At 41.7% G+C, this 288,358-nt stretch overlaps 2 protein-coding genes across 2 annotated transcripts; both read left to right on the forward strand.

Annotated features, from left to right (window-relative positions):
- The first annotated feature begins 50,669 nt into the window (after positions 1–50,669).
- Positions 50,670–60,110, forward strand: LOC126484734 (xyloside xylosyltransferase 1). Its single transcript, XM_050108332.1, has 4 exons — positions 50,670–51,159; positions 51,236–51,459; positions 51,623–51,869; positions 58,859–60,110. Exons 1-4 carry the CDS (start codon positions 50,737–50,739, stop codon positions 59,060–59,062), a joined length of 1,098 nt encoding a protein of 365 aa, XP_049964289.1. The 5' UTR covers positions 50,670–50,736; the 3' UTR covers positions 59,063–60,110.
- Positions 60,111–103,088: 42,978 nt separating this feature from the next.
- Positions 103,089–234,511, forward strand: LOC126484745 (uncharacterized). The gene is made up of 8 exons (XM_050108343.1): positions 103,089–103,157; positions 143,530–143,614; positions 162,418–163,123; positions 180,212–180,331; positions 199,633–199,751; positions 200,360–200,479; positions 228,982–229,085; positions 234,177–234,511. Exons 2-8 carry the CDS (start codon positions 143,536–143,538, stop codon positions 234,300–234,302), a joined length of 1,374 nt encoding a protein of 457 aa, XP_049964300.1. The 5' UTR covers positions 103,089–103,157; positions 143,530–143,535; the 3' UTR covers positions 234,303–234,511.
- The last annotated feature ends 53,847 nt before the right edge of the window (positions 234,512–288,358 follow it).

Consider the following 288,358-nt stretch of genomic DNA (forward strand, 5'->3'; position numbering starts at 1 on the left):
AGAATTGCAATGCCATCGGCAAACCACCTAGCGAGATGGCGCAGTGGTTAGAACAGTAGATTCGCATTCGGGAGGACTCGCGTTCGGCCATCCTGATTTAGGTTTTCCGTGATTTACCTACATCGCAAATGTACAAAATGGCTAAGCAGGGATGGCTAGAGGACAAATGTAAGGATGTAGAGGCTTGTCTCTCTAGGGGTAAGATAGATACTGCCTACAGGAAAATTAAAGAGACCTTTGGAGAGAAGAGAACCACTTGTATGAATATCAAGAGTTCAAATGGCAACCCAGTTCTAAGCAAAGAAGGGAAGGCAGAAAGGTGGAAGGAGTATATAGAAGGTTTATACAAGGGCGATGTACTTGAGGACAATATTATGGAAATGGAAGAGGATGTAGATGAGGACGAAATGGGAGATAAGATACTGCGTGAAGAGTTTGACAGAGCACTGAAAGACCTGAGTCGAAACAAGGCCCCGAGAGTAGACAACATTCCATTAGAACTACTGACGGCCTTGGGAGAGCCAGTCATGACAAAACTCTACCATCTGGTGAGCAAGATGTATGAGACAGGCGAAATACCCTCAGACTTAAAGAAGAATATAATAATTCCAATCCCAAAGAAAGCAGGTGTTGACAGATGTGAAAATTACCGAACTATCAGTTTAATGAGTCACAGCTGCAAAATACTAAGGCGAATTCTTTACAGACGAATGGAAAAACTGGTAGAAGCGGACCTCGGGGAAGATCAGTTTGGATTCCGTAGGAATGTTGGAACACGTGAGGCAATACTAACCTTACGACTTACCTTAGAAGAAAGATTAAGAAAAGGCAAACCTACGTTTCTAGAATTTGTAGACTTAGAGAAAGCTTTTGACAATGTTAACTGGAATACTCTCTTTCAAATTCTGAAGGTGGCAAGGGTAAAATACAGGAGCGAAAGGCTATTTACAATTTGTACAGAAACCAGATGGCAGTTATAAGAGTCGAGGGGCATGAAAGAGAAGCAGTGGTTGGGAAAGGAGTGAGATAGGGTTGTAGCCTCTCCCCAATGTTATTCAATCTATATATTGAGCAAGCAGTAAAGGAAACAAAAGAAAAATTCGGAGTAGGTATTAAAATTCATGGAGAAGAAATAAAAACTTTGAGGTTCGCCGATGACATTGTAATTCTGTCAGAGACAGCAAAGGACTTGGAAGAGCAGTTGAACGGAATGGACAGTGTCTTGAAAGGAGGATATAAGATGAACATCAACAAAAGCAAAACGAGGATAATGGAATGTAGTCAAATTAAATCGGGTGATTCTGAGGTAATTAAATTAGGAAATGAGACACTTAAAGTAGTAAAGGAGTTTTGTTATTTAGGGAGTAAAATAACTGATGATGATCGAAGTAGAGAGGATATAAAATGTAGACTGGCAATGGCAAGAAATCGTTTCTGAAGAAGAGAAATTTGTTAACATCGACTATAGATTTAAGTGTCAGGAAGTCGTTTCTGAAAGTATTTGTATGGAGTGTAGCCATGTATGGAAGTGAAACATGGACGATAACTAGTTTGGACAAGAAGAGAATAGAAGCTTTCGAAATAAGGTGCTACAGAAGAATGCTGAAGATAAGGTGGGTAGATCAAGTAACTAATGAGGAGGTATTGAATAGGATTGGGGAGAAGAGAAGTTTGTGGCACAACTTGACTAGAAGAAGGGATCGGTTGGTAGGACACGTTTTGAAGCATCAAGGGATCACAAATTCAGCATTGGAGGGCAGCGTGGAGGGTAAAAATCGTAGAGGGAGACCAAGAGATGAATACACTAAGCAGATTCAGAAGGATGTAGGTTGCAGTAGGTACTGGGAGATGAAGAAGCTTGCACAGGATAGAGTAGCATGGAGAGCTGCATCAAACCAGTCTCAGGACTGAAGACGACGACAACGACCTACATCGCTTCAGGCAGATGCCGCGATGGTTCCTCTGAAAGGGCACAGCCGTTTTCCTTCCCTGATCCGAGCTGTGCTCCGTCTCTAATGACCTCGTTGTCGAAGGAATGTTGAACACTAATCTCCTCCTCCTCATCAGCAAACCTGAAAGTTTTTATTTCTTCTCCCTACCGCTTCGTTTCCTTTACCGCTTGCTCAGGAGCAACATCGGGGCTAAGCTACAACCCTGTATCACTCGTTTCTCAACCACTGCTCCCATTCGAGCCCCTTGACTGTTACAACGATCGTTTGGTTTCTGCGCAAGTTTTAAGTAGCCTTTCGCTCCCTATATTTTACCCCTACTACCTTCAGAATTTCAACGAGAGTATTCCATTCAACATTGTCAAAAGCTTTCTCTATAAATGTAGGCTTGCTTTTTCTTAACCTATCCGCTAAGAGAAGTCGTAGGGATCCTACAGTCTTGCGTGTTCTTACATTTCTGCGGAATCAAAGCTGATTTTCCCCGAGATCGACTTCTGCCAGCTCTTCCATTCTTCTGTAAAGAATTCGTGTTAGTATTTTGCAACCATGACTTATTAAACTGATAGTTCGGTAGTATTCATACCTGTCAGTAAATTCTTTCTTTGTAACTGAAATTATTATATTCCTCTTGAATCTGAGAGTATTTCACCTGTCTCACACATCTTACGCAGCAGATGGAAGAGTTTTGTTATGGCTGGTCTTCTACTCCGGGGGACTCATATCTTTTAGTGCTCTATCAAATTCTTCTCGCATTATCATGTCTCCCAGCTCATTGCTTCTATGCCATCTTCTGTTTCTATAACCCTGCCTGCAAGTTCGTCTCCTTTGTAGAGATCCTTTCACTTTTCAGCTTTCCCTTTTTTGCGCAGGACTGGTTTTTCATCTGAGCTCTTAATATTCATACAGCTGCTTCTCTTTCCTCCAAAGGCCTTTTTAATTTTCCTGTAGTCGGTATCAATCTTTCCCCCAATGATATATGCTTCTAAATCCTTGCATTAGAGCTTTAACCATTTCTGCTTAGCCATTTTGCACTTCCTGCCTATCTCATTTATAGGACATCTATATTCCTTTTTATATATTCTCCTTTCGGCAATTAAATTCGATATCTTTTGTGTTATCAACGAATTCTACTTGTCTTTTCACTTATTCGACCGTCTGCTGCCTTCAATATTTCCTCTCTCAAAGCTACTCAATCGTATTCCTTTCCCTTGTTCTTGTCAGTCGTCACCTAGTGCTCCCTCTGAAGCTCGCAACAACCTCTATTTCTTTTGACTTATCCAGGTCCCAACTCTTTAGTTTCCATCTTTGCATTTTCTTCAGTTTTAATCTACAATTCATAACCTATAAATTGTGCTCAGAGTCCACATCTGCCCTCTGGAAATTTCTTACAATTTAAAATTTGGATCCTAAATCTCTGTGTCACCATTATATAATCACTCTGAACTTGCCGGTGTCTCCAGGTCTCTTCCAGTGTACAACGTGGTTTCATGCTCTGTGCAGAATTCTACCAGGCGCCTTCATTTTTCATTCCTTTCCCCCAGTCTGTACTCACACACTATTTTTCCTTCTCTTCCGTTACCTTCTATCGAATTCCAGTCACTCACGGTTATAATTTTCGTCTCCCTTAACTATCTGAATAATTTTTTTTTTTATCTCGTCATACATTTCTTCAATCTCTTCATCGGTTACGTAACTAACTGGCATATAACCTTCAACTACTGTGGTGGTAGCGGGCTTCGTGTCTATCTTGGCTATCATAATACGTTCACTATGCTGTTCATAGTAGCTTATCCGCATTCCTATTTTCTTATTCATTATCAATCTACTCCTGCATTACCCCTACTTGATTTTGTATTTGTAACCCTGTATTCACCTGACAAGAAGTCCATTCCCACGTGCCACCGAACCTCACTAATTCCCACAATATCTAACTGTATCCATTTCTCTTTTTAAATTTTCTAACCTACCTTCCCCATTAAGGGATCTAACATTCCACTCTCCGATCCGTAGAACGTCATTTTTCTTTCTGCTGATGACGACGTCCTCCTCAGTAGTCCCAGTCCGAAGATCCAAATGGGGGACTATTTTACTTCCGGAATATCTTACCAAAGAGGATACCATCATTTAACTACACAGTAGCGCTGCGTGCCATAGGGAAAAATTACGGCTGCAATTTCCCTCTTGCCGGCCGAAGTGGCCGTGCGGTTAAAGGCGCTGCAGTCTGGAACCGCAAGACCGCTACGGTCGCAGGTTCGAATCCTGCCTCGGGTATGGATGTTTGTGATGTCCTTAGGTTAGTTAGGTTTAACTAGTTCTAAGTTCTAGGGGACTAATGACCTCAGCAGTTGAGTCCCATAGTGCTCAGAGCCATTTGAACCATTTTTGAATTTCCCCTTGCTTGCAGCCGTTCTCAGTATCAGCGCAGCAAGACCGTTTTGGTTATGTTGCAAGGCCAGAGCAGTCCATCATCCACACTGTTACCCCTGCGACTTCTGAAAAGGCTGCTGTCCCTCTTAAGGAACCATATGTTTGTCTAGCCTCGCACCTGATATTCCTCCGTTGTGGTTTCACCTACGGTACGGCTATCCGTATCAATGAGGCACTTAAGCCTCCCCACCAGCGGCAAGGTCCATGGTTCTTGGGGTTATACGTCTCTCAATAGTCGTCGATACTATTTTTTTTTAATTTAAGCCGCATCTGGGCTACACTTACAAATTCATATTGGAAGGGGTGAAGACTGTCTCTTAGGTAGACCTCAAGCGAATTTTTATCTTATTTTTGAAATAGATGAATTTTGCTTTTAATTTTGGTGAGTTTGAATGTTATGGTACTCAATCTCGTTATAACCATTTGGTGATTAATCCCTGTATCCATCATGATACTCCCTATTTCCTCTGACTCCTTAGTCCAGCAGTCCAAAATCAGTAATTTTTACATGTCGTGAAATCTGTAGCTGCATATTTATCTGCACTGAGAACTTAGTGTCAGTGTATGCACCACGTTGAGATTTTGTGCAAATCAGAATGTTGCTTAATTTCTTACTGGAAATGACTTCCAGACAGATAAATAATCACCTGTGAGAAGTCTGAGATTGCAAGTAATATTATCCATCCAGCGGTCCTACTGTACGTACGGCGTACATGCAATATTTATTACTAGTAATGCTAGACGGATGTAATAAAGATGTTTGTCGAGTGGTCGAATAACTGTTTTATTAATTGTTTTGGAAATTTGTTTCATGTTGAGTAACGAGCCGCCACGTACTTCAACCGGCAGGGGGTTGAATACCCGGATGGAGGAGATCTGAGGGGAGACGGCAACACACCAGTAGCCCGGACATGAAAGAATATACGGAAGTTGTCGCCGAACGAAAGTAAGATTCTGTAATAATACATTATCGCCGGTGTTAGCACTGCATCCGCTCTTGACTGACGTAATGCTTTTAGTTACGCCAGGTCAGAATTAAGGATGGTTGCAAGGTTGACCGATTCTCTTAAAGCTAATTATTCACATTTTAGTGGCGCAGTGATTGTAATCGGGGTTACAGAATATTTGTTTGTTCAGCAGTTCACTGTTTTTGTTTTCGTAATGAGAGTATTCTAGTGACTGTGGGCGGACTTAAATTTTCCAATATTACAATGCAGTAGAATTTACTGTTCATGTAAAGCTTGATTTGTTTACCAGGGAGCACTGTTCATTGCCTCGAACTGTTATTCGCTCGAAGCAGCGGAACTTCCGTTACTTGAGGACCTACTCCAGAATAAGTAGATAGAAGCAAATTTAGGACCCTTGTAAGATTTGACATGCTGGATTCTCTGTCATACACGGGGATTTTTGTGATAAACTCCTTTTTATGGACAGTTCACCCGAGCCAATTTAGCAGCAGTGATACTGTATTTAGCTGATAGTGAGCGGTCCAAAACTGGAGGTTGGACTTCAGTAAGTTAAACGCATTAACTTAGGCAGTTGGCTCATAAACAACAGAAGAACCGCCCCATTCACTAAGTCACAAATATAGGGTGGTTCGAAAGAGACAGAAAAGCTTGTAAGTGTGTTGCAGGACAGGCTGCGTTGAGAAATGATTGTTAAGTAGAAACTCGATACACTACGCGATCAAAAGTATCCGGACACCTGGCTGAAAATGACTTACAAGTTTGAAGCAACCTCCATTGGTACTGCTGGAATTCAATACGGTGTTGGCCCACCCTTAGCCCTGATGACAACTTCCACTCTCGCAGGCATGCGTTCAATCAGGTGCTGCAAGGTTTCTTGGAGAATGGCAACCCATTCTTCACGGAGTACTGCACTGAGAAGAGGCATCGACGTCGGTCGGTGAGACCTCGCAAAAAGTAGGCGTTCCCGAACATCCCATATCTGTTCTATAGGACTCTGTGCAGGCCAGTCCATTACAGGGATGTTATTGTCGTGTAACCACTCCACTCCCCCGCAGGCCGTGCATTATGAACATGTGCTCAACCGTGTTGAAAGATGCCATATCCGAATTGTTCTTCAACAGTGAGAAGCAAGAAGGTGCTTGAAACATCAATGTAGTAGGCCTGTGCTGTGATAGTCCACGCAAAACAACAAGGCGTGCAAGCCCCCTGCATGAAAAACACCACCACACCATGACACCACCGCCTCCGAATTTTACTGTTGGCACTACACACGCTGGCAGATGACGTTCACTGGGCATTCGCCATACACACTGTTCAATCGTCCAATGTTTACGCTCCTTACACTAAGCGAAACGTCGTTTGACATTTACCGGCGTGATGTGTGGCTTATCAGAAGCCACTTGACCATGAAATCTAAGTTTTCTCACCTCTCGCCTAACTGTCATAGTACTTACAGTGGATCCTGATGCAGTTTGGAATTCCTGTGTGATGGTCTGAATATATGTCTGCCTGTTTCACATTACGACCCTCTTCAACTGTCGGCAGTCTCTGTCAATCGACAGACGAGGTCGGCCTGTACGCTTTTGTGCTGTACGTGTCCCTTCACGTTTCCACTTCACTATCACATCGTAAACAGTGGACCTAGGGATGTTTAGGAATGTGGAAATCTCGCGTACAGACTATGACAAAGGTGACACCCAATCACCTGGCCACATTCGAGGTCCGTGAGTTCCGCGAAGCGCCCCATTCTGCTCTCTCGTGATGTCTAATGACTACTGAGGCCGCTGATATGGAGTACCTAACAGTAGGTGAGAGCACAATGCACCTAATGTGAAAAACGTATTTTTGGGGGTGTCCGGATACTTTTGATCACATAGTGTACGTAACCCCGCTTCGGATTTAACTGGTGTTGAAGTTAACCAATCAGGGCGGTGCGTGTGCAAGTCCAAGCGGCATGCCACACAATTACTCGTAGTTCAGTTTTTCTCAGGCCGGCTGGAGTGGCCGAGCGGTTCTAGGCGCTACAGTCTGGAGCTGCGCGACAGCTACGGTCGCAGGTTCGAATCCTGCCTCGGGCATGGATGTGCGTGATGTCCTTATGTAAGTTAGGTTTAAGTAGTTCTAAGTTCTAGGGGACTGATGACCTCAGAAGTTAAGCCCCATGGTGCTCAGAGCCAGCCAGAGCCAGTTTTTCTCACAGCGTAGACGTCAGCGCAAGAGACTGCTCAGCTCGAGTTCAGTTCTTACTACTGCCCCATTTCCAATTTTTGTATCGACCTATTTTTAGATTTTAGGAAACCAAACAAACAACACGTTTGGCAGCACCGTCTCTGGCAGGCCGTATGAACCTGCGTATGCAACGGCTTCACTGATTAACTTCAGTGCTAATTAAATTGGAAACGGAGCAACGTATTCTTAACAATTATTTCTCAGCACACCATTCCCTGAGACACCCTTACAAGCATTTCAGGCTGTTTCTGAGCACCTTGTATATAACACGAACAGTTACTTCCAGTCACTCTTCCTTGGATCACGCCTGAGATTACTTGTTGATCTGTTGAAGACTCCTCACGAAAGATAACGTTTTGCCTATCAAGAATTTTCAGTACAGTCGTAAACTTGGGAAGGAATCTCGTACGAATGTGATGTCTTGAACAGCCACTGGTACAGTAATTACGAAGTTTGTTCCGCTTGAACCAGGCACCTAGGCATATTTATAACTATAGACGATAGTTACGATTTCGAGAGACGGAAGTGATTCCTGAAGGGTCAGTCAACGACCCGGTGCTCTCGAGAGGCGCAATTCCCACGCACTCCTCGGCAGAGGCAGCCTGTTGGAATAACACTCGGCGCGCAGTTAGGTGGCCGGCAGTGTGAGGAGCTGCGGGCGAGATAAGGTCTGCCCCGGCGGGCTAATCCCGCACCCCCGAGGGCGCCGGGACAGCCGGCGGGACAAAACTGTTGTCGGCCACTGCTCTTGTCGCAGCCGTCACTACTGCGTGTCCGCCTGTGTCTGTGTGCGTGTGCTGGGGTGCGGCGTTATTACGCGCTCAACAAACCCCGGGCCCCGGGGGCGCGGATTATTGTGTAATCCGGCCTTTGTGCGCGCTCACAAAGCGGCCAAATGCGCAATGTCGCCCCGCGCCGCGCCGCCAGCTCGCCCCCGTCCCTCCAGACATCACCAGTCCTCCCCTCCCGGTGAGGTCCTCTCCGGCAGGGGCGGCACGGGGTGGCCGGCCAGTAACCTGTGGCCATTGCGGAGGATCCGTAAATGCCCAACCATCCTAACTCGTAGTGACCTTCGGACTTTTAAAATTTAGAAACAACAGCGACGTTTCAGCTAATCTGTCCATGTTTCACCAGAATGGTGGAGCCAACGAGACGAGCATCGCAACGGAAATATCGCCATTGGACAAATGGAACAACTGGTAGAAGCCGACCTCGGGGAAGATCAGTTTGGATTCCGTAGAAATATCGGAACACGTGAGGCAATACTGACCCTACGGCTCATCTTAGCAGCTAGATTAAGAAAAGGCAAACCTACGTTTCTAGCATTTGTAGACTTAGAGAAAGCTTTTGACAATGTTGACTGCAATACTCTCTTTCAGATTCTGAAGGCGGCAGGGGTAAAATACAAGAAGCGAAAGGCTATTTGCAATTTGTACAGAAACCAGATGGCAGTTATAAGAGTCGAGGGACATGAAAAGGAAGCAGTGGTTGGGAAGGGAGTGAGACAGGGTTGTAGCCTCTCCCCGATGTTATTCAATATGTATCTTCAGCAATCAGTTAAGTAAACAAAAGAGAAATTCGGAGTAGGTATTAAAATCCATGGAGAAGAAATAAAAACTTTGAGGTTCGCCGATGACATTGTAATTCTGTCAGAGACAGCAAAGGACTTGGAAGAGCAGTTGACGGAATGGTTAGTGTCTTGAAAGGAGGATATAAGATGAACATCAACGCCGGCCGAAGTGGCCGAGCGGTTCTAGGCGCTACAGTCTGGAACCGCGCGACCGCTCCGGTTGCAGGTTCGAATCCTGCCTCGGGCATGGATGTGTGTGATGTCCTTAGGTTAGTTAGGTTTAAGTAGTTCTAAGTTCTAGGGGACTGACGACCTCAGAAGTTAAGTCCCGCAGTGCTCAGAGCCATTTGAACCATTTTTTTTAACATCAACAAAAGCAAAACGAGAATAATGGAATGTAGTAGAGTTAACTCGGGTGATGCTGAGGGAATTAGATTAGGAAATGAGACACTTAAAGTAGTAAAGCAGTTTTGCTATTTGAGGAGCAAAATAACTGATGATGGTCGAAGTAGAGAGGATATAAAATGTAGACTGGCAATGGCAAGGAAAGCGTTTCCGAAGGACATGTTGGTAGGACATGTTCTGAGGCATCTAGGAACCACCAATTTAGTATTGGAGGGCAGCGTGGACGGTAAATATCGTAGAGGGAGACCAAGAGATGAATACACTAAGCAGATTCAGAAGGATGTAGGCTGCAGTACGTACTGGGAGATGAAGCAGCTTGCACAGGATAGAGTAGCATGGAGAGCTGCATCAAACCAGTCTCAGGTCTGAAGACCACAACAACAACAAAGGAACTGTAGAGCGACTCTTGGAAAAATATGCTTTATCATGTAGATAAGGAAAAATTTCACCTTTTGCAGCTGAATGTTTCATCTGTGCACCAGACACGTTTCACCTATTCATGCTAGGCATCTTAAGTGGTGTATGATATACAAGAAAATTATTTAATTATATTTTGGTAAGAGACATGTAGTGAATCATGTTAGCTAAGTTAAATTAGCAAACTGTTTACAACTATATGGTTATGCTTTTTACACTTAGATCCATTTTTATGTCCTTTTAACGTATGCATATGTTCGTCTGTGCGTGCTAGGTGCATACAGTACAGTCGGAAGAAACCTGTAATACATGGATGTGGTACCAACAGACGTGAAAACGACATAAAAATAGATCCAAGTGTAAAAAGCAGCCGGCCGCGGTGGTCGTGCGGTTCTAGGCGCTCCAGTCCGGAGCCGCGCTGCTGCTACGGTCGCAGGTTCGAATCCTGCCTCGGTCATGGATGTATGTGATGTCCTTAGGTTAGTTAGGTTTAATTAGTTCTAAGTTCTAGGAGACTGGTGACCACAGCAGTTGAATCCCATAGTGCTCAGAGCCATTTGAACCATTTTGAATTTTTGTAAAAAGCATATAGTTGTAAACAGTTAGCTAACTTTAATTAGCTATCCAGAGTTACTTCATGTCTCTTAGCAAAATATGTATAGGCCTAATTAAATAATTTTATTGTGTATCAAGATGAACTTTGTTATTTGGGCAGCAAAATAACTGATGACGGACGAAGTAGAGAGGATATACAATGCAGACTAACAGTGGCAACGAAAGGGTTTCTGAAGAAGAGAAATTTCTTAACATCGAATACAGACTTAACGTGTTAGAAAGTCTTTTCCGAAGGTACTTGTCTGGCGTGCAGCCATGTATGGAAGTGAAACAAGGAGGATGATCAGTTTAGATAAGAAAGGAATAGAAGCTTTTGAACTGAGGTACTGGACAGAATTGGACAGAAAAGCAATCTGTGGCACAATTTGACCAGAAGAAGGAATGGTTGATAGGAGACATTCTGAGACATCATGGGATCACCAGTTTAATGCTGAAGGAAAGTGGGGGGTTGAAATCGGTAGAAGGAGACCAAGAGATGAATACAGTAAGCAGATTCAGAAGGATGTGGGATGCAGTAGTTATTCGGAGATGAAAAGGCTTCCACAGCATAGACTAGTATTTAAAAGAGTCTTTGGAATGGATACTACAACATCAAGATAGTACAGCCCTGAAGATTCGTAAAACTAATGGGCGAAATATGTTTGGTACAAGCAAATAGAACATTCAGTTTGCAAAAGACGGATTATTTTTCACAACTGTGTGATAATGCATAACTGAAGCTACAACTGAGGAAAAGTGGCTGCGAATATTAACAACAGTAGGACAAAATTTCCTCTTGGTGGAATGAACTGCAGCTCTCTTTAAATGTGGATAAGGGTAAAATACGCCTGTAAGAAAGGGAAACTACTCGGCACTACTAGATAACAAGATCACTGGTGAAATCTTGAGCAAGCGACAGCGCTTAGGGATAATCATAAAAAACGACATGAAATGGGCCGATCTCGTAAAATCAATACTGCGGAAGGCAGATGGAACTTTTAGCTCTACTGGAGCGGTTCTCAGTAATACACATCGAACGAAATAAGGAACGTTCTCTGCTAGGATCGTACCAGATGGCTATAGCCCATACGAAAGTGCAACAGAAATACTCGGGGAACTGCAGTGCGTATTCTTGGAAAAAAGACTACGTAGTTCTCAATATAACGTAGTTGCGTAAATTTAGAGAACCTGCATTCGAAAACAACTGACTATTTACCTACAACCATCGTATCTTTCGACTGGGATCAAGAGAACAAGATAACACAAATTAGGGCATGTTCAGAGGCATAAGGAGGGTCAATTTTTTCGCTTGCTAAATACGCGAATAGAGTAGGACAGAAAATCGACAATATTGCTACGAAGTACCCTCCGTCACGCAATTTCCCGGAAAGAGGTAGCCGCAACGAAAACGTCTGTGTTTTAATGACTGCCAACCCAAATCGTGTATCATATCCGTGACATTCTCCTCCCTCTTTCGCGGTAATACAGCACGAGCTGCCCTTCTTTTAACTTTTTCGATGTCCTCAGTCAACCATAGCTGGTAAGGATGTCGTACTACACAGCAATATTCTAGCAGACGACGGGAATGTAAGCAGTCCCTTTAGTAAACCTCTTGATCTAAGTTTTCTAGCAATAAAAGACAGTCTTTGGCTTGCCTTCCCCACAGCATTTGCTGTGTAATCGTTCCAATTGAAGTTGTTCGTAATTGTAATCCCTAGGTATTTAGTTGAATTGACAGTGTTTCCATTTGTGTGATTTATCGTGTATCCGAAATTTAACGGGTTCCTTTAAGCACTCATGTGGAAGGCCACACGCTTTTCGTAATTTAAGGGCAGTTGTCAGTTTTCGCACCATACAGATATCCTGTCTAAATCATTTTGCAATTCGATTTGGTGTTTTCATGACTTTACTGGACCGTAAATGACAGTATTATCTGCAAACAATTGGGATGGCTGCTCAGATTGTCTCCTAAATCATTTGTATAGATTAGAAACAGCAGAGGACCTAGAACACTTCCTTGTAAACGCCAGATATCATTTTTGTTTTACTCGACGACTTTCCATCAGTTACTTCTGACCTTTTGACATGAAATCACGAATACAGTCCCACAACTGCGACGATACTCCGTAGATACCCTATTTGATTAGAAGCCACTTGTGAGGATTGGTTCAAAAGCCTTTTGGAAATCTAGAAATATGGAATTAATTTGAGATCCCCTGTCGATAGCACTAATTATTTCGTAAGAATAAATAGTTGTGATTGGCAAGGATATTTTCTGAATCCATGTTGTGTGCCGACTGATCGTTTCTCTCGAGGTAATTTATCATGTTCGAAAACAGTATATTTTACAAAGTCCTATTGCAATTCAGTGACAGTGATATGGGTCTGTAATTCATCGGATTACTCCTACTTCCTTTCTTGAGTATTCGAGTGACCTGTGCTACTTTCCAGTATTTAGATACGGATCTTTCATCAAAAATGGTTCAAATGGCTCTAAGCACTATGGGACGTAACATCTGAGGTCATCAGTCCCCTCGACTTACAACTATTTAAACCTAACTAACCTAAGGACATCACAAATATCCATGCCCGAGGCAGGATTCGAACCTGCGACCGTAGCAGCAGTGCGGTTCAGGACTGAAGCGGCTAGAACCGCTCGGCCACAACGGCCGGCGATCTTTCATCGAGTGAGCGTTTGTATATGGTTGCTAAGCATAGAGCTATTATATCAGCATACCCTGAAAGGAATGTAATTGGTATACGATCTGGACCGGTGAACTTGTCTTTATTAAGTGGTTTATGATGATGATGATGATGTTGGGGTTGTGGGGCGCTCAACGGCGTGGTTATCAGCGCCCGTACAATTATCCAATCTTTGCTCAGTCCAATTTCGCCACTTTCCTGGATGATGATGAAATGATGAGGACAACACAAACACCCAGTCATCTCGAGGCAGGCGAAAATCCCTGACCCCGCCGGGAATCGAACCCGGGACCCCGCGCTCGGGAAGCGAGATAAGTGGTTTAAGTTACTTTCCTATGCTGATGTCTCCTACTTACTCATGTCGGCGCCAGTTCCTAATTCGAATTCCGGAGTATTTACTTCATCTTCTTTCGCGAAGGACTTTTGAAGGAGTTTTGCAACACCGCTTTAGTGTGACTGTCATGACTAACATTACCACCGATATCGAGCAGTGAAGGTCTTGTTCTGTCTTGCCGCTGGTACGGTTCGCACGCGACCAGAATCTCTTTGGACTTCCTGTCAGATTTCGAGAGAGAGCTTCGTTGTGGTAGGTATTACAAGCATGTCGCATTGAAGTTCATACTAAATTGGGAACTTCTGCAAAACTTCGCCAATCCAGGTAATTTTGCATTCTTTTAAATTTGGCATACTTTTAGGATTCCGTGCTTTAAAATGTAAAACCGGGACTCATAGGCTCGCTTTGCTGTCCGTCAGTTTGTCCGATTGTTGAAAACCTTTTTCTCAGGAATGGGGTGACGTACACTACTGGCCATTAAAACTGCTACACCAAGAAGAAATGCAGATGATAAACGGATATTCATTGGACAAATATATTATACTAGAACTGACATGTGATTACATTTTCACGGAATTTGGGTGGATAGATCCGGAGAAATCAGTACCCAGAACAACCATCGCTGGCCGTAATAACGACCTTGATACGCCTGGGCATTGAGTCAAACAGAGCTTGGATGGCGTATACAGGTACAGCTGCCCATGCAGCTTCAACACGATACCACAGTTCATCAAGAGTAGTGACTGGCGTATTGTGACGAGCCAGTTGCTCGGCCACCATTGACCAGACCCTTTTCAATTGGTGAGAGATCTGGATATTGTGCTGGCCACGGTAGCAGTCGAACATTTTCTGAATCCAGAAAGACCCGTACATGACCTACAACATGCGGTCGTGCATTATCCTGCTCAAATGTAGGGTTTCGTAGGGATCGAATGAAGGGTAGAGCCACGGGTCGTAACACATCTGAAATGTAACGTCCACTGTTCAAAGTGCCGTCAATGCGAACAAGAGGTGACCGAGACGTGTAACCAATGGCACCCCATACCATCACGCCGGATGATACGCCAGTATGGCGATGACGAATACACGCTTCCAATGTGCGTTCACCGCGATATCGCCAAACATGGATGCGACCATTATGATGCTGTAAACAGAACCTGTATTAATCCGAAAAAATGACGTTTGCCATTCGTGCACCCAGGTTCGTCGTTGAGTACACCATCGCAGGCGCTCCTGTCTGTCAAAGGTAACCGCAGCCATGGTCTCCGAGCTGATAGTCCATGCTGCTGCAAACGTCGTCGAACTGTTCGTGCAGATGGTTTTTGTCTTGCAAACGTCCCCATCTGTTTACTCAGGGATCGAGACGTGGCTGCACCATCCATTACAGCCATGCGAAGGAGATGCCTATCATCTCCACTGCTAGTGATACGAGGCCGTTGGGATCCAGCACGGCGTTCCGTATTACCCTCCTGAACCCACCGATTCCATATTCTGCTAACAGTCATTGGATCTCGACCAACGCGAGCAGTAATGTCGCGATACGATAAACCGCAATCGAGATAGACTACAACCCGATCTTTATCATAGACGGAAACGTGATGATACGCATTTCTCCTCCTTACACGAGGCATCACAACAACGTTTCACCGGGCAACGCCGGTCAACTGCTGTTTGTGTATGAGAAATCGGTTGGAAACTTTCCTCATGTCCGCACGTTTTAGGTGTCGCCACCGGCGCCAACCTTGTGTGAATGCTCTGAAAAGCTAATCATTTGCATATCACAGCGTCTTCTTCCTATCGGTTAAATTTCGCGTCTGTAGCACGTCATCTTCGTGGTGTAGCAATTTTAATGGCGAGTATTGTATCAAGATGAAATTTACGTAACATACTGAGGTCTTTGGCGCCTTGTCCGTGTAATAAATTTAAGCTTCTAAGTCAATGCAATCAAAATATACATACCTTAATACTCGCAAATTGACTCATCAAAACCTGTAGATACTTCCTGTTGCCCTAGAATCATGAAGTTTGGTTAAAAAAAGGTTTCAATGTACAACCAAAGGAAAAAATCCAAAAACTGTAGGTTTGTAATCCTATCACACTAAAAAAATTTTCTGATTTGTTATTGGATTGCCTGTTTGTTCTCCTTATTCTCAGAAACGCGTAGACGCATCAGGTTGAAACTGATGTCAAACACTAACGACTACGGCGGTATAATAAACCTTAACTTCTAAGTCCATATAACCAAGAGGTTCGGCCATTTAGGTCACATATTTTGACAGTCGCAAACTGACTCTCCAAAACCTATACGGTAGTTCCCCTTGTCCTACAATCATGCAGTTTGGCAAGAAGCAAGGTTTTGCGGCACAAGTAAAGGAAACAATTCGAAAACTGTAAATCTGTAACTATATTACACCAAAAAGTTTTCATTTGCTATCCGACGTCAGACTTGAAATTAAAACAAGCAGTAGTTCTGCATTTAGACTGACTGGATCGCAATGATAAAAGTCATACATCAGTCAAGGAATGAGTTTATTGCTCATACGACGCATTTCGAAATTTATCCATCGTCAGATATCCAGGAGCGATCGTTCGCGAATGTTTGTTTCACATACAACTTGAAATGCCACATCTGTGGGCAGTAACAGCTCGTAGATATCTGACGATGAATTAATTCCGAAACACGCCATGTGAATAATAAATTCATTCCATTCGTGATGTTTGAGTTTCATCATTTCGACCCACTCAGCCTGAATGCAGAACTGCTGATCGTTATATTAACGGTTGCCTACCTCCTGCATAATCTTAAGTCACATATGTTACTGAAATTAAAACATTCTCGAAAATCTTGGATCCCTGCGACCGATATCTAACCAGTATCAGTGTCGATAACAGGCAAAAATGGCCAAGATTCTCGATTCTCAGTATGGATGAACTGTCTATATACGTAATTAACCTTGTACGGAACTCTCAGTTCGCAAGCCCTGCTCACACCTGACTAATTTTCTTCCGTTGCCTCTGTAACAATGTTCTGACCTACTTTGTGTACCATGAAGAGTCAGCTCTATCTCTTATCAACGTATTTGTTACAATTCTCTTCATTTCTGTCGATAATATTTCTTTGATTTTAAGCCACATCTGTTCTATGCTTACATCGGAAGGAATGGAGGCGGTCTATTAGGAAGGCTCCAAGCGAATTTTAAAAATAGATTTTAAACAGATAAATTTTATTAGGTAAGGACGGGAAAGGACACTGGCCGTGCCCTTTCAAAGGAACCATCCCGGCATTTGCCTGGAACGATTTAGGGAAATCACAGAAAACCTAAATCAGGATGGCCGGACGCGGGATTGAACCGTCGTCCTCCCGAATGTGAGTCCAGTGTGCTAACCACTGTCCTCATCGCTGAGTCGATGGGTTTGGATGTTACGATATTCAGTCTCGCTACAACGACCTTGTGGTCACTAATCCCTGTGTCCATCATAATGGCCCCTATTTTCTCGGGGTTATTAGTTGCTATCAGGCGTATTATTTTTTCGCGACCATTTACAATTCCTGAACTAATGGTTCAAAATAAGTTTCTAGAACGCATTCAGAACGACTCCGGTTATTGTTTTATGTCTACCACAGAATTTAAACATGAAATTTCTCCAACACACCAAGGATAGATAGAAGTCACCACCAAGTATAACTGCATGAGTGGGGTACCTATTTGAAATGAGACTTGAAGTCTTCTTTAAAATGTTCAGCAAATGTATCTCCTGAGTCGGGAATCCGATAAAGGCAACCAGTTATTATGCAAATGTAACCATCAGACAACTCTCCACATTTGATGATCTCATTATCTTCGCGTCGCTGAATCCTCCCCTTCCTCAAGTAAGAGAAGAAACATTCGAGCCCGAGCCGCGGTCGACCGATACCCGTGTTGACAGCACGCGAACAGAAAGGTGTGAAATCGGAACAGGAGGCGGTTCGGGGCAGCGGCCAGCGCCTGGGTCGTCGCCCCCCGCCCTTTGTGCGGCTGTCCATAACGCGCATTATGTCCTGTTTACACCTCATCGCTCCCACACACCTGCGACAGCTGGGGCACTCGACTCTGGATCATCCGATTGGGGACGCCCCTCCAGAAAACGTCTGTACCTCACACTACTTTACCTGCAGTTACTTTGGCCACAACGTCTAACTTCATTTTTTACAGTACGTTACAACACTGACGCTAGATCGATGGTCGACCTTGCCACACAGAAGCAAATCCAAAAATTCAAAAAGGGTGACCTTGAGCCCACATCTTGCCCTTCCCTGCCACCCCGGCCCCTCCCCCCACCCCCCTCCCCCGCCAAAAAATTACTAGAAGTATTTATATTTCATCATGTAAGAGTCCGCCCCCGGTAGCTGAGTGGTCAGCGCGACAGAATGTCAATCCTAAGGGCCAAGGTTCGATTCCCTGCTGGGTCGGAGATTTTCTCCGCTCAGGGACTGGGTGTTGTGTTGTCCTAATCGTCATCATTTCATCCCCATCGACGCGCAAGTCGCCGACGCGATGTCAAGTCGAAAGACTTGCATCCGGCGAACGGCCTACCCGACGGGAGGCCCAAGTTACACGACATTAGTTCATGTAAGAATTTCCAACTTTCTCGGCTTACTTTCGGAGACTGAAGTAAAGTGAAAACTAAAAGATAAAGTAAAATGTGTGCCGCTCAACCCGTGAAAGGACTTCTGGCCTGACTACAGGTAGAGGCAACCTTCGTCTGTCGCGGCATTAAAAATAGAGATAGCTTGTAATACAATAGTTTAAAGTATTGCATAATCATAGTAACTTAATCGCTTGTAGTTATATATAACTACCGTAGTTTGTCGCAGGTAATACAGTGTAATATAATCGCGCTTAATTTTAGTGTTTATTTATTTATTTATTTACTCGTCTAGTTCCGTAGGACCAAATTGAGGAGCAAAACTCCAAGGTCATGGAACGTGTCAGTACATAAAATTACAACATAAAATGTAACAACAGGTAAAAATAAATGTTCATGAACCTTAAAAAAGTCAGTCCATAAGCTTAAGTAGACGCTATCAGCACTACAATAAAATCAGCTTAATTTTTCAAGGAACTCCTCGACAGAATAGAAGGAATGACTCATGAGAAAACTCTTCAGTTTCGATTTGAAAGCGCGTCGATTACTGCTAAGATTTTTGAATTCGAGTGGCAGCTTATTCAAAATGGATGCAGCAGTATACTGCACACCTTTTTGCACAAGAGTTAAGGAAATCCGATTCAAATGCAGGTTTGATTTCTGCCTAGTATTAACCGAGTGAAAGCTGCTTATTCTTGGGAATAAACTAATATTGGTAGCAAGAAAAGACAATAAGGAATATACGTATTGAGAGGTCAATGTTAGAATACCCAGACTCGTGAACAGAGGTCGACAAGAGGTTCGTGAACTAACACCACTTATTGCCCGAACCGCCCGTTTCTGAGCCAAAAATATCCTTTTAGAATGGGAAGAGTTACCCCAAAATATAATACCATACGACAAAAGTGAATGAAAATGAGCAAACTACACTAATTTTCGTGTCGAACGATGACTCACTTCTGATACTGTTCGAATAGTAAAAATGGCAGTATGAAGTCTTTGAACAAGATCCTGAACGTGGGCTTTCCACGACAGCTTACTATCTATCTGAACACCTAGAAATTTGAACTGTACAGTTTCACTGATCATATGCTCATTCTGTGAAATTAAAACGTCAGGATTTGTTGAATTGTGTGTTAGAAACTGTAAAAACTGAGTCTTACTGCGATTTAGCGTTAGTTTATTTTCTTCAAGCCATGAAAAAAATGGTTCAAATGGCTCTGAGCACTATGGGACTTAACATCTGAGGTCATGAGTCCCCTAGAACTTAGAACTACTTAAACCTAACTAACCTAAGGACATCACACACATCCATGCCCGAGGCAGGATTCGAACCTGCAACCGTAGCGGTCACGCGGTTCCAGACTGAAGTGCCTAGAACCGCACGGCCACACCGACCGGCTTCAAGCCATGAACTGATGTCTTGTACTGCACTATTTGAAACTGAGCCAATGTTGCTAATGTGTCGTTATGAAATTCATTAGCTGGTTCCTCTTCGTAGCCTACTCGTTAACATTTGTTTTATTCATTACTTTAGTGTAATCGTAACCATTCTGTAAACAGTTCCTTCCTCGCACGTGGCCGTAGTTGGGTGCAGCACGCATGCGCGAATACGGCCACTGCAGACTATGTCAAAAGTAGGAGGAGGGGAGGAGGAAAAATATTTACCATTCATATCTCAGCTAACTCCTCCCCTTGTGCTGTGCTAAGTGCAGGCTGCTAGACAGTATTGTTGTCATTCATATTCGCTATCTGCAAAAATGTGTTTAATGTACAGATTGTATATTGTCATTTTGCTCTGAATAGAATTACAAAATTTTCATAATAGATTTCAAAGAATATTCTTACATACTTTGGATTATGCGTAGTCTAACATTCATTATGAGATTCTCCAGTTTGTGTCAAAAGTAATATGGAATTTTGTGTGTATTTAAGCGAAAATGTATATTGTGTCACATCCTAGAAGTGTTTTCGTTTTTTATTATCAGATAGACTCTTCAAAATTCTATAAGGATTATAGATTGTTGTATTTTCAGTAAGGGTTGTAGGCGCTGAAGTGGTTGAGGTGCTCTGACCTCTTATGTTTAGCGAATAAGTTCTTTGATGTCTTTATACGGGTATAATCCGCGTATTTTTCTTGTTTTTTGGTTGGTCAGAAAAGAGCACTCTGGGTGTGGTATTCTGTGTGTAATGTATGTTCCTACATACAACAACTGCTATTTTATGTTAAGCTTTCTGTGCTTGGTAGATTTAGGATGTGCGTACAATAGCACCTCCTGCCCAATATGAAAAGTAGTTTTATGAACTATTATTTTATCATACTGTTTTTTCCTAGCTTGTCCCTTTGCTTCCAATGTTGTTAAGGTTTGTCTATCCTTTTCTTCTAACGGCATATGTTTCTCGGAAAATGTAAGTAAGGATTTAACACAGCTGTCTATTTCATACTTCTCGTACATTGATTCGATTGGCGTAGAACCTGATGATGAATGTGGCAAATTATTTACTATTTGCTCAAAAGACGTCATACATTCAGTCCACTTAGTTTGTCTGTGTGGTGTATACATGCTATTTGGCTGGCCTCGAGATCAAATTTGAATACGAAAACATTTTTTATGTTATGTGACTTGACAAATTCTTCCCAATTCCCACTTGTAAAGTTACTTGCATTAAGAGTCAGAATAGCTTTTCGTTTACCCACTCTCATGAAACATTCTCTCACGATTTGCCGTTAGAGTTTTAGTCGCATACATATTCAGAAAACACATCATACTAGGCTATCACATATATCACTCCTCCTTTTGTCGTCGTAAAAGGACCTGCGGTATTGATTGACATGAAGGCAAGGGATTTAATTGTTATAATAGGATGTAATTAATTGAATCATGATCAGTTTAAGTGTTTGGTCTTTTGGCAGTTTACACATTTCTTGATGACCTGTTGTGCTCTACATCTAATGTTAGGGAAATAGCAGTATGACATAATTTTCTGAGCACACTTGGCTACATCAGAATGACCCCAGGAGTTATGAGTATACTTGATAAAATTATGTACAGCGTGGACAAGACGAGCGAGACCCCTCGCCTTTTCGTTATGCTGACCCGCACGGCTTTAAAGTCTGCTACACAGCATAACAGGCAAGGCGACGAAGTGCTACCAACATACTACGCACAGGCGTGAAATAGACAAACTATCTGAACTTTTTTAGACTGTTTTCAATAATTTTTAAGACTATATTAATGCTGATTAGTGTGTTAAATACAACACGTAAATATAAGACAGAACTGAAAGAAGAAACGCTAATTGGTATGAACTGTATCAATAAAAATGAATTTCAACTTATCGACATAACATAACCGTTTTAGTAAGACAAAGAACCCCAGATTGTTGCGAATTAGCAAAATATTATCCGCATTCGGCCGCGAAACGGTCTGTGTCAACGTTCAGACCAGTCATACTGGATTACCGTTGCTGACCTACCATGAAAGTGTACAAATTTAGCAATGCGTGAAGATTCATAACGAAATTCAGTTAAAAATCATTCAGTGCCACACTTAAGTCAATTCCATTATTGACAGAAGCGGAAAAAGTAGGGTGTAGCATGTATGAAATTCTACAAGAGTGTCATATTGACATCCACAGGGCTCCAGTACAGAATAAAGGTAGCGATAAAACGTATTGGGGGCGCGAGAATTTCTTAAAATTGCTTTACTGATATTCTACCTGCCTCCATCGAGATTAGAACCGAAAAAAAACCAGACCTTCCTTTCACTACGCTAGCAGACAACCCAGGCAAACAGCCCTCTATTATTATCCCAGACATGAATAAGCCGGCAATTTCGCAATGAAAATGGCAAAATGACCTGCAGTTTCTGTTGCATAGAGCTTTCTGGACTCAAAAACATGAATTTTCTTCCTTTATGTCACCGCTTATGTGACAATCATTCGGGATGTTTATCGAAATAACAAAATACTGTTATTAGAGAGTAAATTTAATAGGATAATTCTGCACCACCCCGGGAAATAAACGGCTACATAGCTGCCAAACGTATTCTACACTGTTTCGAATTCTCCACTAGACTCGCCACAGCCAGAAAACGTTCATTAGCCGAAGCGTTTCTTAAGCTAGCTAGCAATGGGAATGTTCGCACTTCTAAAACGCGGTGGCATTAATACTAGGATGTGAATTACCACGTGTATAGGCAAATGGATTCTATTTGCATTCCTGTAAACGTGATTTAGATCGAAAGCGTAGCTACGATTAATATGGTGATGTATCGACTGCAACTAGAACATTTCGAGTATTTATTTATGCGGCCCTCATCTTCAGTAGCTGTCGTAGCTGTTTTCGTTGTTAGGATTTCGTCACCTAAACCGGTAAAAACGGAACCCTACTAGTCTCACTTTCTTGACCGCCTATCGGTCTACCCAACACTTAAAACCCGTTTACCTCCAGAACGGGTGGACATAATAAGCGGAAATGTTTCGCACTTCTTGCGGTAACCGGTTCCTTGGTGGTGTAAAAAGTGAGTTTCTATGCCAACGCAATCTATAGATACGGCCGTTTATGTAAAGGAAATTTACGCGAAAGGTCAAAAAATGGGTTCAAGAACTATGCGACCAAACTGCTTATGTCATCAGCCCCTAGAACTAGAACTACTTAAACCAACCTAACCTAACACACATCGATGCCCGGGGAAGGATTCGAACGGACGGCGCAAGCAGCCGTGCGATCCGCGGTATGACGCCGTTGAAAGCACGGCTAACCCGCGCCGGCAAGCTGTTAATATCATCTGATGTTGCTAACAAGTTATTTACTTCTGGTGAATGATTTTCTGCGCAGTTCATTTAAGATAGAATAACTAAAATATATAAGATGTTATGGAAGACGAAGGACGCCTAATTCATTTCCTTCTCTTTATTTATGATGTTACATTCGCAATCTGAGCATACCTGTTATCCATAACCACACTTTAGCGCCACACAGATATGTGAATGAAACACATTGGCGTACAGATTTAGACATAAAAACTGACCGCCGGCCGGCCGCCACAGAGACTAAGTCCGAGTCGTTCACTTAACGTGGCCAATAAAACACAATCTGGCAACACTGTTAGATGCGGAAGTGTTAGGAGGAAGTGTTGTCTACTTCCGAGATGTTCTCGGATTGTGTGAGCCCGTGGTCCAGTGGTGCCGGGACGGTAGCTCAGTGTGTTCGGTCAGAGGGCTAGCTGCCCTCTGTGATTAAAAAAAAAGAAAAGACTGATGACATAATGATAATAATAATAATAACAATAATAATAATCGCGTGTGGCGGATAAGTGAAACCCTCCCCCATATGGGTGGTACTGAGGAAATCAAATACTAGGGGTTAACCAAATACTAACACAATCCTGAACGGCTACTCAATCCGTTGAACCCAAAATCCAGACATGTCTGAGTGAAAATCACCGCTACTCTGGTCACCGCCTGTTAGCTCAATGAGCTTGGCTGAAAATATTTGCTTTCAAAGGCTTCAACGCCTTCTGGTCCTGTCCGGTCCTGTAATCACCCAAGCCAAACCAATGAAACACAAGCAAACATGACCTATGCAAGCAAAGTCAACTTTACCCCAGGCGGCAGTTGGATTTTCGGATTCTGGGGAATCCAGGTTAGCACGGCAGAGAATATTAAAGAACTCTGGTAAATTTCCCTACAAGCAAAAAACATGCATTTAAAAGTAAACATCGATACATTGATCCAAACACGAAAACTAAATAATCTCACAAAAGAAATCGACCGACAAAAAATTCTCATCCTTGCTCTTCAACAACCACGACTAACTGACAACGAAACCTTGCATTAGGGAAACCATTGCATCTTCAACAGCAAAACACAACAAAAGGTAGCGAAAGGCGTACCAATCTTCGGCATTGCATTTCTCGAACACAGATCTATCATCAACTCTGTCAAAGAAATCACACCTATCAACAATCAAAAGGTTCAAATGGCTCTGAGCACTATGGGACTTAACAGCGGAGGTCATCAGTCCCCTAGAATTTAGAACTACTTAAACCTAACTAACCTAAGGACATCACACACATCCATGCCCGAGGCTGGATTCGGACCTGCGACCGTAGCAGTCGCACGGTTCCGGACTGAAGCGCCTAGAACCGCTCGGCCACAGCGGCCGGCCCATCAACAAGCGACTTATGACTATGCTCATTCAGAGCCCCAGTAAAAAAATATACACTCATCAATGCACGTGTCCCCACCAACATCGAAAATAAGAAAAACACCGAAAATGTCGAAAAATTCCGGAACACACTCGAAAATACTATGAGCAAAATTCACCAAGATGACGTGAAAATACTAATGGGAGACTTCAACTCTCTATTTGGGACAGAAAAAACCTGTAGAAAAATCATTGGTACAAATTCAACACACCGAAACGCTTCGACCAACGGCACACGTCTGACTGACAATTTGCCAACAATTCAACCACAAAAGGATGTCTTCCCACTTTAGGAAAAAACCAGTTCCCAGGTAACATGCTTAGCTACCAGGTGCACGCTGCTTTCGTTCGCCTTTCGAGACTCGCTGGAAGCCAGATTTTTAATTCTTTTGTTGCACAGCTACAAGCAGGCGAATAAAAACTCAATAAGGGAATCGTAAGACAACGCTCGAGCAAAATTCGTCTTGCTACTTTCAGTAACCCTTAGTGTCAGAGCGAAACCTTTACGGTACTGCCAAATCCATAATGCCACTTTTGTTTTCTGCCGACATATTTTTTGTTGTTGCGAATACATAATTTTATCTATGAAATGTCACATTTTCATAATACTTACGAATGGTACAGGAAATGAAATAAATACAGATCTTTTAGAAGTCAAAAGTCGGTAATATCCTACTAATTCGCGCTAAAATAAGCTCAATCGTCTCACAGACACTTAATGCTTTATTAAGATAGACTGCCATCGTGATGTTTCTGTAGTAAGCTGAATTTAATTTGTATTAGTACAGTGAATATTTTAATTGCATTTTCCATTAGTTTACTAAACGCAACAGTAATTATCAAAGAGAAATTAATCAGCAGCAGAATTTTCTTTCACGATGTCTAAAACGATTTGACAATGCTAAAGTTGTTTACAAATTCTACGCCTGTAGAAACCTACTGGTCCTAACGATTTCATTAAACCAGAGTAGTTTTAAGAGTATTTTCGTCTAGAAATGAATTGCCTTGACGGTTGATCGATCAAGAGCGGGAAAGGTAAAATTTTACAAATATATGACGAGAGGGACAAGTGCTTGAGAGAGGACTTCCCTATCAATACAAGTGCCTGAGAGACGACTTTCCTATCAATCTCCTGGATAGTTTTGTTTCTCAAATCAACATAGTGCGTTATCATGCATGACATATGACAGACATATCCTTTAATTACTCCTGGTTTCTTTTCAAAAACATGCAAAGATTGCGACAACACCGTATCCAGTTCTTATTTGTGTGTGGCTGATAAACTACCCAGTTCTTCTACCTTACTCTGAATAATGTGTAAAAAAGTCGTTTCCTCTATGATCTGTTCATTACATTACTCATTCGTTTAAAAGACTTCTGGATACATTAGATGGATACTCACTTTATCTGCTAACTGGTTATTCACACAAAACTTTGTTTTCATTAAATCAATTGAAATTACATTACCACCTGAGTGAAGATAACATTTTCCATTACATAGGTCAATTTTCACTTGATATCGTCTGAAAAAGTCCATTCCTAGGAGAAAGTTAACTATTAGATTTTCTGCCTCTAGGAATGTAGAAGTAATTACGGTTCCAGCGAAACTTATTGAAATATAGGTTTGTAACTTGATTCCTTTCGACTTACTACCTATAGTTGCTAAAATATGGCAATTCTGTACAGGTAAAGTAGGTAGGTTTAGTTTCCTTTTTATTTCAATGAAAAAGCTGTATTAAAACAAGTTTACTAGTAACTCCTGTGTCTAGTATCACATGCACTTCTGTTATCCCTATTCTGGTATTAACCATCGTCTGTACTTCTTTGTTTATTACTTTTATATCATTTTTCTTGTCTGTATATGGCGTGTTTCCATAAGAGCGTGCAAAAATGTAACAGGACATAGAGAATGCTCCAGTGAACAATTTGAGGTAGAAAACCTGGGCTCAGGGAAGCCAGCTTAAGGAGATATGGAAGTAAACTTGTCTACCGCTTTATCTAGCATTACTGTTTTCCAGCTTATCATAACTAACATGCGTACAAGTTTACACGTACTGTGCTGTTTATTTACATGCACATTCTTTATTATCTGCAATGAAATGAGGAGGACGAGCCTGCTTATTAAGAAGTACAACTATTTCCTGGTCGCTGGATTGGAATGGGAGGTCCTATTCTAAGGTGCGCGAGGTCACCTCACCTGAATCCGCTTGATTATTTCTTTTGGGGATATTTAAAGTCACTTGTGCATGAGACCCTAGTGGATACGCTGATGGAATTAGTTCCCAGAGTCGTAGCTGCCTGTGATGTGATTCGAAATTCACCAGGGACATTTGTCAGTGTTTGTCAGAATCTTGTTCGACGATGTCATGCTTGCATTGAGGTTGATGGCTGCCAGTTTCAGCACATTTTGCAAGACACTGTAAAAAATGGTACATTCATTGTGTCAATAATTGTATTTGCAGTTAACTGTAACGAACGTAAGTAAAAAAGTAACAGTACTGTGATTTTATTCCTATTATCTCCTTAAGGATAAGGGTACTTTCCCGGCTCAATATTATGTACAAATCAACACTATTTCTTTCAGGCACTGTTTATAATGTATATGTTTTACAGTTTTTTGCTGATATCAGGTAATGCAGCACACTTTCTAAACAAATTGGAAGTATTTTGAATGTTTTTGAACCTCCTTAGGATTATTAAAGAAATTACAAAGAAATTGATGCCTTTTTTTCCAAGGTGCTTCCTCAAATTGAGGTACCATTTACTCCAATGTTATACATTAGAAGGAGACCAAATTCATACCAGATACGCATGACATGATTGCTGAGGTACTAGATCTATTTAATTCCACCTATTATGTATATTACAAGGATAAAAAATTTCAAATCTTACATTTTAATTTTTATAATTTCTTTCCTAATTAAAATGTTACTTTTTTCTATAATTTAGTGGATTCTGCAATCAAGCTTAGGTCTTCTACGTCAGTATGGACTATTACTAGTTACATAAAAAAATTAGAGCAATGCTTTATAAGCTTTAGAAAATATTTGTACCTGAATTCTGAAAAATACAATTTGCGGGAAATTGCGAATGAAGACACGAGTCCAGTTAAACTGTGCCTCAGAACATTCCTGAAGCATAGTCTTCATCCTGCAGCATTTATGCATCTTCAAGCTTCCTTCTGGAATTCCTTTTAGCATTGCTGACTCCTTTGGTAGCTTGAAGAGCGAATCTTTCAGCTTCATGCACACATTGTCTGTCACACGCAAGCAATTGATCTTCATATTAGAGCCACATTCTTGCCTAAATTTCTCAGGACTTCCAACTTTCCTATCACTCCATCGCTGAAACATATCCCTGCATCTAGTGCACCAACTTTTAATGTAATTAGTCCTACAAAAACATTCTTGGGAAATCGTTCCCATATGCAATGGCTGAAACTTTCCCTTGTATTCTGAAGACATTTACTAAGCAAAACAGGGCCACTCAGGTCTCTAAAAATTGGCTTTATTTCATTCATAACAGACTCAGGAAGCGAATGCTTATGACGATAGATTTGACCACTTTCTTTTATTTTTGGTAACCACACCAAGAATCTGCTGCTTTAGGGCAAAGTCCGTGAACAGGATGGTCATCTGTGGACAACTTATAAAAGCAGGTGGCCCATGCAGCTTTTCCCATTGCTGTAACATCACTCAGAGGTGCAGTTCGTCTAATGGTCAGTCCATAATACCTCTGAGGAAGGTCTATTTCAGTTTCCGTCAATCTGCCTCAGCCAGACAGAGATTTTCCATCAGAAAGCAACTTTACTTTCATTCTCTTCGTAGCTTCCTCAACCTAGCACCCGTCCTCTTTTGCACATGTCCACAACACTCCAGTTCTGTTACCAAGGTATCACCATAAACATTGCCTCACTAATTTTATTGAAAGCTTCAGAGCCCCATCGCCTAGGTACTTCGTATATCTAACGTTATAAATGGGCACCGACCTCTGAAATATTTGTAGAGCTCCATCGGGCTCCATACCTCTACTGTAACCATCATAGTTCTTATAACACTGATGTTCAATATGTCTTCCAGTGTTACCATGGCAGGCTTGGCAGTAGTTCGCTAAGAACTCAACATCAACAACTTTTCCATTCTCCAGAGAAGTAGCATTTACAACACCATTCAAGGAATGATGTCCTCGACGTTGCCATGTCCCATCAAGGGCAACAGCAATGTCCCAGGTTCCACTAATATTTATAGTTTCTTCTAAGGCATGTTTCATAGATGCCTTAAACACAACCGTCAATGCACCTATAAGTATTTTTATCTACTTACTGAACATACTGGGAGGAGCTGGAAGGTCCATCAAACCACAAAATGTTTGAGCAGCATTTTTTCCTTTTCCTGTTGCACAAACTAACTTTAAATTCACATCATAGAAATTATGCACGAAGTTCTACGTCATTTTCGAGGCAGATTCACTGCAGAATCTACACAGTACAACAAATTTTGACGCTAAACCCTTACTGCTACTTTGTTGTTCAGTTATTTACACACAGCCTACACCATCACATTGTTTAAATTTCACCACTTTCTTTATCAAAGAAGATAACATGCCCATATCAACAACAACAAATCCACAGGGACATTAAGACAAAAATTTGAATCACTAGAAGTCGTTGCGTGTGGGAGTTCCTTACCTGAAGAACTGATACATAGGTTGCTTTCAACAGTGTGGCTTGATTTGTTTGTGAATTGGTTACCACGGAATTTCTTTTTATTGAATTTCTTGATGCGTGGCATAGTTCCTATTTATTGCACACTAAAGGATATGTACTTCCACAGATATACACTACTGGCCATTAAAATTGCTACACTAAGAAGAAATGCAGATGATAAACAGGTATTCATTGGACAAATATATTAAACTAGAACTGACATGTGATTACATTTTGACGCAATTTCCTGAGAAATCAGTACCCAGACCAACCACCTCTGGCCGTAATAACGGCCTTGATACGCCTGGGCATTGAGTCAAACAGAGCTTGGATGGCGTGTACAGGTGCAGCTGCCCATGCAACTTCAACACGATACCACAGTTTATCAAGAGTAGTGACTGGCGTATTGTGACGAGCCAGTTGCTCGGCCACCATTGACCAGACGTTTTCAATTGGTGAGAGATCTGGAGAATGTGCTGGCCAGGGTAGCAGTCGAACATTTTCTGTATCCAGAAAGTTATGTACAGGACCTGCAACATGCGGTCGTGCATTATCCTGCTGAAATGTAGGGTTTCTCAGGAATCGAATGAAGGGTAGAGCCACGGGTCGTAACACATCTGAAATGTAACGTCCACTATTCAAACTGCCGTCAATGCGAAGAAGAGGTGACCGAGACGAGTAACCAATGGCACCCCATACCATCACGCCGGGTGATACGCCAGTATGGCGCTGACGAATATAAGCTTACAATGTGCGTTCACCGCGATGTCGCCAAACACGGATGCGACCATCATGATCCTGTAAACAGAACCTGAATTCATCCAAAAAAATGACGTTTTGCCATTCGTGCACCCAGGTTCGTCGTTGAGTACACCATCACAGGTGCTCCTGTCTGTGATGCAGCGTCAAGGGTAACCGCAGCCATGGTCTCCGAGCTGATAGTCCATGCTGTTGCAAACGTCGTCAAACTGTTCGTGCAGGTGGTTGTTGTTTTGCAAACGACCCTATCTGTTGACTCAGTGATCGAGACGTGGCTGCACGATCCGTTACAGCCATGCGGATAAGATGCCTATCATCTCTACTGCCAGTGATGCGAGGCGGTTGGGATCCAGCACGGCGTTCCGTATTACCCTCCTGAACCCACCGATTCCATATTCTGCTAACAGTCATTGGATCTCGACCAACGCGAGCAGCAATGTCGCGATACGATAAATCCGACCTTTATCAAAGTCGGAAACGTGATGAACGCATTTCTCCTCCTTACACGAGGCATCACAACAACGTTCCACCAGGCAACGCCGGTCAACTGCTGTTTAGGTATGAGAAATCGGTTGGAAACTTTCCTCATGTCAACATGGTGTAGGTGTCGCCACCGGCGCCAACCTTGTGGGAATGCTCTGAAAAGCTAATCATTTGTATATCACAGCATCTTTTTCCTGTCGGTTGAATTTCGCGTCTGCAGCACGTCATCTTCGTGGTGTAACAATTTTAATGGCCAGTAGTGTATGTAGCACTTGGGCAACAAACATTCAGTAACACGTGAAACTGCTTCAGCGAAACAAAAGTAAATACTAGGAAAGATAATCATTTACAGATACTAGAAAGCTTCACTGTTACCAACATATACATGTATCATACGTATAATCACTGGAAACAGAAAGTTCACAGTTCTTTTCGAAATGATACTCGTTTCTTTAACAGAAATAAAGGGGGCGTAGTGGCATACATGACCTCCTTATCTTTAAATTTGATATATATAGGTCATCTGTCATTTAGAACCCTGTAATGTATAAATCAATGTAATTGGAAAGGCTATAGAATTTAATAAAGTCATAAAAAATTTTTGATTTTTCCACCATTTATAAGTACCCTGTATTCTTAAGCTGGCTTCTCTGAACCCAGGTATCCTGCCTCAAATTGTTTAGTGAAACATCTTGTATGTCCCGTTCAATTTTTGCACGCTCTTACGGAAACGCCCTCTATAGGTCACCTCGCATATCTATTTCTTTGTCATACCTTAAGAAATAATTATTAATTAGCGTCATGTCCCCACTACCGTTTTCGGTCGGCCTCAGGGACTCTAGGCCGACCGATCGCCGTTTACCGTCTGCTGCTCCCATCAGTCACTTTTACAAAGTTTACAGATCGAACGAGGTGGCGCAGTGGGTAGCACATTGGGCTCGCATTCGGTAGGAGGACGTCTCGAACCGCGTCCGGTCATCCTGAATCAGGTTTTCCGTGATTTCCCTAAATCGCTTCAGGCAAATGCCAGGATAGTTCCTTTGAAACGGCACGGTCGACGTGCTTCTCCATCCTTCTCTAATCCGATGGGACCGATGACATCGCTGTTTGGTCCCCTCCACCAAATCAACCAACCAACGAACCAACAAAGTTTACAACGTGACCTGTATTTTGCCATGTTATATTCTACGTATATTTGGAGGCGGCTTTTCGCTGATTTTCGTTTATGTCGCTCCCATATCATAACTGATATATATGCCTGTTTTGGTTTATGCCGTTCCCATATCATAGCTGATATTTATGCGTGGCTGTTCATTCCCGTTCCTGGACGCTTGTTGTCTATCATCACCGGAACCACGCCAGTTATTCCAACCATTACGGTTATTTCTTGTTAGTGAGCACAATATCCTGAGTGGTAATTTCTGTTATTTCTCGCCTGGAAACCGTTACTTTGACGACTTCCGAGTCTTCCATTATCGGTATATCCCTGCAGCAGCGCGTATGAATGTCAACCGCACTGTGCGTTGCCATACTGATTTCTTCTATTACTGCCCTTGTTGTTATTATTACCGTTACCAGGATTGTTAAGTGCTTCATTTTTCGGTAGAAACGAATGGTTTCTGTTACACTCATTTGAGTTCTGACTACCCTCGTAAATGAGGTCAATCGAATCCATGACCGTGAGAAAGTATTACAGGTCATAAGTTGGCCCAGTTTCCAGTTCTGACGACGTTTAATCGGCAAACAACTCTTTAATATGCGCAAAACACCAGTATGTGATTTCGGATTGCTCCAGTATCTCGACTTGTTCAAGTATTTTTCCGGATGGGGCCTCCCGGCCAACAATGCCGGGAGGCCTGTTCAAATTCATCATACGTTCGACAACGATCTGCCTCTTCGGCTGCCCACAACCGCCCAAAACCAACAACGAACTAAATCTTTTGTATTTCGGATCAGTGCGGAGGTAAAACATTTCTAAAAGCTCTCATAAAGACAAAGGGATGTGCTTTCTTCAATTCTTGTGAGAAGACTGGGAATTGCCTATGTTTTATCGGACCCTCGGTGATTATTGTTGACGATAGGCCAGGCATGACATCATCCAGATTGCAATGCCGGCATGCTGCGTATAGTTAGGTTAGGTTAGTTTTGTTTTAACGTCCCGTCGACAACGAGGTCATTAGAGACGGAGCGCAAGCTCGGGTTAGTGAAGGATGGGGAAGGAAATCGGCCGTGCCCTTTCAAAGGAACCATCCCGGCATTTGCCTGAAACGATTTAGGGAAATCACGGAAAACCTAAATCAGGATGGCTGGAGACGGGATTGAACCGTCATCCTCCCGAATGCGAGTCCAGTGTGCTGCGTATAGTACATGCATTTGATGGTCTGCAAATTGTTCTCTTTAGCTTTTGTCATAATCTTCATATTAAGAGGTTGTAATAAGTGTAATAATTGTTAATTTAAATTATTAATTTATCTAAATTATTTATTTATCTAAATCGTTTTCAGAATACAAAATGTCATTTGTTAGTACTGAAACCCTTAAAGCCACGGTTCCTACACCCTCTTTTGTTTATAGAAGAATTGTGTCGTTTCCTGAAGTTATTAAAAGTTTTATATGTTACGATCTTATCCTATTGTTGTCCACCATCTCGGTCGCTACAGGTATTTCTGGTAATTACGGCTCTTCTGGACCAAATATTATTGAGAATTCTTATTTATTTAATGCATTTATGAAAGTAGTAAAGCTTCTCCGTCATTATTTTCATTTACTTGCACAAATTTTGCCGTACTGTGCCACTAATGTCGTGTTCGTTATTTTTCACGTACGCGCCATTACAGAGAAAGCTACAACTAAATATGCCTCATGCAATTAAAATTAACAAACCAGTGTGTTACTAATAAATATTCATACATGAGAACCCTAAAGTTTCAACCTCTGAGACCAAAAGAGATCATGTTCGTATGTTGTTTTTGCTTTGGTGCGTAATAATGCCTCTGCTCGATAACGTAATTCAACAAAAGGAAATAATTACAATCAGTTATTTAGCAAACCTAAGAGCTGGGTGGAATAAATATGTGTTAACTTTTTTACAGTTTAAAAGAGCTTCATCTGTGATAAAAATAATTAACCATTAACTATTTAAAAGACAGTTTCATAAAAAACGTTACAATTACACTGCACTCAGATCATTCATTCACATTATACACACGCACGCGCGTGCACACTTAGATAGATAGTGATGTATTCAAGTAACCCCTATCCCTGCAATTCACTGTCCAAACGGCATATTTGTATCTATTACGGTTGAAGAGATCAAGGGGTGTTATGACTTAGCTGACTCCACTGGCACTCTATAACGTGAGGGCAAAATAAACAAATTTATGTATTTTCTTTTCATACACTTTGACATTTAAATGATTTGAGAGGAAGAAAAGTGAAGGAAACAAAATTAAACTATGTAATAAACTGGAGTTGGTGACTTGTACCAAACTGTATCACTGTATTATTCAGAGAAGCTGTCACAGGTAAGGACACATTTGCATGTGTTCACTTTTTGGCTGTTTACCCGTAAGGTTACGCTGCATGCCCACAGCATATTTTTTGTACTGGCTATAGATAAACTCAGCAAGAATTACATGCGAAGTATTAACTGTCAGACAGTCTTCAACTGTTGCAGCGACTGTAAGAGCTGCCGATAAACAATTTTGTGCAAATATTTGCGTGTTTAGTTATAAGCTTTTTACGTTTGTGTATTTTATGTACATTGCGTGTGAAGTTTAATTTCTTAGCTTAATGATCAGGCCAAAGCGAGAGGAAATCCCTGGAAAGTCTGCGGAAGCTTGCATACAGCCCAGAATTATACTTCCCAAAGTGGGAAATCTCAGAAAATGCTTCTCGAAATATATTAACATGACCAGATACTGGGATGAACTCATGTCTCATACAGAGATGGTAAAGGCTCGTCTTCCCATAAATATATGAGAGAAATCAGTAAATGTTCCCGATACTGACCTGGAGAATTTCCTGTCAGTAGTCGATTCCTTAGCCCTCATACAGGAGGATGCCACAGTTTGCCAAGAAATTGAGCGACAAGAACTGGAACTATCACCGTCACCGTAATCATGATGACCGCAGAAACGGCGGTTTCAGACAAGATAACACCGGGAAATTGTCAGAACAATAACGGTAGGCCAAAATCTAGTGGCAATGGTAATAACTACCAAGCTAATCATAACATGTAAGCGTTCACGGCCGGCGCCTTCATTCATTAAAACTTCCTGGCTGAATTGCCGTGGTCCATATATAAAACTGCTTCTCCTTCCTGACGTTTCATTGCCTACTGCGGGCAACATCTTCTGAGGTGCGTCCGCGACTGGCTTCTAGGCGCTGGAGGTTCCGCTTATATAGAGCGCTAGGATGGCGACACCACTCATCACGTGATGAGTGGTGTCGCCATCCTAGCGCTCTATATAAGCGGAACCTCCAGCGCCTAGAAGCCAGTCGCGGACGCACCTCAGAAGATGTTGCCCGCAGTAGGCAACGAAACGTCAGGGAGGAGAATCAGTTTTATATATGGACCACGGCAATTCAGCCCGGAAGTTTTAATTAATGAACTACCAAGCTCCCAATAACAAGAACGGAAACTACCAGAACGGTAGCAACAACGACTACAATAGAAAAAGAAGAAATAATAACGGTTTTCATAACAAAAACCGTAATAAAAACATGAGGACTGCAAATGGGTCGTGGCAGAATCCAGGAACCAGCGCTTGGATGCAAAGTACAGCGCCAGCACCACAGCAGCCACAAAACATGCACATTAATCAGAGGTCGGCGTTACCGATGCCAAGACTGCAGTCAACAGCAACACAGTCAGTCGCCGCAAACATGTGCATCACCGAATCAGATGCAGTCACACAGTGTACGCGGTGTGGATGTGACGGAAGCTGAGCAAAGTTCACAATCGCAGGCGTCAAAATGTGGGCGACCGCTTTCGTCAGCCGGTCGCGGCACAGAGTGAAGGCACAACACAACGACATTAGCCTTGTTGCGATACAATGACGGGAATGTTCTGATGCAGGCGTTGTCTCAGGAAACCCATAATTGTACGAAAACCAATGGCACAAGTCTCTGTTAACGGTTCCATCAACGGTGTTGGTGTGCAATTGTAGACACAGTAGTGTCTATTTCAGTTATGGATTACAGCTTCTTCAGAAAATCAATCAGATCAAACGTTTGTCTCTATTTGCCGTACAAAATTCTAAGGTTGTGGGAGCTATTAGTGCTTAAAGTCAAGTGTTTAAACACCAGGTCTAGGCTGGCGTCGTTGTTGGAAAAGGAACCATTTGTTGCGCTTTTCTATTAGTAAATAATTTGTCAGTTCCTGTGATCCTGGGATGGAGACTTAATGCGCGAGAGGGACGCACAGATCGGCCTCTCACGCGTGCTTATTTCCATAATAGCCCCATACTATGACCATGAATATGTGTACCACGTAGGCTAGACGCATGTGCCCTAGACTTGAGGCTACCGATCGATGTTTACCGCTTTGTGGACACATTTCGTTCGGGACGATCTTTGTCCGCTTTTGCTTTGAGTCGTGTTTTGACTTTTTTGATCGCGATTTTTATTTTTTTCCCTCGTGTGTGCTTCGTGTTAGGAAACGAACAGTCGGCCGGTATGGCCGAGCGGTTCTAGGCGCTTCAGTCTGGAACCGCGCGACCGCTATGGTCGCAGGTTCGAATCCTGCCTCGGGCATGGATGTGTGTGATGTCCTTAGGTTAGTTAGGTTTAAGTAGTTCTAAGTTCTAGGGGACTGATGACCTCAGATGTTAAGTCCCATAGTTCTCAGAGCCATTTGAACCATTTTTGAAACGAACACATGCATATGGGTCCTCTTTCTAGCATGTCAAAGGCAGAGGCCGAAGGTATGAGTCTGTATGTAAGAAAACAACATTGTACAATATACTCGACACTTGTAGTCCAGTGCTGTCAAGTTGTCTTACTTTCTGCAGAGGACACTTTTCCTTGATGCAAATTAGAATTGTAACTGACAGTAATGTAAGAATGCTTCAACTGTAAATTTTTGGGAAAGTGTATTCTGATAGCAAACTAAATGTGGCTAATGAAATTAGACAAAGACTGTACGAACTGTACCATGTCAAAGTATGTAGAAAAGTAGAGTGCTTACTTGATTTATCCTAAACATGAGCGATGTCTACAGCGCAAATCTGTAAGCGGACTGATAAAGGATTTCTTACGAATGTGATTAGTGATGAAAAGATACGTTCTCTGACTACCTTTCAAACTCTTTATGTGAATGGAAAGACATTGAATTATTTAATAACTTTAGAACTAAGTAGAATAACAACCAAAGCTGATGTAGGGATGACGTTGCTTAGGAACGCGTCTGCAGTGTCAAACCTTATGGCGCTCATTGTGTCAGTACAGCGGCCAACACTTCAGTTCTAGTAAAAATGGTGTCGGGACAACAAAGTGTTTTGTGTTCTACATTTTGCATAGTGCGGGTCATTAATGACTGCTCAGTGTGACTTTCGTACTAGGTATGGTGTGGATCCTCCTATAACACAGAAGATTTGACGGTGGGGTGAACAACTCCGAGAAACAGATTGTGTGTGTAAAGGTAAAAAAAGAAAAAAAAGTCCCCGAGTGTCTGACACAAACGTCGATCGCATACGCCGTAGTTTCACAAGGATTCCGCAGAAATCCGTTCGCCGTGCAGCTAGACGGCTCAACATGCCCCCGAATCCGTCTGGTGTGTGTTGCGTCGGCATTTACACATGAAACCATACACCTGGAAGTGCGGGAATTTTTAAATCAAAAGATTACTGAACGATGAATCGGTCGCACTGGACAAATGATCCAGCCTTACATTACTGGCCTACAAGGTCACCGGACCTGACTGCATGTGATTATTTCTTGTGGAGTTTTATAAAAGTCTCTGTTTATGTGCCTCCGTTCCCGACGACAATGAATGAAGTGAGACATCGCATAACAGCAGCTGTGGAAGCTGTAACACAAGACATGCTCGCTGCTGTGTGGGAACAATTTGTATGCCGCGTTCATATACGCTGTGCATTTCCAGGGGGCCATATTGAAAACCTTTGAAAAGCTATGAAAAAACGTTTTGAGTTTGCCGTACATCAAATCAAAATTCATTGTATATGTTTACTAGTTTCAGAAATATAGACGTGTCACGTCGGATGATTCTTCTTGTTACACCCTCGTAATGAAATGTAGGCACGTGCGTCGTTTATAGACACGATAAACAGTTAACTGCGGTGCAATGTGCGTATTCAATTACAGTACTTCTGCCGGAGTTAAGATGCACTACGTAGCGATAAAACAGACACACAAAAATTTAAAATACTAATGACCACGAGTGAGTGAAGTGTAAATCGGAACAAACACTAATTCCCTTCCTTGCAGGCTACAAAAGTATTAGTTGTGTGAACTGATTAAGCTTGTTCGTTTTTTCATGTAGTTTGATGGTACGAGGAGCTCCATAGAAAACTGCAGCTGTTCCTGCCTTCCTTTCTCGCAGCCGCATCACACCTGCAACAGCGGATGGCGCGTTCCGGGTCGGCATAAGCGTGAGCTGTCGACCATCGACCGCCACATAGCAATATAAAACAAGAATGAAGACTGTAAATCTGCCGAAAGCATTACAAATTTGCTATACAAACTTTTCAATCAGACTTCCGAGTTTATCCAGATACATTATAAACCAACTAATCTTTCAAATATATGACAACTTCTATTCAAAGTACTGGACTCAATTGATGATCTTCAGTGAATTTTGTAAATTTCGTTAAAGTTACGGTATATTGATAATTTTTACTTATGGACCGTCTGACAGCAACTGAATAAAACACAATTTTAGTGCCATACGCGTTTCGCCTTTATTTTCTGCAAGGCATCATCAGTGGCAGGTTGCGTGGACAATTTCTTACATATTACGCTCCTGTTGCATTTTTGGTGGTGTTCTTTTTATGAACGCCAATTTGCGGTTTTTTCCGCATTCCACAGCACTATGCACCGAACGCTTGTTTTAATGCAATGTTTTGGCTTCTGTTGCCGACTGTCAAAATAGTTAAAGTTTTTTTGTAAAGTTTTTCAATTAATTTTCATAAGTCTTAGAAACGGAAATTCCCGTTACAGCCGGCCGGAGTGGCCGTGCGGTTCTAGGCGCTACAGTCTGGAGCCGAGCGACCGCTACGGTCGTAGGTTCGAATTCTGCCTAGGGCATGGATGTGTGTGATGTCCTTAGGTTAGTTAGGTTTAATTAGTTCTAAGTTCTAGGCGACTGATGACCTCAGAAGTTAAGTCGTATAGTGCTCAGAGCCATTTGAACCATTTTCCCGTTACAGACTTCTAGGACCTGTAGAGGGGAGTGAGTACATCGTATTTTGAGTAGGAACCCATGTCCGGAAAAGTCATCCAACGAGACTACAGAGCGTCAAAGTTATAGGCGCGGGCGTCTATAAATGTACGTATACACGGGGTTGAGGCGTAGCGCCGTATACCGATCCTGCCTTAGAGGCGGTTAAGTGGGAGATGTGTCTCAAAGATGGATAGTGACAGATGGTGACACGAGACTGGACGCGCACGTGGTTTATGTATCAGCCAATAGAGGACAACATTGGATAGGGGGACTGTGATTTTAGTTTCGATTGTGCCCACTAGAGTGCACTAGAGTAATAGAATGTTTTTTATAAACTGTTCTAGTATTTTCATAAAGTGTTATTATGTCTTTTTGTGTATGTAAAACGTTATAAATGTGTTTTAGCAGTATGAATGATGCATGAGTGCGGTTTAAGGTTAATATGAAGATGATTGTTTAACGAGTTATGTAGTAGGATTTAGTGTGGGAACATTTCGAAGAAGTATGGATGTGGACAAAGGGGATTTTTGTAGAATAGATTTGTAATGTAAGTTTATGGTAAAGGGAATGTTAATTCAGGTATAAATAACAATAGTAAATAACTTTATGTATAAACAAAAATTCAGCATATTAGATAATAACGTCGGTAAAAAGTGCAGTCGTTAGGTTTACTATTTTGCGATTGGTTGTTGATGAAAAGCGCGGACTGACGCGGGAGAATGTTGTTTTGCTATTGGCTGTTGAGTAAACTGGCCAAGGGTACAGCAATATTCTTCGCGCGCCTTTCTCTGCTGGTAGAGAATACTTAGAGTATTCTAGAGAAGAGTCGAAGCCTAGCCATGAAACAGTTCGGACGTGTGTAGTAGTAGTCGCGATGGAAATGATAAGTTGCCGGATCTAGCAGTGTTTCATACATCAAAAGTGTGGTAAAGTGACGGCATAATTATTCCGGTGGGCGTGTAGAAATTTCGGAATTTTTAAGTGAATTTTGTGACGAGAAAAGACATATATTCCGCGTGGCGTATTGAGCACGTCGGTGGCTAAAGATTGTGACTGCTTTTGGCACCGACAGACTTAATATTTGGCGAGCATTCCCGATCAAAAACAATCAGTATTTTTGTAGCTATTACGTTTTCGGGAAATGCAACACCATAAACTTGCTAACGTGAGTGAAAGCGATTGTGAGTGACTGTGTTAAGACTAGCACGGGCTTGGCAGTGATACTTGTTCACCTAAGTTTCAGAATATATTAACTGAGGACAAAATTTCCAACCTTTCATTTCGTGTGAAAAATTTCTCCCGAAACGTAGATTAGTGACTTTAATTGCAGCCTGGTTCACGTCAAAGTACAGTAGGTTTCACTCGGCTTCACTACTGATGATATGCTCAATGTTCACAGGGGTAGGTGCAGGTTCGTCGTAATGGCACGGAAAGAACCGCGCCGCCGCAGGGTGATTCCGTGATGATGTTACAGACTTTCTAGGATGATGGAGAACGATAAATTTATTAATTTGAAGTATGCATCTCTGTACCGGAAACGAACGAGTCGAAAGCTATAAACGAAAACGGTTCTAATACCTCTGACTGTTGAGTACATGTACAGATCCGAAGGGAGACCTGCAGGATCATCGACAAGTCACGACTCCCTAAAGCTAACATTACTGCGCAGGAGCGAGAGGCTATCCGCGCACTGAGGGATGATGCTGACATCATGGTCCTCCCAGCAGACAAGGGAAATGCGACGGTGCTGATTCGCACAGTCGACTACCAACAGAAAATCTGCTCTCTGCTGCAAGACCCAGCCTACAGGAAGCTCAACAAGGACCCTACATCGACGATGACCAGGAAAACCGTGGCGCTACTGAAGGACTCAGATCTACCAGAGGCAGTGCAGAAACGGCTGTATCCCAGAGCGCCAACGACACCGCGCCTGTATGGGTTGCCCAAGATTCACAAAGGTGGGGTGCCTCTACGGCCGATTCTGGACACTATCAACTCGCACAGTTATGGACTGGCCAAATACCTGGCGACTCTATTGAAACCACTGGTGGGACACTGCAGTCATCACGTGAAAAACTCCGCAGATTTCGTTAGAATACTGAAGGACATCCGAATACAGAGAGATGACCTACTCGTGAGCTTCGACGTCACCTCCTTGTTCACGAAAGTACCGCTACAAGACGCCTTGGCGCTCCTTAATCAGCACTTCGAGCCTGAAACAGTGAAGCTCTTTGAATATGCACTTACGACCACCTACTTCAAGTGCAACGGAGAGCATTATGAACAAGTGGATGGAGTGGCCATGGGATCTCCCCTTGCTCCAGGGATCGCGAATCTTTATATGGAACACTTTGAGGAGGTGGCACTACAAACTGCTCACCGTAAACCCAGGCACTTCTTCCGCTATGTGGACGACACTTTCGTGATTTGGCAGCATGGCAGGCAGGCACTGGAGGAGTTTATGGACCACCTAAACGGCATACATAAGAATATCACCTTCACGATGGAAGTAGAAGAGAATGGCTGTATTCCATTCCTGGACATACTGATCAGGAAGAAAGCGGATGGCACGCTGGGCCATTCAGTATATACAAAAAAGACGCACACAGAGCTGTACCTCCATGCAACCAGCTGCCACCATCCGGCGCAATGCCAGTCAATACTGACCACCTTGGTACATAGGGCGCACGCCATTTGTGACAAAGAAAGCCTCTCAGACGAATTACACCACCTAAGAGAGGTATTTCGGAAAAACGGGTACAGTGAAACACAGATTGGCAGGGCTTTCAAGAGGAGACGGGCTGACAAATTTCAGGAAGAGGAAGAGGAAGTTAACAAGAGACTCGCCTTTCTTCCATATTTGGGGCCCACATCAGCCAAAATCGGGAGGCTATTAAGAAAAGCAAGCATAAATACCGTCTTCCGACCACCGCCGAAGACGAAAGAGCTGCTGGGCTCAGCTAAAGACCCACTCAAACTAAACACACCTGGTATATACAACATTGCCTGCGAATGTGGTGTGCAGTACATCGGTCAAACGCAGCGCTGCATCTCTAAAAGGTGCGAGGAACACATCAGGCTGTAGCTGAACATAGCATCAAAGAAAACCACACCTTTGATTTCGAAAACACCAGGGTGCTGTGCCGAGCCGGGAGCTATTGGGATAGCGTCATTAAAGAATCAATAGAAATACGGGTCCACGAGAATCTTGTGAACAGGGACGAAGGCTATCAACTGAGCGCGGCCTGGAATCCAGCATTAGCCGCAATACGCCAGGAACGCAACAAGAACCGTCCAGCTCACGAGACGCGATCAGAATGCTCTGACGGAGACACGAACGGCGCACCCGCTTCCCCCTCCACCCCGCCCGCCGGCTCCGCTGGACCCAGCCTCCCGCGGCCAGGTGGTGGGGGGCACACCGCAGGTATAAAGGGACCGGCATCCGCAAAGTCTCGGCACTCGCTGAGTGGCAGTCAAGGGTTGAACTTGCTCCTCTGACTCGCGCACTGTCAGTCATAGGCCCCCGCTTGTACGGGTGACACACCAGGGGAATCCACGGCTTTGCTTTTATTAAAGCATCGGCGGCACCCAGTAAAGGTCTGCAGTAAGGACTTACGGCGGGCAGGATATTTTTTGGCGACGCCCGACAGTAGAATTGTCGTGTTTCCTCTTCCAACTGCGGGATGTCGAGCTCCAGTGGTGCTTTGGGGTCGAAGCGGTCAACCGCTGTCGACAAAAAGCGCGTCTTGTTGTTGCCGCGGGCCGCGTCGTCGGCCGTCTCGAGCACCCCGGCTGCCGCAGAGCCAGGCTCTGCCCCCCCCCCCCCCCCCCCCCCAAGGTTAGGGAAAATGTGGGCCAGGACCTGGGAGCCGGCTGCGGAACCGCAGAGGTGGTTTCCGCCGCCGCCGATCAGACCTCCGCGTCCACAAATGCAGTAGGGCCAGCAATGCAGCCGGGATACCTAACGGTGCCAACGAAGGCTGTAACTGGCACCCCCCTGGCAGCAGCCCCACTTTCCGCCCCGGACATGGCAAGAAACACACCAAAAAACGCAGTCATACACAGTACGCCGACAACAAAATACATTGTCAGTACTTGCAATCCTGCCCCTCCTAACCTCGTCCTATCTCCGCTCCTGCTTGCCCACGCCACCGGCACACTTCCCGAATATCTCACGTCCATGAAGAATGGCAAGCAGATGCCCCGTCTGCCGACAAAAATCCTCCCCAAACCCACCCCCTCGTCTCAGTCTTCCACCCGCTCCAAATACCTTAAATCCCCCCCACTCAAGTCCACCTCATTCTACCAGCGGCGCGTAAGGAAGGACAAGAAGGAGAAGCACTCCAAGGGGAAGAAGAAATCCACCACCTCCACCCCAACCGCTTCCACACCCTCTGAGGAGCCAGCGCCCCCGACAGCACCTGTCGTCGCACTGGGAGGGGACCAGGAAACACCGGTACTGGAAGGGAACCGCGTAACCGGGCAGGATGCGGATGGTTTCGTGCTGGCGAAGAAAACGTTTCGCCAGCCGAAGCTTCCGCCGGCCCGGGGAGTAGAACCCACCCCAAACAGATTTCAGGCGGTTGCTGATGAGCCTGAGACAACAGAAACCACCACAACGCAAACACAGAACCAAGTCGCCCACCACCTCCCCCCGATTGTTGCTGAGTTTGCCCACAGCTATGAAGAGCTCTTCGAGCTGTTGAAGGCAGAAATCGGGGGAGGCAGTTTCCAGGCAAAACCTGCTGGTGGAGACAAGATCAAAATCACACTGCACACACTCGAAAACTACACAACAGTCAAAACACTTTTCACAAATAAAACATACCACACTACACGTTCCCCACAACAAAAACAAGGAACAGAAACATTGTGATACGAGACCTCCCAAGACTAGTGTCCCCCCAGGCAATCAAAACAGATTTGACTGCCCAGGGGTACGTCGTCAACAGATGGGCAACATAAACAGTAAGTGGCCACTATACCAGGCCACACTCCCGGACATCCCCCAGAACAAAAGGGAGATAAAGATGGTTCTGGCAGTGCCTGTCACCACCGAACCGCTGCGCCGTAAGAACAAGACGGTGCAGTGCTTCAGGTGTCAGGGCCTAAACCACATCGCCGCCTACTGCACCATGCCAGTAAGGTGCAGGAAATGCGCCGAGGCCCACGACACAAGAACATGCACACTTCACCACACGGACCCACAAATAAGGTGCGCGCTGTGTGGCAAAAACCACACGGCGGGTTACCAAGGTTGTGAGGTCCACAAACGACACACACAACAGGCAAAGGGCGCAAAGGCCGCCCCCCACACACACAAACAAAACACCATAAACCCACCAAGACACACAAGAAAACAAACCATGGCAACACACACGGACAAGGCCTGGGTAAAACCAAGGCCGGACACACCGAGGGCGACTTATGCGGAAGTGGTTTCTCCACCAAGGAACCATGAAAGCGTAGCCCAACCATCACAACACCAGACACTATCACGAGAACAACACCGGGAAACACACAGCAACAACGACCAGGTCCACCATGACGGAGGAAGGCCCAGGGAACCCCACACACACTCTCCCCCCATGGATCAGTTGTTAGGCGTAATGGTGCAGACCATGAACCTCGTCATGGAAATGATGAAGGAATTCAGGGAAGCCCAGAAGCAGAACACACAGATCCTCGTCGCCCTTCAGGCAACAGTCCAGCAGTCGCTCCCCTCTGCGACTTCCTCAGTAGTATCAACACCCCATCATGAATAGACGACCAAATATTCAAGGCCTGACAATGTGCGTCTTTAACGCAGACGGCATTGTTAATCAAGAGGTCGAGTTCCGAGAACTCATGAAGGAGTTCTCCATCGACATATGCATGATGGGGGAAACCCACCTAAAACCGGGAGTAAAAGCGACAGTTCCCAACTACGTTAGCTACCGTAAAGACAGGCCAACCCAAGGCGGAGGAGTGGCCATATATGTAAAAAGAGGGATCCCCCACCACTAGGTATTCTTACCAGCTACCAACAAAATCGAAGCAGTGGCGGTGGAAGTAACCACTGCCACTGGACCCCTAACAATTGTTGCAGTCTACCGACCCCCACATGACCAGATAGATGAGGGAGACATAGCTGCTCTAGGGCAAATTGAAGGCAAACTCATAATAGGGGGAGACTTCAATGCCAAACATCCTGATTGGAATTCTAGAGTAACCTCCAGAGCAGGCGCCAAACTGCAACAACTAGCGCGCGCCCACCACTTCGAAACATGGGGTCCAGTCGAGCCCACACATTTTCCGAAAAACGGAAGCAGGCCCGATGTGTTAGACATAGCTTTCACCAGGAGGATCGCAGGGTTCGTGGCCGCAAGGACAATCAACAGAATGTCCTCCGACCACAACCCAGTGATTCTGGAGGTCGATGTGGGAGAATGGGTAGTACTCCCACGGTACCAGACGTCGTACAAACGAACAGACTGGGAGCGATACCAAGAAACTGTCGCCTCTGATATCGCTCGCGCTCCGCCACCCACTGCTGAAACAGTAGAACAAGCGCTACAAGACCTAACAGGCACCATCTTGCAGGCAGCGGAAGAAGCCACCCCTCCAGAAAGGGATGGCCCACCGCCGCAAATACAGCTCCCGGAACACTTGCTAGCTCAAATTCGACACAAGAACAGAGTGGCAAAAGAGTGGAAGATCACCAGAAATCAGGCCACCAGGAGGCTGCTCAATCGTCTACAGAGAGAGCTGAAGGTAGCGCTCAATGAGCACAGAAACCAGCAATGGCAAAACCGCCTCACATCTCTCAAAGTAGACGATCACACACTATGGCAAGCGACCAAACAGTTTACAAAACGACGCGCTAGGATGCCGCCACTGCATGGCGAGCGGGGACTGGTCTACAGCCATGCTGGAAAGGCCAACGCCCTCGCCGACTCCTTTGAGAAGCAGTTCCAAGCGGCAGAACCCCAGGATGAAGAGCATGAAGAGGTAGTCAGTCGTCAACTGGTCGTCTTCCTCAATGCCGAGGAGGACCCAGAGGACGAACCCATACTTTTTGCCCCCAAGGACGTGGCAAGAGTAATCAGGTCCCTCCCTACAAAAAAGGCGCCCGGGCACGACAGTGTCACAAACCAGTTAGTCAAAAAACTCCCACCCACAGCGATCACACACCTCGCGAACGTCCTCAACGAGATTACTCGTTCCCGTGTTTTCCCAGCCTGCTGGAAACATGCGGAAGTGGTCGCGATACACAAACCAGGGAAAGACCCTCTATTCCCGCAGCACTACAGGCCGATTAGCCTCTTACCAACACTCAGCAAGATCTATGAGCGCCTCCTGCTAAGACCCATACAAGAACATATTACCAGAGAGCAAATTCTGCCGGATTTCCAATTTGGGTTCCGGCAGAACCACTCTGCCCCACAACAGGTCATGAGAATGGTTGAAGCAGCCACAGAGGGCTTCAACCACAGAGGCTACTGCGGGATAGTGCTACTAGACGTAGCCAAAGCCTTTGATTCAGTATGGCATAGAGGGCTACTCTACAAGTTGTACACACAAGGGTTTCCCGGCAGCATAGTTCAGCTCATTAAGAGCTATCTCACAAATAGGACTTTCTCCGTCAAAGTAGAAACTGCCACCTCCACCAGAAGGCGTATTCGTGCCGGGGTGCCACAGGGATCGGTCCTGGGGCCCGTATTGTACAGTTTGTACACTGCGGATACTCCAACGGCCCCCCTGGTGCACACTGCACAATACGCTGACGATACAGCCTTCTACACGAGAAATGCGAACAAGGATCTGGTCATCCGTAGGCTACAAAAGGTTTTAGATGACACGGAAACTTGGGCCCGTCGCTGGCGCATCACGATCAACTCCGAGAAGACGCAGGCAATGCTGATTACCCGCAGGCTCGGAAGGCGCGAACCTCCTCAACGTCCCCCCCTCCACCTTCACCTAAATGGAATCCAACTCCCCTGGCGCAGAACCGCCAAGTACCTTGGCGTAACCTTGGACTCTCGTCTTACGTGGAAACCCCACATAGACGAGGTCCACAGGAAGGTCTGCGCCAGAATGTCCATTCTATACCCTATCCTGAACACAAACAGCTCCCTTCCCTGCCCAGTAGCAGTAAATGTTTACCAGGCCCTGATCCGGCCAGTAATGGAGTATGCGTGCCCTGTCTGGGGATACGCGGCAAAGCAGCACCTGGACAAACTCCAGAGGCTGCAGAACCGCGCCCTCAGAAGGGCACTGCACCTACCTCTTGGATTCCCCACAGACGACTTGCACGCCGCAGCCGAAATCCCACTCCTGAGAGAGCGTTTCCAGGATCTGGCAAGGGCCTTCTATGAGGGTTCTTCCAGATCCGAAAACGCGCTCATCCACTCCCTAGGTCGGTATGACATGTCCCGCGATAAGCATAAGCGCCCTATGACGATCTTAGACGATTAAGTCGAAGAAAAAATCCCAAAACCCAATCCCTAATCCAGTTCCTTCCCATATAACACCAATCTTTTCGCCTACCTCAGGCAAATACTAGACTCACTCACAACAAACATCACAAGTCACAGACACCAAAAAACTATAGAAAAATCACACACACACGTTCACAGGGGAGTAAAAGCCGAAAGGCTACAAACTCCCCCACACACACTTCCCCAAAGAGGGGAAAGTAAAAGATGTGAGCAGCAAAGTCTCGGCACTTCGCCAGAAGATGATGAGTATGTCACTCGTCGAAACGTCGCAGTTTGAAGACACTGCCACCCGGCTGGAAGCCCGAGAACTCTTCGCCAGCTGTATACGCCGGGAAGGCATACATTCACACCACACAACGTTTTTCCACTGTTCAGTCGTTCAATGTTTACGCTCCTTACATCAAGCGAGGCGTCGTTTGGCATTTACTGGCGTGATGTGTGGCTTATGAGCAGCCGCTCGACCATGAAATCCAATTTTTCTCACCTTTTGCCTAACTGCCATAGTACTTGCAGTGGATCCTGATGCAGTTTGGAATTCCTGTGTAATGGTCTGGATAGATTACAACCCTCTTCAACTGTCGGCAGTCTCTGTCAGTCAATAGACGAGGTCAGCCTGTATGCTTTTGTGCTGTACGTGTCCCTTCACGTTTCCACTTCACTATCACATCGGAAACAGTAGGCCTAGGGATGTTTAGGAGTGTGGAAATCTCGCGTACAGACGTATAACACAAATGACTCCCAATCATCTGACCACGTTCGAGGTCCGTGAGTTTTGCGGAGCGCCCCATTCTGCTCTGTCACGATGTCTAATGACTTGCGAGGTCGCTGATGTGAAATACATGGCAGTAGGTGGCACCACAATGCACCTAATACGAAAAATGCATGTTTTTGATGTCTCCAGATATTATTGATCACATAATGTACGTCAGTTAACCGTTAATGATTGTCACTCAGCATACGAGTGGAAGACAATCACGGAGTCTAGAATAAGATACTCTGAACATATACAGCACTATAAAATGGAAAAACGTACGTGCACCACATTTGCAAACCACTTCATGGAACAGAATAACCAGCCACTGATATAAAAACGCCAGTAAGCAGTAACAATAATTTGTAGACAGCCTATGTCCATCTACTACAACCCAAGAAAATCCACTACAGCAACGTTAACATAAGATACACAATCCCTGTCACTTGAATAAATTATTTTTCGTGGTTATAATCTACACCTGAAAAATCCTACTTGTGGTTTCCAATAAAACTGCGATTTCAGTCCATACATTCCGAGCTATATTGCTATTATGATATTTTTCATCCTCAGGATGCCACAAACTACTCCTCTGGCTAGAATTATCTGTTTCCACAGGGCGTGTTTCGTGTCGTGTCGGCCATTATCACTATAAAAAACAAACGGATTTGAACTTCACAGATTGTCATCGGAAATATGTACGTTCTGGCTATGAAATCGGCTGAATTGTGACTGCGCACGCGTTTGCGTATGGATTTGGGAAGATCGGCCGTCATCGGACGATGTCGGTCGTCGGTGGAATCCACCGATATCGGTGCCATTGTGACCGCAGCCTAGTGAAAAGAACGCATGTATCTACGTATGGGCGTTCTCTTACCCACACGTTGCTTCATTGCGCAAGCAGTCTGCTATGGTCATTCTATGCTTCAGAGTTTGTGCTCCATTTATTGTGATGCTGAAAAAATTAAATAGAAAAAGACAAAGGCCACTTTGGGTAAAAAGTTATCTCGATAATAGAGTTAAGAGAAATAGGAAGTGACGAAACGTTTTGTTTCTAAATTTTAGGAGGAGGTCACAGTGAGGTTTTAGATTTTCTGCTTGGTGAACTGCAGACTACAGTGATAATACTGTACATAACATTTCGTTACCTGATAACCAGAGACTTATACCCCAGTTTGAACTATGTATTTCATATTTAAAGACAAAGCATTTCAGCGATTATACTTGGAACTGAGAAATACGTAAGGGAGTTTCCTAGTCGGTATGTGAAAGTTAATCAATTTTCAGTGAGTCAGTTGCATTTTATTTTATAAAATAGTTATTTAAACTTTAACCACGAAAGATTATGTGTAGATTAAATTCCTCGGACTCCACAAATTCGTGAACGTTATAGACGCCAGAACCCACTAGAAGTTGTGTTTTACAATTTTGTGTATTTTGAATCACCAGAGTCCTTCGTATCATTGTCTAATAGTTTGTTAAGAAGCTACACAAACTCTACAATTGTTTTGTTCAGATGTCAGGCTTCTCTGTTGTGCTACTAAGTCGCAGAAGCACGAATATTCGTCAATAGTTTTCATATACATTTATCATGTATTTGTAGGCTTCTTCTTCTTCTCTGTTTTCCTGCTTCTAGATGCGGTGTCCTATTCTTTATGGTTTATGATACGATGTATATTATCGGAGACTTTTTTTATCTAATAACAGACTAGACAGTCAGGACGTCAAACTCCAAATTTTTATGCAAGTAATCTTTTGAAGCGGCATTCCATATCCTATGACTTCTCTTAGTAATCATGTACAAATTTCAGCTTGCTTTTTATGAGTCAGCAGACTTTATTGCACATAAATCGCCTTATAGTACAACCACAACTCACGACATAACAAAACACACATCGCCAAAGCTGCCTGTCGGGTGCTAAACAGTGCGCGAGATTCCCACCGAACTCGGGAAGCATCGCGTCTTTACGCACCGCCTCCGTTTCATTTCAAAGAACTAACGCATACACAAATGAGCGTGCCCAGTTTGCTCTGTTAGAAATTTAAACGCATGCGCAAAGTTGAACGGAAAAAAGCCATCGTGCGGACGCACTTTACAGTTTTTAGAATAGTATACATCAGTCTTCATTAACGTTTATTGTCGTCGACAGCATATGTCACTTAACTCACTACAGAAAACCATAGTTAAATATATGACGTATTACATGAAAACAGGATACACAGTGTCAAATTCAGGGAAAATTAAATAGAGATAATTAGATATTTCCTTATTTTGGCTTGGATGCTTCCGGCGAGGCTTAAAGGTCGCGGCACTTAACAACTTGTTGCTGTAAAAATCGATATGAAGCTATCGATCATTCGCTCATAAACAACTTTCATTACAAATAAGGAAGAGAGTATTACAGAGTATTTGAATTAACGAGGGTTAATTGCGACTAGTTAATATAAGACGCATAAATGAGTTCCCATAATAAGTAATTATTATATCTGAGATTATGTTTTCTATAATGTTACGCTAATCCAAATAATTTAGTCTCAAAAAATATTTCTTCAATACAATTGCCACAAATTTATGATGTTTATGTATACGTTTTCCGATCGAGCAATCGATCTTCAGTGTGTCGAGATATTGTATTCGATTGTATCGAAAGGTGGCCTGACTGCTGTGGTATTTGGAAGCGTTTGTGTGTTTGACCTGCTGATCATGAAAGTGGAGTCTTCATGCGTATGTTGTATAAGGTTCTAATAAATTTAATAGCCGTAGCCACGTTGCTTATTCTGTTGTATGGATTAATAACATCGGAACTACAAGTTAACAGAAAAACAGTGTCTCGCGAAAACAGGACGCTGTCACTCGTCGGACTTAACAAGAAACATGAAACAAAGGCGCGAATTTCTAATGTCACTTCAGCGACAAGAGCGGACAAACGGACTAGTGAAGCAGAACCTATCAATGTATGGTGCACATTTACCAAAGTTCAAAGTAATTATCAGATGAAAATGAAATTCAAAACGTTTCTGCTCTCAATGTTGGAGCACTCTTCTGTCAGAATTAATCTGCACGTAATAACTGACAGTTCCAGTAGGAGTAGTGGAGAGGATGTGATACATAGTGTTCAGAACACGAATAAGAAATATTTTACGGTAATTTTTCACTTCATGTTAAATATGTTCTTTATAATAGTGTAATAACGACTGCTGACAAAACATTTCGTTTCAGGTGTCATATTATGATATAGATGAAGCTACAGATCGTGTGTCTGACATTGTTGCTGCTATGCAGCCACATTTCAGCTCACAGCCGGGATCTTACTATAGCGATGCATTATTCTTTTTGTCACTTGGTTTGCACAGAATAGCTGAACAACAAGAGCGTGCTATTATGTTTGATATTGATACCAAATTTCTAGCTGATGTAGCAGACTTATTCAGGGAATTTGACAGGTGAGACCCTAAAATGTCGTTTTGAAATAATGTCAGGAACCTTCCTATTGAGCTGAAGGAAGTAATGTTTCAGTTTGGCATATTGCTACTTGTTAGTGCTTAGCTTTATCAGAACAATTTGTCTTGAAAGGAAAGTTCTGTGCAATGGAATGTGAATTCACAGTTTTGGCAGAAAAACTGTATTGGGGATGGCACCAGAATTGACACCAGTTTATCATCATGTGCTGCACTCATACAGACGAAAGCATAAAGGAACGTTATTTGGTGATCCTCCTTCCCGGGGCGGATTTCCTGGTGTGAACAGTGGTGTAGTACTTCTCCATCTGAAACAAATGCGTAAATCGGAGGAGTACCATAGGCTACTCCAGTCACAGTCTGTCACACAGCTTGCTTCAAAATACAATTTCAAGGTAAGCTGTCCAACATCATGAGGAGTAGGAGGTGGACAATTTGATAAGGACCTGCTATTAACAAAAACTGAAGGCCAGTCTCTTGTATCAATAATCTCCCAACCACATTTGGAATTACTCCTTTTACGTGTTCAATATAGCATTGAAAGATGTGTTTTCATGAACAAAAGGGATGTGCTGATAATAAATCTTCCAACAGTGTACCGATGTTCAATGCTTGCTGTAATTTTGTGTAAGATATGGTGATAATGCAGATATCAACAACTAGTTTTAAATGAAAGTATTGGAGTAACAGTTTGTGGGAATTTAATATAAAATGTTATACAAATTTTTTTCATAACCAGGGCTTTTTTCACTTAAAAATCAATGTGTTTTTTTTATTAATTTTCTACCTTAATCTTGTGTTATGAAGTGCTTTCTTATGTAATAATCAGTCTCATTGGCATTTTCGTTGGCATTCTGTCAATTATTTGTGGAGGGGCAAATCAGGTCACCATACAATAATGAGCAGTGCAATCTTCAGCCTTAAATTCAGAACCTGTGACAAGTTACTCACTGATCTGAAACATGAAATTGTAAAGAAGGTGAAGAGCTCATCAAAGTGGAGAATATTTTTCAAATGTAGGGTGGGGAGTAGTATATTTGAAAGAAACAACCCACTACTGACCTGTAGGTCAATATCTCCTTGCTATATTCCCTATTTCCACAGGCATACCATTTGAAACAAATTGTCTTCATATAACTTTGTCATTGGCTAATCTGAGTTTTTGTACCTGCCTCAAGAACATGCTTAAAGTTCCAAGACTAAATACTATATGTAACTACTGTTCATCAACTGCTGTAAGAAGCTAACAGTGTCATAAAAAAAATTGATTTGTTCCAGGAACAGCAGCAGTCAGTCCTCTTCAGATTACTCCATATCTTCTTGAAATGATGTTTGCTGACTGGAGAAAATCCAATTTATCATATCAACTGAGTGTCACTGAAAACTACTAATATAAATAAGCATGCGTACATCTTTGCTGATGACATGTTTTATGTGACACTACTCAGAACGCATTGTTCTCTGTGCAAAGGGCACAGATAGGCCAGTGGTGCAGAGGAGACACTGATTCATGTTTTTATTTTGTTTTTGGTGGTACTTGGGTGCAGTAGGTTTGTTTCGGGTCAACCCAAGTTTGCGATGCTACCTGTCTGCTTTGATCTGTGACATAACTGTGTGGTTGACATGGTAGTCGAGGAGTTTATTTGAAATGGAGGGTGTGTTGGGAGTATGTGGTCGTGTTCCCTAGGGTGGGATGTTTGTTTCAAAATTGTGTGTAACTGATGTTATTCTTTGGATTGTGTGGATAGTGTTTGAGAGGATAATATTGGAAGAACAAATTATTGAGGCCTTCTTAGCCACTTGTTGAGAAACAATCTGTTGGCTTCTGTCTTGGGTCATTTGACCATCTTTGTTTGATGATTTTTCTGTCCATTGTTTGGTGTCTTCTCAAATGTTTTGCCACCACACATCTGTCAAGCCAGTGCCTAAGGGCCTTTGCCTGGTCATTACTGCTGTAGTTCTCCTCTTGCTACCTGCAGTGGTCATTTACTGCAGCACGGGAATCCCAACGTCCATTTGACTTCAGGCTTTCCTCTTTCTTGTTGAAGTTGTTGTCAGGTGTTGCATCTGAGATCAGAGGTGATGCAGCTGACATATTCATTCATAATCCCTCATTTTAGACTTGGTTGGGGATATGACTGTTTGTACAGGAAACAATTTATTTGTGTAAGTTTTTGATACATGCTGTGTCCCAGGTTCTCACCACCCCTTGTAACCAGTACAGCTAGAAAGGGCAACTGTTGGTTCTTTCCTGCCTCCGTGGTAAATTTTATATTGGTATGGAGACTGACGGGAAAATCGGAGGAAGTCACTGAGTAGTTCCTCAATGTGGCTCCACACAACTAAGGTGTTAGCAATGTACCTGTACCACACCTTAGGTTTATAAGGTACTAAGTCCAGCACGTTTGTTTCGAAATGTCCAATGAAGAAATTAGATACCACTGGATTGTGTGAACTATTCGTGATAACACTTACCATTTGTTCATAGAAATTGTCATTTCACATGAAGTACCTCACAGTAAGACACAGAGAAAGAGCTTGGTGATGTCATGTGGGGAAAATGGAACAGATATGCTCCAGAGAACCATTGGGTTGCACTTTGGTAAAATAACACCCTGAAGCATAGTGATCCAAGCGTTTTTGCAGTTCATACGTCAGTGAGCCATGGGTGCTCCCCTAAGACGGATCATGAGACACTTCATGTACTTTTTTCTTATTTAGAGTATTGATTTTGTGATTTTAGTGTTTGATTTGAAAGAGACGAATTATTAAAAGACTAAGGTACAAATACTAAGAAGCAGTAGTTAATATGCCAAGTACTCTTCAAGATTTTCTTGGTTCATTCCACAAATATTTCTAGTGCATAGTTTTGGACTTGATGACTGAAGCATGTCGGGTGAGATGCTTCAGAATATTAGTATGATACTGCAAATGCAATGGAATTAAATTACACTAGTTTTATTCTTGCATTACCTAAGTGCAACAACATTTGCATCACAAAGATTTGTTTAGTAACAATATAATGAAAAGGATAGTTACTACTCACGGTATAATGTTGATGCTGAGTCACAGAAAGGAACAACAAAAGACTGTCAGAAAGTCAGCTTTTGGCCAACAAGGCCTGTTTCTGGCAGCTGGAGCCAGACTGCGAGCAGCAGTGCATTATGGGAGAGCCAACCAGTTTGGGGTAAGGAGGAGGCTGGGGCGGGAAGGCGGAGAAATAGCAGGGTGGGGATGGGGGATGTTAAAGTGCTGCTGGGAGTGTAGAGGGTAAGGCAGCTAGATGCATTATGGAGGTTAGACAGGTGGATGATGGGGGGGGGGGGGGGTAGCGGAAAAGAAGAGAAAAAAGACTGGATGTGTTGATGGAACAGAGAGGGATGTATAGTGCTAGAATGGGAACAGGGAAGGGGCTAGATGGGCAAGGACAGTGTCTAACGAAGGTTGAGATGAGGAGGTTGTGGGAATGTAGGCAATATTGCAGGGAGATTTCCAACCTGAACAATTCAGAAAAGCTGGTGTTCGTGGGAAGAATCCAGATGGCACAGGCTTTGAAGCAGTCATTGAAATGAAGGACATTGTTTTGAGCCAGGGTGCACTGCAAGAGGGTGGTCCAATTGTTTCTTGGCCACAGTTTGCCAGTGGCCATTCATGCAGACAGACAGCTTGTTGCTGTTGATGTAGAATGCAGCCCAGCGGTTGCAGCTTAGCCTGTAGATCACATGACTGGTTTCACAGGTAGCCCTGCCTTTGATGGGTTAAGTGGTGATTGTGACCGGACTGGAATAGGTAGTGGTGGGAGGATGTACAGGACAGGTCTTGCATCTAGGTCTGTTACAGGGATATGAGCCATGAGGCAAGTGGTTGGGAGCAGGGGTTGTGTGAGGATGGATGAGGATAATATGTAGTTTCGGTGGGCAGCAGAATACCCTTGTGGGAGGGTTGGGAAGGATAGTGGGTAGGACATCTCATTTCAGGGCATGACGGGAGGCTGTTGAAACCCTTGCGGAAAATGTAATTCAGTTGCTCCAGTCCTAGGTGGTTCTGAGTCAAGAGAGGAATGCTCCTCTGTGGCCAAACGGTGGGATTCTGGGAGGTGTTGGTTGACAAGAAAGTTAAGGCACAGGAGATCTGTTTCTGTGCAAGGTTGGGAGTTTAATTACGATCTGTATGGGCCTCAATGAGAGCATTGGTATATTTCAAGTGGAACAGCTTATCACTAAAGATCTGATGGCCATGTTTAGGCATTTCAGGAGTTCGGCTTTTACCGGTAACGTAAGAAACATGGGACAAATAGCATAAAGAACATGGTGATTATAACATGTCATTGTTTTTTGTCCACCTGCTGAAATAAAGCAGTGCTCTGAAAGCTAGCAGGTTTTCTTACTGTCTGTCGATGACTCATACAGCCTCAAAAGAAATTCTAGTGGAGCAACACATGAAATTGGTTCCCAACTGAATGAACACCTGTTGAATATCAGAATCTTCCCTGTTGACATTTTTCTCAGTTAGAGATTATTATCGACCAGTTCACAGAATTTGCTGGAACACAATAATATAATGTAATTAAATGGATGTTGCAATGAAGTTTATACATGTTTGAAAGATCACAGAAAATCTAGTTATCTATATTATCTAAAGAATTAAGTGCATACTCAATATTTGTGTAAATAGCCATTTCAATACCAAACCACTTTCAAATCCAAACTATGACTTTGATAATTCTATTGGTAGTCAGATGCCTAAGAAGCCTCTTATGTATTAGGTTTTCTAAAGTTTGGAGTATGTAGACAAGTGACTCACTGGAAGTTTGTTGATTATTTCTTTAGCCTCTTTCTTATACAGTGGCTTAACATAAGCATATTTCAACATCTCAGGAAAGGTACGACTACTATTCAGAATGACTCTTATATTCTGTGGATATTTTATCATGATCACTAGATGTTTTTAACAGTTTTATGATAGAGAAATTACTTCTAGTCATATTTGTGCTACTAAAGATGTTTGTGAATGCACAGCAGAATTTACACAACTTGACGACCCTGCCTTATCAGTAACATAAAGTTGTCTTCATTGTTTTAAATATGTTACCAATGTACCGTTTACTCTTAAAACTATCTCTCTCTCTCTCTCTTTCAAAGCATTAATCCCGACGTGCGGTGTCTGCTGTTATGGTCAACTGAATGTGGTGTGTGTTTTAAGGGCTGGCCGGATGCCCTTCCTGTCGCCACTACTCTTAAAGCTGTCTGCTATTCTGTATTCTCTTTTTTAATAAAATCTGTATAGAAATCACTACCATCCACTATTTCTCTGTTTAGCGTTAATAGGTCAACAGGGCTTTAAAGTAGTTTTAACCTGTTCATACATTTCTTGCTTATGTTCAGTATATAGATGCTGTTATAAAAACTTTGGGAAGAAGTTCAACATCTGTCACATGTGCTTCCAAATGCTACTCTAACAAAATTTATTAATATCAACTTTATTAAATGTGTTCAGAATTACAGACAAAATATGGCTAATCATTACTCACCTTCAGGAGGTGACATTATAAATAGGCCCTACTGTCAATAGACACACAAAAGTAGAAAAACCTGTCCTGTCTTCTGGAATGGTTAGTGGTTGAGGAAGGTTGGAAAGGAGGAGCATATAGGAGAAAAAGGAGAATTTCTCTTTCTCTGCCTATTCTTTGCAGATGGGTGTATCACTGCTGAAAAACATCTTTAAGGTGTTGCAACCTGTTTTTCTGTATACTTCTTTGACTGGATCTTGGTTCATCCTGCAATAATTGGCCAACAGTGATAGTACATCTAACATTTCTAGCAACATCTGTGTTTTTATTGACTTTCCTAGCACAAATAGAACAAACTTTGGTTTCAAAGGTAACTGTAAACTTCAACATCAGCTAACAATTTGTAGTTACATAATGTAAGAACATTGCATGAAAGTCCTCAGTCACACATGGGAGTGGCACTAAATGAAGGATAACATGGTACAATACTAGAGAAGGGAAGTTGCTACTCACCATATAGCAGAGATGCTGAGTCGCGATTCGCACAAGAAAAAGATTCACACAATTATAGCTTTCGGCCATTAAGGCCTTTGTCGGCAGTAGACACACATACGCGCGCGCACACACACACACACACACACACACACACACACACACACACACACACACAAATGCAACATGCACACACATCTGCAGTCTCAGAGAGCTGAAACCACACTGCCACTGGTACATAGTTTTACACACTTTTCAGGAGCATCAGTCTGCCCTTTGCCCTGCCCACTGGATTGTTTTAAACAGTTGTATTAAAGCAACAGAGTTGTTATCCATAGCAGTGGGTAAAATTAAGTATATGGAATAAAACATTCTTTATTAACAAGTATTTCAAACAAAATGAAATTCATTTGAAGTTGGTAAGAGTGCGCAGGGTCTCAGTCATTGTAAGATGTGCATCATATGGTACAGGAGGAATCAAAGATCAAGAAATAGCTGAGAATAAACATTTTAAAAGAACAAGCAAAACGTTTTTAGGGAGGACATTATAAAAAAATATTTGGAAATTATGGCTCCCTTGTTTGCACAAGCAGTAATCTAAAATGCATGTAGTTGAAAACTACTGAATTTTTCTCCTCCATCATAATACTAATTTGTTGTTGCGTATAACACAGATTCATCAGTACACGCCAGTAACCAACGCGCAGTTGAAACAGTGGACATAATCTGGTTAGTCAGCAATAAAAGTGGTTAAATCAGTTTCATTAGAAAGAAAGATTTAATCTCTCAAGTTTTCAACACACTGTAGGTGTTTCCTTAAAGACCAACCTGAAGGGATATACAGCAAAACAAGAGAATATTATTCTAATCAATTTATCACACTGGATGCCAAAATTCATGTGAATATATCTGGTGTGTTGGAGCAAGAGGTATTTTTTATTATTATTTTTTGTTAAGCCACTGTACCTGCCAATAAGTGTTTCAGTTAGTGGGAAAAATTGGAAGATGCATTAATAACAGCATTTTTGTTTACATGAGAATGCCAATGATCTCACACACATTTCACGCACCTATGAAGAATCACTTTAGGGCTCGTACAAAGGCATTGGAGATACTGAGATAAATTATTAGCCTTTGACAAAATTATAATGACAAACCAAAGTATTTTTTGAAATTTTTTGTTGTTAGAGGCATAACTTTTCAAGACAATACATATATAAAACCTATAATGGTATCACATTCACAAGAGCAGATTTTTTATTCATTTCAAAATTTAGAAACTGAAATGTGTAAAGTGTTAAACATTAGCTATTTATTTTGTATGTACATTACTTCACACAGTTTCAAGTAATTGTTGATTTTGCAGTGTGTTTCACTTTCCAGGGACACTTGGGAGACCAGGACTTCGTTACTCTCCTTGCCTGGGAAAGACCGGAGTTCGTGAAAATATTACCTTGCAACTGGAACAGGCAGCTGTGCACCTGGTGGAGAGATCATGGATATCGTGATGTCTTTGACCAGTTTTTTGAGTGTTCAGGTCCCATATACCTCTACCATGGAAACTGCAACACACCAATCCCTGCCTAGTCAGATGATTCAAATGATGATTTCATGAGTTACCTCGAATATTATTATCATTGACCTAGTCTTATTATTTGTAGATATTAGTTTTGTCTGAACACATCACTATCATGTAACTATGATACCAGGATTTTTCACGACAAATCAAAGTAGATCATGCTTTAACAGCATTTGTGAAAGAAAGCAAGTCAGTCTCTCTCTCTCTCTCTCTCTCTCTCTCTCTCTCTCTCTCTCTCTCTCTCTCTCTCTCTCTCTCTGATAATCTCCTCCTGATGGCGTATTTTCAGATGGAAAGGGGGGGGGGGGGTGCTCTCCTAGCATCAACAGTAGATAATAGGACTTAGTTTGAGAGTAATAAGGAAAGCCATTTTGTCTATGATGCTTGAAGTTCATCAGTTCATATCTGGTTAATTTAAATGAAGTAGTGTTTTCTGAAGTTACTGCTGTACTGCTTGAATGCAAGCTGATTGACCAACTGATCATCAGAATTAAGTTTGTAAGTTTATGGGCCTGTTGTAGTACCAAGTCAGCTGTGCATCAGGCACTCAAATATGTCAAAATATGTGATATTAGAAATTAAAAAGCATACCTCAGTCATGTAAATACTTAATTTTATAAGATGTACTTCATTAAATAGTGTTGATTCAGTAATAAAACATATTAACAGGAGTAAGATTCTCATTTTTGTTCACTCCTGTGATACATAAAGTATCGTTTCATATGGACTTCAAAATTTTTTTTATTTAAAAAAACTGAAAGTAGTCATAATGTGTAAGTTCACTATGTGAACAGAATCTCTTGAAAGTAGTTAATTATGTTTGTAGTTTTCATCATTTATACCTCAGACGCTAGTCTCGTAAGTTTCAAAATAAAGTCTTCCAGTGTACTGTACATGCTGTGCAAACACTTGAAATAACATTTTTCTGGTTTACATTGTAAGAAAACAGTGAATTTTTATGTAATAGTATTTGACCATACATAATACAAATTTGATATCAACTGGTGTAACATTGCTGCAAAACTTTGAGGCTATTATGTACCTGCTGTGATTCAAATAAACTTGCATATACATTCAAATAAGCTTACTTACGAGAAAGCGATGAAGGCTGCCTTACTACTTTGATTTTGTCCTTTCTGGCCAGTACCTTCTCACTGTACTGCAGAGCTTTTGCATTATAGACCTATTCAATTCCCATGTGCAGCACAGGAAGTACAATCATTTGATACCTTTGTATAAGGAGGCTTAAGGCCAAATATACCTAATTCTATCTACATCTTTAGCTGTATGTCCACAAGCCACTGTATAGAGCATGGCGGAGGATACATTGCACGAGTATTATCAGTTTTCTGTCATATTCCATTCGCATACTGAGCAAGGGGAAACATTGTTTGTGTGTGTCTATAAATGCCCTAATCTCTCTTATTTTATTCTCGTGGCCCCTAAGAGATATATATAATGGTCACATTGTGTTGTCAGACAGTCTTCTCCAAATACAGATAATGCAAATATAATCAACAGTATTTCGTGAGAACTACATTGTCCTTCTTCTAAGGATTCCCATTTAATTTAATCATAGTTCCACATCTCTGTATTGACTTCATGCCTATTTTCTTGCCTATTTGACAAGGACTTCAAATGTTAGAACAGTACTCTAAAATTTGTTGCATTGGTGTCTTGTATGTGATTTCTTGACAGGTGCGCTGCATTTTCAAAGAACCCTTCCAACAAATATGTTTTCAATTCACCCTTTCTAATACTGATTTCACATTATTGGCCCATTTCATATCACTGCTTTGTACCACCACCTCATTTCTATGATGTTGCATGACCAAGATGTTCGCCTCAGTCTTGTAATGTGCTACGATCAGATTATTTCCCTTTGTTATAAGCAGCATCTTACATTTAACTACATTCAGATAGAGTAGCCATTCATTACACGAAAATGGAAATTTTGGCTGAGTCTTCCTTCATTTTCTTATGATCATTCCGTACACCATAGCTTTGTCAGCAAACGATCTGATAGTGCTGCTGACTTTCCTGATAAATCACTTGTGTATACTAAAAGCAGTGTAGTGTAACATCACTTTGGTAAAGTGATAATACCCATTGTTTACCTAACTGACTAATGATGATCATGACAGTTGACCGTAATTTTATTAGTTAAATAATTTAGGTTCTCAAACTTTTTAGAACTTACTGTTTGTGCATGTAAACTCGTACAGATGAGTGCAGCGCATCTGCAGGGTTGGAGAGTGGTTGCAGTTTTACCAAGATCTGGGTTACTTGTTGGACATTCAGTTATTCCATGCTACAGCATCCTAGCTTGAAGGAGCGTAGCGAGTAAGGAGCCCCGGGGCAATGAGGATTCTCATTGTCTGCAACATACGAGATGTTAGCATTCCTTTATACCTCAAGCTGTCGGTTTGAAATTTACATGGAGTTTGAGAGATTATTGTAGTGTTCCTTATAGTCATTCTCTTCAGGAGTACGATAATGTCATGTTACTCTGAGATGTGGTTTTATTTGTTTTTGAAATTGGGCATGTTGCTGTATTATTGACTTCCCGCAACTACTGTAGGCTTAGGAAAACAAATTCTGAACTTTTCAAGCTTTTTTCAACAGTCATAAAGTAGTGACATGGTATGAAGTAATATCCTGAGATTACAGCTCACGAACAAATAGGAAGGTACAACCACGGGGAGCACCACATTCCGGCACTCTTGTGAGTAGGCCTCAGAACAAATATTACTGTAATTCATTGAACTTGGTGAGTGATTAATAATAATAATAATAATAATAATAATAATAATAATAATAATAATAATCGGAAAATCAAATTAATAAAGATTTGTGATTTTTAATTGGAGATTTACTGTGAATTCAGAGCTTTTTGTCATTGTCAATGGAATCTGCAGCAAAATATTATGACTTAAATAAGATTAAGCTAGAGGTGCATTTGGATTACCAGCCCTCTTTGTGGCCTAGTCTACATTTGTTGTTTGATGTTGTTTTCAGTCCTGAGACTGGTAGGATGCAGCTCTCCATGCTACTCTATCCTGCACAAGCTTCTTCATCTCCCAGTGCCTACTGCAGCCTACATCCTTCTGAATCTGCTTAGTGTATTCATCTCTTGGTCTCCCTGTACGATTTTTACCCTCCACGCTGCCCTCCAGTACCAAATTGGTGATCCCTTGATGCCTCAGAACATGGCCTACCAACCGATCCCTTCTTCTAGTCAAGTTGTGCCACAAACTCCTCTTCTCCCCAATTCTATTCAATACCCCCTCATTAGTTATGTGATCTACCCATCTAATCTTCAGCATTCTTCTGTAGCACCACATTTCAAAAGCTTCTATTCTCTTCTTGTCCAAACGATTTATCGTCCATGTTTCACTTCCATACATGGCTACACTCCATACAAATACTATCAGAAACGACTTCCTGGCCCTTAAATCAATACTCAGTGTTGACAAATTTCTGTTCTTCAGAAACGCTTTCCTTGCCATTGCCAGTCTACATTTTGTATCCTCTCTACTTCGACCATCGTCAGTTATTTTGCTCCCCAAATAGCAAAACTCCTTTACTACTTTAAGTGTCTCATTTCTCAATCTAATTCCCTCAGCATCACCCGAGTTAACTCGACTACATTCCATTATCCTTGTTTTGCTTTTGTTGATTTCATCTTATACCCTCCTTTCAAGACACTATCCATTCCATTCAACTGCTCTTCCAAGTCCTTTGCTGTCTCTGACAGAATTACAATGTCATCAGGGAACCTCAAAGTTTTTATTTCTTCTCCATGGATTTTAATACCTACTCTGAACTTTTCTTTTGTTTCCTTTACTGCTTGCTCAATATACAGATTGAATATCATCGGGGAGAGGCTACAACCCTGTCTCATTCCCTTCCCAACCACTGCTTCCCTTTCATGTCCCTCGACTCTCTATAACTGCCATCTGGTTTCTGTACAAATGGCAAATAGCCTTTCGCTCCCTGTATTTTACCCCTGCCACCTTCAGAATTTGAAAAAGAGTATTCCACTCAACATTGTCAAAAGCTTTCTCTAAGTCTACAAATGCTAGAAACATAGGTTTGCCTTTCCTTAATCTTGCTTCTAAGATAAGTCGTAGGATCAGTATTGCTTCACATGTTCCAACAATTCTACGGAATCCAAACTGATCTTCCCTGAGGTCAGCTTCTACCAGTCTTTCCATTTGTCTGTAAAGAATTCACGTTAGTATTTTGCAGCTGTGACTTATTCAACTGATAGTTCGGTAATTTTCACATCTGTCAACACCTGCTTTCTTTGGGATTGGAATTATTATATTCTTCTTTAAGTCTGAGGGAATTTCGCCTGTCTCATATATCTCACTCACTAGATAGTAGAGCTTTGTTAGGCCTGGCTCTCCCAAGGCTGTCAGTAGTTCTAATGGAATGTTGTCTACTCCCGGGACCTTGTTTCGACTTACGTTTTTCAGTGCTCTATCAAACTCTTCACGCAGTATCACATCTCTCATTTCATCTTCATCTACCTCCTCTTCCATTTCTATAATATTGTCCTCAAGAACGTCGCCCCTGTGTAGACCCTCTATATACTCCTTCCACCTTTCTGCTTTCCCTTCTTTACTTAGAATTGGGTTTCCATCTGAGCTCTTGATATTCATGCTAGTGGTTCTCTTTTCTCCAAAGGTCTGTTTAATTTTCCTGTAGGCAGTATCTATCTTACCCCTCGTGAGATAAGCCTCTACATCCTTACATTTGTCCTCTAGCCAACCCTGCTGAGCCATTTTGCACTTCCTGTCGATCTCATTTTTGAGACGTTTGTATTCCTTTTTGCCTGCTTCATTTACTGCATTTTCGTATTTTCTCCTTTCATCAATTAAATTCAATATTTCTTCTGTTACCCAAGGATTTCTACTAGCCCTCGTCTTTTTACCTACTTGTTCCTCTGCTGCCTTCACTACTTCATTCCTCAAAGCTAATCATTCTTCATCTACTGTATTTGTTTCCCCCATTCCTGTCAATTGTTCCCTTATGCTCTCCCTCAAACTCTGTACAACCTCTGGTTTAGTCAGCTTATCCAAGTCCCATCTTCTTAAACTCCCACCTTTTTGCAGTTTCTTCAGTTTTAATCTACATTTCATAACCAATAGATTGTGGTCAGAGTCCACATCTACCCCTGGAAATGTCTTACAATTTAAAATCTGGTTCCTAAATCTCTGTCTTACCATTATATAATCTATCTGAAACCTTTTAGTATCTCCAGGGTTCTTCTATGCATACAACCTTCTTTCATGATTCTTGAACCAAGTGTTAGCTATGATTAAGTTATGCTCTGTGCAAAATTCTACCAGGTGGCTTCCTCTTTCATTTCTTACCCCCAATCCATATTCACATACTATGTTTCCTTCTCTCCCTTTTCCTACTCTCAAATTCCAGTCACTCATGACTATTAAATTTTCGTCTCCCTTCACTGCCTGAATAATTTCTTTTGTCTCGTCATACATTTCATCAATTTCTTCATCATCTGCAGAGCTAGTTGGCATATAAACTTGTACTATTGTAGTAGGCATGGGCTTTGTGTCTATCTTGGCCACAATAATGCGTTCACTATGCTGTTTGTAGTAGCTCACCCGCACTCCTATTTTTTTTATTCATTATTAAACCTACTCCTGCGTTACCCTATTTGATTTTGTATTTATAACCCTGTATTCACCTGACCAAAAGTCTTGTTCCTCCTGCCACCGAACTTCACTAATTCCCACTATATCTAACTTTAACCTTTCCATTTCCCTTTTTAAATTTTCTAACCTACCTGCCCGATTAAGGGATCTGACATTCCACACTCTGATCCGTAGAATGCCAATTTTTTTTCTCTTGATAACGACGTCCTCTTGAGTAATTCCTGCCCAGAGATCCAAATGGGGGACTATTTTACCTCCGGAATATTTTACCCAAGAGGATGCCATCTTCATTTAATCATACAGTAAAGCTGCATGCCCTCGGGAAAAATTACGGCTGTAGTTTCCCCTTGCTTTCAGCCGTTCGCAGTACCACAACAGCAAGGCCGTTTTGGTTAGTGTTACAGGGCCAGATCAGTCAATCATCCAGACTGTTGCCCCTGCAACTACTGAAAAGGCTGCTGCCCCTCTTCAGGAACCACACATTTGTCTGGCCTCTCAACAGATACCACTCCGTTGTGGTTGCACCTACGGTATGGCTATCTGTATCGTTGAGGCACGCAAGCCTCCCCACGAATGGCAAGGTCCATGGATCATGGGGGGAGTCTACATTTATAGATCAATTAAAGCTTTTTGCCTGTAGATAATGGACAAAATATTTAAGGATGGTTTATACATAGAGAATTTAAATTGGTATTACACTGAAATGCCCCAGTGTAGAATGGCCAAGTCAGTGTAACTAAAGGAACACAATCAATAGGGAATTACTATGTTCATTTTTAATTTTATAATGATAAACTTAATTATATTTGTTACGTTTTTATATTCTGTGGTTGTGGCAACATCGTTCGTTAAGACTAGAGATATGTGGTGTTGCACATGTTTGGTAACCTATGAATTGTATTCACAGTTGCGAATATGGACAACCATCAACTGTATAATGGAATGACTTCAATGAAAATTTGCGCTGGACTGGGACTTGAACCCAGATTTCCCACTATCGCAAGTGGTTGCCTTACCATTAGGCTATCCGTGTACGCTTCATGGCCAGTCCCAAACTTCCATCCGTCATCAAACATGTAAACAGTACTTCAGTTCACACATGCTGAACAACCTGACTGACCATTTTCTGTGCCTGTTAAGACCTTAGCTCACAGAACTGATAAAGCATTTTATTTAGACCCTCCGCTAAGTGCAAGACGAGGGCACTGATCAGTGCTTAGTACCCTCATAGTCATTCAGTGTGTGTGGTGGATGTGGCATGAAGTAAACTGTTTCTTGACCCACCTTTGAAGTCTCTTCCTCCTGGTACACATGTTGGCACAGATTGGCAGACACTGTGAATCAGGTGCTGCCAGTGAAATATTGTTGGTAATGTCAGCTGCTGTCCTGCGTAGAACAGAATACCATCTGGTATTCCCGTATTGTCCTTCAGATGCCACAGAATAATGAGGGATATGTGAAAATTTCTCAGCATGCCATTTGACATTTTTCTTAAGTAAAAACTCACTTTATTGAGCCGTGTTGTAGGTCAGTATACTTTTTCCAGCTTTTTTTCCAATGTTTGAACGTTAGGTGTTTCCAAATCACTGAGTGCCAGATCCATGCATATTTGCTGCAGTCCACTTGTCCCTATAAGAGACATGTTCACTTGAGTTACATTTTCCACAGGCATGTTCTTGTAATGGCACATGTGCATTTAAGGCCTACTTTGAAACCCAGTGTATTCATTTTGCGCTAAGAGTGTGGAGGCATGACAGACATGGTTGTCAACACAGTGCTTGAAGAGGAGGCATAAGCATGGCCGGAAAGTCTACTGTCAACAAACTTACGGCATACTGTAAGGGATATGGGTGTAAGCCATTCCCACAATTTTGGCATGTGTGGCATAAAGGTGATCACCTTCAAAAGGTTTCCACCCTTAACTCTGATAATTTCCCATGTCAAACTGAATTCTGCCACTGCTTTTTGCAAAAGTGTGCCATTCAATTGGACTTTCCGAACCGTGTACTTTCTCCAGATGTGGCATCCTTTATACGAGAGGGTATGTTGAACAGCCAATATCAACAATTGCAAGTACAAGAGACTCTGCTCACAACCTTTTGTGTGTGGTCAGCAAGATCAGTTCACAGTCAACATTTGGGTCGGTTTGGTAGGTGATAATCTTGTTGCTCCATGCATGTTCCCCCATCAGCTGAACACAGACAGATACTTAATCTTTTTATGACAAACTCTGCCAGAGTTGTTGGAATGTGTTCAACTCAACATGCGACAGCAAATGTGGTACCAACACAGTGGTGCACCAGAGCACTTTGCACTTTGCCTTACCTTACTGTGTGATTATGAGCAAATGCATTTGGATAAAACCTTTGGTGAGAACTGGATAGAGCATGGTGGGTTGCTGGAACGGCCTGTACATTCCCCCAACTTGAAGCCCATTAGTTTTTTCTTGTTTGCCCACCTCAAATCTGTTGTCTATGAAAAACCCACTGAGACTGATGAAGAGCTCATAGTGTGCATTATGACAGCCTCTAATGCAATTTACACTTTGCCTCAAGCGTTAGAAAGTGTGTGATAGTCACTCCGTCGTTCCATGGCATGCGTTCAAGGAGGGCATAATTATGAGCACTTCATGTAACTGTTTCCAAATAGAGATTACAAAACTTCTCATGTACCTTGATGACAAAAATACATTGAAAACATTGCCCTGCAGACCTGCTACCATGATGGCTCAGATGGTATGTTGTGTACCTACCCTCTTGGCACTGCACAACACTAAACAGTGCCTGGCGCCTTACACTGAGGAATGCAGGCATGGGTTGCTATGTGAAATATGCTTGGTGCGAGCTACTGTACCAGCCCTTTCATTTTATACATTAATTTTAGATACACGCTGTCTAAAGGGCAATGTCCTGACTGACTGACTCACTCACTCACTCACTCACTCACTCACTCACTCAGCATCGCCTAACTCAAACCACAACGAAAGAAACTTGAAATTTGCAGAGATGTTGATCTTATACTATAGCAATGTTTATGAAGGAATTTTTCGAAATTCCACCCCTAAGAGGGTGAAATAGGGGATGAAACGTTTTTTGAACAATGTCACTATTAAGGTAATCTTGTAGCTAGTGTTTCTGGATTTTTGAAAATGTAACAATAATGGGTATGAAATAAAGGGTGAAAGTTTTTTTTTAATTAAATGTTTATTAAAGAACTACTAAAGCATTTTTAAAACTACATGTAGGAAAAGTGGTATTTTACTTCTCGGTTGGAAGTTTAACTGTAAGGGAGTGAAGTTGAACTGTGTTTCTGCTCAAGTTACGTGCTAGAGAAACCAAAGTTGCAATTTAACCACAGCTACTCAAAGGAGATAGGAAGTTAGGGATCTTTGCTAATGGACAAACTTGTGCTTGGTACATAATTTTAATTTCAACTAAAGAACAAATTTCATTATTACAGAATCAGAGTAACAATATAAAAATTTAATTCAGACCTTTGCCCTCTTAAGAAAATATGCAACTGACTTTAACTGTCTGCCCACCCCCTCCTTAAAAAGATACAAATGGAATTACCAAAGATCAAGTCTTTAAATTTGGGACGCTTGTCCTTCACCAAACTTAGAAAAACTGTGTGATTAGATCATGAATTAATACAATGAACAGTGTTTTAAAGATAATAATTAGATCTGATTGCAAAAGGATCAAAGTCAGTCACCACCATAAGCACACTATCAAGTTCATTGCTTACATAACCAAAATTTACACAATACTAATGATTCACCTTGAGTTGCTTATGAAAAGATGTCCATCCTGGGGGACAGGCCGGATATTTAACTGAAGGACGGAAGTGCGTCTTACGCACAGTGGTACTTGGAACAAATGAGTAGAAAGCAACCACCAAGCTATTTCGAAGATGATCAGGCGGCAAGCCAGGACAGAAAACAAGCCAAACACACACGATCTCAGCCTGCCCACCAAGGCGACAAACACCATCTGTCCCACATACCAGACCATTTCTGCAACAGCAAATAATCCACTTGGCGGACAAATTCAGCTTGTGATTAACCTTTTTCAAGACCATGCAAGTCTTACTAACTACGTGACTATCTGTAACATAACTGAAAACCAAACTGGGACATTTACCGAATAAAAGAACAATTAAAATTACACTGACTTAACAAAAGCTCTGCCCTTCATATTAAAAGAAAGTCTAAAACCAAAACTGGGCGAAGAGTACAATAGTTAACATACCACATCAAATTAACAATGCAAGGAACCTTTAAAACAAGCAGTAAAACTCTGTTCCCTTTTGTATTTGCTGAAATTATTAGATTCCGCTCCGCGGAAACAACACTTCGAAGCCTTAGACTTAGTAAGTTTCGTATAACACTCTCTTATTCAAAACCATCCGTAACTGATCTCTGGTAGATACAACATGCCATGATAACTTTCACAAGTTAACAGCAGAATATGAATCATACATAACTTTATGCTTCCAGTTACGCGATGAGATGATGTCCAGCATGAGGTGACGTACTCGCCACCATTTTGCATGCAAACGTTTCAACTAATCAGCACCGTGTGCGCGACAAGGTCGGTGAGGCCCAGGCACAGCGGATCGAGACAAGGGTCTGCCTTCAAAACATGTTGGCTCATTGAACGCCGACCGCAGAGAGAGAGACCCGGCCACATGGCAACCTGGAAAACCAAAGGTGGAACAGTTAGAGATAAAAGACCAGACGAGTGTCGATATCAGTGTTGCATGTGGAGCGTAACTAGCACCAGTCGCCATGGCTGAGAAGTAGTTGATGAATATTTTTAAGAAAATATTTCATTGCATTAAATTTTTAAAGCTATGAAATTTGATATTTCACTTCTCGGTTAGACGGAAAGAAATGTGTGTTGAAGGATGAAAGTTTGTATGGAAGTAAAATCACAAAAATGCAAAGGCAAGATTAACAAAAACCATGGACTCAGGCCACCAGACTTGTTTTTTGGTCAGAAATACACTCTGAAAAGATGATGCTTTTGTGGCCTTAATTAGCAAAAGTTTAGAAGGTGTTGCAGTTTATGAACAAAATAAAAATTTAATTTAAAAAAAGCAAAAAAAAAAAAAAAATATATATATATATATCTTTGCAGACTATACTGTCTGTGCAAGTGAAACAGTATTTAATACTTTGTAAACAGAACTTGAAATTGAAAAAAAATTGAGAAAAAAGTCAAATAGATTGTGAAATGATTTTCCAGAAGCAAGAAATAAAATATGTTTTAGAAACATTTGATGTGCCTTTGAATGATACTTGAAATTGTGTACAGCAAATATCATGTGTATATGTGATTGAACTTGACATTATCAGTTGGCACCTCATTTTCTGTAACTGATTTTGAGCATCATTCAATGGTTCTTCAATTTTTCTATTTTATTTCCTACTTTCAGACACATCATTTCACCAAACAGCTGACTGACTGACTCTCCCTCCCTTCCTCCCACCCTCCCCCCTGTCCCCCCTTCCCTCTCACCCGCCCTCACCCTCCTGTCCCCCCCTCACCCTCCTGTCCCCCCCCTCACCCCTCCCCCCACTCACCCTCCTGTCCCCCCCCAATCCCCCCCCCAAGTGTCTTTCCACCAACCTTTTCAACAATTTAGTGTAGGAAACATGGCAATATTTGCAATACGCTGTTTTATTCTTTTCAAGAAAACTCCATTCTTATAGCCCTGTAAAATTTGGACATTGCTGTTTTGGCAGCTGAAACCCACTTTGTCTATTTGTTGCAAGGCCAGCAACCTATACAAACTTCTTCCAATGCAGTTTCATTTAGACCATGAAATGGTTGGTGCACATCTTATTTACAATAAAAAATCAGCAGTATTTTATTTGAAACAGCTCAGAAATTCATTTTCACCATTGCTTTTCATTATAATTCAGCAAATGGGGCATCCATATGGCTGTTTTTTCATGTTTAATCCTCCAACATCATATTGTGCACTTTCACAATGTTATACGATGTCCTTAACCTGAATGATTTTCTAGAAAATTTTTGTCATAGTTTGCTGAGGGTACATGAACACTAATGTACCAGGTGTCACAATAAATTTCAAATACAAAGAAATCAGTTTGACTAGAACAAATACTTTCGTGTATTATTTTATCTACCAAGTTTAGAACTGTAAAGTCCTCTCTCATACTCTCTATGCATGGGTTTGCCAGTTTTTCTGTACAAGTATCATAATAGTTATATTGCTTTAAAAATATTGTTTCAGTAATGACATTATCAAATATGAAACAGTAATTATTATTATTATTTCCTTCCTTTCTCAGACGTTACGTCTGGTTAAAAATGGAAAGTGACGTGGACCTTGATCAAGCGAGACTTCCTTTTAACTGTACGGTATATGTTACATTGCATTTAGGAACTTTCGGGTAATTGAACATGTATCAATAATTACAGATTTCTGTAGTTGTATATGTACGTTTGGATGTAGCTGTATTGCCTTGATGTGCTGGTGGATATTGTGTGGTATGACTCCTGTAGTTGATAGTATAATTGGTATAATGTCAACTTTATCCTGATGCCACATTTCCTTGAATTCCTCAGCCAGTTGGATGTGTTTTTCAATTTTCCTCCTGTTTTCTTCTGTATATTTGTTGTATTGGGTATGGATATTTCGATTAGTTGTGTTAATTTCTTCTTTTTATTGGCAAGTATGATGTCAGGTTTGTTATGTGGTGTTGTTTTATCTGTTATAAAGGTTCTGTTCCAGTGTAATTTGTATTCATCATTCTCCAGAACATTTTGTGGTGCATACTTGATGTAGGAACGTGTTGTTTTATTAGTTTATGTTGTATGGCAAGTTGCTGATGTATTATTTTTGCTACATTGTCATGTCTTCTGGTGTATTCTGTATTTGCTAGTATTGTACATCCGCTTATGATGTGATCTACTGTTTCTATTTGTTGTTTGCAAAGTCTGCATTTATCTGTTGTGGTATTGGGATCTTTAATAATATGTTTGCTGTAATATCTGGTGTTTATTGTTTGATCCTGTATTGCAATCTTGAATCCTTCCATCTCACTGTATATATTGCCTTTTCTTAGCCATGTGTTGGATGCGTCCTGATCGATGTGTGGCTGTGTTAGATGATACAGGTGCTTGCCATGTAGTGTTTTCTTTTTCCAATTTACTTTCTTCATATCTGTTGATGTTATGTGATCTAAAGGGTTGTAGAAGTGGTTATGAAATTGCAGTGGTGTAGCTGATGTATTTATATGAGTGATTGCTTTGTGTATTTTGCTAGTTTCTGCTCGTTCTATAAAGAATTTTCTTAAATTGTCTACCTGTCCATAATTAGGTTTTCTTATGTCGATAAATCCCCTTTCTGCTTAATGTGAATCTTTCTGTTGCGGAATGTATGTGATGTATTCTATATTTGTGGCATTGTGATCGTGTAAGTGTATTGAGTGCTTATAGGTCTGTGTTACTCCATTTCACTACTCCAAATGAGTAGGTCAATATTGGTATAGCGTAAGTATTTATAGCTTTTGTCTTGTTTCTTGCTGTCAATTCTGTTTTCAGTATTTTTGTTAGTCTTTGTCTATATTTTTCTTTTAGTTCTTCTTTAGTATTTGTATTATCTATTCCTATTTTTTTGTGTATCCTAGACATTTATAGGCATCTGTTTTTTCCATTGCTTCTGTGCAGTCACTGTGGTTATCCAATATGTAATCTTCTTGTTTAGTGTGTTTTCCCTTGACTATGCTATTTTTCTGACATTTGTCTGTTCCAAAAGCCATATTTATATCATTGCTGAATACTTCTGTTATCTTTTAGTAATTGGTTGAGTTGTTGATTTGTTGGTGCCACTATTTTTAGATCATCCATGTATAGCAAATGTGTGATTTTGTGTTGGTATGTTCCAGTAATATTATATCCATAATTTGTATTATTTAGCATGTTGGATAGTGGGTTCAGAGCAAGGCAGAACCAGAAAGGACTTAATGAGTCTCCTTGGTATATTCCACACTTAATCTGTATTTGCTGTGATGTGATATTATTTGAATTTGTTTGGATATTAAGTGCGGTTTTCCTATTTTTCATTACTATGTTTAGGAACTGTATCAATTTAAGATCTACTTTGTATATTTCCAATATTTGTAGTAACCATGAGTGGGGTACACTATCAAAAGCTTTTTGGTAATCAATGTATGCATAGTGTAACGACCTTTGTTTAGTTTTAGCTTGATATGTCACCTCTGCATCTATTATCAGTTGCTCTTTATATCCTCGTGCTCCTTTGCAGCAGCCTTTTTGTTCTTCATTTATAATTTTGTTCTGTGTCGTATGTGCCATTAATTTCTGTGTAATGACTGAAGGTAATATTTTGTATTTTGTTGGTAGGCATGTTACGGGCGATATTTTGCTGGGTTTGCTGTGTCTGCTTGATCTTTAGGTTTCAGATAAGTTATTCCTTGTGTAAGTGTATCAGGGACTGTGTATGGGTGTGCAATGTAACTGTTAAATAATTTAGTCATATGTGAATGTGTTGAGGTGAACTTCTGTAGCCAGAAATTTGCTATTTTACCTTTTCCAGGGGCTTTCCAACTGTGCGTAGCATTAATTGCTCGGGTGGCTTCATGTTGCAAAATTATCACTTCTGGCATTTGTGGTATCATCTTGTATGTGTCTGTTTCTGCTTGTATCCACCATGCATGTCTGTTATGTTGTACCAGGTTTGACCATATGTTGCTCCAGAAGTGGTCCATGTCTGTTATGTTTGGTGGATTGTCTATTTTAATGTGTGTGTTATCTATTGTCTGGTAAAATTTCTTTTGGTTTGTGTTGAATGTTTGGTTTTGTTTCCTTCTATTTTCACTTTTGTTGTATCTTCTAAGTCATTTGGCCAATGGTTGTAATTTCTGCTTCTTTTCATATAATTGCTCTATCGCTTCTTGTTGTGAGATTTTTACCTAACCTTTTTCATTTTTTGTTTGATATTTCATTTCTTATAGTGTTAGCTGTCCGATGTCTTTTCTCAGTTTTTCTATTCTGATCTGTAGCCTGTGTTGCCATACTGGTTTTGTGGGTTTCTTCTGTGTGTTGGTTGGTTCTGATCTCTGCCTAGTGTGTATATTTAGTGTAGTGAGTGCTCCTATATAAATCAGTAGTTGTAACTCTTCCATAGTTGTATTTTCATTTATTTTGTTGTGTATGATTGTGTTGATAGTTGTTGTTGTTGTTGTTTCGACTTGTGGGTTACTTGGTGCTCTATGCAAGAATGGTCTAATGTCTGTATTTGTGTTTTTGTATTCTACATATGTCAGCTGAAATTTTTCTTCTATATCTACACTCCTGGAAATTGAAATAAGAACACCGTGAATTCATTGTCCCAGGAAGGGGAAACTTTATTGACACATTCCTGGGGTCAGATACATCACATGATCACACTGACAGAACCACAGGCACATAGACATGGGCAACAGAGCATGCACAATGTCGGCACTAGTACAGTGTATATCCACCTTTCGCAGCAATGCAGGCTGCTATTCTCCCATGGAGACGATCGTAGAGATGCTGGATGTAGTCCTGTGGAACGGCTTGCCATGCCATTTCCACCTGGCGCCTCAGTTGGACCAGCGTTCGTGCTGGACGTGCAGACCGCGTGAGACGACGCTTCATCCAGTCCCAAACATGCTCAATGGGGGACAGATCCGGAGATCTTGCTGGCCAGGGTAGTTGACTTACACCTTCTAGAGCACGTTGGGTGGCACGAGATACATGCGGACGTGCATTGTCCTGTTGGAACAGCAAGTTCCCTTGCCGGTCTAGGAATGGTAGAACAATGGGTTCGATGACGGTTTGGATGTACCGTGCACTATTCAGTGTCCCCTCAACGATCACCAGTGGTGTACGGCCAGTGTAGGAGATCGCTCCCCACACCATGATGCCGGGTGTTGGCCCTGTGTGCCTCGGTCGTATGCAGTCCTGATTGTGGCGCTCACCTGCACGGCGCCAAACACGCATACGACCATCATTGGCACCAAGGCAGAAGCGACTGTCATCGCTGAAGACGACACGTCTCCATTCGTCCCTCCATTCACGCCTGTCGCGACACCACTGGAGGCGGGCTGCACGATGTTGGGGCGTGAGCGGAAGATGGCCTAACGGTGTGCGGGACCGTAGCCCAGCTTCATGGAGACGGTTGCGAATGGTCCTCGCCGATACCCCAGGAGCAACAGTGTCCCTAATTTGCTGGGAAGTGGCGGTGCGGTCCCCTACGGCACTGCGTAGGATCCTACGGTCTTGGCGTGCATCCGTGTGTCGCTGCAGTCCGGTCCCAGGTCGACGGGCACGTGCACCTTCCGCCGACCACTGGCGACAACATCGATGTACTGTGGAGACCTCACGCCCCACGTGTTGAGCAATTCGGCGGTACGTCCACCCGGCCTCCCGCATGCCCACTATACGCCCTCGCTCAAAGCCCGTCAACTGCACATACGGTTCACGTCCACGCTGTCGCGGCATGCTACCAGTGTTAAAGACTGCGATGGAGCTCCGTATGCCACGGCAAACTGGCTGACACTGACAGCGGCGGTGCACAAATGCTGCGCAGCTACCGCCATTCGACGGCCAACACCGCGGTTCCTGGTGTGTCCGCTGTTCCGTGCGTGTGATCATTGCTTGTACAGCCCTCTCGCAGTGTCCGGAGCAAGTATGGTGGGTCTGACACACCGGTGTCAATGTGTTCTTTTTTCCATTTCCAGGAGTGTAACATGTGTGTCACTTCGTGTTCTATTTGTGCTTGTTCTGGTTGCTGTCTTAAGATTTTGTTTTCCTATGATTGTTTAATTGATGTGTGTTGTTCTTTGTTTGTTTGCTCTGGGATGTTTGAGTCCATTGCTGTATTTTCTTCCTCTTCAGATTGCGCATTATTTTGTTCCAGTATTTGTTGTACTCGTTGTTTGATGTTTTCTAATTCTGACTGGGGTATCCTGTTATTTTTGTTTATTACACGGATCTGATCAGCTAGTCATTGTTCTGTTATAAATTTTAATTCTGGGTATCTGGTAATAAATGTTGTGTATGCTTGAGATATGTATCCAGTGGTGTTGGTTCCTAAGTATATGACCATCTCATCCTCTGTCTCTGTTTTCCTTCTAGAGTGGTTGCAGGAAGCATATCCTGCAAAACACTTCTATTTGGATTTAAATCATTTTCCGTGTGGCTAGCAGTGTCGTTACCATTGTGGACGGGCATAGGGTTCAAGCGTCGTCTCCGACCATGACAGTGCTTGTCCGAGACTTCATTAGTTCTGTCCTGAACCAACTAATCACACTAAAAGGCAGGTTAGCCCTATTAGTGGTTTGTTCTTTTTGTCGTAAATAGTAGTAAATACTGGCAGAACATACCGGAGGCCTATTTTTTTCCCAGGCCTCCACGGGGATTATTATTATTGTTGTTGTTGTGGTCTTCAGTCCTGAGACTTGTTTGATGCAGCTTTCCATGCTACTCTATCCTGTGCGAGCTTCATCATCTCCCAGTACCTACTGCAACCTACATCCTTCTGAATCTGCTTAGTGTATTCATCTCTTGGTCTCCCTCTAAGTTTTTTACCCTCCACGCTGCCCTCCAGTACTAAATGGGTGATCCCTTGATGCCTCAGAACATGTCCTACCAACCGATCCCTTCTTCTAGTCAAGTTGTGCCACAAACTTCTCTTCTCCCCAATCCTATTCAGTACCTCCTCATTAGTTATGCGATCTGCCCATCTAACCATCAGCATTATTCTGTAGCACCACATTTCAAAAGCTTCTATTCTCTTCTCATCCAAACTATTTATCGTCCATGTTTCACATCCATACATGGCTACACTCCATACAAATACTATCAGAAACGACTTCCCGACACTTAAATCAATATTTGATGTCAACAAACTTCTCTTGTTCAGAAACGCCTTCCTTGCCATTGCCAGTCTACATTTTATGTCCTCTCTACTTCGACCATCATCACTTATTTTGCTCCCCAAATAGAAAAATTCCTTTACTACTTTAAGTGTTTCATTTCCTAATCTAATTCCCTCAGCATCACCTGACTTAATTCGACTACATTCCATTATCCTCGTTTTGCTTTTGTTGATGTTCATCTTATATCCTCCCTTCAAGACACTATCCATTCCGTTCAACTGCTCTTCCAAGTCCTTTGATGTATCTGGCAGAATTACAATGTCATCGGCAAACCTCAAAGTTTTTATTTCTTCTCCATGGATTTTAATACCTACTCCGAATTTTTCTTTTGTTTCCTTCACTGCTTGCTCAATATACAGATTGAATAACATCAGGGAAAGGCTACAACCCTATCTCACTCCCTTCCCAACCACTGCTTCCTTTTCATGTCCCTCAACTCTTATAACTGCCATCTGGTTTCTGTACAAATTGTAAATAGCCTTTCGCTCCCTGTACTTTACCCCTGCCACCTTCAGAATTTGAAAGAGAGTATTCCAGTCAACATTGTCAAAAGCTTTCTCTAAGTCTACAAATGCTGGAAATGTAGGTTTGCCTTTCCTTAATCTTGCTTCTAAGATAAGTCATAGGGTCAGTATTGTCTATCGTGTTCCAATATTTCTACGGAATCCAAACTGATCTTTGCTGAGGTCGGCTTCTACTAGTTTTTCCATTCGTCTGTAAAGAATTCGCGTTAGAATTTTGCAGCTGTGGCTTATTAAACTGATAGTTCGGTAATTTTCACATCTGTCAACACCTGCTTTCTTTGGGATTGGAATTATTATATTCTTCTTGAAGTCTGAGGGTATTTCACCTGTCTCATACATCTTCCTCACCAGATGGTATAGCTTTTTCAGGACTGGCTCTCCCAGGGCTGTCAGTAGTTGTAATGGAATGTTGTCTACTCCCGGGGCCTTGTTTCGACTCAGGTCTTTCAGTGCTCTGTCAAACTCTTCAAGCAGTATCATATCTCCCATTTCATCTTCATCTACATCCTCTCCTATTTCCGTGATATTGTCCTCAAGTACATCGCCCGTGTATAGACCTTCTATATACTCCTTCCACCTTACTGCTTTCCCTTCTTTGCTTAGAACCGGGTTTCCATCTGAGCTCTTGATATTCATACAAGTGGTTCTCTTTTCTCCAAAGGTCTCTTTAATTTTCCTGAAAGCTGTATCTATCTTACCCCTCGTGAGATAAGCCTCTACATCCTTACATTTGTCCTCTAGCCATCCCTGCTTAGCCATTTTGCACTTCCTGTCGATCTCATTTTTGAGACGTTTGTATTCCTTTTTGCCTGCTTCATTTACTGCGTTTTTATATTTTCTTCTTTCATCAATTAAATTCAATATTTTTTCTGTTACCCAAGGATTTCTACTAGCCCTCGTCTTTTTACCTACTTGATCCTCTGCTGCCTTCACTACTTCATCCCTCCAAGCTACCCATTCTTCTTCTACTGTATTTCTTTAACCCATTCCTGTCAATTGTTCCCTTATGCTCTCCCTGAAACTCTGTACAACCTCTGGTTCATCCAGGTCCCATCTCCTTAAATTCCTACCTTTTTGCAGTTTCTTTAGTTTTAGTCTACAGTTCATAAGCAATAGATTGTGATCAGAGTCCACATCTGCCCCTGGAAATGTCCTACAATTTAAAGCCTGGTTCCTAAATCTCTGTCTTAAACTATCTGAAACCTGTCAGTATCTCCAGGCTTCTTCCATCTATACAGCCTTCTTTTATGATTCTTGAACCGAGTGTTAGCTATGATCAAGTTGTGCTCTGTGCAAAATTCTACCAGGCGGCTTCCTCTTTCATTTCTTAGCTCCAGTCCATATTCACCTACTATGTTTCCTTCTCTCCCTTTTCCTACTACCGAATTCCAGTCACCCATGACTACTAACCCCCCATGAACCATGGACCTTGCCGTTGGTGGGGAGGCTTGCGTGCCTCAGCGATACAGATGGCCGTACCATAGGTGCAACCACAACGGAGGGGTATCTATTGAGAGGCCAGACAAACCTGTGGTTCCTGAAGGGGGGCAACAGTCTGGATGATTGACTGATCTGGCCTTGTAACATTAACCAAAACGGCCTTGCTGTTGTGGTACTGCGAACGGCTGAAAGCAAGGGGAAACTACAGCCGTAATTTTTCCCGAGGACATGCAGCTTTACTGTATGATTAAATGATGATGGCGTCCTCTTGGGTAAAATATTCCGGAGGTAAAATAGTCCCCCATTCGGATCTCCGTGCGGGGACTACTCAAGAGGATGTCGTTATCAGGAGAAAGAAAACTGGCATTCTACGGATCGGAGTGTGGAATGTCAGATCCCTTAATCGGTCAGGTAGGTTAGAAAATTTAAAAAGGGAAATGGATAGGTTAAAGTTAGATATAGTGGGAATTAGTGAAGTTTGGTGGCAGGAGGAACAAGACTTTTGGTCAGGTGATTACAGGGTTATAAATACAAAATCAAATAGGGGTAATGCAGGAGTAGGTTTAATAATGAATAAAAAAAATAGGAGTGCGGGTAAGCTACTACAAACAGCATAGTGAACGCATTATTGTAGCCAAGATAGACTCAAAGCCCATGCGTACTACAGTAGTACAAGTTTATATGCCAACTAGCTCTGCAGATGATGAAGAAATAGATGAAATGTATGACGAGATAAAAGAAATTATTCAGGTAGTGAAGGGAGATGAAAATTTAATAGTCATGGGTGACTGGAATTCATCAGTAGGAAAAGGGAGAGAAGGAAACATAGTAGGTGAATATGGATTGGGGGGAAGAAATGAAAGAGGAAGCCGCTTTGTAGAATTTTGCACAGAGCATAACTTAATCATAGCTAACACTTGGTTCAAGAATCATAAAAGAAGGTTGTATACCTGGAAGAATCCTGGAGATACTAAAAGGTATCAGATAGATTATATAATGGTAAGACAGAGATTTAGGAACCAGGTTTTAAATTGTAAGACATTTCCAGGGGCAGATGTGGATTCTGACCATAATCTATTGGTTATGAACTGCAGATTGAAACTGAAGAAACTGCAAAAAGGTGGGAATTTAAGGAGATGGGACCTGGATAAACTGAAAGAACCACAGGTTGTAGAGAATTTGAGGGAGAGCATAAGGGAACAATTGACAGGAATGGGAGAAAGAAATACAGTAGAAGAAGAATGGGTAGCTCTGAGGGATGAAGTACTGAAGGCAGCAGACGATCAAGTAGGTAAAAAGACGAGGGCTAATAGAAATCCTTTGGTAACAGAAGAAATATTGAATTTAATTGATGAAAGGAGAAAATACGAAAATGCAGTAAATGAAGCAGGCAAAAAGGAATACAAACGTCTCAAAAATGAGATCGACAGGAAGTGCAAAATGGCTAAGCAGGGATGGCTAGAGGACAAATGTAAGGATGTAGAGGCTTGTCTCACTAGGGGTAAGATAGATACTGCCTACAGGAAAATTAAAGAGACCTTTGGAGAGAAGAGAACCACTTGTATGAATATCAAGAGCTCAGATGGCAACGCAGTTCTAAGCAAAGAAGGGAAGGCAGAAAGGTGGAAGGAGTATATAGAGGGTTTATACAAGGGCGATGTACTTGAGGACAATATTATGGAAATGGAAGAGGATGTAGATGAAGACGAAATGGGAGATAAGATACTGCGTGAAGAGTTTGACAGAGCACTGAAAGACCTGAGTCGAAACAAGGCCCCGGGAATAGACAACATTCCATTAAAACTACTGATGGCCTTGGGAGAGCCAGTCATGACAAAACTCTACCATCTGATGAGCAAGATGCATGAGACAGGCGAAATACCCTCAGACTTCAAGAAGAATATAATAATTCCAATCCCAAAGAAAGCAGGTGTTGACAGATGTGAAAATTACCGAACTATCAGTTTAATAAGTCACAGCTGCAAAATACTAACACGAATTCTTTACAGACGAATGGAAAAACTGGTAGAAGCGGACCTCGGGGAAGATCAGTTTGGATTCCGTAGAAATGTTGGAACACGTGAGGCAATACTAACCTTACGACTTATCTTAGAAGAAAGATTAAGAAAAGGCAAACATACATTTCTAGCATTTGTAGACTTAGAGAAAGCTTTTGACAATGTTGAGTGGAATACTCTTTTTCAAATTTTGAAGGTGGCAGGGGTAAAATACAGGGAGCGAAAGGCTATTTACAATTTGTACGGAAACCAGATGGCAGTTATAAGAGTCGAGGGGTATGAAAGGGAAGCAGTGGTTGGGAAAGGAGTGAGACAGGGTTGTAGCCTGTCCCCGATGTTATTCAGTCTGTATATTGAGCAAGCAGTAAAGGAAACAAAAGAAAAATTCGGAGTAGGTATTAAAATCCATGGAGAAGAAATAAAAACTTTGAGGTTTGCCGATGACATTGTAATTCTGCCAGATACATCAAAGGACTTGGAAGAGCAGTTGAACGGAATGGATAGTGTCTTGAAGGGAGGATATAAGATGAACATCAACAAAAGCAAAACAAGGATAATGGAATGTAGTCAAATTAAATCGGGTGATGCTGAGGGAATTAGATTAGGAAATGAGACACTTAAAGTAGTAAAGGAGTTTTGCTATTTAGGGAGTAAAATAACGGATGATGGTTGAAGTAGAGAGGATATAAAATGTAGACTGGCAATGGCAAGGAAATGGTTTCTGAAGAAGAGAAATTTCTTAACATCGAGTATAGATTTAAGGGTCAGGAAGTCGTTTCTGAAAGTATTTGTATGGAGTGTAGCCATGTATGGAAGTGAAACATGGACGATAACTAGTTTGGACAAGAAGAGAATAGAAGCTTTCGAAATGTGGTGCTACAGAAGAATGCTGAAGATAAGGTGGGTAGATCACGTAACTAATGAGGAGGTATTGAATAGGATTGGGGAGAAGAGAAGTTTGTGGCACAACTTGACTAGAAGAAGGGATCGGTTGGTAGGACATGTTTAGAGGCATCAAGGGATCACAAATTTAGCAGTGGAGGGCAGCGTGGAGGGTAAAAATCGTAGAGGGAGACCAAGAGATGAATACACTAAGCAGATTCAGAAGGATGTAGGTTGCAGTAGGTACTGTGAGATGAAGAGGCTTGCACAGGATAGAGTAGCATGGAGAGCTGCATCAAACCACTCTCAGGACTGAAGACCACAACAACAACAACATGACTATTAAATTTTCGTCTCCCTCCACTATCGGAATAATTTCTTTGATTTCATCATGCATTTCTTCAATTTTTTCGTCATCTGCAGAGCTAGTTGGCATATAAACTTGTACTACTGTAGTAGGCATGGGCTTCGTGTCTATCTTGGCCACAATAATGCATTCACTATGCTGTTCGTAGTAGCTTACTCGCACTCCTATTTTTTTGTTCATTATTAAACCTACTCCTGCATTACCCCTATTTGATTTTGTATTTATAATCCCGTATTCGCCTGACCAAAAGTCTTGTTCCTCCTGCCACCGAACTTCACTAATTCCCACTATATCTAATTTAACCTTTCCATTTCCCTTTTTAAATTTTCTAACCTACCTGCCCGATTAAGGGATCTGACATTCCACGCTCTGATCCGTAGAATGCCAGTTTTCTTTCTCCTGATGACGATGTCCTCTTGAGTAGTCCGCACCCGGAAATCCAAATGGGGGACTATTTTACCTCCGGAATATTTTACCCAAGAGGACGCCATCATCATTTAACCATACAGTAAAGCTGCATGCGCTTAGGAAAAATTACGGCTGTAGTTTCCCCTTGCTTTCAGCCGTTCGCAGTACCAGCACAGCAAGGCCGTTTTGGTTAGTGTTACAAGGCCAGATCAGTCAATCATCCAGTCTGTTGCCCCTGCAACTACTGAAAAGGCTGCTGCCCCTCTTCAGGAACCACGCGTTTGTCTGGCCTCTCAACAGATACCCCTCTGTTGTGGTTGCACCTACGGTACAGCTATCTGTATCGCTGAGGCGCGCAGACCTCCCCACAAACGGCAAGGTCCATGGAATAATTGTATTTATAGTTACTACAATAATGTCCATCCAATTAATGCTTTGTCATGTCCCATAAGACAATAATGAAACACTCTAAGGAAGTAGTAGTAGTGGAGAACTCGGATCGATAGCCTGAATTTATTGGTATGGAAGGAATAAGATTAACTCAGCTGGAGATACACTAAAAACAAAAAAGCAACTGTGACTACAGAAAAATGGAGAACATTGACAGAGCTATTGTCAGGTCGATAGTTGTGCTGTTATAGGACAGGAAGTAGACATCTGGGATACATTGAGATTGAAACTACACTTATAATTATGGGGAAAGCTTTATTCTTCTTTTGAAGGCATTTTGAATTAAATTCACACACAAGTTTATGAATAACTTCTTCCACAGGTGTACGGTTGGAAAAGCTTTGGAGAAAGATGTAAACGTACGAGGTGCAGCTAACGCATTGTAGACATCAGGCTTTTTATTACAGTTATGAATTGATAATTATTTGAGGTATGAGAAGTGCAGTGGCTAAGAAACAGCTGGAGGAGAAAGACATGTAAAAGTTGTATTGCTTATCACATTGAACCCAGCCATATTGGGCATGATGACTAAAGTGATCAAACAAATGAATGTGAACTGTCTTACACATTAAACTTGCACAGACGTGCCTGCCAGTACTTCCCATTGAGAGGTGCAACTCCCAAAATAATACACACTAATTAATAATAAAAATAATAATAGCAGCTTTTGACTTTCTGTGGTTTGGTTAACACCCAGTTTTTGTGCCAATCTTGCTACTGAACAAACATCATTTTCCTTGTCTGAGATGGCAAAAATGTTGTACCATTAGGTCTGGCTCATAGATACAGCTGATGTTACAAGAATGTAAATAATAGTTACTAGAAGGTAATTGATACATAAAGAGAGTAGCAGTGGAGAAAGGTCTGAACTTAGAGAGATACACAGTATTATATTTTTCCATGCATATTTCTCAATTCCATAGACAATGCACTGATATGTGAAAGTCGTCATATCACATCAGCACACTGTTTCTCGAGTGTATTCTGAGATAATTGCATTGTCTTTGTCCATGGCTTATGATAGGTCTTCTGCAACCTTGTTTAATGCATTAGTCATAATGTTTTCAAACACTGGTTAAGTTTTACAATAGTCTATTGGCTTTTTGGGGGCAGTGTAGCTCAAAGTTTGTAGTTTTGCAGTTTACGCTGATTAACCCACATACACATGACACTTTGTGTCATAATTCTTGAGTGAGGTAAAATTATACTGTGTTCCATTCGGGAGGTAAAATTATACTGTAATCCATTCACAAGGATACACTGAGGTGAGTCATGGGATAGTGATAGGTGGTGGTGGTACCACATACACAATGTATAAAAGGGCATCTCATTGGTGGGGCTGTCATTTGTACTCAAGTGATTCATGTGAAAAGTTTTCTGACGTGATTATTGCCACACAACGGGAATTAACATACTTTGAACATATAATTGTAGTTTGAGCTAGATGTGTGGGACATTCGACTTTGGAAATTGTTAGGAAGTTCAATATTTCGAGATCCACTGTCTCAAGAGTGTGACGAGTGTAGCAAATTTATTATGTCTCACCATGGACAATGCAGTTGCTGAAGGCCTTCACTTAAAGAGTGAGAGCAGTGGCATTTGTGTAGAGTTGTTAGTGGTAACAGACAAGCAGTTAACAACAAAAATCACTGTGGGAAGTACAAAAAATATATTCATTAGGATAGTGTGACAAAATCTGGTGTTAATGGATTATGGCAGCAGATGTCTGCCACAAGTGCCATTGCTAACAGCACATCACCTGCAGTGCCTCTCATGGCCTTGTGACCATATCAGTTGGACCCTAGGCACTAGTTGTGATACACTAGCTCTTTATTCACATGAAATGCTGAGTGCTATTGACAAGGGATTTCAGATTGATCCCGTATTTCTGGATTTCCGGAAGGCTTTTGACGCTGTACCACACAAGTGGCTCATAGTGAAATTGCATGCTTATGGAATATCGTCTCAGTTATGTGACTGGATTTGTGACTTCCTGTCAGAGGGGTCACAGTTCACAGTAATTGAAGGAAAGTCATCGAGTAAAACAGAAGTGATTTCTGGTGTTCCCCAAGGTAGTGTTACAGTCCCTATGCTGTTCCTTGTCTATATAAAGAATTTGAGAGACAATCTGAGCGGCCGTCTTGGGTTGTTTGTAGGTGATGCTGTCGTTTATCAACTAATAAAGTCATCAGAAGATCAAAACAAACTGCGAAACGATTTAGAAGAAATATTGACCTTAAATAACGAAAAGTGCGAGGTCATCCACATGAGTGCTAAAAGGAACTCATTAAACTTCGGTTAAACGATAAATCCGTTTAATCTAAAAGCCGTAAATTCAACTAAGTACCTAGGTATTACAATTACGAACAACTTAAATTGGAAGTAACACACAGAAAATGTTGTGGGGAAGGATAATCAAAGACTGCTTTTTATTGGCAGGACACTTAGAGAATGTAACAGACATACTAAGGAGACTGCTTACACTATGCTTGTCTGTCCTCTTTTAGAATACTGCTGCACAGTGTGGGATCCTTATGAGATAGGACTGACGGAGTACACTGAAAAAGTTCAAAGAAAGGCAGCAAGTTTTGTTTTATCGCGAAATATGGGCGAGATTGTCACAGAAATGATACAGGATTTGGGCTGGAAATCATTAAGAGAAAGGCGTTTTTCATCGCAACAGAATCTTCTCAAGAAATTCCAATCACCAACTTTCAACTCCAAATGCAAAAATATTTTGTTGACACCAACTAACATAGGGAGGAACGATCACCAAGATAAAAGAAGGGAAATCGGAGCTTGTACAGAAAGATACAGGTGTTCATTCTCCCCACAAGCTATACGAGGTTGGAATAATAGAGAATTGTGAAGGTGGTTCGATGAACCCTCTACCAGGCACTTAAATGTGATTTGCAGAGTATCCATGTACATGTAGAACTGAATAACTCTGCCCTCACGAGATGAGTCCCAATTTCAGTTGACAAGAACTAATGGTAGAGTCTGAGTATGATGTAGACCCCACAAAAATGATAGGTCCAGGTTGTCAACAAGGCACTGTGCAAGCTGGTGGTGACCATAATGATGTGGACTATGTTTATGTGGAATGGACCGAGTCCTGATGTCCAACTGAACCAATCATTGACTGGAAATGGTTATGTTTGGCTACTTGGAGACACTTTGCAGCCATTCAATGATGTAATTTTTTTGGATGACAATGCACCTGCCACTGAGCCACAATTGGAGAACATTCTGGATAGTTTGAGCAAATGATTTGGCCACCCAAGTTGCCCAACATGAATCCCACTGAACATTTATGGGACATAATCGAGATGTCAGTTCGGCACAAAATCTGCACCAGCAGTCATGGATGGCTGTAGAGGCAGCATGGCTCTGGAAAATTCTGGAAAGAATGAGGCAGTACCAAAACACAAAACTTTTAAGTGGATCGACAATGGCTATGGAAGGTTATGTTGTTATTTCTAATCATGCTTCTGTTCACTCCATTGTTACCTCTGAAATGTTTCTGCTAACATATACGATGTATTGTAAGTGACGGTTTCTTGTAAATGATGAAAATAGTTTTTGAGCAGGATACAATTTGTTGATGTACTAACACTTAATTTGATGAATTGAAGATGCCTTGATTGTTAATCTGACTAGTAATCCTTCTTGTTTGTTGCAGACATCCTGAGATGAGCTGCTGCTGTTAAATATTATTATTATTACTATTCTGTATATATACCAAGTAGTACAGCATTTTACTTTTAAATAATCTTCTCACAATCTAATTTCAAAACATTCTTCATTTATTTATAGATTTTCCACTTTCATGTTTTCATTTCATGATTTTTAAAAATCACTGCACCACAACTCTACTGGTGTATGGTACTGCAACTGCATTTTAACAGCTCTTACTACTACTGAACTGCTTTAGGCTAACATCAGCCTTTATAACACAGAATCTCGACAATGCTTTTTATTTTCAATATTACTTTAAATAGTAATATTCAATTTAATTTAGAATGGAGAAAAACTTCTAAAAAGTTATTTATATATGTTAATTTGGCCAGAGGAAAACAAAAATATTTTCAATCAACAATTTACAAAACTGCAAACTTGTTTATGCTAAATTTTGTAAACTAAATTACTTTTTTTTGAGTCATCAGTCGTCTGACTGGTTTGATGTGGCCTGCCATGAGTTCCTCTCCTGTGCCAACCTTTACATCTCAAAGTAGTGCTGTCAACCGAAATCCTCAATTGTTTGCTTGATGTATTCCAGTCTCTGTCTTACTTTACTTCTTTTACCCTCTACAGCGTCCTCTAATACCATACGAGTTATTTCATGATGTCTTAATAGATGTCCTACCAGCCCGACCCTTCTTCTTGTCAGTGTTTTTCATATATTCCTTTCCTTGCCAATTCTATGGAGAACACTGTCATTCTTTACCTTACCAGCCCACCTAATCTTCAACATTCTTCTGTAGCATCACAGCTCAGGTGCTTCAATTCTCTTCTGTTCCGGTTTCCTCACAGTCCTTATTTCACTGCCATTAAATACGTTGCTGCAAATGTACATTCTCAGACATTTCTTCCTCAAATTAAGAGCTATGCTTGATACTAGTAGACTTCTCTAGGTGAGGGATTTCTTTTTGCCAATGATAATCAGCTTTTTATTTCCCCCATGCTCTGCCCGTCATGGGTTATTTTGCTGCCGAGGTAGCAGAATAGCTTAACTTCATCTACTTTGTGATCACCAAATCTGATGTTAAGTTTATTGCTGTTCTCATTTCTGCTACTTCTCATTACTTTCATCTTTCTTCAGTTTACTTTCAACCCATATTCTCTACTTGTTAGGCTTTTCATTCCATTCAACAGATTCCGTAATTCTTCTTCACTTTCACTGAGGATATCAATGTCGTTAGTGAATCTTAACATTCATATACTTTCATCTTGAATTTTAATCCCACTCTTGAACCTTTCTTTTATTTCTGTCATTGCTTCTTTGACTTATTGATTGAACAGCAGGAACAAAAGATTACATTCTTGTCTCACACCCTTTTTAATCTGTGCACTTCCTTCTTGTTCTTCCACTCTTATTGTTCCCTCATGGTTCATATACATATTGTATATTACCATGTAGGCATTCACTAAAACTAAATTAGCATTTCAGCTCTCAATAGTAACAGTAACTTCAGCACTATAGTGTCATCATTTTATACAAAACAGTATTCCAAGTCATACTGAAGACTAGTAAGGTGGAAACTGTTTAAATTTTGAACAGTCAATTGTAATTTTATAAGGTTGGAACAATATTACATTAAAGTATTTCCTAATAAAAATTTTATTAAAGAGTAGTGGTTGTAAATTGAAAATTAAGACATAGCCATCAGTATATAACCATGTAATAAAATTACAGCAGATCAGGATGTTTAGCAATTAGATGTGTTGTGCATCACCGTATGTGAGTTTAGGTCTGTTACATTACGTTTATTGCCTGAGAGGAAATCCTGATGGTTACTTTCAATATTTTGCTAATTGCAACAGGTTTTAAGAAACAAATTTAAGGACTATGGGTCTGTCACAGGAATGTTGGCTTGTGGTTATGATTATTGACAATTTATCACATTTACGTTTTTAATGCCGTGGTTTCATATTTTTCGCACTAGGCTGTGAGAGTGGACTCTCCAAACATAAAAGAACAACCATGACTGATTATCTTCAAACATTACCATCTAATGTTGGTTTATTGCTTGTTTCTTGTCATTGGCTATTGGACAGTAACTATTTTTAGATATGAATTTCCTGAGGTGGTCTGCATGGAATACCTTATGAATATCATCTCAAGGACAGAAAGGTAAAGACTGGAAATCTACTTGCATCACTTTAGTCATATTTGTTGCTAATATATCAGTGACATTGTCACTATGTACTGTGTGATGTATTAAATGTATAATGCTCATAATGTTAGACTAAGCAACCTCTTGAATTTCTGCACAGACTTAGAATTTAGTTGCATGTCTATTATCATATGAGCCATAACAACTCATTCTTGCACTGTGATAAGATAAAGGTAGTTGGATAGATGAAACATAGATGAATTTAGATCCTTCAGTCAATCAGTGAAGCTGCCTCATTTGTTTCTAACTACATGAACTCTGATTGTCCTTCATTATCAGCAAAAAATGGTTTTAAATCAAAGATAACAAATGTCCTCTCTACGGTTACACAACTGGCCGTAAAAAGACGTGTGACCTGGGAGATGAACAATGTCCAAGGAATTACTTGGTTATAGCCACATATCAGACAGCAGCTCTCAATGAAAATTCAGATGGTAGAATAGAAAATGAAACTCGATAAAACATTCAAGTAATGACTGCACATTGGTGAGTGTGGGAAGTATCTCTGTTATGTTCCAGCTTGGCTGCCCATAGGCTTACCTGCACATCTGCTACTGTGGAATGGGATGTCACTGATCAGTTTCGAAATTCAAAAGGCCATATTTTCTAAGATACAAATGTACCGAAAATAATAATATTGATTTTGAATATGCAATCAATACAATGAATCTGAGTTCTTTCAAATGAATAATATGTCAAAGAAAACATAAACCTAACAATGTGGCACTTTAGGAAAGATTCAGTGCCTTTTCCTGGTATTTAACACATCTATGATACACTCCTGGAAATTGAAATAAGAACACCGTGAATTCATTGTCCCAGGAAGGGGAAACTTTATTAACACATTCCTGGGGTCAGATACATCACATGATCACACTGACAGAACCACAGGCACATAGACACAGGCAACAGAGCATGCACAATGTCGGCACTAGTACAGTGTATATCCACCTTTCGCAGCAATGCAGGCTGCTATTCTCCCATGGAGACGATCGTAGAGATGCTGGATGTAGTCCTGTGGAACGGCTTGCCATGCCATTTCCACCTGGTGCCTCAGTTGGACCAGCGTTCGTGCTGGACGTGCAGACTGCGTGAGGCGATGCTTCATCCAGTCCCAAACATGCTCAATGGGGGACAGATCCGGAGATCTTGCTGGCCAGGGTAGTTGACTTACACCTTCTAGAGCACGTTGGGTGGCACAGGATACATGCGGACGTGCATTGTCCTGTTGGAACAGCAAGTTCCCTTGCCTGTCTAGGAATGGTAGAACAATGGGTTCGATGACGGTTTGGATGTACCGTGCACTATTCAGTGTCCCCTCGACGATCACCAGTGGTGTACGGCCAGTGTAGGAGATCGCTCCCCACACCATGATGCCGGGTGTTGGCCCTGTGTGCCTCGGTCGTATGCAGTCCTGATTGTGGCGCTCACCTGCACGGCGCCAAACACGCATACGACCATCATTGGCACCAAGGCAGAAGCGACTCTCATCGCTGAAGACGACACGTCTCCATTCGTCCCTCCATTCACACCTGTCGCGACAGCACTGGAGGCGGGCTGCATGATGTTGGGGTGTGAGCGGAAGACGGCCTAACGGTGTGCGGGACCGTAGCCCAGCTTCATGGAGACGGTTGCGAATGGTCCTCGCCGATACCCTAGGAGCAACAGTGTCCCTAATTTGCTGGGAAGTGGCGGTGCGGTCCCCTACGGCACTGCGTAGGATCCTACGCTCTTGGCGTGCATCCGTGCGTTGCTGCGGTCCGGTCCCAGGTCGACGGGCACGTGCACCTTCCGCCGACCACTGGCGACAACATCGACGTACTGTGGAGACCTCACGCCCCACGTGTTGAGCAATTCGGCGGTACGTCCACCCGGCCTCCCGCATGCCCACTATATGCCCTCGCTCAAAGTCCGTCAACTGCACATACGGTTCACGTCCACGCTGTCGCGGCATGCTACCAGTGTTAAAGACTGCGATGGAGCTCCGTATGCCACGGCAAACTGGCTGACACTGACGGCGGCGGTGCACAAATGCTGCGCAGCTAGCGCCATTCGACGGCCAACACCGCGGTTCCTGGTGTGTCCGCTGTGCCGTGCGTGTGATCATTGCTTGTACAGCCCTCTCGCAGTGTCCGGAGCAAGTATGGTGGGTCTGACACACCGGTGTCAATGTGTTCTTTTTTCCATTTCCAGGAGTGTATATCGCTATTGTCTTCCCTGGATCATCACTCAAGTTCGACTCCTCATCAGGCACGTCTTCTATAGTTTTTTCAAGGTTGATTTGATAGTCTGGCATAATTCATTGTGGTATCTACATTCATGGCACTCCCATTCTACTATGTGTGCAGCTCTCCTATGTATGCTTTGCCATGCGGGCAAGGGATTTGGTAGACTCCTGGTTTGTGAAGGCCTAAATCATCCATCACTAAGTCTGATAGTGGCCAGATTTTAGGAGCTGAACAAAATACATGTGTAAGATTGTGGTACTCCAATTTTTCTGAAACTAATGTGAACAAACAGGATGCGTGCTAGTGATTTGTGCTCTTGTTTTTCTTCCTGCTGTTGTCTAGTTACAGCTTGTCCAAATACATGCCTTACCTCTTTGTTGCTGTACCCATTTCTTCATAATGTCATCTCAAGGTGCTTCAGCTCGGTTGGAAGGCTTTCCTGGTTGCAGCTGGATCATGCCCTGTGAACAAATGTGCATAAGACACCTTCATGTTGGGAGTACTTGTGACAACTAGAGGGATGCACATACAGATCAGTGCATGTAGGTTTTCTGTATACACTGTGCCCCAGTTTGCCATGTGCTTTCCATTCCACAGTGCCCCAAAGGTAACAATATAGGAGTAGCAACATACAGCTTGACCAAACACCTGAGTCAATCTGTGGGGGAATACCATCATCACATCTGCAATTCCATTCATTTTGTATGACGTGTATAAGAACTTCACCTCAGTGATAGTGACCTGTTGCCGGTTTTTGATGTAATGTCCCTCTTCATCGGGGTACCACTGAATGACTCCATTGAACTGATAAATGAGAAATTTGACATCACTCTGACAAGACTCTTTGAGGTTTGTGCTCACTTCAATGTACTTCCCATTTAATGGAACTTATTATGAGCAGGCAGATGGTGACACCATGGGATGTCCCCTGTCGCCGGCTGTGGTGAATTTGTTCATGAAGGATTCAAGGAGAACGACTTGGAACAAGCCCATCCAAAACCCACTTGTTTCTAGGGTTTCGTGGATGATATGTTTGTCATTTGGTCACAGGGATGGGACAGCTTAAGTGAATTTCTACATCGCCCCAACTCACTGCACCCCAACATACAGTTTACCATGGAGCAGAACAGGGTTGCACCTTTCCATTTCCAGTGTGTATAAAAAACCTACACGTGCTGATATGTATATGCATACCTCCAATAGTCACAATTCCCAGCTTGAAATCATTGCACTCACTCATTCTCAGGTTGCAATCCTTCTGTGGCCAAGTCAATCTTTCAGTTGAACTGAAGCTCCTCGAGATGACATTCCAAAGAAACGGGTGCAACAGCAAGCAGGTAAGCCATGCATTTATACAGGCTGTACCCAGACAACAGTAGAAAAAGTTTTCGGCAATACCTCCTGAAAAATAGGCAGGTTTTAGGAACGAAATGATGTTAAATTTGTATTTCGCCCACCTGCCAAAACCTTGACACTACTAGGTGCAGTGAAGGATGATCTAAGCCTTGCAAACCAGGGGTCCACCAAACCCCTACCACTGCAGCAAAACATACATTGGGGAAGCTGAATGCATGGTAGAAGAGAGGTCCCGTGAATGTAGACACCTCACTGAACTACGCAAGATCACCAAATCAGCCATGGCATAGTATAAGAAGTGGTCATACAATGGATTACAACAACACTAAAATATTTAGAAAATCTTTCTCATTCTGGGATTGCGTGTTTAAAAGGGGCGACTGAACTTGGGGACCTACGTGGTCTAATAAGGATAGCGACATAGAGCTGAGTCAGGTTTGGAACCTTGCACTCAGCCTAAAAAAAAAGAAAATCGTTCCCTTACAGTGAGGTCCTCTCCTAACAGCGATAGAGCGAACACTGGAAACCGGAGTTTGTAGATGGGTGCTGCTACCTCAACCGTCGCCACTGTCCACCACAGCAAATAGCGATAGGAGTGGAGCGATGGAGGGGGTATTATACAGGGTGAAGAAAAAATTCGCACTTAGCAGTTAGACTGCAGTGCCTCATATCAATTCAAGACAAATGTGAATATAGCAAAACCTAGTACCGCAAATAGGTTTAACAGAAATGTGATTTAAAACCGAGGCCCTGGAAATGCTGAAACTGCATGCAGCGTGCCCAAGAACAGGTATCCCATTAGCTCAGTGAGACGAGGCAATGTCGTGGGGAATTGATCTATAGACTCGCCGACGTTCGAGTCGCGTTCTCGTCATCCCCCCGCCCTTTCAATTAAAGCATCGAACTGTATCCAGTTTACACCTCCACAATGCGGCATCTTGTATATTTGTTACTGTTACCTTTATTTAAACATTAAGACACGACATGAACTTCTTACGCATGTAAACGACCTCTTTGTTTTGTTCATGACACAAATAAAGCCCATAGAAGATAACAGTGGATACAGTAACATCATCTGTAACCAGTGAGGTATAAAAAACACGATAGGTAGGCTACACTAGATTGCACGTTATGCTACACACAGTAACTCCAGTCTGTACGCCTGATGTCCAGGCTTATCTTCACAGAGCCAGTACGTACACATATGAGCAATGTTCACTTTAGAGATGATGTTCCAAACGAGCACCTTGCATTTGCAAACACTTGACCTACACAATGCACCTGCATCCACCATTGCATTAGAGCTAATAGTTTGTGTACATCTGTGGGTGGAGTACTATACACTTGTTTCTTTAAGTGTCTCCATAAATAAAAAATCTAGTGGATTGAGGTCCAGGAAATGTGGAGGCGAGAACATTAGACCTCCATGACCAATCCATTGCCCTGGAAAAGCTTCATTTAATTACACAAATTGATTCCAACATGTGGCGATGCGCCACCACGCTGGAACAATAGCTATTGCTGAATTCCAAGTGAAACATTTTCTAATACGTCAGGCAAAATATTGCAAAGAAACGTACAATACGGGGCGCATTCAACTTCTACGCAATAGTTAAGGGCCCAAAAACACTCCTCCCACGACTGCACGGGTTTATGCCAAAACGTGCTATAAAAGCCACATTCACAGATGACGTGTGGGTTGTGTTCTGACCAATAAAGGCTATTGTGGAGATTGAAAATACTTTCACGAGTGAAGCTAGATTCGTCAGTCCATATCACGTTATTTATAAAATGTTCATTATCTTCCACTTGGAGCAAAAGCCATGCACAAAACAATACTCGTCGAATTCTGTCTTCTGGCCACTGCTGTTGAGTTTATGTATAATTATGTGGATGCAGTTCTTCTTCATCGTACAACACTTCGACAGCCAGTCTTTGAGATATATGGAACTGCCTTACAATATTACAGGTACTTCACCGAGGAGATTGGCGAATGATTTCAAGAATAGCATCCTCTCTTTGCGGAGTACATCAAGTCCTTGCACGATCTCTGTCAAGTATTTGTGGAGAAAGATTACCACTTTCTCGAAGGTGTTGCTCCAAGTGACAGAAACCTTTCTTATTGAGATGGCGCCTTTGAGGGTACCGTGTTCTCCAGAAGCAGCTTATTTATCGGATGCACGTAGCACAAAAAGCATATCGATGTATTCATCGTCTGTGAGCTCCATCGGGAAGGGGCCCTATACAAACTTGACAGGACCATCTATGATTCTTCACTGCGCGGTTAGCAGACAGATGTATGCAATTTAATGGAGACCCCTGTCATGTGATAGGCTATTGTAATGTAAAAAATGATGTCCTACTTATAAACGACGAGGACTAGGGAACGGACGTCTAAAAGATAAAAATTTAACCTGACGAGGATTCGAGCCTTAGCTGCATGGTGGATGTGGTTCAGAGAGTTGCTAACCCTCTGACCGAACACGCTGAGCAACCCTGGCGGCAACCTCAATTACAGCTGACCAACCTGCCGCCCTGGAGTGCGTGCTGGGAGCCCGCGCTGAAAATTTCATCCATCACCAGCATGCCAGCCGATTGTCGATGAGCTACCTCGGCTGGTGTATCAACGCGGCGTGATACACGTTTCTCTATACATTCCAATTCGCTGCACGGTATGCCAGTTTTGCCGTCTCCTCATTTTCATACATATGTTTTCAAAATGCAACCGATCTCATTCTGTTAGATCAGCTTTTGTATGAAATCTGGATGAGAAATCGCTTGCAGACCTCCACCCTGTATAGGACACCGACAGAAGCGGAGCAGCGGTCATCAGGGATCACCTGAAGATGGCAACCAGTCTGTCTGCCGAAATATCATGGCGTAATTACGACGAGACCCGGCCCAACAACGACTGATTGGAAAACATCAGATTGCATACAAGTTGAAGTTGGTCAAAAATAATAGATACAGTATCATCCTGAGCGATTCTATCTGTGACAAACAATGATTGTCAAAAAACAGGCAATGACTTATTAAGGTGTTTTTGAAGACTGTATCACTTAAATACAGAGACTTTTGGTGATTAAGTAAGAATAAACTTTAAATGGATTTACTTATTTAGATTTAAACAGTAATAAAATATGATTAAGGAAACAGAAGAAATCACACAGAGAAAGGGAAGTAATGCAGATACATGGGTTAGTTAATGACAAAATTACAATAACGAGCCAGAACTAGCTAAGACAACATACGATCATACACAAGTCTGATACAAAACAAACAATACTGATGCATTGCGAAGGGACAGTTTCTCATGGCACATTAGTGCACAGCTGTATTTAGACTTGCTCAGTCAATTCGTTCGCAATGGTTAAACAGCTAACTACAAACTTCTGTGAAGTTTGGAAGGTAGGAGACGACGTACTGGCGGAATTGAAGCTGTGAGGACAGGTCGCGAGTCGTGCTTGGATAGCTCAGGTGAAATGCCGGCACGGTACCTCAAAGTGTTCGGTCAGACGGCTAGCTGCCCTCTGTAATAAAAAAACTGAGTTAATCGATCACCAACGAACTTAAACGGATGTCTTACGACGTCCGCCCCGAACAGAATCAACGAACAAAAGCGAACAAAATGAGATTTAAAAAAAAAAAAAAAAAAAAAAAAAGGTGGCAGAGCACTTGGTCGCGGAAGGCAGCGGTCCCGAGTTCGAGTCTCGGTCCGGCCCACAGTTTTAATCTAACAGGAAGTTTCGCCTACAAACGAGTTCCTGCACTCAGCTTCGAAATGACGTGTACTGGAAGTGAACAGCTAGTAAACATCGCATTTTTGTGAAACAGTTTGTCAGCAGTAAACGTTTCAGATGTCTTTGCATTTTCACTCTATGGAGTGTGATTACGAGGTCCCACTTCAGCAAACGAAAATTTAGGCTAGGCGCAAGTTTATCACTAGAGCTCCAGCGTACGAATGGAGTTGAAATGGTTTACGGTACTTTAATGTCCAAAGATGCGATAAAAGACTTTTGGATGTGGTGCAAAACTGGGTTGTGTTTTTCTTCCACGCTCTTATATACGTATATACAAACTTTCCAGGATCTGTTGGTAGCAAAAATCTAAATATTTTTTCTTAAAGTCGATTCCTCAGGAAACTGTTGTGCACAGTACTTTTGTACAAACGCTTGATATTTAGGCACTTGAAGATTGTACCATGGAGATTCGGGGGACGGGACCAAATAGCGAGGTCATGAGTACCATCGGATTAGGGTAGGACGGGGGAGGAATTAGGCCGTGCCCTTTCAAAAGAACCAGCCCGTCATTTGCCTGAAGCGATTTATGGAAATCACGGAAAACCTATAGCAGGACGGCCGGACGCGGGTTTGAACCGTCGTCCTCCCGAATGTGCGTGTGCTAACTACTGCGCCACCTCGCTCGGTCACCATGGAATGTTCGAAGTATCTGTTGCAGTGTATTTATCGTGGAAAAATTCATTTGGAGAATTTAGAGTATTTTGCATTAGCTTGTTAGACGATTACACGGCTTTGGTCCTTGTGGGCGCATCACTACATCGGCATCTATACTCTACGAACCACTGTGAAGTGTATTGCAGCATTGAAAGCTGGTCCTTGAAACTTTGATAGTAGACTTTCTCGGGATAGTTTCCCCTCTATCTTGAAGAGTCTGCCAGTTCAGTTCTTTCAAATCAGCAGTGACACTCTCCCCCGGGTCACATATCATAGTGACCATTTGTGCTGCCCTTCTCTGTATTACGTTCAATATTTCCTGCCAGTCCTATTTGGTATGAGTCTCACACACTTGAGTGATATTCTAGGGTGGGTCGCACGAGTGACAGGTAAATAATGTGTTTTACAGACCGAATGCATTTCCGTAGTATTCCACCAATAAACCAAGGCCTGCTACCTGCTTCAGTCACTACTGAGCGTATGTGATCGTTTCACGTCATGTCTCTAGTAAGTGTGCATCCAAGTATTTGTATGATTTTACAGATTCCAACTATGACTCAGTAATATCTTCATAAAACGCTGTTCTTGGTTTTGTGAAGTACATTATTTTATACTTTTGAGCATTCAAAGAAGCTGCCAATCATTGCATCTTATCAAGGTCTGACTGAATATTTATACAGCTTCGTTCAGACTGTATTTCATTGTAGAGAACTGCATCATCAGCAAAAAGTCTGAGGTTATTATTAATATTGTCCGTAAGACCGTTAATATACAACATGAACAGCAAGGGACCCAGCACGCTTCCCTGGGATACACCGGAAGTTACTTCTACATCTGTCGATGACTCTCCATTCAAGATAAGATGCTGCATCTGCCCTACCAATAAATCCTCAATCTGTTCACATATTTCGACTGACATTCCAAATGATCGTACTTTTAATAAGCATAGGTGTGTTAATGAGTCAAATACTTTTTGGAAATCGAGAAATACTGCATCTACCTAACTGCCTTGATCCATAGCTTTCAGGATGTCACGTGACAATAGTGCGAGTTGGGTTTCACATGATCTATGTTTTCGAGATCCGTGCTGGTTGGTGTGGAGGAAATCGTTCTGTTCGAGGTCCTCATTATTTTTGAGCTCAGAATATGTTATACAACAAATGAATGTCAAATATATTGGACAGTAGCGTATATGTTACTGAAGTTGTGACTTTAAAGAGCACCCGATCTGCTTATTGCACGATGTACGTAGAGGAATCTCTCCATGAGGTGGGTTGCAGAGTATAGTTGCAGATGTACTATACTTCACGGACTAATCAGTTAGTGACGAAGAACCTCGTGTTTTTCCGTTCGACGGAAATATCTGCACGATATTATTCATTTCATACTGCAGATTAACCCTTTATTTGGTGAATCCTGAATTCTTGATGAATAAATGAGGTACTAATTTTTACACCTACGTAGGTGCATAAATGTAAAATATAACTATTTTCATATGTTTCATTCAAAAACTTTTGAATTTCTTTTGAACAACTGTCGTTCTCACAGATAATAACACCATGGAAACAAAATTTACCTAACACCAGCTTACTTAAGCAAAATATTGGTTTTACGTCACATTTTAGAGCTCACAAGTCTATGTACAGCATTTTTATTGGCAATTTGGACTAATTTTCCTTTATTTACTTAACAAATACAGCTTCATGTATTGTTAAAAATTGGAAGTTTTCCTGTTGACGCAGTTCAGCTTTACTTTCATAAGGTCCGGCAGAAAAACCTCCCCTTTAAGGAAAGCTAATAAAAACAAAAACAAATAAGGTAGAACAATTTTATTTATACTAAATAAAAGTACATATTATGCCATTTTAGAAAATACTCTTATGGTCTTACTTTTTAAATAAAACATCCCTTAAATGGTTTCCTGCACTGTCGACACACTGTTTGAGTCTTTCCCTGAAGTTATTCATTACTCTTTGAGTCATTTCAGGTGGAATAGCTTCAACCTCTTGTGTAATTGCTTCTTTCAGGGCTCGTAAAGATTGTGGACGTTGTTCATAAACTTTTGCTTTTAAATAGCCCCAAAGAAAGAAATCACAGGGCGTTAAGTCCGGCGATCGTGGGGGCCAGCCAATGTCTCCACGCAACGAGATCACATGTCCAGGAAACATTTCCTTCACCAATGCCAGTGACTGCCGTGCTGTGTGGGCAGTAGCACCATCTTGCTGGAACCACACGTTCTCTATTTCACCAAAAAGCTCCCTTAGTTGCGGTTGGAGAAAGTCGCGGAGCATGGCACAATAGCGTTCACTGTTGACGGTTAAATTCCTGTCATTTTCTTCGAAGAAGTAAGGACCGATCACTCCGGAATTGTAAACAGCACATCATACTGTTACTTTAGGGCTATGAAGTGGTCGTTGATGAAGTTCTTGGGGATTGTGTTCACACCAGTACCTGCAATTTTGGCTGTTCACTGTTCCGGCAAGGTGAAAGTGTGCTTCATCAGAAAAAATCACAATATCGTTGGGACGAATGTTCCGAAGAAGGTCTTGGCACAAACTTACACGGACACCACAGTCTCGTTCACTCAGTTCCTGCGTAGTTACAATTTTGTAAGGATGCATTTTAAGATCTCGATGCAAGATTCTTCTCACACTTCGATCAGATATCCGTAATGCTTCCGCATGCTTTTTAGCGGATCGTCGAGGAGATTGTTGAACTGAAGCTCTAACTGCATCAACATTTCCGGGGCCTGTTGCAGTCCGTGGTCATCCAGGTGGTTTCCTTTTTAATGCGGAACCTGTCTCACGAAAGTTAGCAACCCAAGAATAAATTGTTTTCTTATCGGGAACAGGGTCCCGTCGTCCGAGCGCAAAGCGAACGCGAAAAGCACGTTGAGTATTAATAGGCGATTCGCCATTTTGAATAAAATCTTCCACTACGAAGGCACGATGTTCACCAGACCACGCCATGGCGTACACTGAAAACGGCACGTAGGCAGCTACTTAACGACGCGCCCCCCACCACTCTGCTCCTTCTACTGTCCGCTGCACGTTACTTTGTAATCGGGGAGTTTTTTATGCCGGACCCTGTATCTTGTCACATGTCAGTGTGTATTAAATTTTCTCCTTATGAAACTTTGTGAAGTATTATTCTTTTCCATGAAAGATTTGGAAGCACTTTTTAATCCACAGAAAGACATCGATGCACTTAACACATGATGTAAACAATTGTTTTGGTGGACTTGATGCACGCTTTGCATCGACCTTCCTTCTCCACCATGTCATCAAAGTGTTCAGAACCATCAAAACACACATCCGTAACTGGAGCTCCACATACACTCCGACCTTTTACTGAAGAAAGCCTTGTTAACATTGCAAAACTTGGTCTTACTCTCTTTTTTTGTGAAATTGAGTTCTCTGCAAGCAGCAGACTGGCAGCAATAATAGCTTGATACTGCAGGAGTGTTAGCTTTGTAATTTTCCCACGTTGAACCATATGGCGTAGGTGGAGTAGCAGCCCACTGACAATGGCTACATACAAACAACCAGTGGACAACATGCATGTAACATATGTGACCTCAAGTTGATCCAGTAGAGTTCTGTTAGCATGACAACAAGATCCACGTGTGTCCCCCACGTCCCCGCTACATGTTGTACCTTTCCACATTATAAGGTCTTGGTTGGTAAGTGAATGAGTTTCTTCTCAGAGGCAGAAGGGCGTCTGCTTGTTGTCATTGACTCAATATATGCATATGCTGACACGAAATCTGTACATTTCCTGTCGACCCTCGTACCAAAGCTGCATTCTTCGTTATCTCTTTCCCCAGTCAGAAGAGCCACGTCCAGTTTTCTTGAGCGCGACTTGTGTTTTCAAAGGTCGTTTTCCCATCATGTCTGTCCTGATTATGCCGCAGAATTTAATGTCCTTATCTTTGAGGGCAGCTGCTAATGCTGGAGATGAAAACCAATTATCTACAATCGCTCTGAAATGCTGTTTCTCTGGCAATGTTTCCGTCGATGCCAAAACAATATCCACAGACAAACCCAACCGTCTGTCGCTGTAGGTATATTTGCCAACATTAATTTCAAAATCATTCATAATGCCTGAAGCATCAGCCCTCGCAAAGAATATGTAGCTTCTTTTGTGAGGCTTATTTCTTACGTACTGAGCCTCTTCCTTTGAAAGGATTATCTGGTGCTCAACAGCGTGGTATTCTTCTGTGGGGACTGGCTGCAATGCAAACAAAAGCGGCCGAATCTTGAGTAGCTTGTCTGGATTACTAGTAGCTTCAGGCAATTTTTGATTATTGACTACGTGAAAATACCGAAGTAGCTGGGCGTACCGACTTCTGCTCATCACAACAGCAGTTGGTGGATATCTACTCATCCGACCATTATAACTGAATGGAAGGCATTCTAATTATACCCATACGCACTAAAAATCACAAAACTGTTGAAATTCATTTTCACTTGTCTGTAATGGAACTGAAACTTTCTGCGAAGCATAGATGTTGGACAGCTTAGCGAAGAGTTTAAATAGATTATCATTTCGAAATGCTTTACAATGCTACAGAGGTTTCATTTCTTCTACTGGTGGGGGTGAAAGTGATCTTTTCAATTCTGTGTCTTGGGTCACAAGATCAGTCTTTCTCAATTTATAGTTAATACACCCTCATTTATGCCTTATTGTCTCTGCTGCTGCTGTTTCTTCATTTGTGTTATGGTTGCTTACCTCGGCTTCTACAGATATTCTTTAACTTTTTCCCTTGTGAATAAATCAACCTGAAATTTAAATGACTTGTATGTTATGCAACTACACATGTACGTATGTACTTTCTTAATATTATTCCTTCTGTTAGTGATAATATATGTACCTTTGGGAATTATATTCTCGCTCTTGCTCCCCCTAAATTGTTAAAATTTTAGCCCGTTGAGAATTTTCGCTTATTTCAACAGTTTCATCTCCATATTCGTCTGAAATATCTGATTTCTCTCCATCAGGGACATCAATGTGTGTAATGAATTAATTATCAGGTAAATTCATCACAAATTCTAGGTCAGTGATAATCAAACAGCCAGAAATAATGAAATTTTGTTTAAAATTATGTTTCTCATGATTTTACACCTGAAAAACAAAATTTCAAGCACCCACATCAATAGATTTGTAAAGCGAGGTAGTAAATTATGGAATTTCCACTCAAATCTGCTGTTGCTTTGAAGCAACACAAAATTTTTAGCACTTACCTGGAAATTACTATGCAAGAAAAGTTTACGTTATACTTGATCAGGAAGGATTGTCACAAAAGTCTAAATTATTTCACTGTAAACGGAAGTGTAAAACTCGCATATTTTAGGCTGTATTTATCGTCGTTTCTCATCGCAAATACGATCGCAGCAAATCGTCAATCGGAACAATTGTTTCCCGCATTCTGCTAGTGAGTTTCCGCTACCTGTTGTGAAGACTACTGGCATGAGGCTCAAAGCGAACGGCAATAGAGTAGTTAAAATCGATCTGATGCGGAAATATACCTGCGGAATAAAGGATGTTTCCTGTAAGCACTGATAAAGAAAGGGTTCAAAATGACTAGGCGTGGGCAGGTTAAAGGACGTCATTATCCTTCAGATTGAGGTAAAAAAGATGAGGAAAAGGAAAACAGTTGAAAAACACTATGCGAAAGCGCCTGTTCAGCTTTCGCAGAAGCTCAAAATACGGTTGTAGGACAGCAGCCCTGCAACATGGAGGCGAGGCTTGTTTCCCTGCACCGCACTTCTCGCTACAGGCGGTCGTAGTTGTTTGTTTACGCTCGTGGCCGGGTGTCACATTGTAGTGTCCGAAGTGTGCTAGGACTGCAATCATGTACTTGCGAACAAATGAAATTAACTATATAACTGAATTTTTTCGAGGTGATAAATTTTGTTAGTATTTCTCTCACGATGTAGAGATTCGCCAACTTTTTTCCTCGTCCAGGTTGAAATGGCTCTGAGCACTATGGGACTTTAACATCTGAGGTCATCAGTCCCCTAGAACTCAGAACTACTTAAACCTAACTAACCTAAGGACATCACACACATCAATGCCCGAAGCAGGATTCGAACCTGCGACCGTAGTAGCCGCGCGGTTCCAGACTGAAGCACCTAGAACCACTCGGCCACACTGGCCGGCCCTCGTCCAGGCGTTGACAAATATGCTCTCTGCAAAGGCACGCTTCTGCTTGCTTTTCGCGCTCGTTTCTAGTCGGAGCTTCGGACGAAGAGGAGCACCACGACTGGAGGAGGCAGGTGGCTGGAGGGGGGGGGGGGGGGGGGGACTGTTGGGCAGCCAGCCAGACGCCGCTGCCGGTCGGTTCAGTGAACCGGCGGACGGCCACGGGCCGACACCACAGGAGAGCACAGCACAGCACGACACGAGAGAAGCGACGGACGCCGCGCAGGTAGGTCGCCAGACCGCCGAATACACGCGGCTCTGTCCAGAGCTGTGGCCCGGTAACGGTGCCGCAGTCAACTTCCCAGCTTTCTCTGTTTGTACTGTAGCACGTCTGATTGAGCCACATTACTACTGTAGGAGAAGTACTTCTCGTCTACACCACTGCAAGCCATCTTACATTACGTGGTGGAGGGTATTTTGAGAATCACCATCACATCTCTTCTCTCTGTTTCATTCTCCAATGTAGCGCGGGAAGCCTCCGTAGGAGGACGAATTTCTTTGCTTTTACCTTCGTGATAATTTCGCGAGATACGTAAAGGGTGTAGTAACACAGTATGTATCGTGATTAATACCAAAAACTGGTAAGGGTGAAAGCCAAATCGTTCTAGCAAACTTACGTCTACTAATGAGGCGTTTTGGAGATAAATGGGAATGTGTAGTTACTAGCCCCCACTTATTTCAGTACGAAGTATTGTTCTAGTTAGTACAAATATATTTGAAATGTAAATTTTCCCAACTATCTCCCATATAATTGCGCTAAAAATTCATCCACGTGTCTTTCACAGCATTGAAGAGCGTGATACATGCATGATAGAGCAGGGGTACATTTTGCTCCTGATGTAAGACGAAGCTCCAATATGTCCAGGATGACCCGAGAGATCACCTGACCATAGTCCTCTGGATGTCTCTCTCTGATTCATCCCAGGATTGAAGTTTATAGCACTCTCGTTGGTAAGAGACCGAAGAACTGGATCAGCGAAATGTATACTCTTGTCTGGTTTTACAAGATGATCTAAGGGTGTTTGTAACGATTCATATTTCGCTCCAGAGATGAGCGCAGTAGTGTACGGAAATTTGAAGACGATACATGGAACACCTCCTTTAATGGATAGAAATATGCGGCACATTGTTAACATGTGAGACGCTGTATTTCTTGTTAAGGCAGGCTACAGGTGACCTTTGAGTCTAAGTGTAAGGGGATGTAGTCAGGAAGTATACATTTAGAATATGTTTACAGTAACTGCTAGGCCTTTCCCTGCAGCTCCTCCCACTATGCATTCGATACATATATTGAACACACCTTCTCCTCTACCACTCTGATTCCCTCTCATCCTCCATCTGTCCACTTCCTCCCACCTCCATGTGTCTGTCCCCTTCTCCCCACTCTCTCTGTCTCTTCATCTCCACCTCTCCCACTCTCTGTCCAATTCCTCCACACTCTTTGTCTGACTATATCTTCCTCTCTCCTCCCTCTGACCATATTGTCCCCGCCCCCCTCTCTTTCCATCTCCATCTCCCCCCCCTTTCCTTTTCCACCTGGCCAGCACCCTTCTGCACCTGCCACTGTTCTCATGCATCTCCACCTCCTCTCTCTCTCTCTCTCTCTCTCTCTCCATTTCCTCCTCAATCTATCCATCCCCTCCTCTGTCAGTTTCAACCTGTCCCCAGCCATGCTCATCGGCATGTGTAGCACCTGCAATACAGTTCAATAAAGCAGGGTGGTACCACTCCGACAATACGCCTGTTCTGCAGGATAAGTTACACATCACGGACTTTAAAATCATTTATTTGTTCCTGACATACAGGCCGCCATGCAAAGCAACCCGATATCACTCCAACACAACACGCCTGTCTCGCAAGATGGCCTACATGATAGGGCCTGGGAAACCGTTTCTTGTCCCTGACTTGTAGGCTGCCTATTGGAGCTAGGAGCTCATAAACTCCACAATACTGTTTTTTTTCCCTTTATTGAGTTTCAATTCCCCCCGAAGGGATAATGTGTATGGGGGCAGCATGACTGTCGAAACGACCACAATACTGATACTCACGAGGCCTGCTGTTTTTGTGCCAAATTCGACTGAAATCGAAGCAGAAGTTGGGGAGGAGATCCATTTCATAATGAAATTAGTGACGGCTAATAGTCACACATTGGCAATTATCTCACGAAGGTCTCGTTATCGGATTCATGTTTCGATTGAAGCGACAAGTTTACTGTTTACTGGGAAGGTTTTACTTCTGTTGTATTTGCAGCCTTATTAGTTTCCGCTATTAATGATATTACACACTATGTACACTGTTTGACTCTTCTTGGAATATGCGATTTTTGGAATTTGAAAATAAAACCTCTGCGTAGTGCACAACATCTTTGCTGTAGCATGAGCTGCTGGAGTTGGCTGTACTACCTCAGTGACACTCTCACAGTTACTAAGTCAACTCGTGACAAAACGTCTCGCTGTTCTTCGGACCTTTTCTTTCTCATACGTCATAATCATTCGCGATGAAGTCATAATTGTATTTGGCCGAAATGACTTGTAAGATCCAAGCAAAGCGTAAAAAGAAGCTACAGGAATGTTCGTTCGGGTACTTTGAAGGAAGAAAATAGCCATAATTTTGAGGCATGATGAAATTATTCTACCTCCGCAATGTCTCTATAACTTTAATAGGGGTTGCATCAGAGAATGAGCCACATTCGCTTTAAATAACGTTTCTACCAATGCTCTGTTACGGTTGCACTGATGTGAGCACAAAAGATACTTTGTCTCTAAATTCCGTATTATAGACTAGCGTAGAGGGAGCCTGATAGATACTGGTCTGAAGGGGAACTCTTGTACGGAAACGAATGGAATGGTTCCGATGCCGAGAGAAAGCATGTAAGCCAACGCATTGTCCTCTCCCGCGTCTGCTCCATGAAAGACCGATAGCAGTTTACCGTGGCTCTGGCAATATTACATTTGCAACCAAATTGTGTTGTAACCCTTCCCTGTGAGAACCATGGTTGCAGTACGCCGACTGTCACTGGAAGAAGATACATCAGTATTCTTACTACAGTACTTTGCTTTTTACAAATGTAATAAGTACGAAAATTAAGATAAAGTAAAAATATCGTCGGTTCACTGAACAGACGCAGTATACTGAGACACGTGCGCGGTCCTACAGCCTGGAAACTGTTACGTACGCGTCTGGCCATGGGTTCGTTTTCAGATCCCTATATGTCAAGCGCGCTCTATACATTCTAAAGTCCGCAAAGGGAATTTAGAAACACTCGACAGTTCCGCTTCAGAAACGGTGTCCTGTCCACAAGGGTGCTTCACAATACCAACTTCTTGCAGTTTAGACTGTGAAGCGCTATTTTTCAGCTGAAATGAGACTACGACGTCCAGCTATGCGGCCTGGTTTAGCAACCACAGTACCTCAGATTGCCCTGAAGGAGGACGTATTCCGGTTTGCACCAGCGGGATGCGCTCTTTGCCGCGCCCATGGGCGTCCGTAGATCTCTTTCCAAGAGGGAGCAAGATGCAAGACGTGCCAGTTTGGAGCCTAATTTGGTGTGTTTCAAAACGAGTCGTGCCCCAAGAACTAAATCTGACAAGAAGCGCATGAAACTTGCTAAGTCTCAAAAGACCTACTTAGTATTTTAAAGATGTACTACCTTCGTAGTAAACAGTAAACATATTTCAGTAGTACATGGAAAGTACGTGTTTTTATCGTATTAATATGAATATGGAAGTCACATTTTTACTAAGCGATCTGATATTATATCTTTATATAATTAAATCCAATGTATGAACGTGGTTATGAAATAAAGCTAGAAAATATTCACAAAAATAATTTATTGATGCTCCCATAATATTAGCTTGAAACTGAAAATTAAAAATATGAAATAGGAAAAAAGCTCTTACTGACTGAGAAAACCTTGCTGGATATCATCAAAATGACCCATTAATACCAGTTGAAGTGGAAACACGACATAAACTTAAAAAAAAAAAGCGTATTCAGCTTCGATGCCATCTAGAATATTTTGTTTGCTTATAAAACTTCACATTTTTCACATTAGTGAATTTACTATATTAGTTTCATGATTTCTATTTCTTTAATGCCGACTGGCACAACTGAAGTCGAAGAAAATGTGTTTTTAGAGTTACATTTTTTGGGTTTGTTTGGTGAAGTTTAACGCAGGGCCAATATACGAATAGATGAACGTGAGAAAGCGTAAGACACCACCCTCAAACTGGCCCGTAGCACCAACTTTTAGCAGCCTAGGACTGCATTTGTCACACTGTTGCGCAGCATGCATGGAATGCTGCATTCGTAGCTCTGTGAGAGCATGTGGTGCTGTGTTCCACCCATAGACTTTCAGACGATCTCAGTCCTGTAGAGCATATTTCTTCGACCTTGAAACTTCAACATTTTTCCCTTTCTCCTATTGCAGGAAACGGTGTGTTCTTTTTTAGAGTGGTGTGTTTTGGGTTAAGTATAGCTACAATATAGCACGACTGTTGTTTCGAGTGGACTACAATAGCTATGTCTTCTAAAACTGAATGCAGAATCAGCAAGCCATCTTTTTCCAGAGACAAACGGTAACCTACTGTTATGATTTCGTTGTTCATTAATGAGAGATGGCGTCCTTAACGAGAATTGGAATCAGGTGACTGGTACTGTTCTGCTACCGTGTTTACGTGTTTGGAATCAGTGATGGAATCCGTACGTCATGGTGGCAGACAGGTTCCTTTCTCCGGCTCAGTAAGTGCTGAAAGAGGGGACTACAGAAAGAGGCTGAAGACATTATTTCGGCACGGTTCTGTAAAGGTCCGCATCCATTTGGACTACGGATCAGCACCGAAACCGCATCCACACCATAGAATCAATATAATTTTCCATGAACAGAGCAAAAACCAAGAAAGTCCAAGATACAGTGACTGCTAAGGCCGCAGTATTTTTCATTGCGGTCGGCAATGTTAAACCTGCAATTTAGTGGAGCTACAGACAACGATTGCTAGAAATTCGACGTAATTCTGTAACGAATAAAGAGCGTGTATCCAGATTCCAGGGAGGCCACATGTCGCATCTGCCCCCACCCGCCCCCTATGCGGTCGCCTATGGCTGCGCCCTCAACCAAATACTGACAAACACTGCCCCGTGCACAGATGCTGTTCTTTTATTACTGTCACCGTCCTACATGCAAGTGTTGTACCCGTAAATTCTCTCTTCATATGGCAAATGTTCCACAGAAACTTGTGGTAAGTTATTAAGAAATTACGGTTTAATAAGTTAATCTTGCAAATTCTAGACGTTGCAAATACTGCAAGCATAACACAAATACAGGATAACTATTGTAGGAACGCCAAGCAGTCGCGATTTACTCCATTATTTTTTTATTCTCCGATGAGTTTGCTATTGAGCTACTGTTGCTTTTTCTCAGACGGTGACGTTCATTGAAATATGATTTTGTGAATCATTTGTAGATCGCCAAAGCCAGAATATTTTATCTCCTTTCTGACATTAAAAGACTGACCCATCCACAGGAATGCAGTAAGAGATAAAAAGTACCCGGACACTTATTACTGGACGTTAATGTGGGATGTGTCGACGCTTCACCTTTATGACGGCTTCAGCTCTGCTGGAGACACTTTCAGTCAGGTGTCTGGCTGTTTGTGGAGCAGTGGCAGAACATTCTTACTCAAAAACCGAAACCAGAGAAGGTAGTGATGATGGGCGCTGGGGCCTGGAGTGAAGTCGTCGTTCTAACTCATCTCAGAGGTTCAGATCGGCACTGTCGGCAAGCCAGTCCATTTCAGGAATATTATTGTCCATAAACCATTGCCTCATAGATGCTGCTTTATAACAGACTACGCTGTCATGCTGATACAAACAGTTATAAAAAAATGGTTCAAATGGCTCTGAGCACTATGGGACTCAACATCTATGGTCATCTGTCCCCTAGAACTTAGAACTACTTAAACCTAACTAACCTAAGGACATCACACACATCCACGCCCGAGGCATGATCCGAACCTGCGACCGTAGCAGTCGCGCGGCTCAAACAGTTATAGTCTCCTAACTGTTCTTCTACTGTATACAGTACACAAGTGTGTTCAAATCCTTCCACATGAAACGTTTCCTTCAGCACAATAAGAGGACCACACCCTCACCACGAAGAACACCCTCAAACCGCAACACCACTTACTCCGTACCTTGAAATTTGTACTACACATCACGGCAGATACGTTCTACAGGCATTCGCCAAATCCAAACCCTTCCATTGGGCTGTCACAGGGTACAGCGTGATTTATCATTCAAAATCCCTCGTTTCTAGTCATACACCACCCAGTGGCGTCGCTCTATACACTATCTCAGACTTCGCTTAGCACTGACTGTAGAAACGTGTGACTTATGAGGAATTGTTCGACCAATGAGCCCCATTCTTTTTAATGCGTGCGCACAGCATATCTGCTGGTAGTGCTTTGGAAATCATGAGTGATTCCTTCCGCTGGCTTGACGTGATTTTTTTATAACCATCCGCCGCAGTGCTCGACAGTCCCTGCCCGTCAGTCCAGGAGGCCTGTTTGGTCTTGGTTTAGCATTTCCACATCACAGTCACATCGCCAACAGTCAGCTTAGGCAGATTTAGAATGGTTGAAATGTTCCTGATGGATTGGTGACATCCAGTCACTAGATCACATTCGAAGTCACTGAGTTCACGCGACCGACCCATTCTGCTGATACTACATCTCTACTGCCAACACAAAACTTCCCGCCTCCTTGTATACTGGCGGGTCCGCCTTTTGTGTCATGTAGTGGTAAATTTGTGGTAAGATCTTATGGGACGAAACAGCTTAGGTTATAGGTCCCTAAGCTTACACACTACTTAATCTAACTTAAACTAACTTACGCTATGGACAACACACACATCCATGCCCGAGGGAGGACTCAAACCTCCGACGGGGGTAGCCGCGCGGACCCTGACGAGACGCCCTAGACCGCGCGGCCGTATAGTGATCACTTCCGCATTACGTAGGAGTTTCCCGATGCCTGCGATCAGATAGCGTACGTAGACGCACAAATTCAGCTGGATTCTATTTAAAACGAAGAAAATACTGCTGAGAAATTTATTTTAGCCTTTGCTTTTGGGCAGTATTCAACCAATGCGGAAATGGTCAGGAAAATACAGTCTCGAAGTCGATTCATCGCAAATAATGTGGCGTAAAATACAGAGACGTCCAGAAAAATTTAGACACTCTGCTTCTGTTGATGAACTTCATTTTTCAAGGTCCCCCATAAACAGAAGTCAAGAGGTGTAAGGTTTGGAGACCCTGGTGGGTAGTCAACAGCTCCTCTCCGACCTATCCATCGTCCAGGTAGATTTTCATCCAAATAGGCTCTGAAATCTCTCGTTGTAGGCAAAAATTTTCAGTTTCAAACACCTCTCGGGTAAAATCGAATTTTGCAGCATAAGGAGATACACATCACCAGTTAAAGTACCTACGAAGAAGAATGGGCCAATCAAACCACCCGATGACAGATTACACCACACATTAACACCTACTAGATTAACATGTTTGTCCACGTGAAACTGAGGATTTTCAGGAGCCCAGTGCACACATTTGTGGCGGTTTACAACACCGCTCAGTTTGAACTGCGCCTTGTCAGACCAGATAACAAACCCTGCAAACCGTTCATTCCCGCGAAGTATGCCTTCAATCCACTCGAGTACTCCATCCTTCGTTCCGGGTCGTCCTCGTTCATAGCGTGCAGCGGTCTTGGACTGTACACTTCCCACTTTGCAGCCTTCAGAATTTGTTGTACGCTTGATCGGCTTACGCCGCTTTTACGTTCACCCTACTTCACAGATTTTTGAAATGACGTAGTAAAATGTTGCAACACAGCGGCACTGAAAGCTGGATTTGTTGATGTTTTTGGTCGGGCATACCTTCTCTTATGCACATCCTTAACAGTACAGTCGGCTTCAAATTTATTCCGAAGACGATAAAGTGTCGTTCGTGTTAGTGGCGATTTCCGTACACATTACGCCATTGCCGTTGTATCTCCATCATGTTTTCGTACTTCCAACATCACTTCAATGCTGCCTTGCCTTGCTCAAACGACAATCTTACTTGATTCAATGTTGCACTGTCATCTGTTGGAAAACGCGCATTAAGATCTGTTGAGAAAACAGTGGACTACGCTACCGCGTAATGTTGCAACGATACGTCATTTTGTTCCAAAGATATTACCTATCAAAGTGTGTCTACATTTTTCTGGACTCATCTGTATGTCATAGACTTTCAATTGCATGTCGTCCAACACATGCGCACTTTTCCGTTACCACATATCTGCCGTTTCAGGACGTCCTTCACGTGTACTATCTTCAGTATAAGTATTGCCGCGTTTGAATTTAACCGCTCAGTCTTATGACACCAAAAAAAATACCTTTACTCCGAAATAGAAACGAAACAGTAACCAAAATAAAGGCACTGTGTACGAATGTGCGCATCTTTGAATTCAAAATTGGTGTTGGGTAACGGGCACGACGTCCACAAGGTGGTCGAGGTGTTGCTGCACAAGACCGTCCCACCCTCCTGAGGTCAATCAGTGGCTGAAGATGGTTCCCGCAACGGCGCACTGCGAGTTTCAACTGGTAACAAGCATGCTTAGTTGCATTCGTTTCAGCACATACCACAGGCCATTCCACGCGATTCATTTCTGTCTTCTGGAGTAAAGTAGGCTTAAGAGGTGAGTCCGGTGTGGTAATCGAAAATGAAAGTTGGCGATAACCAGTCAAAACCTTTTTGACTGTATGGTATTCCGGATTATCGACTTTAATGCAGCACATATATCATGGCGACATTAAAAAGCCGTATGAGCAAAACTCTTACCGTAGTGTAACACATATGCTCCTGCTGTTCATTTTTGTTATAAACTACTACGACAACAGGGCGACAAGCGAGCAGTAAGCTTCACCGTCGAATATGATATCCGTTTTAGTGGTTTCTAACATGATTTGTACGAAAGGGAGCGTAGGCAGAGCAAACAATTGTGGCAATAACGAAAGAAAAACACAAATATTGACTTTCTATAGGCTTTCGAAAGACCATGGGATGTATGAAACAACACATCACGGGACTGTTCAGTTACAGTTTTCTTGTAGCCTACAAAAATTTACTGAAGGATAATTGGCACACGATAGCAACTTTCACGGCAGTGAGCGTCAGGAACAATAAATAGACGAGTTGTAGAAATACGTCATACTTATATACGCAATAACGTGATGTTTTGTTAACTACATTTCGAAAGAAGCCAGTTCACGAATGAGTAAAATAGGAAACTGGCATCGAATTATTTACATTATTTAACGTACCACATAAGCCTCCACAATTGAAGCTGAAGACAAAACTACAACACAAGCGTGATTAGTTGATTTTAAAACGACACGAACAATAAAAGTGTTTCTCGAATCAAAAGAAACCAATTTCGCAATTTTTGTTACATCAAAACCACGGAAGTGACAATTTTTTAACACAGTTGTTTTTTCAAGAAGAGGTAATTACGATATCTGGCAGAACATCTGACACCTTAAGATGTCAACAGATCGCCGGAGAAACCCGAAGAATCACAAAAAGTAACTATATTAAGCAAATATTCGTGAACTGCAAAGTCGATTAAACTGCAGAGCAAATCTTCATAATTTGTGCAAAACTGTTGTGTGAAGGAAAGTGCCAGTCATAAGAACAGTCCGCAATACAAATACGTACTTCTTATGTATGAAATACGGTGTTTATACCTTCTTGCTTTCTATTTTCTTTTCTTTCTTTATTGTCATTTCATTCCCCTCGGCTGACGTATTTGGCATCTTGCTTCCACTGAGATAAGCTACCATTATATGGAATTTTGCGCCGTTTCTTGACGTAGATATTGTAACATACGTCATTTCACTTATGAATTTTGACTCCGTTTGTATTTCTTTTGAGATTATCCAAGTCTCTTGTTATTTTACTAACGTTTGAAATGCAAAAACAGAACTGTGCTATTACGCAGACCGAGTTGACGCCTGCCACAATGTAGTTTATAGTAACGCCGTATCTGTGCTAGGCCAGGCGATTGCGCATAGAACGAGGCGCACAAGGAAGCGGCGCGGTCAAAACCCGGTGACCGACCGGAGCCAGGGTGGAAGCGAGCGCCAGCCATTTCCGCCGGAGAGACTCTGCCGTGCTGAATGCACAACGCGACGAGACGCCGCACGTTTCCTTAGAGGGCAGCTGGAAGCGACGCCCTGACAGTCGCTGACCCCACCGGCTTGCTCGCATCCTGAACAGTTTCCAAGACGGCGTCGGAATGTCGAACCAGCCCAGCCGCTGTATCCAGACCTGCAGAACACACTGCTTCACGATAGGGCTCAGGGTCTATTCTGTGTTTCCTGCTTCCCTAAAAGCTGTCGCTGTAGTGCAGTATGGACTTACACAAAGGAAAATAGCCAAGTTTTCGACTGGACTGGCAATTTCTTGTGATGAATACTGAATAACTTTCCCCAACAAGAGAGTTGTTCACGCATACAGAAGAAATTTGGGTGAGGTGTTCATTAAAGGAAGTGGTATATTTCAGAAACTGCTGTCCTATAAACATTTTATTAATATACATTTGTAACAAAACAATCCTAACTCTCTTACATTTTATTAAATTTAGTTACATTTCATGGAAATTACCATCTGTTATGAATTAACGGCTAAGTGCTTTTCTGACTACGAATTCAAAAGTCCATTGTTCACTCTACAATCAGCCGGCCGGTGTGGCCGAGCGGTTCTAGGTGCTTCAGTCTGGAACCGTGCGACCGCTACGGTCGCAGGTTCGAATCCTGCCTCGCGCATGGATGTGTGTCATGTCCTTACGTTAGTTCGGTTTAAGTAGTTCTAAGTTCTAGCGGACTGATGACCTCAGATGTTAAGTCCCATAGTGCTCAGAGCCATTTGAACGATTTTTTCAGTCCACAGTCGAAGCACGGAAACTTTTTTCACCGCTGGAAATGATCTCTTAATGTAAAATAAAATAAATAGATTGCTATTGTTTGGAGTATGCTTTACTCTGTAGATCCCCTTATAACTGAATGGACAAAAAGGTAAACCTTTCTCAACCCAGAGGTTGCTTTGAGCAGCAGAGTGCCATAGTGGGTTTAGTACTATGTTCTTGCTTTCCCCCGACCTTTGACCTGACTGATATGGCCAGTTGTAGGGGTACCCCAGTTATAAGTACACTCCTAACCACGGTCCAACTCGGCATTATTCATGTTAACAAACACTGCGACAGGTGAAAGAGGTGACCAATGGGGCAAACAAAATCCCTAGGTTTGACCCTTTGACTCTGTAATCTGACGCCGAGCCACTGAGACAGTAAGTAAGATCAGAAGGGGTGAGGGGAGGGGGGAAGTCCCATACCACCGCCAATAGGACCATGCACCGTAAAGCAATAGTGTTCCAACCGACCTTCGGATTAATGGTGTATTTGCCTCATGAAAAAAATAATTTCAAAATGTTTAATTATAGCCGGCCGTTGTGGCCGAGCGGTTCAAATGGCTCTGAGCACTATGGGACTCAACTGCTGAGGTCATTAGTCCCCTAGAACTTAGAACTAGTTAAACCTAACTAACCTAAGGACATCACAAACATCCATGCCCGAGGCAGGATTCGAACCTGCGACCGTAGCGGTCTTGCGGTTCCAGACTGCAGCGCTTTTAACCGCACGGCCACTTCGGCCGGCCCGAGCGGTTCTAGGCGCTTCAGTTTGGAACCGCGTGACCGCTACGGTCGCACTCTCGAATCCTGCCTCGGGCATGGATGTGTGTGGTGTCCTTATGTTAGTTAGGTTTAAGTAGTTCTAAGTTCTAGGGGACTGATGACCTCAGGTGTTAAGTCCCATAGTGCTCAGAGCCATTTGAACCATTTGTTTAATTATACAAGATATCGGGCTTTAAGATTTTCTAGCATTTATTACATTCAGCTTACAATTACCAATAAAACTTCAAATGAAAGAGCAGCTCTAAGAGCTTTGTTTGTATACCTGTGCGCAAAAGGAAGAGTAAGGAACGAACAACCGACTGAAGAACGAGTTGAAGGAGTGAGAGTCTTTCACGCGTAGCGCTAAGAAATCTGTTCGGAACGCTAGTCCTGAATTTGCAATTCCAGAGATAACTGTGTGGAGACTTTTAGTGAGACGCTTACAACAGCGTCCTTATCGTTTGCAGTTGTTGCAAGCTCTAAAGCCTACAGATTACGGTTTATGTGCCAACTTTACAAACGAAATGTTGCTGCAAGACGATAAAGATTTTCTGGATCGAGTCGGTTTCAGTGACGAATCGATATTTCACCTAAGTAGAAATGTGAACATACATAATATGCGCATCTAGGGGTCAGAAAATCACCTTGAGATGGCACAGTTGCAATGGGACTCCCTTAAATTGGATGTTTTTTGTCCCCAGGTGGAACGTTTATGGGCCTGTTATCGGTGAAGCAACTGTAACTGGTATTTCTTATCTTGGTGCGCTAGAATTATGGCTCTTTCCTCAATTGGAAGACGCTGAACCACAGAATTTTATTTGGCAGCAAGAAGGTGCGCCGCCTCACCGGCACAACTCAGTTCGCGATTGGTTAAACGACGTTGTACCCGAACGCTCGATTGGCCGCAACGGGCCAGATGGCAGAGCCTGTTTTGTTTACCTCCACGTTCACACATGATATGACGCCATGCGATCGATTTTTACCTTTGAGGGTTCATACCCGACTTCAGATACAGCATTATTGCAACAATACTCCAGACACACTGTTCATGGTTTGGGAAGAAATAGCCCACAGACGTGTTGTGTCACATATGGTGCCCACATTGAACACATGTAAGAAAACTATTTGAGTAGCTCTTTCATTTCATATATTATTTATAATTTTAAGTTGAACGCAATAAATGATACAAATCCTTAAAAACTGTATGTTCGCCCGCATCTCGTGGTCGTGCGGTAGCGTTCTCGCTTCCCACGCCCGGGTTTCCGGGTTCGATTCCCGGCGGGGTCAGGGATTTTCTCTGCCTCGTGAGGGCTGGGTGTTGTGTGCTGTCCTCAGGTTAGTTAGGTTTAATTAGTTCTAAGTTCTAGGGGACTGATGACCATAGATGTTAAGTCCCATAGTGCTCAGAGCCATTTTTTGAACTGTATGTTCGTTTAGAACACCCTGTATACTAATACATTTATTTTTCTTGTTGTATGTTTGGCATCAATATATCAAATAAAAACAAGTATTTCCTTACAGGAAAAAACATTGCTCATTAGATTAAAATCCTCAGGACCATTACCGGACAGGGATTTCTTGAAACCGCCGTTCAGAAGGCTAATTCAGTTTGTGGCACACGTGCGCACGAACTTCTTTTCACTGTGAAATGCGTGTTACATTTGTTGCAGCTCCTCGTCGGACATAATCGTTGACAGATTACACCGGCACACAGAAACGGTGGCACTCAGGGTCAACGGTGGTGGCAGAGGGTACTGCGACACGCCTCCTGTAGTTGCTGACCCTCTTCTTCTTCTTCTTCTTCTCCTCCTCCTCCTCCTCCTCCGCTTCCACCTCCTTATTTTTATTATTTTTCTGGCCACCACCTTGAGTGGGCTACTTAAACATACAGAACTTACTTTTCTTACTTACTCTCTAATATCTGGAAGATAGCCTCCGCTAAGGTGCTTTGTGTCTGATGAGCTAATGGTAACGGTCCTAGGTCTTCATTGAGAGCGCGAGTAATTCCCATCTGCAAATATAGCATACATAGCACAGCAAAAGAAACGAAACTCAGTTCACGCAAAGAACGCCGTTTCTGTACAGATGACTATCGTCGTTTGCTGTGTCTTAAAAATGTTTTCGACGTTTTCAGGTGATCTGTTTCACATTCACAGTTTTTCCAAATGTCAGTCGAGCACAAATATTTGAAAGTAACTTTTTTTCTTTTAATGCCCCCCCCCCCCGCCCGGGTACGGTAACTGAGTGGTCAGCGCGACAGAATGTCAATCTTAAGGGCCCGGGTTCGATTCCCGGCTGGGTCGGAGATTTTCTCCACTCAGGGACTGGGTGTTGTGTTGTCCTAATCCTCTTCATTTCATCCCCGTCGACGCGCAAGTCGCCGAGGTGGCATCAAATCGAAAGACTTGAACCCGGCGAACGGTCTACCAGATGGGAGGCCCTAGTCACACATTTACATTTTACATTTTTAATACCCAGAAATATAAGACTGTGCACGGAACGAAATTTAAAAATAATTTGAGTAGTATGATAATGAGTCTTTTCTGGAACCGGTCATGCCATAGAAAATGAGGAAATAAATTACGACCACTGTCCACTGCGAAATTTGACGTCATTTGGTGGCGTTGCGTGATCGTGACGCGGTGAAGAAAGTATAAAGGCGGATCAGAGACGAACAGGCCACAAAATCCACTGACATAAGCGACTTTGACACAAGGTACATTGTTATGGTCAGAACAAGCATTTCGGAACCGACGAAGCTGTACGGCTGTTCGCGTGAGCATCTCTGGAAAGTGGTTGAAGGACGGGGAAATCACGAGAAGACGACGAGATATTGGACGTCCACGTCTCATCGCAGAACGTCAGAATCGGATGCTTGGCATCTATGTAAAGTAGGGTAGGCAGCGACCGGTGGCAAATCTGACGACGAGTGCAATGCTGATGGGGGCAAGGGGTTTTCGGAGCACGCAGTTGAGGGAATAAAGTTCAACATATGGATTCGGAACAGACGACCCCTGCGTGTTCCCCGGAAACGTCATCCAGGCGAACGTCTGCTAGAAATATGCACCGTGCCACAGACGCAGGTCGGTGGAAGTAGTATTATCGTGTGGGGGTAATTCACGCGAGCTTCCATGGAGCTTATACTAGTAGAAGGCACCATGGCCGATGTGGACTAAGTGAACGTCTTTGCGCGCTACCTGCATCCCTTCACGCTTGATGTCTTCCACGATGGTCACGTCATCTTCCAGCAGCATAACTGCTGGTGTCCCCAGGCCAGAATCGCGCTATAGTAGTTAGATTTGCATGTTAGTGTACTCGCGTTGTCTTGACCATCAAATTCGCCTGATCTGAACCCGATGGAACCCACGTGGGGAGCTATCGGACACCAGCTCCGTGCCTACAAATCCTCGCCCCTTAACTCATGGGACTTTGCTCACCTACTCGTAGACATTTGGTGTCACATACCTCCAGAAAACTATCAAGACCTTGTCAAAAGCGTGTCAAACACAATCTCTACTATACTACGCTCCAAAGGTGGACCACCACACTAATAAGATGGTCATAATGGTTAGGCCCAATAGCGCATAAGTACGAAAGCAAGGCGATACTACGCTGAATTGTAGGTGATGCAAATAGTAGAATTCGACCAAGGCTGCTGTTTCTGTGGCACTGACGACTGTCGCCGGAGATCACCCAGTAACATCGATAGACTGCTTGGTCACAATACATCCTGTCTCCTCCGTCAGATTTTGGCGGAATCGATGTCACGACACTGCTTAGATACGAGTCCTGCATTGCATCGTTTGCTATTAAAATGGCGGCGAACGCATGTGAAGGAACCATGGTTCAAATGGCTCTGAGCACTATGGGACTTAACTTCTGAGGTCATCAGTCCCCTAGAATTTAGAACTACTTAAACCTAACTAACCTAAGTACATCACACACACCCATGCCCGAGGCAGGATTCGAACCTGCGACCGTAGCGGGCGAGCGGTTCCAGATTGTAGCGCCTAGAACCGCTCGGCCATCCCGGCCGACGAAGGAGCTATATCTGTCTCGAGAAGAACGTGGCTAATACCATACGCCCTTTCTTCAACTATTGGAACAAGCAGACAGATTTCACGAATATGCGACAATGTAGAGAGAAACGTTCTGTCACACACGAGATGATACATGGTAACAGTGATAAGCAGTCCAACTTCAGAAAATGCATTTCAGCAGAAGAACGGTTATTCGTAACTAAAAAATACTTTTTCATTCATTCTGTCTAACAGCTCGTTCAAAAAATTAAGTTGCTGTGTATCTCTTATTTTGCTAGTCATCGGTGCTCTGATCGAGCGGGACTCATCACTGAAGAGAATATTTTACTTCAGTCCAGGCCTAAGACGTTTCTGGAGACGCCCCGGACAGTGTTGGGATACCAACCTGGCTGTCACCCGACATATCGCCCGACAACAAAAGCGATGGTCTGGAGTGCATGAAATGATACAAAGCCAGATGAGAAACTGCTATGTAAATAAGTGGCGCTTTGTTTAAGAAGATAGAGCTTGCTCAGGAGGACTGGGATTCAAATCGGTATTCGGCCAACATGGCTCTGCATCCGCAATCTGCTTACTGTGTGTGTTGGAGCGTACTTTGTGTGCGACTTTCCTGAATGTCAGTAAACCTCCATCTGAGGTCCAGTATCTCTAATTTTTCTGTCATTATAATTTCACAAGCTATATGTGCAAAGAAGTACTGTGTTATTTGACTCTTCTTGGAATTTTGACAAGAATCCAATTTATGATGCACAACACCTTCCTCGCAGCGTCTACCACTTAAGTTGAATGAAATTCTGTTTCACGCTTCTCATCTTACTAAACGAACCTCTCAAGAAAAGCTTTCCTGAAGTTTACTTAGTAATTTCAAGACAAATGCGGAAATAATTCCCTACACAAAACCATCGCGAGCCGACCGGGGTGGCCGAGCGGTTCTAGGTGCTTCAGTCAGGAACCGCGCGACCGCTACGATCGCAGGTTCGAATCCTGCTTCGGCATGGATGTGTGTGATGTCCTTAGGTTAGTTAGGTTTAAGTAGTTCTACGTTCTAGGGGACTGATGACCTCAGATGTTAAGTCCCATAGTGCTCAGAGTCATTTGAACCATTTTTGAAAACCATCGCCGATTTCCTTCCTCCCCATTGAGCAGTTCGAGTTAGTTTTTACTTCAATTGATTTAACGTCGATAGTTCTCTAAATTTTATTTATACGGAACTGTGGTTGTTGAGATGCAGTATATCAATTTTTATTGAAGCTCTGCGCTGTTTACACCTCAAGTTTGTAATATACTTCCATCCATTGATTCCGTCACCAGCCCTTGTCGTATATGAGGATATGTAGCGCATCTGCGGACTTTGTTTCCCAGAGCGGTACCGAAACATAAACATAAAAAGATACGGGCGAAACATGAGAGGAGAAAAACACTTTTGAGTGCAGTTTAGGGTACATGGTAGCGTTCACAACGATTCCCGTCTCTCGACAGAGAAGTAAAGTTGCAACTTAATGTCACTTCGCTATCTAGATTACTAGAGAGGAGCGTTGGCTTAGATTGACAAGGATGTGGAAACAAATCGGGTGTACCCTGTTTATTGAATAATACAGTCACCTGGTTGTAGTCATATAGTTATATAACACAAAATCTAAAGCGGTTAGCTAGTCGTAGCAGTGAACCCCGTTCGTCCTGACAAGGAGCAGGGGATTGTTTGAGCGTCCTAACTGACAAAACACTGTTCAGCCCAGAACATAAAATGGTTCAAATGGCTCTGAGCACTATGGGACTCAACTGCTGTGGTCATAAGTCCCCTAGAACTTAGAACTACTTAAACCTAACTAACCTAAGGACAGCACACAACACCCAGCCATCACGAGGCAGAGAAAATCCCTGACCCCGCCGGGAATCGAACCCGGGAACCCGGGCGTGGGAAGCGAGAACGCTACCGCACGACCACGAGATGCGGGCCCCAGAACATATGTTAATCCATTGATTGTAGGCTTCTCCACACATAGCAAGATTCTAGAGACAGAGATGCGACGACTATTCATCAAACAGGTGAATGTTTCTGTACTTAAGCATCAAGTTAAAAAAATTGGTTCCTTCATGAAATACAAGCCTTGACAAGCGTTAGACGACTTATCAATTTTATACCACCGCCGCACGCTGAGAGACGTCGAAAGCAGAGGATTTCACTAAGTAGCACCTTACGAAACTGGACTTTTTCCATGTGATGACTCATTAAAATCAATACCAAAGACGCCTGCTAGACTATGTCGAGGATAATACACACATCAAAAGAAGTTTTGCATCACCCCAGTTCCCAGAACTCCTGAAGATAGACGTTGACTGTGGATATTGTATCACAGACACAGTCCCTTTGACTGTTCAGAGATGTCACTAAAGCCGCCCAAAGATGTATACAACCATGGAAGAGCAGCACGTATTAGACGGAGGGGGTCAGACAGCCGATCAGCTCCAGTCATTCCACCAGGAAGGAGGTACACGGCTCGTGTTGTCTGTAGTTTAACCATACTTAGACGGTCAATACCGCGTTTGTTATTTTTGCCAGGAAGGGCTCTCAACAAGTCAAGTGTCCAGGCGTCTCGGAGTGAACCAAAGCGATATTGTTCGGACATGAAGAAGATATAGAGAGACACGAACTGTCGATGACATGCCTCGCTCAGGCCGCCCAATGGCTACTACTGCATTGGATGACCACTACCTACGGATTACGGCTCGGAGGAACCCTGACAGCAACGCCAACATGTTGAATAATGCTTTCCGTGCAGCCACAGGACGTCGTCGTATTACGATTCGCGCAGTAGGCTGCATGATGCGCAACTTCTCTCTGGCGTCCGTGGCGAGGTCCATATTTGCAACCAAGACAACATGCAGCGCAGTACAGATGGCCCTAACAACATGCCGAATGGACCGCTCAGGATTGGCATCATGTTCTCTTCACCGATGAGTGTCGCATACGCCTTCAACCAGATAATCGCCGGAGACGTGCCTGGAGGCAACCCGGTCAGGCTGCACTCCTTAGACACACTGTCCAGCGAGTGCACCAAGGTGGAGGTTTCCTGCTGTTTTGGGGTGGCAGTATGTGGGACCGATACACCCCTATGGTGGTCAAGGAAGGCGCCATAACGGCTGTACGATGCGTGAATGCCATCCTCCGACCGATAGTGCAACCATATCGGCAGCATATTGGCGAGGCAGTCTTCATGGACGATAATTCGCGCCCTATCGTGCACATCTTGTGAATGACTTCCTTCAGGATAACAACATCGCTCGACTAGAGTGGCCAGTATGTTCTCCAGACATGAACCTGAAACACCCCCGTTTTAAATTCCTTTATTGGGTTTCGTGTAATTTACCGAAACCGCCAAACAGTTAATTGTTATGATTATATGACCGTGTGCTTAATGGATGAAAGGCTATCGGTTTTTCTACTGTGGCTTCGGGAGTATTTCAACCGAATGCGGCTGTTCTGAGACGGAATAGTTAATGATTGAAAGTTTGTCTATCATTAAGGACCACCGAGGTTGCGATGTACAAACTGTATTGTATTTTCTACGAAAACACAAATTCTGACGCAGTTGCTACCTTCGCCTTACACGTCTAATTACAGTTATATCATTTATTGATTGTGGGTTTTAAGTACTTCGTCACACACAATGATGATGGTTATCATTCACAACAATCCTCACTGCAATCCATGGTTGTTGCTGGCCGACGCGGTTGGTGCGAAACACGTAATTCGGCACTTGTCACTTTTGGTTTCATATCACTCGCGAATCGGTATCGATGAGGGTCCACCCCACGACGATCAGGGGGACGCGCTCATTTGTCATACTCTGGTGAATTTTACCGTTTACAACTCACTCGACCACCATTCTTGCCCGTCTCTCCAGTACTACTTCTCACTCAACACACTCTCCAGTACTACTGTTCACTCGACACTCGTCTCACTGCCTCCTGCAGCGCTCGACAATCGACTCCTGTCTGCAGTCGACCTGGGTGTCGGATACTAATATCTATGCTTGTGGGAACACGGATCCCTTACAAACCCTAAAGCTGATAAGATTAAAAACAAAAAAGCAAACATCAACAAAGGTTTTACACAGACAAAAATATTTACAATGATGTAGATAATAGATAACACGTTACAAAGCAAGGCTTTAAAGTACTTCGAAGAACTCTTGTACAGAACAAAAGGAACGTGCTACAGGGAAACCTTCCAATTCAAATATGAACACCTGGCGTTTATCACTCATTGTAAACGAAACTGTTGACTAGAGCACGCTTTCCTATTCAATAGTTACAGAAATGCTTTCCAAAGACAAGTCGTTTTCCTTCTACAATTCACTGAGTAAATGTTGCATTTGGTTAGACTGAAGCCATGTTAATTTCCACAATTGCTACGAGGGACAGTATGTACCGAAATGGTAGAGTTAGAATTGAGGGGTTTGCTGCAGAAATGGTGCAACCCACAAGTTTCCTGTTTTTAGAAAAAAGGAGTGAAAGTTAATGAAACCGTATAAATTAACTATTACTAGTAATAAATTATTCTTTGTACTTGGAGTGATATTATTAACTATAAATATTTGCTCTCTACATGAACTTAAAAACTGCATTTTCAGTGCCATAGCCGGCCGCTGTGACCGAGCGGTTCTTGGCGCTTCAGTCCGGAACTGAGCTGCTGCTACGGTAGCAGGTTCGAATCCTGCCTCGGGCATGGATGTGTGTGATGTCCATAAGCAAATTAGGTTTAAGCAGTTGTAAGTCTAGGAGGCTGATGACCTCAGATGTTAAGTTGGTTGGGGTTGTTTGAGGAAGGAGACCAGACAGCGAGGTCATCGGTCTCATCGGATTAGGGAAGGACGGGGAAGGAAGGCGGCCGTGCCCTTTCAAAGGAACCATCCCGGCATTTGCCTGGAGCGATTTAGGGAAATCACGGAAAACCTAAATCAGGATGGCCGGAGGCGGGATTGAACCGTCGTCCTCCCGAATGCGAGTCCAGTGTCTAACCACTGCGCCACCTCGCTCGGTAGATGTTAAGTCCCATAGTGCTTAGAGCCATTTGAACCATCCAGTGCCATAATTGTGGGCTATACTATTTTACGTCCAAGAAAAATTTGAAACTTTATTGGTGTATTCCACATTTTTCTACTTTTATACTTCATTGTTGCTCTCTACGAACAAAATATGTATTTACTGCCAGAATGAAGTAACCTAAATTATCATAGTTTTAAGAAAAGTGATGGAAATAAACAGTACGTATTAAAGAAAATAAACATCGTTTATTTCACATCTTGCTACAGACATGGGATGCAAAGTACAACTTCTTTCTTTACTGGCATTAGTAAAGAAAATCATGTAACTTTTTAAGGTAATGTTAAAAAAAGTCTAGACATTTCTCCCAATAAACAAGCAATCACTCATTTTCGCCTTCTTCACTCAAAAGATATGTCTGGAAGTGTAACCTGTGAATTAATAGTTCTTCATAAAAGCTGTGATGAATAGGAGGAACATATTTTATCAGCTTCCTTAAATATTTAGCTTTACGATGCGTTGTTGTAGGTTTTTTTTACCTCAGATAACTTCAAAAGCGTGTCACAACCTGGTTGATGTATTCGACGTCCTTTTCTGGTTTTGTTGCAATTCATGGACCTTTATGGCATATCTCGATTTACTGTTTCAGAGAAATCTATTTCAAATGGTTTTTCCTTGTGAAATTTCAGCCGTTGTATCCTCAGCCAGTTGATTTTGTCACTGTCTATACATATTTTCCTCTTAATAGTTATATCTTTCAAAGGTTTGATGCTTTGAAAATCATCTCCCTGTAGATAAGTGACGAAATTTGTTTCCTTTCTTCTTTGCCGCCCCAATAATTCTAATAACACTGTCAGCATAAAAAATACGAGTATATTGTTCTTTCTTCACCCCATTATCTCTACATAAGAAGTCCTGGTCACAGCCATGAAAGAGTGTCCTGGTACAAAAAATTTTAGCTATGTTGTCTCAGCACTAATCTCTGGATTCGTGACAATGTACAGAACATAAGAGACGGATTAAAATTTCAATTTTGCCCCCCCCCCCCCCCCCCCGCCCCACAGGTATCACTATAGCAGACCGATTTCTTTACATGCAAAGGAAGATTTTTCACATAATTCAAAATACATGAAGCAACTTCCTGCGATCCTCTAGCTGCTTGTGCCTCTGTCAAGAAATACAAGGAAGCTTTGTCTTCTACTAGATTGTGGATATAGGAATTGAAGCAGCTTAACTGCCGTAGATAGTATATCTCAGAAACTGGGAGTTTAGACAATGAAAGAACACTCTGCAAATCAAATGCTATAACACACATCTCAGGATCAGATATGGCCAGTTCAAATGGCGTTGAGCACTATGAAACTTAACATCTGTGGTCATCAGTCCCCTAGAACTTAGAACTACTTAAACCTAACTAACCTAAGGACATCACACACATCCATGCCCGAGGCAGGATTCGAACCTGCGACCGTAGCGGTCACGCCGTTCCGGACTGAGCGCCTAGAACCGCTAGACCACCGCGGCCGGAGATATGGCCAGTTCTACATCTTCCTTCATTTAGGACCCCGCCAGCTCAGCTCTTCGAAGGTGTAGTTGATGTGACAGTTCCAGCATTTTCTTTTCATTTTTATCAGTTGAAGTTGCCATTTCTGTTTTTTTTTTTTTAATTTCACAGCTTTTACACGTATCAGAATGTGGTGGATGGATTGAAAAATTGAAATCTGAGGTAAATACCTGACGGTAAAGAGATTCCCCTCGTTCTTTACACCAATCCAAATACAACAAACTATGCATTTTAGCAATTTTCAGGTCGGGATTAAGGTTTCTGAATTTGGACTGTCCTTTCTGGGGTAGTGTGAGTGGTACCTTGGGAATGATTCTATGTGTTCTTCAACTTGACACTTGACTTTTTTTTTAAGGTTTACATTTACCACAATTATCTGAAGCGACTTCTCCTTTTTGTTTGTAAGAAGTAACAGCACGGTCTAGCCAACCAGACGAAATTTGAAAGGTGTTTCGGAAAGCAAGTCTGCACACATTAACATTAGTACCACCCTGTTTCTGTAAGGTGAATGTACGAGTGAATGAACGACGTGATTCTATTGTACTATGTAGTATATGACCGCTTTTTCATTGTTTGTTACACCAACCCACAGATAAAACTTTTTTGAGCTAATTAACCTTCTTTGCCAAGTTAGTGGAACCTTTCAAAACTGCACTGCCTGCCTTCTTCAGGAATATTAACCTCAAAGTTTTTAGGACAATTACAATGATAGAAACTAAACGTCTTGTACCTGCAAGTAACACATTCCATCTTCTTTGTATTTCGTTTCCACAAATCATGGCTCCTTGTTCTCTTTCTACCCTTTTTTTGAATGGCAGGAGGGTCATCTTCAACATAAATGAAGTTTCCACTCGCATCTAGATTAGGAATTCCATCTCCTTCAAAGACAGTAACTATTGTTTTAGTTGACGAACTTGTCATTTGTCCATCATTCCCAGGACCTGTGAGAGTAGGGTCACCTCTTTTAATTTGTGGATCATTTATAGGTGCTGACACAGCAAATGCTTGTAGTCTTTTCACATTTCTCTTTTTAAGCTTCCTTGTGAAGGTTTCATAATCAGAGTCATCTTTGTATGAAGAAGCGTGTGGAACATATTCTTGATTAGACTACAGCAGAGCGAAAAAATGCAAAGTAAACAATCTTTCGTGTTTCAATGGCAGAGAGACAGGGTGCTTGTTGTAATGACTGCAGCATTAATTTTCTTCACAAGATCGTGAATGTGACACTTCCAAGAGAGCTTTTTATCACACCTGCTGTGTTACAACACATTCTTTGCTACACAGAAAATACGGATGCACTGTAATCACTTGATAGTTCACAATTCAGGTTTGTGCCGGGTCGTCGTAAACCGTAGAACACACAAGCAGAATAACACAGACAGTCCGGTATCAAGCAAATGTGCCAATAATCCGTGAAACAGCAAACCAAAACGTAGTCCTCTAAACACCAAGGACACGAAAATATGGTGTAAGCGAGGCAGAGGCTACAGCGCAGCAATGTCTTGCAGCCTGCCAGCAGCTAGGTTTTACTCCCAGCTTGACGTCAGTAGCCAGGGCCATTTGATGGTCCACTGGCACCTCTCCCAGCCGCCCGAGGAGTCGTTGACAGTGGACATGACGGGATATCGTCCTCGCTATCGGATTACATATACCAGTTATCCTAATTCTAAGTATTTGGAACGCTCGACTTCATTGAAAATTTGGTCCTCTTGGGATAGCAAAATTTGGCTTCTACTACAAGAGTTCAGTTTCACTAACTGTATGCCGTTCTAGCAGCTAAACATGTCTGTTTTAACTAGTCTGCGAACTAATGTCCTCTACCCCATTTGGTATTTCTTACAGAACCATACCCGTCCTAAGCAAATTGCGGAAAAACTGGATCATCCGCCAGACAGACAAGACGTTGATATGACTTTGTGCCACTACTTTAAAGCACCCCAGTCAGATTCAAACCAGTTCTTCGTTTGTTGACCCTGTAAGAAAACACACAGTTTCCTATTTCCCAGATGTAAATGAATCACTGAGTAGTTTTTTCTCTAGTTCCATATGTTACATCTTAGACAAAAATATAGTATAGTCCACAGAGTCACATGTTTAGTTAAATCGAAGAAGATATCTTCAGTCGTCAGGTTATCATTTAGCCCCGCAAGTCTCTCACACGCAAAATATAAAACTGCATTTTTTCTCACAGCTCCTCTCCTGCAGCCAAAGGGCAAGCCTGATAAATTCTACGTGCCAAGTTATGTTACTGCTCTCTTAAACATTGAGTCCTCAAAATTTTCGAAAACACTAATAGAAATGATATTGGCCTACATTAATCTACAACATTTGTATTTTTCCATAAAGTGGGTTTTCTAAGGAGTGTTCTTACCGTTCTGGGAACTGACGGCTACTGAATGACACCTTGTATCGGTGACGGAGTACAAAAATAATGAGGGATATACTGATCTTTATAAGTCCTCATGGCATTTCATTCCACAATGTGAGTCTTTATTGACAAATGATTTAATAATAGATTCAGTATACTCCTTGCTTGTTTCTTGTAGCTGCACGTTATTAACTTAATTTTCTTGGGACACCAGACTTTAAGAATTAATGTCATAACTTTGAACTAGAAATTACAGTTGGCATAAAATGACACTTCTCCCATTTACAAAAAATCAACGGTTAGTAATCAGGCACGATAATTTTTTCCGAAGAAAACCTTAGTACCGGGTGGTTATACCAAAACTCAGTGTTCCGAGTGCTACAATGACGACTGTATACATTGGAGGGCGCTGAATCATCGTAGGTATGTTCGTTAATCGGTGTGACCCCGGTGTATGCTGAAAAAAGTAAAAGTTCCAATTCCTAACACTAGGCGAAAGTATGGCGCTCTAAGCAGTCCCAATGTGAAATGTTTCCTATTTGACGTCTGTATGCTGTTTGTTGCTTGGCGGCGCGTGTTGATTTCTTTTGTGAAGTGATGGTGTAAAGGTTTATGAAGGTTTAAAGGTTTATGAAGGTTGCAGTTTCCCGTACGAAACGCGATGGCTGTTTGAGATGAAACGCCGTGCACTGCTGGAAAAGTTGTTTTATCAGAACGCAGCAACAGCAGTGCTGCACTGCGGGAATATCGCCAACAGAAACAGCCGCGAAGAGATCCCATCTCAAGAAATGTTCAAATGTGTGTGAATTCCTAAGGGACCAAACTACTGAGGTCATGGGTCCCAAGACTTACACACTACTTAAACTAACTTATGCTAACAACAACACTCACACATCCATGCCCGAGGGAGGAATCGAACCTCCTGCGGGAGGGGCCGTACAATCAGTGACATGGCGCCTCTAACCGCGAGTCTGTCAAGAAATGGGTTAAACAACATGAACAAGAAATTTTTAAGAAACAGGTGAATCAGGTGGTGCACCAGGGAGAGAAAGGCGGCCCAATCCCATGGCAGTCATTGATGAAGTTGCTGCAGCCATAGCCGACCGTGCAACACATACCTCAATTTCTGCAGCCGGTGCTCGAGCTGTGATCAAAAGATTTGCGGCGCATTTGACAGTGGTGTCCCTACTAGTTTCAGAACGTGCTCCAAATGAAGCTCCAAGATAGACATGTGGCTGGTAAATATTCTTCGGCGGACGAGACAGATTTTACTCTGCACGGTGCCGTCAATGCACAAAACTGTCGCACATGCGGTCCTACTCCGCCACACGTTGTGCAGGAATATCCACTGCCATCAGTTTATGTGGCTGTGTGGCGTGGTTTCAAAAGTTCATTTAACCTTGGTCCGTTTTTCTTTGAGGAGATACACTCTCGCGAGTCTGTTAGGTGTATCGTGACATATGTACGTTATAAGGACCTCCTTGTGTAACGCGTTATTCCAGCTTTGCGCGAACGCAAATGTGTCCCCACCACTATTTTCGTGCAAGATTGGGCAACACTACACGCCGCTTGTCAGGTGAAAGATTTGCTTCGAGAAACGTTCGGTAACGACCGCATCATTTCTAGACAATTTCACGATGTTTGGTCTTCCGGATCCCCCGATCTAAATCAGTGTGACTTCTAGTTGTGTGGGTGTCTGAAAGATCGTGTCTATCAGGGATGTTACGGGACTCTACCTGATTTGAAGGATAGCATATGACGACATATCGCTCTGATTACATCGGAGATGTTGCGAGCAACTGTCGATTATGCCTTGTCATGGATGCATTTTACTGAGTCGGAAAAGACTGAATACATATTGTAACTTGCGACCATATTCTAATAAACGTGCCAGAACCAGCGTAATGATGTGTTTGATCGTTCCACCGCTTTTCCTGCACCCAGACTATATTCTGTACATTCTGACTGCTACCAACGCCATATTTTCAACTGGTGATGAGCACGCCGATTAACAGAATACCGACGATGTTTCAGCGTCCTGCGATGTATACAGTCCGCACTGCAACACTCGGGACACATTCAGTTTAATTATAACCATCCGGTATTTATTCTGTGCGGAAGCGGCGCTTCTCTTAAACGCAAATAATGTTAAATTCATTGTCTATTAGTAGCTGTTGAAACGAATTCACTGAGTATTCTGGTCTGCTTTCCCCATTTAGTTAATGAACTAATTCCCGCTATTAAACGAAGGTTTGTGAAGAAGGGATTCATCTTAACTAAAGTAATCCTAAAAAGTCTAGCCTTTCTGCATGCAAGTACAGGAATCTACCAGTGAATCAACACAGATCCACACACATTACTGTCATTTATAATAACGATTCACCTTGTTCTAGACTTATTCAGGTGTACGCCGCGTTTAGCGCTTCCTGACCTACGGATAATCTCAACCCGCATCATCGAGATATGTGTATTGTTTGTAGCCATCAGCATCCTCTAAAATCTGATGTTAACTCACCTTACAGCTTTGTCAAGATGGGGTTGATTATGACGTCTGAATAGCTGGTCAAAGTCGACATTGGCGGTGTGAATCCGCATGACATTCCTGTTTATGTCATAGCCTTAACATAAGCGCAGTCCTTACTAACAAGGGAACCTCCCCATCGCACCCCCCTCAGATTTAGTTATAAGTTGGCACAGTGGATAGGCCTTGAAAAACTGAACACAGATAAATTGAGAAAACAGGAAGAAGTTGTGTGGAACTGTGAAAAAATAAGCAAAATATACAAAATGAGTAGTTCGTGGCAAGATAGGCAACATCATGGACAGCAGGACCGCAGGAGCTGCGGAACGAAAGGTTCTTGGTTCAAATCTTCCATCGAGTGAAAACTTTAATTTTTTATTTTCAGTTTATGTGACAAAACTCTTATGTTTTCATCATTTTTTTGGGAGTGATTATCACATCCGCAAGAAAACCTAAATCGGGCAAGGTAGAAGAATCCTTTTACCCATTCGCCAAGTGCACAAGTTAGGTGGGTCGACAACATATTCCTGTCATGTGACGCACATGCCGTCACCAGTGTCGCATAGAATATATCAGATGTGTTTTCCTGTGGAGGAATCGGTTGACCTATGACCTTGCGATCAAATGTTTTCGGTTCCGATTGGAGAGGCACGTCCTTTCGCCTACTAATCGCACGGTTTTGCAATGCGGTCGCAAAACACAGACACTAAACTTATTACAGTGAACAGAGACGTCAATGAACGAACGGACAGATAATAACTATGCAAAAATAAAGAAAGTAAAATTTTCACTCGTGGGAAGACTTGAACCAAGGACCTCTCCTCCTGCAGCTGCTCACGCTACCACGGGACCACGGCCCTACTGAGCTCACGTTTTCCTTGATGTTGCCTAAGTGGCCCATCGACTACTCAGTTTGTATATTTTGCTTATTTTTTCACGGTTCCACTCAACTTCTTCCTGTTTTCTCAATTGATCTATGTTCAGTTTATCAAGGCCTATCCACTGTGCCAAGTTATAACTAAATCTGAGGGGGGTGCGATGGGGAGGTTCCCTTGTGACATTTTTCTCAACCTTCCCCACTATAACTTCCTGATTCTCCTAAGTAGAGTCCTTACCTCTGAATATCCTGTCACCTTCCTAAGCTTTGGACTTAGCTTAAAAATGCTGGTACCAAGGTATTCCCTACCTAATGCTTCGTGCAAATGCACACTGTGTCACTGGCTGCCAAATAGCAGCATAACCATCCTGTTCTTAGCGTTTCTATCTAACTTAGTATTTTTAACAACGTTAGCAATCTGCTCGATCAGAGTCTAATGTCTTAACTTTTTCTTTGTCAATTCCGATCTGCGGCTCATGTCCAATGGCGACATGTTGCATGTAAGATGAGGGTCAACTGCAAGTGACACCTTCGGATTCCTATTCACAGCGGTGAAAAATGTGATATATGAGATTCTGAAAGCAAGCTTTAATGATTATTTCTTCGTTTTTGACTGTGATCCAAATACACACTTACTGTGCAAAAACTTTATTAATATGACATGAAAGTGGCATAAAGGTAAGAAGATGAATGTTAGTCATTTTCTGTTTCCATTAGTATTATAACTGCTGAAAATGATGAGTACCGTCTTTCAGACGCATCTGACTTTCGTGTTCTATTGTCTTAGTAATATTTATCACAGCTTCGACTAAGATTGCTCCGAAACCTGTCTCAGTTTCATACCAATGCACTGATTGCACCCAAGCTGGTTTCCTACAGTAAACAGGGGCGGTCCTATCGCTTGGACAACCTAAATAGTAACCCCAGTGTTCGGAAATTTTTTTCTCATTCGTGTTTATCTTAATTCGTGTCTCAAGATGTGTTCAGTTCCTCCAGTCATGTTAACCTGTAAGGTCATTTAGTAGTTACATTGTTACCGTTATTGTTATTATTATTACTGAGGATACAGCTTACAATTTTTTTTATGTAGCCATACTCCCTGGATAATTTAAACCTAAGATATTGTACCCTAATTATCGCTAGTGGCTATAATTATTTCTAGGCTTCCTGTAATTATAGCTCCTTTTTGGTTTGCTATTTTTAGGTTCTTTAGTAATTAACAGAGAATTGTTACTACGCCAACTTTTGAGGAATTGTAGTCTTAAATATCAATAAAAACAGTCTCTATCGCGTTTGCAGACTTTTTATTTGTTGACAACCGATTTCGACCCTTTCCTCACACCATCTTCAGGATTACACTGCTGTAATACAGTAATTACACGCATTCATACTGAATGTGTATTATTACTGTATTACATCGGTGTATACTGAATGCGTATTATTACTGTATTACTGTATACTTAATGCATGTTATTACTGTGTTACAGCGGTGTAAGCCTAAACATGGTCTAAGGAAAGGGCCAGAACCGGTTGCCAACAATTAAATAATCTGAAAACGCAATCAAGACTGTTTTTATTGATATTTTAACATTTTATAGCAATCGCTGTCCTCCAGTCACGGATGCTTTCTAAAACTTTAAATTATAATTTTATTACTTCATCTATTTGAACAATGTACAGTAAGTTAGAGTTGCTTTTAGGAGATGGGACATTACAGTAAGCGACAGGGAAGGAGAGGGGTGAGGGCTTGCTGAAAAGTAATGCCTCCGAATTTGTTATATAAAAACTCTTAAAGCTCTTTAAATAAATTTTCGAGACTAAATGACGTTTCCTTGACGTAATTATAAGCATCTATTTTTATGTGGCCATTCCAACTGATGTCTTCCCAGACGGTTATTTCTAAGCATCTTACGGTTGTGATTTTTCGCAAATCACGCTATCGAACGGTAATGGATCTCTTCCTTTATGGTGTAATGTAAACAGTAACGGCGCTGTAACGTTTCCTTGAGCTACTCCCGTAATTAGTACATTGCCTGACAAAAAATGGGAAGTCCCCAGAAGACGTCATCGGATGTCAGTATAGCTTTTACACTCTATCGGCAGATATGTAGTGTTAGTTGCAGTTCTCTGTGACAGGTAGAGTATATTGGTGTTGTTCGTCTTTGGCGTTGTTACCAGGCCTAGTAGGGTATATAAGTGGCCTGAAAAGACGTTGAGTGATCACCAGAGTTGCCGTATATACACGTGATTCCGCGCTATAAACATGACAGAATTTAAAGGGCTCCCCATTTGTCTCCATTTGGTTGGCTGTTAGAATCACGCAATATCCACACTTCTGGGTTATTCGTATGTGACAGTGATTCGATGTTGGACTACATGGGAACTCGAGGGCAGGCACACTCCTTATCAGGGTTCCGCTCGACCACCACAAGAGAGGAACATCGTATTGTGCACCAAGCACATCGTTACCGCTTTGCATCTGCTCCTGACATCAGAGGACAAGTAATGGACTCCCTGAAAGATTCTGTGTCATACTGCGCCGTTGGTCGGAGACTAGCAGCAGCCGGACTAGAGAACTGACCGACCCATGCGAAGGGCGACGTTAACACCTCAACACTCATGCACTCTATATTTGAAATGTTGCCGAGGATGGGAAGCTGACGAATGGCGTCGCACTGTATTCAACAACGAATCACGGTTCTGCACTACTACGGATAACTATTGTCGGCGGGTATGTGCTCGACATAGCGAGAGGTGTTTTGACACAACGATATTAATCGTGACGTCATGATGTGGAGAGCTATCGGGTATGACTTCAGGTCACGGCTGGTACTGTTTGAAGAGAAATGTGATGGCACAACAGTACGTCACTGACGTCCTGCGACCTCACGTATTCTCTCTCATCAACACTATCGTGCCGCCATTTTTTCAAGAGCGCAGTTCTCATCCTCACACAGGACGTATCTCTATGACCTGTGTGTGTGATGTTGTGGTACTCCCGTGACCAGCAACAACTCCAGATCAGTCCCCGATAAACCATGCATGGGACCAGCTTGAGCGTCATCTCCGTCCCAGTGCCAGTATATAGGATATCAAGGGCCACTTATAAAAGCTGTGTACCAACTTGCCATAGGAGAGGATAAAATAGCGTTATGACACCCTTCCCAAACGAATCAGTGTATGCATTCAGGCCAGAGAGCATGTAACATTATACTGATGAGTGGGCTTGGCGTACAATTTTGCATTCAGGGTGCGTGGAAAATGTTAGTACGTTAATAACCGGTGTAACCACCAGAACGTTGAATGCAAGCATGAAAACGTGCATAAATTGTGTTGTACAGGTGCCGGATGTCCGTTTGTGGGATGGACTTCCATTCCTGTTGCACTTTGTCGCTCAATACGTGGACAGCTAGTGCTGTTTGTGGGTGACAGTGGAGTTGTCGTCCGATGATTTTCCATATGTGCTCGATTAGAGCCAGATCTGGCGATAGGGTAGACCAAAGCAACATGTCGGTCCTCTGTAGGGCATGTTGTGTTACAACAGCGGTATGTGGACGAGCGTTATCCTGTTGGGAAACAGCCTCTGCAATGCTGTTAATGAATGGCAGCACAACAGGTCGAATAACCACACTAATGTACAAAATTTTCAGTCAGGGTGCGTGGGATAACCACTAGAGTGCTCATGCTGTCATACGAAATCGCACTCCAGACCATACCTCCAGGTGTATGTCCAGTGCACCTGGCACGCAGACAGTTTGGTTGCAGGCCCTCAACTGGCCTCCTTCTAACCAGAACACGGCCATCACAGATACCGAGGCAGAACCAGCTTTTATCAGAAAATACCACGGACCTCCAGTCTGACCACTAGTGAGCTCTCGGTTGACACCACTGAAGTCGAAAATGGCGGTGGATTGAGGTCAGTGGAACGCACGCTTCAGGTCGTCTAGCTCGGAGCTGTGCTTGAACTAATTGACTTCTAACAGTTCGTTGTGTCACTGTGGCACCAACTGCTGCAGCAGATGCAGTACGATACGCCAGAGCCATACGCCGAACACGATGGTCTTCCATGTCGGTAGTGTCATGTGGTCGTCCGGAGGCCAGTCTGACCACTGCAGCCAGCAATTATGTCCAGTCTTTGCAGTCTTTCTGCAGTATCGCAAAGGAACATCCAGCTCATCGTAGCCATATTACACGACCTTGTTCAAGCTCAGTGAGTGTCTTAATAATAGCGTCTTTGTAGCCTTAAAGGCATTCTTGATTAAAATCAACTCAACGCGTCCAGTCTCAACGGTAACTAATGCTCGCGACCGTTGAAGCGTTTATTTAAAGCAAACCAGAGTTTCCTCCTCATAGCCCCACTCTTATCCGACTGGCGCGTAGTTGGAATAGAAATCGTCTTTCAGATGTAGAAGCATGCCTACCAACTTTCGTTTACGTCGCACAACTCCTTCTCGGTGCTGACTTTTTTTCCGTCCGTTCATTTATGTGCAATACGATACCCTTTCTTTTATTTTGAGAGTCAGTTGCAAACCTCTACTCCAAATCTCCTACTTCTCTGTCTGTGTTTCTCTACAATTTTCTAGCGTTGTCATTTATCTCTCTGCATACAACAACATCAACCGCAAATATCTTCAAGATTAGGTAATATACGCAGCGGCGCTACAGTAGAGATACGGCAGTCGATTGAGGCAAGGAAGCTACTTGTGTGAAAGCGGCTTCATTGTAGAGCAGATTGATGTGGGCGACACAGGCAGCTGGGGAGGCGACTGGATGGCACAGCGGATGACCCGCAGCCGGCCGGGTAACGGGACACGACCTGCAAGTGGGCGCCTCGGAGCGCCGTGTCGGCCTGCCCGCCGCCTCCGCCCGGTCGCCATGTGCTCTGCCCTACTGACGGCCCTGCGGATACCAAAGACGCGTGCAGTTTACGACGCCTCACTGTTCTATTGGTGCTTGTTTACTGTGCCCCTACAAACTTACTTTTCAGGACGTGGAAAACAATAAAGTAAAGTTTGTCATCTTGTGATTAAAGTTTACTTGTTCGTGTTTGCTTTCATATATACGAGGGGGAATCCAACAAAATCCTGACGTGCACCGCCTGCTGCACCTCTTCATCGAAACGAAATTTCTTTCCTCCCATTGCCTCTTTGAGTGGTCCACACATGCGGTAATCACTCGGTGCGAGGCCTAGTGAGTATGGCGGATGTGGCGAAGATTCAAAGTGCGGGTCATCAAAAGCTGCAAGTGATGCCCAGGCAGTAAGAAGCCGAGAATTTTCATTTGGCAAAATGACACCTTTAGTCAGAAGTCCACGTCAAGTCTACATCTCCTTGAAGCTGATTTTTTAACATATTGGAATATGACGTACTGGTGATGGTGTTTCTCCTAGACTTTTTTTAAGGATTTTAATATGGCTGTCAATCAACGACTGTTGTATAATACAAAATTTTGAAAAACACAGCTCTCAGTCGCGAACACAAATTAATTTGTCACCTAGGTCTCGGTGTCACAAGGGACACCTTCTTCGGACAAAATTAAAACTAAAAGTTACAGCATAACGAACCAAAAATATGAAAGCTGCGGTCATACCTGACAGCGTCAGATAGCATTAAAATAAAATGCAACAGAGGTGCAAGCCAATAGGGGCTGCCATGTGTCCTCTGCTACAGTCAACACAAAACTGTAGCAGAGGACACATGGCAGCCCCTAGTGGCTTGCACCAGTGTTGCATTTTATTTTGATGCTGACTATCGGACGCTGTCAGGTATGACCGCAGCTTTCGTATTTTTGGTACGTTATGCTGTAACTTTTAGTTTTAATTTTGTCCGAAGAAGGTGTCCCTTGTGACACCGAAACCTAGGTCACAAATTAATTGGTTCAAATGGCTCTGAGCACTAAGGGACTTAACATCTAAGATCATCAGTCCCCTAGAACTTAGAACTACTTAAACCTAACTAACCTAAGGACATCACACAACACCCAGTCATCACGAGGCAGAGAAAATCCCTGACCCCGCCGGTAATCGAACCCGGGAACCTGGGCGTGGGAAGCGAGAACGCTACCGCACGACCACGAGCTGCGGACCAAATTAATTGTGTTCGCGACTGAGGGCTGTGTTTTTCAAGATTTTGTTTTTCCTAGACGTTTAGCGTTCCAAGACAACGTCGCGTCCATGCCAAATGAGAGTCAACAAAGCTTCCCTGCAGATGGCTGCGTCCGGAACATTTTAGGTTTCGTTTGGGGTTGGGGTTGGTGGTAGTACACCCAGGCTTCGTCTCCTGTAACGATTTCCGCGCGCAAGGAAACCATTACCTTCCGCTTCAAAGTGCCGTAAAAGTTCTTCACAGATGTCAACACATTGCTCTTTCGGTTCTTGAGTGAGCAGGTGTGGCACCCATCTTGCAGACACTTTGCGAAACTTCAGCACTTCATAAATGATGTGATGTGCTGAGCCTTGGTAATGTTCAGATCTGCGGCTATTTAATCCACCTTCACACGATGATTTTCCATCACAATGGCATAAACCGCTGCAGTAGATTCAGCTGTAACAATGCGGTATGACTGAACCGGTCGCTGAGCGTTTGTCACAGAAGTAACGCCATTTCCGAACTTTCTACTCCACTCATGCAGTCGCTGCAATAATAGACTTGCACCACCATACTGGGACTTCCTTCTTCAACGGACTTCAATTGGTTTCGTACCTTTACCGCTCAGAAAATGTCTGACAGAGCGCTGTTCTTACTTGGTGCATGTCGCAAGCAGTTCTAGCAATTTGAATTGCTAACAGTACTGCCAAATTACAGATGCTTGTGGCGAAATGTCTATTTTAATTTCACTCTTAACGTTGTCATTTGACTTCCCCTTGTACAATTGTGAAAATGTAGTTCTGTCTTGAGTGAACACTAATTATTCTTATTTAACACTGAAACAAGTTACGCAGGTTGTGCTCAAAATGACCACTGGCAGCGACAATACACGCCTCCAGTCTGTTTTGGAGCGACTGCTGCACACGTGCTAGTATTTCAGCGGAGATGTCCGCGCAAGCTGCAGTAATAGCTCGTTGCGTATCATCGGTTGTATTTGGTACGTCCTTCTAGACAGCTTGTTTCAACTTTCCACACAGAAAAAAGCCTACAGGCGACAAATCCGGTGAAAGGGTCGGGCAGGGTACAAGCTCTCTGTGTCCAGTCAAACGATTTGGAAACAATTCGTGAAGACATGTTGTAGTGCTTCGTGCAGTGTGGGCTGGAAAGCGATATGTTATTACTACGGGTTCCTCCTAGTCTGCATAGGAACGTCTCCTAGCATCTGTGGAAAACGGTCTGTTAGGAGGAAGCGATACTTATGAGCGTTCAGTGTTCCGTCTACGGAGAACGCGCCTATGAGCTAGTAGTTGACACTACATGTTTACACTCCATGGACGCTGACGTTCCACCTGACGCAGTCAACGGGGTTTCTTGTCTTATTGCCCATGTACAAAAGTTAAAACGGTTCTCATAACCGTTTCCATGCAGCTCTTGATGGTGAGAGATGCCATAGGGATGGAACGTATGTCAATGGGGAAGGCGTAGGACACTTGTCTCACTCGTAGCTGCGAGGTCTTGGGTGCCTTGCCACGGTTCGCGCGGCTCCCGCCGTGGGAGGTTCGAGTCCTCCCTCGGGCATGCGTGTGTGTGTTATCCTTAGCGTAAGTTGGTTTAAGTTGGATTAAGTAGTGTGTAAGCCTAGGGGAACGATTATCTTAGCAGTTTGATCCCATAGGACTTACCACAAATTTCCAAATCTTTTTCCTCGTGCGATTGCGCGGCAGCTAGTATGCGGATCAACTGCAGCAGCAGCATCAACATTAATTTCCCCCTCTTCTGTTGTCACTTACTTCCTTCTGTTATCTTGGCCATGCGCTACACTACCACTTTCAAGTAACTGGTTGAAGAGGCTGATAGATAACTGCCGAGATAGTCGATGTATCTTGCCGCATATGCCGTATAAGAACGAACTGCATTATTCCTCCACTCTCCATACACCATGAGCATGTCGGCTTTTTCTGCATTAGTAAATTCCATCGTTCACTTGCGACCTACTGTCACGCACTAACCGGTTAGCAAGTCGCAATGCACTCAAGGAACACGAGCACACCTTAAGAAAAAAGAACAACATCGTACCTGGCAATTACGCAGGCTGAACCGCGAGACAAGTGTCGGCGTGGAAACTTGTCAAAATACGATCTCTCGTAAACGACTCGTTCTAGAATCCTGTAGCAAACACCACTGACATTCTAATTTACCCTACTTTTACACTGTTAGTTTCAACAGACACTGCTCCATTTAAAAAAGTGTATGTTTGCACAAAAAATACACGTTCTGAGTATTATTACAGTTTTTTGTCTAACAATACCGAACCACAGACTACCAATACATTTCGTAAAAACCGCACGTAAATAGCACTTTCCATTTCCACAATATCTGCGGTGCAAGTTTTAGGAGATTCGCCCTGTATAGCTAGCTACTGCAGTGAACTCTTATAATGTACATTTGTAATATATAAAAGGGAAACGTTACAAAAATTCTCGAAACATTCTTGAGCGAGAGACATCGAATTTTACACGTTATTGCAATAAACGTTCGGATGGACATGAAACTTTGTTATCAAAATTCTCGAAAAGTGCTTGACAAATTTACTACAAATTTTATAGGGCATTCTAATAAACATTCATATGAACATAAGCTGTATATTTTTTACACAACAATGTAAAATTTGTCTGTAAAAAACGATTGCGGGAAATAAAATGCTGTGCATTGCTCTGATGTGATATGTCGGTTTTGTTTTCTTTCCCCGTAGTCTGTTTTAACTACCGCAGTAGGACATTTAAAATCACAGGAAAAATTGTTTGTCCTATATGTATTCTTTCACACACACGGCGGTCTGAAAAGCTTGTAAGGGTGTTGCAGGGTAGATAGTGCTGAGAAATAATTGTAAGGAAAAAAGTAGATACGTTCCGCCGTTTACGAGTTAATTAGCATTGAAGTTTTTCAATCAGGCCGTTGCGGGCGCTAATTCAAGCGGCCCGCCAGATACAGTTAGTGTCGGCTGTTCTCAAAGCGTAGATGAGAGCGCACGAGACTGGTCAGCCTTTGGCTAGGATTCGATCCTTACTACAGTCCCATGTCCAGTTTTTGTATTGCTCACTTATTTGGTTTCAGGAAGTCGAGCGAAATACATGTTTGACTACACTGCCTCTGGCGGGTCGCTTGAATTTGCGCGCGCATCGGCCTGATTGAAAAACTTTGATGATAATTAAGTTGGAAATGGCGGAACATATTCAGCACATCCTACCCTGTAATTCCCTTACAAGCTTTTTGCACTGTTTCTGTCCACCTTGTAGATATTTTTAAACAGAAATTGTATTCGTGATATTGCACTGTTTTGTTTACTTCCTCGCAGTCAGTTTTCACGGAAAACAGAAGAGTTGTATTTATAGCTTATCAAAAAAAATGGCTCTGAGCACTATGGGACTCAACTGCTGAGGTCATTAGTCCCCTAGAACTTAGAACTAGTTAAACCTAACTAACCTAAGGACATCACAAACATCCATGCCCGAGGCAGGATTCGAACCTGCGACCGTAGCGGTCTTGCGGTTCCAGACTGCAGCGCCTTTAACCGCACGGCCACTTCGGCCGGCTATAGCTTATCAGCTTATGTTTAGGATACTATAACGGAACGTAAATTTGCAATAACAATAAACTAGGTTCAGGCTTAGTGAGAGAATGGGGGGAGGAGGAGATAGAGAGGGAGGAGATGGAGATGGACAGAGAGAGGGGAGCGGAGGTGATGGATAAAGAGAGTGGGAGGATGAGGAGATGAACAAGGAGGAGGAGGAGATGGACAGAGAGGGTGAGGAAGAGATTAGGACATGTATCCAATTCCCATACTTCTTTAGTAATTGCGAAACGTTGCCGGATTTGTTAGTAAGTAAGTAAACAAATAAAACTACGACGTTAGCCGTGAGGCGCACGCGATACAGCCGACCAGCCATTTGTGTGATTTACTCAGACCAGGCTTGGGCCCAGTACGAAAGTCCATCATTCCGTGTAGCTTACGGACTCTGAAGTTCGTAGATGGCGTCGTCTTCCGTTTTAATGGCGGTGTGTCAACGGAACAGTTTCTAAGGCACCCGAGAATATCGAAACTAAACATAGTCATTTTTTGCGACGGATACAATTTTCTGATTATTCTCGCTTTCACTTCATACTACAACGGATGTCGCCGTGGCCATCAAAAAGCGCTGAATATTCACTGTGTAACCATTGCTCGAAAAACACTAGGAAATTTAAATGTTTTAAAGCAGTCTTAGGAGCCACTGTTCTACGCGACAGACGCTCGTGGTACAGATGGTTACAAACCCATTCCGACTGCTCACGTGCGCCAAAATCTGAATTCTGCTTTCGTCGTCATAGACATGTGAATTCCCCACCACTCAATAGCTGTAAGAATCGCAGCAAACAGGATGACTTCAGAAACGCGCAATCATGTCTTAGCACTTGACTGAGTCAATTCCAATTATGTTTCTTGTTGTGGGTGCTGAAAACGACTGTTTGTTGGGTACTGTTTGGTGGATGGTAATAACGTGACTCAACAGTGTATGACCGACGTTATTTTGCTGACAAATGTGCAGTTCAAGTAAGAAACGTTTACCGTTGCAATGTGAAAAAGGATATATATTCCGCGTGTCGAATGTTTTGAAGTTGTCGTAATGAAAGTTATGATCCGTAGTGTTTATGGAGGGCTTATACCACTTTGGCATCTACAGACTCTCTAAGGCAGTGGTTTATATTTAGCTGATCTGCAATTCGTAACCATTGGATCACGGATAATAACTCACACCGCTGACAGCTCAGTCGACAGTCAACTCGTGAAGATAGCCAATGGCGAGCGGAGCACTGACAGGTTACGTTTCGAGATTGTTTTACATTGTTGTGTTGAAATAACATAGCTAGTTTTTGGTTTGTATTACTCTATACAAATTTTGGGACGTCATCTTTGACAAATGACGAGTTCAAAATGCGTGTAATATCTTCGCCGATATTAAGTTATACAGGTTTTTATATATGCATAAATATTATAACTGTAGGATTTTACAGTAGCAGCTGAGTCGTAGGCTTCTTTAACGTCATCCCTGAACGGACTCTTAGTCGTAATTTGTCATTTAAATTTTTAATTGGTATTTTATGGAGGTTGCCGACACCATTTGAAGGGCAATTCATTGAAGCTTTGGAGAATATTACGGGACTGGGGCTATTGCTGATAATTGGTTTTCACCTTATCTAACAAAAAGAATGCAGTGTGTTACAGCAAATGTACTGTGCTTTAGTCGAAACCTGCTGATGTCATTGCAGCAACCTGTGTGTGATATTATTAAGTTAACGACTTTGAAAGATTATTTGTGACCATTTTTGGAGAATATATACTTTAAGGATTTTTGTTTCATTACGCCAGAACATGTTGCTGTTACTAACAAGTAAACGAAGTATTCAAAACACAGAAGCATTTTTGCCTCCAGTTCAGTGCAGTAGTAGACGCGCGTAAGTTCAAAGTAATCCTGTAATCATTAGTGCAGAATTGTAAATCAGACTGGTCAGCTCCGTTATGAGTCTGCTCCACTGTTGAAGAAATAAAAAAAATATTACTAAAAATAGCAAATAATAACAATAATAATAATGAGAAAACAGATGGAAGATTTAATACTTACATTCGAATGAAACAGTTTTCTTCTTTTTATTCTCCTCGGTGGTGGCGGATGATTTCTGATGCTTTATGGTAGGGGCAGTGTTGCTGGAACGAAATTCACGTTAAGAATTCCAATCGTGAGGATGCTAAGGAGCACTGCAGCCGCTGGTGGTGGTGGGTAAATGACCAATAGCAGCACAGTGGGGGCGTTATTCTTTTGGGTCATAAATTACCATAATTAAAAATGACAGTTATCACTTTAAGCTAAAAGCATTAGACACCTGAGTAAACATGAACCAAAGCAGCCATAGTGCTCATTAATTACGGTAATTATCATGCTAGTAATTATCCATTAATTATGGCCTAAGTAAACAAAACATGCATCCAAGTGATGTTTGTTTAATAATGATAATTAAATTAGGCTAGTGGCTTTACTTAAGGAGAAGACTGCTCTCATTGTGCCAGAACTCTCGTACGCTCACTACTAATAGACTGTACTCCAGTTGAATTTAATGTACTGTGGTGGCCTCAACTGATTTCAGGAAATGCACAAAGATTTAAATTTCACTTCTCGACTTTTATTCCATCTACTGTAGGCCGGCACTGGCGCTGAGAATACTGCATCGCCTTCCATTTCTATTTTTGCTCCTGTGTGTGTCAGTGTCAGCCTCTGAGTTTTGCTGCTGTGTTTTGCAGGCCGCCATGTCCGCCCGGAGCACGCTGGTGGCGACCCTGCCGCTGCTGGTGCTGGCGGCCCATTCTCTGCCCATAGTGGACCCAGGTGAGACTCTCGGCCGTCGTACCACACTCTGATAAATCATGATCAACTTACGAGGTGGTGTCCAAAACAAACCAAACTGATTTGGCGAGAGGAGCTTTTGTAATACTGTACTCAGCCACTAGGAGCGTCAGGAAGCCGAAGAAGTCGTCGCTAAAGAAAAGCTGCGGTGCTTACGGAATACTGCAAAGCCAAAGAATTTCGCGACACAGTGATCCACTTACTGTCCCGATGGCACGCAACTGGCGATACAGTCGACCTGCAAACTATCCCACACATCATATCAACGTATGGCAAGATTCCAGTAACGACGCGTCGACGAAGCATTGCATCAATCGCCTGTGCATGCCAGCACTAGAGATCAGACATGAGCTCAGTGTACTCGCTTTAAACTCGGCAGCGGGTCCTGTGACGTTAAGTCCGAACTCGGCGTCTCCGTGTGCACGGAGACTCGACGAGCGAGTCACTGGCGCTGCCCACTCGTCACCTGAGTCTGTTGTCGGGTACAGGTCGACTCGACTCGCTCAGAAAAAGAGAGCGAGTACTCGAGTCCGAAAATACAGCCTCGGATTCGCGTCTCCGTGTGCACGGAGACTCGACGAGCGAGTCACTGGCGCTGCCCACTCGTCACCTGAGTCTGTTGTCGGGTACAAGTCGACTCGACTCGCTCAGAAAAAGAGAGCGAGTACTCGAGTCCGAAAGTACAGCCTCGGATTCGCGACATTCTCGCTGTACACGCAACAGTTTTGAAAGAAATTTCCGACATTAAACCGTAAATTACTATTCATTTATTTCACACAATCAGGATTCTCAAGTGCAAGTTGCAATCTCACAAAATGTTTGACCTGCCCACATGACAGAATCAAGCTATATACCAATATAACAAGTGATCGATTAGCAGTGAATAGTGTTCTGTTTACGCATACATTTATGCAGATACAACGTTTTCGAAAATTGCCGTAAATTTAATTTAATGTTTAATATCTATTCAGAAGATGTCTAACAACTACGTTGACGTATACACACTTTCGAGGCGTCTTTTTTGATTTTCGGTAATTTAATTGATTTATTCTAGCTAAAGTATTATTTTTGCCATGAGTGAGAAGTGCCTGACTTGCCGTAGAATTGTTAGTTCCGGTGTTTGGTGTGATGGATGCAGTAGTTTTTTTCACTGGGGGGACTGCAGTGGCGTGGGTGTTGGGAAAGTGGATCAGGCTCATCAGTGGTTATGTAGGATTTGCAGCAGAGATAGGAAGATAGTGGAACAGAAGGGGAAAATTGCTGTCCTTCAGGCTGAGCTAGATCAGGCTAGGGAAGATCTGGACAGGTTAAGGAGGGAGAAGGGCAAAGAGAGGTGGGAAGCGGCAACAGCTAACAGAAGGAACAGGCCTAGAACTAAGTCTGACAGTTTTGTGGTGAATGTCAAAAATAAGTTTGACCTGTTGCTTCAGCTAGAAACTGATGAGCCTCAAGCAGAGGTAGGTGTAGACAGGACACAACAAACTTTCAATAGGAAATTGAAAAAGAATGTAGGAAAGTCATCGAAAAGGAAGAAAGTTTTGTTGTTAGGCAGTTCTCATGCCAGAGGTGTAGGCCAACTTCTGCAGGAGGAATTAGGACCAGAATACCAGGTCACAAATTTTTTCAAACCAAGTGCTAGGCTGGATCAGGTGACAGAGGATTTAGGTTCACTCTGTAAAGGATTTACCAGGGAAGACACCGTGGTTATTGTGGGAGGGCCAGGGAACAGTATCGACAGAGATCCTGGGTGTAGTACAGAGTGCGACTTGGTAAAGATTGCGTCGGCATCGAGACACACCAATGTTGAATTTGTATCTGTCCTGAGACGCCATGACCGGCCTCATTTGAACTCTTCTGTTGGGAGAGTTAATTTGGAGTTGGAACGGCTGCTTGGGTCGGGTGCGGGGGCTCATATTGGTGTGGTTCCTGTTGATTCTCTCAGTAGGTGGGACTATACCTGGCACGGCCTACATCTCAACAGGAAAGGGAAGGGTAAACTGGCTAGGGTAATAGCAGGAAATTTAAGGGGGGGGGGGGGAGGCACTGCCATGAATGGTGAAATACCAGTGGTTACAGGTGTTGGAGCAGCACCTTTTTTATGATACGTAAGACAGAAAGATGTGAAGTTTTACGATAGGTCAGGATTGAAACAAATATTCAGTTTAGGAAAGAAATTAAACAGCGCACTTCTAGCACATTGGATCACCAATCACAGCTGTCAATCATAAATTTTCACCAATCACCAGAAATTTTATCTCCACCAACTTGTAACTCAGTCCTAGGTAATTGCATTGATGAATTAAAGTCACCCAACCCAGTTGACATAATCTGCCTCTCTGAACACCATGGGACCACTGGTGTAGGAACTAGACCTAAGCACAATGAGAAACTCAGACAAGAGAGTGCTGCAAATGTTAGAATAAGGAAAGGTTCTCATAAAAGTATAATTAAAAATAATGTAAGTATATTTCATCAAAATATTGGGAGTTTAAAGAATAAAATAGATGAGCTTCTGGTTTGTCTAGAAGATTTAGAAGCTGAGGATGAAATAGATATACTATGCCTGTCTGAGCATCACATTGTTACTGATATGGATGAGGTAAATGCAAGTGGATATAAGCTCTCTGCACATGTAATTAGAGATAATACGAAGAAAGGAGGAGTTGCCATATATGTCAAAAGTTATCATTGTGCAAAAAGTATAGAAACAAAAAAGTTTTGTGTAGAGAAACATATAGAAGCATGTGCCTGTGAGCTTAAATTAAATAAAGGCACATTTATAATTGTAACTGTATATAGGTCCCCATCGGGAAATTTTCATCCATTTCTGAAAAATTTGGACTCCTTGTTGTGCTATCTGTCAGACAGGGGGAAGCAAATTATTATTTGTGGGGACTACAATGTAGATTCTCTGAAAGAGAGTAATAGGAAAAATGACCTTGAAGTACTACTCGGTTCTTTCAATTTGACACCCGTTATTGATTTTCCTACTCGGGTGGTAAAGGATAGCAGCTCACTGATAGATAACTTCTTTATAGACCAAGATAAGTTTAACCAGATAAATGCCCAGCCAGTTGAGAATGGTCTTTCTGATCATGGTGCACAGCTAGTTACAATATATGACATAGCTCCATTCAGCAGTACTAAACAGTCCTTCAAAGTAGTATGTTCAGTCAATGATTTAACAATTGCAAATTTCAGGGAAAGCCTACAGCAGTTAGACTGGGATGAGGTGTACCGTGAACCTGATGCCAATTTAAATTATAATTTATTTCATGACACTTTTGTAACTGCATTTGAAAACTGCTTCCCCAAGAAAATAGTTAAATATACTCATAAGAAACCATGTAACAAACCATGGCTTACTAATGGTATAAAAAATCTTGTAACCGGAAAAGGGAAATGTATCTGACAGCAAGAAAGAGTAGTGACCCAGAAACTATCAAACATTATAAAAACTACTGTGCTTTATTAAGGAAAGTTATTAAAAAATCCAGAAGTATGTGTATTATGTCTGAAATCAGCAACTCTGATAATAAAATTAAAACAATTTGGAATATTATTAAAAGAGAAACAGATCAACCAAGAGCACAGGAAGACAGTATTACCATCAAATTGAATGAAAACTTTACGAACAAGAAGTCAGAAGTTGAAAATATTTTTAATAATCATTTTCTAAATGTTGTGGGTATAGTAGGATCCAGGTGTTCATTACAAGATGCTAGGCTGTTAATGGAAGAGGCCATACCTATACAATTTGATACAATTGAAATCTCACCCACTTCTCCCTCTGAAATTAGGAAAATAATAAACTTGCTTAAAAGCAAAAACTCACATGGAATTGATGGCATTTCCAGCAAAATACTAAAAGCTTGTTCTCAACAGATAAGTAAGGTTCTCAGCCACCTGTGTAATAGCTCTCTGGAACAGGGCATTTTCCCTGATAGACTGAAATATGCTATTGTTATACCTTTGCAAAAAAAAAGGGCATAGATCTGATGTCAACAATTACCGTCCAATCTCCCTTCTAACAGCTTTATCCAAAATTTTTGAGAATGTAATGTATTCAAAAGTAGCTTTACATATCTGTAAAAATGAAGTACTAACAAAATGTCAGTTTGGTTTCCAGAAAGGTTTTTCAACAGAAAATGCCATATACGCTTTCACCAATCAAATTTTGAATGATCTGAATAACCGAACACCACCCATTGGGATTTTTTGTGATCTCTCAAAGGCTTTTGATTGTGTAAATCATGAAATTCTGCTAGACAAGCTCAAGCATTGTGGCATGAGTGGGACAGTGCACAAATGGTTTAATTCGTACCTAACTGGAAGAGTGCAGAAAGTTGAAATAAGCAGTTCTCATAACATGTAAAGATCAGCACATTCCTCAAACTGGGGAACTATCAAGAATGGGGTTCCACAAGGGTCAGTCTTGGGTTCTTTGTTGTTCTTAATACACTTCTGGAAATGGAAAAAAGAACACATTGACACCGGTGTGTCAGACCCACACACTTGCTCCGGACACTGCGAGAGGGCTGTACAAGCAATGATCACACGCACGGCACAGCGGACACACCAGGAACCGCGGTGTTGGCCGTCGAATGGCGCTAGCTGCGCAGCATTTGTGCACCGCCGCCGTCAGTGTCAGCCAGTTTGCCGTGGCATACGGAGCTCCATCGCAGTCTTTAACACTGGTAGCATGCCGCGACAGCGTGGACGTGAACCGTATGTGCAGTTGACGGACTTTGAGCGAGGGCGTATAGTGGGCATGCGGGAGGCCGGGTGGACGTACCGCCGAATTGCTCAACACGTGGGGCGTGAGGTCTCCACAGTACATCGATGTTGTCGCCAGTGGTCGGCAGAAGGTGCACGTGCCCGTCGACCTGGGACCGGACCGCAGCGACGCACGGATGCACACCAAGACCGTAGGATCCTACGCAGTGCCGTAGGGGACCGCATCGCCACTTCCCAGCAAATTAGGGACACTGTTGCTCCTAGGGTATCGGCGAGGACCATTCGCAACCGTCTCCATGAAGCTGGGCTATGGTCCCGCACACCGTTAGGCCGTCATCCGCTCACGCCCCAACATCGTGCAGCCCGCCTCCAGTGGTGTTACGACAGGCGTGAATGGAGGGACGAATGGAGACGTGACGTCTTCAGCGATGAGAGTTGCTTCTGCCTTGGTGCCAATGATGGTCGTATGCGTGTTTGGCGCCGTGCAGGTGAGCGCCACAATCAGGACTGCATACGACCGAGGCACACAGGGCCAACACCCGGCATCATGGTGTGGGGAGCGATCTCCTACACTGGCCGTACACCACTGGTGATCGTCGAGGGGACACTGAATAGTGCACGGTACATCCAAACCGTCATCAAACCCATCGTTCTACCATTCCTAGACCGGCAAGGGAACTTGCTGTTCCAACAGGACAATGCACGTCCGCATGTATCCCGTGCCACCCAACGTGCTCTAGAAGGTGTAAGTCAACTACCCTGGCCAGCAAGATCTCCGGATCTGTCCCCCATTGAGCATGTTTGGGACTGGATGAAGCGTTGTCTCACACGGTCTGCACGTCCAGCACGAACGCTGGTCCAACTGAGGCGCCAGGTGGAAATGGCATGGCAAGCCATTCCACAGGACTACATCCAGCATCTCTACCATCGTCTCCATGGGAGAATAGCAGCCTGCATTGCTGCGAAAGGTGGATATACACTGTACTAGTGCCGACATTGTGCATGTTCTGTTGCCTGTGTCTATGTGCCTGTGGTTCTGTCAGTGTGATCATGTGATGTATCTGACCCCAGGAATGTGTCAATAAAGTTTCCCCTTCCTGGGACAATGAATTCACGGTGTTCTTATTTCAATTTCCAGTAGTGTATATATCAATGACTTGCCATTTTATATTCATGAAGAGGCAAAGTTAGTTCGCTTTGCTGATGATGCAAGTATAGTAATCACACCTGACAAACAAGAATTAACTGATGAAATTGTCAATAATGTCTTTCAGAAAATTACTAAGTGGTTCCTTGTAAACGGACTCTCACTGAATTTTGATAAGACACAGTACATACAGTTCCGTACAGTAAATGGTATGACGCCATTAATAAATATAGACCTTAATCAGAAGCATATAGCTAAGGTAGAATATTCAAAATTTTTAGGTGTGTCCATTGACAATTAAATTGGAAGAAACACATTGATGATCTGCTGAAACGTTTGAGTTCAGCTACTTATGCAATAAAGGGTCATTTCAAATTTTGGTTCAAAAATGGCTCTGAGCACTATGGGACTTAACATCTGAGGTCATCAGTCCCCTAGAACTTAGAACTACTTAAACCTAACTAACCTAAGGACATCACACACATCCATGCCCGAGGCAGGATTCGAACCTGCGACCGTAGCAGTCGTGGGGTTCCGGACTGAAGCCCCTAGAACCGCACGGCCACCGAGGCCGATGCAAATTTTGGTGATAAAAATCTTAGTAAATTAGCTTACTACACCTATTTTCACTCACTGCTTGCATATGGCACCATATTTTGGGGTAATTCATCACTGAGGAATAAAGTATTTATTGCACAAAAGCGTGTAATCAGAATAATAGCTGGAGTCCACCCAAGATCATCCTGCAGACATTTATTTAAGGATCTAGGGATATTCACAGTAGCTTCTCAGTATATATACTCTCTTATGACATTTGTTATTAACAACCAAGCCAAATTCAAAAGTAATAGCAGTTTGCATAACTACAGTACTAGGAGAAAGGATGATCTTCACTATTCAAGATTAAATCTAACTTTGGCACAGAAAGGGGTGAATTATACTGCCACTTAAGTCTTTGGTCACTTACCAAGTAGTATCAAAAGTCTGACAGATAACCAACAAGTATTTAAGAAGAAGTTAAAAGAATTTCTGAATGACAACTCCTTCTACTCCATAGAGGAATTTTTAGATATAAATTAAGAAAAAAAGAAAAAAAACAAATAAAAAATTATAAAAAAAATTTTAAAAATAAAAAGTTGTTATATTAACTTAATTATGTTATTAAATTAACTTAATTATGTTATTAAATTAACTTAATTATGTCATGTATTGGAAAATTTGACTCGTTCCACATCATTACGAAATATGGTATTCATGATCCATGAAACAAGTATTAATCTAATCTAATGTAATGTAACGACAGCGCCAGAAAACATGATAGGAGACTGACCTGCTATCTCTAAATGACGATTAATTATTAAAATAAATTACGGAAGTGAATGATAAGCTACACAACTCGCTATTAGGCCTTAAACACAACTTTCCATGACCAAATGAATACAAAAATAACCACTTTTTCGTTGCAGCGATATAACAGCGACGCTACTCTGTTCCCAGCTTTCGTTTGTTCGTTTGACGCAGTACACACGTGTTTCATAGGGGAGATGGAGTAGACAAAAATACAACCATTTTTGCAGTGGACGAAATTTATATGTTTTTCTTCTGAAGTGTGCGATACAGCGTGAAACTTATTCCAGATATCACTCCTTCTCTAATGGAAGACATTTGCAATTGTGTACTTTGCACGTTAGTTTTCGTCTTACACCCTCCATTGTCTCACAAAACACAACTTTGTTAAAGGGCATCTGATCCCGACAATCTGTTATTTCGCCTTGTCATTGTTTCTTTACAGCAGCAAAATCGTGTACTTATCTTCCGAACTAACAATAAGTCGCGACTAGCCTTACACTCCTGCACGCTTCGGTAACAGAGAACGAATCGACGGTATGAAGCGACCACAGCACCACAGTTCTCGGACTCATCATCCTCGCCGAACTACAGCGGGAACGAAGGAAGCCCGTCAAAACTGACGAAACAGCGGGCCTTGATTTGTGAAGTATGCAACCTGAACATTAGTTCTCCGTTTGTGATCTCTAGCCAGCACAGGCAGACTGCAAACATCTCGACGCGAGGGTGCTACAAATAGCTGCTTATCACAGCGAAGGGGTCGGCGAAGATTTCGGCGACAGAGCGCAGCTGACCTGTATGTAGAGTCACTCAGCCTCCGCCAGTCAGGAATGCTGCGCTGGCTCCAGCTCGTGCTACTCAGCATGCTGCCTGCCAGCAACGTGCGTGACCAGAAACGCCCGCCGCCGCTACGAAGGCATTGTGGATCGACGCCAGGTTGCACCCGCCGGAAGAGAGTGGAGGAGGGGGAGCAGATAGGTGTTTAACATTCCGCCGACAACCAGGTCATTAAAGACGGAGCACACAAGCCTGAATTAGGGAAGGATGGGGAAGGAAATCGACCGTGTCCTATCAATGGAACCATCCCCGCATTTGCCTGAAGCGATGTATGGGAATCACGGAACACTTAATCAGGCTGGCCGGACGCGGGTTTGAAACTGTCGTCCTCCCGAATACGAGTTTAGTGTGCTAACCGCTGCGCCACTTCGCTCGGTCCCGGAAGAGAGCCCGCACCTGTATGTGTTCTATCTTGATCAATAACTAAATAGTTTTCCTGAACTCTGTCGACTTCGCTGCGGGCGTCTTCACTTCTGAAGGACTGTCATAGTCCCTGCCAGCCCATCGAACCCACAGAGCCTGCGTGGGAGAGCAGGCCGCCCTGCTGACGACAGGAAGAATGGCTCCCCACCATTTCGCAGTGGCCGCGTCACAAAATGACCGTTACAGAAGGTTCCGTCCGACTTGTGTGAACTTTCTAGTGACACTTTTCTTTGTGTATTCGCCGTTTAGGGGAGAGTCATGTAGTATCGGCCAGCTTAAGTTTTTTGGCTTTGCTGTGTAACTGTGGTGGTTAATTGGAACATTGACACATTATTCTCTTACCTCAAGACGTGTTCTATGTATAGTACAGTGTAATGATTTTTTATTTTTTATTTATAGTACTTAATTACATCGAAAGTAAAACAGTTACAATTACAAGGCTTGTAAAAAGTGTCTTGCAGTATCGGCCACTGTCTTTGATAATATCGGTTGTTAAAGATACACTGCACCGATACTGAATAACAATAGAACACATAAGCATAGCAAATTTTTGTTACCTTTTCAGCTGAGATCACCAATGTTTAACTCACTGTTTTATAGAGATCGCAAATAAAATACAAAATATTCTTCTGATTCACACGTCCAACATATGCCCAGCCTGTACACTTGGTACACAGCACCTACTCTTCTTCAAATGCTTCCCAACACATACCGAGCAAGGTGGCGCAGTGGTTAGCACACTGGACTCGCTTTCGGGAGGACGACGGTTCAATCCCACGTCTGGCCATCCTGATTTAGGTTTTCCGTGATTTCCCTAAATCGCTCCAGGCAAATGCCGCGACGGTTCCTTTCAAAGGGCACGGCCGACTTCCTTCCCCGTCTTTCCCTAATCCGATGAGACCAATGACGCCGCTGTCTGGTCTCCCACAAAACAACCCAACCCTCCCAACACATAATGCACTTTTCCGTCTTTTCTGATGACCCATTATTTCCAGTAAATTCCAGTTTTCATCGCCGCTTCGTAGTTGGCTTACCATGACCACCCATTGAGTGTTTATTTTATTCTGGATCATCCTGCGTAAGTTCAGCTTCTTCTACTCCTTTTCAGACTTTATTTTTTCTACTTTTAATGTCTTCTCTTCGGTGACGATATTTTTCTTTTGTAATCGTTGAGAGCGCTTCAGCTGCTTCCCTGTGGTCATTTTGCTAGACATTCACTCTCAGTGTCTTCTTATTTTCCACCATTTCAATCTGAAAAGAAGTAAAAATAAGAAGAAAATGTAATTTGAAATTACTTCTGGCCTATACTGAAAGACAATCAGGAGGCCAGTATCGTACGAGAAATACGCAATAGGATCTGATCATATTGCTCTTCCTTTTATAGAAATTATCATGGAACATTTTTTAGATGTCCGTTACTTATGTGACATAGGTAACCGAAATATAGCAACGAAATTAATCACTTATCTTAAAAACGGGTACAATGCGCCTCAAGAAAACTTTCCGTGAGCTAAGAGCTACAGCAACACTATCAAGCACACAGAGCAGACGAAGCACTAAAGAGAGGAAGAAGATTCCGACTCCTGTGCACATGGATACACAAACTTGCTTCTGCCTACTGCACACTTCCGCCATTTGGAGGCGCGGAGGCAAGCCACGGTAATGGCAGGTGCTGTAAGCCGGCCGATACTACACGAATCTCCTCTATACGAGGGCTCATTCTCGTCAACAGCGCGCGACCGTTAAGTTTAGCTTTTTACTTGAAAAAACGGTGTAGAAACTCTTGAAATGTTTAAAAACTGCCTACGAGGATGATGCAATGGAGAAAATTCAAGTGTCTGAATGGTTTTTCCATTTCAAAAGCGGCGACATGGCAATGGCAATTCTCCCTCCGCTCGTCGTTCCACGGCCCAAGGAGACGGATATGACTTAAATTCCCGAAATCAAGAGGTTGTGAAGCTGCCTGGAGTTAGGTTCTACGAACTGTAACGGGAGATTTGGGGATGAAAAGGGTGGCTGCTAAATGCGTGCCTCAACTGCTGACTGTTGAACAGAAATAACGTTGACACTTGAAATAACAGTTCGTAAATGATTAATCTTTCCTTCCACGATAATCACAAGAGACGAATCATGGTGCTATAATTATAAACCTGAAACGAAGCAACAATCAAGACAGTGGAAGACTTTAGGTTCGCTTCGCCCCTAGTGAGAAGTCGTCCATTCAGACCTTGTTCCACAAGACATATTGTTACCCAGACTTTCTATCAGGACGTTTTGAGAAGAATTGGTAACGATTTGCGGCAGAAGAGGTTTGATTTTTACCGTCGGGCGACTGGTTTCTCCACAAATCGATAATGCGCCGGCACGCACAGACCTGCCTGTGCGCCAATATTTGGCACTCCTGTACTCCATTTCCCCTTTCCAGCTGACCTTATTCCTTGCGACTTCTCTTTTAATTTTCCCGAATGAAATGAGACATGAAAGTAAAGCGTTTTTCCAAAGTCACTGATCTGAAGGAAAAAGGACAGAATCACTGTCGGGTATCACAGAAGACGAATTTAAAAAATATTTGGAACAAGGGAATAAACTATTAGATAAGAGTATTAGTGTCAGAAGGAAATTGAAAGTTTTTTTGTTTGAAAATTGGCTAACTTTTTTTAAAAATAAGTGTGGTTTCTTTTGGGTACCCTCTCGTTAAGAAACGTAGGTACTCATTAAATAAACGTTTGAGAGCGTTGTTCGACTAAGTGAGTACGAGAATGAATTGATAAATTCATATAGTAAAAATTTTCTGTAAATGAGATTAAAAAGGCATTTTTCTACTGGAGTCTAACTGAGATAATGGTGTTTGTTCCGGACAGCTACCATTCTTTTTTCTATTTACTCAGAAAAGAAGTTTGTTCCAAACTCCACTTAATAAACTTTCACAGCACAGATAAACTGCAAGTCAACTTTTTAAAGACCAAGTGAAGACGAGTTAACAGTATATTTAATCTCATTCTTAACAAGAGCAACAAACCAAACTAGTAGCTTCTCACTGGACCATAGATGTCAAGTCCCATAGTGCTCAGAGCCATTTGAACCATTTTTTTTCTCACTGGAAGTGGAGAACTGAATTGGCGTGATAATGCAAAGTATCTAGGGCTGCACGTAGAGAACGTATAATAAAAAAATCTGAATTACTTTAGGAAAAATCATAAAATTCTCCTTACTGACTCATTTAGTCGTTAGGTCAAGATCTCATACCAACACGTTGCAAAACTCGGAAGTTAATACTCAGCCAACAAGAAAGGATAACGAACACACAACATAGTTTACAAATAGGAAGTAGCGATTCATAAATAAGACAGACACACAAGTACTTTCAAGTACGACCGTCAGGAGTGTGGGAAAACCATTTCTATTCCTTTTACAAAATTCACGGAAATGGCTGTCCTATTTGAAGACGTGCCATATATGCCGTCCAGAATGTTGCGGCTAGATGGGATGTATAGCGATAGTGCAAACACATTATCTGAGCAGTCTGTTACAGACAGATGTGTGGTGAAAGTTCCAGCATGTCGTAAATTAATCGACATCGAACATGGGATATTAATCGGCGCGACGTCTTAGGGTCATGGCATACTGGAGATTACAGAAGAATTCGAGTTTCCGTGGTCAGTAGTGACTAGGGTGAATCTTCAACATAGCAGACACAATATTGCTACCGCGTAAACTGCCGCACGAGAGGACCACAAATGTCTGACGAATAGACGACAGGTCGCCTTCACAGAGCAACACGAGGTGTAACAGGAATTTTTTTGATTTCGCAGGCTTTACATATGCAATTTTATAATTTTTTGTCTTGTTGGTACACTTCTTCCTGGCGTATGTTTGCATTTTCAGTTGTTATGAATATTTAATTTACTGTTGACAGCAGTCGAGGAGGTTATGTGTGTTTCCGAGTGCTCAGCAAATTTTTACTTTCGTTAAAAATGAATCAAAGAATCTGCATTAAATGTGGCTGAATGATGTCGACAACGATCTAAAAAAGGTTATAACGAGTGAAGAAACACAGATATACGGGTATGACACGAAACCAGGGCCCAATCGTTCCAATGGGAACTGCCTAAAGAGCCAAGATTGCAAAAAAATTGACAAGTTCGATAACATAATACGTGAATGTTCTTCTCACTGTTTTCTTCGATTACAGTGGGATAGTGGATCATGAACTCCTGCCTCATGGTCGTAGGCCCTACGGTCAGTAAGAAATACTACCTGGAAGTTATGCGCCGTTTGTGTGAAACGAGTCCGAGGAAACCGACCAGAACTGTGGTAAAAGCACTCGTGGAAATTGCAGCACGACAACGATCTTGCTTACACGTCAATCCTTTTTCGTGATTTTGTGGCAAAAAACGGAACCGTTATGTTGCCTCAGCCACCGCGTTCGCCGGACATGGCCCACTAAGACTTCCTTCTGTTCCCGACGCTGACGACAACCATGAAAAGACGTCGTTTTGCCACCAATGAGGAGATAAAAACAGAATCGCTGAAGGAGCTCAACGCCATAACGTAAAGTGAGTTTCCGAAGGGCTTCCAAGACTGGAATAAGCGCTGATACAAGCGTATCATAGCCGAGGGGGCTTACTGTGAAGGGGACAAAGTTGATGAATAAATGAACATCGTAAAAAAATCTCGTTACTTTTTTGATCATACCTAGAATGGGGCGATCGATGGCCTTCACGGGTTAGATCGCCGCCGGCGACAGTACGTCACATCCAGTGCCTTTCCATGACTTCTAGTCACTCAGTGTATATTAATGATTTAACGGATAATATTAATGCAATTTATAGGTGTATCTATATAGAAGCGTGTACATTAAAAGTTTCGAATTGAATGTAAAGAAATATCGACCTGGTGCAAATATTCACAAGGCTGTCGTAATTTAAATCCATGTAAAAATCAATAAGCCTATAACTATAGAGTTAATAAGTCATTAATAAAGTCAGTCTTGTTGGTTCAGCGAGATACCTGTGAGGGACCGTGAGTGATGGTATGACATGCAAGCAACTGAAAAAAAACTGGCAGGATTCGATTTATTGCTAGGATACTGCAACTAGTCTACAAAAGGCGGTTAGAGTGAATGGAAAAGAGGGAGACGCAAGAGGTCATATGCGAGTCTGTCTCAGGAGAGTGTAAGGAAAATACTGAAAACTTTCTACTGATTGACCCTCGAAGAAATCGTCGAGTTTTCGTGAAAAACTTACTCAAAAAATTACAAGAAACTTTTTTCAGCGAACATTTGTATCTATTCTTTGCCACCTGAGATGTGATTTCTTGTTGTGGGTTGATTTTAAGTGATCGATATATTGCGAGATGCCAAGTTTTTATTCGTCCCCTGTAATAACAATTACCTTCTTTACCGAATTTCCCGGTAGCCATTTTGCTTTCTCTTGATGTTCTGGTCCTTTCAAATAAGTTCTCAAATCGCAACAACTGATAATTAACAGACCTTTTCAGACATGTTCATACATGTTGCTTCAATGACCAAAACCACAAATTTGTACTAACTCGAGATAATATAGCATAAAAAAATGAAATGATTGTGTGGCACTGATGGCCGGGAGGCCCCGCACGGGGAAGTTCGGCCGCCGAGTACAAATCTTATTTCAAGTGGCGCCACACTGGGCGACTTGCTCTTCGGTAATGATGATGAGGACAGCACAACACCCAGTCCACGAACGGAGACAATCTCCAACCAGGCCGGGAATCGAACCCGGGCCTGCTGTATGATAGGCAAACACGTTACCACTCAGCTAAACAGGCGAACAGCGTAGCATAGAGTCTATATAACACCATTAGTTTTTCTTTTAGTGCACGACCATTATCGCCAGGCCTCTTTCTTCTTTGGAGTTCACGACACCACCACCACACGATTGCAAAGTGCAAGTGACTCCTCAATTGTCTAGTCCAAATTACACTTCCACAGTCGCTTTCTGCGCTGTGCCCGCATTTTTCTTTCTCATATCTGTACTTACGTACAACAAACCTAGGCACAGTAGATGCTCTTTACGCTACTTCTAATTAAAGTGACGATTTTTCAAACGCACGTTTTTCATCGGTCTAGTACATGGGACGTGAGACTTGTTGCTATGTTTTATAGCAACTTATACAACTACACACTATTAAGTTATCGCTCCCATTACACAAATACTCATATAAGTTATAATTTTTCCCATACTACATCCGTGAATGGAATGGTATAGAACTCTTATATCATCATAATCAGTCATTTGGCATACGTTATTGGATAAAAGCCTTCTTTCCTCAACGTGCGTTTGTTCATTGCACGCAGATCACAACTCGCGGATTGTGATCTTCAGGTGTGCTTTTCCATCCGTGCTGCTCACGTTTCTAGTGCTATACGCACATTTTATTTTGGGCCGTAGGCTCAGTTTGTTTTCAGTTTTTCCTTGATCTATCTTCAAGCCGTTACTCTAGCTACATGTTCCGGCCATTTTTATTATATTTTCAGTATAGTCCACTTTACTCCATTCTTCGAACCAATTGTTTCCCTGGCCCTACAAATAATTATCGACATGCATTCGTTCATCGCTCGCGCAGCACACCTCAGATGTTGAATAATTATGTGTCGCTGGCATGAATCAAAACTGATAATACGCACTGAATATGTAAGGATCAGGCAAATGAAAACGAGACACATGGAAAACCGTAAGTAAATTTTCATTATTTTCAAAGTAATCGTCATAACTGTTAACACAATTGTCCAAATGTGAGACAACATGGCAATTCCTTCACGGAAAAATATTCACGGTTGTCTACGGAACCTTGATTGTATCCAGGCGCGCATCTCTTCCTCCGAAGGAAATCGACAGCCACGAATGTCTTTCTTCAATGCTTCAAAAATATGGAAATCGCATGGGGAGGCTTACGCACTGTATGGAGGATGTGTAAGAGGTTCCAGTGAAACTTCCGCTATGTAATCCAAACAACCCTGGCAATATATGGGAGGACATTACCCTGCAACAGAGTGATGCCGTCCGTCATCACTCCTGGGCGCTTGCACTTGATGACCTGTTTCAAGCCTGCCGGGGTGGCCGAGCGGTTCTAGGCGCTACAGTCTGTAACCGCGCGACCGCTACGGTCGCAGTTTCGAGTCCTGCCTCGGGCATGGATATGTGTGATGTCCTTAGGTTAGTTAGGTTTAAGTAGTTCTAAGTTCTAGGGGACTGATGACCTTAGAAGTTAAGTCCCATAGTGCTCAGAGCCATTTTTGAACCTGTCGCAATTTTTCCAATGTGTCCACGTACTGCTGTGCGTTAATTGTGGCCAGTGTTTCAGAAAGTCAATGAGCAGCGGATCCTTGCAAATCAGAGAGAACGGTCATCATGACTTTCCAAGAGCTGGCGTGCTACTGCTTCAATTATGCTGCAGCAGTTACGACGGGAATATCTTACACATCCTCCACACAGTCCAGATGTCTCCCCATTCGACTTCCATATTTTTGAGGCTATAAAGAAAAAATTGTTTCGGACGAAGAGGTGATTGCCTGAGTACGATCATGATTCTGTAGGTAACTGCGAACATTTTCCCATGAACGCATTGGCCGTCAGTTCACAGTTTTTTACCTTTTTTCCCACCTGTCTTATTTTCATTTCACTGTTCCTTACGGAACAGTGTGTGAATAATTGCCAACTGCGGGCTCACAGTTACAGAGAACAGAAATTAACCGATTCTCTCTAATACCTTTAGTACTTCATCAACGTTTCAGGCTTACGTTCACAGTTTTCCCAGTAATCTGTGATACTGTATACGTCCTCTCTCTTTTCACAACCCTCAAAATAACCTGTGTCAATGATTCCGGTGTCCCTCTTTTACACTATTACGCTGGACAATATCGTAAGATAAACTCTCTCGTTGTTTAGGTCAGTCAGAAATTACTGGGTTTGTGGGGAGCAAGTAATGTTTCCTCGTTACACGATAGCAAGAAGATCGTACTTCGACCACCTTTTATTCCTTACACACGTCACACAAATAGGCAGATGAAAGACTTTTCTTTCTGCTTCAGTGCAAGCGACTTCCTAACATGATCCACAAATCTGCGTAGTATTTAGCAGTTATCTTTTAATTTTTCTCAGGTTAATCCACTTCCATTTGTGTCCCAAAAAAAAAAAAAAGTCCATATACCAACAGACGATTCTGACTTTGACGTTTTGGTACAGCATCAATAATTTTCGCCAACGCTGTTTTTTTCTGACATCAGGTTGTGCACACACATAAGTCACAAATCAGAGCATAAAATTTGCTGAATTACAAACTTTGTTGAGAACTTTGTTTCACACAAGTAGAGGAAGAGGAGATTAGTGTTTAACGTCCCGTCGAAAACAAGGTCATTAGAGACGGAGCACAAGCTCGGATTAGGGAAGCATGGTGAAGGAAATTGGCCGTGCCCATCCCGGCATTTGCCTGAAGCGATTTAGGAAAATCACGGAAAACCTAAATCAGGATGGCCGGACACGGATTTGAACCGGCGTCCTCCCGAATGCGAGTCCAGTGTGCTAACTACTGCGCCACCTCGCTCGGTACACTCAAGCAGAGCTCAGCTTAAGACAGTATCTGTCAGTACATCACTTTTTCTTTTGTTAGTTAAATGTAATTATAAGATTTTGTTCTAACACACACAGTTTTTCAGACAATAACCTATTCATCATTTTGAAAGATTTAGAATGTGAAAATTCTCTATCTATATTGCTGCATTACCAATGCAATTCTGTGTCTGCCCTGATATGCTAATTACAGAAAAACATGTCTTTATACAAAAATTTAATTTAATTTAAACGGACGGGGCGTGAGTCGTGCTTGGATAGCTGAGATGGTAGAGCACTTGCCCGCGAAAGGCAAAGGTCCCGAGTTCGAGTCTCGGTCCGACACACAGTTTTGATCTGCCAGGAAGTTTCATATCAACGCACACTCCGCTGCAGAGTGAAAATCTCATTCTGGAATGTATAGTTTACCAAAAGAAATTCAAGCCATTTTTACTCTTGCGGTTATTACTTTCACAGCCCATCGAACAGTTGTATGCAACTACCCTAAAAACAATAAATCGTCAACTGATTCCGCTACTTCCATGTTAATTTACATCATTTTCTCATGTTTATGTTACATATTATTTCAGTCTCATTGTAATTTGTTTGCAGATCTACTAGGAAATTTGATATATTCTGTTCTTACATGCCTTGGGAAGTTTATCTACGCAAGAGGCAAACTGGAAGTAATTCAGATGTGTTCCACTAACACCTATTCCATCTCCTTTCTTCCTAGTTTAGGAGCCGAAGAATTTTTCAGGGGCTGTTGACAATACATTTGGTGACATTAAATCTTTTCTCTGAATCCTCTTTCAATTCTGAATTTCCCACTATCCGGAAGAAGTCTGAGAAGGTGTGGTAAATGAGTATGTTTTTTCCTGAAGAGAATTTTCTTATGTCAGCTGTGATTTTTTTTCTGATTCGTTGATTTATTTTCCATCTGAATTCCATTTTTGCTCCTTTAATCTTAAGATTTACCTATACTCACTTTGTTTTGAGAGCGCCATCTTATTTTGATACGCGCAAAGTGCTTCCATTTTCACAACTGTACTGTAATTTCGGAATTTTGCTTTGTGGTATGAAAAGAAATGAAGTACGACTGAGCACAAGCTCGGATTGAGGAATGGTGGGGGAGGAGATTGTGCGTGTTCTTTTCTAACGCCCATCGCAACGTCTGCTGTAAGCGATTTATTGAAACATTGGAAAAATAAAATCTGGACTGTCAGATGGATACGAGCCCCATTTCTTAACTACAAGTGGCTCTTAAGTTACATTTGGCTGGTTTAATCGGAATACTATCAGGTACCACACTTGTTCAAAAATGACTCTGAGCACTATGGGACTTATCTTCTGAGGTCATCAGTCCCCGAGAACTTAGAACTACTTAAACCTAACTAACCTATGGACATCACACACATCCATACCCGAGGCAGTATTCGAGCCTGCGACCGTAGCGGTCGCGCGGTTCCAGACTGTAGCGCCTAGAACCGCACCTCCACTGCGGCCGGCTACCACACTTGTACTTAGTTGTTAATACAGAGTAGACATTAAGTTTCTAAGGGTTGCTTCCTCTTCTTATGTATACCTAGACTCATTCCACAACCTCCTAGGTTCTCCTTCTTGGTGGGTGCTACTGAATATGATGCATAGATGAATAAATGTTTCTGTGGGATGATACGCTTTTCCAAAGCTCTTGGTGTTTTGGACAGGCCTGTTCGTGATCATGGGGGTGAGTACGTGCGGCAACGGGTCAGGCTACTGTCTGCTGGGGCTGGACTGCACGCTGGACGACGACTTCGTGGCGGACACGAGCGGCGGCCACTGCCGCGGGCTGCTCACCGCGTTCACACCCAGCGCGCACTTCGTCTGCTGCCGCTACACCATGGACCCCGCCGTCGAAGACGCAGACTCTGCGGACGACGGAAACGCCACCGACGTCACGGACCAGACCGAAGCCTCGGCCACCGTCAGCATCACTACCCTGTCACCGCACATTACGCCGGACGTAATGAGTGAAGTCGCGAAAGGCAACCGCTCGAGCACAGTGGCCACTAGCAGTAAAATCGAAGAAAATTTGATTGCGGCCAATAATAAAGCCAATATCCCGGGAATCAATTTCTTTGTAGAACCTGAAACCAGGCGAGACCAAGAGCAACGCATCCAGAATCCAGATACGTTCTCTGCCGATCAAGGAAGTCGTATAAATGAGTTTGTCGAGTACTTCAACACTTTCCTCGAGAAAAATACCTATCAGTACGACCCTGTGGATGAATACACCCAAGAGATGACGACTGTCGATCACAAGCCCTTCGTTTCTGAGAAACATACCAATGTTGCACATCCGTATTTTGAAATAAGTTCCAGGCCCGATTACGTGGATCACAACAAAAACAACAATGAACAACCGGCACCGAGGTGAGTTATGATTATTTTATTATATTATTCTTTTGTGCAGTGTGTAAATAATTGCCAACTGCGGGCTTACAGTTACAGAGAACAGAAATTAACCGATTCTCTCTAATACCTTTAGTACTTCATCAACGTTTCAGGCTTACGTTCACAGTTTTCCCAGTAATCTGTGATACTGTATACGTCCTCTCTCTTTTCACAACCCTCAAAATAACCTGTGTCAATGATTTCGGTGTCCCTCTTTTACACTATTACTCTGGACAATATCGTAAGATAAACTCTCTCGTTGTTTAGGTCAGTCAGAAATTACTGGATTTGTGGGGAGCAAGTAATGTTTCCTCGTTACACGATAGCAAGAAGATCGTACTTCGACCACCTTTTATTCCTTGCACACATCACACAAATAGGCAGATGAAAGACTTTTCTTTCTGTTTCAGTGCAAGCGACTTCCTAACATGGTCCACAAATCTGCGTAGTATTTAGCAGTTATCTTTTAATTCTTCTCAGGTTAATCCACTTCCATTTGTGTCCCAAAAAAAATGTCCATATACCAACAGACGATTCTGACTTTGACGTTTTGGTACAGCATCAATAATTTTCGCCACCGCTGTTTTTTTTCTGGCATCAGGTTGTGCACACACATAAGTCACAAATCAGAGCATAAAATTTGCTGAATTACAAACTTTGTTTCACACAAGTAGAGGAAGAGGAGATTAGTGTTTAACGCCCCGTCGAAAACAAGGTCATTAGAGACGGAGCACAAGCTCGGATTAGGGAAGCATGGTGAAGGAAATCGGCCGTGCCCATCCCGGCATTTGCCTGAAGCGATTTAGGAAAATCACGGAAAACCTAAATCAGGATGGCCGGACACGGATTGGAACCGGCGTCCTCCCGAATGCGAGTCCATTGTGCTAACTACTGCGCCACCTCGCTCGGTACACTCAAGCAGAGCTCAGCTTAAGACAGTATCTGTCAGTGCGTCACTTTTTCTTTTGTTAGTTAAATGTAATTATAAGGCTTGTTCTAACACACACAGTTTTTCAGACAATAGCCTATTCATCACTTTGAAAGATTTAGAATGTGAAAATTCTCTATCTATATTGCTGCATTACCAATGCAATTCTGTGTCTGCCCTGATATGCTAATTACAGAAAAACATGTCTTTACACAAAAATTTAATTTAAACTTTTGGTGAACAGTTTGGTAGCCCCAAGTTGGGAAGGTATTTTATATTTTAGAGATATGCTAGAGCCCCTATGCAGTGATTGCGAAGACCAAGATTGTTCTACTACAGCACAAAGAGGCTGTCTAAGCAGTCTTCTTCCCACTCTGCATACATGAATGGAATAGGAAGAAATTCTAAAACATAGGAGATGATCTCTTCCGCTATTTGCAGCAGTTTTGCAGAATATGGACGTAGATGTACACGGAAATATCGCTAAATTTCCATGAAAGAATAGCATATTGTTTCTGCACCTTCACGGTTGATAAGCTCGATTATTCCAGGGATAGTATAAAAAATTTCAACAACGTACAGCGTATAGTTCATTGTTACAGCCATCTGAATTGGTCAGCGTGTCGACTGCGTTTGAACATGCAGAAAACAGTTTCGTGCTTTTGTTAAACATATTCATTTGAAGGTTTGGATTGCAGCAACATATTCATTTGAAGGTTTGGATTGCAGCATAGGTCAAAACAGAATTGGATGAAGTTAACGCGGACGCTGCACTGTCACTGAAGACCATTTACTTTTGGAATAATGAATTAATGTGGTTGGACAAGCACCAAATGCGAAGCATGCTCCAGCTGTCCAACTGAGGTCATCACAAAAGAAAACATATGACACAATAATACAAGACCACCAAATGATGACTCGTGAGACTGCTGAGACTGTGGGCATCTCAACTGAGTGAGTGTACGAGGGGGTGCCCAAAAAATCGGAATTAGTTTTTAAAACCTGCACATTTTCAAATTGTTTACAAAACGACCTTATCCCCTTCAAAAGACTCTCCATTATAACTAATACATTTGTCCTCAGCATGCTTCCATTGTTCGAACATTTTTTGTGTCCATCTTATGAAATGGCTGACAGCTCCTCCCTCGTTTTTTCTTGACTTCTTCAATGGTGTCAAATCGGTGTCCTTTCATAGCCCTTTCCATGTGTGGAAATGAGAAAAAGTCATACAGAGCCAGGGCAGGCACGTAAGGTGCTTGGGGCAGCAGAACCATGTCATTTTTAGCCAAAAGCTGTCTAACAGAGATGACCGCGTGTAGGTGCGTTGTGATAGAAGAACCAATCTCCTATCTGCCAAAAATTGGGTCCTTTTTTATGAACACTATTGTGCAATCTTCTTAAGACTCCCAAATAAAAGGCTTGATAGACGGTCTGACCTGGGGGAGCAAACTCTGAATGAACTACACAACTGGCATCAAAAAAACAAATAAGAATTGTTTTTATGTTGGTCTGACTTACTGACATCGTTTTGGACAAGGTGATGATGACGTCTTCCATTGGCTTGACAGTTGCTTTGTTTCTAGGTCATAAACGTAGGATCATGACTCATCACTAGTAATGACCTTTGATGGAAAATTTGGATCAATTTCAAACTGTTGTCTCAAAGCACGACACGTTTCAACTTGGCATTCCTTTTGATTGTCAGTCAAAACCTGAAGAACAAATTTGGCAGCAACCCTTTCCGCTTCCAAATCTTCAGTTAAAATTCGCTGAAGCGATCTCCACGATAACCCACGAATCTCTGGCAGTTGATCAATTGTGTGTCGAGGGTCTGTGAGCACAAGTACTCGAATTTTTTCAATATTCTCGTCGACTCTGGCAGTTGATGGACGTGCAGAACGAGGTTTGTCATCAATCGACATGTCGCCATTTTCAAATCGAGCAAACCACTCATACACCTGAGTTTTTTCCATGGCCTCGTCTTGGTTAGCTGTTTTCAACATTACAAGAGTTTCGGCAGCATTTTTACCGAGTAGAAAACAAAATTACACAGCTGGATGTTGCTCACTTAAACTTGCCATCATGAAAAAAAAAAACGAAACAAGAACAAAACAGCGCTAGCAAAAACAAGAATCACTGCAGATGAACAGAACAACGCAGCTCGACAACACAGGTGGCACTGAACTAGGAATGAGTTGCGCTGTATACGCCTAGCGTCAGAAATGCGTACTACACAAGCTCCGCCCACGGCAATGTTATTCCAGTTTTTTTCTTTTTTTGTACCCCTTCGTACAATATCACGCACGGAGAATTGGCTACCAAGAAGCTGTGTGCCAGGTAGGTGCCGCGATTGCTCACAGTGACCAATAGCGCCTCTGCCACAACATTTAAATTTCAACACAACATCTGGCAATGTTTAATCACAGCCCGCAAGACTTTTTGTGCCGACTTGTGGCTGTAGATGAAACCCGGGTCCATCATGACACACCAGAGACAAAACAGCAGTCAATCCAATGAAAAAAAATTTGCTGACAGTACCATTTTGTCAACTGTTATGACGATGGCCACTGGTTTTTGCGAGTCCCAACAAGAACGTAGCCAGGATTTTGAAAACAGAGGGTCTGACCTTAAAACGGCTCATCATTTTCATTTATTCTAAATATATATATGAGAAATACTCAAATGTAAAATTTATTATTTCTTTATTTGGCAATATGATAACTTCACTCTATTACCAAAACAATTAAAATACAGTCTTCGACGCTAATAAACTCCTTTGTTGTCGCTTATATGATGTTTATTTACAGATACATTAGAGTTGTGACGGTTGGAATCACTGTTTCAGGATATTAAGAATAATGCATTTCACATTAATAACAACATCGTTCTTGTAGTAAAGTAAACAACATCGTTCTTGTAGTAAAGTTTGAAGACGTGATGTATCGCCGTTCCACAAGTGAACCCTTTTACTCAACGATACATAGCCGCCTTCCACTATAAATATCGCTGAACTACGCATATTGTCCAAAGCTTACGCAAAATAACATTGCAATTAAATAGCGCCTGCTGTACAAATAAATGATTTTCCCTAAATCAAGGTAAAAGTAACGAAAAAATAATTTTTATATCATTGGTTCTACAATTGAAAATCATTGCAGTTTGAAGACGATAATACATCTGAAAAACAGTTTAAACTACTAAACAAAACACTGAGTAAAAATAATTATTTTGAATGTTTTTAAATAGATTAAAAATATTTAATACATACCTCAGTCATTAAAATCGTTATGTGAATGTCTCGTAATTCAATTAGCTTTGCATGACAGCAAGAGAACTATAAACTACGTTAACCAATTCAGTTATTCAGTTACACATTCCAAGAAAAAAAAGCACATGTAAAGAAAAACAAACGACTACAATTTCAGAGCAACTGGATTATTTATTCAAGAGAAAGAGCTTTACAAATTGAGCAAGCCAGTAATGCGTTGATCCACCTATAGCCCTTGTGCAAGCATTTATTCGACTTAGATCCGTCTTCTTAAAGGATATCATGCTAAATTCTGTCCAATTGGCGCGTTAGACAGTCAAAATCCCGATCTGGTTGGAGGATCCTGCCCATGAAGCTCCAGACATTCTCAAATAGGGACAGATTCGGCGAGCTTGATGGCCAAGGTACGGTTTGGAAAGCACGAAGACAAGCAGTGGAAACACGTCGTGTATGGACGGGCATTATCTTGCTGAAATATAAGCCTAGGATGGCTTTCCACGAAGGGCAACAAAACTCGGCGTAGAATATCGTCGACGAACCGCTGTACTGTAGGTGTGCCGCAAATGACAACGAAAGGGGTCCTGCCACGATAAGTAATGCCACCCCAGACCATCACTCCGCGCGATAATCAGGCTGGCATCCCACTGCTGTCCAGGGCGTCTCCAGACACGTATTCGCTGTTCATCAGGGCATACTTCGAAGCGGGGCTCATTGCTGTAGACAATTCTACTCTAGTTAATGAGATTCCACGCCGAAGACGTATCTGGAGACTCCATAAAATATGGAGTTTCCATAAAGAAGGATAAACCATTTTACTCGTCAGTGACCTTGGCGTTTTTACCAAGCAGAGATATCACCTCGTTCGTTACTTAGGAGTACTGTATTTTGTCAAACCACTAGAAAGCAGTCATGCTCCAATTTTCCTTCACTCTCTAAGGCCGTATTACACTCTTCTTCTTTCAATTTGGATTTGAGCTAGGAAGTGATCGGGAATGTATGAGCGCGAATCGTTTGGGACATTGTCATTCTTTTCTTACTGACAGGGCTGTTGGAATAAACAGATCTCATATTGTTCTGTTCGACAGAGAAACTAGAACAATTTTCGATTGCGAAAATGCAAGGAATCTGGAATTATCCAGCATTATACCATCCCAAATTTCTTCATTTGCATCTGTCACTTTTTGCATTGTAAAAAGATCATTTTCTACATTAGAGTATATCTCGGAAGATAAACTCATGAGTCTAAATAAGGGAAATGTGGATCATTATTTAGTTATCGTGTGGCTTTTAGTGTCGGCAGTCTCCAGAGAGATGTTCAGCTTACCTTCGATGCAGCTCTTTTCATTTAAGCAAAGACGTTGCATCTTCAGGGGAATTGCATTCAGTCAGGGAAGGGAGAAATTCGAAAGGAATGAAGTGTGGCCGTAGAAAGGGACCAATCTCAAATTTGCCTAAACTGAAAATGTGGAAAAACCACTATCAAGGTTGAGAAAGAATTCCACAGATTCGCCTCTACTCAGCGCCTCAATCTGCAAAGTTACCCCAGTTGGTGGAAAATTTGGAAGAGGAGGTTGCTGTAGAATTTTTTAAAAATAATATAACATGCATCACAACGAAAGATGGAATTCCGATATTCCATGTTTTTCCTTTCATTGTGCATGTTCAGTCATCTGATGGTGCATAATGCAAGCATATTATTAAGTTTATAAGTGCATGGAATTCTAGGCTCAGTTAGTTATAATTTTAGAAGGGCGTAATCAGAGTTTGGACGAAAGGGGGACGGACTGTGGGCGGATACAGGGCAAAGTCGACTCTTGACGAATTCAAGCAGCCTTCTGATAAAATCTTTTAGAAAAGAACGAAATATAAAACGTGCTGTCATCACATACCCCTTTCGCTCTGCACGAACTTCCTCATCCTTCCGTATCAGAACTGGTTTTCATAACTGTCACTCACGTGACCACATTGGACTATATTTTGCCATTTGACGTGCTAATGATGGAATTTTGCGCATTTTTCTTAAAACAAATGCAACCACCGCCGTTTGCGCGATAATTTGTTGATCGACGCGATTTTTTAGCGGCACGGACAAATCCAAATCTGTTTTGACGCACTGTTTTAATTTAGTGTTATTTCTAATGATGTTTAGAGCTCAGCTGCCTTGTGAAATACTAAAATATTGCAACCCCAAAGATCTATCAGTCTCCATATGAAGACTTCAGTGCATTATAATAGCGCATACAAATTTTTCAGTTACCGTAACGTTGGTGTATGAATCAAAATCGCTTTTCTCCTTCTTGTTTGTTACAAACTTATCGACAGTTAGAAACTATCACAACAGCACACGGCATAAAAACAATAAACGCCAGAACATCTTATATTAAATTCAACTGCAAGTAAGAACTGAACTGATCGATGTGCTTGATAATTATCGATGGTGCGTAGGGTCAAATAGCCTAAATCACACCACTTTTCATAAAAACTGCTGTAGAAGCCTTAAAATGTTCTGTTTCAGTTATATATGTAAATAGGAATGAACATTTGTGTTTTGGGAACAAAAGGCATTTAAAAGAAATTTTTGCCATATTTATTTTTGACCATTTTGTAGAACTCTGCAAATGGCGCCATTTAGGTTACGGTTTTCCTAAATTGCACCACAGGGTGCCAAAATCGCACCTGTTCCTACTGTTATGCGGTTTTTGGTTGAAAAACCAGTCATCTACATTAATTTAACCCTTAACATTTTCGATAGATGATGACGATGAACCAGTGGTATTTTCGTTGCTTCTCTGCCTCTTCCTTTTGAGGGTCCAAGCCCAACAGTTGATTTCAGCATGGAGTGTCCCTAATATCTTGCAATGTATACTTATATTGGCTTGATGTCAACAGTTCAGCTTTCTGAGCACCTTTCTTTAATCTTTTTCCTTGTTTGGTAACCGGTTTTGGCAAAGGACTTATTTCATGGACGGTCACAGCAAGACTTCTGGAAGGGCTAATTTGAAGTGGCTGCAATACCTTTGTATTTGCTGCATTGGAGAGGCCTTCTTCAGCTTCTTGACGACCATTCTCAGCAATGTCATTGGGAAGAGTTGGCGTCTCTTCAGGTCGATTTGTGTTGCTTTTCTGTGAATGGGTAATGACTGGAACTAAGTCAGTATCGGAAAAGACATTTCTGTCTACGGGCTAGATTCCAGTGGTTCTGAAACCATTCATCGCATTGCTCAAGGTCGCTGCTCGGCTGTACGCTTCGGAAAGTAGAGAACAAATTTCGAACTGAGTCACAGGAAGCTCATTAGCTCCCAGTCATTTGCACAGTGCGTCATCATAATAGGTTTGCAACGGCCAAAATATTGCCACATCTAGGGGCTGCAAACGGTGTGTAGTGTGCCCCAAAAGTTGTAAAACACCATGCGACCTTGCAAGTTTAATAGCTTCAAGATTCTTGGAGTGTGTCGAGTGTCCATCCCACACAATAAGAACTTTTCTCTCTGCCGATGGTTTGACATAAGCAATAAAATGCTTCAGCCATTTAATGAAGAGCACACTATTAAGATAACCACTGTCTGAATTTTCCACAAGGTCTCCTGGTGGAGCACCAGTTTTCAGGAAAGGATGCATCCAAAGCCTCTTAAATATTATCATGGGGGGCATATAATTACCACTAGCACTCGTACGGCAGACAATTGTAGTGTTAGTTTCTCTTTCGGCACTAGAAACACTACCCACCTGATGTTTCCCTTCTGTGCTAATATCTTAGGAGATGTCTTTTGTAAAGTTGGAAAACCCGATTCGTCAACACTGAAAATGGTCAGTGCATTTAGTTTATGCTCGTCTACAATTTTTTCCAGAATATCAGAAAACTTGTTAACATTTTCTTTATTACAACCTGTAGCCCTAGCAATAGATACATTTTCAGGCTGTCATAAAGTTAGTGTCGGATGACGTTTCACAAACGCGTAGACCATTTCTTACCACCCATTTTTTTCTCTTTACTGAGTGGGTTGTCAAGATGAGGATTAGCCTCAAGTATTTGAAAAGCTAACTTCCTTACGTCAGTTATCGTAAGACCGAACAGATTCTCTTCGAACTCTTAAATGACATTAGCAAGTTGTTCTTCAGCTGAAAGTGCTAATGCTGTTTGTCTCCCATTCACTGCCCTATTTTTGCCACAGTTGACTCACCGTATAACTTCACCTCGAATATGTCTTAGAAACGTTTTCTTTGCTATTTCATATTTTCTGCAACATTCGTTAAGTTTTATTTTCCCTTTTTTAAAATCCTCCAATGCACATGTCATACTTTCTGGAGACCACTTCCCGTATTTCTTCCCAGCCATCGTAATGGAAATCTGCAGTGAAGAAGGGAAAAAAATAATGCCTGTTGAAACGTCAACTTTCACGATCACCGCGAAATTATTTTTCTTAGCTTGTGAATATTAGATTCCATAAATGTATTAAAAGATTTAGCCTAAATGACTTGTATTACTAAGGTTCTTAAATCGCACCAGTAAAGATTCCTAAATCGCACTGGTGCTATTTAGGCAACTCAGCAGTGGTGCGATTTCGGCAACCACGCCATTTTATGAGTTTGTCATGCTGTAAGCTAAACAATTGATTTAATGGCAATTATAACGATGTCAAAGAGTACTTAAACATATCTTAATTATATGTAATAGATATGAATGAAATTATGTTTCGTACCTTAGTAGTAGGCTCCTTACGAAAAGTACACAAACCTGACATGCAAATCGTCACTTTTCTTGTAAACCAAATACAACACAAACTACCGCAGCCACTGAAACCAAACTATTGTAGCATCATGGGAGTGTTCCCTAGTTTTCATCGTATGATTGAAAATCAAGATCTCTCAATTTCACTAGAGGGCAACTAGGTCGAGTGTAATTTCATTTAGGTGATGAGGGGTGGGGGAGGGTCCATACCTCCGTTTGACTATGTCTTTGTTTCCAATCGTAGTAGATTATTTGCAAAAAGGCAGAACCATAACTGGACCCTATTATGGTTCATTGGAGTATCGTCTGAAACTTGCGTTGGCGGAAAAAGACCAAGATTGGCACGCAAAAATGTGCCCTTTCACCCGGATAATGCGCAATCTCACAAATCAGCTATAACAATAGAGAAAGTGCACGAATTGGGTTTTGAACTGGTTCCTCATCCACCCTATTGTCCAGACTCAGTACCAAGTTGCTTCTTCCTGTTCCCTAACTTGAAACACTGCTTGTTGCGAAGAGATTTTCATCAAATGAGAAGTGATCGTTGCAGCTAACGAGTATTTTACAGAGCTTGACAGAACCTAATTTTCCGACGAGATGAAAAAGTTGGAGGATCGCTGAACCAAATGTATAGCCGTCAAAGGAGACTATGTCGAGAAGTAAGGTTATGAAACATTCATTCTTTCTTGCTTTTCTACTAGACTTATCAAACAACCCTCGTATGTCTCTGAGAGCACGCGATATTTGCCGTTTTTCTCACTTGTAATGGTTCTTATAATTGACAGTGTTACACATATCCCAGACTTCAATGGCCATCGCTGGCCACTACCTCCCGTTTTTCGGGCAGCCTACAAATCCCGTGGTAGAAGAACTGGGAATCTTTTGAAGAGATCCATGAATTCATCCAATTTTGCACTTGTTCACGTAACCGGGAGCGCTGGTCAGCCAGACCCTGTGCCATTTATCGAAAAAATGTATTCAGAGGGATTAATGTCTGGAGAATCGGCGGGTAGGATAGAACTTCGCATTTCGACGTTTCCAAGTATGTTATGAAAGGTTTTGCAACACGGGGCCGAGCATTGTAAAGCTCGATAATGATCTCCTGTGATTGTTGCCATCGGTTTGAGTAGCTTTGAAAACCTGCTCTCTTCAACAACCATGCTGGTCTTCGACGTCAAAATCACCGTTCTTGAATTGTTGAAACCATTCTCTGAATGGGTGCATCGCTATACGTCTTACCCAGCATTTCACGAGTTTCAGCCGCAGATTTCTGCGGCAGAAAATTGAAGCTTCTCGCAAATGGCGGGAATTAGGCTCTTAAGTTGACATATTCAACCGAGAACAACTGGGTCATTCCACACCAAGTGGTCTAAAACTGAAAAAAGTTCCCACCATCATGGTCTCCAATTTTCGTCAAATTTTAACTGTAGCTTTAGTCAAGTGTTGAAGTAAGTTTCCCAAGATTTCAGGCCTCTAGCTGCAATAGCTGCTGATCTAGACCCCCTTGTCTGAAGTGTACTTAGTCCGTGTGCATGCAACATAAAAAAAATGTCATATTTGGAGTCTAATAAAATCGAAACTAATTCATAAGAATGGTTAGTAAGATGCGACCCTGTACAGTTTTTTTTGCTGATTCCAACGAAATTATGTATAACATTACTCATGCAAACCCCGGTCAAATAACTCGACTCAAAGTATACTTCAAAATTTGTCGTGACACAACGCGACAAATTTTGACCAATATTAAGACTGCAATGATTTCCTTGCAGTTGAAGATATGGACTTGAACTTTTGGCCAAGCTTCATGCTTGTGCTAGACATAATGCAGCCGGATTTGCAATGATCCAGGCCATATGGTCGCCCTGCAGTATCTCTTCAAATTAGGCAGTGTCAGCACAAACGGTAAAATTTACCAAAGTTTCAAGCCAATTACTAAAAAATAGTTGGCCTGAATCTGCTTGTGAATAGTATCACCTAAAAGAGAAACTCTTGCTCTACAAGACTGACATTTGTTTTTTTTGCAACGCGACCATTAAGTACTCATTAACTCACATCAAAGTTGTTATATTTTGTATGCGCGATGCACTAATTTTTCTTCATTTCTAGGAATTTGAATCTTAATAGTCGCTTAGAATTACTGATATAATTGGATATTTCATTCGTGTTTTATTCAGTGATTGGCCAGTGAGAGATGTCAGAAGTTAATGAAGAAGAAGAATCGTTGGCCCCCTGTTCAATTGGAAAAGATGCTGCTGCATCGAAGTGCCATGTTATCTTCTATGCTAAGAAGACTGGATTCAAAGCGTTTAGTGATTTCACAGAATGTGACCAGAAATTGCTTGTTTCGCGTTCAGAAGCCAAACTTGACGAAAATTCCATCATTTGCTTCCACCATGAAGCCCTCTTCCTACATGAATATCAAGCGATGCAAAAGAAATGTTGCAATCCATTCAAGAAGAGGAATCACAATGTAAAAGCTGGACTTAGACTGCTTGATAATGAAACAGCTGCCAAACTTTGCCTGTTAAAGAAAAAAGAAGTGATTGATATAAAACCTGGTCAGAAGCTTTGCCCTCGCTGCATGTCGGCACTGAACCAAAAGCTAGAAGATTCATCATCACTATCAACCCAATCTGAACAAGATTTCACAACGGATGAAACTGAACCAGCCATCAACAAAAGTTTATCATTTATTGGTGCTTCACCATTGAAAAGAAGACAACTAAGTAAAAGAGATAAGCAAAGCTATGCAAAAAGAAAGATCTTGGATGCACAAAGTTTAATTGGGAATCAAATTGCTGCTGCTGTAGGAATCAATTACGATGAACAGCCAAGTTCAAGTAAAAGTCGCCCATGCAATAATTGTGCAGATCTTGATAATCTTATAGAAGAGTTGAAAGAAAAATGTAAAGTGTCAAATCGTAGGACAAAAGTTCAAATATTGACCTTGGTTCCAAGAAGCTGGACAATTAAAGATACGACAACAGCATTTAATGTATCAGAAAGAATGGTAAAGCAAGCGAGAAAACTGAAGAATGAGCAAGGTGTTCTAGCTTTTCCAGCAAATCGGCAAGGAAGGAAGCTTTCAGATGAAGTTGTTCAGAAAGTACATGACTTTTTTCAAGATGACGAATTCAGCAGACTTTGTCCAGGGAAGAAAGACTGTGTGCCTGTGAGAATTTCAGGAACAAAGGTGTACAAGCAAAAGCGGTTGTTGCTTTGCAATTTGAAGGAAATGTACGTGTCTTATCAGAAGCAAAATGGACCAGAAATTGGCTTCTCAAAGTTTTGCGAGCTTAGACCAAAATGGTGTGTTACAGTTGGCTCTGCTGGAATGCACTCAGTTTGTGTCTGTACAATACACCAAAATGTCAAGCTTATGCTCACTGGTGCATCAATCAATGAAGACTACAAGGAAATTCTTAGCAAAGCTGTTTGCAGCTTGGAAAACAAGGATTGTATGCTTCATCGTTGTGAAAACTGCCCTGGTCCAGAAGGTGTAGAAGCAGTTATTGCAACATATTTTGAAGATAATGACCCTGAAGAACTGATTGAGTACAAACAATGGATTCATACCGACAGGGATACTTTAGAAACAAAGCAGCTTTCAACAGAAGAGTATGTTGAAGATATTGCAGCAAAAATTTGGAACCTGTCTTGTCATCACTACATTGCCAAGCATCAAAGCCAGCACCTGAAAGCTCTCAAAACTGATTTGAAAGAAGGCGAATTCATAATACTAATGGATTTTGCTGAAAACTATTCATTTATTGTTCAAGATGCAGTGCAAGGCTTTCACTGGGAAAACAGTCAAGCAACAGTTCATCCATTTGTAGTCTACTACTGTGAAAACGAAGAGGTGCAATGTGTGAATCTTTGTGTTATTAGTGACTGCCTTCGACACGATACGATTACTGTCCATGTTTACATTGGAAAAGTAATCAATTACCTGAAGATGCAATTTTCCAAAATAAGCCACATCCACTACTTCAGTGATGGTTCAGCTGCACAATATAAGAATTTCAAGAATTTTCTCAACTTATGCTATCACAAAGAAGATTTTGAAATAACAGCAGAATGGAATTTCTTTGGAACAAGCCATGGAAAGTCGCCTTGTGATGGCATTGGAGGCACAACAAAACGGTTGGCAGCAAGAGCAAGTTTGCAACGTCCATATGAAAACCAGATTCTAACACCCAAAGATCTTTTCAACTTCTGCAATGATAATATCAATGGAATCAAATTCTTTTTCATCAGCAAAGAGGAAGTTGAAGAAGAAAAAGCTTCTCAAGAAGAAAGATTCCTGCAAGGGCACACTCTAGCTGGCACAAGAGAAAACCACCATTTTTTGCCCATTGATATGACGACAATTAAGGTCAGTAGAGTTTCTAATGATGCGACATCTTTTTTGGCCAAAATTAGTGCTGCTGAAGTAGTAGTTCAAGTCATGGATCTTCAGCCTGGGCAGTATGTTGCTTGCATTTATGAAAAGAAATGGTGGATTGGAAACATCGTTGAAATCTCAGTCGAACAGAAAGATGCTTTCATAAGCTTTATGCATCCTCATGGTCCTGCAAGTTCATTTTATTGGCCCTTAAGACGTGATACTTGCTGGATTCCAGAACAACTTATCATTGGTGTTATTCCAGCTCCATCAGTGACATCATCTGGTCGGCAATACAGTTTTCCTGAAAGCATTCTCTTGCAAATCAACGATGCTTCCAGAATGATGAAGTAACTGAGGAAGACAGGCTTGGGAACCTGCATAAAGAAACCCACAATCAGGCTTGGGATCCTGTGGTAAAGACACCCTGTAATCAGGCTTGGGAACCTGCAGTAAAGATACCCACCCGTGGCTGTTACTGCATGGCTATCGGGCGTGGCCCCTATGGCGATGGGGATGCTGGTTTTATTGTGATAACCAGTAATGGCTCAGCCATCATGGACCAACGCAGGGCACTGCGCACACAAAATATAAGATACTTTGACCTGAGTAAATAAGCACTTAATGGAAGCGTTGCAAAAGAAAAATATATCCATCTCGTAGAGCAAGAGTTTCTCTTTCAGATGATACTATTCACAATTAAATCCAGGCTGACTATTTTGTAGTAATGGGCTTTGAACTTTGGTAAATAAAGCCATTTGCGCTGACACTGCCAAATTTGAAGAGATTTTGCAAGGCGACTATAAAGCCTGGGTAGTTGGAAATCCAGCTGTATTATGTCCAGCACAAAGATAAGACTTGGTAAAAAGTTCAAGTCCATATCTTTATCTGCAAGGAAATTATTGCAGTCTGAATATTGGTCAAAATTTGTCGCATTAAGTCACGACAGAATTAGGGGTACACTTTGAGTCGACTTGTTTGACCGGATTTTGCATCAGTAATCTTATAATTAATTTCGTTTGAATCAGCACAAAAAACTGTACAGGGTCTCATCTTACTAACCATTCTTATGAATTGGTTTCAATTTTATGAGACCCCAAAAATGGCATTTTGTCTGATGTCGCGCGCATGCGAACTTACTACCCTTCAGACAAGGGGGTGTAGATCAGCAAGTATTGCAGCTAGAGGCTTGAAATCTTGAGAAACTTAATTTAGCACTTGACTAGTGCTACAGATAAAATTTGAAGAAAATTGGAGACATGATGGTGGGAAGGTTTAGACCACTTGGCATGGAATGACCCAACTTTATGATGCAATCACAAACCGACAAATATTTTGATAGCATTATGTTTACAAATGGACAACAGAAGTTGTAGATCTAATAACTTGGAGAGGTCAAATTGTTGTTTCATCATATCCTTCAGCATTACATCAGACATTTTAGGACAATACCCTATACACTTTTCTTTTTGTTTTGATGTAGGTGCTGGCTGCTCATTGTAGAAATTTATCCCAACACTAATCACTACAAATACTCAAATTTTTTGGAGCTCCCTCTGACATGACATCAATGATTGTATTTCCCACTAGACGTGGTAGTTAATGCTTGCTGGGTCACTGCATGCTAATAAATTTCTGACAAGTATGCACACACTTACTCTGCTATGTATGTCATTGCTATGTTAGCAACCTTAACGCAATAAATTAGTTCGGCCATATAACAGAGATGAAACTAAACTATTATAGGCTTAGAGTGGATGATTACACATACCACACAGTCTAATATGATGACACATACTTAGTGTTGCAACAATTATCCACGTAACATCTTTATTAGTTATAGTATGCAGTTTGTTCTTGAGGTTCTCAGTTTCATGGTGAGTTACCACATATATGAGCGTGATCATCTCTTTTAATGTAAAGCCAGTGATCAAAGAGAAGTATTCACAGAAGATATACAGGAGAGTTACTGTGATACTGGCAGGGTGGCTGGTGAATCATGCCTGGGGAGCTCAGTCAGTAAGAGCATTGCCCATGAAACACAAGGTTCTGAGTTTACATCTGTCTGATCCACAATTTTAATTTGTCAGGAAATCTCAAAACAGCAACACTCCTTTGCATAATGAAAGATCCATTCAAAACACAAAATAATTTTAATGTGGACACTGACACTTTGTCCATGCCTCTCCCTTCAGAGCAAATATTTGTATGTAGACAGCACCTACTTAGCACAATAGAGAATTCAATAAACGTAGTAGCTTTCCTATTAATTCTATTACGGTCTTTTTACTGCATATTTCAATTTGTCCTGTATTCCCGAGACCATAAAATCAGCTATTGCTGAGCATTGCTTTTAACAATATTTTGCAAATCCATGTACATTTACTGATAAAAAAAGGATCTCGAAATTATCATACTTAATGCCCCATACATTTACTGCATATTAGGCTTTGTTACTGATAATGAAACACAATTTGATATTAACTGTTACCTGCACAACCAAAATACAAGACACAAATACAATTTCCATGTAAATGTTGTCTTCTTGTTAAGGGTTCAGATTGGAATTATACACCAATGTATTCAACAAGCTACCAATTAACATAAAACAAGAAACTGGAACTCTGAATCAGTTAAAAAAAACCCTCATTAGTCATTATTTCTACAAATTATCTGAATATCTAGTTTCAAAGACTGATAAATTCCCCTAGCTACATAACAAGCAGCAATGTTTGTTATAAAGCTGCATGATAACCAGTAATGTACTGTAAACAGGACTCAGTATTTACAGAAGTCAGTAAATACATTCTTTGAAAAGTAACAATGCAATTAAGTAAATACTAAGCCACCAACAGGAGATAAACAGCGGCTGTTTAGTATAACTAAGGAGGAGGCACTTTTTTCCAAAGCAGTGGCTTTCTTTCTAATATATTTAATTGAGTTTAGCTGGCACAAGCACGAATATCATCAGGTGGTATATTGACAGTTTACTGTTAATAAGAATGCTAAAGTTTAAATGGGTACATCAGACAATGAATTATGAGAAAAGAAATTTCTTGCAAAATCTAACTAAAAGAATGGATCTGTTGGTAGGACACACCCTGAGGCATCAAGGAATAGTAATGGAGGAAAGTGTGTATGTTTGAAGGGGCGAGGGGGAGGGGGAAGGCAGAGGAAGTGCAGCGAGGGATAGGAGTAGAAACTGTTAAGGGGAATCAAGGCTTGACTGCAGTACACAGATTCAAAGGCCTCCAATGGAAATGGATGTAGATTGCAGGAGTTGTGCAGATATGAAGGGGCTTGCACAGGACAGACTAGCTAGTAGAACTGTGTCAAACCAGTCTTTGAAATGAAGACAACAACAGTGGCAGCAGCAGCACACAGATAAAGTTCCTATGGTGCGCTTATCTTTGTTCAAGTGTACATTAACTCATTCCAAATTCATGGAATCTATGGACAATTATGAATGAATGAATCAAGGAAAAATTACAGTACCATAACAAATATTCAAAGTGAAGAATATTTATCTTATTCACCAAGAAGTCTGTTACATCCTAGAACATCTGGATGTAACAATAAGTTCTTTTTTGAAATGATATATTGCAAACAGTTATGCTAACGGCCATAACATACAAAAATCGTGAATGATTTACAGCTGTCAAGATGTGTTGAATGTAAATACCGAATGTATAGCTATTTAGCAGTTTGTTTTTTTTTTTTTTTTTTTTTTCAATATTAACTTTATTTTCCTTTCACAGGCCTATGGTGCATCCATGCTGGATGGTATTTTTACAGGATATACGAAGTTCAAATATAATATGTGCAGGAGCAGTAATAGCTAATAATGTAGTACTGACAACAGCAACCTGTGCAACAAGGTAAGCAAATAGATTTGAATGGTACAACAATTATATGACAATAAAGACACATGCACATACATTTTGGCATTTCATTATTTATTTCTTTAAATATTATGAAATAGGTTTAAGATGAGAAGTTCTTTTCTATTATTTAAATTGCACAGATTCATAAAAAGGTCTATAAATAAATTTTAACATTTCGCCTTACAAATTTTTATTTTAACCCAAATAATATAAATAACTGTTCTAACCTTTCCTCTCACAATAATCATGTCTTAAAAGACACAAAACATTGCTTATAGGGCCTGATGGGCAAACAAACTAGGACAGCTGGAAGGACAATGATTACCTCTTGTTGTGCTATTATTTTCATTGAATTATAAAAGAATCTTTCCCCAGAAGAAGAAGAAAAACATAAAACAGATTCATCAACAATATCTTTGTGATTCAAGCGAAACTATTTAAAACTCATTCCATTACCTTATTTAAAATTTTCCTGTTTCTGCAAATCCAAAGCTACCTTCTTCATCACTTTTCATGTATGCTTTCTAATAAACTGAATTTTTGAGCAAAATAGCATGCCTTTTAACAGTTGCCACCTCTTCAGCAGCAAATGATTCCTGCTCCACAGAACGGATCTCCGCAGAGATTAATGTGTTCCAGTATTTCAGCACAAAACGAAAAGATGACAACATGTCATTTCTTTCATGTTTCACAACTGGCTTGTCAACATCGTCCATAAACAATCCTCTACCTTCAACCAAATCCCAAATTTGCTAGAGTTCTATAAGTAGTATCTTATTGTTTCAGTGATTCATTGGCTACAGCACCTGTTGTTACAACAGCAACTAGCTTATAACTTTCCAAAGCCACCTCTGAAATGGACTTCCTTAATTCTCATATTCATAGCAACACAAAGTCACAAAAGTACAGGGTTATTACAAATGATTGAAGCGCTTTCACAGCTCAACAATAACTTTATTATTTGAGATATTTTCACAATGCTTTGCACACACATACAAAAACTCAAAAAGTTTTTTTAGGCATTCACAAATGTTCGATATGTGCCCCTTTAGTGATTCGGCAGACATCAAGCCGATAATCAAGTTCCTCCCACACTCAGCGCAGCATGTCCCCATCAATGAGTTCGAAAGCATCGTTGATGCGAGATCGCAGTTCTGGCACGTTTCTTGGTAGAGGAGGTTTAAACACTGAATCTTTCACATAACCCCACAGAAAGAAATCGCATGGGGTTAAGTCGGGAGAGCGTGGAGGCCATGACTTGAATTGCTGATCATGATTTCCACCATGACCGATCCATCGGTTTTCCAATCTCCTGTTTAAGAAATGCCGAACATCATGATGGAAGTGCGGTGGAGCACCATCCTGTTGAAAGATGAAGTCAGCGCTGTCGGTCTCCAGTTGTGGCATGAGCCAATTTTCCAGCATGTCCAGATACACGTGTCCTGTAACGTTTTTTTCGCAGAAGAAAAAGGGGCCGTAAACTTTAAACCGTGAGATTGCACAAAACACGTTAACTTTTGGTGAATTGCGAATTTGCTGCATGAATGCGTGAGGATTCTCTGCCGCGCAGATTTGCACATTGTGTCTGTTCACTTCACCATTAAGAAAAAATGTCGCTTCATCACTGAAAACAAGTTTCGCACTGAACGCATCCTCTTCCATGAGCTGTTGCAACCGCGCCGAAAATTCAAAGCGTTTGACTTTGTCATCGGGTGTCAGGGCTTGTAGCAATTGTAAACGGTAAGGCTTCTGCTTTAGCCTTTTCCGTAAGATTTTCCAAACCGTCGGCTGTGGTACGTTTAGCTCCCTGCTTGCTTTATTCGTCGACTTCCGCAGGCTACGCGTGAAACTTTCCCGCACGCGTTCAACCGTTTCTTCGCTCACTGCAGGCCGACCCGTTGATTTCCCCTTACAGAGGCATCCAGAAGCTTTAAACTGCGCATACCATCACCGAATGGAGTTAGCAGTTGGTGGATCTTTGTTGAACTTCGTCCTGAAGTTATGACTGACTGATGTGAGTGCATTTCAAGCACGACATACGCTTTCTCGGCTCCTGTCGCCATTTTGTCTCAATGCGCTCTCGAGCGCTCTGGCAGCAGAAACCTGAAGTGCGGCTTCAGCCGAACAAAACTTTATGAGTTTTTCTACGTATCTGTAGTGTGTCGTGACCATATGTCAATGAATGGAGCTACAGTGAATTTATGAAATCGCTTCAATCATTTGTAATAGCCCTGTACATGAGTGCCACAGCTCATGCTCCACATCTTTGAAGTAGTAATAGTTTTATTCATGTGTGGTTTACTGTTGTAGATGATGGACATGTCATAGTATGGCAGTTTAAGAACAAAAAGAAAATAGATATAATTCATATACACAGATATTTACATACTTACAGGTTTCTTGACAAGAATGGGACAGATAGTAAGCTGTGGCATTATAGTACAAACCGTTCAGCATTTTCCTGATGTAATTTAGGAAAACCAAGGAAAACTTAAATCAGGATAGATGGATGGAGGCTGGAATCTCTATCCTTCCAAATACAAGTTTAGGCTGTTTACTTTATTCAGTTTATTCCTAGTGCACAATATTGTTTTGCAAATAAGTTATTTAATAATAAAAAATCTAGTAGTATACATTCATTAATTTTTCAATGGCAATCTCTGACCATACTGCACACACATTATTTCATAATGTAACACTACATACCCATTATCAGCTGAAAGGACCCGGGTGATGGTTTGGCTTTCATTTAGTACGCAACTTCTCATTTGCTTGCCTGAAAAGGTCAGTCACATCCTCTCATAATGAATGAGATGTTGAGCTCAGAAAGAGGGTATTTATTATTATCCACTGCAGATCTTTGGAATTAGGTTTTCAGTAAAGTAAAAATTATTATAGTGTAAAAAAGGGTGTGAAATGACATATGTTATTATTATTATTATTGGTGACTAGAGGACCACGCAAAAGTATGTATTAGATGTAAGATTTTCTCAGGCACCACACTTATTTCATCCTCTCACTGTGTAGTTTCTTTTTTCTGACCAAACTGTTCCCGTATTGAATTCCTTGACCTACTGGTTCATTTTGTGGTTGCATGTGTGTCCTTCTTGTCCAAGAACTTCAAGTCTCTTATGATTTTGGTGGTCCACTTCATGTTCTTCACATTTTCTGTGTACTACAATATCCATTTAATTTGTAATGCGTGTAGCATTTTCTTGATATGCACTCATAAAATTTCAGTTGATTTTTCTTCATGTCGTGTACTGTGATAGATATCTGTTCAGTCTCTTGTCTACTACACAAACCATCTACTGTCTTGTTGGGGCATACCATTTTTCTGATGAGTCTTCTCTCCAATTTTTTTGATTTTTTTGTGCACCTTGCTGCTCCATGACTATGCTCAAGTCATCTTTTGGCCTCTCTGCCTGCTGCAACATATTTTTTTTCACATCTATTCCGTTTTCTTGAAAGAGATCTGTGGTCTCACCTTTTCAGCCTTCTCTTTCACGATCTTTATTTTCTTTACTGCAGTTTCTGTGTTGTCTGTGAGTACTGCAAGATCACCAGAAAATGACAGTTAGCCAATAAGTCATCCTTTTGTTTTATTTCCTAGTCTGATTGGTTTATAAAGTCCCTGTACTTCAAATATTTTTCCCATTCCCTGACAGCTGTCTCTAATACTACATAGAACAACAGTGGTGAAATACCATCATCCTGTCTCACTCCTGTTACAATCTCAAAGGACTCTGATGACTCTCTTATGAATTTAATATTGGATCTAGTGTTTGTTAGTGTCTGATAACGTTGAGACCCCTACTTACAGTTCTTGGATTATCCCAGAATTGTCTTCAAACCGAGTATCTGTTCAGTGCAGGATATTATTATTATTATTATTATTAACTTGTGTGACGTTTTTTTTACTGAAACTCTCCTCCATGTTATCTAACAAGTAAACCTAACCAACAGATACACTTCGATTATGATCTACTTTAAATATGTTTTAGTGCAGAGCAAAATAAGAGCGACATATTTTTTTACGTGTGCCCATACAGCCATTAAGGAGGTGAAACACCCTCTTGAAAAAATTCAGTTTAATATTTCTGAATGAATACCTTTAAATAAAAGTTCTATCATTTTTAATGTATGTTAGAATGGTGCATATAGATTTGTATAAAAAAGTTCCCCCCCCCCCCCCCCCCCTCCAAGATACATTGCACTTGGTGCACAAAATCAAAGTGCATTCGGCATATTTTTTGACATGAACAATTCTGCGCTTCCTCACTACTGTCTAGATTTACAATAATACTATAACAATAATTTACAAACAATTTCAAATGTAAAATAATTAAATCTAAAAATGTTACAACTTGAAAACAACCAATGGCCAATGTAAAAAAGAAAACAAAGTATTACAAGATTAAAAGATAAATTAAATTAAAACAATATCTATATTTAGAACAATACAGGTACAATATACATTTAGAATACACACTGACAAAAAATTTTACAACACTAAAAAAATAATTAATGTAGATAGAGTAAAGAATTTTGGGATAAATTTGTCTAGGTAATGTACTCAAGTGATTAACATTGCAGGATCACAGGTTAATATGACCAAGAGACAAGCCACAGCAAATGTGAAACACTGGTACATTAATAACCAGTGTAACTGCCAAAATGTTGAATTCAAGCATGAAAACATGCATGCCTTGTGTTGTACAGGTACTGGATGCCAGTTTGTGAGATGGAGTTCCATGCCTGTCGCACTTGATCGGTCATGCCTGTCGCACTTAATGTTGTTTGTGGATGATGCTAGAGTTGGAAAACATCCCCTGGAGTGCTGTTCATGAACAGCAGCACAATAGGTTGAATCGCCAGAATGATGTACAGATATGCAGTAAGGGTGCGTGGGATAGCCACACGAGTGTTCCTGGTGTCATGGGAACCCACACACCAGATCATAGCTCCAGGTGTAGGTCCAGTGTGTCTAGCACACAGACATGTTGGTTCCAGGCTCTCAAATGGTGTACTTCTAACCAACACACAGTGATCACTGGCACTGAGGAAGAACTATCTATCATCAAAAAAGCACAACATTTCTCCAACCTGGCCTCCAATGAGCTCTTGCTTGAAATCACTGAAGTTGCAGATGGCGGTGATTTGGGGTCAGTTCAATGCACACTACAGGGCATCAGGCTAGGAATTGTCCTTGAAGTAACTGATTTGTAAAAATTCGTTGTGACACTGTGGTGCCAACTGCTGCTCAAACTGCTGCTTCATATGCAGTACAATGCACCAGAGCCATACGCCAAACACATTTGTCATCCCTCCAGTAGTGCCATGTGGCCATCTGGAGCCCAGTTTTCTTACAACTATACATTCTTGTGATCACCGTTGCAAGTAATGATGTACAGTGACTACATTCCTGCCAAGTGTTTCTGCAATATCACAGAAGGAACATCCAGCTTCTCATAACCCTGTTACCAAACCCACTGAAACTTAGTGAGGTGTTGATAATGACGTCTTTGTCATCTTAAAGGCATTCTTGAACAACAGTAACTCCCCCATGCAATCTCAAATGTAACTAATGCTCATGACTATTGTAGCATATATTTAAAGCAAACCTGATTTGCATCCTCATAATGGCGCTACTAGTGGCACTCTTATGCGATTGGTGCACAATTTGAAAACACATCATCTTTCAGATGTAGAAAAACACCTACCAAACTTTGTTTATGTCACACAACTCCTTCTTGGTATTGCAATAGCTTTGTGTCAGTGTGTATATCTGGGAAATACTTATTAAACAATGCAACATGACAACTGGCATTGCAGCAGACACGTATCGGGTGTGTGCACAGCAGTCTGGAGATATTTCTAATTTATTTCTGACACATGCATCTCTGGAATACAATAGACTGAATTGGATATTAATCATGCTGTATGGTTTGCTATTCGTCAAATGCCAAATGAAAAACAAAATTGTGGGAAGGGGAGGATTTCTAAAAAAAATGCCTTTTCTGACAATTCTGGGTGCACCATTGTAACATGACTGAACTTTTATTTGAAGTCTTTTTATACCTGTTACCCATTCAGCGGTATTTATACAGAAATATTGAACTCAGTTTTTTTCAAAGGGATGTTGCACATCCTTAATGGATGTATGGGTACATACAAAAAATGTGTGTATCCTTTGGGCAAGTTCACTTGTAAGTAATCCTTCACTGTAGTTAATTAATTTTGTGTTCCATGGATTATTTGTATGATAAATCATAGTGATGTAGAACGAATCATTTTACATTCATATTGCACATTCTCCAGTTTATTGAGTGTGTAACTTAACAAGCACTTTTTAACTGGCTTCTTAAATAAATTGGTTTTAGTGATCTCTTAAACCTCTTTAGGCAATTTATTGTACAATTTTATTCATTTGTAGAAAATGCTGTTATGTTGTTTTATGTTCCTCCTTTCTTTGTAATTGTAAGTTAGTCTAGCATTTGTTCCATGTTTATGAACAGAGCTGTTTGAGGAGCAATAAATCAAGATTACTTCTGGTGTACATAACTGACTGGTACATGTACTCATATGGTGTATTTAAAATTCTTGATGTTTTGAACAAATCATTACAATGAAATTTATTATTATGCCTTGTTATTATTCTTATGGCCCTTTTCCGCAGTTGGAAAACTGTATTTATATTCTGTACATTTGTTATCCAGAAAAGAATTCCATAGCTAAGAACTGAATGTATATATGAATAATATGTAACTAAAAGATGCTAGCTGCTACCCAGTAATCGCTGGAATCTAGAACAAAACATGCATATGAAATATTGTTTGCAAGTATCTTCATGTGTGCTCACAGCTTCAACAGATAATCAATATTCATTGTTAGAAATATTTTTTGTTAGGCAGTCTATAAAGGTACCATCAACATTAAATTTAATAATGCAGTTTTCACTCTTCAATTGAGATTCATGGCATTTGTTTCCTTAACATTCAATGTAACTTTATTGTCAATTGGCCAAATTAAACTTTGTGTTTTATATGCTTTCTCTGCCAGGAGTTATCTTGTTTTCTCAGAGACTATAATACTGCTGTCACCAGCAAAGAGAATTTTGCCCCTATGACTAATTTTGGGAAAGTCACTTATGTACTGTATATTAGGAACAGTAGATGTCTGAACACTTGTACGCTACCCTGAGGAACTCTGTACAAATGAGTTTTGGTTACAATTAGTGTTTCACTAGAATTGTACCATTATTTGATGTTCATGTTGTCTCTGCTCTTTTTACCCTACCTGATAGGTATGAGTGGAGCAAGTCACAAACCACAACTTCTTTTTTCCGTAATGATTCTAGCTTATTTAGTAGAAAATTGTGGTCAACAGCATCAAAAGCCTTAGAAAGATTTGAGAATATGCCTGCCACTCATCCTTGTCAAGATCACCAAATACCATCTTTGTGAAATGACTGCAGCTGACTCTGTGCATTTACCACTTAGGAACCCACACAGTGACTAACTTACGAGATTGTTTTCACTTAAATAATTCATTCCCTGTTTTTCATAACCAATTCTGCCATTTTTTACAGAGATGACACAAGGAAAATAAGCTGGTAATTTTCTATGACTTTTACGTTACCTTACTTCAGCAGATGTAGTGCATATTTATTTGCAAGTATTAGATTTGTTTTGCAGATTTTATGTTGTAATTTCTTTGCAGTACTTGAAAAAGTCTCATTCACAATGTTTGCTACCTGCTGTGGGTCTCTTATTACATTATCCCTTCTCCCTTATCTACATATTATTGCACTTTCATTTGTCTCTCCCTATTTCTTGTTTACTGATATCCCGTAGTACTTGTGTGTCGATGGGGATGAAATGATGATGATTAGGACAACACAACACCCAGTCCCTGAGTGGAGAAAATCTCCGACCCAGCCGGGAATTGAACCCAGGCCGTTAGGTATGACGTTCCATCACGCTGGCCACTCATCCTGGTGGACAGCTTTATGCTGTAAAGAGCAGATTAAGCTGTTATTACTATCCTAAACAGCCAATGAATGGACATCATTCAGATCCAATACAATGGACATAGAGAAATTATGGGCAATGTTTAAACTGATTGTAAATTGTTCTCTAGTAGAGCTGTGCCAAGAAAGCAGATTAAGGATGGTAAAGACTCATTATGGTGAATGACAAAATTTGGATAATGCTCAGAAAACAACAACTGTTGCACACTTAGCTCAAAATAGAATGCAGAAATTTTAACAGGTAAAGGTTGTACCATTATCTGTGAGAGTTAATTATTTCCAGTGCTGGACTCTACATTTTGTCAAGGTGAAAACCATTATCACAGTTAATTAAAGCATTTGTCAAAGGTAGTTCATGAAAACTGAATTCCAGAAGGATGAAACAAATGCTAAAATCTGGATGTTCTCATAATCAATAGTTTAAGTTGCCTGCATTCAGTGCTCAGCCACACAGGTTAATGAGGTTGCAGCAGATGGTAATAGTACTGATTGCATCCAAATATACAACAAACCACACTGACACATCAAAAACAATGTTTACTTCATGTTTAGAGAGGATTTGACCTATTTCAGGAGATAGATTCCCTACAAATGGTAAGGTCATGTGGCTTGAGCCATTCATCTTAAGTTTCTTGAGGTGAGACAAGTACCTTTGATTTGCAAAGCCTAGTGGACCTTCCACAGTGGATAGCCATCATCTTCAAAAACACTTTTGAGATGTTCAATTTATTTCCTGTAGATGTCCCTATCAGCAACCATATATGCTCTGTTTATATGTGTATTCAGGACATTTCATAGAATGGTGACACTGTCCACTCACACATGCCTGCTGCCATGAACGTAATTCTGATGATCTAAGAAATGATGAAATTTCTCCTTGCTGTGGGCTATGTTAAAAAAGTGTCATTTAAATACCTCCAAAAGATAACAGGCATAGAACTCGCAGAATCAAATGCCTTCTCCTCGAAATCCTCAATAAAAAAGTTTGCCACTGGGGGAGACAAGGGGCTTTCCATGACAATCTTGTCAATTTGTTCATAAAATTCATTATTAAATAAAAAGTGAGTTGAAGAGAGCATATGGCAAATCAGTGTTATAATTTGTTTGCTAAAATGTTTTGCAATCAAGGATGAGGACTCTGTGCGTGTGAGTTTGGTAAATACAAGTTATGTAGATTAATACCATCTTTTGCATCTGTAATGAAAGTATTATTAAGATCATATGTGTAATCTATTATTTTAAAGCATCTCCAGCGGCCACTGTAATAAAGCAGTTTTTCTTACAATTTTGTATTCCAGGATCATCAACAATTTTAATGCTTTAACTTATTACTATAAAAGTGTTCAATTATTATCATTACTCATGACTGTTTGTTATACCATTCTTAACATTCCTTAAAACATTTATTGATGGTACTGTCAACAGTTGCATTAATAAATGCTTTAAGGAATTCAAATAAAGTTGCTGTTTCCTGTCAACAAAATGCTGAAACTGAAAAATTCTTAACACTCTTCTTCACATATATCTTAGACTATTGCCACTTTCACTGACACTAAATACTTTGCTGTTTGTAGGTCTACTGACATCTCGTCATTTTTTGTACTCTGTTTTGGTGTCATGGGATGAACTCATCTTTTGTTCTCATGGCCGTGGGATCATCTGCTATTGCTCTGTGTTTGCATTTATATTTTTTGGCAGACACACATGTGAATTGCTGGTGCCATATTTCCATGCTCTTTTATGTTCTGTGCACCTTATTTCGAATGTCTGACCTAAGTCTAGGGCATCAAAACTGTTACACAGGAATTGGTAGATACCAGATTTTTTAATAAATGTGTCACTTTCTTTCTGTGTAATGAGTTTATATCTGTGTGTAGCTATTCTATCTTAGTTTCTGATTCAACTACCAAGCAGAGGATGTCATCAATGTACCTCTGCCAGTATAGTACATTGTATTTTCCTGCTACTGTTTTCTGGTCTATTCTTTCTTCTGTTTTGTTCATAGAAATATCTGCTAACTTTCCCAAAATGTGGATCCCATTGGCAATTCTTCTTGTGGTACGTAAATTCCTTCTTGAATTCAAAGTAGTGTTGGTTGGTAATGTGGTGTAGGAGTGTGCTTATCTCTACTATGTTATTCTGTGGATTGTAAGTGTCTAAGTCTTGTTCTGTTATCTTGATTATTTCCTTGCTGGGATTGTGGAGTACATTTTTTATACATCAAATGAAGCAACACAGTTGTATCTGCAATATACATGCTTTTTATGTTGTTTATTAGTTTTTCTGTATTTTTCATTGTTCTGTCAGTTTGTGTTCTTTACTGCTGCTGAGCACATTTACCAAATGTCTGGTAAGGTCATATGTGGGTGGTTTTCTGCAATTTATGGCTGTTCTCATGAGAGTGTTTACTTTGCGAATTTTTTGTTGCCTCTAGAGGTTTGGAGCATTGGGTTTCATAAGTGTCATAAAAGCCTTTTGTCTGTCATCAAATGTGTGTTCTGTAGCCTTTAGTACATTTTTCATTTTTTGTGTGGAGCATATGGGAAGAAGAATTTTAAGAAAGATGTAAGAAACCAAAAAATGAAGCAGTGAGTTGTGTCAACAATTTAACACTGTTTATAGTATTAAGTTAAAGCATGAGAACTATTCATGATCCTACTAAACACAACTGTAAAAATAAACATATTGCAACAGTGACTATTGAAATGCTTTAAAATAAAGTAAAATATGTTTGGTCTTAATAATACATTTGTTATAGACACAAAAGATGATGTTAACCTACATAACTCTGACTGTGTAAAACAGGCCTTACATCAAAGAAGACAACTGTACTTTGGTAATGATGCAAGATGAGAACTGCAAGATGAGAACTAACCTGTAAATCCGAACTGCTTGGCCTCAAAGTTTTCAGTCTGCTGATAAAATCAGCTCAATTCCAGATGTGGTAATGACTCATTCCAACAGGTCATCTCAGCAATGAGGCTAAATGCTTAGCCATATGATACAGAGAAGGCCCAGTATTATTTCTATAGCTAGTAGAAGTACATCCTCTTTGTGGACCTTAGGAAGCACACTATGGGTTTTAATCCGCTCACAACTTCTTTATGTAAGAAGGATGCACTCAAGAACTGAGCCGTCTTGCAGACCAATGAGTTCAAAGGATTCTTATTTATCTGGTGGTATGTGCTAATATCCAACTAACTGCACAGCTTGTAATTGTAGACCTCAAATCAGTGGAATTTCTTTTATAACCGTGGAAAGCAACCGTGTCTGCGTCCTCATATAGTCTTGTAATGACACACTCCCTGCACTGGAGAAGTTTCTCCCTTGTGGGCCAGAACTGAAAATTGCCCAAGCTTCCTCCCTTATTTCATGCAAAGAATCACTGGAAAGGGGCTACACAAATTTTTCTATGGCACTGATGAGAAATGGTATGAGGCCTGTTCTTCAAAGGATTAACATTTGTGCCCACGTCAACAGCTGTGCTCTTGTTTGTAGGGAATTTTTCTTCTAAAATTGATCATATTCTCCCTAAACATAAAATCATGGTTATTTTTCTGTCATCACCAGAGATAGCCACACCTGAAGGGTGACTTGATTCTACAAAAGGCAGGAATGTAAAAGGTTCTCTGTCAGTAAGATTTGTTATACAGCAGACATACTTTATGCACAGTTCAAGAATGTCACTAGTAGCATCAATGCTACAATATGATAAATCTACTATGGCTGAGCACTGTATGCAAGCAAGCCGTCCAGTGGACTATGAAAATATCTCTGTTTCATGATGCAGGAATTCAGTTTTCGGGAAACATGCTGAAATATGCTTGACAGATGATTTAATTAATTGTGACAATGGTTTTAACCTTCACAAAATATGTAATCTGGCATGGGCAATAACTCCCATAGACAACAGTACTATACTCATGTCGACCATAATTCTGAAACAATATCCTTGGCATGGGGGTCAGAAACAATATTCTTGGCATAGAGGTCATAACATCATACGTTTCTACAGCCTATAAGGCTTTTCTTCTACAATGACTTGCTGTGTTGTCATATGTTCTTGCCTGCCCTGCCACTATATAAAACTGTCAGTTTTTAGGATCACTTCAAAGAGGAACAAGAGTTGTACAGCTGGCTATCACTCATGAATTTGTAAGTTCAGGATGGTTAAAATATGACAATTAATACAGCAAGAATGGATAACATACAGGCAAGTTAAGTGGGATTTCCAATGATGATGAAGTTATTTCTGGAGAAAAATCAAACACTAGGCAAAAAAGTAAAGGATAAAACTGTAGGTAGAAAAGGGGGTTAAGTTTCAGTCCCTTCAGATTGCTTAATGCTGTGTTAAAGAGTTTTTTTTTAATTATGTGCACAGTAGTGGATCACGAAACACACAAACTTTTAGTACTGAGGCCGGCCGGGGTGGCCGAGCGGTTGTAGGCGCTACAGTCCGGAACAGCGCGACCGCTACGGTCGCAGGTTCGAATCCTGCCTCGGGCATGGATGTGTGTGATGTCCTTAGGTTAGTTAGGTTTAAGTAGTTCTAAGTTCTAGGGGACTGATGACCTCAGAAGTTCAGTCCCATAGTGCTCAGAGCCATTTGAACCATTTTTTAGTACTGACAGTTTGCAGGCCACCAGCAGGAAGTGTATTATGCTGCCTAAAGTGGGTATAAGCAATAGAAAATTCCTAGTAGATTAAAACTGAGTGCCACACCAGGAATCAAACCTGGGACCTACAACTTTTGCAGGTATACTAGCTTAGCTATCCCAGCATGGCTCATGACCTGCCCTGACAGCTTTATGTCTGTGACATTTGGAAGGTAGGAGATGAGGTACTACTGGAAGTAAAACTGTGAGGGCAGGTTGTGAGCCATACTCTGACAGATCAGTCTGTAGAGCATTTGCCCATGAGGACAAAGTATCAGGTTCAATCCATGGCTGGCCACTGTGGCCGAGCGGTTCTAGGCGCTTCAGTCTGAAACCGCGCAACCGCTACAGTCGCAGGTTCGAATCCAGGCTTTGGCAAGGATGTGTGTGCTGCCCTTAGGTTTAAGTAGTTCTAAGTTCTAGGGAACTGATGACCTCAGATGTTAAGTCCCATAGTGCTCAGAGCCATTTTTTTTTCAAGCCATGAGTCAGCACACAGTTTTTTGCCAAGAAGTTACAGTTCAGTGCAAAATCAGCTGCCAGGCAGAAACTCGTGAAATTTTCTGTTAGAGAGTACGTAGACTTATGGATGTCCAGATTTGGATTATTTTCCACAGAAAATTTCCTAAAAGGAAGCACATAGTGAAACAGCAAATGACAATTTGTTTTTAGCCCCTAGAATCTGCAATGTTTCAAAAGTGCTTTCACAGAAACATTAGCAATGACTGTCACAATATTTAGAGAGAAATTATGGGAACATTGGCAGTGGAAAATTATACAATAGACTGTGTTGACAGGAAGTTTAACCATTTCTTAGATGTATTTCTGCAGTGTTTTAAGTCTTCCTTTCCCATAAAAATAAAAAGGGAAAAATTCAACAGAAGCAACGAGCAAGGATAAGGTGTGGTTAACTTGTGGGATTAAAATACCTTGCGCTAAGAAGAGGGAGCTCTATGTAATTCAGAGAAGAATCAGTAGACAAGATTTGAAATTCCATTACTACCAGTACTACAATACTGTAAACTCCTCCAGTATGTCATTAAAAATGAAAACTTATGTATTATGCTCAAAAAATTAAACGTTCAAAGTACGGTGTCGTAGCAGGCGGAGAGGTGATACTCCGACGTGGCGCGTCCCAGGTGGCGGATAGGGGGGTCCTCACCGGTTTACCGGCGGACTTGAGCGAAATAAAATAGCTCTCGCGGACCAAACACTAAGCAATCTCTACGGCTAACAACCGTAGTTGTAACTCGGAGCTTGCTCCATACAAGGTTGACTACCTTTGAAAGTCAAACATGGAAGGAAATCTTTCAAGGAATAATCCACCGCTTGGGAATAACCAAGGAAGACTGCACTCGGATACGGTGGGCAGTCACCTGAAAGATAACTTGGATGAGTCGGAGCATCTGAAAATACCCAAAACGGACAGACGACCAAAACTCAAGACAGGACAAATAAACTACATTGCGACACACAATATAAATTCCCTCATACAACCAGGCAAACTCAAAATTCTGACGGATGAAATGGATCGCAAGGGGATTCTCATAACCGGACTTCAAGAAATGAGAAATACTGATCAGGAGCCGATAGAATCACAAGGATATAGGATTTATAAGGGAATACCAGGGAAAAGAGTCATGAAACAGTGTCCACAATTTGGAACAGGATTCGTGGTGAGTCTGAAAATAATAGAGTCCATAATAGAATTTAAAGCACAATATCCCAGGCTCTCAACATTAACTCTAAAAGCTGCAAATAAAATGTACACAATAATAAATGCCCATGCCCTGACAAATGATAAAAATAATAAAAAAGAACACAGAGAAGAGGTAGAAAAATTTTGGGAGCTCTTAGATCAAACGACGAATAACATTAATAAAAATCACATCAAAATTTTAATTGGAGACTTCAATGCCCAGTTAGGAAGGGAAAAGAGATATAGAGACATAATAGGGAAATGGACAGCACAAAGAAGAACAAACAAAAATGGCATAAGACTAGTGGAATTTTGCAGAAACCATGACATGATCTCAAAGTTGACGTATTTTAAGAGAAGACCAAGTAAACTAAAAACTTGGAAACATCCAGACTGGAAAAAAGGAGAATGGCAACTGGACCATGTCTGCATGGATAAGAATTACCACAAGGAAATTCACAATGTGAAAGTACTGAGAGGGACAGATACCGGATCAGATCATTACATGATAAAAATTAAAATTAAATTAACCCCATTAGCAAAGAAAAAATCCCACCAGAAGAAGAAGAGAACCTATGACCCTCATAAACTGACACAAAATGAGGATTATGAAGCACAAACCAGGGATATAAAAATAACAGATGATCTGGAAGAAATAATTCCCAAATTGAAACAAATAGCTGAACAAGTTGCCCCTATAAATCCAAGGAAAAAACACCAGTGGTGGAACGATGAATGTGATGAAGCAGTGTTGGATCGACACCAAGCCTGGTTAAGGCATCAAAATGAAAAAAACAGAAAAATCATATTTGGAACTCACAAAACAAAGGAAGACAACACAAAAAATAATAAGGAGAGTTAAACGTCAGTACCAAAAAGATATACTTCTAATGATAGAAACAAATAGTGAAAAAACAAACTCAAGAGACTATTACAAAATATTTGGCAGACAATTACAAAGATATGATCCTCCAACATTAATGTTAAAAGATAAAGATAATAACCTAGCCCATAGCAATAGTAAAAATACAGAAATTCTAGCAGAAACATTTAACAAGTTACTAAATTGTGAAGATCCCCCAGAACTTCTTCAGATAAACACAGAAACCCCAATTAAAACACCAGCAGAAAATATAAATCCACCTACAATAAATGAGGTCTACAGAGCTTTGAAAGAACTCAAAAACTACAAAGCAAGTGGAGAAGATCAAACGTTTGCTGAACTTTGGAAATATGCAGCAGAACCAGTAAAGATAGCATTACACCAATGCATAGTAAAAATCTGGAATGAAGAGAAATTACCAGAAAATTGGACTACTGCTATAATACATCCATTACATAAGAAAGGAGAAAAATCAAATCCAGACAACTATAGAGGAATTTCCCTTTTGGACTGCACGTATAAGATCATGTCAAGAATACTATACAACCGCTGTAAAGATCAATTAGAACTGGAACTGGGAGAATATCAAGGAGGATTTAGATGCTGGAGAAGCTGCCCAGAACAGATAATCACCTTGAAGTTAGTTATGGATGTCTACAAAAGAAGGCAAAAACAACTAGTCATAACCTTTGTAGATTTCAAAAAGGCGTATGATTGCATCCATAGATCTTCAATGATGAAAATATTAAGGAATTTTGGACTTCATCCTAAATTAATAAAAATGATACAATTAACCTTAACAAACACCAAATCCAAAGTAAAATTTAGAGGAGAAATATCTGAACCATTTACGATTAAAACAGGGTTGAGACAGGGAGATTGTTTATCACCATTGCTATTCAATTGTGCTCTTGAATATGTAATGAGAGAATGGTACAAGGAAAATCCTATGAATATTAAAATTGGAACTAAGAAAGATAAAATAAACCTAAATTGCTTGGGATTTGCTGATGACCTAGCATTACTAGCTAATAATATTCAGGAAGCCACGAAACAAATAACAAGCTTACAAAATATAGCACAAAAATTAGGACTCTAGATATCATTTGAAAAGACTGAAATAATGGTAACGGATCCACTTGTAATAGATCACATCACAGTGAACAATAGGGAAATTAAAATAGTGAAACAATTTAAATACCTGGGTGAAATTATAACACATAAATTGGACGAGAAACCTGCATGGCGAGCAAGAACTAATAAAATGATAAAAGCTCAAAAACTAACATGGTCTACGTACAATAAAAAATGTCTATCAATTAAAACAAAATTAAAACATTACAAGACGGTGGTTCAACCAGAGGTTACATACGGAAGTGAAACTCTTTTTAAAGTCACCCAGAAAAACAGAATTGACAAAATTTTAAAAGTAGAGAGAAGAATTGCTAGAACATGCATAAATAAGAAATATCAAAAAGCTGGGCAATGGCGGATAGTTACAAATGAAGTGGTATACAGAGAACTGGAGCCCATCACTGATACTATACGAAAGAAAAGGATCTCTTTTTGTGGTCACATTCTGAGGACACCAGAAACCAGATTATCAAGGAAAATTATTGAGAAACTCTGGAATTTGAAACAACAAGGAGGATGGCTTAAGGAAATAAGAGAGGATATGGAAGAACTGGAAATAACTCTGGATGATTTGCAGAACAAAACGCCAAATTTAAAGAAGTTGAGGCACACAGAAATAAGATTTAAACCAAAAATTGACAAACGACATACAATGAAAAAGGTATTTACAGATAAGGAACGACGAAAAGCATCGGAACGAATGAAGAGATACTGGGCCACTTGGAAGGGGAAAATACCAAAGAAGAGGACCAGAAATGATTGACTGAAGTGGTCCAATGAGGCCGTAAAAGCAGAAGAAGAAGAAGAAGAAGAAGAAGAAAGCAAATTATATATATATATATATATATATAGGGAAACATTCCACATGGGAAAAATATATCTAAAAACAAAGATGATGTGACTTACCAAACGAAAGCACTGGCACATTGGTAGACACACAAACATACACACAAAATTCAAGCTTTTGCAACAAACTGTTGCCTCATCAGGAAAGAGGAAGGAGAGGGAAACATGAAAGGAAGTGGGTTTTAAGGGAGAGGGTAAGGAGTCATTCCAATCCCGGGAGCGGAAAGACTTACCTTAGGGGGAAAAAGTATATTTTGTAACCTTTCCAAAGCCTTCCATGGTGGATATCACAAAGTTTACTTGCGAAACTACAGTTAGGTGTTATGACATTTATAGCACCCCCTTTGTATGGATAGAATCTTATGTCCATAACAGAAAGTAGTCAGTCTCATTTACAAACTGTATCTCAGGTATGACACTAACCCCCGAAAGATGTAACACATGTGGAGTGCCACAAGGATTGATACTGGGCCCCACTCTTGCTTCTAACCAACATAAATTATCTTCTGATTACTTCACAGAATGATTCAAAAGCTGTAATATTTACTAATGATACAAGCATACTAGTCATGGGTCCAAATTCAGCCTCAGCACACACAGTTCACATGATAGCTGAAGACATCTTCAGGTGGTTCACAGTTATCCATTTAAGTCTTCATGTCAAAGAGACACATTATGTGATTTCAAATGAGTAATAATGACCGTTTAACAACACCAGAAGAAGATATTAATGCTCATACATTACATGAAACATGCAGCTTTAAACTCATTGGAGTCCAGTTGGATAACAATTTAAAATCGAGTCAGTACATAAATGAACTAATCAACAAGCTCAGTTCATTGTGCCCTGCCCTTAGAAGTGTCTGTTACTCTGTTGACATAAAGACAAGAGTATTGGCTTGTTTTGCATACATTTGTTCTCTCTCATATTATGGAATTATCATCATCAGGGGCAGTGCAACTAAAGTAAATGAAGCATTCATCCAGCAGAAGTGAGAATATTGTGTAAAGTAATAACCATGCATACAGCAGAAGCTTTTTGAAGGATTGAAGGATCTCTGAATTCTTAGACATACTTCCCAATATACTTATGTTAAAACAGTGTTCACTGTTGATAACAAAAATCAGTTTTGGATAAACTGTGATTTGCACACTCAAAATATAATACACAAAAATAAGTTTCATATACACATTGGCTTCTTGGTTAGGGTAGAGATTGGAGTTATTTACTCTGGTGAGATGATATCCAACAAGCCTCCATCTCAAATAAATCAGTCCGCAGATTGTGGTCTAGTGGCTAATGTTGCTATGTCTGGATCACGGGGTCCCGGGTTCGATCCCCAGCCGGGTTGGGGATTTACTCCACCCGGGGACCGGGTGTTTGTGTTGTCCTCGTCATCTAATCATCATTTCGGAAGTGGCGAGATTGGAACTGGAAAGATTGGGAACTTCTACAGGCACTGATGACTTTGATGTTGAGTGTCCCACAAACCAAAGTCATCATCATCATCAAATAAAGCAAGAAATTGGCAATTGCTACCAATTCAAAAGAAAATTTAAGTGAAGAAGTTGATTTTTGAGTGTTAGATCTAGAAGTAAAATTCCACTAAGCATGTGAGAACTTTCATCTGCAGCCACAACTACTGCTCTAAATGTCCACCTGTGTGGTGGGTGCAAACTTATTTGAATTTGAAAGATGGTGACATATCTTAAAGATATACAATGCTTCCAAACTGACTGTTTTTTTTTAAATTTAACTGATAAAACCACAACAGCTGCCAGAAATTGGTTTATTCATCACTCCATCACAACAAGTTTCGTGACCATGAAACTAGTTGTGACTGAGTGATTAATGGATCAATTTCTGGCAGCTGTTGAGTTTTATTAGTTTAAATGGATTATTACAGTTGTGGTTGCCCCCTATACCAAGTGATGTGATTGAGTTTCAAAACTGCTTGTGTGTGTGTGTTTTGTCCGTTTATACTCTTCTGACAGTAATGACAGGTTGCTGCTGCTGTTTTTAAGATAAGTTTATTACCTTCTCAGGTTGCTTGCAACAGGCATCAGCTATGTGGGGCTAATAGGAATCAATAAACAAATAAGAAGTGTGTCCATTCATGAAGATTTCATTACTTCCAGAAATCAACAACTCAAAAATAATATTGGTAAGTCAATGTTACTAGAATAATAAGAAGTAATTTATAGGGCATAAAACTGATAAACAAGTCAGAATTATTTTACCTCCATACACAATACACAGAGTAAGTGTCTGTAGCGCTCAAGGATTTTTCACTAACATTAAATGTTGTTGCACCTAAGGAATACTTTGCCAATGAAAAGGTCATTTTTAAGCATCTGAATAAATTACTTGGATATGTAACACTATATCAACATTGATTTAAAACAAGTGAATTAAGGTTATGATTTAGTTTCTGAAATACAAGTAATGGCTTACCACCTTTAAAATTTGCAAATATTTGAGGAGAAACATGGGCCAAGATTTTTCAGCACGACTGCATATACTTCAGCAGTTTTTGGGCTTGTATCAAGAACATTTCCTGGATATGAAACATAAAAAGTCTATGCCATCCACCAAAACAACTTTAAGAGTCATGGCTGTGTTTCTTATCAAGATTTATTATACTACAGTAATGTCCTATATTTCATTTCAATTGCAAAAAAACCTCAGTTATTCAGGCTAATATGAAAACTGTATTTATCCCAATATTGTACTGCAGCTGCTACTATTATTGTCATAAAATTTATTTTCCAGGTTTACTGAAACTCTCAACAGGCAAGGCACAAATGAAAGAGTGCATCTTACCCATAAGTGATCTGAGAACTGATGTCAATTCAAGCATTTGTGGGACCTTCCTTACAAGCTATAATTATGGTAAATTTAATTTGTTTGTTTATTTACCTATGATACAATGCTACTTACTATATATGTGAAACTGCTTGTAACTTGAGAGGCCTGTGCAATTGATCAGCTTCACATTTTTTCATAGGATTCCCTCGTGCAGCATTAACACCTTGATGTTTTGCCTCCCAGCTTTCTTTACTGCGGTTGCGGTCTTCTCATGAAATTGTCCTCTTGGTACCCTTTTTGTGGTTTCTTATCATCTGGTGCTGGCAGCAGAGTTAACAGCATGAAGATGACCGGCAAGGTTGAACAGTCAGCATGCTTGGTCCAGTGTCATATTGAGGAGCAAATTAATGCACCGGCTGCTGGGCAGTCAGTAATTTGGCTGCACCCATAGTTATCTTAATGGCAGCAAAGATTTTCTGCACAAGATTTTCAATCCAGTTCATGACACAGTGAAACAGCAATTGTAGTGTCAAGACTGGTAGTCTAGCAATACTGCATGTGACTGAAAACAGAGGTTAAGGATCACATCCTTGGCAGACCATGAAATTTTCATTCTGCCTTTAATCTAGCCTTCAGCTCTCAGTGATTTGAAGAGTCATCAGGAACACCACATGGTTCACTTTCCATGTGAAACTCCAGATCCTCTTTATCTGTTTGGATTATTGAGTAGGTTAGGGACACACAATTCACCAAAGTGAATGACATGCACCAGGACACTGAGCCATGTTGAAGAAAGAAATTTTCACTTGTAGTAGAGGTATCAGGCTGGTGGTGTCACCACTTGGCTCAATAGTAACAGAAGAATGGCTGGACATTGTGTTAATGTGGTTGTTAGCTTCAGCATGGCCACTGTCACTGCTTTCTGTGATGCTAACGGTGCTCTCTGAACTGTGAACTGGAAGGCATTATGACTTCTAGGTTGGTGGGATGTCTGGCTGCAGATCAGATGTAAGCTTCATGTGAGCTTCCCGAAGTGCATTTTTGGCAGCTTCCGTCTCTGTGGCAGTTGGCAATGACAACTCCTAGACGCTTACATAACCCACCAGAGTCCAAAACGTACACAACATTTTTGTATCTTAGATCACACTTTATTTCTTAAAACAGTGCATACCTGGTTTGCGCAAGTCTGTGCAGCTGAGTGTGGACAGCAATTGGAGAGCTCTCACTTCTGTTGCTTCATTGGCCTGAGCACCGATGAGCTATGGTTGCTTTGAAAATATCTTAGCCACAATAGCCTAACCATGTGTAGCTCTACACAGTCTGCACACTTTGGTGCATCATTCGTGGCAAGCAGACAATGCTGACTAGGATGTTCACCAGAGTACTTCTCAGACAAACATTGGCCAGTATTAGTTGGCATGCCACATGTCCAATGTCCTAACATCAGTAGCATTGAGCTGAACCCCACTTCATCTTCAGGCTTTCCACAGTGACTGTAGTATTGGCGATGAGGGTGAATGAACATTTTCTTTTCTCTGTGCTGCTGGTGATGAGGGTGATTGAACATTTTCCTTTTCCTGGTTTGCCTGTGGCTACAATCGGAAGAAGAGGCTTATCCAGCCTAGTCGTCAGGGATAGCATGCACGTCAGTATGCGGACTTCAAATCCTAGGTCTTCCAGTTCCTCCTTTAAGTGGTCTGGATATGTTGTTTGTGGAAACCATGAATGACAGGCCTAACAACTTTGTGTGGATGGCTCAAGTATAAAGTGTCAACTGACATATAGCTGCCTCACTTATGACACGTCTGTAGTCCATAATATTGCAGATGGTGATCCAGACAAAAAGATCTTTCCCCACAGCTTTCACAGTTAATTCTTCTGTCATACAGTTTCTAAGCAGCTGTAAGATCTGTCACTAGTCATCTTTGATTTGTGGGACAATTACTGGAGCCATCTTCATGGATGATTACATCTTCTTGCACTGTGGATGTGCCACTGGTGTCACTGTGCATTGACTCTGTGCTCATTTCCACAGCAGATGGCCAAAAAGAAACCATTAAAGACGGTCTACAAAAAATTAAAAACGTGCCTGGAACTCAAATTTTTGGACGTTTGAACAATTTGTTTATCTGAAATGATGGAAAGATATGAAGAGGGAATGTGCAAGTTGTGCAGGTACAGCTGCTGAAAGAATGAAAACCCATGTTTGGAGAGATGCTGTGAGGGACCCAGAAATAGTAACTGAAATGTAAATTTCAAAGTAGCACAGTAAGACAGTGGAAGTTTTAATATCAAAAATGGAAATGACTATTAAAAATACATAAACAGAGGGGAAAATACACAATGTAAAGAACACAGATACTCTCTGAAAAAAAAAAAAAAAAAAAAAAAACATTCTGCCTTTTGATTTAAATCCTTTTTACAGACCAATAGCAGCAAATGATTCAGGATTAAACATTGTGGAATGGCCATTGTAATTTCTCAACATGCAAATAATATAGCGACCTTTGTGAATTACCTATATTGCCAAAATCAAGTTTTTCACTCTGGCTTTAAAAGTCTCCATTATTACTGCACATTATAAACTGTAAATGAGAAATTGTGAGAGTTCAATACTATACACCACTGTCTCTCTTGCTTGTCAATGCAGGCAGGAAAAATCCTTAATGTACAGCTATTACAGATACTTTTGTGGATACATGGGCACAATTTCAGTAATGTTTATGGAATACTGAACTACATATATTGCTCTATAATTATTTAAGTGTTTTAACACTTATTAACAATACTCGTCAAGAATGTATGATTACATTGCTCTTACACTTTCAAACAGCAATAAGAAGTGCATTCAATTTTCATTAAAAATATATCCATCAATTACATCAAACAGAGACAGAGAAACATGTTATATAAATGATCATTCACATATCCATCACGTTATGTAGATCTCATCATGAGGGAGAAACTTCAAGGATATTGAAAGCATCAAAAGCAACAGCTGTTAGAAGCTAATTTGGCACCTTGTATTTATAATTAAGTATTGTTTAACTGCTATATAATATTTTTACATATGCAGGCTAAATTTAACATTAAAATTAACAAACAGTAAACTACACCAAAAAAGCTGCTCTTTCTTTGATTATTGTATATGAACTACTGACTTTTTACTTCTTACGTCAGATTAATATTTAACTGACAATAGAAACATTCATCAAAGAATAACAGATAACTATATGCCATACCTAAGAAGATAGGTCTGTGCAGAGTGAACAACATTACTTCTTATCCAGCCAATAACAATCTTCAGTACTTGAAGCTAAATGATCACATAAATTTGATAAAGTGTCTAATAAGGCATATTTTTAAATTTGTAAGCATTCCTAATTTCTTATGATATGACTCTGTAGGCTTTCCCAGCATAATAAGTCTTGAAAGTCTCTTTGAGTTTACTGCCGGATATTAAAGTCAACTTGATCCAATATTTCGTCAGTCTGACTGCTCGCCATCTCAAGGAGCATGCTGCTTCTGCTGCTGAGAACTGATGCCAAGGCTGCAAATCAACATCCTATATAGGCCTCTGTACTATACACGGTGCATGTGGCACCCATCACAGTTGCTGCCCTCCAAGACTGGCCAGGTGGCACAGCCCTTACTAGAACACTGGGTGACAACAATATATTGTACTCCGAGATGATTTTTGAACACTTGGACTCGCCACACCGAAGATTGTTGTATTTTGCTGCATGATAGTACAAGGTTCCACGTCCTGCTAAGAGGAAACCCACTGTCTCTATTAACCACATTATCTGCCAACCTAATTTGAGGAAATTGTGAAAGTTGCCAACACTTCTAGTTTTTGGAACAGTGTTTATAAAGAGGCAATTGAAATTAGGTTGGCAGACAATTTGCTTAATAAAGACAATGGGTTTCCTCTTAGCGGGACATGGAATCCTTTACTATCATGCATCAAAACAGAATGTTCTTCAGTGCAGAAGTCATAGTGTTTGAAAATCATCTCTGAGTGGGATATACTGTTGCTGCTGGTGTTCTACTAAGAGTGGCACCACTTGCCCAGTCTTGGAGGACAGTAACTCTGATGGGCGGTACATGCACTGTGTATGGTACAGAGGCCTACATAGGACATCGATTTGTAGCCTTGGCATCAGTTCTCAGCATGACTCAGTATCAGAAGCAGTGTTCTCCTGAAGATGGCAAACAGTGGATCACCAAAATATTGAATCAAATTAAGTTTAATATCTGGCAGCAAACCCTAAGAGACTTTCAATTCCTAATTTCTTGTTTTATGACTAACAGGAACTTTTGAGGACCTCTGTACAGCCATACAGACCCTAGCTCTGAATCTTAGCCATAATGGGAAAGTCTCCAATGAAATTGTTTGGCTTGTATTGCGTTATTTTTGTGTAATACTAGTTCACCTAAAAATAATTATTATTTGAAAAGTACAGTTTCTGAGCAGGTGCTTAGGGAATTAAGTATAAGGATTCAATGTTCTTTAAAGAAGCCTTGGTAAGATGTTCAGTTTTCTATTTCACACAGTGTTCCTACTTCTCACAAGTGCTGAGTAAGTAACTAATTCACTTTTACTTGCAATACCCTGGAAGATATCTTAATAAGACAATTGGTGGTGGAAGCATGTAAAACAAACTAACACCTCTGTTTTTAAACATAGATACTGAGACATATTTCAGCAAACTGAGGTTCTTCATATGTTTATCTGTTAACTGATTATTGTTTAACATGGTATCCCGTTAGACCTCAAGAAATTTGGACATAGTGATCCATTTAGTGTATAATCATTGGCGCCTATTTCTGGTACCAGCAGTCAGTTTTGTTCATCTGAAATGGTATAATTAGTATTTTTGTGAAATTGATTTTGATTGCTGTGAACCAGTTGAATAATCTGTTCAGGTACCATCTGAGCTAGCCTACATTTTCGAATTTGTGAATTACACAATACAATTAATTTTTTTAAATACAGTATCATTTCATATCTAAAAATTCATCTACTGAGTAGAAGGAGTGGTCAATTCAGAAATTTTTTAAAATTACTTTTAAATGTTGCTTGGCTATCTGTCCAATTTTTAATGCTATTTGGCAAATGACCAAAGATTTTTGTGGCAGCATAATTCACCCCTTTCTGTGCCAATCAGATTTAACCCAGTGTTACAGCTATGCACTTTGCTGTTTATTTTTGAATTGGGATGCGTTATAAATAATAAATTTCATAAGTGAATATATGTATTGCAAATGTTCCTTAAATAAATGTCTGGGGTGGGCTCCAGAAATCATTCTGATTACTTGCTCATGTGCAATGAATACTTTTTTCTTAATGATGAATTATATCAAAATATGATGTTATATGACTGCAATGAAAGAGCATAGGCATAGTAGCCTAATTTACTGATATGTTTATCACCAAAGTTTGTGATAACCCTAACAGCGTAAGTAGCTGAACCTAACCATTTCAGATCATAAATGTGTTTCTTCCAGTTCAATTTCTCATCAGTACACACCCAGAAATTTTGAATATTCTGCCTTAGCAATAGACTTCTGTTAAAAGTCTATATCTATTAATGGTGTTACGCCATTTACTGTACAGAACTGTGTATACATTGTTTTCTCAAAATTTTGTGGGAGTCCATTGGCAGAGAAACACTTAATAATCTTCTGAAAGACATTATTTACAATTTACTCAGCTGGTTCTTGTTTGTTGGGTGTGATGACTTGTATGATCAGGACTCTGCTGATTTTTGCAGACTACCTATACTGTTAATTTCAACCTTCTGAATTCTTTCAGTTAAGTATGAATTAAACTATTTGTGCACTGCCCCACTCATACCACAATACTTAGGCTTATCTCAGTCAAAAGCCTTTGAGAGATCACAAAATGTCCCAATGGGTGACGTTCGGTTATTCAAAGTGTTTAATATTTGATCCATTAAAGCATTTTCTGTTGAAAAGCCTTTCTGAAAACCAAATTGGCATTTTCTTAGTACTTCATTTTTACAAATATGTGATACTACTCTTGAGTACATTACTTTTTCAAGAATTTTGGATAGAGCTGTCAGAAGTGTGTGGACCCAGTGCAGAACCTTACAGAACATTATGTTTCATTGAAACCATTTTGAATTTAGTTTTATTCCTGTGGTGTAGTAACTGTAGTAACTGTACTTTCTTTTATTAAAATATAACTAGATTAATAAAACAGGCATGTCTTTAATACCATAACATCTTACTTTTACAAATAGGAATTTATGGTACACAGGACTCCAGGATTTCAGGAGGTCTCATAAAGTACCAGAACAGTAATTTTTACTCTCTCTCTCTCTCTCTCTCTCTCTCTCTCTCTCTCTCTCTCCAATCCCCCCCCCCCCCCCTCCCTTTTTTAGGGCTGTTATGGAGCAGTTCTGCTCAGTATAATGAGTATTTCATTACAGAGCACTTTTTTATTTCTTTTTACTGGAAAGAGTGAAATGAGTTCCTTTTTTCACATTTTATATAATTTTATATATACCTTTAACACTGCATGTTTAAGGCTTTCAGGTAATATACCAGGAGTCAGTGACTGGTTAAAAAGATAGCTTAAGGCTGATCTGATCAAATTTCCACACAACCACAATATTCTGTTGAAAAGTCCACCTGCTTAGCTCAATCATTCTCGCTTCGCATGTTAGACGACAATTTGTTCTATTAGTTCCACCTCTACCACAGCGCTACATATATTCCTCGTGTCCATTTAGTGTTGTGTTGGTCTCCGTGTACCTTGCATCGCTGGTTGTCAGCTAGTGTTTGATGTTCATGCGGCCCTTCCTGTCGCAGCGGCATCTCATGCCATGATGTCCAACGTGGTTCCCACAATGATTCCGCGTACAGGTACTATCAGCTTCACCTTCGACAAATCCATGCGTCACATACAGCCTGGTTCTTTGGAGCTACATGACTGGTTAGTCGATACAATTAAAGTCACTACTGACCAGATGGATACTGCATATTTTGACAGTGAATTATATGTGTTTTTTGTTAAGTTTCTTGACCTGCTCCAGGTTGATAGGATACTTTCTCATCACAGTTCTCAGATACCCTTTATGCACCGTGATGGTTGCACTAGTATGGTTCTCTTGGCAAATGCAGAAGTGATCTATACGAATGTCCGGGTGTTTAACCTTCTGCCTGAGGTAGACAACTGTTTTCTGAGGCCCGTTTTGCTTCCTTATGGGGAAATACGTCATATTCAAAAGGAACGCTGGTCTGCTCAGCACCACTTACAGGTCTATAGTGGTGTTCGGTCAGTGGAAATGGTGGTCAAAAAACATATTCCTTCTCATCTACAGGTATATGGTTATAGGGTGCATATTACATATAGTGGCCAAGAAGGAACATGTTATTATTGTAATCAAACCCGTCATTTCCGTACTAATCGTCCGCAGCGTGTGGTGGTATTAAAACCTACATATGAACAGCGTAAAAAATTGAAACTTCCTGGCAGATTAAAACTGTGTGCCAAGTTCGAGTCTCAGTCTGGCACAGTTGATTCCGTTAATTCCGATGTGCCTGCCATGATTTCTCCTGTTGTCGAGGCTGCCCCTTCGGAGACACCAGTGAAAGAACCTGTTTCCGGTTCCCATATGTCTTCTCCGGTACTTTCGGACACTTCACTTGTCAGCTCTGTTTCCCATCCCCCTTCTGCGACTTCTGCCACCCCCTCTAAGTCACCGCCTTTTCCCATGAAACAACTGATTGATTCTCAAGAGCCAGTGGATCCTGTTGTTATTCCCCAACCATCCCTCCATGAACCCATGTCTGTGGGCAAGTAGGATGTAGAGGTGCTCCCTTGCAATCTGAAATGGAATACCTACATGATGCTCCCACGCGACTGAACGTGGCAGCGTCGGCACCACAGAGCCGCAGTAGACTCTGTAAACAAACACAGAGAGCCGCATCACGGCTGAAGAAAAAGCAGTGGGAAGATGAGAGTTCTGTTTCCTAGTTCTTCTCTTTCTGATTCAGCGACTGATTCTGGTATGGTTACTTGTACATTGCTCCATCAACTGACGGATCTCTACCATTCTTTGTTCTTTGTTCTGGGTTGAAGTTCCATGCAATCATTCACATTTCTTACTCTGAATATTAACAAAATATTTTCTGAGCTCCGGCTCGTCACTTTGCGACAGTTTATATATCAATCTGGGGCAGATTTTTTTTTTTACAGGAAGTCTTACTCGACCTGTTTTCCATTCCTCAGTTCTCCACCTTTTTTAATGTAGCTTCCTAACTTTCTACAGGCACTGCCTTCTTTTATAGGGTAGGCATTCCATTGATGGATTTCGAAGTACTCAACAGTGGAAGGGGGATCGGGTGCATGTTTTGTGATCTCAGTTTACTCCTTCTTTATGCCCCGTCTGGCACAGGTCGTACTACTGCACGTTCGAGTTTCTATAAAGAAGAAATCATTTACCTGCTTCGTAAATCCCAAACCAAATTTATCTTAGGTGGGGACTTCAATTGTGTTCTGCAGCTGGTGGATCAGTCTCCTAATTTTAATTTCAGTAAAGAACTCAACGACCTGGTGCACTCCTTGCACCTACGTGACGTGTGGATATTTCGCTATCCCACATTTGTGCAACATACATAGTTTACTCCTACGTCTAGCAGTCGCCTCGATCGCATTTACCTTTCAGATTCCTTGTGTGGGCAATTTCTTGATGCTGAGGTGATACCAGCCTGTTTTACTGATCATTGCACCATAGCCATCACGTTTAATTATGACCAGCAACCGGTGAAATTGTTTTGTCCTACCTGGATGCTTAATTTAACCTATTTGCAAGATACCTCTCTTGGTGTCATCCTGGAGGACGTATGGGTTCGCTGTTCTCATACTATGGACCAGTACCCGTCTTTTGTGGCCTGGTGGACACTACATGCTAAACTACAAATCCGTAGGGCTCTCATGTGATTTGGAGCTGTGAAGGTGGCAGATGATCGACAAAAGCAAGAATTTTACTACTCAGTCTTACGTCAACTGTATGATAGTGCTACGCATGCTCTCCTATTGGTTACTGATATACAGCGCATCAAAGCCAAATTGCTGCAGCTCAAGTACAATCAAATGGAGGGATTGCAGACGAGGTCTCAACCATGTTCCCTTTTACAAGACGAATTGATAGCACTATACCATCTAGTCCGTTTACGGGCGCACCGGAAACATGTGTGCCTTGCCTCCCTCACAACCACTGATGGTCGCATGTTCACCTCTCACCGTGACATTTCCAACTTTATTTACACCAATTTTACTCATCCGTACAATACCCATGTCTCGGCTGAAAACTCTCTCAGTGACTTTACATCCTTGCTGCATCGCGTCATTACTCCTCAATTAAATGACGCCTTTCTGTGTCCCTTTCAAAAGGATGATATATATGATGTTGTTACAGGATCTCGGTCCCTCAAGTCACCTGGATTTGACGGTATTCCTAAGGAGTTTTATGTTCAATTTTGGCCAGTCATTGGTGACACCTTAACGTCAATGGTAAATGGAGTGATGCGGGAAGTCTCGCCTCCTGCTCCTTTTCAGGAAGGTAAACTGGTCCTCCTCCGGAAATCCCCAAGTCGACCTGTGATTGATTCCCTCCGTCCTATTACTCTCCTTAACTTCGATTATAAAATTGTTGTTTGACCAATTAATATCCGTCTCTCTAAGCTGCTCGATACCATTATTGCTGCCCACCAAAGCTGTGTGCCTGGATGAATAATATTGACTTCTGTTCTTGAATGTCGTGATGTAATTTCGGTGGCGGCTGCCACTAATATCCTAGGGGCTTTGCTTTTTCTTGATTTCCAAAAATCATTTGACCATGTCTGCCATGACACCTATGTCGGCTTTAATAATGATGCTCGACAGGTCTTAATTAACTCGCCTTTTTACTGGTATCAGTGTCTTGGCGATTGTGAACGATCGAATTAATAATTGTAAATGCATGTTCCTACCGTTGAGAGGCTTCGATCATGTCGTCATTCCTTGGGCAATGGTCGTCAATTGCCATAAGACAGGGATCTTAGTGGATCGCAAACCGATCAAAATGGCGTCATTAAATGGCGTGAGATTACAAGTCGTGTTCACAGGGTGATCCTTGAACATGAATGCCGTTCCCTTAGCCTCCTTCACAAGGTACAGGTTTTAGAGACCTATGTTTTCAGTAAAGTATATTACATTGCGCAGGTCTTCTCGCTTCCCGCGACGATGCCCCACAGACTGAAACAGCTGTTTGGTCAATTCCTGTGGCGCCGCCATATCTTTTGTGTCCGATATGAAGTCGTGGCCAGGCCTCAAAAGCTTGGAGGACTGGGTCTTTCCGATATCAAAGTGAAGACATCCATCTTATTTGCCTGCCGCAATGTTTTAACCTGTATGCTGGCTCCGCATTCAGTTACCTCTTGTTTACTTTCCTGCCTCCAGCCGGTCAGTCTGACACCTACTGTTGATGTTGGACGGATTAATCCTAAATTGCGTTACATTCGTGAATACTATCTAATTATTGGTATCCTAGGTGCTGATATACTTTCTATGACGCATATTACTACCAACATGTTATCACCCCTTTGGGGTGCGCCATGTTCCCCTTCTTTTGTTGAACTTGCTTCCCCGTTAACATCTTGGAATATGGTCTGGTCTCACCTTAGTCTTCCTATATTGCCAATGGAGATTGCTTCAACTTGGTATAAGGTCATTCACTGTCTGATGATTGTTTTTTTCGTACTGGCCTTCATCCGACTGATCAGTGTGAGGAATGTCATTAAACTGACACCTTACTTCACAGGCTTGTTGCTTGTGAATGGGATCACTGGCTCTGGGTCTGCTGTCAATTAGCTTCCCTTACTCAAGGGCCTGAAATCACTTTCCCAGATGATATTTTCCTACATCCGGACATATCCTTTTTTCCTCAGATGAAAACTAACATGATTGTCTGGCTCTTGGGTTACTATGTTCACTATGTTGTTGAAGGCGGGAATGACCCAGATCCCTACGTTTTTCACCATTGTCTGACAACTGCTATTTGGAAATGGCAGCGGTTGCCATGATACTGAACACTTTTTGCGAATATGCTTTTTCTTGTGTTTAACCGTCAGGGTGTTGGTTAAGTTCCCTTGTAATCCCTGTTTCTTCACTGAGCTTGAGTCCCCTCCCTTGTAGCTTTGTTTAGTCAGTTTTTCTTTTCCACATGTATTAAAAAAAAATAAAAAATAAAAAATAAAAAAATAAAAAATAATTGACTAGAAGGGTGGGATAATGGCTTAGTCTTCTCGTTCAGAATTTAATAATTGTTTGTGCTTGAACTAATTCGTTGATTTTTTTTTTTTGCAGCTGATATTAAATGATGATTTGACTATGGTTGCCTGATTTTCGTGAAAATACCAAGTCAATCTGATTAAAAAAAAAAGAAGGTAATGTGCATGCCTCCCACACAGTGGGCCTGGGTTCAATTCCCGGCCAGGTTGTAGATTTTCTCCACTCATGGACTGGGTGTTGTGTTGTCCTCATAATCCTTTCATCCTCATCACCAGCACATGAGTAGCCCAATGTGGTGTCGACTGAAATAAGGCTCGCACTCGGTGGCCTAACTTCCCTGGATGGGACCTCCCAGTCAGCAATGCCGTGCGATCATTTTATTTTTTCTGTTGAAAAACCATCATATTCAGAAGAATTACAGATTGAACATCCTAATTCTTGAGAGTTTTATTTCTGAAGTCTGTCAGTAGTGGATATATTGCCTGACAAGGTAAATCCAGACTAGCTGTATTTAGTTTATTTATAACTATACTGTTTGCTGTGGCTATGGTGAAATTGCCACTCAGAACTGAGTCCAACAATTTTAACAGGTGATCATTTCTGTTACAGGGATTGTAAGGGAACTGAATTTCACTCACCTCATTTTTAAAATAAAATATCTTATTTAATATCTTTCTGTGTTGTATTTGCTTTATTCTTAGATTCTTTTGTGTGTGTGTGTGTGTGTGTGTGTGTGTGTGTGTGTGTGTGTGTTTCTTTTTTTTTTTTTTTTTTTTTTTTTTTTTTTTTTTTTTACATATGTAATGTGAATGTCTTTCAATTTTTTATAACAAACTGTATGTATTTGCAATACTAGTTGTAAATGAATTTAACCACTCTGTTACAGACTGTTCTCTGACAATATTAGAAAAGGAAAGTTGCCACTCACCATATAGTGGAGATGCTGAGTCGATATAGGCATAACAAAAAGATTCACACAATTATAGCTTTCGGCCATTAAGGCATTTGTCAGCAATACACACGCGCGCGCAAGTGGCGACTGGGTGGGGGTAAGGAAGAGGCTGGGGCAGGAAGGAGGAGAGATAGTATGGAGGGGGTGGTGGGCAGTGAAGTGCTGCAGTTTAGATGGAGGGCAAGAGAGAAGTTGGGGAGGGGAGTGGTGGGGTAAGTAGTGGAAAGAAGAGAAATATAAAGGCAGTGAAATGACGGCTGTGTAGTGCTGGAATGGGAACAGGGAGGCGGCTGAATGGGTGAGGACAGTGACTAACGAGGTTGAGGCCAGGAGGGTTTCGGGAACGTAGGATGTATTGCAGGAAAGTTCCCAACTGCGCAGTTCAGAAAATCTGGTGTTGGTGGGAAGGATCCATATGGCACAGGCTCTGAAGCAGTCACTGAGATGAGGGATATCATGTTTGGCTGTGTGTTCAGCAACAGGGTGGTCCACTTGTTTTTTGGCCACAGTTTGTCAGTGGGCATTCACGCAAACAGACAGCTTGTTGGTTGTCATGCCTACATAGAATGCAGCACAGTGGTTGCAGATTATCTTGTAAATCACATGACTGGTTTCACAGTTAGTCCTGCCTTTGATGGGATAGGTGATGTTAGTGACCGGACTGGAGTAGGTGATGGTAGGAGGATGTATTGGACAGGTTTTGCATCTAGGCCTATTACAATGGTATGCAAAACCTGTCCCATACATCCTCCTACCACCACCTACTCCAGTCCGGTCACTAACATCACCTATCCCATCAAAGGCAGGACTAACTGTGAAACCAGTCATGTGATTTACAAGATAATCTGCAACCACTGTGCTGCATTCTATGTAGGCATGACAACCAACAAGCTGTCTGTCTGCGTGAACGGCCACCAACAAACTGTGGCCAAAAAACAAGTGGACCACCCTGTTGCCGAACACGCTGCCAAACATGATATCCCTAATCTCAATGACTGCTTCGGAGCCTGTGCCATATGGATCCTTCCCACCAACACCAGCTTTTCTGAATTGCGCAGGTGGGAACGTTCCCTGCAATACATCCAACAATCCTGTAACCCTCCTGGCCTCAACCTTCGTTAGTCACTGTCCTCACCCATCCAGCCGCCTTCATGTCCCATTCCATTCCCATTTCACCACTACACCCGGTCTTTTAATTTCTTTCTATTTTTCTCCTTTCTGCTACTAACCCCCTCCCTCTCCCCATCATCTCTCCTGCCCTCCATCTAAACTGCAGCACTTCACTGTCTGCCACCCCAATCATACTATCACTTCCCCTCCCGACCCCAGCCTTCTCCTTACCCCCACCCGGTCGCCACTCCCATCATGCACTGGAGCTGCTGCTCGCAGTGTGGTTTCAGCTGTCTGAGACTGCAGATATGTGTGCAAGTTGCGTTTGCATGTGTGTGTGTGTGTGTGTGTGTGTGTGTGTGTGTGTGTGTGTGTCTATTGCTGACAAAGGCCTTAATGGCCGAAAGCTATAATTGTGTGAATCTTTTCGTTGTGCCTATCGCGACTCAGCACCTCTGCTATATGGTGAGTAGCAACTTTCCTTCCCTAATATTGTTATTGTCTGAATTACATACCACACTCTTCATCTAACACAAAATAATTCAGTCTCAGTAGTTATCCATACTTCATTTCCATCTATGTGTGATTTATTTTTGTAAGGACGGGCAGAATTTTTGCTGTTAAAATACGTTTAAGAAAGTATTGATATTTTAACTTGGACTTAATGCTTTCTAAATCTCGTACCTATTGTTCCTCTCATAAGTAACCTCTAACCAATACAGCTGTCATGTTATCAAACAATGGAAATGCCAGATATAAATATCAACACTGTAGGAAAAGATAAACTGCTACATCGATAAAGAATACACATTAAGTTGCAGACAGGAACAATTAAAACACACTTACAAGATGTTTTTGGCCCCAGCCTTCATCAGCAAAAAATAAACACACACCAGTCACACACACAAGCAAGCACACCAAATGTGCATGTGACTGGCAACTCCAGCATCTTGGGACGGAATGCAGTTACCGTATGCGATGCGAGCACCAATCTGGAGGTGGCAGAAAAGGGAAAGGGATAGAAGTGTACACGCAGGGAGAGAGAAGAGACAAATGCTGTCTGGCAGTGTGTGCAGGGACTAGAATGCCAACAGGTGCAATGTCAGGACATAGTGGGGGAGGGAGGTGAGAAAAAAGAGCAAGAAAGGAGATGGCAGGATAAGATATGCAGGTACAGTGGCAGAGAGTAGCAAACAAAGAGGGTGGGAGGTGAGAATGGGGAGGAGATGACAGGACAGAGTAGGTGGAAACTGTTGGGTGGAGGGTGTGGAGTCAGTATGCTACCATAGGTTGAGACAGGGATAATTATGGGAGTGGAGAATGTCTTGTAAGGATAATTCCCTTCTGTACAGTTTAGAAAAGCTGGTGCTGGAAGGAAGGATCCAGATGGCTCAGGTAGTGAAACAGCATTGAAGTCAAGCTTGCTTTCTTCAGCTGCACGTTGTGCCACAGGGTGATCTACTTTGCTCTTGCCTACAGTTTGACAGTGGCTGTTCATCCTGGTGAACAGCTGGTTGGTAGCCATACAAAAATAAAACGCTGTGCGATGAATCCAGTAGATCTCGTAAATGACATGGCTGCTTTCACAGGTAGCCCAACCTCTGATGGGGTGGGATAAACCTGTGACAGGACAGGATTGGGAACTGCTGGGTTATTGGACTGGGCAGGTTTTGCACCTGGGTCTTCCACAGGAATATGATCCTTGTGGCAAGGGGTTGGGATTGGGAGTGGCGTAGGGATGGACTAGGGTGTTGTGGAGGTTGGATGGGTGATTGAACACTACTTTAGGAGGGGTGGGAAGTATCCTGGGTAGGATTTCCCTCATTTCAGGGCATAATGATAAGTAATGGGCATAATGAAGGATGTAGATCAGTTGCTCCAGTCCAGAGCAGTATTGGGTGACAAAGGGGACACTCCACTGCGGCTGGTTCTTGGGGATGGTGGGAGGATTGAGGGTGTGAGGAGAAATGGCATGGGAGATCTGTTTGCAGACTAGGTCTGGGGCATGGTGCCCGTCTACAATGGCCTCGGTAAGACCCTCAGATTCTAAGCAAGGGTGTTCTTATCACTGCAAATTTGTCACCTCACCAGACCTAGTCGATAAACAGATCTCTCTTACCATTTTCCCTCACATCCCCAATCCTCCCACTGCTGCCAAGAACCAGCCACAATGGAGCGTCTCCTTTGTCACCCAGTACTACCCCAGAATGGAACAACTGAATTACATCCTTCACTAGGGCTTTGATAACCTATCATCATGCCCTGAAATGAGGGACATCCTACCTGAGATATTTTCCACCCCTCCTCATGTGGTGTTCCATTGCCCAACCAACCTGCACATCATATTCCATCTCTTCTCCAATCCCAATTCCAGCACCTTGCCACATGGATCATGTCCCTATGGAAGACACAGGTACAAGATCTGCCCCGTCCACCCATCCAGCACTTTCTATTCCAGTCCTGACACAGGTTTATCCTACCCCATCAGGGACCAAGCCACCTGTGAAAGCAGCCACGTCATTTGCCTGTTCCGCTGCAATCATTGCACAGTTTTTTTATATTGGTATGACTACCAACCAGCTGTCCACCAGGATGGATGGCCACTGCCAAACTGTGGCCAAGTGCAAAATAGACCACCCTTTGGCACAACAAGCAGCTGAAAATAACATGCCTGACTTCAGCAGTTGCTTAACTACCTAAGCCATCTTGATCCTCCACTCCACCACCAGCTTTACTGAACTGTGCAGAGGGAGTTATTCATACAACACATTCTCCACTCTTATAATAAGGTGTTTGTTTACCGTAAATGTATTAAATGATTAATTATGTCATTTTATGGTCATAACATGCTTTTTTCCCTCTTGACTTTCAATATTCTATTATAAATACAGAAACGAAAAATGCTCCATTCGAGTCGGGTGATGTCTGTGACAGCATTGGCTAGATTACTGCTCCTCCTGCCATAAAGCTAATAAACAGTGATATCTTGTTTTAGAATTTACATTTTGGAAACAGGTTTACAAATGGTGTGTAGGTCCACACTGTACTAATACATCCATAAATACTCTTGAAAAATTGTTTTTGTGTGTTTCAAAAAATGAAAAGGTGCAAAAAAATTGGTCGCCCTGTACTTACAAAGTGCCACCGTGTTGATGCCCAAGTTCCCTTGCTTAATTAAAAATGTCTTGCACTCTGAAGTTGACATTAATTTATCTCCAAGATGTGCTTTCCCACTATTACAAACAAGGACAGTGTTAGTCAAAGAAATTAAACTGTTAGTAAAAATTATTGATACAAGCTCTTAGTTGCACATCACTGGTAGCTCTGTTGGTAGGGCAGTGGACTGTTGAATATTATAGGATGATGTTCATTGTTCACGGGTTTGAATCTAGGTTGCAATATTATTTTAACTTATTTATAAAACAAATTGACAGTCCTTTCATATGAAAACCAAATCACAATTATGAAATTTCACCAAACTGATTAGGAGTGGAGCATTATTGTGTTTTCATTGGCATTTACATGCTCTTACATTTACAATGGCTGTTCACACATGTCACACTGAAAAGATATTTTCTAGTTAATGTGACCACACATTTTGTACTTTTTTAGAAACAATGTTTTTTTTCTTTGTACTGTCCAGCTAGGATCCTTTTTTTTTAAGCTTTTGAAGTTTCATCATCTTACATAAAGATGAAGTAAGTCTGCTTCAGATGCTAACGTTAGGCCCTTAGGGTTCAACTTTCGTTTGCTGAGAACAGGCTTGGTGACCCGGGTTTCCTGAGCTGAGGACTGGTAAGCACTGCCAGTCCTTTGTCACTGTAAGCTCTGGGCACGCTTCAGCGACCACCATGTGTTGTGGCGGTGGAACGTTGTGTGTCACAGGGAATGAGAATCTCCAGATCACGATGACGGAACAAACCTCTGTAAAAAAAAAACTCAACCTCAAGGTGTGCTGAATGCCAATGAGATGCATGGCTGTTGAGGTCTAACGAGTAGTTAGCAGGCAACCTCTGGGAAACCTGCCGCAACTCTGTTGTATAAGGCTTACTCAGGCATGCGGGGCTCTGTCTCAGTGTAGCCTTATTTGCCTAGCTACTTGGTGGGACTGAGATAGAAACCTTGAAATCTTCTTCTTCTCCTTCCAGCAGAAAGGGTGTACTGCCTGGGAATTATCACACCCATTCACCAAGCAGAATGACGGAGGCTAGTGCTCCTGTTGTTAGTAACAGGGTTCTAGGAGTCATGAACCAGAATGTCATTGTAGTCTTCAAGAGGATGGAGGGGACATTTGAAAAAGTGTCCGTAAAGGATTTGTAGTGCTTTCTGATACACTAGTCTATTAAGCGGTTGCAAAATGGTTCCTTTCTGGTCGAGACTAACCATGCAAAGCAGGTGGAACTACTTAGGAAGCCACAAAAATTGTGGAAGTATAACGTTATAGCTGAATTGCATAACTCCCTTAACTCCAGTAAAGGTGTGGTCACCTGCCGTGATATTATTGACATCGACATTGCCGAAATCAAACAAATATGGGCATCACAGGGGATAATAGATGTGGAACAAAGGACACATAAGAATAACAGAGAAATTGAGAAGACTGCCACTTTCATTGTGACCTTCAATTGTGTCACTACCTTAACACATCATGGCAAGTTTCCTCTGACTTACCTAATCCTATGCGCTGCTTTAAATGCCAGCATTTTGGCCATACAACATTGAGTTGCAGAGGCAAAGTGACCAGTGGGAGGTGTGGGAAGGCAGCCCATGACACTGGGACTGACTCTCCATCTCTAGCAGTCTGTATTAACTGTTCTGGGAGCCACTCAGTCTGGAGCAGAGACTGCCCTGTTTTTGCAGAGGAATGCAAAATTCAGGAAATAAAAGTAACCAAGCGGATCCCCTACATGGAAGCCAAAAAGGAATATAAGGCAATGAAAGCCCCTGTCTTTGCCTCTTCTTATGCTTCCTTGGTGCAAAAACCAGTTCCTAAGGTTGATGCTTCAACACAGACAACATCCAGCATACTATTATAAACCACCAGCACCTGTACTTCAACCTGCATGTGCCAAAGCACAGTTAACAACGTAGCAATCCAGGCAGCTATGACGGAAGAGACCAGTAATGCATTCACAGTAAGATCCCAAAGGCACCCCAAACGCAAAGTGCCTCCCAATGATCACTTTCTTCAAAGAAAAGTGTCTCTCATTGCCCCCTTTCCCGCTCATCTTTGCCAGGTAAGGTTCTCAGCATTTGGGTTGAAAGCTGTCCTGGGCATCGTCAAATGTCATTCTGGCATCTCTGACTGATGAAAGGAACACCATGGACTTTGATGCCTCATCACCAGATCCAGACAGCCCCTCCACCTCATCTTGCTCTCCAAGCGCCTCACCATCCCGGCGCAAGTGGAGGGGTAAATCAAGACCAAACTGATGAAATGGCTCCCATACTGCAATGGAATACAAATGCATAGAGGACTCATATGGAGTAATTGAGATGCCTTGTACAGGACAGACCTTCTGTCTCTGTCTTCAAGCAACTCATTTTAAAGACACTGACACACCTGTAATTGGAGGCTACCACCTTTACAGAAAAGACAACCTTACTGGTGACAGGGTGAAATGTGAGGTTGTAGTGTTTGTCAAGGACACTTTTCATTCTTCGCCTCTTCCCTTAACCACAACACTACAAGCTGTTGCTGTTTGGACAGTAGCTCACGTTGCCGTCACAGTGTGCTCTGTGTACCTACCACTCCATGAGCCTCGTAACAGAGGGATCCTCACTCACCTTCTTGATGAACTACCCCAAACCCCTAAAAGGAGACTTCAATGCATAAAGTACACTATGGGATTCTAACACCACATGCCCCAAAGGTGAGGTACTTGATCTGATACACACACATCATACTGATGAACCTGAGCCAAGCTACACATTTAGCACCACTAAGCTCGTCATCCCTTGCTGACTATGCTCAGAAGGCAGTGGGTGACGTCCTTCATAGTAGTGACCACTACCCTATCTGGATCCATCTGCCTGAGGGGTCAGATCTTGAAAGGAAGCCACCAAGATGGTTGTTCAAAAAGGCTAACTGGATGCTCTACAGGCAGTTAGTCATTTTTGAGCAGTGTGATGGTGTCCAGAACTGGATGGCTCACATTACATCTGTGATTCACCATGCCGCTGATACATCCATCCCAAAGTCAATGGAAATGCCTGTGGAGGCAACTTGTCCCTTGGTGGAATGATGAATGTCGTTCTGGAATCAGGCACAGGAGGGAGGCTATGCACAGATACAATTGATGGACTACAGATGAGAATCTTGCAAACTTTCTAATGGCGTACGCAAAGGTGAGGTGAATAACACAGGAGAGTAAGCAGAGGTCTTGGCAAGAGTTTCTGAACTCCATAAACATGTCCACAACTCCAGGTAAAGTATGGGAAGCCATCAGGAGGATCTCAAGGTACAACTCTTGACTGCCAATAGCAGCTATAAAAATACAGGGGTCTCTCATAACATGGCTGAGAGACATAGTTCAGACAATGGTTGAATCATACAAGGTCACCATGGCTGAGTCTAGCCAGGATCCCACTTTCCTTTGAAATCAGGAGACATAGGAGAAGGCTGATTTTGGTTTCCATTCCACCAACATCAAGGAATACAATCGGCCTTTCTTTTGAGGCAGCTGGATCCTGAATTGTCAGTAGGTTGTGACACAATCCCTGGAAACAACTTGATAATCTACAGCATACTGAAACAGTTGGACCAATGGTCAAAGGAGGTCCTCCTCCAGCTCTTTAATGAAATTTGGATGACAGGTGACTTTCCCAACTTGTGGAAAAAGTCTATTTTACTCCCAATTTTAAAACCATGGAGTGATTGGACAGGCCTCAGTAGTTATTGTAGTATTAGTCTGACAAGCTGCATAGGAAAGACACAGGAGTGTATGGTCAACTGGTGCCAAGTGTGGGTTCTCCAAACCAGGTCCCTACACAGTTGCTCCCAGTGTGGGTTCGAAAGGTATCACTCCACACTCAAAAACCTGACACTGCTCGAAGCAGCAATTCAACAAGCTTTCCTTTGCAATTAACATCTTATCGGTGTTTTCTTCAATTTGGAAAAGGTCTACGATACTACCTGGAGGCACAATATTTTGTCACGGCTCTGTCAGTGGGGATTCCATGGACATCTACCCACCTTCATATGGTCCTTTCTCTCTGACTGATATTTTCCACGCAAGGTTGGGAATGTCCTGTCTGACCATTTTATGCAGGAGAATGGTGTCCCTCAAGAAAGTGTTTCAAGCATCAAGTCATTCGCCACAGCAATAAACAGTATTATGTCCACAGTGTGACGTTCCTTGTTTGTGGATTACTTCTCCATCTTCTGTGCATCTTGCAGCCTTGTAATGGCAACTCAACAATTGCAGCTGATGATCAAGCAGTTGGAGGAATGGTCTTACACACCAGGTTTTAAATTCTCTTTGGAGAAAACAGTTTGTGTTGATTTTAATTGTTCCTGCAGCCTGTTTAATTTATACGTTTTAAAACTGGCGGCACCATTCTCACTTCCAAGAAAAAGGTGAAGTGTCTGGACTTTACTTTTGATGACAGGTTAACATAGTTTCCACACCTTAAAGAACTGAAACTGTCTCAAGGCCTTAAACATCCTTAAATATGTCAGCTATATGTCTTGGGGAAACGATAGGGCATGTCTGCTTCAACTTTCTAAGGCCACGGTGCGATTCCAGCTTGAATATGGATGCCAGATTTATGGGCCTTCATATCTCGAAATGCTGGATACAGTTCACCACGAGGGTATCAGGCTGTCAACAGGGGCCTATCGCATGAGCCCCGTTGTTAGCTTGTGTGCAGAGGCTGGTGAGCCTGCGTTGTCTATTCAACGTTGTCATCTCGTGGTATGCCAAGCATATAGGGCATTATCTGTTCCTACATTGCCAGCATCCAGCTATGTTGTACAGCTGCCACTGGAACGGCTGTTTGATCATCAGCCCCAACCAACAAGGCCATTTGGGACCAATGCAAGGGAGAGCCTTGTGTTGTTAGAAAGGGGGCGAGGGCATCAATGTCTAAAGCCGGGGGGTGAAGTAGGGCATCCTCCTGGCTTCTAGTAAGGCCTAAACTGCTTTGAGAACTGACATGTTACAGGAAGCATTGTACCCCAGACTATATATTTGAAATTAAATTTAACGAGATTTTACACAGCCATCCAGATTTTATTACTGTATGCACGGATGGTTCTAAACAGGGTGATTTTCTCAGCTGTTCTGTCGTGTTCACCAACAATGTCCTCAGGATTGGGCTGCCAGAGCAGTTTTCAGTTTATTACATAGAATTGTTTGCTATCCTGTGGATAACAGAGCAGATGAGATGGCGTCATAACGAGATATTCCTCATCTGCTTAGATTCTCAAAGGGCTCTTCTTGTTATTGGACAATGTGCACAACGGATCGGATGGTGCAAGTGCAGGACACTTTCCTTCTTTTTTACATCTACATCTACATCCATACTCCGCAACCCACCTGACGGTGTGTGGCAGAGGGTACCTTGAGTACCTCTATCGGTTCTCCCTTCTATTCCAGTCTCGTATTGTTTGTGGAAAGAAGGATTGTCGGTATGCCTCTGTATGGGCTCTAATCTCTCTGATTTTATCCTCATGGTCTCTTCGAGAGATATGCGTAGGAGGGAGCAATATACTGCTTGACTCCTCGGTGAAGGTATGTTCTTGAAACTTCAACAAAAGCCCGTACTGAGCTACTGAGCGTCTCTCCTGCAGAGTCTTCCACTGGAGTTTATCATCTCCGTAACGCTTTTGTGATTACTAAATGATCCTGTAACAAAGCGCGCTGCTCTCTGTTGGATCTTCTCTATCTCTTCTATCAACCCTATCTGGTACGGATCCCACACTGCTGAGCAGTATTCAAGCAGTGGGCGAACAAGCTTACTGTAACCTACTTCCTTTGTTTTCGGATTGCATTTCCTTAGGATTCTTCCAATGAGTCTCAGTCTGGCATCTGCTTTACCGACAATCAACTTTATATGATCATTCCATTTTAAATCACTCCTAATGCGTACTCCCAGATAATTTATGGAATTAACTGCTTCCAGTTGCTGACATGTTATATTGTAGCTAAATGATAAGGGATCTTTCTTTCTGTGTATTTGCAGCACATTACACTTGTCTACATTGAGATTCAATTGCCATTCCCTGCACCATGCGTCAATTCACTGCAGATCCTCCTGCATTTCAGTACAATTTTCCATTGTTACAACCTCTCAATATACCACAGCATCATCAGCAAAAAGCCTCAGTAAACTTCCGATGTCATCCACAAGGCCATTTATGTATATTGTGAATAGCAACGGCCCTATGACACTCCCCTGCGGCACACCTGAAATCACTCTACTTCGGAAGACTTCTCTCCATTGAGAGTGACATGCTGCATTCTGTTATCTAGGAACTCTTCAATCCAATCACACAATTGGTCTGATAGTCCATATGCTCTTACTTTGTTCATTAAACAACTGTGGGGAACCGTATCTAACACCTTGCGGAAGTCAAGAAACACAGCATCTACCTGGCCCTCTGAGTCTCGTGGACAAATAGTGCGAGCTAGGTTTCACACGATCGTCTTTTTCGAAACCCATGCTGATTCCTACAGAGTAGATTTCTAGTCTCCATAAAAGTCATTATACGCTAACATAATACGTGTTCCAAAATTCTACAACTGATCGACGTTAGAGATATTGGTCTATAGTTCTGCACATCTGTTAGACATCCCTTCTTGAAAACGGGGATGACCTGTGCCCTTTTCCAATCCTTTGGAACGCTACCCTCTTCTAGAGACCTACGGAACAGCGCTGCAAGAAGGGGGCCAAGTTCCTTCGCATACTCTGTGTAAAATTGAACTGGTATCCCATTAGGTCCAGCGGCCTTTCCTCTTTTGAGCAATTTTAATTGTTTCTCTATCCCTCTCTCGTCTATTTCGATATCTACCATTTTGTCATCTGTGCGACAATCTAGAGAAGGAACTAAAGTGCAGCCTTCCTCTGTGAAACAGCTTTGGAAAAAGACATTTAGTATTTCGGCCTTTAGTCTGTCATCCTCTGTTTCAGTACCATTTTGGTCACAGAGTGTCTGGACATTTTGTTTTGATCCACCTACCGCTTTGACATAAGACCAAAATTTCTTAGGATTTTCTGCCAAGTCAGTACATAGAACTTTACTTTCGAATTCATTGAATGCCTCTCCCATAGCCCTCCTCACACTAAATTTCGCTTCGCGTAATTTTTGTTTGTCTGCAAGGCTTTGGCTATGTTTATGTTTGCTGTGAAGTTCCCTTTGCTTCCACAGCAGTTTTCTAACTTGGTTGTTGTACCACAGTGGCTTTTTTCCATCTCTTACAATCTTGCTTAGCACATACTCATCTAATGCATATTGTACAATGGTTTTGAACTTTGTCCACTGATCCTCAACACTATCTATCTTGAGACAAAACTTTTGTTTTGAGCCATCAGGTACTCTGAAATCTGCTTTTTGTCACTTTTGCTAAACAGAAAAATCTTCCTACCTTTTTTTAATATTTCTATTTATGGCTGAAATCATTGATGCAGTAACCGCTTTATGATCGCTGATTCCCTGTTCTGCGTTAACTGTTACAAATAGTTCGGGTCTGTTTGTCACCAGAAGGTCTAATATGTTATCGCCACGAGTTGGTTCTCTGTTTAACTGCTCAAGGTAGTTTTCAGATAAAGCACTTGAGGATTGCTCCCATTCTCCTCCTCCTCACTGTTCAGTCCCCCTGCAGGCTGTCACATTCATTTGTGACCTGGAAGGCCATGTGTACATGGGAGGCTCAGTGGCTGTAAGTGAGGAATAATAAATTACATTACATAAAAACTTCAGTGCTACCATTCACAATGGTCTGAAGAAGTGGCCCTTCTATGGCTTAGAGTGGGACATTGTCCATTGGCCAGTGGAGCTCCCAGTATGTCAGATGCAGGACACCACTGTCAATACAACATATTTTAACTGAGTGTGTTGTATATGACGACCTGAGAGTTGAACTGTGTCTCCCAAAGGATCTGCCCTTTATTCCAACTGATAATGAGTATTGTTCGTATTTTAAGATTTTGTGTGATATCCAGAATTCTTCCCACAACATTGGGTGTGAGATCTTAATGTATCACAGAGTGGATGGGTCACTTATTATTTATAAGTAGTTGTCCAGTATCTTTATCTGTCCCTTTTTTAAACATGTTTTTACAGGTGTTTTATCCATGATTTTATCTAGTTATTCTGCTGCATCTCCTTGGGATTTTATTACGGGCTTTTCTGAAGCTCATCTTACTGTGGTTGCCTTACGATTCTTGTGGGGGGCGATGAAACTTGATTTTCAGTTTCATAGGCCTTTTTCCACATATTTTCATGACATTCATCGGTAAATCATTAATGCAAGGGTGTTGAAGACCTTGCTTTTTAGTGCCCTCTGCCATAATTCATAATCACTATCGTCCATCTTGATAGCTGGTTGGTCACCATGACGGAATACCATGCAACAGGGCCTGGGTTCGATTCACAGCTAGGTCAGAGATTTTCTCCACTCAGGGACTGGGTGTTGTGTTGTCTTCATCATCATCATCTCATCCCCATCGACACACAAGTCGCCGAAGTGGCATCACCTAGAAAGACTTGCACCAGGTGGCCAGTCTACCTGACGGGAGGCCCTAGCCAAACGACATTTCATTTCATCATCCCTAACATTAGCTTATCACTAACATTAGTTTAAACTCACAAACGTCACAGCCCTTATGTTTGTGGTACCTGCATATTGTACATGCTTTATATCTCTCCACATACAAAACCTCAATCTCCTACACCTTGGTGTACTGTGGGAGTATTGTGATATCTACACTATTACCAATGCCTTCCAAAAAAGTGAACTGTTTGTAAGCAAAGTCGAAACATTTATCCTCTGTAGTTAATTTCTCAAACTAACATTAAATCAAAGCTATCAGTTCTTCCTAACATTATTTTCATATTTCATATAAAACTTTTAGAAATTTATTACCCTTCCAGGACTCAAACCTGCAATCTTCCTAATCATAGTCACAGAAGCTATTTGTTGCACCACAGAGTGCGTGCTATGCGCGGTAGCTCTGCTTAGTATCTTGTTGACCGGAAATCAGCACTCAAATACTAACAGTATCACCAAGCTAAAAGAGTGGAACATAAACACATCAATTTTTGTAACATTTCCACTATCAGCATTCACAGAATTCTTTTCTATTGTTACTTAAAAGTAAAGTCACCTCCTCCCCATTCTTACCTCCCACACTCTTTGTTTCCCGCCATCTGGCAATAAACCTGCCCCTTTTTTCCCACTCCTGTCCCTTTTTGCTCTGTTTTTCCCCACCTCCCTGCCCCACAGCCGCCTGTCATGCTGCCTATTGGCCTTCTAGCCCCTGCACACTCTGCCAGACAGTGTTCGTATCTCTCACCACACGTAACACTCTTCCTCATCCCCTCCAAATTGCTACTTGCATGACATGTGATAGTTGCTCAAGATGCTGGAGTTGGCAGTTACGTGTGAATGAGGTGTGCTTGCTTGTTTGTAAGAACGTTGTGTTTCTTTCTTGCTGATGAAGGCTGTGGCCGAAAGCTTTATGCAAGTGTGTTTTAATTGTGCCTGTCTGCAGGTTAATGTATCTTGCTCACTGTCATGTTAAGATTTATAAATACTGTAATACTTTTCTTTTTGTATTTAAATCTAATGTCATAGAAGGTTTAGTCTTAAGATTAATAAGCACTGCCAGGTAAACCATTTACTGTTGCTTTTACATCCAAATGACCGATGTCAGCCAAATCTAAATTAAGCAACAACTATTAAAGAGAGTCAGAAGATTGATGACTAAAGAAAATTGTGATGTGACCTTCAGTCCTCACAGGGAATGATTCTGTATGAAATAATTCAACACTGTGCAAGCAAGAACTCCAGTTGTCTTCCAGTAGTACTATCAGACAGAAATTAACGCTAAAATCTCCACACATAAAGTATTCTGGTTGAGTCTGCATACTTTTGTAAAATAAATTTGAGACTGAATGGCTAGGCAATACTTATCTTTTGGAGGCAAAACGTTTATTATGTCTTCAGAAACCAACAGTGGGGTGGGTCTTTCTCATGTTGGGGACTGGGTAGGCTGCCTTTCATTTTTAACCTTCCCCTCTCTGTCCTTCTTTCTCACCAAGGAACCAACTAACAGTTTGGAAAGCTAGGATAATATCATCACTTTTACTTTTACGTATCTATCAGTAGTACTAAACTTTTTGCCTTCTGATCATATGTAATGGCCATAAATTCTATCCCATATTTACTAGTTTCCTCAACTGAATTTTCCTTTCATACTTTTATAATTACTCCTCTTTAATATTGGAGATACGAATGTATAGTCTTATAAATATGTGACTTAATAGTATCTAACATGGACTTGGCAAAAGCATTGAAGATTCTGATGAAGTATAAATACTACCTTGGTCTGATTAATACTTCTGAGCAATGGCTGTGCCAAAAGCCTCATAACAACAGATATATACTGCATATGACACAACCAAATAAGTGGTGATATGGATAATCACACACATATGTGACAACTCACAGATCTCGCATTGCTCAAGTTTGTCTTCATGTTAGTGAGAGAATTATTCTCATAATTGTGCTCTATATCATCCTCACATTGCAATGAACATTGTGGTTCAAACTGTTGCCAGCATTTCCAACTAGACTTAAGTCAGCTGACTTGCAAAATCTCATGGATCTTTACACTGATTTGGAATGCAGACCGTAATATTGTCTTCTGATCTGTTACCAACATTGATGTCGGAGACTGCAGTTTACAGTTGTGCATACTCTTCTTGTGCAACTGCTGTATCAGCTGAAAGCTTTAAAATGAGCCGCTCTTTTTAGTACAATACTGTGGTTTGGTCAAAAATGACAAGTCTCACTCTCACGTAAATTATAGTACAAAATCACATGTGTACACAAGCTTCATATTACTCTCTTTGATTTCCATTTTTGAAAAATTTGTTGCTCTTTCTATGCTTGTCCATTTATACAAAAAGAAATTCCATTGACTGTTACTAGAGGCACTTCACTAATAAATTGTAATGTTATAGTATTTCCAAATCTAATTGTTTTGCCAGATTAGTTCATAAATTAAATATCATTGACCAATGGTAATGGTATACAATAATAAATAGTGAAATTAATGGAAATTATTTACAAAAGATAATGTTACAATTATTTTCAGGGACGGTCATTGGGCTTAAATAGTGTGATTATGGAGGCCTAGTCGACACATTATACATTTTATCCCTGCAAAAATGGAGATTATGTTAGTTCACAAACACAAAATAAATTTATATAAAATTGTTACAAATAAAACTTTCAGCCAGCAAGGCCTTCATCAAAAATAGATGACAGGCACACAAACACACACTCACACAAATGCAGCTCACACACACGACTAAAGCCACCAACACCTCCACTATATGGTGAGCAGCAACTTTCCTATTCATAATATTGTTACATTCCATTCTGGATTTTCCATTGTTTGATTTATATAAAATTAATATACATAATTCTGTAAATAATGCTGTTACAAAACCAGTAATAAAAAAAACTCTCCATTACGTTTTGCGGTTAAAACTTTAATGAAATCTTTTGGGTGATCAGCCAATTGGTAGTGACCACTCAGCTGATCACCCGAGAAGATTTCATCATTGGAATATGCCATGAAAGTCTGTAATCACACTAAAACTTTGTCTTTGGAGAGTCCTCTTGTGAAACATATTTCCTCACTTTTCAGTCTTCTTTAGCATGAATATTTTAATACTACTACAGTTATAAATTTGTTATACTTAAACTATTTGGTGTGCTGCCACAGCACAAGTGATTCCATCAATTATATTAGAGCCCAATTTATCTGTATATGTTAATAAGGCATTTTTATTTGGGGCACCAAGACAGGTGCATCACACATAAATATAATTTTCTGTTACTGATCTTAGTGGAAGTCAATATTTAAAAGTGTTATACTTTGCCTCTTTATATCAGCAGATACAACTGCTAATAAGGATATTTTTAAAAAAATATGGCATTTAAAAGGCGCTGACTAATATAACTAGATTTCTTTTTATAACAGGTGCCGTTCACACTGAAATGTGTAGCAGGGTAGTGGAGATAGAACGAGGGATCAACCACACCTTTCACGTTAAATGTGAAAGATCACCTGATGGTGATGAGCAGGTGAGCTCTAGAGTGAGCTTCTGAAAGTGTTATATACCAGTATCTGTATACATAAACATTTTACTGTAAAAACTTTTACTTTAAAGATAACCAATATAATAATAATATTAAGTCTGATAAGCTAAAAGCTCCATATATTGAGAACTTTTATTCAAGAGGATTTATGCTCTTATTGTTACCATCACATTTAGCTTCTTTTAAACCTTTTCAAGTAGTGTCCTATTTTATGTCTCTTTTGTTGAACCTCACATTCCTTTCTTCATTCCTCAGTCCACTTGAGTCAGCTTTTCTATAAGTAATTATTCAAAACAATCTTTTACAGTTTTGTTGCTAGGAATTCAGTGTAATATAGATGAAAATAGCTTCTACACCAATTTGGTGCACCTCCATGCCATATTTAATTTCTTGAAGTCAATTATATTGTTTTCTTTAGTTTTTTTTCCCTATAGTTGAAATTAAACTTTGCTTTTAGAAAAAAGGTAGAACAAGTTTTGCTATCCTGTTCTTTTTACTTTAAGGATTGTTTTTTATACTGTATAATGTTCTATTTACGTTTAGAGAGGTCCATGATTTCTAATTTCTTAGATTTTATCAAAAAGAAAGTTTGCTTCATTATTAGGCAGACTGCTACATACAAGTGTATTAATCTTGCATAATTCCTCTTACTAACTACATGTTTTATGTTTTGTCTCTCTATGGCCAACTACTCACTGAAACTGTCTAGCACTGTCGTACGTGTTGTGAATGTTCATCAGAGTAGTGTGATATTACCATTCTATTCTTTATATACATAAATGAGCTGATAGACATGTTGAGCAGTAATCTGCAACTGTCTGGTGATGACACTGTGGTGTATGGGAAGGTTCATTATTGAGTGACTGTAGGAGGATACAAGATTACTTACACAAAATTTCTAGTTGGTAAATATCAAAATAACATTGCAAAGCAATATGAAATGGAACAGTCACTTAAGGATTGTAGTAGGAAGGCAAATAGTCAACTTTGGTTTATTGGGAGAATTTTAGGAAAGTGTAGCTCATCCATAATGCAGACCACATATAGACTGCTAGTGTGAGCCATTCTTGAGCACTGTTAAGTGTTTTAGATCTCAACCAGACTGGATTGCAGAAAGGTATCAAAGGAATTCAGAGGCATGCTACTACATTTGTTACCAGAAGGTTTGATAAACATGTGAGTATCACAGAGATGGTTTGTTAACTCAGATGGAAATCTCTGGTGAAACACTATTGAAAACATCAAGAGATCCAGCACTTAAAGCTGACTGCAGAATCATTCTACTGCTGCCAACATACATTTTGCAGAAGAACCATGAAGATAAGAAAAATTAGGGCCTGTAAAAGGCATACATACAGTCTTGTTCCACGCACTCTGTGAATGGAACAGGAAAGGGAATGACTAGTAGTGGTACAAGGTACCCTCCATCAGACACGATACGTGGATTGTGGAGTATGTATTAAATGTAGATATGTGACTGTAGCAACTGTTCCTAGAGATGGAGATGGAACACTTTCAATATTCTTTTCTTCACTTTTAAGTTAAAATTTTTAGATCAATCTGATTCAAAGGTAGACTCATATATGAAGTTTGCCATGAAACTACTGTGTGTAGTAGGATTATGGTCAGTCATTTGAATCTCATCACTTACAAAAGCGATTTTATTTTCATTATTGAAATAAATAAATTGATGTTCAGTCTTTGTTGACTAGCACACAGATAGTTCTGGTCCATACAGAATTTTAGTTTAAATCCTGTAGAGTCTGATAACTTTCCTGCATTGTTGTTATCAATGACCAATTCATTAGCACCTAAAATATTTTCTTTTTTCAGCTTTCCATCATACTCCTAATTAAAAAATTGATTTTGGTAGTAATTTAACTCTGCTTCTGCCTTCCCATGGTTTAAATACTAATATTTACAGGTTGGAAGCGTATTATCAGACTTCACTGGCTAATAATTCAGAAATAGTTTTCATCCACAGCAGAAAAGGTGCCTTACTTTATATCACCCCACCACTTTGTCAAAAACCTATTGACTTTTTGAGGTGATAATGACAGTTCTTATCACTTCAGTTGGCTTGGCCTCATTAACACCTCTCCCATTCATCTTGGAGCTTATATGCACTACTGTGCAAACTATTACTACTTGCATTATTATTATTATTATTATTAGCAGTGCTGGTAAGAAAACATTTTTTCACACAACCAGCTTATCATTTACCCCCCCCCCCTCCCCCTCCCCCTCCTCCCTAGGACATTATTCGTCCTTCTGTAGGCTCATCCTAAGATGTTTAAAATAAATCTCAATCTAGTGATCACGGAAATGGATTGCTTTTTTTCTTTTAAAATAAGAATTACACAGACATTCCTCTGTGGCATAAATAAACTTCCTAAGGCTGTATGGGATGTAGTTAATAGGGCTGTTGATAAAATATTGATATATTTATTTTGGTGCTTGCCATGTTGCATATAGATATTCATAGGCTAGAAACTTTTCCTGAATGAATATCTCTCTCTGCTGTGGAGTGTGCACTGTTTTGATTAATAAGAGCACTGCACATGAAATTAAAGGTCACAAATCTGTGTTCTGGTCCTGCACACAGTTTTAATCTGCCAGGAAATTTTAGATCTCTTCTTTGCTGTATCACTAAAGCTCCCTAATACTGTAAATTAAATGTCTGGAAGTTAGCAAATGCCAGAATAGATCCTTTCTAAATCTGAATCAGACTTACAATACTTTTCTAATCTTCCAACATAAGGTCCACAGCTCATGGACTCGCAATAGCATTCTCGCTTCCCAAGCACGGGGTCCCGGGGTCGATTCCTGGTGGGGTCAGGGATTTTCACCTACCCCGAGATGACTGGGTGTTGTTGTGTCGTCTTCTTCATCATAATTCAGCCCCATTGTTGGAGGAAGGCAACAGCAAACCACCTCCATTAGGACCTTGCCTAGTATGGCTGTACGGGTCTCCTGCATCATTCCCCTATGCTCTGTCAGAAGCATTGGACTTCATTCTCATTTCAAACACAAGACATATCTCAATACTCACTGCATCTGTCATCTTCAGAGAAGGCGTTTCACCTGAATTTGCTGTGGATGGATCTGCTCTGGAAACAAGTTCTTGAGGTTTTCTAAGCAAGATCATGTGAAATGTAACACATCTTTCTTTGATTATGTGCTAGTTAGGAGTTTTACACATTTCTATTGCACTCTGTAGCCAATACAATGTAACTGGACAAATAAAAAAAAGACTATTTGCCAAGTGGTGATGGAACACACACATAAAAGGAGGTTTTACTTATACAAGTTTTGGAGCCAGTGGCTCCTTCTTCCAGCAGAAGGGCTGAAGGGAAAGGAAGAGGAGTGAAGGAAAATAACTGGAGAAGTTTAGGAAACTGGACAGATTTCGGTCAAGTCACCCAGAACTGTGGGTCAGAGGAGACTTACCTGAGAGGATGAGAAGGAAAGATTCTTTCCTGTGCCAACCTTTTCATGGGTCACTTGAAGGGGGCTTTCCTGCCATCCATAAGCCTTCAGCACTTGTTTGGTTTAGATACATTGATGAGATCTTTGCCATATGGATTCATGGTGAAGCTGACCTGTTTAAATTCCTGGAATCTTTAAATACCTTCGCCCAATTAAGTTTCACAAGGTTCTATTCTGAATCCCATGTCACTTTCCTTGATGTTGATCTCGTCCTCACTGAAAGCCAGATACACATTTCTGTCCACATTAAACCTACTAATATTCAGCAGTACTTACATTCTGAGAGTTGCCTTCCTTCCTATGTCAAATGTTCCCTCCCATACAGTCTTCTCATTCAAGGCAGTTGTATTTGTTCAGCAATACACCACCATTCTCACCTCAGTCTTCATAATTACCACACCAGCCTAGTTCAAAAGCAAATTTCCTTGGCCATCACATCCAATACTGGTACTGCTGATCTCTCCAAAAAACAACTTCAGAGCACACAACTTGTTACTCAGTATTATACTGGTCTTGAATGTGTAAAAGGAGTCTTTCCCTCTCATCCTGTCCGGTAACACTACCCTGATCCGCAGTTCTGGTTTTCTGAAATCTACCACCTTTTCCTAAACCTCTGCAGCCCTTTTCCTTCACCCCTCTTCCTTCCCCTCAGTCCTTCTGCTGGAAGGAGCCATTGGCGCTGAAAGCCTGCATAAGTATAACCTTGTTTTATGTTCTCCTGTTGCCACTTGGTGAGTAGTTTTTTACCTGTCCAATTACAATATATGTCATAAAATGATTACATTTTCTTGACGGTCACACAAGAGTGTCCATTTCTTTCTTTTTGTGCAATTGATGTCTCTTGTTCGACTGACCACAGTGGATCCCATACACATTGTCAGTATTCAAGTATGTGCTGTAAAAGAATTTTACATCGAATATCTTCCTTAAACAAACTGCAGATTCCTGTTTCCCACCAACAAATTGCCTTTTGCTTTACCTGAAATTGGGCCTACATTTTACCTCATGTATCCGCACATTGTATTCCAAAATACTTGCAATTGATTAATTCATTCCAAAATTTAGCTCCTGTCACTTGTACTGTGTTAGAAATAGTTGCGCAATTTATAACAATCTCAAATGCCATAAAAGCAGAAGTGTTAAAGCAGAAGAACGGCACACTCCCATTCAATCAGCATAATTCCAGACAGTTTTATCCACTTACAAATAGAACCATATATTTTAATGGATCTTAACTATTTCAGATTATATTCCCCTGTGAAGCTAGGCAATCAGTTTTAACACTTTACGGTGTCAGGTCCTATAAAAAACAATGCCAGTGGTGAACTTCTATTCAAATTATTCATATTAAACGTATTATCTTAAGGACTAGTCAAGGCCATAATTTGTTACGTTAAATGGGAATGAACTGTTGTGTTGAAAACAAAGCATAATTTCCTTACAATAAATAAGCATCAACACATGTGCAGGAGATGTGTGTAATGATTACTAACTAAAAATAGCGTAACTGCATTGATACACTATTTGCAGAATCCTAAAATTTGAACTGAAGCAGAACAAGTTAAAATGTAATATTTTGATCCACAGGTTCTAGCAGGCAGTCCTTTAATATGTGAAGGTATTCTGTCTGGAATTGCAGTGCACTCTGAAGGGGAAGATGTCCACTTTGTTGCAGTAACTCCATATGCGATGTGGATACTACAAAACACTTGATGCGTATTTTGGATGCTATTATGTTATTGCTATTTCTGTGATACTATTTCCATTCCATTTTATTTTGTAAATATTTCTGTTATTCATGTTATTGCTGATAAAAACGATTACTACTGTACTCTCTTGTGATTGAATATTGTGACCAAACATGTTTGTGGTGCTTAAAGATGTACAATAAAACAATAACTTAATATTATCTGCATAACCAATTGTATTAGTTGTATTAGTGTTACGGAATTCCTGAACTCTTCCTATCCTTATTCATCACAAATATCAAACAAATAAAACAGGAAAATTGTAGAAAATGACTATTTATTCAGTTTCAGTATGTGCTGCTGCATATTTCACATTAATTTTGTGGAAATTGCTATTCCCAAGATGAAACATGAACACAATGAAAAATATGGTTCCCACTTTGCCTGTTATAACCATAATATTGTAACATTTGGAATGAATCTCTCCCTCTGGACTGAAATGTCTGCAGGGATAAACTTTATTGGACAGCAGTGATGATCTGAAACTAAATAGAATTAGAACAGTGTTCCAGTGTTTGGATACAACTAAGTTTCTTACTTGTGCTGCCTTGATTAATCAACTCCAACTTGAACTGGCTTATAGCTAGCTGAGTAATTTATAACGATCACTCTTACCAGACACTAAAAATCGAGAACCTATAAAAACATGAACACTTTAAGGGAATGAATAGTTCATTTTAGAACTGGAAATAGGGCACTTACTTCAACTTAGAAAAGGGAGAAAATAACAGAGGTTGCAGGGGGTGGCCTGTCATTCAGTACCATAAGCCAGCCAACAAATACATACAGAACACTCAGCTTATAATAGAACAGTTTCATGGCATTATCAAAGGTTATGGATTGTCTGGGTGTCCGTATGCTACCAACCACACAAAAAATTAAATTAATACCTCAATGTTTTTTAGCTGGTAAAAACTGTTAACCCTTAGCTACTATAGACCGTCTCTCAGACTGCTACTAATTTTTGTGTCTAGATATTTCTCACACCCCGGCAAAAACACATGGACTCTTCTGTGTACCTTCCTATTGGCTGTCAAGCTACATGTGCCGGCATTGTTGCATTGCTGCTGCTCTTTGTTTCGTAATTATTAGCCTTGAGAGGTCACACAGACATACCATAATGTTTGCATGCCGCGTTTTTGTTGCATGCTACTGTTTCTCCATGGCGGGGAAATCTGGGCCTTCTATGCAATGTGTGTTATGTGAGGCAGATGTGGATGTTCAAGATCTCCCTGTTGAATCTTCAGATGAAGACTTCGGTGACAGCGATAATGACCCTTATTTTGAAATATTTAGTGATCACGACACTAATTTAGAGCAGGAAATTGAAAGGATGAAGATGTGACAGTTGATGATGATGGAGCTTACTTCTTCGGTAAGAATAGATGTTTTTGATGGAGAAAAAAATCAGCCACCAGCTAACATAAGAACAAGGGAACACAACATCGTCTTGCAGCTTCCTGGACTGTGACAGACGGCGAAAAGTCTTGGAGAAAACCCTGCTGTTTTGGAGGTATGGAAATTGTTCTTTACACCAGACATTCTAGACAAAATCATTCGATGGACAAATCTGAAAATATCTAAGCTTAGAGCACAGTATGCTAACGATCGCTTTTCCCATCTACAAGATGTTGATATCATAGAATTGAAGGCTCTAATTGGTCTATTAGTGTATTCAGCCATTTTCAGGTTGGGGAACGAGTCTGTTTACAGCTTGTTTGCAACTGATGGAACAGGTAGAGATGTTTTCAGATACACTGTTAGAAAAGAAAGATTTCTGTTTTAATTGTATGCATTATGTTTTGACAATCCCGATGATCGGGCGGGAAGAAAGAAAACAGACAAATCAGCAGCAATTTCACAAATCTTTTTGTGCTTCATTGAAAACAGTCAACTTTGCTACTCTGTAGGTGCATAAGTGTGTGTCGATGAAATGCTTGTTCCTTTTCGTGGAAGGTGTGAGTTTAGAAGGTACATGCCAAACAAACTGGCAAAGTATGGCCTGAAAGTTCAGTGTTTGACTGACTCTCGTACAAATTACTTGTACAATGCATATATTTATTCTGGAAAAGGCAGCAACGGTCACACCCTTCCCAGCCATGAGAAAGGTCACAGTGTTCCTGTGGTGTCACCGCCAGACACCACACTTGCTAGGTGGTAGCTTTTAAATCGGCCGCGGTCCATTAGTATACGTCGGACCCGCGTGTTGCCACTGTCAGTGATTGCAGACCGAGCGCCACCACACGGCAGGTCTAAAGAGACGTCCTAGCACTCGCCCCCGTTGTACAGCCGACTTTACTAGCGATGCTACACTGACAAATACGCTCTCATTTGCCGAGGCGATAGTTAGCATAGCCTTCAGCTACGTCATTTGCTACGACCTAGCACGGCGCCATTACCAGTTTATATTGAGATTGTAAAACATGTACCATCAAGACCGATGTACACCAATTATGGATTAAAGTTAAGTATTCCAGCAGCAACGTACCTTATTGGCTATATTAATTACATTGTCCTGTTCCAGACCTCACGCCAGTTTGCGTGAGCTTAAACGCGTGCCTTTCGGCTACCTCCAAGTGGCTTGGCTGTCTTGCCGAGTCACTACAGTTCCCACACAGATGGTTCGTCGATTGGTGAAACCCATTGAAAACACAAGGAGAAATGTTACAGGTGACAACTGCTACTCATCAGGAGAACTAGTCAATGAACTTTCAAAAAAAGGTCTCACATACCTTGGTACATTGAAAAAGAACAAAAAGGAGATCCCACAGAACTTCTTGCCCAATAAGAAACGTGGTGTGAAGACATCTGTTTACGGTTTTACAGAAGACATGACTCTGGTTTCCTTCATGCCCAAGAAGTCCAAAGCTGCAATACTGATCTCTTCTATGTGCCATTCAGAAAACACTGATCCTGCATCAGGAAAACCTGAGATCATCCTGTTTTATAACACAACAAAAGGTGGCGTGGACTGTCTCCACCCAAGGTGTGCAGCTTATTCGTCAAGTCGCTGGACAAGAAGATGGCCTTTGGCAATTTTCATCACATTAGTGGATGCTGCTTGAGGTGTAAATTATTATGTGGTACATCAAGCTTATCCAAAGGCAGACGTAATGTCGAGATTGAGCTTCATGAAGACTTTAGCAAGAGACCTAGTTGAACTTCATATGAAGTTTAGAATTTCTATTGGACACTTGCCACGAGAGTTGAGTGACACCATCAGAAGAATACTTCACTTACAAGATGAGCCTCAGACACCGAAAGAAGAATTCAAAAATCGAAAAACGTTTGACTTTTGCCCTCTTCGTCTGAAGAGGAAAACAAGATATCCATGTCAACAGTGTGGTGTTCCGATTTGTTTGGAGTGTTCCAGGAAGGTCTGCGTGAAGTGTTTGCAGGTGGAAATTGACTAAAGTATGATTCAGTGGCACATAATAACACATATTTAGTTTTTACTCATAATTTTAGAAGTAAAATGTGGCAAAGTTTCTCCATTCATAGACATATGGACTGAAATATTCGCTCTACATTGCGAAGATGAATTGTAAACTGAAAGTTGACTTCACACACAATTTATCATGATGCAAGTTGGATTTTTCCACCTAGTTACATTCCCAATTAGTTATATAATCCCTCTGATGAAAATCTGTGTGTGAGTAGAGAGCTAACTATTTGCTGTTATTTTCATAGCTCATAAAATAAATATATACTCCACATTTCACTTTGTTTTAATTGTCAAAGTGTTTAAAATACTGCATTGTTTTAAAAAAATCAAATATCTACAAAGACCACCTCTAAGAAGTGTAATGAATGACAGGAATCAAGAAACTATATATATTCAACAAAATTCTGGTTTGATATATAAAATATAAAAATGCGGTCTGTGAGACCAATCCATAGTAATTGTGTTGCTGTGAATGACCATAGTAGTTAAGGGTTAAGTCTCACTACTGATTCATTTCAACCTTGAACACAAACAAATTCTTAACAGTTTAGCTCTACTTTTTGTCAAGTAGTTACCAACCTGGTCCATATGCTGTTGCCTCATGAAGATTCATGGAATGTCTACTTTAATCTCCTACCTGTGGTTATTTAAGGAAGTGAACTATTATTAAACAATGTACACAACAGTGTACAATTTAGTTTTCATTTCTCTTCATATTTATCAATACCCGGCTCAGTTCAAAGATCGGCTTTGTAAACTATGGGATGTTATCACAGGTTAGTAAGTCACATCTATTACAAGAATTTTCAAATAGTTTACAAGCAGAAATGATTAACAAACTGACTGTGTGTGTTGCAGATACACTATGTACTATTCCAGATTGACACATAGTAACTACACACTTTCAATATGGTGTTCATCTTTTGAATAATGGACACAGACCAAATGAACATTAATTTAGTTTATGATTACTAAACACTGACTTACATAGTGATTGCACTAACTGAATATCAATTGCAGACTGACTGGCACAGCAACTGCACTTTTGAGTAGCAGACACAAATTCAGCAAGGCTTTGTGCCTGACGCCTATTTACAGACCCACAATTTGTGTAAAATATTAGGCTATTACATTTTGAATATTAATGTAAAAGGGAAATCACATGAGGCAAATATACCATAGGCAGTTAAGTAAGTGTTTACCTAATAGCTGTATAATTAGAAAATGGCAAAAGTTTAAGTACTGTTTTATGAGAGGGATGTTTCAATTTGCACAGGAATTCCCAAACTTTACCAAAAAGTTTCTGGGAGTGAATTCTCCAAACTGGAATTATTCACAAACTAACAAGTTATTTATGTAAAAGCATATATAATTGGAAATAGAAAAATCAGGGGTGCGGAAGCACGGCACTGGATCTTAGAAATAATTACATTTTAAGACTGGAGCATGAAAATTTTGAATAAATTATGAATATCTTATGAAAAATAGAGCTTTTGGGAAAAATAAAACATTCATGGGAATGACCTATGTGGACCTTAAGACGAAAACTTTCAGAAATATGGAATTTTGAATTTCACATGAACTGTGAATGTAAAAAATTCTGAATATTTCTTTTAAAAAAATGTTTTCATAAGAAGTAAATGGAAATGAGCATTTGGCGTCATTGGCCAGGAGGCCCCTTACGGGGCAGGTCCGGCCACCTTGGTGAAGGTCTTATTACATTCGATGCCACATTGGGCGACCCGCACCAGATGAGGATGAAATGGTGATGAACACAACACAACACCCAGTCCCTGAGCGGAGAAAATCCCTGACCCAGCCAGGAATCAAACCCGGGCCTGTAGGACAGCAATCCATCATGCTGACTACTCAGCTATCCGGACGGACATAAGAAGTAAATAACTTTTGTTATCAGCAATTGGCAAACTACGTAATGGATAATTAAGTTTAATGAATTATTGGTTGAATAAGATACCAGTTATTTCTTGTACTAACTGTCATATATACTATTAACAAAGGATCAGGAAAGGAAGAAAATAATATTGACATCAGAAGTGGTAAAAGAAAAAGTAGGGTATCCCCACTTTGCTCTGTTACAAAGTAAGACATTTGCTTAATTAACTGCTTTCTGCAATGCTTGTTTGAAAGTTCTTTTCAAAAAATACTTAATACCCAGTTTAGACACTTAATGCGTATAATTAACCACACTGTCACAACTATATCTTGGCACAGCAGGCCATTAACAGGGTCTTAAGAAACAGTGCAAAAACCGAGCACAGCAGGAAAAGAAAGATCTTGCTGTTAGGTAGTGTTAGGGGAATGGGTGTTAGACAACAGTTACAGGAAGAACTAGGACTAGGGTATCATAAGCCAAGTATTGTAAAACCTAATGCTAGCATCGTCCAGTTAATAGATGATATTAAGGCACTGACAAAGGTTATGAGTAAAGAGAACCAGGTATTGATACTCAAGGGAGGAGACAACAGCATGACCAACAATAGAGATTAGAGTACTGTGAATGACTAGATTAGTTGACGGCAGCAACCTCACACACAAATGTGAGCTCTGTTGAGTTTCAGGAGTGACACAATCAATCCTTGACAATCAAATCTGACAGGCAAGTTAACCAGGAGCCCACTTTCGGTAGGTCTCACATCAGTGTTGTCTCAGTTGCTGCTACTGAGAGACAGAGATACAGTACAGAGAAGATAGATCAGATGAACTTACAGCTGAAAATATAGTCCCCTACAATAATAGGCAATGGCACCCAAAAGAAAGACATGGGAAGAATGGGGAAAACTGTAATGGAAAAAATGGAACAATTAAGTAAAATCAATTAATCAGTGAAATATTTGTCTGTGTTAAAACAGTCAAGTGTTGGTGCTGGAAATTCACACAAATCACTTATGTCCTTTATCGACGTCAGAGATAAATTTACATACATCTTCTTTTACCATTTTGTACTGTAATCAGGACTCCAACATCAATTAATTAGAACAAAAGCACTAGATATGAGCAAATGTTGTGGCCAAGGCTATGATGGAATTTGGACCATGAGATTTATTTGCGAATTACAGAGTGAAAAAAGCTGCACAACTCACTTAACATGGACGAAAAATATTATACGCTCTGTAACATATACGAGGGTTATTTTTTAAGTAAGGGCCGTTCGCGCGTATAGTCCCGTAGTTTGCGCGGACGCCGCAACAAGCCACCGCGCCACTTGCCGGCATCCTTCCCGTTCACACTGATGCAAGTTGCAGTTCTGTAGCTGACGTGTACGCATCGCTGTGCTACTTTATAATGTTTACGATTATTGAATCGCCCGCCGCGTGTGAGATACGGTCAGTGATACGTTTCTTGACCGCGAGAAGCCTATCAGCTGCAGAAATTCATCGTCAGTTAACAGCAGTTTATGGCTTGAATGCAATGAGTGAAGGTAAAGTGGGTCAATGGGTTAGAGAGTTTAAAAATGGCCATCAAAACGTCCATGACGAAGAACGCTCAGGCCGGCCCTCTGTGATCACTGATGATTTGGTGGCTGCAGTCGAAACAAGGATTCGTGAGGACAGAAGATTCAAAATTTCCACTCTTTCTTTGGAATTTCCACAAGTTTCAAGATCGGTTTTGTACAAAATTGTGACTGAAAACCTAAACTTTAAAAAACTGTGTTCTCGGTGGGTACCCAGACTCCTCACAGAGGACCACAAAGGGAAGAGATTTGCCACTTCATTGGACTTTTTGATTCGTTACGAGGAAGAAGGGGATGACATGTTGAGTCAAATTGTCACTGGAGATGAAACATGGGTATCCCATATTACTCCTGAAAGCAAGCGACAATCGATGGAATGGCGACACACAACCTCACCCGTCAAGGTCAAAGCCAAACAGACGCTGTCAAAGCGCAAGATTATGGCAACTGTGTTCTGGGACCGGCGCGGTGTTTTGCTATTGGACTTTATGCCATGAGGAACGACAATCAACTCAGATGCCTACTGTGCAACTCTAAAGAAGCTCCGCAGAGCAATTCAAAACAAAAGGTGCGGCATGCTGACAAAAGGAGTTTTGCTCCTGCACGATAACGCTAGGCCTCACACCTCTCAAAAGAGTCGGGATTTGATTGATTCTTTTGGCTGGGAAGTTTTGGACCATGCACCATACAGCCCCGACCTTGCTCCTAGGGATTTTCACCTTTTCCGGTACCTGAAACACCATCTTGGCGGGCAGCGCTTCAATGATGACGACGAAGTGAAAGCGGCCGTGAACTCTTGGCTGTCGGAGCAGGCGGCTGAATTCTTTGAGGAGGGAATTAAAAACTTAGTTGTACGGTATGACAAGTGCTTAAATAAACAAGGCAACTATGTAGAAAAATAGGAAAAAGTGAGTAGAATCAGAAAATAAAAGTTTTTTTACAAAAGTATTTGTATCTCTTTTTTTAAATAAAAACGGCCCTTACTTAAAAAACAACCCTCGTACAAAGACAATCTACAGTTGCAGCAACACCCCTCCGTGCAGACTTCACAACCTGTGGTGTGGTGGGCAAACTAGCTATGAAATACTGTTGAGGCTGCAGTATTGCTGAAGCATCACGGAACACGACCCCAATCTGCGGCGGGGACATGCTAAATGTCCCTGTGCCTTGGGCCAACAAATGCAGTGCTTTTGTCATGTACATGACCAAAGATGCAGCCTTGTCACAATGAAGCTGGGCAGAGCCACTATAAATACCCATGCTCAGATCCTTAACGTTCCTTGTCTGCACTACTGCCAATGTTGGGGTATACTCCCCATCAATCATTAGTGCCATGTGGGGCAACCAGCTTTATCTACATCTACCTGTTCTCATCCACTAACTACTGGTCTAAGAGCTCCTGTTAAGACATGATATTTCCAAAACTTGAGCTCGTACCGCAAGGTTGACAATGTCCAGTCTCTGGGCGTCTCCAGGAGAGCCTGTGCACCAGTCTGGCACATGCCTGACCTACTGCTGGATATGCTCACTGTCCACCACACATGCTGCTGCCTGCCAAACAGCTGACATCAGTTTCACATCCGCCGTCTCACACCAGCTGCTTCCACTTCTCTGATGAAACACTCCTGCCCTTAGTCCTCTTGCTGCCTCAACCAAGTACATCACCATGTTCTATGCTGAGTTAGGAGCTGCTGCACGGGAGTCTTTGGATGCCACTGAACTACCACCATCAACCTCTCTATCAGTGCCTTACAGGATAGAGAATATTATTGTTACTTGCTCTCTTCTGACACCATGACTGCATGAAAGCTGGTAGGGCATAGCCCATCATCCTACACGTCATCCCATAATGACCATCCTGGCATTAATCATTTCCAGATCCCTGATCCTATTACACTACTTTGAAATGAATTGCCTTAAAAAACTAACATGTGTAAGTAAGTTGTATGTGCATAAATAGTGGGCAATAAATATAATACAAGTATCACACAGAATAAAAATTTAGGGACTTGAATAACTATAGGATTAAATTAGATTAAAATCTTAAAGGTATAATTCTAACCTAAATCATCATAGTTTCAAAATATATGTAAAAACCTTCCAAAACAGATGTTTTATTGGCCAGTTCATACATGTCCTCATTACTTGTTTCAGGGAAGTGTACTGCCATCTTCAGATCATCGGGTATGTGAATTATATGTGGCACATTGCCATCCAGCCATTGAAGACTTGTGGGTAAACTCACAGAACAGATACTCCCATCCAACAGTAAGTGGACTAAAGCAAAAGACATAAGCGTATCAGCAAGGCACAGAGGTGTCAAATACATTAGACACAGCACATCCATTGCTGTCAGATGTGTCTGTGTTGATAACTGGCTCCACTGGTACAGGGCCGGTTATCAACATACACACGTTTGGCAGCAGTGCTCTATCTAATGTACTTGACACCTCTTTGCCTTGCTGATGCAGTCATGGCTTTTGCTGAATAGGGAACAGCAGTAAAAAGTGGGGCAGAAAAAAGGGATCATGGAAATTGTTGGATGCTAATTATGAACTAACCAACCATAGTTCCAAAATTGTAGGCAGTTTTTTATGTAAGGAGAACATAATTTAAGTGTGAATACTTCCTTAGCGGATGAATTGCAGTTTCCAATAAAATTCGTTCCAAGGCACTCTTAATACGTTTGAACTCTTAGTGTTCATCGAAATACTCAGTTTTACTAAACATAGTACATAATTATCGGGAATGGAACGTTCCAATAAAGCGTTCGTAGTATTGGTTCGAATGGCTTGCTAAATCGTTTATGAGTGACCAACTGCCAGCAATATTGCCTCCGAGAATGCCAGCGATACATTAGTCGTGTGTGCTGCTCATAATTAACTCGTCGTCGACGGAACAACTTTCGTCAGATCAGTGGGTTCATGATGGCTTAAGAGGTCCTGTACAAAAGATATTGTTATAAATTACAGATTTTTTTGTGATACGTGCGTGGAAAATGTGTATTTCAAGATACACGCTATCTTTACGAGCAAATACAAGTTGGACCCGGCACATCAACTACGCAGGAAAACGAATAATTTGCACTATTCCGATTTTCCTGTAATTAAAACGAAACGGATACGCTGTTACCCAAACGCCGAGCAACAAGCAGCGACGAAGAGAATGCTCACGTAAGTTTTCAGCCAAAGCCTTCTTCAGAACACACATAAATGTTCATACAATCATACGCATAAAACACATACAAACGCATTAAAAGTGGTTTGGAACTTTTTTAAATTGGGGACGGCATTCCATCTACTAAGGATGACTGTGTTCCCCTTACATAAAGAAAACTGCTCACAATTCAGCATTATTATTAAAGCAGTTCGAAGTCCAGTGAGCACCACTGCCGATTTATTTGCCAATCATTTAAATAGGAAAATTGGTTTTCTTGCAGAAATACAGCTTAAGGCGAGAAATCTATCTACAATACGTTAGAAATCATTTTAAAAACTTATTATTTTTTATGATATGTGTACAGAAAATGTGGGTTTCAAGACTCACGTTACTTATCTATACGAGCAAATACAAATTGGACTTGACACATCAATTTCGGAGAAGAACGTACAATTTGCAGTAATCCGGTTTTCCTGTAATTAAAATAATATATAATTCATTTTTTTCTGAGGTAAACTGCCGGAAATTACCTTGAATATAACTGCCCACTATTTTGAACGCTTCAGTTTGGCAGAACGCGAATAGACTATTTGCAGATGGTTTAACGCCTGACTAGTATCGCTGCTCTGTGCTCTTGCTTCATTTCGCGGTTTTTTCTTAAACTTGCTGAATGGAAACGGCGACGTTCATTCACGCTCGATTCATCTCAAAAAGCTGCCAAGCAACGGCCTGGGGCGCTGCGAAGATCCCGGTATTGTTGAAACCAGCGCTACGTCATGGTCACTTCGCGATTCATTGTTTATTCAAAGAGTATAAGCGTAAATAATTACCATACTTTTAAATGCTACTATCAACGATAATAATAAGGGCATAAACCATGCAGGTAAAAAAAGAATGGAAGTGTTATTACGTCACAAACTTGAAGCCAATGTCCGCCATATTAATTAGCTCAAAACATTCACCGCATTCATACCTCAATAGCTCACCGTTGTGATACTTCTTCGTGACGTCATCCTGTTGTATCCGTGCCTAAATTGGTTTCGACGGTGTCGGGTGTTTTTGATTGTGTGGAAGCGCAGTTCTTTCATCAAAAACGTCAGCTTGCTTTGTTTTCATGTGTACTAATCGATCCGTACTTAGTCTAAAGTTCATTCGTAAGTGGAGCCATCGAAGCAATATTTTCTTTTGTACACATCAATTATGGTTTCACTGTTTCTTTTATCGTTGTGATTTTATTTCTGTGATTTGACTTTAGATTTGTCTTACTTTAGTCAGTGCCATTCTTTCTCTTCTTTCCTGTGTTTTCCATTGCCTTGCAAATCGCAAACGTTCCATTTTAACCACACTACATCAACGGTCTCGTCCCCAAACAACTCATGGCTACTTAACTGCGTTGATTGTTGGGGCCTAAATTCCTCTCGCCCATAATTATTCATTGTTTACGTTTCCTCCCTCTTTCGAAAAGATTCGAGCTAGAACAGCCAGAGACAGCGGTCATGTGTGTGTTAGTTTTATGCGTACGATTGTAAGAACATTTATGTGTGTTTCACAGTACAGTTATTTCCCAATGAAGTTTGTTGTGAAAATTCCGCTGCACTTCGACAGGAACGATTATGTACGTAATTACAATACCAGAAGAAAAAAATTACATTCATTACGCCACATTAAGGTTGTCTGTAGCACAAACAAGGGTTCACAATGCTGCAACTAAAAGTTTTGATCGCTTACCCATTAATATAAAATTCCTGACACACAGAAAAGGAAAATTTGAAACTAAACTGAAAACGTTTGTCTCCTATTCTGCAGAAGATTGTCTATTACTGTAATGTGTAAATGGTGATGCGTAGGAATTACTAACATCAGTCTGCCTGTAATCAAAAAACGTAATGACTAATAAATGATCAGCATGGAAGTATATGTACATAAAAGGTAATGGTGTCACTATATAATGACTCGTTCCATGTCATTACAATTTATCGTGCAAATGATACATGGTACATGAAACTAAGCAAATAACTATTGATGTATCAAAAAGAATGATGTAGACTTCTACTTTGAAACCCTTAAAAGGAAATTCAAAAGTAAAATCATGCAGATGATCAAAGTAGACGTTTATAGTGACTGTGCTATGTTTGGTTATTCCTGAAAAACTGACAGGGTTACTGGCGACAAATATTTTGGGAAAAGAAGAAAATAGACTACTGTTGGAAAGGTAGGCCTACATCTTACACATGTTGGGCTATCATTACTAAAAAGTTATCCCATACATGTTAAAGCAAAATATCCATCTGAAGGGCGTTTGAGATCATTCCCATAATCACATTTATAGCATTCCACAATGCTGGAAGATATTTAAAAATTTTACGGTTTTTTTACCCTGTAAATTGCTATTATTGGTCACACACTAAATGACACATCACACATCATAGCAAAGATTTCAAAGTGAGAAGATATGTGAACTACAGTGAAACTAATGAAATGGCAATCTAATAAAACAATAATTCTATTCTGCATGTAGGTATACCTCTAGGCAGTTGTGTTTCTTTGACATTTCAATAATCGTTCGCTTTGTTGACATGCACAAGATAAGTTGGCATGCCTTGCTTCTTCCCTCGTGGCACACGTTTATGGGATAGCAAAGGACGCGCAGGTAACTATTTTGCAAACTCGAACACAAAAAATGCTGTGTATACGAGTTGAAAGCTGAAAATGTAACGAACAAGAAGCAGTGCCGATACTAGTAAGCAAGCAGGCACTGGTTTCAGAGTTCTAGTTTCATTTGCTATCGACACAAATGCAGTAAAAGTGGGATTAAATGGATTACGAAAGCATCCTTTTCACATCACTTAGTTCTATTTCTGGTTATCCGACATATAGTAGCAAAAAACAAATTACGTTAACAAGGCCAAATGTTTCGCATTACTAGAGCAAATACGCATTCAAGAACAGAAAAACTTTCGAAATTGCGTTCCTGACACTATGTCAGTCAAGTAAGCTCTATAATTTTTAGTATTTAAAACAGCTGTTGCGCACATTACAGAAACAATGAACAAGAAGCAATCATAAACACAGTCTGCTAATGTTTTGAGCTATTTAAAATGGCGACAGGCCTCGCCCACTGTGGCTTCAAAAAAAACGTACAGCATGTCTGTAGCACAGAGCATCGTCTATGATCTGTAGTGCCACCTCCCTTCTTCTTTTACCTCCATGACATAAACAGACTCGTGCTACCGAAGCAGTGACCCCGGAGATTAGGCGCCCCATGGCCCAGAAAGTAAGAACGGAAAATATAACGGAAAATTAAAATGCGAAGGAAAAGTGTGGGAGTTAGTTCAAATCAAATGGTGCAAATGGCTCTGAGCACTATGGGATTTAACTGCTGAGGTCATCAGTCCCCTAAAACTTAGAACTACTTAAACCTAACTAACCTAAGGACATCACACACATCCATGCCCGAGGCAGGATTCGAACCTGCGACTGTAGCGGTCGCGCGGTTCCAGACTGTAGCGCCTAGAACCGCTCGGCCACACCGGCCGGCGTAAAGTTATTAAAATCGACCAATTACATTAAAATAATCAACGATTGTTTTGAAAATAATTCAGAGCTGAAGATAAGCGAGTCGTTTATCTCCTTTGTCTAGAACATAGATCAGTCTGCATCAGGAGTTGAATATCTGCTATCGGTTATTAAGTTTGGAGATCGGACCACTTTCAAATATCTCTTTTTACGATATGCACACAAAGAAGAGAGCGCCGTTGTCAGTGCCTTGACGTAAAGCGCCGCCTGTTTCTCTATATCGCCTCAGTCCATAAAATAACCTCCTCGTCCGACTGCAACGAGACTGCTGCGACAAACTGGTACGCCTGCAAGTAGGAAGGTTGAGTTGGTGCTCCACGGACGCTCCGCACTCCCTACTTTGAAGAAGACGTCCTTCGTCTCGTCGAAGAGGACCTGACAACGAGTACTTGAAACATTGCTCATGCCGTGGATGTGCCCCACGCGAATGTCTGTCGTGTTCTACATAACCAGAAACTTTACCCTTGCTACTAAAAGAATGGGCATGCACTGACTCCGGCGGATTTTACGCTACCTGTCAATTTCTGAACGAGTTTTCTACATCACTGTGTCGACATGCCCGAACTTTCACACTGCATTCTCATTATGGATGAAACCCACTTCACCAGGCAGGCTGTTTGCGGAAGAGTCGCATTTGGGATAAAGAAAATCCTCATTGCACACATTCATGTGGTTTTCAATAACATTTCAGTAAAAACGTATGGGTTGTTATCATTGACAGTCGTCTTTTAGGCCGTACGGTCTTTTCTACCGCCTTACGTGTCCCTGATACTTTGCATTAATGCAAGAGGTCCTGGTGAAGTTCTAGGAAGATTTGCCACTGTCACTCCGTCAGCAAATGTGGTTCCATCACAAAGGCGCGCCTGCGCATTTTTTACGTGGCGTCCGCCAACATCTGGAGCAAACACACGATGAAACGCGCATGGGTTGAGAACTACCAAATTCTTGGCCAACACAGTAGCCAGATCCATTGTCGTTATATGAAGAGTCTTGTGTAAAAGGGTCCTGTACAATCGCATGATCTCCTTGATCGAGTTCTCTTTCTATTCTTCTGTAAATAATTCGTCGCAGTATTCTGCAACTATGACTTATTAATCTGATAGTTCCAATGTCCGGAGTCTTTATCAAGTATGCCACGCGAAGTTTCTACAGGACAGGTGCGTTAGTTCATGCAAGACTGTAACAAAGATGTTGAGGGAATGTAAATTCAGTCTGAGTAGAGATAAGCAACGTTGTTCTCACGAAAACCTGTAGCATAAATTTAAGGGCCAAGTATGTGTGTTTGGCATTACAACAAATCTATTGCCTGCATCATGATAATAAGAGAAGATACACTAGCGTGCACACAGCAACAATATAATAAAAAAAATGGTTCAAATGGCTCTGAGCACTATGGGACTTAACAGCTGTGGTCATCAGTCCCCTAGAACTTAGAACTACTTAAACCTAACTAACCTAAAGACATCACACACATCCATTCCCGAGGCAGGATTCGAACCTGCGACCGTAGCAGTCGTGCGGTTCCGGACTGGGCGCCTAGAACCGCTCGGCCACCGCGGCCGGCCAACAATATAATCCTCCCACCTTACAGGGATAAAGATAGTACGTGCAAAGTACTTTCTCATATGCACTGCTGTAAAGTAGCTTATGCAGTATGTACGTAGATTTGAATAACTTCTCCCCAGTGCATTATCATACGTCATTATATGTACTCATGAACCTTGAAACAACTATGGTGTTCCTAAGTAGTTATTCCTTGCCACACACTTTACAATGAGCAAATAGTGAAGAACTGACACAATCGGATAGTGGGATAGCAGTGGAAGTAGGGATAAGGCTTAACTTGTTGTTGATGTTGAGGTAATTGATGATGGAGCATTGACTAAGCAGTGGGAAAATCTAAAGTTCCTGGCAGATTAAAACTATCTGCCGGACCGAGGCTCGAACTCGGGATCTGTGCCTTTTGCGGGCGAATGCGCTGCCAACTTTTTTGTTGATCGTTGTGTTTGGTCTTTGCGGACGTCACATGACATCCCTTCAAGTTCGTTCTTTGATCTTTCCACTTAGTTTTTTTTATTACAGAGGCCAACCAGCTCTGTGACCGAACACGCTGAGCTACCGTGCCGGCTTCTGAGCTAGCCAAGCACGACTCACGACCCGCCCTCACAGCTTCAGTTCTACCAGTACCTCGTCTCCTACCTTCCAAACTTCACAAAAGCTCTTCTGCGCATCTTGCATAACTAGCACCCCTGGAAGAAAGGATATTGCGGAGACATGGCTTAGCCACAGCCTGGGGGATGCTTCCAGGATGAGACTTTCACTCTGCAGCGGAGTGTGCGCTGATATGTCTCCGCAATACCCTTTCATCTAGCAGTGCTAGTTCTGCAAGGATCGCAGGAGAGCTTCTGTGAAGTTTGGAAGGTAGGAGACGAGGTACTGGCAGAATTGAAGCTGTGAGGATGGGTCACGAGTCGTGCTTCGGTAGCTCAGTTCGTAGAGCACTTGCCCGCAAAAGGCAAAGGTCTCGCGTTTGAGTCTCGGTCCGGCACACAGTTTTAATCTGCCAGGAAGTTTCATACCAGTGCACACTCCGCTACAGAGTGGAAATCTCATTCCGTGGAAAAACAGTCACAACAAAAAGACAACAAAACAGCTCTCAGCTGCGAATCCTTGCATCGTATGAAGCTGCTTAGAGACACTACAGTAAACATAAATCAGCAAGAATGAGACAAAACGGGGATCCGAAGCACAAATCCTGTGCTTTACTATAAGTAACTATGCAGCAGCTTTCTGTTTCCAAAATAGTGGATTTCCTTCTACAAGGGGGGATCAAAAAGTTTCCGTTCGAAGGCTCTACGCTCCACAATCGGTATTTCAGTCAGGGAAGATGGCCGTCAGCATTGAATCAGCCATCCCACCGACTCGCCAAGTTGAAGATACCTGTTTGGTTGAACACCGCGTCCTGCTGCGTGCAGAAGTCCGTCCTGCCTGCTACACATCCTCGTCCGACAGGAATCTACGGCTCTTCAGGGTCTTAAGTGACCGAAGACGCGACAATCGTATGAGGAGAGATCAGGACCATAGGGCGGGTGCTCAACTGTCCCGCACTAGAGCTGGTGTAACTTCTGCGTTACATTTGCGATATGGGAACCTGCGTTATCATGAAGCAGCAGCTCTCCTTGTTGCGCACCATTCCATAATGGTTGTTTTCGAAAGACATGCTGCTGCATACACATTCTTTCTTCTCCGATGGATGTCTGCCAGTGTGTGTCGTCCAGCAGCCAATAGAAGAATAAAGGACGTTGGTCCTGTTCGGACGCATTTGGTAATAACGTCGCCATACTTCACTTTTCCGCATTTACCGCACGCACATCGGAAATACGCGAATGCCACATTAATCCCCTGCCTAGATGTCCGTGCTTATTTACCCGCATCGTAGTGGTGCTACCTCGCTTATATGCTGCAGCAACGACCACAAACGGAATCTTTTTGGTCGGGCTTGTATTGGGTTAAGCTTAGCTGGCGTAAGCACGGAGCAAATACAAGAACTATTTTAATATTTTATTGTTATCATAGGGTACGGATCAAGTTTTTATGATTTTCTTTTTTCAACGTACACATCAATTCTTTCCACACCCCTCTGCCCCACCCTTCTCGCTAATGGCGTTAGGAACAAGCCCAGAGGAGCACTGAGATGGTGTTTCTTTCTTTCATTTCCTTTTGGACACCTTGTATCATAGAAATACAGTCAATTTTTTTATTAACGACCACCGTTTTTAGCAGAGTTCTCTTCCTTCCACCGCCACAACAATAAAAAAAATTAAGTGTCGCATGGACAATGGTAGGTCAGTGTCTGGAGATGACTGCACTCTCTCTCTCCCTCTGCCCCTCCCTGCCTCTCTCCCTCTCTCTCTGTCTGTTGGGGTCTTCAGTTTTCCTACACTGCCAGTTGCCAGAAACGCAGATAACGTTTCAAGGAATAAGAAGCCACGAAAGTGATCAACACTCTCGCGAAAAAACGGAGAAAGTGCAAATAGTTCCTTCTAGCAGGAAAAACCGCAAGAGATGGGTACGTGAGCGTATCCGCGAGTCGCGAGTGAAGCAGTGCGAGTGGACAGGGAGGGAAAGCAAATTAGCTCTCTCGAGCTCGCTGGAAATAAATCAATACAACGCATTGCATATACAGCAAGTATAGACACCAACGGATGTGGAGAAAGGCAGATGTTGCCCATAGGGTGCAATTCTGGAGGCAGTTTTCAGCGACGGGTTTCGAAATCTTGTGTCTTCTTGATCGACAGCGAAGTTTACTTTTGTTTGGCAAAGATTAGCGAAGAAACATCAGTTGCCTTGAATAAAAGCGTCGTCCCGTCATTTATACTTGGTGATTTTCAAACCTTGAGCCGAGCTGCAGGACTCGGGATGATAACGTTATACGCCTGAATTACAAACTGGTCATTCGCGTTGAACAATGAAGCGAAAATGGAACAATTATACACCAAGCTTCTCGTCTAAAAGTTTGCGGTTGGACTTTTATGTGCGCATTCGGTCCCAAATTAGTGTAGTGTGATATTCAGCTTAACGATTTGTTTTAACGGGGACAACAAAACACGAAGAATAGTCAGTACTCCGTGAACGATGAGCAGCACTGCTGCAAGGAGGTATGTAGAAGACAGACAGGTGCGGCACTCGACATGGGGAAAGTTCTCACGTTCATCACATTTTCACAGAACGACTTCCAAGTGAAAACTGCACTGGGCTGTATTATTAGCGTGGTCAAGTGGCTTGCTCTCAGTCATTCGGTAGCAACAACATACGCCAAAAGACCAGTAGACATTTCTTCCACACGGTCTATGTTTCCCGATTTGCCCGTCGCGTACGCCGTGCAGTGCCACGCTACCTACTACTGCCAATGTAGCAGCGTTACTGAGTTGCTGCCGAAGAACTGATTATCGTTTGTATTTTACCATATCTGTTAACACATATCGTTCAACCGAATATTGCATTAAACTAATCTGAGGCCGATCTGTAGAACTGGCCCTAAAAACACACTTAAGAAACATTTTGTTCGTAACGAGCGTCGCATTGTAACGTATGCACAGTAGCCCGTCGCTTTGGTCTGACTCCACATATACGTGGCAAAAACGTAATTGCAAATATCTATCTAAGCATCCGTGAAAATGGATGTGATGGTACGTATATAGGATAGCTCGAAAAGGCCGGACACAAATTGAAGAAGGTTATAGAGAAGCCTATACAAAACTTCTATGGAATAGAAACTTCTGGTCCTGTGAATAATCCTGGGCCAGTGAAGGCTTTGGAATGCCGGAAACAATAAGGACAATGAATGCTTACGCGCCTAAGATCAGCAAAGATGATATACTCTTTATTCAGCAATTTTTTACACAACAGAAGGTGTTCGACATAGCAGTCATCACATTCAATGAAGATACAGCATCTTCGAACAACATTCTGGCACACCTTTAAGCCGTCTCCGTACTGTTTATTGATTTATAGTTTATTGTTACTACTGACTGGAAAATTAGGCACCGGACAGTCACAAGTAGCCAGTTTTGAGGGCGAACTTTCTCCAGAGATTGTTGTTGTTGTTGTTGCTGTTGCTGGTTTGATGCAGCTCTCCGTGCTACTCTATCCTGTGCAAGCTTCTTCATCTCCCAGTACCTACTGCAGCCTACATCCTTCTGAATCTGCTTAATGCATCCGTCTCTTGGTCCCCCTCTACGATTTTTACCCTCCACGCTGCCCTCCAGTACTAAATTGGTGATCCCTTGATGACTCAAAACATGTCATACAAACCGATCCCTTCTTCTAGTCAAGTTGTGCCACTAATTCCTCTTCTCCCCAATTCTATTCAATACCTCCTCATTAGTTACGTGATCTACCCATCTAATCTTCATCATTCTTCTGTAGCACCACATTTCGAATGCTTCTATTCTCTTCTTATCTAAACTATTTATCGTCCACGTTTCACTTCCATGGCTACACTCGATACAAATACTTTCAGAAACGGCTTCCTGACACTTAAATCAATACTCGATGTTTACAAATTTCTCTTCTTCAGAAACGCTCTCCTTGCCATTGCCAGTCTACATTTTATGTCCTCTCTACTTCGACCATCGTCAGTTATTTTGCTCCCCAAATAGCAAAACTCCTTTACTACTTAAAGTGTCTCATTTCCTAATATAATTCCCTCAGAATCACCCGACTTAATTCGACTACATTCCATTATACTCGTTTTGCTTTTGTTGATGTTCATCTTATACCCTCCTTTCAAGACACCGTCCATTCCGTTCAATGCTCTTCCAAGACCTTTGCTGTCTCTGGCAGAATTACAATGTCATAGGCGAACCTCAAAGTTTTTATTTATTCTCCATGGATTTTAATACCTACTCCGAATTTTTCTTTTGTTTCCTTTACTGCTTGCTCAGCTCCAGAGATACATGAGCCGATATCTCTCACCGTGGGCCTACAGCACATGCCCTATCTATTCTCCCGCACTGTTCTATAATTCATTCCCTTCCAAAATATTCTAATAACAATGTAGATGCTGTATTATGTGAACACTTTTGTACGACACAGTTAATTTATTCCACCTCAAATTCAAGTAGCTTGTCCCTACTCGTTTTGATCACATTCACACTACAATTACTGTCATTCATCCATCAGGAGCATGTAAGAGTTTATCATTGCCAATTCTTTACTGTACGACAGCTTTTTCATATTAATCCTGAGCTTCAAAATTCTCACTTTTCCCACACATATGCGCGTCCTATTCGCATGATGGCTCTAGCGCGACTTTCAATATAATATTTGCACAAAATACTTTACTTTCATACGCGAACGCGAGGAGTGCGAGCACTCGGGATCTGCCCTGCTGGCGTGCTTGGGCGTCACTGACACACAGCTTCACGCCAAACCCCTCCAGGAGCCAATCTCTTCCCTTCTAGAACTAAGGAGAATCCCCGTCACGGACGCCGCTGTGCTGTAGCAAAGAAGCGAAAGAGTAGATTCGATCCTTCAACTACAGGATCGATATCTGTAACTTTATACACACTACCAGCTACACCAAGCATCGCACGAGCCTCATAAGAAACTGCAATTGCAATACCCCCTCCCTTCCCCCGATCACCCACGCACGCTCATACACACACACACACACACACACACACACACACACACATGATTAAAATCAAGAGGCGTCAGATCGGGGGAGCGATGTGGCCATGTAATTGGCTATCCCTTTTCGATTCAGAGAGAAGGACGGGGAGAGAGAGAGAGAGAGAGAGAGAGAGAGAGAGAGAGAGAGAGAGAGAGAGAATGAGTGTAGTAGATACAGGAACTCCTACATCAAAGTATCAAGATATTAACGGTTATTGCAGTATCGGTGCGGAGAATCTGCGAGTATTGCCTGGGAAGTTCCCTAGAGGGCCGTTGAGCCGAACTTTTACATTTCCCAGCAGAGGTGAAACGTAGAAAGCCAATTTCGCAGGAGACCAAGGCGAGAGCGCCTGCTCACCTAATCTCACCCCACCTCACTTCACACAGTGAGATGCAGTGCAGCCCGGCTGCTTGCACGCAGCCGACTCGTGACATTAACAGAAGCGTGCACCTGCCGTCTGCATGTCGGAGCGTCGACAAAAGACGTGGGCTTCACAGCTAGATATGTAGGCTTAACTGAATTCCCTTTACAGACTTTGAGCCCAGATTCCTTACACTAAAATAAGAAAAAAAATCTAGTAAACATGGGCTCTAAAGGGCACGCCTTAAGAGCTATGAGCACTTTCTCATCTTCGCTAGTGTGAGACACGTCTCTGATATCGAACAAGTGTTCATAGCTCTTAAGGTATGCATTTTAGAGCCAATATTACCCGGACATTTTTTCCCTTGTTTTGGTCCATACCACCTTCTTCCAAAATATGGAAAGCAAAGAGTTTGCAAGAGATGTGTGTCACAGTATCGAAGAAGAAAAAGTACCCATAGCTCATAAGGTATGCATTTTAGAGTCCATATTTACTATACTTTTTCCTTGTTTTTTGATGGAAAGTCTGTAAAGCGAATTTAGTTGCATCCTGTGTAAGAAACATGTAATACTATAGTAATAGCAGTTGTTGTAGTTTTCTTCTTTCAAGACTAGCTTTTACAAGGCTGCTGGACATGTCTGGGGATTACAATTTAAGCAGAAAGACATAGTTCATATTATATATATATATATATATATATATATATATATATATATATATATATATATATATCCATACTGGGTGATTGTAATTAAATTGCAGCAGCACACGAAGGCCCGGTGTGCACTGCAGTTATTGTATGACAGCAAAACTTGGTAGATATGTTAATGCGGAATCGATTTATGATGGAAAAGATAGTTCCAGTTTTGGCCACCAGGTGCCAATCTGGCGCTGTGCACATTTAACGCATTAGCGTATGTAACTAGTTTCGCTGCCACTTTAATAATAACCGCTTGGTATCTGCAGGTACAGTTTCACAAGTATGCGACAGGTTGCGAGACGCAGCCGCAACTGTCCAGCCATTGGCCTGAAGTGACTTCGGGAAACCACAGTAAACCTAAATCTGGACAGATGGACATTGAAGCCTCCATCTCCCCCCCACCCCCACCCCGTATACAGGGCAAATCTGTTTAAAACAACGTTTCTGCATTCCATTTATGCACAGTGTACAATAAAATCTTGCAAAGAGGTGTTTGAAAACTAGTATTACACTTTTACTGGACGGTGTGGCCGAGCGGTTCTAGGCGCTTCAGTCTGGAACCGCGCGACCATTACGGCCGCAGGTTCGAATCCTGCCTCGAGCATGGATGTGTGTGATATCCTTAGGTTGGTTAGGTTTAAGTAGTTCTAAGTTCTAGGGGACTGATGACCTCAGATGTTAAGTCCCATAGTGCCCAGAGCCATTTGAACCATTATTACACTTTTCATTCATTTCATTATCGATCACCCCCTCCCTCCACAGCGCGCGCGCAAACACACACACACACACACACACACACACACACACACACACACACACTGGACACTGGACGATCACTGTAACACTACACACACTATCAGCTGACGACGTTTGGTTTTCCGTTTTGAGCACCGCAGCCTTCCGTTTTCCGTTTTCTTGCCTGAAAATCTGAGCCACCTTCCCTTCATAATGAGTGATATGTCGTGCTCAGAAAGGGGATAAGATGTTGATAATTTACGTTACAGAGCTTTGGAAAAATGTTTTATAGAAAAGAAAAAAACATTGTGGTGTACTTTTATTTATTAATTTATTGCCAGACTAGTACGTAGTATCGGGCGCTTGCCCATCAACGGCATCTGATTACAGGAGACAAAATATCTTTCACAAGACATTTATCTCTAAAAGTTTTGTATTATTTAATGTGACTGCTGTTCTTTCCCTATAATCTAACCCGCCTTATACTTTATAGTGGTCAATTATAATCATATATTTATCTAACTATATGACAATTTTAATCAGCATATTTTGTAAGCATGTATTTTTCAATGGCAATGTGTTTAACATTCAAAGATACTGATTAAGTAGTTTACTTCGTGGATTACATAATTTAGTTTCTTAATTGTATCGTCCGTGTTAACGGAATTTCCGCACAAAGGAATGCATTTCAGCACTAAATATTTATAAGAACATAGGTGTAATTTTAGATGCATTTTAGTGTCTTACGTTGCTCTATTCGCTCGAAGTATTGCCAAGATGTTTGGTCAAATATTGAAAATTTCTGTTCTACCAAAATGTCCTTGATACCGCCAGAAACGAAACTCTCCTGTCACGTTATTAGATAATCATTAAAATGAGTAAAAGTAATCTCTGTTGGACAACTTACATGTATACAAAGGTTGTCGTCTCCCCTAAGAGTTGTCAGACCCATTTTCTCTGGTGCTTCGGCAGATATTTGCCATTTATTTTCTGTAAGGTGTAGTTGAAGTTAGACCGGACAAATACAGCTCGTCAACGTCTTTCAGGCGACACCCAGTGTCTGAATTTGTTATCCCTTACAAACAAAATGATTTTTAAAGCGGAGTTTTACGTACCCATCCTACAGAGCGGCCCGAAAGTAATCTAGTGCGATATTTGTTTTACGGATATGTATAAACAAGGACAATAAAACACGAATAATAAATAGCCAGTAGCCCAGGAGCGACAGCGCCGTGCGGGACCGCGCTGACGACTTTTGCAATGCAGCAACGATGCCCAGTCGCTGCGGGTGTGCTGTTTACTCTTCCTGTTGTACTGTCCATGATAATACTTATCGATAAAACAAAAACAAATAACGCACTAAATTAATTTGGGATCGCTCTACCGAATGAGCACGTAAAGTTCAGTATCAAAAGTCATTTTGTTTGTAACGGAAAACAAACCGACGCTTTCTGTCGACACTGGGCTTCGCAAGAGAAGCCTGATGAACATTATTTCTTTAGGCTGACTCCAGTTACACATCGCAAAAACGAAATTGGAGTTAGCTGACCAACAATTTATTTATCGAAATGATATGGAACTAGTCCGTTTGCAGGATATGTGTGCATCATTAGTGTTATTAAACAAATTATTTTTTAGTACTACTCATGCAGTTACAATTAAAATCTTTTTTTCCCCTTGAGGCTACCAATTTTTAAATACAAATTCGTCCAATCTTAGATTGTAGATTTATTTTGCTAGCTGTCAAACATTTTATATCATTGGGCAAATGAAAAAAAAATTGTTGCTGCATATTGAATTCATATCTCAACAACTGACAGCTTCAATAATGAGTAATAAACATCATTTTTCCCTCTATGGACCCCACTGTCGTTCTTAAATTGTGATACATTATTTATGACGAATTTCAGTAGCGAATATGTGTATTGTGACCATGCAGTTGGAATGCCTAGTTCCTTGAAAAGGTACCAACATGATGTCGGGGTGAACACCAGAAACTGTATTTTTCTTATTTCACGATATCATTCTAAGTAGTGAGTTACATCAGAAAATTACTGCACGAGGCACTATTCAGTGGAAATACGCGAAATATATGAGTTGGTTAATTCAATTGTTTCCAAGATTAGCAATTATACAAAGATCAAAAGATACTGAACTTAATTGTTCGATAAGCTTAGTAATATGGTGCTTCTAGGTCAAGTTTTTATCAATATGTACACCCAAAACTTTGGAGCATTCTGCCCTAATTACTAATTCCTGCACATGTGCTACATCAGTTGTTGGAGTTAGTCTATTTGCTGCACAGAACCGATTATAGCGTGTTTTTTTTCAGAATTTTGAGAGAATCCATTTTCTGCGAACCACTTTATAATTGTCTGTAGAACCTCATTTATAACATTTTCTGTTGCTCTCTTTCCAATGGGACATATTATAACATTAATATCGCCTGCAGAAAGTACCAGTTCTGCTTGTTGAATCATCAGTGGTTCAAAACTGCTCTGAGCCCTATGGGACTTAACATCTGAGGCCATCAGTCCCCTAAACTTAGAACTACTTAAACCTAGCTAACCTAAGGACATCACACACATCCGTGCCCGAGGCAGGATTCGAACCTGCGACCGTAGCAGCAGCGCGGATCCGGACTGAAGAGCCTAGAATCGCTCGGCCACAACGGCCGGGGTTCCCGGATTCGATTCCCGGCGGGGTCAGGGATTATCTCTGCCTCGTGATGATTGGGTGTTGCGTGATGTCCTTAGGTTAGTTAGGTTTAAGTAGTTCTAAGTTCTGGGGGACTGATGACCATAGATGTTAAGTCCCATAGTGTTCAGAGCCACAACGGCCGGCAATCTTAAGTGGTAGGTCATCCACGTATACAGGGTGTTTATGATTAAACTTTCGCTACTCGATCCAGTGTAGACGCAAAACTATTTACCGTTTGGGTCCCCAACTTTACAGGAATGGTGTTCAGACTCCGTGCCGCAGGATTTGCGTTGTTAGTATATGACTTGCCATGAGGCGCTGGTACTGGTACGAAGATGTTGTATTGAAACCCAAGCACAAGTATGTATTAAAATTGCAGACAGCCAACATGGATCTGGACAAAGTGAGCAGCTGTTTTACCATAACAACAGCAACAGTGCTGCTACTCTTCGCGAGTATCGGGGCATTAAAGGAATGCGGAGAGGTCCTCTTTCCGCACCTAGGAAGAAGAACGTGATTTGGAAGTTCGAATACACTGACGGTTTGGAAATTGCTTCTGGGAGATGCCGACGGCCAATTGTGCCACAAATTGCTGAAGAAGTTACTGTTGTCATGGCTGAGAATGATGGGTGCTATGTGTGATCTTCAAGCAGTGCACGAGCTGTGTCACGACAGCTGAACATTTTGTGGTCCACCGTTCGAAAAGTGCTACGAAAAATTTATTGTGAAACGGTAACCGTACAAACTTCCAGGAACGTAAGAACAACGTAAGTTATTACCAAATGTTGCACTCTCATGTGGAAATTAAAATGTGTTTCATTCAATAGTTTATTCGTTATTTCTCTTTCGCATGTCCTTCCAAATGTTTTCACAAAGTATCGTTGCCCTCCGATCACTCGTTTTTCATGAGGGCCCTTTCGAGTAGCGAAAGTTTAACTATAACAATCCTATATAAGGAATAAGAGTGCACCCAAAAGTGAATCCTGTGGGACTCCCTTTGTGATTTCTCCCCAGTCAACTTTTCTACCCTTACATTCGTTTACTTAAATGTAAACTACGCTCTCAACCTTTACGTATATGATGAGTCAAAATATCACGACTACCTGCTTAACAGCGTGTTGGTTCACGTTTGGAACGGAGTACTGCAGCGATTCTGCGTGTCATGCATTCGACAAAGCCTTGGCAGGTTTCCGCAGGTATGTGGCACCAGATGTCTTCGCGCTGGTCACGAAGATGCCGTAAATTACAGCTGGCAGTTTGTGGGCGTGGAGATAGCGCACGATAGCTTCCCAGGGGTGCTCTGTCGGGTTCTAATCAGTCGAATTTGGTGGCCAAGACATCAACGTCAGTTAACTGTCACTCTTCTCAGACTACCGTAGCATGACTGCCTTGTGACACTGACAGTTACCCTGCTGGAGGAAGCCATCGGAAAGGCGTCAAGCATGAAACGATGCAGATAGTCCGCAATAATGTTCGTGTAGTCCACAGCAGCCACTGTACCTTCGATTACTGCCACAGAAGTCCAGGTGAATGACCCACGCTGGCCAGTGTCCGTGGTGCGGTGGATAGTACCTGTTACCTTACGCCTGTGTGACGGTATATCCGGACACGACCACCAACCTGGTGTAACAAGAAATTTGAATTCATTCCAGCAGGTGAAACGTTTCCATTGATCCTCGGTCCAGTCTCGATGATCCTTTGCGCACTGCAGTCGTAACTGACGATTTCACTAATCAACATGGGAACATGTAGGTATCGCCCGTTGCGGAACTCCATTTCACCAAAGATTGCGGAACCATGTGCTGCACCTGCATTATATTCTATCGCCATATCTGCTACAGATCGCCGTCTATCCTGCTTTACAGTAGGGCAAACCACCAATCTCTGCCTTATGAGAGGCGTGATCGTCCAAAGTCTTGTAGCTGCTGGTGGTTTCATCGATCTTCAGCCACTTTCCACAGATCTGACAGTAGCATACAAACAGCCGACTAGCTTCAACGTTTCTGAGATGCTCAGTGCCAGACGACTGGTTTAACAATTTTTCCCTTGTCAAAGTCGCTTAGATCAGTTGATTTCCACATTTACGGCCTGTTTGTCGTCCTTTGTTATGGTCAGTTTCATGAATGATGACGATTCGCGCAGGTCGAGGCACGGACAGGGTTCGCATTGTCGCCGGTTCCAAGCGACAGCTGCAGTACGCGCATAGAAGTGCTATACTCTTGAAGAAAGCGTGTATCCTGCAAATTACGTCTCTCGCTTGCTTATGTAGAATTTGTCTCGTACCACCACCGTCAGCGATGACAACTCCTAAACAGTGGAATAAAAAATAATTAATCAAATCGCTACGATCACGTTTAATGGTCGCACTGGCTAGGACATTCACACCAGAGCGCTAGGAACACTACTGAACGCCGCTGATAACCTCGCCTTTGGGCGCCCATAAGCTCCATCACTGAATGCTCATTGGCTGTCGGAGAATACGTGACGTAGGTGCGCGAAACAAACCTAAATTCGTCCGCTATCGTTAGTAACTCCAACCATAGCTAACATACCGGTACTTTCCTTACCTCACCACTTGCCCGCAGCCCGCAACGCTGCCGGGCGTCTAACAGGGGACAATGTTCACAGTGTTTTGGCCTATCAGAGAACTAAGAACTTTGTATTTTTTTCGTCTCATAGATTTTACAAATAATATGACCACATTGTACGAGAGGCATGTCAAGTTGTATTTTATGATAGACATTGTTATTAAATTTTCTAGCACTACAAGTTATCCATATTTCCATGCTTTCAAAAGATGACTGCACAAAAACTACAAATAGAAAATAGACACATATCGATGGATACAGCATTTCTCCAAGTTTTGACTCACATTACAGTGGCTCAATACGGACACCTTTTGTGACGTAATACGTGCGTGCAATAAGTCGCTGATGCGATTCTTTATGGGAAGGAGCGACAGCAGCCCGCTTTGGAAATCTGCTCATTTCGCTGTCTATCTGCAGACACGAAATAGCTCAATCTGGCAATTCGTAACGAATGACTTGTCCGCATGTTCTCATATGCCCGCCCGTAGTGCAACTACGTGTCGGCACTATGTTTTGCAGTTTTCATGCAGTCTTCTTCCGAAACCGCAGAGGTACATATGAATAAGCCTTTATTTTTGTAAGAACTATTTTATAATTAACAAAAAATATTATTAATTACTTTTTGCTTATTTTCTAAATTTTCTAAATATTTAAGACTAGATTTGTCACACAGTTCAAATTATGATCTCATCATCTTGTTACTGAGTACTAAAAATTTCCTACTTGGATATCATATAGTTTTCTCCTCAGTGAACCTATCTCCTCCTCAGTACATCTCTACCTTTCACTTTAAAGCAAATTTTTAACTACTCTGTACTCGGGGTGACTGTTAAGAGTTTTAAGCGGTGCTTTGTAAGCTTAAAATTCACTTTGTGGCTAGTGCTATACACACGTTTGCATATCTTCGTGTATCTTCATACAACGCGCTTTGCATCCCGGGAGAGAGTACCGGTCTTCTATGAGAAACCTTCGTGGTGCTCACAATGGGAAGCTGACCATCATTCATGTCTTCCCAAATCGACGTTGTGATGCGATGACTCTCAGTTGACATCGTTGTTTGCCACTGTTGCTGTGGTTCCTGTGCTCCACAGATCGAATGATCGAACGAGGAGACGCAGTCGATGAATCGCTGAACTCACGTTCGGGAGAAACATGGAATCTGATCCCCGCCATATAGTTCAGATTTCGATTTTCCGCGATTTCCCAAAATCGCTTATGACAAATGTCGAGACCGAGACGGCGTCAGTGAAAAAATTAACGCCGATTTGCTTCACCATCATTTTCTAATCTAAGTTCGTATTCTATCTCCAGTGACATTATTATCGACTGGATGGTAAAATGTAACCTTTCTCCTTCGAATGCATAGTGTGCCACTTTCATGATGCGGATTGTCAATTGGGACACTATACTGTTTACGACATTATGATGAAAAAAACTCTTCACTGACGTTGTACTTGTAAAGAGTTATTTTGAAATTGTTTTCTGCCACGATTGAACTGTTATTTCACATTTCTGCGCGTCTAAATGACGTACCGGGTACGGTATCGAACACTTCTTTTCGAAAATGGCAGCCATACGTTTATAGCCCTGTAACCCCGAGGGGGCATGGCTTTTAAACAGGTTATCAGGACAGTTTAAGTGATACCCCTTTGGTCGCTAACCCATGCCCCTTAAGCACCACATACAGACAGTTAAATACGAAAGAAAAACGTGGCAGGTAACACAGATGGCGCCCACAAAAAGATGGTATATTGTGGCACAAATGCACGGTGTCGTAACGCGGGACTGGAGGTAGCGCTTGTGAGCGCTAAGTTAGTACATGACAGCGATAATACGTAAAACTGGCAGCTTGACGTTCGTAACAGTGCTGGAGGGAAGTACATCGTTGGTGGCTTCTTTGTGAATATCCCTTCGCAGAGGTAAGCCTAAGAGGGTAAAGTGGCGGACATGGGTGGTCGCAACGCTATGAATACGGAACGGCTCAAGCCCTCTCCTGCTGGGCCGTTGGTTCGCAGAAATTTTGTGGCCACGCACTGGCCAGTTTCCGGTTTCCACGAGTTGGCACTGTCTTGGACGATAGCAGGGTGACCACAATTCCCCTGAGCATTTCTGGTGTGACGAATCTGTATTTCCTGTTGGCAGCTGCAATTGCGCGACGCGGACGTTGTGCCGCGTTCAATGTGGGAAAATCCCAGAATCTATCTGTCAGGATGATGTCAGCTAATCAGAAGGGTCATCAGCATAGGTGCTATAGCGTAAATATCTGGACCAATGAGCGGCGACACAGCATATACAGTGTACCAACTTGTGGGCAGTTAATGCGCATACTATAAGCGATGGTGGAGAAGTTTTGGCAGGCTTCCCCTTGCGTTTCAGTGTGTAGAGAGTAATTCTTGTTCGCCCCAATTTAGGAATCTTCTCCGTCAAGCGTTCTTTTTTCTTCTGCGAGCAGAGAGGAATCAGAAGGAGCTGAGGAGTTGGTGCGCTGTCGCGTGACCAAGAGGTCACATCGACCGAGAGAGAGAGAGAGAGAGAGAGAGAGAGAGAGAGAGAGAGAGAGAGAGAGAGAGAGAGGCGCCAGGTCGCAGCCTGGTGAAGTTTACGCTGAATAGATCGAGTAAGTGTCGTTTTTTTAGTGGTAGTGGTACTTTCGCTCGAAGCATCTCACATCACGAACTGCGAGACCAATTCCGTAGGCTGTGTTGCTCTTTAGTGCCTTTGGATGGAGCTTGGATCTGGTTTTTAACTTGGGTTTGTGAGCTGCACAGATTTTGGAAAAGCCAATCGTGGTTCCATAGCAATCTTCTGTTCAGTTAGAGGTATTCACCGCTTGTTACTAGAATAATCTGCTCCGAGTGGGCCTCACTTAAACGATCATTTATTGTACTTTTGGACACACAGATGCGCATACCATAGTGGAAATTGGTGTTTTAGATTTTTGCATCAACAGTTTATCTTTTATTTGACTATCAAATGAATAATTTCTCGTAGATTCATTTCGAGAAAATACTCCTTTTAGTAGTGAAGCACTTCAGAGAAAATAAATCCAGTGTTTAAAAACTGGATTTGTTTCCCCATTTCCTTTAGGCCTACAGCAAATTGGATCAGGCGATCCATAAATACACTACTGGCCATTAAAATGGCTGCACCACGAAGATGACGTGCTACAGACGCGAAATTTAACCGACAGGACGTAGATGCTGTGAGATTCTAATGATTAGCTTTTTAGAGCATTCACACAAGCTTGGCACCGGTGGCGACACCTACAACGTGCTGACATGAAGAAAGTTTCCAACCGATTTGTCATACACAAACAGCAATTGACCGGCGTTGCTGGTGAAACGTTGTTGTGATGACTCGTGTAAGGAGGAGAAATGCGTACCATCACGTTTCCGACTATGATAAAGGTCGGATTGTAGCCTATTGCGATTGCGGTTTATCGTATAGCGACATTGATGCTCACGTTGGTCGAGATCCAATGACTGTTAGCAGAATATGGAATCGGTGGGTTCAGGAGGGTAATATGGAACGCCGTGCTGGATCCCAACGGCCTCGTATCACTAGCAGTCGAGATGACAGGCATCTTATCCGCATGTCTGTAACGGATCGTGCAGCCACGTCTCGATCCCTGAGTCACCAGATGGAGACGTTTGCAAGACAACAACCATCTGCACGAACAGTTCGACGACGTTTGCAGCAGCATGGACTATCAGCTCGGAGACCATGGATGTCGTCACCCTTGACGCTGTATCACAGATAGGAGCGCCTGCGATGGTGTACTCGACGACGAACCTGGCTGCACGAATGGCAAAACGTCATTTTTGCGGATGAATCCGCGTTCTGTTTACAGCATCATGATGGTCGCATCCGTGTTTGGCGACATCGCGGTGAACGCACATTGGAAGCGCGTATTCGTCATCGCCATACTGGCGCATCAGGCGGCGTGATGGTATGGGGTGCCATTCGTTACACGTTTCGGTCACCTCTTGTTCGCATTGACGGCACTTTGAACAGTGGACGTTACATTTCAGATGTGTTACGACCCGTGGCTCTACCCTTCATTCGATACCTGCGAAACCCTACATTTCAGCAGGATAATGCACGATCGCATGTTGCAGGTCCTGTACGGGCCTCTCTGGATACAGAAAATGTTCGACTGCTGCCCTGGCCGGCACAATCTCCAGATCTCTCACCAACTGAAAACGTCTGGTCAGTGGTGGCCGAGCAACTGGCTCGTCACAATACGACAGTCACTACTCTTGATGAACTGTGGTATCGTGTTGAAGCTGCATGGGCAGCTGTACCTGTACACGCCATCCAAGCTCTGTTTGACTCAATGCCCACGGCCAGAGGTGGTTGTTGTGGGTACTGATTTCTCAGTATCTATGCACCCAAATTGCGTGAAAATGTAATCACATGTCAGTTCTAGTATAATATATTTGTCCAATGAATACCCGTTTATCATCTGCATTTCTTCTTAGTGTAGCAATTTTAATGGCCAGTAGTCTATAAATATGACCAATTTCTTCTACACAACTAAATTGTGCACTCTTTGTGTCGGCGTTCTGTTGTAAATCACGTGCCCCTACATGGAACAAAATATGCGTGGTAGCATACTTAATCAATTTACATGATACTCGATTGATGAGAATTGCTCTCATTTGCAGTCACTGTCTGGAGACCACAGAGTATTTTCGTTTACTGTCATTAGCAATTTTCTGGATTAAGGCAACATAAAGCGTACATCAGTTTGCATATCGTTGGTGCCTTGAGCATTTAAGTGTGGTAGGCAGATAGCACTCTCCACTGCCGAACCGTGGCACGTCCACTCAAAGCAAAGATCTTATGAACTGTGCATTTCAAATGCACGTTGTCCTGTTACCAGTACGGATTCCTCAAGGATGGATTTTCACTAGGTATGGCCTACACCTGATCAGAGATGAGGAAATGTAACTAACCAATGAGGGTGTAGAGGGGATAGTCTTGTCCAGTAGCTATTGTCAAGCTCATAAATAGGTGGAAAGCCCTATTATTGTTTGAGCACACGATTGCCGAAACAATTACATCTATTAAATATCCGGGAGTATGCATATAGAGCGATTTAAAATGGAACGATCACATATAACTAACGGTAGGAAAGACAGAAGCCAGACAGAGTCATTGAAAAAAACCTCTTGGAAGTGCAGTACACTCACTAATGAGGTGTCTTACAACGCCATCGTTCGAACGAATCTTGAATGGAAGTAATATTAGAATTTAAAGGCTTAGGGAAGACTGGGGAAGAAGCCCGCGTTCTTTCCAAAGGAACCATCCCTCTATCTGATTTAAGCCAGGCATAGGCAACTGCGGGCCTGATTCACTTATGTACACTCCTGGACACCGGTGTGTCAGACCCACCATACTTGCTCCGGACACTGCGAGAGGGCTGTACAAGCAATGATCACACGCACGGCACAGCGGACCACCAGGAACCGCGGTGTTGGCCGTCGAATGGCGCTAGCTGCGCAGCATTTGTGCACCGCCGCCGTCAGTGTCAGCCAGTTTGCCGTGGCATACGGAGCTCCATCGCAGTCTTTAACACTGGTAGCATGCCGCGACAGCGTGGACGTGAACCGTATGTGCAGTTGACGGACTTTGAGCGAGGGCGTATAGTGGGCATGCGGGAGGCCGGGTGGACGTACCGCCGAATTGCTCAACACGTGGGGCGTGAGGTCTCCACAGTACATCGATGTTGTCGCCAGTGGTCGGCGGAAGGTGCACGTGCCCGTCGACCTGGGACCGGACCGCAGCGACGCACGGATGCACGCCAAGACCGTAGGATCCTACGCAGTGCCGTAGGGGACTGCACCGCCACTTCCCAGCAAATTAGGGACACTGTTGCTCCTGGGGTATCGGCGAGGACCATTCGCAACCGTCTCCATGAAGCTGGGCTACGGTCCCGCACACCGTTAGGCCGTCTTCCGCTCACGCCCCAACATCGTGCAGCCCGCCTCCAGTGGTGTCGCGACAGGCGTGAATGGAGGGACGAATGGAGACGTGTCGTCTTCAGCGATGAGAGTCGCTTCTGCCTTGGTGCCAATGATGGTCGTATGCGTGTTTGGCGCCGTGCAGGTGAGCGCCACAATCAGGACTGCATACGACCGAGGCACACAGGGCCAACACCCGGCATCATGGTGTGGGGAGCGATCTCCTACACTGGCCGTACACCACTGGTGATCGTCGAGGGGACACTGAATAGTGCACGGTACATCCAAACCGTCATCGAACCCATCGTTCTACCATTCCTAGACCGGCAAGGGAACTTGGTGTTCCAACAGGACAATGCACGTCCGCATGTATCCCGTGCCACCCAACGTGCTCTAGAAGGCGTAAGTCAACTACCCTGGCCAGCAAGATCTCCGGATCTGTCCCCCATTGAGCATGTTTGGGACTGGATGAAGCGTCGTCTCACGCGGTCTGCACGTCCAGCACGAACGCTGGTCCAACTGAGGCGCCAGGTGGAAATGGCACGGCAAGCCGTTCCACAGGACTACATCCAGCATCTCTACGATCGTCTCCATGGGAGAATAGCAGCCTGCATTGCTGCGAAAGGTGGATATACACTGTACTAGTGCCGACATTGTGCATGCTCTGTTGCCTGTGTCTATGTGCCTGTGGTTCTGTCAGTGTGATCATGTGATGTATCTGACCCCAGGAATGTGTCAATAAAGTTTCCCCTTCCTGGGACAATGAATTCACGGTGTTCTTATTTCAATTTCGAGGAGTGTATTTAAGCTAACTGGCCACCTTGTCACGTGACGCGACATCAGCACTCCTACCGCATAAAATCAGTTCTGTGTCGTGCGAGACGTTAATTATCGTGGGGTAACACACCGATATGAATGGCATATTCTCTTTCCCGACACTGCGCGCCAACAAATTATGGGTTGGGTTGTTTGGGGGAGGAGACCAGACAGCGAGGTCATTGGTCTCATCGGATTCGGGAAGGACGGGGAAGGAAGTCGGGCGTGCCCTTCCAAAGGAACCATCCTGGCATTTGCCTGGAGCGATTTAGGGAGATCACGGAAAACCTAAATCAGAATGGCCATACGCGGGATTGAACCGTCGTCCTCCCGAATGCGATTCTAATGTGCTAGCCACTGCGCCACATCGCTCGCTAACAAATTATGCCCACAGCATGCGTTTTTGAGAATACATTCGTTTTACATTCACCCCATCCTAAAATGTTCGCCAGCAGGAGTGGCCGAGCGGTTCTAGGCGCTACAGTCTGGAACCGCGCGACCGCTACGGTCGCAGGTTCGCATCCTGCCTCGGACATGGATGTGTGTGATGTCCTTAGGTTAGATAGGTTTAAGTAGTTCTAAGTTCTAGGGGACTGATGACCTCACATATTTAGTCCCATAGTGCTCAGAGCCATTTGAACCCATTTTTTTTTTTAATGTTCACATTCGTATACGCGTCGTGAGCATGTTGTTTACTTAGAAATGTTTTCCAACAGCTGTCTTAAAAACTTCCTTTTCAAAATTCTGCAACGCCGTTAGTAAAGAGACGATGTTCATAACATATAAATGCAAACGTCTGAATATGAGATGCCAGGCTTCTCGAAATGTCATCCAGGAAAAATAAAAGCCTATAAAAGCAACGGGTAGCAGTTAATTCATCATAATACCTTCAGTTTCAACGGTTGCGGTGTTGTAACATGTTCACAACGATCAAGAATTATTTGCTAATATTAATATGAGGAAGAACAGAAAAACAAAATACGGGAACGAGAGACGCAATTCCAGTCGACAAGCAATTAGGAGTAATTACTTTTGAATACATTGTGGGAGTGAACAGTGATCAATGTGTTACAAATATATACTATCAAAAACAGTCCTGATCACAATTTATTTTTTACGGTGACCGGTTTCGACCACTACTGTGGTCATCTTCATACCAATGAGTAAGAAACCAATGAGTAAGAAGAAGACCACTGGGTAAGAACTATGTTTGCACTTCAAGGAAGACACAGAATCATGTCCTAACAGTATTGGCCACGTACGGCTCGCGCTGCAAAGGGCAACGCAGCACGCTTTATGAAGTCCCAATCATCTCGCAAGTGAGGAGAAGGCAGCAGCTATGGTTCAGAAAAATGTGTTCTCCCTAATTAATTCTTACCCGGTCTGAAGATGACCACATTAGTGGTCGAAACCGGTCTCCGTAATAACTAAATTATGATCAAGACTGTTTTTGATAGTAAATTAGGAGTAACTTTACGATTTTTTGGCCGTAGGCAGGTCATTCGAGTACCTGAAATTTAGTGTGTTAATGTCCACAAACACCATTAGTGGGTGTTTCAGAAGCTTTGCAACATAAACAGTAAAAACTTTTCATTTCATACAACAAGAAAAATCAGGGAGAGGGCCTTTATTTGTCTTTCAGCAGAAATACAGTTCAATTAGATTCAATTAGTACACAGTTCTGGAGGCCTGAAAATACACCCACTGCAGAGCCACTCAGAGGACACGACGAACCTCAAGCTCTCGCAAAGAGAAACCAGCGATAACGAGTATCATCTATGTTTGCACTTCAAGGAAGACACAGAATCATGTCGTAACAGTATTGGCCACGTACGGCTCGCAACGACATTTAGGATGCCAAGGACAACGCAGCACGCTTTATGAAGTACCAATTTTATAATCATCTCGTAAGTGAGGAGAACGCAACAGCTCTGGGTCAGAAAAATGAGTTCTCCCTAACTAGTCGATTTAGTCATTGCAAATACCTGTCTATGGTAGATTGGCGATCCGGACCGTAGGTCTTGTCAACATCATTACATACCTGCAATCACGAACCTGTCACCATGTAGGGCCTACCGACACATCTTGAAATCTTTAAACAGTATTTCAAACGCTGCACACTGTCGAAAGGACATGTCGCCGTTAGCCACTTTGCTATAATGCTTATTACTTACGCGTTCAACAGCTTGTCAGTAAAGTAGAACAATCTGTCACAGCACGCTAACATAAATACTGTGACATGTGACGCAGGAAAAGAATGTTGATCAAGATTTCAGTGTGACATTTCCATATTAAAAACTCATTCTATAAGCGATCAGCGATATAAGTGACTTCATACGGCAAGATGATGAGGCCAATGAACATGAAATGTTAATGAGAGCGAAATACAGTAGCTCGACGCCAACACAGATACTAGATTTACGACTGACTTAAAAATCTCAAAGTGTAGTAAAAGGAAGAAAAAAAGTTAGAGGTCAACGTTTCGTCGACGTCGAAGTGTCATTAGAGAGAGAAAACTGAAGGGGAAGAGGCTTCATTTGCTAGACTTTTTAACCCTGCGATATCAGCAGTTAAGAATTCCGTTTTATGCAATGTGTCGTGTATGCGAAAAAATTAAGTTTCAATGCGGTGCCGATTTCACGTCAAATTTTGCATCTCACTGTTATTGCCGTGTCCACGAATACCTTCTCGCAGGAAGGCAAGGAATATTACCTCCAACATGTTGCAAGCACAATATATACGAAACCTATCATGAAGTTCATGATGACATACACTACTGGCCATTAAAATTGCTACACCACGAAGATGACGTGGTACAGACACGAAATTTAACCGACAGAGCATTAACACAAGGTTGGCGCCGGTGGCGACACCTACAACGTGCGGAGATGAGGAAAGTTTCCAACCGATTTCTCATACATAAACAGCAGTTGACCGGCATAGCCTTGTGAAACGTTGTTGTGATGTCTCGTGTAAGGAGGAGAAATGCATACCATCACGTTTCCGACTTTGATAAAGGTCGGATTGTAGCCTATCGCGATTGCGGTTTATCGTATCGCGACATTGCTGCTAGCGTCGGTCGAGATCCAATGACTGTTAGCAGAATATGGAATCGGAGGGTTCAGGAGGGTAATACGGAACGCCGTGCTGGATCCCAACGGCCTCGTATCACTAGCAGTCGAGATGACAGGCGTCTTATCCGCATGGCTGTAACGGATCGTGCAGCCACGTCTCGATCCCTGAGTCAACAGATGGGATGTTTGCAAGAGAACAACCATCTGCACGAACAGTTTGACGGCGTTTGCAGCAGCATGGACTGTCAGCTCTGAGACCATGACTATGGTTGTTACCCTTGACGCTGCATCACAGACAGCAGCGCCTGCGATGGTGTACTCAACGACGAACCTGGGTGCACGAATGGCAAAACGTCATTTTTTCGGATGAATCCAGCTTCTGTTTACAGCATCATGATGATCGCATCCGTGTTTGGCGACATTTGAACCATTTTTGAGCCACGATCCAACTCGGCATTTTTCACATAAACAAGTATTTTCTGTAGGGAAGGGAATTATTAGTGACAAAGATCGTAGTGTTGACCAGGGATCGAACCGGAGACCTTTAGATCCGCGGTGTTTTTTTACCCCTGAGCCACCGAGTGTGCATTATACAAATTAAAAATATGCGTGAATGTGACTTTCTACAACACATTTCGAATATTGTACCTCCATCGTCAGAGAGCTTTGTTTAAATTAATAATACACGAACCATTTGTACATACGACTTTTGTGGACGACTTGTAGTTCTATGAGGCAGCAGAAGACCAGAAACTGTTGTACTATATGACTCAAAGTTACTTACATGCTTCGATTGCATAGTGAACAGTGATGTAAATAAAATATGCATAGCTTTCAGTGATAACAAAACAATTGTGTCTCGTGTCAACACGTCCGCTCTCTCTCTGTCCATCTCTAAGCACACACACACACACACACACACACACACACACACACACACACACACACACACACACACACACTCTGAGAGAGAGAGAGAGAGAGTTAGTACTGTTTACCCCCTGCAATCAAAGCGTCCACGTGACATTCAAGCATATTCTAATTTTTTTTTCTGCTGTCCTGTTTAGTTAATGTTCGTAACAGTCACTATTAGGCCTAACCTAAAATGTTCGCACTTCAATAAAATATTCGTTATAATTAATTTTTCTGGCAGATTCAAACTAAATATCTGACCGACACTCGAATGCAGACGCTTGCCTTCCTGGGGCAACGCGCTTATCATCCAGGCACGCTATTACGACGCCCATTTAGCCCAATCGGTATCAGTCTTGAAACTATACATTGAGACCTAGGTTGCGCACGATAATACGACTACTACGCACAAAGCAGGGACCCGTGTTCAAGTCCTGATTCAACAGATACTTTTAATTCGACAGAGTGTTTGATTGTAGAGTACATTTCGCCTAGACTGGAAGTTTCATTCTAGCTACAATCAACAGACTGCGACCAAGTGATTTTTCCCTGTCTTAGAAATTCCTTTGTCTTAGATATCTTAGTTGGTTGGTTTATTGATTGATTTGGGGGGAGGAGACCAAACAGCGAGGTCATTGGTCCCATCGGATTCGGGAAGTATTGGAAAGTAAAGGAAATAAATGCAGTAAATGAAGCAGGCAAACAGGAATACATACGTCTAGAAAATAAGATCGGCAGGAAGTGCAAAATGGCTAAACAGGGATAGCTAGAGGACAAATGTAAGGATGGAGAGGCATATATCACTAGGGGTAAGATAGATACTGCCTACTGGAAAATTAAAGAGACCTTTGGAGAAAAGAGAACCACTTGCATGAATATCAAGAGCTCAGATGGAAACCCAGTTCTAAGCAAAGAGGGGAAAGCAGAAAGGTGGAAGGAGTATATAGAGGATCTATACAAGGGCAATATATTTGAGGAACGTATTATGGAAATGGAAGAAGATGTAGATGAAGATTAAATGGGAGATATGATACTGCGTGAAGAGTTTGACAGAGCACTGAAAGACCTAAGTCGAAACAAGGCCCCGGGAGTAGACAACATTCCATTAGAAATACTGACGTCTCGGGAGAGGCAGCCCTGACAAAACTCTACCATCTGGTGAGCAAGATGGATGAGACGGGCGAAATACCTTCAGACTTCAAGAACAATATAATAATTCCAAACCCAAAGAAAGCAGGTGTTGACAGATGTGAAAATTACAGAACTATCACTTTAGTAACGCGAATTCCTTACAGACGAATGGAAAAACTGCTAGAAGCCGACCTCAGGGAAGAAAAGTTAGGATTCCGTAGAAATGTTGGAACACGTGAAGCAATACTGACTCTACGACTTATCTTAGAAAATAGATTAAGGAAAGGCAAACCTAAGTTTCTAGCATTTGTAGACTTAGAGAAAGCTTTTGACAATGTTGACTGGAATACTCTCTTATAAATCCTGAAGGTGGCAGGGGTAAAATACAGGGAGCGAAAGGCTATTTACAATTTGTACAGAAACCAGATGGCAGTTATAAGGGTCGAGGGGCATGAAAGGGAAGCAGTGGTTGGGAAGGAAGTGAGACAGGGTTGTAGCCTATCCCTGATGTTATTCAATCTGTATATTGAGCAAGCAGTAAAGGAAACAAAAGAAAAATATGGAATAGGAATTAAAATCCATGGAGAAGAAATAAAAAGTTTGAGGTTCGCCGATGACATTGTAATTCTGTCAGCGACAGCAAAGGACCTGGAAGAGCAGTTGAACGGAATGGACAGTGTCTTGAAAGGCGGATATAAGATGAACATCAACAAAAGCAAAGCGAGGATATAGGAATGCAGTCGAATTAAGTCGGATGATGCTGAGGCTATTAGATTAGGAAATGAGACGCTTAAAGTAGTAAACGAGTTTTGTTATTAGGGGAGCAAAATAACTGATGATGGTCAAAGTAGAGAGGATATATAATGTAGACTGGTAATGGCAAGGAAAGAGTTTCTGAAGAAGAGAAATTTGTTAACATCGTGTATAGATTTAAGGGTCAGGAAGTAGTTTCTGAAAGTATTTGTATGGAGTGTAATCATGTATGGAAGTGAAACATGGACAATAAATAGTTTGGACAAGAAGAGAATAGAAGCTTTCGAAATGTGGTGCTACAGAAGAATGCTGAAGATCAGATGGGTAAATCACATAACTGATGAAGGAGGTACTGAATAGAATTGGAGAGAAAAGAAATTTGTGGCACAACTTGACTAGAAGAAGGGATCGATTGGTAGGACATATTCTGAGGCATGAAGGGATCACCAATGTAGCATTGGAGGGCAGCGTGGAGGGTAAAAATCGTAGAGGGAGACCAAGAGATGAATACACTAAGCAGATTCAGAAGGATGTAGGTTGCATTAGGTACTGGAAGATGAAGAAGCTTGCACAGGATAGAGTAGCATGGAGAGCTGTATCAAACCAGTCTCTAGACTGAAGGCCACAACAACAACAGGAAAGGAAATCGGGCGTGGCCTTTTAGAGAAACCGTCCCGATATTTGCCTGAAGCGATTTAGGGAAATCACGGAAAACCTAAATCAGGACGGCCGGAAGCGGGTTCAAACCGTCATACTCCCGAATATGACTCCAGTGTGCTAAGTTCTGCGTCAGCTCGCTCGGTGATATTCTAGTCCCTCCAAGTTGTAACAAATTAATTGCAGGGGGGACTGGAATTGTGGCAGAAATACAACAAAAATAATCACTGAAAGATTATTTGATTAAACAGAGAATTTGGAAAGGTTGTTGTTATACTTCTGTTCCAATGACATTGAGAACGTGTGATGACGGGGGTCTCTTTGTTACTGATCACTCTGGTCTCCATCACTCAAGGATAACTTGGAGACAAATACATATGTTTACTGCTAGAACAGATTCCAAACATTACACTTTAGTAATTAGTTCTGTAGTGGCATACAAAGTTCAGTTCGTTGTTTATACATATCTTAGTTCGGTGTAACTCGGAGTAATCTGCTTCCTGCCGCTGTTGCTGAAGACGTCGTCCCTGTTTATTTCATCTGCAAACTGGATCTAGTTATGTGAATTCCATGGAATAATCCAAGTACCAAGTCTTTTTATAGTGGTTTATTAATGACAAGGTGCACAACTTGTTCTCGGTGGGAGCCCACTCCACATAATAGGCTACATAGTCACAAAACCATTGTAGTACGACAATTATATTATTACACTGACGTGCTTCACAGTGGTCACGTCTGTGAACTTCCTCCAACTGAGCCTCCTCTGAGCCTTCTGCTCCCCCTATTTATATTTTTTTGGCAATGAAGTTAACAAAATTATAGTGCGAAGTTATAAAATTAGCAATTAAAAGTTCAAAGTTATTATGAATGACTACACATAAAACCTTTCGTATTTGATGCCCAATCTGACGTATACAATATAAAACGTTTTCACATAGGACAGATATCACATTATGCAAAATAGTGAAAAACAACAAGGCCAACCTAATTTTTCTTAATTATGGCTTAATTAGTGAATACAAAATAATGCTAGCATATATTGAACCAACATGACATACAGGTAAACAAATGAAACAATTTTATGAAATTTAACGTATTATACGAAATTACTTTTTTGAGCAGGTACACTAGATACAGTTGGAATTACTAAACTTTCAATAAATTGCCTCTTTGGAGAGTATTTTATTAGGGTATCGAACAAGGAATGTAAAACTATAGGTTGTTCTATTTCGTAGTACACAAAGGAACTTCTGCGGTCTTAGGAAGGTTAGGAGCGAGATACTCGCACAGTGAAGCTTTCACTCGATCAGTTGTAAGTAGAAAGGTAAGAATTTGAGAGCCTATCCGACTCACGTCTACAGAAGAGTTTCAGTGTCGCATGTTGTTTCTCTTTTGTGTACGTTATGTACTCTAATCTTTATCAATCTTTAATTCGATTCTAATATTACTGACATTTTGCAAATACACTACTGGCCATTAAAATTGCTACACCAAGAATAAATGCATATGATAAACAAGTATTCATTGGACAAACATATTATACTAGAACTGACATGTGATTGCATTTTCACGCAATTTGCGTGCATAGATCCTGAGAAATCAGTACCCAGAACAACCACCTCTGGCCTAATAACGGCCTTCATACGCCTGGGCATTGAGTCAAACAGAGCTTGGATGGCGTGTACAGGTACAGCTGCCCAAGCAGCTTCAACACGATACCACAGATCATCAAGAGAACTGGCGTATTACGACGAGCCAGTTGCTCGGCCACCATTGACCAGGCGTTTTCAGTTGGTGAGAGATCTGGAAAATGTGCCGGCCAGGGTAGCAGTCGAACATTTTTCGTATCCAGAAAGGCCGTACAGGACCTGCAACATGCGGTCGTGCATTATCCTGCTGAAATGTAGGGTTTCGCAGGGATCGAATGAAGGGTAGAGCCACGGGTCGTAACACATCTGAAATGTAACGTCTACTGTTCAAAGTGCCGTCAATGCGAACAAGAGGTGACCGAGACGTGTAACCAATGGCACCACATACCATCACGCCGGGTGATACGCCAGTATGGCGATGACGAATACGCGCTTCCAATGTGCGTTCACCGCGATGTCGCCAAATACTATGGGACTTAACTTCTGAGGTCATCAGTTCCCTAGAACTTAGAACTACTTAAACTTAACTAACCTAAGAACATCACAAACATCCATGCCCGAGGCAGGATTCGAACCTGCGACCGTAGCGGTCACGCGGTTCCAGACTGTAGCGCCTAGAATCGCTCGGCCACTCCGGCCGGCTTGGATCGTGGGTCAGAGTAAAAGTTCAACCGTAAGGCCCCCTGTAAGTGACTCGGTAAGTCTTTTCAAAGATTGGACAAAGGCAAGGCCGTGCGACGTCTAACAGGACTTATGCGTGGTACATCTCCGTGGTGCTCAAATCATCCTTCGGGTTTGTGACAGCCTTGCCTTCAACGCTTGTAGTGAAAGTCTCTTCTTCAAGATGGGTGTTTGACGCTTAGATAGTCAGTAAACACTGGATTATGCCACTAGTTCGCGGAACAGCTTGCGACTTGTACACTTCGGGTGGCATGGCCCTCTCCGGTCCGACGGATTTCCCCAGAAGTGATTGGTCCAGCCGCGGTTGCGGGAGGGGTGTGATCTTGTGGCAGGTCGGGGAGAGATGCGCCGTGTGGCTCGCTCTCTGGGCTCTGGGTGCTCGCGCGTGTGCGAGGGGGAGGGGGGAGAGAGTCGCTTTTCACTTTCCGTAGGCCGCAAGTGGGTCAGCCGCCGCCCTCGGAGGACCTCCCCAGCTGCGCCGGCCAGTACGCTCTCGTTCGCCGCCACGGACTCTCGCGTCCCGACGCCAGCCAGCGATCTACCGGAGAAAGTGTTCAGCGCGACACAGCTCCCACTGTTGGCTCCGACGTCGGGCACGGCGTTTGGTACGCGAGGCACACACAGCTCGAGGAGTCGGCATTCTGACGTGCGCTCTGTCGGTAAGTACTGTCCGCCAAACGACTCAGGTCTCCTTCAGTAATGAAAACGGTACCGTGATGCGAACTGTGTAAATCTGTAATGTCGATGACTTCAGCTATCCTAGCTAGCGAGTTTGTTATAAAATTTAATTATTTTCTCTATTTATGTCTCTAAAGAAATTCACCCGTCCGTCAACATCGACGAAGTCATCTGAGGAGGAGCAACAGCGGCCTGAACACTGTTTACGGAATGGAATGCTTAGTCTGCCCAGGGAAGGCGAAACTCTGGCTTCTAGTATCCAACTGATGTTCACCCAATATTTATCGCGAAGTTTCGTTACAACACATATTACCATGCAGCGGAAAGTTCTTTCTCGTGACGGGAGATAAAGATTTTTTTATACGAAAAGGGTGGTCGAGTAAACTCCAATGTTAACGAAGAAATTCGCTCGTTAGTCTGCTGTTTCAGGAAGGTTTAAATTCGAGATGTCATCGACATCGAGAACATTTGAGACAAGACATTAACTACGTTGGATAAAGACGGAACAGGAAGTTTGATGCAGCATTTCTGAAACAACCGTGCCGGAATATCTGCTTCAACGAAACTGGAGAAAATCTAAACCAGTGTGACTGGGAGACAATTTGGTCCGTCATACCGCAGAAGATGAATTCAGTGTCCTATCCACTTCTTCTGTTCTTTGGCAATTCAGAGACCTTCTATAAAATGTGCGTAATAATAGCCGTGTCAACTCACGGAATCGTATAGTGAAACTAATCTTTTAACACTACATCACGTGTTTGACCATCTTCCCCACCCTCCTGTCTCGTTATTAGTACAGTCTCACTGCTACTTGTATTCTCTGTCTTTTTGCGTTCCAGGTTGGTGTAACTGTTAGTCTTCCGAACACTACAGTGATTAGTAGTGCATTCTGTTCGCAACCTGCAGCAACAATGTTCGTAATAAAGTCTACAAAAGTTGCAGATGATGTTTCCAATATATCTAAAAATCAGTCTTCATGGAAGTTGAACTGGTTTATCACGAAGATTAACACCCATATTTAGGAATCGTTTGTGTCCATTGGCTCCAAATTTTTTTCTTACTTCTATTGTTTGTATAATATTCGTCAATAATAACACGCTAATCTCACAAAAACGAAAACAATAAAGTGCTCTCAAAGGGAATTCTGTTAATAAAAGGAATTAGCACCTCTTTAAAATCGAACTGCACACTAAGATCATTTTCTACCACTAACGATGTAAGAAGTGGTCTAGTAGGTAGAGCACTAGACGCCGTCCCCGGATTCCATCCAAGATAAAGGGGGGGGGGCCGATTTTTTCTCGTTTAGGTCCCTCCAGCGCGACCACAAGTCCACTCAGACTGCTATCAAATGAGTACCTGTGATCTCTTCCAAGGGGCAAAAACATGGTCACGGCGATGGGCCCGCCACCCTCTCTCTCTCTCTCTTAAAACGGTAACAAAGCACGACTGTGCTCTGTCTAAAGTCAGGCTAATAGTTCGGTCACGAGCTCTGCTACACAGACTTTACCTTCTTTTAATAATGTAAGAAACTATTCACCTGACGTGTGCTGGGTTGGAACGAGATGAAGCTAGGGGCTTCTGCTTGGGGAGTAGGAAAAGTAAAAAACGGTTTACAATATTTATAAAAGAAATGAATCGCAGAGCGTAACTTTTTTCGCCGCTTATAACACTGATCGCAAGACCCGTGCAACGGAGATGTATTTGTCTGTGGCATACCGAAAACCATTTTGCGAAGGAAGTGACAGATATCGTAGGTTTAGCTACGTGTGCTGTCTTACTTATACAAAGACAGTGGCAGATATTCTAGCCAGCAACGAATTCATAGACAGGGACGGGTAACACGTATCCCAAATCGTGGCCACAACTCGCTCCTCTAGGAGGCAGGTATAGCTGCAATACATTAATGTTCTCCTCCTCCATCAATCTTACAACTTACCCCCTAGTGGAATCGAATAGCATGTACACCTAGAACACACCTACACTTAGGAAAGAACTTACTTATTTTTGCTTGCGGATTTTCCCGGTTACTATGGTGGACCGTGGAAAATAGGAAAACAGAGTGAGAAAGGACTCGCTTTTCTGCCAATACATACCTATGACGCGTCGTGTCATGCTAACTGCATACCCTACAGACCTTCCAGAAAGACCGCAGAGCAACAAAAGCCGAGCCTGGAAGCAGCTCTGGTCAGACTTTGAAATCAGTAATTTGGACGAGTCATCGGCACTTCGAACTATTGGACGTACAAGTTTAAAGTTTTTTGCAGCCATCGTGACAGCGCAGCAACATTACCACCTATGTCTCTGCGTGGCAGACTGCACGTACACCAGGCTGAAACTGTGACTGCCCTTAGCAGTGAACATTTCGGAGCAGTAAAAGATCTGGACTGGCCTGTACGTTTCCAAGTTTGAATCTCTATGAGAAACCGTGGCATTTCCTAGAACGACGCTCCGAGTATGAAAGAAGGCGTCCAGGTACATTGGCCGACATGTTCGGGTTGTAGGGGCAAGGTGGCTGGTCGTTGGAGCTTATACATCCGCGTCTTTGTTCAGTCCACTATACAACAAATCACAGGTGACAACGAGGCTCATTTATTTTATTTTACTTATTTATCAAGTTCCGTGACCATACGAACCAAAGCGACTTGGTCATGGGACGATGTAGTACATAGCTTTTACAATACAATTTAGAAAACGTATAAACAAAAGAACAAGAGAATTAATAAAAAACGAAAAAGTTGTGAGACAGCCTGTGAATAAACGATGAATGACAGGGAAAGGGTGTCAACTACAGTGAGGAATTACTGTACAGAGCAGGAGTGTGCCGTAGGTTAACTTCTCAACTTAGATTTGAAGACCTCGAGTTCATAGCTCAATTTTTTTTCTCTTAAGCTGGAAGTCTATTCAGAATGAAACCTAATGAATAGTGTACAACCTTCTGTATAATGCTTAACGGAGTGTTATCCAGATGTAAGTCGTTATTCCATATAGTGTTCACTGAATGAATGTAGCAATTTCTTCTGAATGAATCGTCATTGGCGATATCAGTTCCCATCATGGTAGAGTTAGAATCCTAAGACATCTGAACAACATCCTTCACGAAGTTCGCGAACCGCCAATGCGGATGTGTCTGGAGTAAGAATATCCCTGGTTAGTGCACAAAGTTGCCACAAAATGTCATACCATAGGAAATAATCAAAGTGAACAAGCTTTCGCCTTTCAATATCAGAGAGCTAAAGGTAGCTGCATTTAGTTTCTGCACAAGATGACGAACATGACGCTTGCAAGAAAGCTTTTCATCTACCCTCAGTCCTAAGAATTTGAAATGGTTGACTTCTCTGGCTGATTGACCACGCTGACACAGTAATATTTCTCTTTTATAGGACTTTCATGTCAGGAACTGTATGTATTGCGTTTTACTGCAATTAAGAGTTAATCTGTTCTCTGGAAGCCACCTGCTGATATTACTGACTAACCTGGTGGCTATATCACTTGGATTACGTTCCATGTCTTTCACAACAACCATTTTGTCGTCTACAGGATGATCAGAAAGAGCCTCTAAAGTTTGTGAGTGTGTCTCAGGGGAGGTTGTGCTAAGAAATAATTCTTAAGAACAAAAAATCGATGCCTACGTTCCGCCGTTTCCGAGTCATTTAGCATTGCTGCTAGCCAATCAGGTCGCAACGTGCGCAAATTTCACTAGCCTGCCAGGTACAGTGTCGCCAAACGTGCTTTTCGTTTGGTTTCCTAAAACCGGACTGTTTCTAACCACCCTGTATAAAGAGAAAAGGGTCTTACCCGATATTGGCAGCGAGAAGTCTAATAACATGAATTGCGATTTTATTAAAGTAATAAAATAATAAAGTTTATATTCTACAAAGGAGATGTTTTTCTTAGCATACATCTTATTGGAATATTAATGCTACTTAGAACTGAGCGCCATGGGCCCGAACCCATGTTGTCGCTGGGTAAATGTGGGTCAGAGACGACCAGCGTTCATTTCTGATTGTGACAATCGTCATACCCGAAACTGTGCGCCTTTACTGAAGTGGCAAACAAGGCGACATTAGCACTTCTTCCGGGACCTTGGTTCGCTCAGTTCCCGTTTTCTCTGCATGTTTAGATTCTAAATTTCTTCTAATTTACTGGTTTCCGTTTACAGACCCGCTAATCAACTTGGGTTCACCTCATTTCTCATGTTTTTATTCACTTACCCAATCATTATTTATATTCAAGTTTCTTAGCGTAGTATTTCGACGGACGGTTACCACCACAGAATTCAAGTCATGGGTTGCGAACCTGGATAAGCATCTTCACAGAAATCTGTTTAGCGCATATAAATTAATTTATTTTAATCACTTAATTCCAGTTTGACGAATCACTTACTATGTACAATTTTTTCAACATGTGTTTCATGTAGGCAGATACCTGGCCAGTAGTCCTCCTTTACTCATGCTGTCAAAGCCTTTGTTCTTCACGCGTATTTAATGTCATGTCAGACAGAGCACAATCTCGAATTTGATACGCATTTCAAGGGAACCACCCATGGATTCACCTTACCTGGTTCAGGAAAATCACGGAACTCCCACTCCTCCATTGTGCGAATCACTGCGCCTCCTCACTCCGTTTAAAGCTCTGGATGAAGAATACAATCATTTAATGGTTAAAATGAGTTTAATACAAACAGTAACTCAGTCACTTGATATTTTAATCGTGCACCAAGAGAATCATTAGTACGAGAGGAGTCAAAAAGAAAACAGGTTTCATTTATTACAAAGTACAGGATTATTCTAAATAATGGACCCATTTTCAATATTTCATATTTATTCTAGTGCAAATCCAAAATGAAAAAGCTTTATGTCAATGAAAAGAGGAAGTTTCAAGTTTTTTCATAATGTTTGGTATCAGTTTCATAAATTTAATAATTTGTAATTGATTAGTTTTTAATAATTATAAGTATGATAAATGTTATAAATGTTCAATGTGGCCACCATTGGCTGCACGGCAAACTTGGGTGCTGTAGCCAAAGTCGTCCCACACACGCAAAGCGTATCTGCTGTTACTGAGTGTACGGCAGCAACGATGTGGGCCCGCAGGTCGTTCAGAGTGGTTGGCAGAGGCGGGACGTAAAACGCTTCCTTCTCATAACCCCTTAAGAAATAGTTGCAGGGTGCGAGACCAAAAGATCTCGGTGGCCAGACGTGCAGAGCCAGGTCCTTAAATCCGCTGAGTAAGGGAGTCATTCGAAAAGCCTCATACATCACGCTGCCAGTGGGGCGAAGCTCCATCCTGTTGGAAAATGAAGTTCTGGGAAACTCGAGGGAATAGCTATTATCCCAACATCTCTAGGCACATGATTTCCGTTACATTTCTTTCCGCAAAGAAAAATTTTCCATAAACCTTTGTATGGGATATGGCACAGAACACGTTGATCTTCCGTGAGTCTCTTTCGTGTTGCAATGGGGAATGTGGATTTTCCAAACGCCATATGCAAACATTCTGTCATCGCTAAAAATTATACTGTGTAGAAATGCGTCATCCTCCATCTTTGCTAGCACATAACCACAAAATGCGAGACGCTTCTCTTTGTGATTGGGGTTGAGAGCCTGCACATTTGTAATCGGTAGGACTTGTACAGCGAACGCCGTCTCAGAACTTTCCATACAGTTGGTTGTGGTATTTCAAGCTCTCGACTGGCTCTATTGGTAGACTTACTGAGACTGCGCACAAAACTTTCTTGAATCCGTCGGACATCATTCTCTGACACATGTGGTCGGCCTATGCTTTTTCCTTAGCACACACTCACAGTCTGTTTAATTGCTTAAACCACCGGCTAATGCTTTTGCGAGTTGGTGGTTGAATACCGAATTTGGTACGAAATGCCCGCTGCACTGCAATTTGCGACTCACTTTTCGCGACCTCAAGAACGCTGAAAACCTTGTACACCAGAATCGCCATCTCACTCAGAACTGATACTGATAGTGAAACGGAATGACGGCCCTATTGCCTCGCGTACTCTAGCGGCCCGCTTCTGAAACCATCACCGCCCGCCCGCCGCCGCCCGCCAAAAACTTTGAAACTTCCTCTTTTCATTGGTATAAAGCTTGTTCGTTTTGGATTTGTACCTAATACATGTAATTTTTTTAAAATGGATCCATCCTTTAGAAAAACCCTGTGTAAAAGATAGGAACACATCTGCGCATATTACTGGATAGAAGAAGGTTCAACGTTTTGGCACTGCTGCGCTGTTATTTATTTGTAGCAACAAGCGACTACACCACAAGAGAAATCATTTTGTGTGTTGGAATTACAAGCGAAATCACTGGTCAACAACAACGTGCATTCCAACGTCGATTTGGCAAAAAGCCGCCTCTGCACAATCATATATAAGAGTGTCATACGCCGGCCGGAGTGGCCGAGCGGTTCTAGGCACTACAGTCTGGAACCGCGCGACCGCTACGGTCGCAGGTTCGAATCCTGCCTCGGGCATGGATGTGTGTGATGTCCTTAGGTTAGTTAGGTTTAAGTAGTTCTAAGTTCTAGGGGACTGATGACCACAGATGTTAAGTCCCATAGTGCTCAGAGCCATTTGAATAATTTTTTTGTGTCATTCAAAATTCTTGGAAGCTGGTTGCATATTCAAAGGAAAGAGCGCCGGTCGGCCACGCACGTCTGAATGTAAACGTCGAACGTATCCGCGATGAGTTCACAGGGAGCCCTCGGAAGTCTACTAGACGGGCACGCCACGATCTTCAACTTCCTCGAATAACAGTGTGGCGTGTTCTGAAACGCAAGTTGCAGTTACTGCAGCAGTTGTATCCCGACGACCACAACAAACGGTACGAATTTTGCTTTCAGTTCTACGGTATCGGGTAAAGTAAACTGCCATAATTTAGAATTTGGGATCACAAAATCCTGTCGTCGTCGTCGTCGAACATGAAAGAGACTCAACGAAAATGAATATTTTGTGTCGTTTCTGTTCGCAAAGTTTATGGGCCTTCCCTTTTTGCTGAAGAAACTGTGACAGGGATATCATACCTGGACATGGTTCAAAATTGGTTGTCTCCTCAACTGCACGAAGATTCCAGTGATTTGATTTTTATGCATGACGCCACCTGGCCTCACTTTTACCTTTGGGTGCGACGTTATCTGAACAACACCGTCCCCACAACCTCGGATTGGATGATATGGACAACAAGATCTTGTTCGTTGCTTTTGGCCACCCAGTTCACCAGACCTCACACTTTACGATTTTTTTTATGTGGGGACGTAGATAAAAGACAGAGTCTTTCGTCCCAACTATGGCAGTTACTTATCTAGAGTTGAGTAAACAAATTATTGCAGCTATCGATTCAATAAACAGTGACCCATTGATTTATGTGTGAAATGAAATGGACAGCCGTTTCGAAGTTTCTCGAGCATTTCATGGTGCTCATGTTGAGTGCGAACATAAATCCTGAAACTTCCTTCTATCGAGTGATATGCGCAATGCGTTTTTATTTTTCATAGTTTGTAATAAACCTGTTAAATCCGTTCTTACTTTTTGAATCACTCTGTACTTAATATCCAGAGTGACTTAGCTAACAATTACTGTAGCTAGCTTTTCAGACTGGTGTGTGTTTCTCGCGACAATGGCACGTGAACATCAACTTAACCTACAGGGACGCTTAGAAACGGAGACATATTTAAAAGTTTTAGTAATGACAGAATAAAACAGCATCTGCAGCTATTTTTCAGCGTAGCTGTCTTTTTAAAAAATACACCGGCAAAATTTATGAGTTGATCAGGGATAATTTTTGCGTGTTTTGTTATCAACGACCTGTGGCCTCTGGCGGCTCATTACAGATTAATACAATTTTGATCGATTCCTTATACCCATTTATCTTTCTGTCTATACTGTACTGAAAATATCTGCTCAACAGTGCAGATGTTGACTGTATGCGCTGTGTGATTTGTTTGGACAAGAACTTGTTCCACTCACATTGTTGTTGCTGTTGAAAACTGTACTCTTCGCCCTCAAGCGTGCGTCCAGCGCTGCGCGGTTCTGTCTCGCGATTGATTATTCCGGCAATGGTACTTATATATGTGCGGTATATGAATAGAGACGGATCAACATTTCTTTTCCTTCTCATGGACGAGGAACCACTCCGATCTATATTCCTGGCGAATGAGAGACGAAAGGTACTAAATCTGTTAAAAATTTGGCAGTTTCTTAGCTATTACAAGTATCAAATATGCAGCAAATTACAATTCCGTCACTGACCAAGAAGTGACGACAACACAAAAAAATATTATGCATACAACAGTTCGCCAGTCCCTGTAAACGTGCTTCCCTGCGACTTCAGCGCCAACCACGATTCACGGAACGAAGGTAGGCATGGCAACAATCTCTTCAAACTGACGAGCGACGTGCTCTTATGAATCACCTAGGCCGTAAAAGTGTACAGATTTGGCTTCCTGAGAGCAATTAACTTCTGCCTAACGGCGTCTGGCAACGAGAACAGACTCACTCACTCTCACTTTCATTCACTCTTGATAAACCAAGCCTGCTGTTGAGAGGACACGTTCAATGCCAGCGTACCCCGGTTACCCGTCAGGTAAGAGCACGCGCTCGTAAGTTTAGCCTGCCGAAAGAAAAGGCAAATGGAATTTGGCACATTGCGTTACTGGTGAGCAGTTAATGATCTGGTGTAGTGCATGTCAGCTTTAAGCTAATGTGAATATTCAGACAGCTAGAAATATATTCCATTGGCGATGGTGATGAAACTCATTTTTTTAATATTATCGGAAACGATTCTTGCCTATGAGTTACTGACGCGATTCTAACAAGATCCAGATGGTTATGTAAATGGTTTATTACTGAAGTGGCGAAACATAGTTGACAGTACTCTAGGCGGCGTGTATCAATTCGTTAGTCCATTGGTCAGAAGTAGATGAGACTAAACCGGACACCTCTCACTTAGGACGAGGGCAGATTGTTAGAGTGAAGTTTTTGAAGTAAATGTATTAAAGGCAGTCAGTAAAACGCCAAACATGAAGACGACCACGATTATTGACACAACATATGAAAGAAAAGCAAGTCCAATTATTACAATACTGGTAAAGGACAGTACTTCTAATGCGACACAATTGACGCCACAGCTCATCAAAAATCTCAAAAAACCTGTTTCTATGACTACAGCTCGAGGCGAAGTGTAAAAACTAATATCCGCTAATGGGGTACATGCCGTGCAGCAAAATCCAGCGATGAACACTAGAACGTGATGTGATGCGAAGAGTGGGTATTCACAGTTTCTTCAGGTACTGAGCGGTCTCATAAAGCATTGCAGAGATCCTTGTAAGCATATGTTTCGACTTCCTTCTTCCTTCAGATGCGTTTGAATATTGCTCAGCAATAATGGGAGTCGTTAACCCAGTAACTGACTTGGTAATATTGTTTAAGGACGACTTATAGCCAAGGATTATGCAACCATTTTAAGTCACAATTGTATTTTATCCATACGATAAATGGAAACTTCCATGTTGGCAGCGATTGAGTTTGCACCGTTAGGCCCGTTCGGGTTTGACGAACAACCCTAAGCTACTAACGTCTGCCCTAGATTAATTGGTAAATCGAATAAGGGATGCCAACAAGCACTCAGATATTTACCTGACGTGAAAGTGCTAAATGCAATCATCTCTAATAGCAGTCGAACCAGTTACGAGTTAAAGATAACAAAATGTAGGAGTTACAGTACAACGGACGAGCGTTATCGACGTAGCATCTTGTGACACTTGTCACACATGTTTCAAGT

This window comes from Schistocerca serialis, chromosome 1, assembly GCF_023864345.2.
Source record: "Schistocerca serialis cubense isolate TAMUIC-IGC-003099 chromosome 1, iqSchSeri2.2, whole genome shotgun sequence".
Taxonomy (NCBI): Eukaryota; Metazoa; Arthropoda; class Insecta; order Orthoptera; family Acrididae; genus Schistocerca; species Schistocerca serialis.

Coding starts and splice junctions, on each gene's coding strand:
- LOC126484734 (XM_050108332.1), top strand. CDS start 50,737: ATGCGTATGTTGTATAAGGTTCTAATAAATTTAATAGCCGTAGCCACG. Junction 51,160..51,235: donor CGAATAAGAAATATTTTACG/GTAATTTTTCAC, acceptor ATTTCGTTTCAG/GTGTCATATTATGATATAGA. Junction 51,870..58,858: donor CTTCAAAATACAATTTCAAG/GTAAGCTGTCCA, acceptor TTCACTTTCCAG/GGACACTTGGGAGACCAGGA.
- LOC126484745 (XM_050108343.1), top strand. CDS start 143,536: ATGTCCGCCCGGAGCACGCTGGTGGCGACCCTGCCGCTGCTGGTGCTG. Junction 180,332..199,632: donor ACAGCAACCTGTGCAACAAG/GTAAGCAAATAG, acceptor TTACCTTCTCAG/GTTGCTTGCAACAGGCATCA. Junction 200,480..228,981: donor CCTTACAAGCTATAATTATG/GTAAATTTAATT, acceptor TTTTTATAACAG/GTGCCGTTCACACTGAAATG.